Source organism: Ranitomeya variabilis, chromosome 1 (assembly GCF_051348905.1).
Source record: "Ranitomeya variabilis isolate aRanVar5 chromosome 1, aRanVar5.hap1, whole genome shotgun sequence".
Classification (NCBI taxonomy): domain Eukaryota; kingdom Metazoa; phylum Chordata; class Amphibia; order Anura; family Dendrobatidae; genus Ranitomeya; species Ranitomeya variabilis.
The window spans coordinates 646,760,435-647,048,792 of record NC_135232.1 but is presented as its reverse complement, the minus strand read 5'-3'; the positions used below and the strand labels follow the sequence as shown (position 1 = coordinate 647,048,792).

At 45.7% G+C, this 288,358-nt stretch overlaps 1 protein-coding gene across 8 annotated transcripts; it reads left to right on the top strand.

Annotated features, from left to right (window-relative positions):
* Positions 1-167,281: 167,281 nt before the first annotated feature.
* PCNX1 (pecanex 1) lies at positions 167,282-285,724 on the top strand. Of its 8 annotated transcripts, none has more exons than XM_077262170.1 (36): positions 167,282-167,649; positions 190,144-190,352; positions 190,919-191,024; positions 204,151-204,190; positions 208,154-208,240; positions 213,291-214,958; positions 221,932-222,061; positions 226,320-226,504; positions 230,882-230,975; positions 232,005-232,062; positions 232,638-232,855; positions 233,688-233,841; positions 234,939-234,971; positions 235,465-235,636; positions 235,857-235,967; positions 237,101-237,192; positions 242,447-242,556; positions 243,102-243,207; positions 243,939-244,031; positions 244,119-244,269; positions 244,351-244,492; positions 250,978-251,155; positions 252,295-252,403; positions 252,792-252,921; positions 253,247-253,305; positions 253,816-254,031; positions 255,357-255,610; positions 255,724-255,954; positions 260,334-260,434; positions 265,279-265,429; positions 266,337-266,567; positions 267,060-267,334; positions 268,707-268,915; positions 270,074-270,501; positions 271,838-271,978; positions 283,734-285,724. In XM_077262170.1, the coding sequence occupies exons 1-36, from the start codon at positions 167,497-167,499 to the stop codon at positions 283,872-283,874; spliced, it is 6,966 nt and encodes a 2,321-aa protein (XP_077118285.1). In that variant the 5' UTR covers positions 167,282-167,496; the 3' UTR covers positions 283,875-285,724. The 8 variants fall into 8 exon arrangements, with proteins under 8 accessions (XP_077118285.1, XP_077118275.1, XP_077118266.1 ...); XM_077262160.1 differs by having other exon boundaries at positions 226,320-226,561; positions 232,653-232,855; XM_077262151.1 differs by having other exon boundaries at positions 226,320-226,561.
* The last annotated feature ends 2,634 nt before the right edge of the window (positions 285,725-288,358 follow it).

Below are 288,358 nucleotides of genomic sequence, written 5' to 3'. Positions count from 1 at the left end.
ACATTTCTTATCACTAGTTTTCTAACTACATACTATTACTATGTATAAACATTATTACTATCTAACTTCTTAAGGCAACACTATCATGTTCTGACTAAATGCAACAAGTGAACATTCCCTTTAAGAGGGAATCCAAGTCCTTTCTGAGGTAAGGCAAATAATCACATCACTAATTTTCCAAGTTTTGTTTAAAGCGGTATGACGTGATCTGAGGGACCCGTTACGAACCCCCAAACGTTGGTCTTGGGTGGGCTACAAGACGTGTAATCCTGACCCGGAATTCTGCCGCACCAACGGGTTTTTCTTCAGGTCTGTGAAGCAAAGCAGTTATTTTTACAGCATAATTTAACAGCAGTTTCTGTTAAGAGGCAGTCTCTGTAACAGCCTCCTATGTAAAACCAGTAGAGAGCACCTTTAAGAAGGTGCAAACTATTTACAAGAGCAGTTTGTGAATCATTCACCGTCCATGATTCCAATGTTCTTTGGTAAAACAGTGATGAACTTTTGTGCAAAACTGGAACAATAGGGAACCCGGGTAAACAAAGGGATCCCTTTAAGAGTTAACCCTAGACGGGTTTTAAGCAGCAAAGAAGAAATGAACAGTTAACTATTTACAATTTCAGGTTTCCGAGGTTTATTCTGGCGGTCTCCACCAGGGCTTTACCTGACATGTAGCCCTCTGTGGCTTAGGATGGCTCGAATCCAGGTTCACTCCCAGCGCCAGGTACACTCCATTAGTTTGTTTTTCCTGCACGGTCAGGTCGTGCGCCGCAATAAAAGTCTGAGTGGTCCGATGGATGATGCAAGTGACAGAAGGGGCTGCTGCAGCCACGTCAGCGGTAAGTTCTTCCTCCAGGGTCCTGGATACCGCTAAGAGGGCTGTCCACCTCTGTAAGTCCCGGGCCCACCAGCCATTTCCTTTCCGGTGCCTGCGGTACGTCACAGCCTCCCCAGGATTCAAGGCCAGATCCGCGCTGTCTCCGCACAGGCAGGACTTCACCTCATCCCGGGGAACATGGACTTTAACTGGGGATCCGATTTCTTGGATGAAACCTTCCCCCTCTTGCGGTTGGTACCTCACCACAACACCCCACTTTGGTGGAGAGTCGTCCAGCATTTCGCCTCGGGCCTCCCGCTCCACTTCCCGCTGGTACTCTGCAATTAGATGCCTCCGGTATTCTCCCCAGGGAAAGGGCCCAAGGTCATGCCCTCTCGGTGGTCTGGGGTCTGGTGATGGGGACGCCGGGGCTCCAGCAGTCGCGGTGGTGCACAGATCAGGTGCGGAAGGAAGGCGGACTCCCGGAACGCCACGGCACCGAGTACCGGCACATGGGATGACTCTCTCAGCGCCACTCCACTCCTCCAGGGAAGGCACCAGGGCCGGTGACGGCGCAAGCAGCGGAGTCTCCATAGACAGCTCCCAGGAGTCCAGGCTCTCCAGCGGTGGCATATTGGAGTAGTCCTCCGGTGACGAGGGTCTGTGCGGGGCCATTCTTTTTCGAGGGTCCCCTCTGATCTCCAGCTCCATTCTTTCCCCTTCTGGAGAATGGTTTCGTTTTTTTGGTCTCCGCCCGCCATGAAGAATCAGGAGGTGGACCTCGGCTGCTGACAGACTCGTCCTCAAGATACAGAAATATATAGACTGGGCGGCCATTATTTTTCGCGCTTCTCAGTCCGTTCACGCCCACAATTCCACGCCCTTCTTCTCCTGCGCTCCTAGTGGCGTGGCAATGGCGGCGGTTTTGGCGGGAATTTTGGCGGCAAATGGCAATACACAGTCCTTGCAATAAATTACAGTTCCAATATAGTTCTGATACAGTTCTTAGGCCCACATGACCCAATTTTCAGGCTTAAGTAGATCCTGTTCGTGACGCCAAAGTTGAATCGCCCCCACATTAAGGGCAAAGGGGTACTCGGTACCGGGTCCTTCGGTTCGGGGGATGTCACGGTGGCCTGACCCAGTCCGTGGCCCTTTGAGGGGCGTCCAATTAAAGGAGAAGTTTGTATAGTGTTCGTGACGCCACCTGTGGTACTCGGTCAGGGTGACCGACGCTGCTTAGGGGTCCGCTGGGGTGATGGAATGGCAGCTAGATGGTATACCTTCCCACAGGTGAAGTATGTCCCCAGGGCTTCCCAGGCGTGTAGGTGGTGATGGTGGATGATGTTAGGCGCAGTGAATAATGAGGACGCAAAGGGTGCAGTCTCTTTACCTTTACTGAAGGCTTCAGCATCCACAGTCCAGAGCACTGATCACAGGGCAGGCAGAGTCTGGCCGGTCCGAAGGCACATCCAGAGTTCCCTTATCTAGGTGGAAATCAGTAGCCTTCCTACTAGAGCCTGTGTGTTGTAGTACCTCCCTGCTGAGAACCACGGGATAGTCCTCACAACTCTTGTAATTGTTCTTGATGTTATTTCTTCCTCTCTGTCCCCCAGATGGTGTGGATAGGACAACCCGTATGACTGGGATAGCCTGGGGCTTGTTTGTAGGGACCCTAGAGATGCCTCGACCCCCACAATTTGCCACCGTGTCTTCTTAGGCATTAAGGTCGGGCAGCCAACTTGGAATTGATGGTCCTGCCGGTCTCTGAAGTAATGCGTAGAGTCTATTACTCCCTCGGTGTTCCGGCCACCGGCTACAAGCCTTAGAAGGAGGCTGCCGATCTCGGGGCAGAACTCCTCCCAGTATTATCTCCTTGTGCTGTCACTTCATTTCTCACTCTCCACAATGCAATTCCTTTCTTGTCCTTTCTTAGGATGCTGCCGCTCGTGGGGCAGGCGCAGCTCCGTGTCTTTCTGTCTCGTGCTAGACCTCTGTCAGGATCCCACCCCTGACAGGGATCCTCTGTCTGCAGCTCAGATGTTCCTCCTTTTCCCCCTGTCTGCCTGACAGGAACTCTCTGGGTCAAATCCCAAGCAGCGTCTGACTAACTTTCTATCCATCCCACCAGTTTTACCCTAATGTGAGGAGTGCTCTAATAGATAGGAGCAAGGCTCCCCCTGGTGGACTGGAGTGTGAAGTGTAGTGTGTGAACTGTGATACCTGGCAAGGTGAACTCCTTTAGTACCATCAGACGTAATATCACTCCCCCTGGTGGAAGAGCGACATTACTGCAACGACCAGGACTCTGGGGCGCTGCAGTAACGGGTCCCTCACATCACGTCATACCGCTTTAAACAAACTTGGAAATTAATGATGTGATTATTTGCACTACCTCTGAAAAGACTTGGGTTTCCTCTTAAAGGAAATGTTTACTTATTGCACTTAGCTAATGTTGCTAAAAGAAGTTAGATAGCGATAATGTTTTACATAGTGACAGTATGTAGTTAGAAAACTAGTGGTAAGAAATGTTTGATAATGTTGAAAGTAAATGTTTAATGATGACTTTGAATAAAATTGAGGACAAAAGAAATTGGAAGAAGGATACAGTGAGCCCGTAGTGGGGGTGAAGCCTGTTCTGCATTTCAATAAAGTGAACCCGTAGGGGTTAGTGTTATGACCCCAATGGCGAGGGTCTCAGAGGAACGTGGAAGTCTGCAGAATACAAAAATCCAGCTCATAGGGCAGTGGTAACTGGGTTGACCATATATCTACTCCTAACGCCAACACTAGAAGTAGCCGGGGATCATTCCTACGTTGATTCTAGATGACACGCGCCAGCCGGAGAATCTAGCTACCCCTAGTAGAGGAAAACAAAGACCTTTCTTGCCTCCAGAGAAGGGGACCCCAAAGCTGGATAGAAGCCCCCCACAAATAATGACGGTGAGGTAAGAGGAAATGACAAACACAGAAATGAACCAGGTTTAGCACAGAGAGGCCCGCTTACTGATAGCAGAATAAAGAAAGGTAACTTATATGGTCAACAAAAACCCTATCAAAATCCACACTGGAAATTCAAGAACCCCCGAACCGTCTAACGGTCCGAGGGGAGAACACCAGCCCCCTAGAGCTTCCAGCAAAGGTCAGGATATAGATTTGGAACAAGCTGGACAAAAATACAAAACCAAAACAAATAGCAAAAAGCAAAAGGCAGACTTAGCTGATATAACTGGAACCAGGATCAGTAGACAAGAGCACAGCAGACTAGCTCTGATAACTACGTTGCCAGGCATTGAACTGAAGGTCCAGGGAGCTTATATAGCAACACCCCTAACTAACGACCCAGGTGCGGATAAAAGGAATGACAGAAAAACCAGAGTCAAAAAACTAGTAACCACTAGAGGGAGCAAAAAGCAAATTCACAACAGTACCCCCCCCTTAGTGAGGGGTCACCGAACCCTCACCACGACCACCAGGGCGATCAGGATGAGCGGCATGAAAGGCACGAACTAAATCGGCCGCATGAACATCAGAGGCGACCACCCAGGAATTATCCTCCTGACCATAGCCCTTCCACTTGACCAGGTACTGAAGCCTCCGCCTGGAGAGGCGAGAATCCAAGATCTTCTCCACCACGTACTCCAACTCGCCCTCAACCAACACCGGAGCAGGAGGCTCAGCAGAAGGAACTACAGGCACAATGTACCGCCGCAACAAGGACCTATGAAATACATTGTGAATAGCAAACGACACAGGAAGATCCAGACGAAAAGATACAGGATTAAGGATTTCCAATATCTTGTAAGGCCCAATAAAACGAGGTTTAAATTTGGGAGAGGAGACCTTCATAGGAACAAAGCGGGAAGAAAGCCACACCAAATCCCCAACGCGTAGTCGGGGACCCACACCGCGGCGGCGGTTGGCAAAGCGCTGAGCCTTCTCCTGTGACAACTTCAAGTTGTCCACCACATGATTCCAGATCTGCTGCAACCTATCCACCACAGAATCCACCCCAGGACAGTCAGAAGGCTCCACATGACCCGAAGAAAAGCGAGGATGGAAACCAGAGTTGCAGAAAAAAGGCGAAACCAAGGTGGCGGAACTAGCCCGATTATTAAGGGCAAACTCAGCCAACGGCAAGAATGTCACCCAATCGTCCTGATCAGCAGAGACAAAACACCTCAAATAAGCCTCCAAAGTCTGATTGGTTCGCTCCGTCTGTCCATTAGTCTGAGGATGGAAAGCAGACGAAAACGACAAATCAATGCCCATCCTACTACAAAAGGATCGCCAGAACCTGGAAACGAACTGGGATCCTCTGTCTGACACAATATTCTCAGGGATGCCGTGCAAACGAACCACGTTCTGGAAAAACACAGGAACCAGATCGGAAGAGGAAGGCAGCTTAGGCAAAGGAACCAAATGGACCATCTTGGAGAAGCGATCACATATCACCCAGATAACGGACATGCCCTGAGATAGCGGAAGATCAGAAATGAAATCCATGGAGATATGTGTCCAAGGTCTCTTCGGGACAGGCAAGGGCAAGAGCAAACCGCTGGCACGAGAACAGCAAGGCTTAGCTCGAGCACAAGTCCCACAGGACTGCACAAATGACCGCACATCCCTTGACAAGGAAGGCCACCAAAAGGACCTGGCCACCAGATCTCTGGTGCCAAAAATTCCCGGGTGACCTGCCAACACCGAGGAATGAACCTCGGAAATGACTCTGCTGGTCCACTTATCCGGGACAAACAGTCTGTCAGGTGGACAAGACTCAGGCCTATCAGCCTGAAATCTCTGCAACACACGTCGCAGATCCGGAGAAATAGCTGACAAGATAACTCCATCTTTAAGAATACCAACAGGATCAGCGACTCCAGGAGCATCAGGCACAAAGCTCCTAGAAAGAGCATCGGCCTTCACATTCTTTGAACCTGGTAAATACGAGACAACAAAATCAAAGCGGGAGAAAAACAATGACCAGCGGGCCTGTCTCGGATTAAGGCGTTTAGCAGACTCGAGATACATCAGATTTTTGTGATCAGTCAAGACCACCACACGATGCTTAGCACCCTCGAGCCAATGACGCCACTCCTCAAATGCCCATTTCATGGCCAACAACTCCCGATTGCCCACATCATAATTTCGCTCGGCAGGCGAAAATTTCCTAGAGAAAAAGGCACAAGGCTTCATAACAGAGCAACCAGGGCCTCTCTGCGACAAAACGGCCCCTGCCCCAATCTCCGAAGCATCCACCTCAACCTGAAAGGGAAGTGAGACGTCAGGCTGGCACAAAACAGGCGCCGAAGTAAACCGGCGTTTCAACTCCTGGAAAGCCTCCACGGCAGCAGGAGCCCAGTTAGCTACATCGGAGCCCTTCTTGGTCATATCCGTCAAAGGTTTCACAATGCTAGAAAAATTAGCGATAAAACGACGGTAGAAGTTAGCGAAGCCCAAGAACTTCTGAAGACTCTTAACTGACGAGGGCTGAGTCAAATCAAGAATAGCTCGGACCTTGACTGGGTCCATCTCCACAGCAGAAGGGGAAAAAATGAACCCCAAAAAGGGAACCTTCTGTACACCAAAGAGACACTTTGAGCCCTTGACAAACAAAGAATTTTCACGCAAAATTTTAAAGACCAACCTGACCTGCTCCACATGCGAATCCCAATTATCAGAAAAAACCAAAATATCATCCAGATAAACAATCAAAAATTTATCCAGATACTTCCGGAAAATGTCATGCATAAAGGACTGAAAAACTGAAGGCGCATTGGAGAGCCCAAAAGGCATCACCAAGTACTCAAAATGACCTTCGGGCGTATTGAATGCGGTTTTCCATTCATCACCTTGCTTAATGCGCACAAGGTTGTACGCACCACGAAGGTCTATCTTGGTGAACCACTTGGCACCCTTAATCCGGGCAAACAAGTCAGACAACAGCGGTAAAGGATACTGAAATTTGACAGTGATCTTATTTAAAAGCCGATAATCAATACAAGGTCTCAAAGATCCGTCCTTTTTTGCCACAAAAAAGAATCCCGCACCAAGAGGGGAAGAAGACGGACGAATATGTCCTTTTTCCAGAGACTCCTTGATATATGAACGCATAGCGGTATGTTCAGGTACCGACAGATTAAACAGTCTTCCCTTAGGAAATTTACTGCCTGGGATCAAATCTATAGCACAGTCACAGTCCCTATGAGGAGGCAGTGCACTGGACTCAGACTCACTGAAGACATCCTGATAATCAGACAAATACTCCGGAACTTCCGAAGGCGTAGAAGAAGCAATAGACACAGGCAGGGAATCCTCATGAATACCACGACAGCCCCAACTTGAGACTGACATAGCCTTCCAGTCCAGGACTGGATTATGGGTCTGTAACCATGGCAGCCCTAAAACGACCAAATCATGCATTTTATGTAAAACCAGGAAACGTATCACCTCGCGGTGTTCAGGAGTCATGCACATGGTAACCTGAGTCCAATACTGCGGTTTATTTGCTGCCAATGGTGTAGCATCAATACCCCTAAGAGGAATAGGATTTTCTAATGGTTCAAGAGTAAATCCACAGCGCTTAGCAAATGAGAGATCCATGAGACTCAGGGCAGCACCTGAATCTACAAACGCCATGACAGGATAAGATGACAGTGAGCAAATCAAAGTTACAGACAGAATAAATTTAGGTTGCAAATTACCAACGGTGACAGGACTAACAACCTTAGCTATACGTTTAGAGCATGCTGAGATAACATGTGTAGAATCACCACAGTAGTAGCACAAGCCATTCCGGCGTCTATGAATTTTCCGCTCATTTCTAGTCAGGATTCTATCACATTGCATTAAATCAGGTGTCTGTTCAGACAACACCATGAGGGAATTTGCGGTTTTTCTATCACATTGCACCGAATTAGGTGTCTGTTCAGACAACACCATGAGGGAATTTGCGGTTTTGCGCTCCCGCAACCGCCGGTCAATTTGAATAGCCAGTGCCATAGTATCATTCAGACCTGTGGGAATGGGAAAACCCACCATAACATTCTTAATGGCTTCAGAAAGGCCATTTCTAAAATTAGCGGCCAGTGCACACTCGTTCCAATGTGTCAGCACGGACCATTTCCGAAATTTTTGGCAATACACTTCAGCCTCGTCCTGCCCCTGAGACATAGACAGCAAGGCCTTTTCTGCCTGAATCTCAAGATTGGGTTCCTCATAAAGTAAACCGAGCGCCAGAAAAAACGCATCCAGATCAGCCAATGCCGGATCTCCTGGCGCCAGCGAAAAAGCCCAATCCTGAGGGTCGCCCCGTAAGAACGAAATAACAATTTTTACTTGCTGAGCAGAATCTCCTGATGAACAGGGTCTCAGGGACAAAAACAATTTACAATTATTCACGAAATTCCTAAACTTAAACCTGTCTCCGGAAAACAGTTCAGGAATCGGTATTTTAGGTTCTGACCTAGGATTTCTGATAACATAGTCTTGTATGCCCTGCACACGAGTAGCCAGCTGGTCCACACTTGTAATCAAGGTCTGGACATTCATGTCTGCAGCAAGCATAGCCACTCTGAGGTAAAGGGGAAGGAGAAAAAAAAAACTCAGAATCTTCTTTCTTATAATCCCTCTTCTGCAATGCATTAAACATTTAATACTGGCCTGGCAAACTGTTATGACCCCAATGGCGAGGGTCTCAGAGGAACGTGGAAGTCTGCAGAATACAAAAATCCAGCTCATAGGGCAGTGGTAACTGGGTTGACCATATATCTACTCCTAACGCCAACACTAGAAGTAGCCGGGGATCATTCCTACGTTGATTCTAGATGACACGCGCCAGCCGGAGAATCTAGCTACCCCTAGTAGAGGAAAACAAAGACCTTTCTTGCCTCCAGAGAAGGGGACCCCAAAGCTGGATAGAAGCCCCCCACAAATAATGACGGTGAGGTAAGAGGAAATGACAAACACAGAAATGAACCAGGTTTAGCACAGAGAGGCCCGCTTACTGATAGCAGAATAAAGAAAGGTAACTTATATGGTCAACAAAAACCCTATCAAAATCCACACTGGAAATTCAAGAACCCCCGAACCGTCTAACGGTCCGGGGGGAGAACACCAGCCCCCTAGAGCTTCCAGCAAAGGTCAGGATATAGATTTGGAACAAGCTGGACAAAAATACAAAACCAAAACAAATAGCAAAAAGCAAAAGGCAGACTTAGCTGATATAACTGGAACCAGGATCAGTAGACAAGAGCACAGCAGACTAGCTCTGATAACTACGTTGCCAGGCATTGAACTGAAGGTCCAGGGAGCTTATATAGCAACACCCCTAACTAACGACCCAGGTGCGGATAAAAGGAATGACAGAAAAACCAGAGTCAAAAAACTAGTAACCACTAGAGGGAGCAAAAAGCAAATTCACAACAGGTTAGTGAGTCCTCTAGAGAGCCTTCGGAAGTGAGTTAAAAGACTGCACTTAGAGAAGAACAAAAATGTTAATTTATTGTTGGGTAACTGCACTTAGTAGATAGAATACCTGTATGGGTAATTGTGTTTCATAGATAGATAGTAACTGTTTTCAACTTGCCTTAAAAAATTGCATGTACAATGTAAATATGTTCTTGTTTTGCAACGTTCAAGTGTCCTCACCTCCCATAAAGGGAAGCACTGTTAAATTAACTCGTTTTATAGCATTTCAACATTTTGCATGTCTTCCGATAACCTGTAATTGTTGTTTTCTTTTCCCAGCCCCGGAGTACTGGATTTAACGGGGGGGGAGTGCAGCGCCCCAGAGTCCTGGTCGTTGCAGTAATGTTGCTCTTCCACCAGGGGGAGTGATATTACATCTGATGGTACTAAAGGAGTTCATCTTTCCAGGTATCACAAAACAGACACCACACTTCACACTCCAGTCCACCAGGGGGAGCCTTGTTTCTATCTATTAGGACACTCCTCACACTAGGGTAAAACTGGTGGGCTGGATAGAAAGTTAGAGAGAAGCTGACTGGGCTCGGCCCAGGCAACACCTGTCAGGCAGACAGGGGGAAAGGAGGAACATCTGAGCTGCAGACAGAGGGCCCTTGTCAGGGGTGGGATCCTGACAGAGGCCTAGCACGAGACAGAAAGATACGGAGCTGCGCCTGCCCCACGTGCGGCAGCATCCTAAGGAAGGACAAGAAAGGAATTGTGTTGCAGGGAGTGAGAAACGAAGTCACAGCACAAGGAGACAACACCAGAAGGAGTTCTGTCCTGTAAGAGGCTGCCTCCTTCTGAGGCGCGTAGCCGGTGGCCGGAACACCGAGGGAGTAATTGACTCTACGCATTACTTCAAAGACCGGCAGGACAGTCAATTCCAAGTTGGCTGCCCGACCTTAAAACCTAAGAAGACACAGTGGCAAATTGTGGGGGTCGGGGCGTCTCTAGGGTCCCTATAAACAAGCCTCAGGCCATCAGTCATACGGGTATGTCCTATCCATACCATCTGGGGGACAGAGAGGAAGAAATAACATCTAGAACATCTACAAAGGTTGTGAGGACTATCCCGTGGTGCTCAGCTGGGAGGTACTACAACACACAGGCGCTAGTAGGAAGGCTACTGATTTCCACCAGGATAAGAGAACTCTGGATTTGCCTTCGGACTGGCTAGATTCTGCCTGCCCTGTGATCTGTACTCTGGACTGTGGACGCTGAAGTCTTCAGTAAAAGGTAAAGAGACTGCAACCTTGTGTACTCGTTATTCATTGCGCCTTACATCGTCCACCATCACCACCTACACATCTGGGAATCCCTGGGGACATACTTCACCTGTGGGAAGGTATACCATCTAGCTGCCACTCCATCACCCCAGCGGACCCCTAGCAGCGTTGGTCACCCTGACCGAATACCACAGGTGGCGTCACGAACACTTCCCCTTTTAACACGGACGTGCCTAGGGCCACGGACCGGGTCAGCCACCGTGACATCCCCATCGAGAACCGAAGGGCCCGATACTGAGTTCCCCTAGCCCTGGGGGGCGCTCCATAGACACCTACAGAAAAAACACATTGAAAAAATGCACTGTTGGATGTGGGAACGTGGCCTAATATATCTATGAAGTGCATCTATTTTTCTGCTCTGCAACTTGCATTCAACTCTTTTAAGTAGGTGATTCTTTTTCATTAGCATTCTGCCAGCACTATACCTGCTGGAACTTCATTTCTTCACTTGCTAGCATGCACCGGTCATATGGCTTGCCTGTCCTGAAATGAAAGCCCATCTTTTGCTATATCTGTATGCAGAGGCAAGGACCTTCTCTCACTTCTGTAATTCTTCTCAACCTCTCTTCTGCCATGCCACGGGATGACTAGCCAAGGAGGCCAGTCTAAAGAGGCTTATCTCTGTCCCTTGAGTGACAGGTCTCTCCTTATACACACATGTAGAGTGTAGGCGAGCAGAGTGGGGAAAACCGCTATGGAATAGTGTGACACCCCTGGAATCCGGTTGTCACAGTGGTATTGCCTGCCTCTCGGGGATGGTGATGCCATGCCTGGAAGCGAGAAGGAATTACCTTAGCAGGTAGCACTAGCATACAACACTTTCCTGACTCCAGGCCAGAAGGGGGAGCTTTAGACCCAGTTTCAGGGTAGCTTCCCTATAAGTTCTGGTCTGGAGGAGGAGTTACAGTCAGTCTGTGTGAGACAGTGAAGGGAGAGGAAGCAAAAGGAGAGAGAAACTGGGATTGGAGCTGCAATTGAGCTCACTCCCAGGATAGAGCGCAAGAAACTGGACGCCGGGGTCCGAGGTTGTGTGGGAACTGTATGCCCCACAGCAGAAACTGGAGGGCAGGAGATTGCAGGTCTTCAAGCTACAACAGACACCTGAAGGCACAGCAGCAGATCAGAGCCCGGAGTCATCACGAGAGAGGGACACCTGTAAAAAGGCTCGAGCTGCCAGCCATGCAGGTAGTGTTCCACCTGAGGGACAGATAGAGAGAGGGACTTGAATAGAGCATAAAGCATCAAGCTCCCAGAATTCAGCACAGAAAGGAAGGCTTCCAACCCCACCTGGGGATTCCAAACCGCTTCCAGGCGGTTGAGATGAAAGATGAGAAAAAGAGGTTAGATTATACTCACCCAGGGGCGTTCCGGTCTGATGGGCATTGCGGTCCGGCGCCTCCTATCTTCTTACGATGACATCCTCTTCTTGTCTTCACGCTGCGGCTCCGGCGCAGTCGTACTTTGTCTGCCCTGTTGAGGGCAGAGCAAAGTACCGCAGTGCGCAGGCGCTGGGCCTCTCTGACCTTTCCCGGCGCCTGCACACTGCAGTACTTTGCTCTGCCCTCAATAGGGCAGACAAAGTACACCTGCACCGGAGCCGCAGCGTGAATACAAGAAGAGGACGTCATCATAAGAGGATGGAAGGCCCTGGACCGGACCGCGATGCCCACCGCAGCGGGACCGCCACTGGGTGAGTATAGTCTAACCTCTTTTTCTCATCTTTCAGGATACATTTCAGAATGCTGTAGATAATCCCCGGATTCCAGGCGGGCTTAGCTCATCTTCGATTTTGGGGGTGACAGGTTCCCTTTAAGTTGTGGTTTGATAAGCGACTTTTTTGCTTTGCTGATATAGGTGATAGTCACTCTAGGTCCTTGTTATCTTTTGATAAGATACAATCGGGCTTCGATTTACCGTCAAACTCTTTCTATCAGTATTTACAAATTAGGCATTATATGCAGTCTCTTTACTCCTCCTTAACAGTTTCTATACCAACTCACTTTGAAAGACTCTGCATTAGACCCTAAATTCTACTTGCTCAATATCAACCCATTCCAGATTGGAAGTAGGACTCAGCGGATTCTTTTACATCTGACCACAGCTGAGAGATGTTTATTAGCAATGAATTGGAGGCTGGCTTATTCTCCGTCACGCAATGAGTTATATTTCCAGATACAGGACATGCAAAATATGGAGCACCTCACAGCTTTAATAAATAATACGTTTGAAAGTTTTGAAGCAACGTGGAATCTGTGGGATGTATACTGGGCTCAGAAGGCCTAGCAATGGTATTTACCCAGCAAAATGTACCATCTTTCTCAGGGACCTCATCTCCTTCCCTCCCTCATGTTTCACTGTCTTGTCAATCCTATTTGTTTCTGTTATATTTGTTAACCGATTTGCATGGAATGTTTACATGTATTATATCTTGGTGTGATTTCATTCTGTAAATTTCTATTGAAAAATCAATAAATATTCAGTTATAAAAAAAAAAAAAATGAATAACCACCATGCCACGTCAGGTATACTGATCATAAATTTTCTGTAACAACTACTCTTCATACATGAAAAAGGCTGAACATTTTCTGCTAGAAGCCCTTGCTAAGAGGCTGGGACATATATCACCAGTTCTATATAGGTGGAGACTGAGCCATAAATAAATAATTCAATAAATTATAGATTTTTCTGTCACCACTAGGGTGAGCTCTCTACATAAGGTCATATAGAGTTTAATCGGAACAATACAAATAATTTATACAGTGACTTTCTTGTACTAGATACTACATGTAGACAGAATTTGATGAAGTCCCTCCATAACTATGTTAAATAAGTTAAAATCCCCATTTCAAGTTAAAATTGTTTTTGATGCACTTAGTCTATTAGTACATTCATTTTGCTACTAGGATTGGATTACACTTGACATCATGCAGTGGACTGAAAGTTATATAGGGTGGACATGTAAGGGGGGCGACCAGACCGTGGGCACCTGTGTGCCGGGTCCAGAACTGAAAAGGCTGCATCCTCTGTTCCTGGGGAGAAACTTTAGTGAGGCGGACCTTTCCCAGTTGCCTGGGAGAAGCTGGAGTGAGGGAGGACTTCCTCCTGACCGATGGGGGCAGAGAGATAAAAGGGGAAAGCGTGCGCAGCAGAGGAGTTTGGTGCCAACCCAGAGGTGAGCGGCGTGCTCCACTTCCCCACCACAGAGTACCGGCGCTGCGGCAGGGCGCTACCATCTGAAGAGGAAAGAGGGACGCAGTGTGCCCATCAGCAATCTAGAGGGAGGGACCACTGCAGAGAGTGCAGAGCCAGGTGTGTTCAGCAGCAGCCAGGGAGAAAAGTGCTCCATCCTGGGAGCACCAGCCATGCACTGGTCAGCGTCCATTGTCTCCCGCCGCCAGCCGCAGGGACCAGTGAGTGTGGTGGTCCCAGAGCATCCGTATAGCGCAGCCCCGTGCTCAAGCACCCCCACCACCACTGCTGACAGAGACTGTGAGGAGAGACGTGCAAGGTGCCCATTGATCACCACGGAGCAAGGTGCTGAACGTTCCGGCCTAGTGAGTACTGTGTGCTTGCTGCCAGAGAAATCGGGTGCAGCACCCCGCCAGAGAAGCAACGCGCCAGTGGTTGTCGGTGCTTCAGTCTTGGCAGGAGCAGGCAGCGCTCAGCATAGTGAGAAGAGTGCAGCGTGCCCAGTAGCTGACAGAGATCGAGGTGCCGTGTGCTTCATGACCATGAGTACAGCTCACGTGCCGCAAAGAGAGAACTGAGTACTGGATAGACATGTGTAACCCACCTTACCAGCATATACTTTCCCGCTCATGGGAGACCCTGATTTTGCCAGTTTATATTTGCTGAGCCATGTTGGGCTTGTACAGTACTGTGGCCCGCACCAATATCAGCCACTGTAGCATATGGACTAGGCTCAGTGGAAGGTACCGGAGACTGACCGCTGTCGCCAGAAGACAGGGCATTGATGCCCACAGGACCTTCCTGGAAAAGATACCATGCCAGCCGTTGCCGGCGCTATTGAGTTCCCAGCAGGAGTTACAGTTTGAGGAACTTCTGACACAAGTGCTTCACAGGAACTGTCGTTACTAGAACCGTTATTCTTTACCTCCCAATATCTTTGCCATCTATTCTGTTTAATTCACTGTTTTAACCCTTTACCTCCCTGTGTGGAGTATTCCCCTGTTATTAAACCTGTTAACGCTTGCTCTGCCTCCTGTCCGTCACTGCATCCCGCAACCTGCTTTACAGACACGCCAAGTGTATTTAAGCGCCATTAAGTAAATTCAAAGGGTACTTCAAATAACTATTTGTTAAAAGGGGTTTTAAACTACTAATACAACCCTTTCTCAATCGGCATGTTTGCCACCACTAAAATAACAACACTTATACTCAAATCTGGTGTCAGCACAGGCTCTCCTGGGGCTCTCATGATACTGTTATGTCATGCAAGCCCTGCACCCAATGAGCACTGGTTTCACTAGAAGGTGCACTTGACTTTTGCTCTCTGCCCACCTCAAAAGTCTCTTGCACCCTTCTCACCTTCTTGAATTTGCACTTCTTAACTTCACTCTCCCGGCTGTTAGGTCTGGCGGAAAGCACAAAATAATATTAAAGAGGATATAAGGTGCGTTCGCAGCCCGGGGTCCACCGTGCAGAGATGACACCTTCTGCTCAGTAATGACGGACAGTATATGGTGGTATAACATAAACACACGCGGGTTAACTTCACCCGGTATGTAGGAGGTGAACCCTGTTGTGTCATATGGCCGCAATACCGCAGAGTGAACGCTAGTGTTTTGGTCACAGGACCCTGCCCCAAGGACACGGGGGTTGAGTTCCTCTAGATCCACTAGCGTTCAGCGCCGCAACTGCGGTGCCATGGAAAAACTAACAAAAGATTTACCGCATGTGTGTACAGAGCCGCTCAGGCGGACGCCACTAACCATGCTAAGCTTGGGACAGGAAAGTGCACTATTTGCGCACGGCGCCGCTCTGACAGACACTGCTGTAGATGCAGTACTGTCGTGCCTTGTGCTGGATGGCACAATCTGGCGCTAGTTAATTCCAGTCACCCACACTCAGTCAACAACGCTAGGGAAGGGGATCAATTAGGAGCTTTCATCAGATTACATACACGATTTTAGATTTATATTAGTGGAGCGCCCCCACACCGCCGCAGGGCCGAGGGGTACCCGGAGCCGGGCCTCTGGGTCTCAGTCTCGGGGTTGTCACGGTAGCTAGACCCGGTCCGTGGCCCTGTCTGTCAGTGGGGGACGTCCGGTGCAATAAGTGATGTTGTAGCGGTGCGGTTGTGGGGTGCAGGTCGCGGTAAATAACGAGGACACCAGGTTGCAGTCTCTTTACCTCTTTACTGAAGCTCTCTGGGTCCTCAGTCCGGAATACGGCTCACCAGGCTGCGCAAGTCCGGCCGGTCCAATGGCACTTCCAGAGCTCTCCTTGCAGGTGGAAATCGGTGCCTTCCTTCTAGCGCTATGTGTTGCAGTCCTTCCCTGCTGTGCTTACGGAAAGTACCCCACAACTGTTGTGTCTGTTTCTCGTGTTCCCTCACAACAACTTAATTCGCAATGATCTTCCTCGTCCCTCCAGATACTATGGTAGGAACGCACCCGTATGACGGGGAGGCTCGGAGATCTTCCGGGACTCTATCTGCGCCCCTCTCCTGTTGGTACCCCCCTTTGCCTTCCTGGGTGATGCGTGAGACAGTCCGCCTCAAGCTAACTGCCCTGCCGTAGGTCTGAGGTATGGCTTGAAACTCTTTACCTCCTCGGCGTTCCGGCCACCGGTAGTGCGCCTCAGTAAGGTGCTGCCTCTTTCAGCACAACCCTCACTGGTATCTCCTTTCGCTTGATTTCGTTTCTCACTCAGCACAATCTATCTCGCTTCTTAGTCCTTCCTTGGGCACCGCCGCTATGCTGAGCAGGCACGGTCCCTTTACGTTCTTTCCATGCCAAGCCTCTGCCAGGATCCCACCCCTGGCAGAGACCCTACAGTCTCTCCCTTCACAACACCCTCTGCCACCAGGTGTTGCTCCGTTCAATCCCGTCAGCGTTCTCACTAACTTCCTGCCTGACCCCCAGTTTACCCACTATGGTGGGGAGTGGCCTAATGAATAGCACCCTTAGCTCCCCCCGGAGGCCCAGCTGTGAAATGTATTGGTGACTGTGATACCTGCTCAGAGAACTCCTTCCGTGCCATCGAACGCAGCATGGCCCCCCTTAGTGGCTGAACCATGCTACTGCAACGACCAGGACTCTGGGGCGCTGCATTAGCGTATGGCTGAGCGGCCATGCGAACCTTTTATAGCTGCCTCCTTCCGGGACATTCCCTGTGGTTCAATCAGGACAGCTTCAGGACCTGAGCATGTGACATCCTCCTTCCCTGAGAGGTCGTCCCACGGGCATGCTCAGTTGACAAAAAGCAGGACTTAGTCCCTGGAGTGTCTTTTCGCCACTAATTAACGATGGTTATAATAGCTGAACCTGGGACAGCAGCAGTAACCAGGTGTTCAGCATCAGCTTGAGCAAGACGCTGAGACTGATGTCTTTGCCAAGCAGGCTCCTCTATGGCTGGGGAAGAATGGGAGACCACAGAGGACATGGTTCGAGATTCCCCCTGTGCAGCGGCGAGAACTCAATACCTAACATTACCCCCCTACTAAGCCGCCCTCCTTGGGCCTCGCTACGTTGAAAAGCTGTTGTTTGCTGAGGAGCCCAAATATGCTAAAAAGGTTCCCAGGTCTTGTCCTCTGGGCTGTGACCCTTCCAGTCCACCAGATAATATTTTTGCCACATACCACCTTGCACCCAACAATAGCGTTTGTAACACCCCAGGTAACCGGTTGTTACAGTGGCATTGCTTTCCTCACGGGGAGAGTGATGTCATGTTTGGAAGCAAGGAAGGATCCCTTTAACAGATATTCAGCACATACAACACCGTTCTGACTCCATGCCAAAAGGGGGAGCTCTACACCCGACTTCAGGGGAGCTGCTCTCTCTGGTCGGGAGGAGGAGTCAGTTGCTAGGCAGTTGCTAGGCAGTTGGGGAGAGTTAGACAGTTGGTGAGAGGAGTGAGGAAGAAAAGCTGGGGCCGTGCAGACGAGTGATTCTGCAGCTCCTGGGAAGGAAAAAGAGCAGAGCAACTTATAAAGAGACTGAAAGGAGAAAGGAGCAAAGGCGAAGTGAAGTACTGGAGAGAGAAGTTACAACTGAACTTCCTCTATGCTGAGCGTATATACGGGTAGCCGGAAGACCGAGGTTGTGGGGGTAACTCTATGCCCCACAGCAGAAACCGGCGGACAGCTAGATTTCAAGTTGCCTGTCCACCAATAACACCCGAGGACACAGTAACAGATAGAGCCCGGGTCGTGATAGAGATCCTGTAAAAAGACTCGTATTACCTGTCGTACAGGTTAGTGTCTTACCTAAAGGAGGACAGAGAGAACGTGAGGACCTTGTGTGAGGCCTAAGGCAGCAAGGGACTACAACACAGTGCTAGAAGGAAGGCTTCCAACTCCACCACCTGGTTAAGGGGATTCCTGAGACGCTTCCAAGCCGGCCAGACCACACCAGCACTTGTTATCCGGTACCCTGGACTGTGGCTGCCTGAATCATACAGTAAAGAGGTAAAGAGACTGCAACCCTGTGTCCTCCGTTTCTTTCCATACCACCTACCACCTGTCCCTACTACACCAGGAGCCTTGGGGACCCAGCTTCACCTGTGGGAAGCCATACCATCCCTGCTGCCATAACATCACCCCAGTGGACCCCTTTAAGCAGCGTCGGTCACTCCTGACCGAATACCACAGATGGCGTCAAGAACAAACTTTATTTCACAAACCCCTTTAAAGACTTTTCCCTTAATATGGGCGCCCAGGGCCATGGACCGGGTCACCGCCGCCTTGACACATTCCTTTAAGTACCTTTAAGCAGTGTCGGTCACTCCTGACCGAATACCACAGGTGGCGTCAAGAACAAACTTTATTTCACAAACCCCTTTAAAGACTTTTCCCTTAATATGGGCGCCCAGGGCCATGGACCGGGTCACCGCCGCCTTGACACATTCCTTTAAGTACCGGACCGTACCAAGTACCCCACGCCCTGGTGGGTGTTATATTTTGGCGTAGCGAACAGGATAGACCGACCCAGCAAACTGGGTCTTGTGCACCTAAGAGACTGTACTTAAAAGAGAGACTTTATTAAGTTGTGTGCCAGAGACGTTAATGAACTTTTAAAACCTCGCCATAACTGCATCACACGGTGCATTCGGTTTATTTTCAAAATAGCCACCAAAAGTGAGGAGCGCAAGAAAAGAGTGGTGTGCCATCATGGGTGGAGCCTGCAAAAGAGCGCGAAGAGGAAGCGGACGCCATGCAGGAGAGCCGCAAGTGAGGATGCCGGAAGCCCCGGGAGGAGGACCGGGAAGAGCACCGCACCGAGCGCAGGAGGTACCGCTGCAGACTCCTGGCGGGCGTTACATTTCACCTCATAATCGTCTGTAGATGAGCCCGATGTCCCGGTAGATGACCCAGAAAACCGGGACATGTGAACAGGTTTTAGGAGGGACACATGAAAGGTGTCGGTGATACCTAGGCGTGGAGGAAGGGCCAAATGCTAGAACACAGGGTTAACTTGTTCCAGGACCTTGAAGGGACCTATGTAGCTAGGCACAAACTTAGTGGACTCAACTCGCAGCCTGATATTACAGGTGGAGAGCCACACTAAGTCGCTAGGAGCAAAGGTTGGAGTGTGGCGCCGATGTACATCGGCGGAAACCCTCATTCTCTCCTTGGAGGCCCGGATGGCATCCTGTTTGTGGTCCCAAATGTCACATGTCTCCACCACCCAGTCTGCCACCCTAGAGTCGGTAAAAGACACGGGCATGGGCACAGGAACCTGCGGATGCTGGCCGTAGTTAAGGAGGAATGGGGTTTGCACAGTGGAACCGACTACGGCGTTGTTCAGCGCAAACTCCGCCCACGGAAGCAAGAATGTCCAGTCATCCTGCCTGGCTGAAACAAAATGTCGCAGATACGTGACCAGGGTCTGGTAGGCCCTCTCTACCAACCCATTCATCTCGGGATGGTAAGATTCAACTCAATGCTGAGTAGGCAACAAAGCTCTCTCCAGAACCGAGAAGCAAACTGGGGACCCCAGACACTGACAAATGTTACTATTTTACTGAGAGAAAACATGCTGATTGAGAAGAGGTTGTCCAAGTGAAGTGTCCGAGGGCAAGGCCGCCCATGCATATCCATGATCTGGCCCAGCAAAACCTCCACACCCAGATTCCATCTTAACAAACGTATCTTTACTGTTATACATTTTTCTTAACACAGCAGAACACAATAATAGACAGTACAAAGTATGCTTATTCACAGAAATAACGTGTAATAACAAACTATCCCTCACTGTCCCTATCCACACGTTACCAGTTCCTTTGCTCCAAGAGATTATCTTCCCACGTCGCAGGCCTGTCGGTCACAGCAGGGAGATGCTCCAGCCGAAGAGAAAAAGGAATTAAACAAAACTTGGTCTCTCAGGTCCAGACTGTAGACCATGGGGTTCAGCAGGTAGGGGTGGAATATTCGGCCTCTCAACAGAGGACCCGCTTACAGTTCATGGGCTCCAGGATCTGTGAAGATGTCACCGCTGAGTGCTCCGCAGTGTGGGAGCTGGGAACAATCTGGATGTCAGCTTCCAAGAGAGAGGGGTAATCCAGGCAATCTTCTATATCGCATCTACAGGAGGACGCCAGCACACACAGACCTCTCTCTGCACCGACTGTTTTCCCGGGTTCTTTTTCTTCTCCCTCCCCTTCCTGTTCACATGACATAACAGGGGGGAGTTTAGCCAATACAGTTTGTTTCTCTGTAATCACATTCGGCATAGGTATAACTTCTGGCCACACGGGGGCAGTGTCTGTCACAGATTCTATGTCAATGATAACAGAACAGTCACAGCCGGCCAGCTCACTACACGCCCCCCCGCTTAAAGGTTGGCAGTCTGTCATGTTCTCAATGGCAAGAGAACATAGCATCAGCATATATAGGAACTAGCTCTTGGAAGATGGGAACTGAGCTGACCATGAACTAAACCTAACACACAACTAGCAGTGGCCGGGTAGCATGCCTACGTTGATTCTAGATGCCCAGCACCAGCCGGAGGACTAAATAATGCTAGCAGAGGGAAATATTAGTCCTAGCTCACCTCTAGAGAAATACCCCGAAAGGAGACAGAGGCCCCCCACATGTATTGGCGGTGAATCAAGATGAAATAACAAACGTAGTATGAAAATAGGTTTAGCAAATTTGAGGTCCACTTACTACATAGCAGAAGACAGAAAGGGCACTTTCATGGTCAGCTGAAAACCCTATCAAAACACCATCCAGAAATTACTTTAAAACTCTGGCATTAACTCATAACACCAGAGTGGCAATTCCTGTTCACAAGAGCTTTCCAGACACAGTAACGAAACTACAGCTGTGAACTGGAACAAAAATGCAAAAACAAACATGGACGAGAGTCCAACTTATCTAGTAGTTGTCTAGGAGCAGGAACAAGCACAGAGAGGCTTCTGATAACATTGTTGACCGGCAAGCAACTAACAGAGCAGCAAGGTTATATAGCGACTCCCACATCTTGATGGGAACAGGTGAACAGAGAAGATGAAAACACCAGTTCAATTCCACCAGTAGCCACCGGGGGAGCCCAGAATCCAAATTCACAACAGTACCCCCCCCTCAAGGAGGGGGCACCGAACCCTCACCAGAACCACCAGGGCGATCAGGATGGGCCCTATGAAAGGCACGAACCAGATCAGAGGCATGAACATCAGATGCATTCACCCAAGAATTATCCTCCTGGCCGTATCCCTTCCACTTGACCAGATACTGGAGTCTCCGTCTGGAAACACGAGAGTCTAAGATTTTCTCCACAACGTACTCCAACTCACCCTCAACCAACACCGGAGCAGGAGGCTCAACGGAAGGCACAACCGGTACCTCATACCTGCGCAATAATGACCGATGAAAAACGTTATGAATAGAAAAGGATGCAGGGAGGTCCAAACGAAAGGAAACAGGGTTAAGAATCTCCAATATCTTATACGGGCCGATGAACCGAGGCTTAAACTTAGGAGAAGAGACCCTCATAGGGACAAAACGAGAAGACAACCACACCAAATCCCCAACACAAAGCCGAGGACCAACACGACGGTGGCGGTTGGCAAAAAGCTGAGTCTTCTCCTGGGACAACCTCAAATTGTCCACCACCGCATCCACTCCAGGACAATCCGAAGATTCCACCTGACCAGAGGAAAATCGAGGATGAAACCCCGAATTACAGAAAAACGGGGGCACCAAAGTGGCAGAGCTGGCCCGATTATTGAGAGCGAACTCTGCCAATGGCAAAAAAGCAACCCAATCATCCTGGTCAGCAGACACAAAACACCTCAGATATGTCTCCAGAGTCTGATTAGTCCGCTCGGTCTGGCCATTCGTCTGAGGATGGAAAGCGGACGAAAAAGACAAATCTATGCCCATCCTAGCACAGAATGCCCGCCAAAATCTAGACACGAATTGGGTCCCTCTGTCAGAAATTATATTCTCAGGAATACCATGCAAACGAACAACATTTTGAAAAAACAGAGGAACCAACTCGGAAGAAGAAGGCAACTTGGGCAGAGGAACCAAATGGACCATCTTAGAGAAACGGTCACACACCACCCAGATGACAGACATCTTCTGAGAAACAGGCAGATCTGAAATAAAATCCATCGAGATGTGCGTCCAAGGCCTCTTAGGAATAGGCAAGGGCAACAATAATCCACTAGCCCGAGAGCAACAAGGCTTGGCCCGAGCACAAACGTCACAAGACTGCACAAAGCCTCGCACATCTCGTGACAGGGAAGGCCACCAGAAGGACCTTGCCACCAAATCCCTGGTACCAAAAATGCCAGGATGACCTGCCAACGCAGAAGAATGAACCTCAGAGATGACTCTACTGGTCCAATCATCAGGAACAAACAGTTTATCAGGTGGGCAACGATCCGGTCTATCCGCCTGAAACTCCTGCAAGGCCCGCCGCAGGTCTGGAGAAACGGCTGACAATATCACTCCATCCTTAAGGATACCTGTGGGCTCAGAGTTACCAGGCGAGTCAGGCTCAAAACTCCTAGAAAGGGCATCCGCCTTAACATTCTTAGAACCCGGTAGGTATGACACCACAAAATTAAACCGAGAGAAAAATAATGACCAGCGCGCCTGTCTAGGATTCAGGCGCCTGGCGGTCTCAAGATAAATCAAGTTTTTGTGGTCAGTCAATACCACCACCTGATGTCTGGCCCCCTCAAGCCAATGGCGCCACTCCTCAAAAGCCCACTTCATGGCCAAAAGCTCCCGATTCCCAACATCATAATTCCGCTCAGCGGGCGAAAATTTACGGGAAAAGAAGGCACAAGGCCTCATCACGGAGCAGTCAGAACTTTTCTGCGACAACACTGCCCCAGCTCCGATCTCAGAAGCGTCGACCTCAACCTGAAAAGGTAGAGCAACATCAGGCTGACGCAACACAGGGGCAGAGGAAAAACGGCACTTAAGCTCCCGAAAGGCCTCCACAGCGTCAGGGGACCAATCAGCAACATCAGCACCCTTCTTAGTCAAATCGGTCAATGGTTTAGCAATATCCGAAAAACCAGCAATAAATCGACGATAAAAGTTAGCAAAGCCCAAAAATTTCTGAAGACTCTTAAGAGAAGAGGGCTGCGTCCAATCACAAATAGCTTGAACCTTGACAGGATCCATTTCAATGGAAGAGGGAGAAAAAATATATCCCAAAAAGGAAATCCTCTGTACCCCAAAAACACACTTAGAACCCTTCACACACAAAGAATTAGACCGCAAAACCTGGAAAACCCTCCTGACTTGCTGGACATGAGAGTCCCAGTCATCCGAAAAAATCAGAATATCATCCAGATACACAATCATAAATTTATCCAAATAATCGCGAAAAATATCATGCATAAAGGACTGGAAAACTGACGGAGCATTTGAAAGACCAAAAGGCATCACTAAATACTCAAAGTGGCCCTCGGGCGTATTAAATGCGGTTTTCCACTCATCCCCCTGCCTGATTCGCACCAAATTATACGCCCCACGAAGGTCAATCTTAGAGAACCACTTGGCCCCCTTTATGCGAGCAAACAAATCAGTCAGCAACGGCAATGGGTATTGATATTTTACAGTGATTTTATTCAAAAGCCGATAATCGATACATGGTCTCAAAGAGCCGTCTTTTTTTGACACAAAGAAAAAACCGGCTCCTAAGGGAGATGACGATGGACGAATATGTCCCTTTTCCAAGGACTCCTTTATATATTCTCGCATAGCAGCATGTTCAGGCACAGACAGATTAAATAAACGACCCTTTGGGTATTTACTACCCGGGATTAAATCTATGGCACAATCGCACTCTCGGTGCGGAGGTAATGAACCAAGCTTGGATTCTTCAAAGACGTCACGATAGTCAGACAGGAACTCAGGAATTTCAGAGGGAATAGATGATGAAATGGAAACCACAGGTACCTCCCCATGAGCCCCCTTACATCCCCAGCTCAACACAGACATAGCTCTCCAGTCAAGGACTGGAGTAGTAGAGCATTCATATAACTCATCAAACTCAATTTGACAGGTGGACACGCCCCCTATCAAGCTGTATCAAAGTGTGTAACCCCTCCCCCCTGACAGCTGTCCTCCTTGTCTTCTAACAGCAGCTGTGTGGCAGCTCCCCCTCCCTTTTTATATAATTTAATTTGTTAATAGAGTGAATATTATCTCCGTAATTGTTTTATATTAGAGTTTTATATTTATAGGGGTATTATATGTATGCGGGCATGTTACAACATGAATGTTATCCCCGGGGCATGTTACAACATGAATGTTACCCCCGTAATTGATTTATATTAGAGTTTATATTTATAGGTGATTTATAATGTAAGCACTACTATGTGTGCGACCATATTACAACAAGCGCAAGGTATGAATTGTGGTGTTTTATACGTTTATATAAAAAAGCAAAGACGGGGTATTGTAAAAAAGTAAAAGATATTTATTGTAAATAAACACAGCTCAAATACATTTCAACGATTCTTGCAGAGTATAAAAGCAATAGCATTAAATAGCCCGTTGATTAGATGTCTATGTAGCACACTATCATCACTTTCTGAACACTTTTTTTTTTATTTATTTTTTTTTTTTTTCTGACTGGAGCCCCTGCAGCCTGTACACAGTACACTTCTTTCAAAATAAATTTAATTACCCTAACAGCTGCGATCACGGGGCCTGGAAAATGACTGGATCACTCTGCTTGGAAAATGTTTGCATATGATTCAAGCCGTTGTTTGTGGGGCTCCCCGCAGCTGTTTCTCTGGTACCCCCAAATAACAGCGCAAGCAGAGGATGGCTAAAAATAGCTTACTGTGTAAAGTAAGGTGTGCTAGAATTCTCACTAGCCGAGAAAACACAGAATTTTGCTAGCAGCTGTCACCCAAAGCAACTCTGTCACCCAAAGCAACTGTCACCTTGAACGTCCTCTAAGAATTTAAACAAGTAGTTAGATCACCGAAGACAAGTGCAGTTTTGATTAAATTGATAATTGCAATTAGAACGCGGTAAATTTGAAAATGTTGACGAAATAATCGTGACTGAAGACAAGTGCAGTTGGCCACGGCACATTTAGAGTGAAACAGCATATTTTTCAGCTTATAACGCAGTTTCTCATTTTCATGAGTTTTAAGAGGTCGTGTTATGTGTGATACGGGGGCTACATGCTCGTGTGGTTAATAGATAAAATACAGATATGATATGCCAATTCACCAACAGTGACCGGCTTACACATAACTCGACAATAATCAAGGGTAGATATACAATACAAGGCAATAGACTTTATTAAGTATGTATCAGACAGGCGTGATATTTACTAAGGCAGCTGAAATGAATTTGCCTCTGTAATCAGAGCAGTGTATTTTATACACAGTGTTCACATATAGTGAATAGTGCTTCTATATGTATTTGTGCTGAGCGTGCATTCTGCAACCAGAGCAATACTGCTAGCTATCAGTGTGAAACTTTCAGACAAGTACAGTATATTCTGGACATATTATGTATAATTATTAGTTAATTGTTCGCTAAAACGATCATTTCTGACAGAACAATGTCAAATTTTGACAAAGACAATTCAATAATATAAAAATTCTTACAGAATATAAAAAGCAAAAACATTAAATATGTATGTACACATGCATGATTTAGCTTAAAAGACATATTATGTATAATTATTAGTTAATTTTTCACTAAAATGACACAAAATTGTGTTTTATAATACACCATGCTGTTTATTCATTATATGTTGTATTAAATAGAGTCTAACTATCACATTACATGTCTTGCTGTACCAGTATGCATCAGTTTTATTGACATTTTCATAAACCTATAGTGCCAATAATATTTATTTAACCACCAGATAATTAATTAAAATCGCATAAAGCGTGTTAAATAGACATAACACCAAAAGCATAGCGAATCAAAAGCATAGCGAATCAAATTGTATTAAATTGATTACTGGTACGCTTCCAACAAATTGATAATAATATCATACAATACAAGGCAATAGACTTTATTAAGTATGTATCAGACAGGCGTGATATTTACTAAGGCAGCTGAAATGAATTTGCCTCTGTAATCAGAGCAGTGTATTTTATACACAGTGTTCACATATAGTGAATAGTGCTTCTATATGTATTTGTGCTGAGCGTGCACTCTGCAACCAGAGCAATACTGCTAGCTATCAGTGTGAAACTTTCAGACAAGTACAGTATATTCTGGACATATTATGTATAATTATTAGTTAATTGTTCGCTAAAACGATCATTTCTGACAGAACAATGTCAAATTTTGACAAAGACAATTCAATAATATAAAAATTCTTACAGAATATAAAAAGCAAAAACATTAAATATGTATGTACACATGCATGATTTAGCTTAAAAGACATATTATGTATAATTATTAGTTAATTTTTCACTAAAATGACACAAAATTGTGTTTTATAATACACCATGCTGTTTATTCATTATATGTTGTATTAAATAGAGTCTAACTATCACATTACATGTCTTGCTGTACCAGTATGCATCAGTTTTATTGACATTTTCATAAACCTATAGTGCCAATAATATTTATTTAACCACCAGATAATTAATTAAAATCGCATAAAGCGTGTTAAATAGACATAACACCAAAAGCATAGCGAATCAAAAGCATAGCGAATCAAATTGTATTAAATTGATTACTGGTACGCTTCCAACAAATTGATAATAATATCAAAAGTGTACCAACAATATTTATTCTCTTTTATTGACATCGGATATCGTAGTGCCTGTGCCGTCTATTTGCACACAATCATTTTGAAACCTTGGTATTATTCTGTTGTGAGCTTGAAGTCTGGGTACTATAACTGCTAACAGCTGCTAAGATTTTCTGTGCTGCAGATACAAACACTCCGCTTGCTAGCAGCTGTTAAAATGTGTCTGTACTGACCACTAACTAGATGTCAGGTTGTGCGTGTTAAGAGGTGTTTACCAAATATGTGAAACTTCTTACAAAACAATATTTTGTTACAAGTCATTTAACCACTATAAGATGTGCTGCTGACATTTTCATAGGCAGGACCCTCTTTTATTGACAGTTTGATACTATAAACAGTACTGATCTTTGTAAAATAAAGAACGAGAGAACTTTTCAGATAAAAGTAATAACGTTTATTGAACAAAATCAATTACATTTCTAAAAAAGTAATGTGAATAAATTTCGCTGTTCAATTAGATCAAAAGCTACTTCTTGAAATCCGCAATACATCACAAATAAACAAATCAAATCAATTATCACTGAACACTCATTATTACATTCCGATCCAGCGCAGCTCGCTGAGCGTTACCACTGTACTCATAGGCCCAATAATATTTATTTGGACTGCAGATAATTAATTAAAAGCGCATAAAGCGTGTTAAATAGACAGTACACCAAAATCACAGCGAATCAAAATGTATTAAATTGATTACTGATACGCGTCCAACAAGTTGATAATATCAAAAGTGTACCAATAATATTTATTCTCTTTTATTGACATTTTCATAAACCTATAGTGCCAATAATATTTATTTGACCACCAGATAATTAATTAAAATCCCATAAAGCGTGTTAAATAGACAGTACACCAAAAGCACAGCGAATCAAAATGTATTAAATTGATTACTGATACGCTTCCAACAAATTGATAATAATATCAAAAGTGTTCCAACAATATTTATTCTCTTTTATTGACATCGGATATCGTAGTGCCTGTGCCGTCTATTTGCACACAACCATTTGAATCCATGTTTTGCGGACCTTAAACATTTTGTATAACAGATGTGTTTCTCCGGATTTTTCTAGCGCAGCTCGCTGAGCGTTACCACTGCACTCATTTCTCTTTGCTGTTTCTGAATGTACACTATTCTTACCCATAGACAGCTCTCCTTTAAAAAATACGAATATTATTGAATATAATGTTTTACATATGTCACACTATTTTATTTTCCGGGTGTTACTTTAATAATAATAATGATAATAATAATAATAACCATACAGCGCAAAATTGTGCCAATATTGGACTACTATGAAATTTTCCATAAAAATCTTCTTGGTTATCCCAAGACACGTAAGAAACAAATGCAGGACTTTTACAACCGCCACAGACACGTATATTATTCCATCATTCTTTAATTCAACATTATTTTATCACACATTAATTTCACAGATGGCTGTGCCATCTATTTGCACACAACCATTTTGAAACCGTGTTTTGCTGACCTTAAACATTTGTATAACAGCTGTGTTTCTCCTGATTTTTCTAGCGCAGCTCGCTGAGCGTTACCACTGCACTCATTTCTCTTTGCTGCTTCTGAATGTACACTATTCCCAACCATGGACAGTTTTCCTTAAAAAATATGCGTATTATTGAATATAATGTTTTACATATGTTACAGTATTTTATTTTATTAATAGTTACTTTTAACTATTCTTTTAGAGTGTCTAGTAGATTTATATTCTTTGCCTGATATATTTCTACACAAAGCTTCAAACTATTTTGTAATTTATAATGTATCACAGTAGTTTCATATGAAGTTACATCTTAGGCCCCATTCAGACTATTGTAATATCTGTAGCTTAAAATAGAGGCAAATAGCTACTTTCAAATCCGGACATACACCACTGATTTTAATGGGGTCTAAGGGGGTTCTATCAAGGTTTCCACATAATAGTTATGGAAAGAATAATGCTACAGAACTGGCCGCTCCAGTTATAAAACAAAAATGATGAAAATTATCCATGATGTTAATGTGAAAAAGGCTTATGCAGTGGGTTTATGGATCTCTACAATAAACAACATGTGTAGAAATTTGGTTCTAGAACTTGTTGGATTAGTGAATATAATAACGTTTGTCATATTTTATAACATGCAGCTAATGATTCTTGCTTTCAAATTGTATGTAACAAGATTAAAATAAAGAATAATGACCTAGCTGATTTGAGTGATATTGTAAAACCATTTATTGTTTCTACTACTTGGCAATTGTTACATTCAGTTATTTTTATTTATGTATTTATTTATTTTTATTTATTTATTTATTTATTTTTCCATGGAATTTGTTAGCCATTACAATTATTTTTACTCCCAAGATAGGCTATTAGAGCCACCAAGCTACATAAATGTGCAGGCTCCTGAATATTACAATTACAAAACATTCAAAGTTTGTTTCTCCACTTTTTGCAGATAATAAATCTTAATTTCTTTATAATCTGACTTTTAGTTATAGTTTGTCGCAGTTCTTTGGCGTTCTATGTATACCGTAAATTTTGCGTCCTTTGAGTGAATAATATAAGACAGATTATTTTTATTCAAAAAACATCTAACTTATGTATACTTTTAAAGCTTTGTTACATTTCTAGCCACTCTACAACATGCTGTGTAACACAAATACATGCGCCCTTGTAGTGATTTAATATAGTGCACCAAACATGATATGGTTTTTGGTTTCTCTGAACTGCCGCATACAAAACATATAAGGTAGTACGGCACAAGACGTGAGCGTGCCCGCAGCTCAATCTTTATAGAAATAATACTTCTGCACTCATGGCCACTTCTCCTCCACCTTTGCCTCCTGAACTCATCACTCACTGTGAAATAATGCAAAAATCCAGCTTTGTGGCACACACACACACAACAAACACACACACAACACATACAACACACACAACAAACATACACAACACATACAGCAAACACACACAACATACAGAACACACACAACACATACAACACAAACAACAAACATACACACACACACACACACAACACATGCAACACACACACACACACACACACACAACAAACACACACAACACATACAACACACACACAACAAACATACACACACACAACATACAGAACACACACAACACATGCAACACACACACACACACACACACATACACAACACATGCAACACACACACACACAACAAACACACACAACACATACAACACACACAACAAACATACACACAACATACAGAACACACACAACACATGCAACACACACACAACAAACACACACAACAAACACACACAACACATACAGCAAACACACACAACATACAGAACACACACAACACATACAACACACACACAACAAACATACACACACACAACATACAGAACAAACACAACACATGCAACACACACACATCAAACACACACAACAAACACACACACAACACATACAACACACACAACAAACATACACAACACATACAGCAAACACACACAACATACAGAACACACACAACACATACAACACAAACAACAAACATACACACACACACACACACAACACATGCAACACACACACACACACACACAACAAACACACACAACACATACAACACACACACAACATACAGAACACACACAACACATGCAACACACACACACACACACACACATCAAACACACACACAACACATACAACACACACAACAAACATACACAACACATACAGCAAACACACACAACATACAGAACACACACACAACACATACAACACAAACAACAAACATACACACACACACACACACAACACATGCAACACACACACACACACACACAACAAACACACACAACACATACAACACACACACAACAAACATACACACACACAACATACAGAACACACACAACACACGCAACACACACACACACACACACACAACACATGCAACACACACACACACAACAAACACACACAACACATACAACACACACAACAAACATACACACACACAGAACACACACAACACATGCAACACACAACAAACACACACAACAAACACACACAACACATACAGCAAACACACACAACATACAGAACACACACAACACATACAACACACACACACACAACAAACATACACACACACAACATACAGAACACACACAACACATGCAACACACACACATCAAACACACACAACAAACACACAAAGCTGGATTTTTGCATTATTTCACAGTGAGTGATGAGTTCAGGAGGCAAAGGTGGAGGAGAAGTGGCCATGAGTGCAGAAGTATTATTTCTATAAAGATTGAGCTGCGGGCACGCTCACGTCTTGTGCCGTACTACCTTATATGTTTTGTATGCGTCAGTTCAGAGAAACCAAAAACCATATCATGTTTGGTGCACTATATTAAATCACTACAAGGGCGCATGTATTTGTGTTACACAGCATGTTGTAGAGTGGCTAGAAATGTAACAAAGCTTTAAAAGTATACATAAGTTAGATGTTTTTTGAATAAAAATAATCTGTCTTATATTATTCACTCAAAGGACGCAAAATTTACGGTATACATAGAACGCCAAAGAACTGCGACAAACTATAACTAAAAGTCAGATTATAAAGAAATTAAGATTTATTATCTGCAAAAAGTGGAGAAACAAACTTTGAATGTTTTGTAATTGTAATATTCAGGAGCCTGCACATTTATGTAGCTTGGTGGCTCTAATAGCCTATCTTGGGAGTAAAAATAATTGTAATGGCTAACAAATTCCATGGAAAAATAAATAAATAAATAAATAAAAATAAATAAATACATAAATAAAAATAACTGAATGTAACAATTGCCAAGTAGTAGAAACAATAAATGGTTTTACAATATCACTCAAATCAGCTAGGTCATTATTCTTTATTTTAATCTTGTTACATACAATTTGAAAGCAAGAATCATTAGCTGCATGTTATAAAATATGACAAACGTTATTATATTCACTAATCCAACAAGTTCTAGAACCAAATTTCTACACATGTTGTTTATTGTAGAGATCCATAAACCCACTGCATAAGCCTTTTTCACATTAACATCATGGATAATTTTCATCATTTTTGTTTTATAACTGGAGCGGCCAGTTCTGTAGCATTATTCTTTCCATAACTATTATGTGGAAACCTTGATAGAACCCCCTTAGACCCCATTAAAATCAGTGGTGTATGTCCGGATTTGAAAGTAGCTATTTGCCTCTATTTTAAGCTACAGATATTACAATAGTCTGAATGGGGCCTAAGATGTAACTTCATATGAAACTACTGTGATACATTATAAATTACAAAATAGTTTGAAGCTTTGTGTAGAAATATATCAGGCAAAGAATATAAATCTACTAGACACTCTAAAAGAATAGTTAAAAGTAACTATTAATAAAATAAAATACTGTAACATATGTAAAACATTATATTCAATAATACGCATATTTTTTAAGGAAAACTGTCCATGGTTGGGAATAGTGTACATTCAGAAGCAGCAAAGAGAAATGAGTGCAGTGGTAACGCTCAGCGAGCTGCGCTAGAAAAATCAGGAGAAACACAGCTGTTATACAAATGTTTAAGGTCAGCAAAACACGGTTTCAAAATGGTTGTGTGCAAATAGATGGCACAGCCATCTGTGAAATTAATGTGTGATAAAATAATGTTGAATTAAAGAATGATGGAATAATATACGTGTCTGTGGCGGTTGTAAAAGTCCTGCATTTGTTTCTTACGTGTCTTGGGATAACCAAGAAGATTTTTATGGAAAATTTCATAGTAGTCCAATATTGGCACAATTTTGCGCTGTATGGTTATTATTATTATTATCATTATTATTATTAAAGTAACACCCGGAAAATAAAATAGTGTGACATATGTAAAACATTATATTCAATAATATTCGTATTTTTTAAAGGAGAGCTGTCTATGGGTAAGAATAGTGTACATTCAGAAACAGCAAAGAGAAATGAGTGCAGTGGTAACGCTCAGCGAGCTGCGCTAGAAAAATCCGGAGAAACACATCTGTTATACAAAATGTTTAAGGTCCGCAAAACATGGATTCAAATGGTTGTGTGCAAATAGACGGCACAGGCACTACGATATCCGATGTCAATAAAAGAGAATAAATATTGTTGGAACACTTTTGATATTATTATCAATTTGTTGGAAGCGTATCAGTAATCAATTTAATACATTTTGATTCGCTGTGCTTTTGGTGTACTGTCTATTTAACACGCTTTATGGGATTTTAATTAATTATCTGGTGGTCAAATAAATATTATTGGCACTATAGGTTTATGAAAATGTCAATAAAAGAGAATAAATATTATTGGTACACTTTTGATATTATCAACTTGTTGGACGCGTATCAGTAATCAATTTAATACATTTTGATTCGCTGTGATTTTGGTGTACTGTCTATTTAACACGCTTTATGCGCTTTTAATTAATTATCTGCAGTCCAAATAAATATTATTGGGCCTATGAGTACAGTGGTAACGCTCAGCGAGCTGCGCTGGATCGGAATGTAATAATGAGTGTTCAGTGATAATTGATTTGATTTGTTTATTTGTGATGTATTGCGGATTTCAAGAAGTAGCTTTTGATCTAATTGAACAGCGAAATTTATTCACATTACTTTTTTAGAAATGTAATTGATTTTGTTCAATAAACGTTATTACTTTTATCTGAAAAGTTCTCTCGTTCTTTATTTTACAAAGATCAGTACTGTTTATAGTATCAAACTGTCAATAAAAGAGGGTCCTGCCTATGAAAATGTCAGCAGCACATCTTATAGTGGTTAAATGACTTGTAACAAAATATTGTTTTGTAAGAAGTTTCACATATTTGGTAAACACCTCTTAACACGCACAACCTGACATCTAGTTAGTGGTCAGTACAGACACATTTTAACAGCTGCTAGCAAGCGGAGTGTTTGTATCTGCAGCACAGAAAATCTTAGCAGCTGTTAGCAGTTATAGTACCCAGACTTCAAGCTCACAACAGAATAATACCAAGGTTTCAAAATGATTGTGTGCAAATAGACGGCACAGGCACTACGATATCCGATGTCAATAAAAGAGAATAAATATTGTTGGTACACTTTTGATATTATTATCAATTTGTTGGAAGCGTACCAGTAATCAATTTAATACAATTTGATTCGCTATGCTTTTGATTCGCTATGCTTTTGGTGTTATGTCTATTTAACACGCTTTATGCGATTTTAATTAATTATCTGGTGGTTAAATAAATATTATTGGCACTATAGGTTTATGAAAATGTCAATAAAACTGATGCATACTGGTACAGCAAGACATGTAATGTGATAGTTAGACTCTATTTAATACAACATATAATGAATAAACAGCATGGTGTATTATAAAACACAATTTTGTGTCATTTTAGTGAAAAATTAACTAATAATTATACATAATATGTCTTTTAAGCTAAATCATGCATGTGTACATACATATTTAATGTTTTTGCTTTTTATATTCTGTAAGAATTTTTATATTATTGAATTGTCTTTGTCAAAATTTGACATTGTTCTGTCAGAAATGATCGTTTTAGCGAACAATTAACTAATAATTATACATAATATGTCCAGAATATACTGTACTTGTCTGAAAGTTTCACACTGATAGCTAGCAGTATTGCTCTGGTTGCAGAGTGCACGCTCAGCACAAATACATATAGAAGCACTATTCACTATATGTGAACACTGTGTATAAAATACACTGCTCTGATTACAGAGGCAAATTCATTTCAGCTGCCTTAGTAAATATCACGCCTGTCTGATACATACTTAATAAAGTCTATTGCCTTGTATTGTATGATATTATTATCAATTTGTTGGAAGCGTACCAGTAATCAATTTAATACAATTTGATTCGCTATGCTTTTGATTCGCTATGCTTTTGGTGTTATGTCTATTTAACACGCTTTATGCGATTTTAATTAATTATCTGGTGGTTAAATAAATATTATTGGCACTATAGGTTTATGAAAATGTCAATAAAACTGATGCATACTGGTACAGCAAGACATGTAATGTGATAGTTAGACTCTATTTAATACAACATATAATGAATAAACAGCATGGTGTATTATAAAACACAATTTTGTGTCATTTTAGTGAAAAATTAACTAATAATTATACATAATATGTCTTTTAAGCTAAATCATGCATGTGTACATACATATTTAATGTTTTTGCTTTTTATATTCTGTAAGAATTTTTATATTATTGAATTGTCTTTGTCAAAATTTGACATTGTTCTGTCAGAAATGATCGTTTTAGCGAACAATTAACTAATAATTATACATAATATGTCCAGAATATACTGTACTTGTCTGAAAGTTTCACACTGATAGCTAGCAGTATTGCTCTGGTTGCAGAATGCACGCTCAGCACAAATACATATAGAAGCACTATTCACTATATGTGAACACTGTGTATAAAATACACTGCTCTGATTACAGAGGCAAATTCATTTCAGCTGCCTTAGTAAATATCACGCCTGTCTGATACATACTTAATAAAGTCTATTGCCTTGTATTGTATATCTACCCTTGATTATTGTCGAGTTATGTGTAAGCCGGTCACTGTTGGTGAATTGGCATATCATATCTGTATTTTATCTATTAACCACACGAGCATGTAGCCCCCGTATCACACATAACACGACCTCTTAAAACTCATGAAAATGAGAAACTGCGTTATAAGCTGAAAAATATGCTGTTTCACTCTAAATGTGCCGTGGCCAACTGCACTTGTCTTCAGTCACGATTATTTCGTCAACATTTTCAAATTTACCGCGTTCTAATTGCAATTATCAATTTAATCAAAACTGCACTTGTCTTCGGTGATCTAACTACTTGTTTAAATTCTTAGAGGACGTTCAAGGTGACAGTTGCTTTGGGTGACAGAGTTGCTTTGGGTGACAGCTGCTAGCAAAATTCTGTGTTTTCTCGGCTAGTGAGAATTCTAGCACACCTTACTTTACACAGTAAGCTATTTTTAGCCATCCTCTGCTTGCGCTGTTATTTGGGGGTACCAGAGAAACAGCTGCGGGGAGCCCCACAAACAACGGCTTGAATCATATGCAAACATTTTCCAAGCAGAGTGATCCAGTCATTTTCCAGGCCCCGTGATCGCAGCTGTTAGGGTAATTAAATTTATTTTGAAAGAAGTGTACTGTGTACAGGCTGCAGGGGCTCCAGTCAGAAAAAAAAAAAAAATAAATAAAAAAAAAAGTGTTCAGAAAGTGATGATAGTGTGCTACATAGACATCTAATCAACGGGCTATTTAATGCTATTGCTTTTATACTCTGCAAGAATCGTTGAAATGTATTTGAGCTGTGTTTATTTACAATAAATATCTTTTACTTTTTTACAATACCCCGTCTTTGCTTTTTTATATAAACGTATAAAACACCACGATTCATACCTTGCGCTTGTTGTAATATGGTCGCACACATAGTAGTGCTTACATTATAAATCACCTATAAATATAAACTCTAATATAAATCAATTACGGGGGTAACATTCATGTTGTAACATGCCCCGGGGATAACATTCATGTTGTAACATGCCCGCATACATATAATACCCCTATAAATATAAAACTCTAATATAAAACAATTACGGAGATAATATTCACTCTATTAACAAATTAAATTATATAAAAAGGGAGGGGGAGCTGCCACACAGCTGCTGTTAGAAGACAAGGAGGACAGCTGTCAGGGGGGAGGGGTTACACACTTTGATACAGCTTGATAGGGGGCGTGTCCACCTGTCAAATTGAGTTTGATGAGTTATATGAATGCTCTACTACTGACTGGGTTGTGAGATTGCAGCCAAGGCAATCCTAGCACCAAATCATCATGTAGATTATACAGCACCAGAAAGCGAATAATCTCCTGGTGATCCGGATTAATACGCATAGTTACTTGTGTCCAGTATTGTGGTTTATTATTAGCCAATGGGGTGGAGTCAATCCCCTTCAGAGGAATAAGAGTCTCCAAAGGCTCTAAATCATACCCACAGCGTTTGGCAAAGGACCAATCCATAAGACTCAAAGCGGCGCCAGAGTCGACATAGGCGTCCGTGGTAATAGATGACAAAGAGCAAATCAGGGTCACAGATAGAATAAACTTAGACGGTAAGGTGCAAATGGAAACAGATTTATCAAGCTTTTTAGTGCGCTTAGAGCATGCTGATATAACATGAGTAGAATCACCACAATAGAAACACAACCCATTTTTCCGTCTAAAATTCTGCCGCTCGCTTCGGGACAGAATTCTATCACACTGCATACTCTCTGGCGACTTCTCAGTGGACACCGCCAGATGGTGCACTGGTTTGCGCTCCCGCAAACGCCTATCGATCTGAATAGCCATTGTCATGGACTCATTCAGACCCGCAGGCACAGGGAACCCCACCATAACATCCTTAATGGCATCAGAGAGACCCTCTCTGAAAGTCGCCGCCAGGGCGCACTCATTCCACTGAGTAAGCACAGACCATTTACGGAATCTTTGACAGTAAATTTCCGCTTCATCTTGCCCCTGAGATAGGGACATCAAAGTTTTTTCTGCCTGAAGCTCCAAATGAGGTTCGTCATAAAGCAACCCCAAGGCCAGAAAAAACACATCCACATTGAGCAACGCAGGATCCCCTGGTGTCAATGAAAAAGCCCAGTCTTGAGGGTCGCCCCGGAGCAAGGAAATCACAATCCTGACCTGCTGTGCAGGATCTCCGGCAGAGCGAAATTTCAGGGACAAAAATAATTTGCAATTATTTCGAAAATTCTGAAACCCAGATCTATTCCCCGAGAAAAATTCCGGCAAAGGAATTCTCGGCTCAGATATAGGTGCATGACAAACAAAGTCTTGCAAATTTTGTACCTTCGTGGCGAGATTATTCAAACCTGCAGTTACACTCTGAAGATCCATTACAAACAGGTGGACACAGAGCCATTCAAAGATTAGAAGGAGAAAAAAAAAAAAAAAAAAAAATTCTCAGCAGACTTCTTATTTCTCTCCTTTCTCAGCCAAGGATTTTAACCCTTTAGTGGGCCGGTCAAACTGTCATGTTCTCAATGGCAAGAGAACATAGCATCAGCATATATAGGAACTAGCTCTTGGAAGATGGGAACTGAGCTGACCATGAACTAAACCTAACACACAACTAGCAGTGGCCGGGTAGCATGCCTACGTTGATTCTAGATGCCCAGCACCAGCCGGAGGACTAAATAATGCTAGCAGAGGGAAATATTAGTCCTAGCTCACCTCTAGAGAAATACCCCGAAAGGAGACAGAGGCCCCCCACATGTATTGGCGGTGAATCAAGATGAAATAACAAACGTAGTATGAAAATAGGTTTAGCAAATTTGAGGTCCACTTACTACATAGCAGAAGACAGAAAGGGCACTTTCATGGTCAGCTGAAAACCCTATCAAAACACCATCCAGAAATTACTTTAAAACTCTGGCATTAACTCATAACACCAGAGTGGCAATTCCTGTTCACAAGAGCTTTCCAGACACAGTAACGAAACTACAGCTGTGAACTGGAACAAAAATGCAAAAACAAACATGGACGAGAGTCCAACTTATCTAGTAGTTGTCTAGGAGCAGGAACAAGCACAGAGAGGCTTCTGATAACATTGTTGACCGGCAAGCAACTAACAGAGCAGCAAGGTTATATAGCGACTCCCACATCTTGATGGGAACAGGTGAACAGAGAAGATGAAAACACCAGTTCAATTCCACCAGTAGCCACCGGGGGAGCCCAGAATCCAAATTCACAACAGCAGTCCCTGTCAACGACTGTCTCCAGGGCGGCGATGGCTGTGGAGGTTGTAGGACCCGGCTGTGAAAAGGGCCACACATATTGGTCTCTGTAGGACTGTCCCGGGGGCACTCCTGCGGTGGTCCTCGCTGTCCGCCTAACGGGTGCTAGTCTCTCCCCGATCAGTCACCCCACTCTCCACCCCAGTCGGTAAGTCAGTCGAGGAGGTAAGGGGTTCAGATGCGTCAGTCAGGCGAGCAGGGGTAGGGATGTCTTCCACCTCTACATCCCCGGTATCGGTGTCTCCCACAGTATTAGTGATATCCGTCTCTCTAGGCATTATAGGAGGGGAGTCAGGCTGAGAACGACAGGGGCGCAACATGTTACGGTGCAGGGTGCGGAGGCTGCCGCTGTCTTCGCCTTGTACTTGGTAGACGGGGCCACCAGGGTACGGGTGTCCAATTATTCGATAGACTTCGGTCTCCCACTTGGGCCGGAGTTTTCCTTGCGGTTTCTTTATACGAACTAGGACTAGTTGACCCACACTCAGTAGGTCTTCTTGTACTGGAAGTGGATCAGCGTGGACCTGGTCCTGGATCTGCTGTTCCACCAGCCGGTAGACAGTTTCCATCCTTTGACGGTGTGCTTGTAGCCAGGAAGGATAGGTACCACAGGTGTCTTCATCAGAGTTAGACAGGTGTAGCTCATGGATGCCTTTGCCTGGGCGGCCAAAAAGGAGGGTGTAAGGCGTGTATCCGGTGACAGAATGGACTTGATTGTTATAGGCCCACAGCAGTTCTGGGAGGAATCGAGGCCAGTCGGGCTTTTTGTCTTCTGCTAAGGTTTGGATCAGTTGTAAGAGGGTCTGGTTGAAACGTTCACACGCGCCATTCCCTTGTGGATGATACGGGGTGGTCCTGGACTTCTTGATTCCATACATCTGCTGAAGTTCTTCAATGACTCGCCCTTCGAAACACGCCCCCTGATCAGAGTGCAGCCGCTCCGGACACCCGTAGACCCGAAGGAGGTGTTGACAGATGGCCTGTGCAGCTGATTCGGCAGTCTGATCTTTGGTAGCAACAGCGACGGCGAATTTCGTGAAGTGGTCCACCAACCCCAGACAGTACTGGTAGCCACTATTCGCCGTTCCGATCAACAGATAGTCCACCATCAACAACTCGAGGGGCCTGGATGTGCTAATAGTCTGGACGGGTGCACGCTGCTCAGTAGACTTGTGGAGTTCACATGTACGACATCTTAGGCAGACGTTTTCAACCAGCTTACGGAGTCCTGGGCAAAAAATGAATTGCTGGGTCCACCGGAGGGTCTTGTCTATGCCGAAGTGGCCGTTCCTTCCGTGGGCTTCAGCCACCATCTCATGGGCTAGCTGCACCGGGACGACAATCTGCAAACATTCTTCCAGCATATGGGATAAAAGGGCCCTGCGATACAAGACTCCATCCTTCACGATCAGCCGATCCCATTGGGCAAGTAGGGCAGAGGCCCTGGTTGATAGTCGGGCTCTTACTTCGGAGGGTGGTTTCTCTTGTGTCTTCACGTACTGTTTCAGTAAGACGTGTTCAAGGTCTCGATCTTGAAGCTTGGCCCATTCTTGTTGGGACAGGGGGGACCCCACTACTGCTTCGATCCCACCTACAGCATACTGGCGGCTATCTTCTATTTGTTTAGCTAGCCGGGCAAAGTCGGGCAGTTCATCTTCCTCCAACTCTTCATCCCGGTCCCCTACCGGCGGGGATGATGTCACTCTGGAAAGGCTGTCAGCATTCTGATTCTCCGTCCCCGCTCTGTATTTAATTTTGTATTGGAATCTAGAGAGCCTTGCCATCCAGCGCTGTTCCATTGCCCCTAGTTTGGCATTTTCTAGGTGGGCAAGAGGATTGTTGTCTGTCACGACCAGCACCTCCGCCCCTGTCAGGTAGCCAGCAAATTTCTCTGTCATAGCCCAGGTCAGGGCCAGGAGTTCCAGGCGGAAAGAGCTGTAGTTGACGGGGTTCTTTTCGGTGTCACGGAGGGATCTACTGGCATAGGCTATTACGCGTTCCTTGTTATCTTGGACTTGGGAGAGGACCGCCCCGAGACCTTGAAGGCTGGCGTCGGTGTATAACTGGAACGGCAAGGTGTAGTCTGCATATGCCAGAATAGGGGGTGATGTCAGAGCAGCTTGAAGCGCCCGGAAGGATTTTTCTTGGTCGGGCCCCCAGCTGATGCGTCGTCCTCTGGGACTTTTCGCGGTCCCTCGGAGGGTCTCATGCAGTGGTTCCGCAAGCCGGGCAAAGTCCTTGACAAATCGGCGGTAATAGCCCGCTAGCCCCAGGAAAGCCTGGACTTCTTTGATGGTAGTTGGCTGTGGCCACTCTTGGACAGCTGCTATCTTCTCTGGAGAGGGTTGGATACCTTCGGCCGAGATCCGGTGTCCCAGGTAATCGATCTCCTGCTGGAATAGATGGCACTTGCTGGGCTTCAACTTCAAGCCGTGTTTCTTCAAGCGCTGGAACACTTTGCCAAGCTTGTGAAGATGATCCTCGAAGGTGGCGGAGTATACCACGATGTCATCAAGGTATATCAGCGTGAATTCGAAGTTGAAATCTCCCAGACAGCATTCCATCAGTCTCTGAAAGGTCCCTGGTGCGTTATTCAAGCCGAATGGCATCCGGTCAAACTCGTACAGGCCCATGGGAAGGATGAAGGCGGTCTTTTCTCTGTCCTTCTCACTCATGGGGACCTGCCAATATCCACTGGCCAAGTCTAGAGACGAAAAATATTTGGCCTTTTTCAGGGCGGTCAGTGACTCTTCGATCCGGGGGAGTGGATAGGAGTCCCGGATCGTGCAAGCGTTCAACCGACGGTAGTCTACGCAAAATCTCAGGGATCCATCTTTCTTTTTGACTATCACCACGGGTGCAGCCCATGGGCTCTGGCTTTGCCGCACCACTCCGGCGTGTAGCATAGATTCTAAGAGGCTTTTCACCTCCTGGTATTGTTGAGGTGGTATTTGTCGGTACCTCTCGCGAATAGGGGCAGCATCGCCCGTGGGAATCTCGTGTTGGATACTGGTGGTGTACCCGAAGTCGGTGTCATGCTTTGCAAAGGAGTCTTGGTGTTCTCGCAGTAGTTTCTCCATTTGAGACACTTCCTGTTTGGTGTACTGGGACGGGTCCAGTTGCACTTTTTCCAGTAGTTTTCGCCCAATGTCTTCATCATCTGCTTGAGCATTTATGGCTGAGACAGTTACCGTCCAGCCATCTTCAGTAGACGGGGTGAATTGTAAGGGTCCCATGGGGTTCACTTCTGTGGGTAGAGCATATACTCTGGCAAGTTGCATGCCAGCCTCAAGAGCTACACCTACGTCTGCGGTGTTGTTTAGCCTGACAGGGACTCTTCCGTTCCTCACGACGGCTAGGGTGTGGGCGACTAGTGGGTTTAGCTTACTCCCACTTGGAGCCCTCGGCTCGATTAACACTTCAACTCCTTCAAGTTGTCGGTTGGTGTTAAGAGGCAGGGAAATGACTGTCTCTTTTTCAGTGGGCAAAGTAATCCGGGTACAGAGGGGCACTTTAATGGCTGCTAGGGGTAGTTGTTCCTTTGCCATCTGTTGAAGTCCAACGGTCCGGATTACGCGTTGGAACGCCAGACGAGTCAGTTTATGTTTGGTAACTTTCTGCCAGTACTTGGGCCCTTTTCTTGTCGATAGCATAAGATCCAGGTCTTTCAAGATATTCATTCCGATTATTACTGGGGTCTCGGAGCCGAAGACTTCCTTGACAATGACGATTCCTCGTTTCCCTAGGTCTTGCCCGCAGGTCTTCGTATCCATCCAGGCGACTCCGGTTACTGGAATGGGTAGGTTATTAGCCGCAATTATCTTAATGGTGGTATCTGGATCACAAGCAGTTCTTGGTTTGAGGTACTTTTCATAAAACTGTTCAGAGATCGTGGTCACTTGCGACCCAGTGTCCATCAATCCTTGCACTGCAACTCCCTCCAGAATAACTTCAAGTGTAGGACTACTCGAGGCGAGAGTACTCCGTTGCTGGCTCTGTTTTTCTACACCCCATTCTCTGTCCCCCACTGGCGGCCATTGTGGTGAGACCTGGCGTGGCGGCTCTGCTCGTGGATGTAGCTGATATTCTGTTCGTCGTGGTAACTGATGGTTTGTTCGTTGAGGACAACGATTCGCCCTATGACGAGGGTCACCACATGACCAACACGGTCCCGCGGGACGGCTAGGTCGCATCCGCTGGTCTCTCTGTCGTTCTAGTGTTAACTGTGACACCTGTTGCTGTAAATCTGCTACCATCTTTTTCAGCTCCTCGGTGTCGCTGTTGGGCTGTTTAATGTCTAATATGGATCTGCACGCAGCGCTTTGAGTCCCCACATCCATGACAGGTCCCCTAGAACGTTCTATGGCTTCCTGCTTGACTTCAGCGAAGGTGAGAGTCGGCGTCATCCGAATCAAGTCCTGTAGCGTACGGTTAAGATACTGGTCTCTCAGCCCTATAACGAATTGGTCTCTCAGTACCAGGTCACGAGGAGCTATAGTAGCCAGTTGTTCCCCTTTTGCACAGACTTGTTCAAGGAGTACCTGAAGGGCATTTGCATATTGGGGAATGTCCTCCCATTCAAGCTGTGTCCGTCTGAAGAACAGGTATCGCAGTGTTCCCTGGTACGTAGTAGGTCCATAGGTCTTTTCCAGCACCTGCACCAAATCCTCCAACGCACGCTGCCCCCTGACCGTCTCCAGTCTGACTGTCGTCCATGCCTCCCCCTCTAGCGTCAGTACCGCCATTTCTGCCAAGGTCTTAGGGTCAATATTATACATTTCTCCCAGTATCCGTACTTGTTCCGCCCACTCTGGTACGGGGTAGTTTCGCCCGCCAAACTTCCTGACCTGGTTTACAATGGACACCGGCGGCAGTTTCTGACTGTACACTGGGCCTGGGTGGGAATCTTGCTGGGCACAGATCCTGCCGACTACGCCAGATGAAGTGTCCGAGGGCAAGGCCGCCCATGCATATCCATGATCTGGCCCAGCAAAACCTCCACACCCAGATTCCATCTTAACAAACGTATCTTTACTGTTATACATTTTTCTTAACACAGCAGAACACAATAATAGACAGTACAAAGTATGCTTATTCACAGAAATAACGTGTAATAACAAACTATCCCTCACTGTCCCTATCCACACGTTACCGGTTCCTTTGCTCCAAGAGGTTATCTTCCCACGTCGCAGGCCTGTCGGTCACAGCAGGGAGACGCTCCAGCCGAAGAGAAAAAGGAATTAAACAAAACTTGGTCTCTCAGGTCCAGACTGTAGACCATGGGGTTCAGCAGGTAGGGGTGGAATATTCGGCCTCTCAACAGAGGACCCGCTTACAGTTCATGGGCTCCAGGATCTGTGAAGATGTCACCGCTGAGTGCTCCGCAGTGTGGGAGCTGGGAACAATCTGGATGTCAGCTTCCAAGAGAGAGGGGTAATCCAGGCAATCTTCTAAATCGCATCTACAGGAGGACGCCAGCACACACAGACCTCTCTCTGCACTGACTGTTTTCCCGGGCTCTTTTTCTTCTCCCTCCCCTTCCTGTTCACATGACATAACAGGGGGGAGTTTAGCCAATACAGTTTGTTTCTCTGTAATCACATTCGGCATAGGTATAACTACTGGCCACACGGGGGCAGTGTCTGTCACAGATTCTATGTCAATGATAACAGAACAGTCACAGCCGGCCAGCTCACTACACAAGTAGTAGACAACCCTTTGAATGGTGTGCATCTGTATGCGACCACATTATTTCACTTCTTTATAATTTTTTCACCAGAAAAGATTCCAGCTTATTTTTTTGGAAATACAAAGTTAAGAACCAAGCATGGATCAGAAGAATCCATAGCATAAGTTCTGGACACTATTGGTGGAGGAAAGCACAGGAAGGAGCAGCCTCCGAAGGTAGAAAGAGCTTGACACAGGACCATGGATGGGTGAATTACAGTTTTTTTTCCCCCTTCTCCTGTGTCAAGATCTTTAGAAAAAAAAACAACAACACGACAAGCTACCCAATTATTACAAGTTGTTGCTGGAGATATAGAGCACTTGATGGCTCTTTGCCACGCTTGTTTTGGTCATATCCTCAGATTAGGGTCTTTTGGAAAAATAGCAATCTATTATTCTCCCCACATTAGATGGTAAAATGAATAATGTTCAAAAAGAAAACTCATCTTGGAAAAAAAACAAGCCCTCGTACGGCTATGTCGATGGAAAAATATAAAAGTTGTGACTCTTGGAAGAAGAGGAGGAAATAACGAAAGATCAAAATGCAAAATTCTTAATTGGATAAAGCAGAACTGTACCTCTTAAATAGTGCCACGATTGTTGGTTTCGTGATAAACAGGAATGTATAAGATAAGGAAATGACAATATTTATTCCTGATATTATCAGTATATAGAGGACGTGGGATTGCCCCATTAAGTGCACAAGGCTGTATAAAAAATTTTACTGACTTTTTAAAAAAAATGAACTAGTGTTATCACTGCGCATCCATTAAATCAGCTGTCCCCAACCTTTGTAAGTGCTTGTGCAGATGACATTTTTATTGGTCCTAGTGCGATCTGACAAAACATTGGTTCGCACTCTGACCAATGTTATTCTATAGGACCGTGCACATTTGCATGTGATATTCGGATCGCGGTCACACATGCAAGTCAATGAGAAAACATCGTCCTGCACTTAGATGACATCTGAGTGCATTCCAATTATTAAGGACTGACACAATGGAGAAGATGGAGAAAAATATTTTCTATCTTCTCCATACCCGAGAAAATCGGATCACACTCTGATTAAACTCTGATCAGAGTGTGATTAGCGTAATTGTCCCTATTCTCTCGGATGGGAGAAAATATGCTGGTGTAACCATGGCCTTACCGTGAGAGCCATATTCAGCGACCCTTCCCCTCACAGTAGTGACCCCAAGAACCTGGTATGAAGACAGCAAAAACTTCCCCACAAAAAGCATATCATGACCTTGTGCACCTTCCCTTATTGGCAGGATACTTACATCCAAGAGGCCCACTTTACCCACATTCAATATTTTCACATCAAGCCCACTCACCTTTCTAATTGCTAGTGTCATGCTATCTCAGCTTACCATCGTGGTCCCTCAAGCCACATGTGGTTCCCGACTCATAGGTTGGGCTGCATAAAATACTCATCGTGACCAATTAAGTAAAAGAAAACTTAGTATATTTCCAAAGGAATAGAAACGTATAATGAAGGACTTGTCTGTAATATCGGCATACCCCCATCAGCCGCTCTTGCTGCGACTGTTATTAGCAGCAGCAGGGGTAGGCTGATGGGAGTAATAGTCCTATCAGCTGCCGCCTGCTGTCTGTTTTATCACTTAAATGTGACTCTCACCATTCTCCCCTGTTTGCGCCGATCACCGGCAGAGCAGGGGAGAATGATGAGAGCCGTGTTCAGCACCCAGTGACGGGGAACAGTGCTTACTGTAACGCTTCTTCCCCGGTGCCGATGCATGTCACACAGATGACATCCATGTGTGTTATGCGTATGCACATATGCGGGATGTTTTGTGGCCCGTGCGGACATTAAAAATTGGACATGTCAGCGTGTTTTGCCTACGGACACGGGGCCCTTGGAAACACACTGACGTGCACAGACCCATTCTGTTGAATAGGCAAATAGCGCTCCGTTCCTCCTGAGTCTCTCCGTATGGCTAAGTAGTACTATACAGCCACATATGGGGTATTGCCACGTTCAGTAGAAATTGTGAGACAAAGTTTGGTGCAATTTTTACCCACTTGTGTGAAAATGTAAAATCTGGGGCTAAAACAAAATTTTGGTGGTAAAAATGTAGTTATTTTGTCTTCACTTCGCAATGGTATAAAATTCAGTGACACACCCATGGTGTCAATATGATCACTCCATCCCTAGATGAATTCATTGAGAGGTGTAATTTGTAAAATGGGGTCACTTATGGGGGGTTCTGGCACCTCATGGGCTCTCCCAGTGGGTTATGGCATCTGCAAACCATAACAGTAAAATCTGGAGCTCCTTGCCTTCTGAGCTTTGCACTGTGCCTGAAAAATATTTCCCGATTACATGTAGGGTATTGGCATACTCAGGAAAAAATGAACCTCAGTTTGTTGTAAAAAAAATTTCCTATTAGCCCTTAGAAAAATTAAAAACCTGGGGCTAAAACAACATTTTTGTGGTATGAATGTGGAGCGCCCCCACACCACCGCAGGGCCGAGGGGTACCCGGAGCCGGGCCTCTGGGTCTCAGTCCTGGGGTTGTCACGGTGGCTAGACCCGGTCCGTGGCCCTGTCTGTCAGTGGGGGACGTCCGGTGCAGTAAGTGATGTTGTAACAGTGCAGTTGTGGGGTGCAGGTCGCGGTAAATAACGAGGACACCAGGTTGCAGTCTCTTTACCTCTTTACTGGAGATCTCTGAGTCCTCAGTCCAGAATACGGTTCACCAAGCTGCGCAAGTCCGGCCGGTCCAATGGCACCTCCAGAGTTCTCTTCACAGGTGGAAATCGGTGCCTTCCTTCTTAGCGCTATGTGTTGTAGTCCTTCCCTGCTGTGCTTACGGAAAGTACCCCACAACTGTTGTGTCTGTTTCTTAAGTTCCCTCACAACTCGATTAAATGATGTTCTTCTAATCGTCCGTCCCTTCCTGATGTTACAGTTAGAACGGCACCCGTTTGTCGGGTAGGCCTGGAGTTCTTCCGGGACCCTAGAGACGCCCCTCTCCCGCAATTGCCTCCCAAGACTTCATAGGTGATATGTGTTAGACAGCCCGCCTTAAACTGACTGTCCTGCCGCTGTTTAGAGTATTGCTTGAAGCTGAATGTTATAATACTCCCTCGGCGTTCCGGCCACCGGTAGTGCGCCTCAGTAGGGTGTTGCTCCGGTCTTACAGCACGACCCCTACTGGAATTCTCCTATCGCTTGATCTCGTTTCTCACTCAGCACAATCTATCTCGCTTCTAGTCCTTTCTTGGGCCCCGCCGCTTCCCGGAGCTGGCGCGGACCCGTTACGTTCTTTCCAATGCCAAGCCTCTGTCAGGATCCCACCCCTGACAGAGACCCTACTGTCTCTTCCTCCACAACACCCTCTGCCACTAGGTGTTGCTTCGTCCAATCCAGTCAGCTTTTTTCATCTAACTTCCTGCCTGATCCCCAGTTTACCCACTATGGTGGGGAGTGGCCTAATGAATAGAACCCTTAGCTCCCCCGGAGGCCCGGCTGTGAAATGTATTGGTGTCTGTGATACCTGATCAGATGAACTCCTTCAGTGCCATCGGACGCACCATGGCTCCCCATAGTGGCGGAGCCACAGTACTGCAACGACCAGGACTCTGGGGCGCTGCACTCCCCCCTGGTTAAACACAGTACTCCGGGACTGGGAAGAAAACAACAATACAAGTTAGCAAAAAGACATACAATTTTGTTGAGTGCAATGACAATAAGTATACTTGAACAGGCTTCCCTTTATGGGAGGTAAGGACACTTGAACGTTACAAACATGGCAAAAAGATCATAGCAACATGCTATAATTAACTTTTCTTACCCAACCGGGTATTCTACTAAGTGCAAACATTATTAACCAATAATTTAACTTTGCCTTTAAGGATATACACTCTTAGTCCGCTAAAGACCTTCCTATAATCACATTACAAGGTATTTTTAACTTTTTCATTCTCCTACTTTGGATCTGCAGGACCGCCTGTCCTATCGGCACCAGACCTACTGCCTCTCCTTTCTGTTACAGGACCGCCCCGTTCAGCCAGGGCCTACTGCCTTTTCAACTACTATACACAGTATAGAACATAACTTTTCTTTCAGTTTGAGAACACCGAGCCGGCTCTACTTGGCTCCTATAAGGACTCACCCACTAACCCTTACGGGTTCACTTTCTGTCCTTAGTAACACATTACTAACTTTCGATGGGGAACGCAGGGTTTACCTTCTATCCCCCCCCCCTTTTCTTATCAACATTATCAACTATCTTCTTTTCACAACATTAAACTTTCTCATTACTTCCTCTTTTTTTTTTTTCAGAGAACATTATCAGCATTCCTTTACAATTAACTAATGGCATACATATAACTTTTACATGTAAATATTATCATCATTTTCTTCCATTGACATTATTGCTACCGATCTTAAAGCAATATCACCATTTACGTGCAACAAATGAACATCCCCTTTAAGAGGGGACCAAATCTCTGTGAGGTAGCACATCTTCTCAAGCTACCAGTCCATACTCATCAAAGGTTCCAGTGCGGTATCTTCGCAAAGAGTCCTTGTTTAAGTAAAACCAGTAGGGAGCGCCTTTAATAAGGTGCAAACTATTTACAAGCAGTTTGTATCATGCACTGTTCATGATTCCAGCAGTTCTTTGTAAACTTGGGTAAACAGGGAGCAAAAGGAAAATAAAAACAAAAATAAAAGCAATAGGGATCCCGGGTAAACGAAGGGATCCCTTTAAGAATAACCCAGGTCGGGTATTAGTAGCAAAAAGCAGGGAAACAAACAGTTAACTATGTACAGTTTCAGGTTTCCGAGGTTTAGTTGAACGGCTTCCAGGGCTGCACCTGGCACTTAACCCTTCCTGGCCTGGGAAAGGTGAGGTCCAGGGTTGCACCCAGTGCTGGACAAACGCCGTTAATCCGTCTTTCATGTACGGTTAGGTCATACACAGCGATGGAGGTCTGCGCAGCTTGAGTAGGGGCATTTGCTGCAGCAGAGGTAGCGGCTGCTGCAAGATCAGTCACTGGAACGGAGTCAGCAGCTGTGGCACTAGCAGTCGCGGGAGTGGTGTCAGTCATCAGGGCAGGGTCGTCCTTCATACCTGCTTCAGATGCGGTCCCTCCGGTGCCGGTCTGCTCTGCCTCCGCGGGGGCCTGGAATGCTGGCTGCAGGGCCTTGCGCTGCGGCGTTGTCATCTCCGTTTGCAGCATCTCGTTTTCCGGCAGGGCCTTGCCTTCTGACTTCGGAGCGCTGGAACTTCTTTCCTGCTCCGGACCAGATGAGGCTGCCGACAGATGTCTGGTGAGGCTCCTGATGATGGCCTTCTTCCACCCGGCCTCAGTGCTCAGCTGCGCCCGCCGGGGTCGGTCGCTGAGCTCGTCCACTCCGGCCTGCAGGAATTCAGCATCAGCGGTGGAGGCCTGGTTGCGGTGCCCCTCTGGGTGGCTGGGGGAGTCCTCTGCTCCGACCCCACGCTCCGGCTCCGGGCGGCTCGCCATGGCGTCCTCCATGTCGCTCACTCCTTTTTCCTGGTCCTTTTCCCGCTCTCTCCTTCGTGGGCGGTTTCGTTTTCTCTGTCTCTGCCCACCATTGAGGATCAGGAGGCGGATCTCGGCTGCTGACGGACACGTCCTCAAGGGGCCGAGATATTTAGACTGGGTGGCCATTGTCTTTCGCGCTCTTCAGCTTGTTCACGCCCACTTCCACGCCCTTCTTCTTCTCCTGCGCTCTCCTTAGCGCTGTAATGGCGGCGGTTTTGGCGGGAACTTCTGGCGGCAAGTGGCCATACACAGTCTTTGCAATAAGTCACAGTCCAAGCACAATAAATCACAGTTCCAAGGCACACATGACCTGATTCTTCAGGCTTAAGTAGATCCTGTTCGTGACGCCAAGTTGGAGCGCCCCCACACCACCGCAGGGCCGAGGGGTACCCGGAGCCGGGCCTCTGGGTCTCAGTCCTGGGGTTGTCACGGTGGCTAGACCCGGTCCGTGGCCCTGTCAGTGGGGGACATCCGGTGCAGTAAGTGATGTTGTAACAGTGCAGTTGTGGGGTGCAGGTCGCGGTAAATAACGAGGACACCAGGTTGCAGTCTCTTTACCTCTTTACTAGAGATCTCTGAGTCCTCAGTCCAGAATACGGTTCACCAAGCTGCGCAAGTCCGGCCGGTCCAATGGCACCTCCAGAGTTCTCTTCACAGGTGGAAATCGGTGCCTTCCTTCTTAGCGCTATGTGTTGTAGTCCTTCCCTGCTGTGCTTACGGAAAGTACCCCACAACTGTTGTGTCTGTTTCTTAAGTTCCCTCACAACTCGATTAAATGATGTTCTTCTAATCGTCCGTCCCTTCCTGATGTTACAGTTAGAACGGCACCCGTTTGTCGGGTAGGCCTGGAGTTCTTCCGGGACCCTAGAGACGCCCCTCTCCCGCAATTGCCTCCCAAGACTTCATAGGTGATATGTGTTAGACAGCCCGCCTTAAACTGACTGTCCTGCCGCTGTTTAGAGTATTGCTTGAAGCTGAATGTTATAATACTCCCTCGGCGTTCCGGCCACCGGTAGTGCGCCTCAGTAGGGTGTTGCTCCGGTCTTACAGCACGACCCCTACTGGAATTCTCCTATCGCTTGATCTCGTTTCTCACTCAGCACAATCTATCTCGCTTCTAGTCCTTTCTTGGGCCCCGCCGCTTCCCGGAGCTGGCGCGGACCCATTACGTTCTTTCCAATGCCAAGCCTCTGTCAGGATCCCACCCCTGACAGAGACCCTACTGTCTCTTCCTCCACAACACCCTCTGCCACTAGGTGTTGCTTCGTCCAATCCAGTCAGCTTTTTTCATCTAACTTCCTGCCTGATCCCCAGTTTACCCACTATGGTGGGGAGTGGCCTAATGAATAGAACCCTTAGCTCCCCCCGGAGGCCCGGCTGTGAAATGTATTGGTGTCTGTGATACCTGATCAGATGAACTCCTTCAGTGCCATCGGACGCACCATGGCTCCCCATAGTGGCGGAGCCACAGTACTGCAACGACCAGGACTCTGGGGTGCTGCACATGTACTGTAACTTATTCTTTCTTCACAGCCCAGTGGTATAAAATTCTATATGAATTCATTGGGGAGTGTAGTTTGTAAAATGAGTTCACATATTTGGGGTTTCTGTTGTTCTGGCACCTCAGGGGCTCTGCCAATGTGACATGGCACCCTGAAACCATTCCAGCAAAATCTGAGCTCCAATATGGCGCTTCTTCCCTTCTGAGCTTTGCACTGTGCCTCAAAAGTAGCATCCCCCTCCATATGGGGTATCGGCGTACTCAGGACAAATTGCACAACAACTTTTGTGGTCCAATTTCTCCTGTTACCCTTGGGAAAATGAAAAATTGGTGGTAAAAAGTTAATTTATGTGGAAAAAATATGATTTTTTTTATTTTTACGGCTCTACATTATAAACTTCTGGGATGCACATGTGGGTTCAAAGTGCTCACTACACATCTAGATAAGTTCCTTGGGGGGTCTAGTTTCCAAAATGGTGTCACTTGTGAGGGTTTCCACTGTTTAGGCACATCAGGGGCTCTCCAAACGCAACATGGCGTCCGATCTCAATTCCAGCCAATTTTGCATTGAAAAGTCAAACGGTGCTCTTTCCCTTCCGAGCTCTGCGGTGCGCCCAAACAGTGGTTTACCTGCACATATGGGGTATCAGCGTACTCAGGACAAATTGCACAACAACATTTGGGGTCCAATTTCTCCTGCTACCCTTGGGAAAATAAAGAAATTGGGATCTGAAGTAAATTGTTTGTGAAAAGAAGTTAAATGTTAATTTTTTTTATACATTCCAAAAATTCCTGTGAAGCACTTAAAGGGTTAATAAACATCTTGAATATGATTTTGAGCACCTTGAGGGGATCAGTTTTTAGAATGGGGTCACTTTTGGGTATTTTCTATCAGATAGACCCCTCAAAGTGACGTCAAATGTCATGTGGTCCCTAAAAAAAATGGTGTTGTAAAAATGAGAAATCGCTGTTTAACTTTTAACCCTTATAACTTCCTAACAAAAAGCATTTTGGTTCCAAAATTGTGCTGATGTAAAGTAGACATGTGGGAAATGTTACTTATTAAGTTTTTTTTGTGACATATCTCTGTGATTTAATGGCATGAAAATTCAAAGTTGGAAAATTGCAAAATGTTTAAAATTTTTCAAACGAAAAGTCACAGGAAGTGAAGCAAAAATAACACATTTAGGGATAAGCTGGATAGGGAGAAGTGTAGGGTATTATATAATAAAGCTAATTACAACAAACGGTGAGGGTGTAAAGATAGATATTTAGAAAGGACATTTTGGGGTCTGGATCACCCCTTTAAATATGCCATTGAGATTAGATTGTTCTTAATAGTTCTTGGTATTAGTTCACTCATAGTTTTTTCTATTGTTCATTCTTACACATCCTGAAAATAGGATCTAGGAGACTCTTCAACTACTAAAAATAATTGTAAGAGCAGGTGACTCGTCACTTTGCACTTTCCCACTGTTTCACATGATCAGTAATTGTCAGGGTGTAGTAAAACCTCTGTTATTGGTCGTCTAAGAAATACAGTCACTCCCCTGTTGTGCCGTAATGCTTTCCAGGCAAACCCAAATCTATATTTATATTTCCACTCAGCATTCATCTGATGGTTATGCTGCCATTCTGACAAGTCTACAATGCGGCTAAACAGGTTATAGTACTTCTGACTCTTTGAAAAAGTAACAATTAACACAAACTCTGGGTTTATCATGTCTTTTAGACCTGGATTACATAAGGTTATAGGTCTTCGCTTTGTATGTATGCTGGGAAACGCTCCCAGTGTACGAGAGCATATCCAAAGGGCTCATTAACCAGATGGAGGCAAAAATGGTGCATCTTCAGAGAGGAAGAGGACATGAACTCTAGTGTCACCTATTAAAAGTATCAATTCTACTGATGAAGAGCAAACACCGTGAAACACGTCTTCAAATTGAGCCTCTGGTTTGGCTTTGATCCTACGTCATGTGTCAAGGCTTGTTAAAGGGTTGATATTGACTTTTAGAATTGTTATTTCCAATATATGGAACGATAATTCAAGTCTTCTTCGTCTCTGAAGATGTAATTTTTATATTTACACACGTGGTCAAAATTGTTGGTACCTCTTGTTTAATGACAGAAAAACCCACAATGGTCACAGAAATAACTTGAATCTGACAAAAGTAATAATAAATAAAAAATCTATGAAAAAGAACAAATGAAAGTCAGACATTGCTTTTCAAGCATGTTTCCATAGAATAAAAAAAAAACAACAACTCATAAAATAGGCCTGGGCAGAAATGATGGTACCCTTAACTTAATATTATACCTTTTGAGGGAATCACTGCAATCAAACGATTCGTGTAACTTCTGCACCTCTCGACAGGTATTTTGGCCCACTTCTCAAGAGCAAACTGTTCCAGTTGTCTCGTGCTTGAAGGTTGCCTTTTCCAGATGGCATGTTTCAGCTCTTTCCAAAGATACTCAATAGGATTTAGGACAGGGCTCATAAAAGGCCGCTTCAGAATAGTCCAATATTTTCCTCTTAGCCATTCTTGGATGTTTTTAGCTGTGTGTTTTGGGTTATTATCCTGTTGCAAGACCCATGACCTGCGACTGAGACCAAGCTTTCTGACACTGGGTGTTACACCCGGTCCGGTCCCTGTTCCTCCGCAGGGTCCCCGTCGGGATTCCCGCTTTGTGCCGGCTCCACGCTGTCCTGGTGTGGTCTCTGCGTCCCCATCCTCCTCTGCTTCCTGGCGCGCGGCCAGCAGGTTCTCGGGCAGAGTGCTTAGGTCGCTCGCGCACTCGTTCCCGGTCTCTTAAAGAAAAGGTACTTTCTGACCAATGGAGTGTTTTGGATCTCTATTTCTAGCGCCTCCACCATAGGGAGGGTGCTGGAGCAACAAGTATCTATTGTTGCTCATTTCCGGTTCCTGCAAGCATGTGCTTCTATCTGTTAAGTTCTCTGCCAGTGCTCCGCTTACATTGTCTGTCTCCACAGATCATCACCTACCCGGCTATCCTGTACGACGTCCGTTCTGTCTACGCCAGTTCTGTCTCGTCCCACCAATCTGCCATCCTCTACTCCGGATGACGCCAGTACCGCCAGTACCTGCTTCTTCCCGAACACCCGGTACCATCTGGTTAGCTCTACGACACCTGTTAACCCGGCTAGTCCGCCTGTCCTGCTGGGGCTGCTGCCATGAGTTCGGGGTCTAACTGGAGGTAGCACCCGTGTCCCTCAGGCATTCCATTCCGACCCTGTTCGAGGCCTTTTACCACGGGTGTCTGGGGCTCTCATAGTCACACCCCCTTCGGAGCCCCCCGGATCATGGTCCAGAGGTTCCACGTTAAACTTTAATAAAAACGAATGTGAACTTCACCACCTGTGCCTCCATTTCCATTTGTTACACTGGGCAGCACATTTCTCTCTAGAATCCATTGATAGTTTTGAGATTTTATTGTACCCTGCACACATTCTAGACACCCTGTGCCAGATGCAGCAAAGCAGCCCCAGAACATAACAGAACCTCCTCCATGTTTCACAGTAGGGACAGTGTTCTTTTCTTGACATGCTTCATTTTTCCGTCTGTGAACATAGAGCTGATGTGCCTTGCCAAAAAGTTCAATTTTTGTCTCATCTGTCCATAGGACATTCTCCCAGAAGCTTTGTGGCTTGTCAACATGAACGCTCCCTGAGGAAGGACTGTACCGAAACGCGCGTCGGGGTGGGCAGGAGCTGGCGTGATCTCCCCTTCATTAGTGGTAGGTTCACATATCTATTCTTGTATTTATGAATGTCCGGGATTTCGTTATATGACATTGTTATACTATGTGAGTCTTAGAGTGATACTGTTGTTTTATGTATTTCTGACTCTGTACAGCATATTCCCGATGCTATTGTAGGACATTGTTATATGTTTATTAATGTGAACTTACTATGTATTTTATATCATGTGCCTTATGGCACTGTTTACTGGTTCCTATTTGGGGTTCATTGCCTCACTCCTAATTTCCATGTGTTTTGTTGTTCGCATTCCCCACTGTGCTGACCAAGTTCTTTGTCGTATATTTATTTAATAAACTTTTTTCTACGATTTCTTTATCATTGGACTATGGCACTACATTTTTTAGTGGTTTAGCTCATTAGCAATAGTGTGTCCCACACTTCTCCATGTATCGGATGATTATAGAACAGGATTGTATATGACATTATGACCATACAATCTCACAGCAGCCCACAGTGTTTGCCTTGTTTTCTAGGCTTGTCAACATGTAGTTTGGCAAATTCCAGTCTGGCTTTTTTATGATTTTTTTTCAACAATGGTGTCCTCCTTGGTCGTCTCCCATGAAGTCCACTTTGGCTCAAACAATGACAGATGGTGCGATCTGACACTGATGTTCCTTGAGCTTGAAGTTCACCTTTAATCTGTTTAGAACAGTAGTGAAGAATAAGCAATATGTAACGCTACGGCCAATAGAGGAAGGCACCTCACTCCCTAAATAAATCCACCATAGTCAGGGATAGTAAATCAGTGGACTACTCCAAGAAGTATAAACAAGAGAGAAAGCAGAGTATAAAACCACCAAAGAATAAAAAATAGAAAATTTTATTACCAATATTAACCCCTTCCCGACCCATGACGCCACGTAGGCGTCATGAAAACCCGTGCCAATCCGACCCATGACGCCTATGTGGCGTCATGGAATGATCGCGTCCCTGCAGATCGGGTGAAGGGGTTAACTCCTATTTTACCCGATCTGCAGGGAGAGGGGGAGTGGTACTTCAGCCCAGGGGGGGTGGCTTCACCCCCCCCGTGGCTACGATCGCTCTGATTGGCTGTTGAAAGTGAAACTGCCAATCAGAGCGATTTGTAATATTTCACCTAAAAAAATGGTGAAATATTACAATCCAGCCATGGCCGATGCTGCAATATCATCGGCCATGGCTGGAAATACTGAAGTACCCCCCCCCCACGCCCACCGATCGCCCCCCCCGTCCTCTGTTATGGGGTCCGGTCCCCTCCGTCCGCCTGCCGGCTCCCCCGTCCTCCTGTCCGCTCCCTCCTTGCCCAGACCCACCCCCCCTGTGCTCCGTTCCCCCCCCCCGTGCTCCGATCCACCCCCCCACCACCCCTTCATACTTACCGATCCTCCCGGTGTCCGTCCGTCTCCTCGCTGGGCGCCGCCATGTTGGAAAATGGCGGGCGCATGCTCAGTGCGCCCGCCGAATCTGCCAGTCGGCAGATTCCTTACAGGTACATTTTGATCGCTGTGGTAGGTTCTATCACAGCGATCAAAATAAAAAAATAATAAATAACCCCCCCCCCTTTATCACCCCCATAGGGACAATAATAAAATAAAGAATTTTTTTTTTTTTTTTTTTTTTCCTCTAGGGTTAGGATTAGAACTAGGGTTAGAACTAGGGGTAGGGTTAGGGGTAGGGTTAGGGTTACGGGTAGGGTAATTAGGGGTAGGGTTATGGCATGTGCACACAGAGCGGATCGGCCGTGGATCCGCAGCGGATCGGCCGCGGATCCGCAGCGGATCGGCAGCGGATCGGACGCGGATCCGCAGCGGATCGGCCGCGGATCCGCAGCGGATCGGCAGCGGATCCGCAGCGGATCGGCAGCGGATCCGCAGCGGATGGGCCGCGGATCGGCAGCGGATCCGCAGCGGATCCGCAGCGGATCGGCCGCGGATCCGCAGCGGATCGGCAGCGGATTGGCAGCGGATCGGCCGCGGATCCGCAGCGGATCGGCAGCGGATTGGCAGCGGATCCGCAGCGGATGGGCCGCGGATCGGCAGCGGATCCGCAGCGGATCCGCAGCGGATCGGCCGCGGATCCGCAGCGGATCGGCAGCGGATCGGCAGCGGATTGGCAGCGGATCGGCCGCGGATCCGCAGCGGATCGGCAGCGGATTGGCAGCGGATCCGCAGCGGATCGGCCGCGGATCCGCAGCGGATCGGCAGCGGATCGGCAGCGGATTGGCAGCGGATCCGCAGCGGATGGGCCGCGGATCGGCAGCGGATCCGCAGCAGATTGGCAGCGGATCCGCAGCAGATTGGCAGCGGATCCGCAGCGGATTGGCAGCGGATCCGCAGCGGATTGGCCGCTGCGAATTCGAAGCAGTTTTCCATCAGGTTTACAGTACCATGTACACCTAAGGAAAACCAAATCCGCTGTGCCCATGGTGCGGAAAATTCCGTGCAGAAACGCTGCGTTGTATTTTCCGCAGCATGTCAATTCTTTGTGCGGATTCCGCAACGTTTTACACCTGTTCCTCAATAGGAATCCGCAGGTGAAATCCGCACAAAAAAACACTGGAAATCTGCTGTAAATCCGCAGGTAAAACGCAGTGCCTTTTACCTGCAGATTTTTCAAAAATCGTGCGGAAAAATCTCACACGAATTCGCAACGTGGGCACATAGCCTTAGGGTTAGGGTTGGAATTAGAGTTAGGGTTGGAATTAGGGCTAGGGTTTGAAATAGGGTTAAGATTAGGCTTGTGGTTAGGGTTACGGATAGGGTTAGGGGTGTGTTGGGGTTACAGTTGTGGTTAGGGTTGGGATTAGGGCTACGGTTGGGATTAGGGTTAGGATTAGGGTTGGAATTAGGGTTACGGGTGTGTTGCGGTTAGGGTTGTGGTTAGGGGTGTGTTGGGGTTAGGTTTGTGATTAGGGTTATGGCTACAGTTGGGATTAGGATTAGGGGTGTGTTGGGGTTAGTGTTGAAGTTAGAATTGAGGGGTTTCCACTGTTTAGGCACATCAGGGGTCTCCAAACGCAACATGGCGCCACCATTGATTCCAGCCAATCTTGCATTCAAAAAGTCAAATGGTGCTCCCTCCCTTCCAAGCCCCGACGTGCGCCCAAACAGTGGTTTACCCCCACATTTGGGGTACCAGCGTACTCAGGACAAACTGGGCAACAACTGTTGGGGTCCAATTTCTCCTGTTACCCTTGCAAAAATAAAAAATTACTTGCTAAAACATAATTTTTGAGGAAAGAACAATTATTTTTTATTTTCACGGCTCTGCGTTATAAACTTCTGTGAAGCACTTGGGGGTTGAAAGTGCTCACCACACATCTAGATAAGTTCCTTCGGGGGTCTAGTTTCCAAAATGGGGTCACTTGTGGGGTGTTTCTACTGTTTAGGCACATCAGGGGCTCTGCAAATGCAATGTGACGCCCGCAGACCATTCCATCAAAGTCTGCATTTCAAATGTCACTACTTCCCTTCCGAGCCCTGACGTGCGCCCAAACAGTGGTTTACCCCCACATATGGGGTATCAGCATACTCACAACAAACTGGGCAACAAATATTGGGGTCCAAATTCTCCTGTTACCCTTGTGAAAATAAAAAATTGCTTGCTAAAACATCTTTTTTGAGGAAAGAAAAATGATTTTTTATTTTCACGGCTCTGCGTTGTAAACTTCTGTGAAGCACTTGGGGGTTGAACGTGCTCACCACACATCTAGATAAGTTCCTTCGGGGGTCTAGTTTCCAAAATGGGGTCACTTGTGGGGTGTTTCTACTGTTTAGGCACATCAGGGGCTCTGCAAATGCAATGTGACGCCCGCAGACCATTCCATCAAAGTCTGCATTTCAAATGTCACTACTTCCCTTCCGAGCCCTGACGTGCGCCCAAACAGTGGTTTACCCCCACATATGGGGTATCAGCATACTCACAACAAACTGGGCAACAAATATTGGGGTCCAAATTCTCCTGTTACCCTTGTGAAAATAAAAAATTGCTTGCTAAAACATCTTTTTTGAGGAAAGAAAAATGATTTTTTATTTTCACGGCTCTGCGTTGTAAACTTCTGTGAAGTACTTGGGGGTTGAACGTGCTCACCACACATCTAGATAAGTTCCTTGGGGCGTCTAGTTTCCAAAATGGGGTCACTTGTGGGGGGTTTCTACTGTTTAGGCATATCAGGGGCTCTGCAAACGTAACATGATGCCCGCAGACCATTCCATCAAAGTCTGCATTCCAAAACGTCACTACTTCCCTTCCGAGCCCCGGCATGTGCCCAAACAGTGGTTTACCCCCACATATGGGGTATCAGCGTACTCAGGAGAAACTGGTCAACAACTTTTGGGGTCCAATTTCTCCTGTTAGTCTTGCAAAAATAAAAAATTCTGGGCTAAAAAAATATTTTTGAGGAAAGGAAACACATTTATTATTTTCACGGCTCTGCGTTATAAACTTCTGTGAAGCATTTGGGGGTTCAAAGTGCTCACCACACATCTAGATAAGTTCCCTTGGGGGTCTAGTTTCCAAAATGGAGTCACTTGTGGGGAGTTCCTACTGTTTAGGCACATCAGGGGCTCTGCAAACGCAACCTGATGCCCGCAGAGCATTCCATCAAAGTCTGCATTTCAAAACGTCACTACTTCCCTTCCGAACCCCGACGTGTGCCAAAACAGTGGTTTACCCCCACATATGGGGTATCAGCGTACTCAGGAGAAACTGGTCAACAACTTTTGGGGTCCAATTTCTCCTGTTACTCTTGCAAAAATAAAAAAATTCTGGGCTAAAAAATATTTTTGAGGAAAGGAAACACATTTTTTATTTTCACGGCTCTGCGTTATAAACTTCTGTGAAGCACTTGGGGGTTCAAAGTGCTCACCACACATCTAGATTAGTTCCTTGGGAGGTCTAGTTTCCAAAATGGGGTCACTTGTGCGGGAGCTCCAATGTTTAGGCACACAGGGGCTCTCCAAACGCGACATGGTGTCCGCTAATGATTGGAGCTAATTTTCCATTCAAAAAGCCAAATGGCGTGCCTTCCCTTCCGAGCCCTGCCGTGCGCCCAAACAGTGGTTTACCCCCACATATGGGGTATCACCGTACTCAGGACAAACTGGACAACAAAATTTGGGGTCCAATTTCTCCTATTACCCTTGGGAAAATAAAAAATTCTGGGCTAAAAATCATTTTTGAGGAAAGAAAAATTATTTTTTTATTTTCACGGCTCTGCGTTATAAACTTCTGTGAAGCACCTGGGGGTTCTAAGTGCTCACTATGCATCTAGATAAGTTCCTTGGGGGGTCTAGTTTCCAAAATGGGGTCACTTGTAGGGGAGCTCCAATGTTTAGGCACACAGGGGCTCTCCAAACGCGACATGGTGTCCGCTAACGATTGGAGCTAATTTTCCATTCAAAAAGTCAAATGGCACGCCTCCCCTTCCGAGCCTTGCCATGCACCCAAACAGTGGTTTACCCCCACATATGAGGTATCGGCATACTCAGGAGAAATTGCCCAACAAATTTTAGGATCCATTTTATCCTGTTGCCCATGTGAAAATGAAAGAATTGAGGCTAAAAGAAATTTTGTGTGAAAAAAAAGTACTTTTTCATTTTTGCGGATCAATTTGTGAAGCACCTGGGGGTTTAAAGTGCTCACTATGCCTCTAGATGAGTTCCTTGGGGGGTCTAGTTTCCAAAATGGGGTCACTTGTGGAGGAGCTCCAATGTTTAGGCACACAGGGGCTTTCCAAACGCGACATGGTGTCCGCTAACGATGGAGATAATTTTTCATTCAAAAAGTCAAATGGCGCTCCTTCCCTTCCGAGCCTTACCATGTGCCCAAACAGTGGTTTACCCCCACATGTGAGGTATTTGTGTACTCAGGAGAAATTGCCCAACAAAATTTAGGATCCATTTTATCCTGTTGCCCATGTGAAAATGAAAAAATTGAGGCTAAAATAATTTTTTTGTGAAAAAAAAGTACTTTTTCATTTTTACGGATCAATTTGTGAAGCACCTGGGGGTTTAAAGTGCTCACTATGCTTCTAGATAAGTTCCTTGGGGGGTCTAGTTTCCAAAATGGGGTCACTTGTGGGGGAGCTCCAATGTTTAGGCACACGGGGGCTCTCCAAACATGACATGGTGTCCGCTAAAGATTGGAGCCAATTTTTCATTCAAAAAGTCAAATGGCGCTCCTTCCCTTCCAAGCCCTGCCGTGCGCCCAAACAGTGGTTTACCCCCACATATGAGGTATCAGCGTACTCAGGACAAATTGGACAACAACGTTCGTGGTCCAGTTTCTCCTTTTACCGCTGGGAAAATAAAAAAATTGTTGCTAAAAGATCATTTTTGTGACTAAAAAGTTAAATGTTCATTTTTTACTTCCATGTTGCTTCTGCTGCTGTGAAACACCTGAAGGGTTAATAAACTTCTTGAATGTGGTTTTGAGCACCTTGAGGGGTGCAGTTTTTAGAATGGTGTCACTTTTGGGTATTTTCAGCCATATAGAACCCTCAAAATGACTTCAAATGTGAGGTGGTCCCTAAAAAAAATGGTTTTGTAAATTTTGTTGTAAAAATGAGAAATCACTGGTCAAATTTTAACCCTTATAACTTCCTAGCAAAAAAAAAAATTGTTTCCAAAATTGTGCTGATGTAAAGTAGACATGTGGGAAACGTTATTTATTAACTATTTTGTGTCACATAACTCTCTGGTTTAACAGAATAAAAATTAAAAATGTGAAAATTGCGAAATTTTCAAATTTTTTGCCAAATTTCCGTTTTTTTCACAAATAAACTCAGAAATTATCGACCTAAATTTACCACTAACATGAAGCCCAATATGTCACGAAAAAACAATCTCAGAATCGCTAGGATCCGTTGAAGCGTTCCTGAGTTATTACCTCATAAAGGGACACTGGTCAGAATTTCAAAAAACGGCAAGGTCATTAAGGCCAAAATAGGCTGGGTCATGAAGGGGTTAATACAGATAAAACGACAATTAATATAATTTTACAGGAAAGAAGGTGATCAAGGAGACATGCTGATACAGCAAAAGAGACTGGGTCACATATTCCCAAGGGTGAGCAGGATCAGAAGTGTTGATCGGTAAAGATACTAATCATAGTATACGTAATGCATAGGGGCTAGTGAATACTCAAAAAAATATCAGTGCATAGTACACATCGAGTTCCCAAAAGATTAATCCTGCTTACCCATCATCAGAGGCAGTGACCATGCGTCTCCCTGCTGCCTCCCTCCCGCGCGTTTCGCGTAACAGCTTTGTTCCTGACATGGGTTTCAGGCCTGACAGGCTGACCACAATACAGGCCCTCGCTTGCATACACTGTATTCAGAATTTAATTCTAAGGGTATGTGCACACGTTGCGGATTCTCTGCGGATCCGCAGCGTTTTTTGAGGTGCAGAAACGCTGCAGATCCGCAATTGATTTACAGTACAATGTAAATCAATGAGAAAAAAAAAATGCCGTGCACACTTTGCGGAAAATCCGTTGCGGAAACGCTGCGGTTTTTAAGAAACAGCATGTCAATTCTTTTTTGTGAATCTGCAGCGTTTTTGTACCCACTCCATTATAGAAAACCGCAGGGGTAAAAAACGCAGCAAATCCGCAAGAAAACCGCAGCAAAAACGCACAAAAAAACGCTGCGGAACCGCACAAAAAACCGCAGGTGCGTTTTTTGCCAGGAGAGACAGAATCCGCACCAGAAGTTCCTAAGCCTAATCCGCAACGTGTGCACATAGCCTTATGCTTTTGGTGTCTGGTAGAATCCAATTTACTGATAATGATCATACAGTTCCCCCAACTCCTTTATTATATTCACCTTATAGCGGCTTCACCCGCTATGACAGTGGCTCCTTTGGGTTCCGGCAGTCAAAATGAACTTTGGACCTTACAAAATGCAGGTTTCACAGCACATGGTGGCATTCTGCCAATTGTCAGCGAGGGCGGCATAATGGTATGGCAGTGGACATGGTTATGGTGGCGGGCGATGCCCAAAATTCAAATTTGCAGGTTTGAAATGGCATTGTAAAGGGATGGGGAATATGTATTCCACTATCTTACTATTTGGCATGAGGGAGGGACCTCCCAAATGTAGGAGTGAGAGCCCTCACAGATGTTAAAAGAAAAGTTAAAGCAAAAACCCACCATGTGAACATATGCTAAAGGGTAGGTATATTTTTTTTTATTTTATTTTGCGTTCTATACAGTATATATAATTATGAAGGAAATAATGTTACTTAGCATTTTTCCCTGTAAAAAATTTTTTTTGTTTGGTTAGTCTTTTCAAAAAGCCGTAAAACCGGCGCAATAATCTGATAACATTGCCAGATACCATATGTGAGCCAGACAGTCATGCAGGCATCTTCTCCATGCTGTTCCCATTTAGTTTTAGCTCTTTCCCATGCATTTCAGCTTTTTTCCCATGCCCTCAGACCTGTTTGTTGGGTTCAGCAGAAAAATATTCGGATTTCCCAATGACTTGCATTGGATTTGTTATTCGGTATGAATGCACGGATATTAGAAATTATTCGTGATGATTTTCCCGAATCCGAATATTTCACTATTCGATTATCACTACAGATCATCAATGTAGTGGAAGTATGCAAGAGGTTTAACCCCGTAATAGTACGTCAGCTGGCAGAACCCCCGCTTTGAGGTGGGCTCCGACAGTGAGCCCACCTCAAAGCCGCGACATGTCAGCTGTTTTGTACAGCTGACATGTGCGCGCAATGAGCTCGAGCGGAATCGCGATCTGCCCGCGCCCATTAACTAGTTAAATGCCGCTGTCAAACGTTAACAGCGGCATTTAACTAGCGCTCCCGGCAGCGCGGCCGGAAGTGCTCACACCGCTGACCCCCGTCACATGATCGGGGGTCATCGGTGCATTGCCATAACAACCTGAGGTCTCCTTGAGACCTCTATGATTGTTGATGGCCGATTGCTTTGAGCGCCACCCTGTGGTCGGCGTTCAAAGCAACCCTGCATTTCTGCTACATAGAGGTGATCTGTGCTTCACCTCTATGTAGCAGAGGCGATCGAGTTGTGCATGCTTCTAGCCTCCTATGGAGGCTATTGAAGCATGCCAAAATTAAAAAAACAAAGTGTTTAAAAATATAAAAAAAAAATATATATATATAAAAGTTCAAATCACCCCCCTTTCGCCCCAATCAAAATAAAACAATAAAAAAAAAATCAAACCTACACATATTTAGTATCGCCGCATTCAGAATCGCCCGATCTATCAATAAAAACAAAGGATTAACCTGATCGCTAAATGATGTAGCGAGAAAAAAAATCAAAACGCCAAAATTACGTTATTCTGGTCGCCGCGACATTGCATTAAAATGCAATAACGGGCGATCAAAAGAACGTATCTGCACCAAAATGGTATCATTAAAAACGCCAGCTCGGCACGCAAAAAATAAGCCCTCACCCGACCCTAGATCACGAAAATTGGAGTTTTAGCGTTTGGTGAACCTAGTAAAAAAGCCAAAAAAAAACCAAGTGTGAGATTGCACTTTTTTTGCAATTTCATCGCAGTTGGAATTTTTTCCCGTTTTCTGTTACACGGCATGGTAAAACCAATGGTATCGTTCAAAAGTACATCTCGTCCCGCAAAAAATAAGCCCTCACATGGCCATATTGACGGAAAAATAAAAAAGTTATGACTCTGGGAAGGAGGGGAGCGAAAAACGAAAACGAAAAAAGCTCCGGGGGTGAAGGGGTTAACAGAGCAAGATGACAAAAACTCCTCCTCTAGTTTAGCCATAAATAGGTTAGCATATTGTGGGGACATTTTGCTTCCCATGGCGCTGCCCCATACACTGTTGATATAAATTGTTCTAATAGGAAAAATAGTTGTGATGGAGCACAAACCTGATAAAGTTCAGTGTAGGTTCTGTGGCTAGATTGTTTTTTTGAAGGAAATATTTCCATGCTGCAATCCCATCCTCATGAGGAATGTTGGAATACAGAGACTCTACATTCATCATGATGGCTAGTATTGTGTCCTCTGGTTGTGGGCTCAGGGCTGACAATTTGCAGAGAATATCCCTGGTGTCCTGGATAAAGCTGGATGTGAGCCTCACCAAGTGTTTCAGAATGTTCTCCACCCAGCCTGAGATATTCTCAGTTAATGTCCCAATACCAGAGATGATAAGCCTCTCATGATTACTGTACCACAATATAATTTATTATTGAACATCATTTTTACCACTGAAATGTTTTTTTTTAGCCCCAAGTTTTTAATTTGTTATTTATGATTACTGAACATTTTATTTTTCACTCTGCTTATGCATTATCCCTGACCTTCACAGCAGGGCCAGGGGCATTATTCTTGTATTGTCATAGCCATCCTCTATATCTTTACACCCTTTATCTTTTATGTACGAATCTGTTCAGTTAGGTCTGTGACCCCGGTTTCCCCGTTTTTTAATAATTGTTTGTGTGTTTGTCTAATTCAATGATAAAGATATATGTATATTATATATTTGTGTCTAGCATACTGTAGAGAATACGCAGCCGAGGGGGTCAGACAGATCCACCCGGTGTTACCTTTTTGTCAACTCTGCTTTTTCTTTTATTGTTACTCTATCTTCATCATGGATTGAGACATCACTTGGTTGCTTATTGCCTTTATTGTATCTGTTCATCAATGAGCTTAAAAGCAAGGTGCCGTGATTTTTATTTTTCTATAAATAATTATTGATTACATAATTAATTATTTTTCATACAAAATTAAATTCACTGTTCTAACAGTTTTTTTTAAAATTTTCTCTGCAGCCACTATTGGCTGCCATTTGCATTTGTTGGTGTGTAATGATACTTACACATCTCAAATATGGCAGCCTCTATACATCAGAGTCTGCAATCTGTGTCGAACCACAACTCCTAAACTGTCGCTGCCTCCTGCTGTGACCTTGTGCCATGTCCCCCTGGAAGACCTGGAGTTAGACGGTCACATTGGGTAATGAATCGCTGGTCTTCTTTAATGAATCGCTGGTGTGATTTGTATACCATATTAAATGGATTTAGTTTCCTCTGGTACTGAAGAGGTTAACGACCCTTTCTACGCTGGTCAGAAACCTGCAGCTCCACTTCACCTGCTTCTGATCTGGTCATTACCTATTCCTATAAAAACTAGTCAGATCTTATTCTTGCCGGTGAATGATTCTTCTTCCTGTGCTGTGTGCTAAAGCTAAGTGGTTGGTGTACAGTAGAGTTGTTGTAGTCGCGTTCTGTGGTTTGCTGTAGTATGTGTGTGTTTATCTCCTGGTCCCTGTTCCCTTTTAGTTTATTCATCCCTGTCCCTATCCTTCCTATTGTTGGTTAGTGCTTTTGTATGATAGAGGTTTTATGTTATCCCTATTTTGTCTTTGTGGCTTGTTTACCTTACATTTCTGTCTATGCCTCATGGGTGGGTGGAGGAGACAAATCAGGGTTAACAGAAGCATAGTAAGGTCAGAGACTTGGACCTCTCTACCTTCAAGGGATAGATAGGGTCCCAGTTCTAGGGACAGTTTGAGGCCCCTCTTCCTTACCGAAGACCGTCACAGCAATTTTCACCAGCCCCACATTTTGTATCTTGGTATGGAATTTGTTGCAGTCCTTGCCAAACAGTTGCAGGGTCTGTTACTTGAACTGTCAGATCTGCAATCCTGGATCTCACAGCAGCAATTGGTCTGGCGGGCAGTCAGGCTGAACAGGAACCTAAGGTCGCCCTCCTGGGTAGGCTTTTTTGGGGATGGAATGAATTTGTTGTGTTCAGTGAAGCCTGCAAGCTTTGTTTCAGGCTTCATCCTTATTCATCTGGGAGTAAGGAGCAACAGGTTGGGATTGTAATTTCTCTCGATCAAGGAGATCCTCAATCTGAGGCCTTTTCACTTTCGTCAGACTCATTGTTTCCCCGGTAGGTTGATGTGTAGTGTATGAGGATCCGGAGCATGTCTCCCTTGCTGAGTCTAAGCTACATAAGCTCAAGCAGGGAAACCACCCGGCAGAGGAATTCTGCTTAAAATCTGTAGATGGGCCTCCGACACTCGGTGGAACAATCTAGGTCTTAGGGGTCAGTTTTGTCAGGGCCTCTTTGAACGATTAAAAGAAGCACTAGCACTTTCGAAACTCCTGAGACATTGGAGGTCGCCATGGCTCTGGCCATATGCATAGATAGATGCCTTAAGAATAGACCTGTTGTGACTTCCCTCCCATGGCACTCCTTAAAACCAAGGTTCTCCCTGTGTGCTCTGAAGAACCGATGCAGTTAGAAGGGGCTTTTCCTTGGTATGAGTCTCTTGCGATTCACCGGAAAATGGTTGTTTTTTTCCTGTGGTCAAAAGAAGCATTTTATTGGGGTCTGACCTTCTTTACCAAAGCACAGAAAGCCCTAAGAAAACTTCTACAACAGGTTGTTTGGAGGATAACAACCTGGGTGTATACAGTATATCTCCTCTGCATGTGTATCTTAGTTTTTCTTCCCTGTGGAAGTGGTTATTGGTCTGAAAACTGAGAAAATCTCTATCCTCTTGGATAGTGGGGTGGTAGCCAATATGGTGGATGGTCGGTTCGCACGGCACCTTGGTCTTCCGGGTAGGACTCTGGTGAAGCTCATCCCCATAATTGCAATTGACTCTGCACCTCCCCATCAGGGAACTTTTATGTAAGTAGTGCATAATGTGAACCTCCATATACTGTAGGGGGTCTTCACAGGGAGCTGCTTTCTTGTTATATCTTGGAAGGTCTCCCTACTCCTATTGTGTTAGGCTTTCCCTCGCTAACTGTGCATAATCCGGTTATCGGCTGGCAGTCCAGATAAATAGTCAAATGGAATGATTTCTGCAAAAAGAATTGCCTAGGTACCATCATTTCTACTGTTTCCACTAAAACCATACCCTCTTTTCTGTTTTTTTTTTGTGGATGTGTTCTCAGAAAATAGGTGCCAGGAACTGCCCCCCCACCATGTGTATGATTACCTGAAAACTTGAGCCCTAAGGGAAAATTACCCAAAACCATATTATACAACCTGTCTGGCCCTGAAATGTAAGCCATGCAGGATTACATCTCTGACAGTCTTGATAAGGGACATATTAGACCCTCCTCTTTGCCCATAGTGGGTTCTTCTTTATTAAATAGAAAGATGGGAGTATTCCTCCCTGTTTAGATTTTTCAGCGTTAAATCAGATTACTATCCGGGACCCTTATCCCCTCCAACTCATTCCCGATTTATTTAGTCAGATTTTTGGGGCAAAATGGTTCTCTAAGCTGGACCTCAGGGGAACCTATAGTCTGATTAGGATCAAGGAGAGGAATGAGTGGAAGATGGCCTTTAACATTCCTGAAGGGCATTATGAAAACTTTGTCACATTGGGGGTAAATTTCTAGTGGTGTATCTTGCCGATATTTTAATATCTTCATCTGATTTCAAGTCACATCAGGTACACGTCAGGCAGGTGTTACAGGTTTTGCGAGATAATAACCTGCAGTATCTGCAGCAGGTTTCTGGATGGACCCCAATGAGGTTTGTTCAATTCTGGAATGGGATCTGCCAGAAAATCTGAAAGTGTTGCAATCGATTGTCAAACCCCTCACTGACATGACAAAGAAAGGTACGGACTTCTCAAGGTCATCTGACTGCGCTCTCCAGGCATTTTCTTCTTTGAAGAAATGCTTTTCCACTGCTCCTGAACTCCTTCAAGTCAATGTTTCCTAACCACCGATTGTTGAGGTTGATGCATCTGAGTCGGGGTCGGGGCTTTGTTGTCTCAAGGGTCCATCCCTTGGTAAGTGGCAACCGTGCGCCCTTTTTTCTAAAAAATAATAACCTTGGCAGTAAGGAACTATGATGCAGGCAATAGAGAACTTGTTACCATGTAGTTGTTTTTTGAGGAGTGGTGTCACTTTTTGAAGGGGGAAGTCCACCCTGTCACTGTCATTATTGATTATAAAAATCTGTGGTACCTTGAATCCGCTGAATGTCTTAATCCTAGACAAGCTAGATGGTTTTTGTTTTTTGCTAGGTTTATTTTATTGTCACTTACCATCCTGGGATTAAGAACATCAAAGGTGATGCGTTGTTTCGAAGTTTCCCTGGGGGTGTTGTTCGGATGACCCTGTCCCTATTTTAAAGGGAACCTGTCACCCCCAAAATCGAAGGTGAGCTAAGCCCACCAGCATCAGGGGCTTATCTACAGCATTCTTGAATGCTGTAGATAAGCCCCCGATGTATCCTAAAAGATGAGAAAAAGAGGTTAGATTATACTCACCCAGGGGCGGTCCCAGTACGATGGGCCATCGCGGTCCGGTCCGGGGCCTCCCATCTTCTTACGATGATGTCCTCTTCATGTCTTCACGCTGCAGCTTCGGCGCAGGCGTACTTTTGTCTGCCCTGTTGAGGGCAGAGCAAAGTACTGCAGTGCGCAGGTGCCGGGAAAGGTCAGAGAGGCACGGCGCCTGCGCACTGCAGTCTGGAGACATAGCTCAGGTGTTTTGTGTCAAATAACCAGGGAGATTGGTCAATTTTTCTACTATTAGCTGAATTTGCCTTAAATAATCGTCGCAGTGAGTCCACTGCTAAGTTAACATTTTTTGATGCATATGGCTTCCATTCTCAGCTCTGTACCTTCACTAAGGAGTAGTCTTCAGGGGTTCCTCTCATCTGTATGGCAATTGGTTCAGAACAACTTAAAGATCATGGGGGACATATACAAATGGTACTTACAACATGGTTGCCGTAATTAACCCTGTGGCCTTTCAACTTCAGTATTCCTCTAACTCTTAAAATCCACAACGTTTTCCACAGGTCATTGCTCAAAAAATATATAGCGCCTGTGGAACCCTCACCCTTTCTGCCGCCACCGATTGTAGTTGAAGGTAATTTGAACTTTCTGGTGGCAACAACTGTGGATTCTCGCATGGCTCACTGCTCTTTACAATACTTGGTGCACTCGAAGGGGTATGGTTGTGAGGAGAGGCTGTGGGTACCGGCGTCTGAGGTTAACACCAGTAAACTTATTCGGTCCTTCCATAGCTCTTATGAAAGATTGGTTTATATCCATAGGAAATGTCAACATGTATAGGGTCAGTGGTGTGGCTCTAATGGCTCTAATGTTACTATGCCATCATCTTGTGAATTGGTAGATTCCATTAACGAATTGATGGGATGATCACTTTCGCCTAACAACAAATGGTGTCTTTATTTAGTTTGAGCTGAACTGAATAAATATTGTATCTTACCTGTATTCTAAGTGATATAGATGTGGCATGTTGGATCCATCCCTATGTACATTGAGTCAAACTTTTATAATCTGATTCTTGCCTTGACCCATTTGTCACAGTATATAGTATGTTACTTTTATTTTTTGAATTCGCTGTCTGTTTCCATTCTAGATGGTTCATTGTTCTATTCAATATTTGTTTGATATGTATGATGTTTTGTTGTACTTTTCGCCTTCAATAAATTAAGTTATACGTATTTATTTAAAAGGAATTCCAAATGAATTCATTATGACGAGTTAACCTGTGCAGCCTTCCTTTGCACTCGGGCATTGGTAACATAAGCCACATTCGCAGCCATATAGATGACTTAGCACCATCTATAGAGCATGTTGATGTTGCATTGTGCAGGGGTATTGTGACATCAAGGCCATTTTTATTCTCCCTGTAGGATGGCTCCAGATATTCTAAATGTTCTTCAGTACAAAAGCAATTACAATGACTGATGCTCATTGAGCTGCTTTGTGTCCAGGAACATTGTTGTTATGATGTCCATCTCTTCCACGATGGATCATTCATTTCATTACTGTTCGGTGCCTGCTGTTCTCCTAACTTCTTCTCATTGGTAGTCATTTCTGGTTCTGTCCATTTTCCAGAAGTGCATCTGCAGGGCCATTTTGGTACCATGAGGGGTGATCAACAATTGAAATGACTTCGTCATTGCCCATCACATTACAGCAAAATTTATGGTAATTTTGATTCCTGTAGATAACCACAGATATCTACATGGAAATGGCTTCTGTGGGATCACCAGCTTCTTGTCCTGCTGTAGGTCTAGGAGTCAGGTCTTCATTTCCCTTTATCTGACTTGCAGGAAGATGATATGATGCAGCACATATGGTTTTAGTTGTCTTTGTGTCACTCTATTCCTAGTTCTTACCCTCTGGATTTTATATGGGCATTTTGAAGGCCTGGATCTTTTCCCTTAGACAGATGATGACACTTTCTCGGGAGATCTTTAACCCCTTTCTGACATTAGACGTACTATCCCGTCGAGGTGGGGTGGGCCTGTATGACGTGAGCGCGGCCGATCGAGGCCGGGTGTCAGCTCACTATCGCAGCTGACATCCGGCACTATGTGCCAGGAGCGGTCATGGACCGCCCCCGGCAATTAACCCCCGGCACACTGCGATCAAACATGATCGCAGTGTTCCGGCTGTATAGGGAAGCATCTGCGTGCCTCCCTGAGACCCCCGGAGCAACGCGATGTGATCGCGTTGCTCCGAGGGTCTCTTACCTCCTCCTCCCTGCAGCAGGCCCGGATCCAAGATGGCCGCGGCATCCGGGTCCTGCAGGGAGGTGGCTTCACAGCGCCTGCTCAGAGCAGGCGCTGGGAAGCCTCTAGGAGCTGTGCACGTCAGATCGCCGATCTGACACAGTGCACAGCAAAGTGTCAGATCGGCGATCTTACACTATAACATGATGCCCCCCCCCCCCCCCTGGGGCAATGTTATAGTGTAAAAAAATAATATTCACATGTGTAGAAAAAAAAAAAAAAAAATCCCCCCAAATTTTTTAAAAAAATATATATATTGTTCCTATAAATACATTTCTTTATCTAAATAATAAAAAAACAATAAAAGTACACATATTTAGCATCGCCGCGTCCGTAACGACCCGTCCTATAAAACTGTCCCACTAGTTAACCCCTTCAGTGAACACCGTAAAAAAAAAAAAAAAAAAACGAGGCAAAAAACAACGCTTTATTAGCATACCGCCAAACAAAAAGTGGAATAACACGCGATAAAAAAGACGGATATAAATAACCATGGTACCGCTGAAAACGTCATCTTGTCCCGCAAAAAACGAGCCACCACACAGCGTCATCAAAGAAAAAAGAAAAAAGTTATAGTCCTCAGAATAAAGCGATGCAAAAATAATTATTTTTTCTACAAAATAGTTTTTATCGTATAAAAGCGGCAAAACATAAAAAAATGATATAAATGAGGTATCGCTGTAATCGTACTGACCCTAAGAATAAAACTGCTTTATCCATTTTACCAAACACGGAACGGTATAAACGCCTCCCCCAAAAGAAATTCATGAATAGCTGGTTTTTGGTCATTCTGCCTCACAAAAATCAGAATAAAAAGCGATCAAAAAAGTCACGTGCCTGAAAATGTCACCAATAAAAACGTCAACTCGTCCTGCAAACAACAAGACCTCACATGACTCTGTGGACCAAAATATGGAAAAATTATAACTTTTAAAATGTGGTAACGCAAAAAAAAATTTTGCAATAAAAAGCGTCTTTCAGTGTGTGATGGCTGCCAATCATAAAAATCCGCTAAAAAAACGCGCTATAAATAGTAAATCAAACCCCCCTTCATCACTCCCTTAGTTAGCGAAAAATTAAAAAATTTAAAAAATGTATTTATTTCCATTTTCCTATTAGGGTTAGGGTTAGGGCTAGGGTTAGGGCAAGGGTTAGGGTTAGGGCTAGGATTAGGGCTAGGGTTAGGGCAAGGGTTAGGGCTAGGATTAGGGCAAGGGTTAGGGTTGGTGCTAGGGTTAAAGCTACAGTTAGGGTTGGGGCTAAAGTTAGGGTTAGGGTAGGGGCTAAAGTTAGGGTTAGGGTTTGGATTACATTTACGGTTGGGAATAGGGTTGGGATTAGGGTTAGGGGTGTGTCAGGGTTAGGGGTGTGGTTAGGGTTACCGTTGGGATTAGGGTTAGGGATGTGTTTGGATTAGGGTTTCAGTTATAATTGGGGGGTTTCCACTGTTTAGGCACATCACGGGCTCTCCAAAAGCGAAATGGTGTCCGATCTCAATTCCAGCCAATTCTGCGTTGAAAAAGTAAAACAGTGCTCCTTCCCTTCCGAGCTCTCCCGTGCGCCCAAATAGGGGTTTACCCCAACATATGGGGTATCAGCGTACTCAGGACACATTGGACAACAACTTTTGGGGTCCAATTTCTCCTTTTACCTATGGGAAAATACAAAACTGGGGGCTAAAAATAATTTTTGTGGAAAAAAAAGATTTTTTATTTTCACGGCTCTGCGTTATAAACTGTAGTGAAACACTTGGGGGTTCAAATTTCTCACAACACATCTAGATAAGTTCCTTGGGGGGTCTAGTTTCTAATATGGGGTCACTTGTGGGGGGTTTCTACTGTTTAGGTACATTAGGGGCTCTGCAAACGCAATGTGACGCCTGCAGATCAATCCATCTAAGCCTGCATTCCAAATGATGCTCCTTCCCTTCCGAGCTCTGCCATGCGCTCAAACGGTGGTTCCCCCCCACATATGGGGTATCAGCGTACTCAGGACAAATTGGACAACAACTTTTGGGGTCCAATTTCAACTGTTACCCTTGGAAAAATACAAAACTGGGGGCTAAAAAATAATTTTTGTGGAAATTGTTTTTTTTTAATTTTCACGGCTCTGCGTTATAAACTGTAGTGAAACACTTGGGGTTTCAAAGCTCTCACAACACATCTAGATGAGTTCCTTAGGGGGTCTACTTTCCAAAATGGTGTCACTTGTGGGGGGTTTCAATGTTTAGGCACATCAGGGGCTCTCCAAATGCAACATGACGTGACATCTCAATTCCTGTCAATTTTGCATTGAAAAGTCAAATGGCGCTCCATCGCTTCCGAGCTCTGCCATGCGCCAAAACAGTGGTTTACCCCCACATATGGGGTATTGGCATACTCAGGACAAATTGTACAACAACTTTTGGGGTCCATTTTACCCTGGGTAAAATAAAACAAATTGGAGCTGAAGTAAATATTGTGTGAAAAAAAGTTAAATGTTCATTTTTATTTAAACATTCCAAAAATTCCTGTGAAACACCTGAAGGGTTAATAAACTTCTTGAATGTGGTTTTGAGCTCCTTGAGGGGTGCAGTTTTTAGAATGGTGTCACACTTGGTTATTTTCTATCATATAGACCCCTCAAAATGACTTCAAATGAGATGTGGTCCCTAAAACAAATGGTGTTGTAAAAATGAGAAATTGCTGGTCAATTTTTAACCCTTATAACTCCCTAACAGAAAAAAATGTTGGTTCCAAAATTGTGCTGATGTAAAGTAGACATGTGGGAAATGTTACTTATTAAGTATTTTGTGTGACATATCTCTGTGATTTAATTGCATAAAAAATTCAAAGTTGGAAAATTGCGAAATTTTCAAAATTTTCGCCAAATATCCGTTTTTTTCACAAATAAACGCAGGTAATATCAAATTAATTTTACCACTATCAAGAAGTACAATATGTCACGAGAAAACAAGGCCGGAGTCACCGGGATCCGTTGAAGCGTTCCAGAGTTATAACCTCATAAAGGGACAGTGGTCAGAATTGTAAAAATTGGCCTGGTCATTAACGTGCAAACCACCCTTGGGGGTAAAGGGGTTAAAGACAAACTCTGAGGAAAAGGAGAAAAGACATTTATCATCAGACATCATTAACACGTGGCATCTCTGTCATCATCTATTTTATATAATAATTTGCATTTTTCAATGTAACAAATCTTTAACAGAAACATTTTTGTTGCTTATAAGACCCTCAGATCATTTACTCACCTGGAAATCAGTATAGTTAGTTAGTTGGTGCATTATGAGGCCGACGAATCCTATCCACTCGGCTATCATGCCGGTCCTAACCATGATCTGCAGAAGATAGAGGATAGAGGCAGTTATTTTCTGGCTGTACTCACCAATGCATCTGACACGGAATGAGATGGTAGGATGACTTGTACACTGAGAGTTTATGGTTTACCTTTACACCGGACACTAGTGAGTTGTGCAAGATGGTGAAACGTGAAATAAACTTACCGTCACACAGAGGCCACTACATCATTGGAAGAAACAACCAAAGGAAAAAGAAGCAGCATAAAGTCCAGATAAATATGTAAACAAGCTTTATTAACAATTTATTACAGGTTTAAAATGAGCAGAGGGAAGTGGTCCCCGTGCTGTACTCAGCACGCACCTACAGAAACAGGGGGTATGTGCCTGTAGTATATATATGCCCACATTATAGCCAAGGCTAGTATAGCAGAAAATTAAAATGACTGTGCATAGGATTCAAAGAAGCCTGCATTGGACACACAGGTCCATAAGATTAGCTGACAAGCATATTTCATATTAAGTATATAATACTATACATACCAGGTAATGTGGAAACAAGTCACGGCATGGATTGGCACTTCACCCCTGTATCCCCCGACGCACGTTTCGGCTATCGCCTTTCCCTTGAGAAAATACAGCATTAACTGTGTTCGAAATGCACACAATCCATCTAACGATGAGGAGGATTTTCTGGCAGATGATATACCGCTTCTCCGATGGCTCAGACTGAATGATCATGAACCTATACTGGATGTAAGCGATGCCAGCTCCTGAAGTAGACAAAGCAAGTTATCAGATATTTCCATGCCACTATGGTAGAAAACCTAATCTTAAGAATGCCCCAATGAGCTGAAGGGGTTTAGAGTTTTAAAGGGGTTATCTGGGGCTTTCATGGCCTATCCTTATATCAAATGGATGGATTATTGCAGGAGCCCCCACATATCTTTCGTTGCTTAGCAGGCACACATCCTTACTTTTGATGGGGGTTGTGTCTGCTATTACAGCCGTGTCTCATATATTTTGCTAGGACTGAGCTGGCGATAGCTGTAGTACCATCAATACCACTGGCAAATGTACAAAACAATGACAGGGCAGCATGGCCGCTTAAATCGGGTAAACAGCGGATTGTCGTAGTCAGAACCCACTGATTTGATATAATGGGTTTTTAATCTTCCAGTCCCAGAAAACCCTTTTACTGTAGGGTATGTGCACACGTTCAGGTTTTTTCGCTTTTTTTTTTCGCATTTTTTTGAGAAAAAAATGCTATAAAAACTCATTAAAACTGCATACATTATGCATCCTATCATTTAGAATGTATTATGCATGTTTTGTGCACATGGTGCATTTCTTTTCCGCAAAAAAAATGCATCGCGGTAAAAAAAAGCAGCATGTTCATTAATTTTGCGGATTTTCCGCGTTTTTCCCTCAATTCTATGCATTTGGAAAAAAAACGCACAAAAAACGCGTCAACAACGCACAAAAAACGCATGAAAAAAAACGCGAAAAAAAACGCATGCGGATTTCTGGCAGAAATGTCCGGTTTTTGTCAGGAAAATTTCTGCTAGAAATCCTGACGTGTGCACATAGCCTTAATGTCACCTCTGAGCAAAGAATTGTGATATCGTTCTATAAGAGGCAGCATGTACTTACCAAGATGGAATTAACCGTGAAAATCACCGTGTAGATCACAGATTCTGGGAATGTGACTCCCGTATCACTGTCAAAGATAAGGAAAATATTGGGAGCAATTAGGACATAAGAGGAAGAATTGTCATGTATAATCATCCTACATTACATATTCTGAACAGACACAAATTGAATGATGATGTATAAACAAAACACAAAAAACTACAAAAGCGCTTTTTTCTCAGTATCTGTGCACTTGTAGAAAATGTCTGTGTTCCTTTACATTATATAGAAAAGTTAATGGTGTCATTCAAAAAGAAGATTCATCTGGCAATAAACAATCCCTCATATGGCTGCAGCGGGAAGGGGTTAATAATGTACTAATTATAATGCAATAAGAACATTCCAGGACATATAATAATATAATTAGAACATTCCATTACTCTAAGACAAAAACAATATAAAACTGTACTACAGAATCAGGAATCTTTCCCAGGACCCTCTAAGGCTACGTTCACATTTGCGTTGTTGGGCGCAGCGTCGTCGAATCAACACACAACGCATGTCAAACGCATACACAACGCAGCATTTTTTGACGCATGCGTTGTCCTATACAATTTAAGATCCAAAACGCCCCCCCAAAAATAAATTTAGTCAAAAGGCGCATGCGTCAAAAAACGCGGCTCAACGCAGGCAACTGCGCCCTATGCGTTTTTCATAGACACTAATGTGTTTTTTTGGCGCATTTACGACGCAGATGCGTTGCATGTGTTTTTCTTCGGAAATGTGACGCATCAAAACTGCAACCTGTAGCGTCGTCCGCGCCCTGTCTGGTGCGCCAAAAGAACGCATGCGTCATACAACGCATGACAACGCACACCGGCGCATGTCCATGCGCCCCCCATGTTAAAGATAGGGGCGCATGACGCATGCGTCGGTAAGCGTCGACGACGCAGCGCCCAACAACGCAAATGTGAACGTAGCCTTACCTGATGTATGGATATTTTCTGTGCCCTGAGATGATAGTCAGGGCTAATAGGACACAGATGCCCAATAGCGTCCATGAGGTCAACAAGATAGGCAGAAATGCCAAACCTCGGATCTCCATGATGCAAAGAAGATTAAGTGGAAGCTTTTTCTTCTCTCTCTCTCTCTCTCACACACGCTCTGTCTCTCTCTCTTTCTCTGTAGACACAGATCAGAAGGCTGAGGTAGTATCAGGCAGAGGTTTCACCCCTTTCTGGCATTAGTCGTACTATTCCATCCATGTGACCTGGGACTCAATTCCCATGGACAAAATAGTATGTCATTACTGATCGGTCGCGCACATGGAGTGCCAACTAAATGGAGCGCACGCTAGGACCGTGGGGTACTCGGGCCAAGTCCGACGGTACTTAAAGGGGTGCTCACGGTAGCATTGACCCGGACCGTGGTCCTGGGCGTCCAACAAAAATGACAAAGGGAAGTGGAAAATTAAGTCTATGGGGGATAATTTGTGATGCCACCTGTGGTGTTCGGGCAGGATGGCCAACGCTGCTTAAAAGGACTGTTGGGGCTGATGGTAATGCAGCAGGGATGGTTCTGCTCCCCACAGGTGGAGCGCGGCCCCTGGGCTACCGGTACAGTTGGTAAGGGATGATAGACGGTGGGGTGCAGGACTGAGAGTGCAGGAAATGATTGGCAGACAAGTATTGCAGTTTCCTTTACCTTTTACTGTTGAATTGCCGGAACAGTCCTGGGCACAGGTAACTATTGTTGAAGGGGTCCGGGCAGCCTGAAAGTAACTTGGGATCCACCTAGCCAGGTGGGTTCGAAGGCCTCCCTTCTGCGCTGTATTTTCTGTCCCTTGCTGCCTGAAGCTCTGCACCAGTTCTTCTCAGTGTATGTTTCTCCTAACCCATATGGGTGACAGCATGAGCCTTTCATGGGCACAGTCTTCTCACTGGCAGCCCCAGGCTCCTAACCTGCTCTGGTGCCTCCGGGTGTTAGATGTTGCTAGAAGACCTGCAATCTCCTGCTCTCCAGCTTTAGTTGCTGGGCCTTTAGTACTGTTGCAACCACGGACTCCGGTGTCTGGTCTCTTTGGCGCTTAATCCTGGGGTGAGCTCCACACCCCAGGCTTTCCTCACTTGCCTCCTTGAGCCTCACTCACTGTCCCTTCACACCAACTGACTAAAGGTACCGTCACACTAAACGATATCGCTAGCGATCCGTGACGTTGCAGCGTCCTGGATAGCGATATCATTGTGTTTGACACGCAGCAGCGATCAGGATCCTGCTGTGATATCGCTGGTCGTTGATTAAAGTTCAGAACTTTATTTGGTCGGCAGATCGCCGTGTATCGTTGTGTTTGACAGCAAAAGCAACGATACCAGCGATGTTTTACAATGGTAACCAGGGTAAATATCGGGTTACTAAGCGCAGGGCCGCGCTTAGTAACCCGATGTTTACCCTGGTTACCAGTGTAAAATGTAAAAAAACAAACACTACATACTCACCTTCTGATGTCTGTCACACGTCCCCCGCCGTCCGCTTCCTGCACTGACTGAGCGCTGGCCGTAAGTGAAAGCACAGCGGTGACGTCACCGCTCTGCTGTTAGGGCCGGCACTCAGTCAGTGCAGGAAGCGGACGCCGGGGGACGCGAAGGTGAGTATGTACTGTTTGTTTTTTTACATTTTACACTGGTAACCAGGGTAAACATCGGGTTACTAAGCGCGGCCCTGCGCTTAGCAACCCGATGTTTACCCTGGTTACCCAGGGACCTCGGCATCGCTGGTCGCTGGAGAGCGGTCTGTGTGACAGCTCTCCAGCGACCAAACAGTGACGCTGCAGCGATCGGCATCGTTGTCTGTATCGCTGCAGCGTCGCTTAGTGTGACGGGGCCTTAACTCTGCCTCCAGACCAGAACTTATAGGAAAGTTCCTCTGAAACCGGGTTTAGAGCTCCCCCTTCTGGTCTGGAGTCAGGAAGGTGTTGCATGTTTGTGTTACCTGCCAAGGGAATCGCTCCTTAGTTCCAGGCATGACATCAACCCCTTTAGAGGAAGGCTATGCCATAGTGGCAACCGGACTCCTGGGTTGCCAAACACACGGGTGGTGTGCAGCCAATTGGGGCCAGGTATCAGCTGATTCTCACAGTTGACACTCGGCACTTTAACCCCCGAAACACTGCGATCAAACATGATTGCAGCGTTCCATAGCCGGCAGAGGGGCTGACAGCCCCTCTTCCTTTGGATCGGAGACCCCGCGTTATGACGCGAGATCCCGATCGCTACCATAGAGATCCGTTGACGTCATGATGATATCTGGGTCTCCAGAGCTGAGAAACTTCCTGTCATGTGTAGTGCATGTCAGGAAGTCTCTCAGTGTAATGATTATAAGGGATAACTCAGGAGACTCTTTGCATGGAGCAAGACAACTACAAGACACAGTTTTATAAGTGGCTATATTATCACACGGTGATTCAAACAGGTGCAGAGAGAAACTCAAGTCCACAACACTTGGTGTAAATATTAAACTCAGCTTAACAGTCTATAGGAAACTTCAGAGGAAAATGCAATCACGTAGAAAGTCTATGAAGCACAATTATTCTTGAGGATACTTGACATGAATAAGTCCTTGGTAGTCCAAACACATATAGATATGCTTATAAGGCAGTTCAAATAATATCTTAGCACAATCAGGGAGGCCTGGGTAAAAGTCTCAGGTTTAAGCAGAGCAGCAACAGCTTACATCTCCAGCAAATGCAGATGGAAACAAACACAAGCAGCCAGATGGAGGATTACTGGAAACCGATGTATGCAGCAGAAACTCAGAGCTGAGTAGCAGGATCTCCACACAGGTTCACAGGAGCAGGTGCAGTTGCAAAGCTAGGGAGTCATCAGGAGCTGGATGCAAGGCAGAATACTCTAGCACAGACTAAAGGCTGGGGTGGAGTTATACAGTGGGGCAAAAAAGTATTTAGTCAGTCAGCAATAGTGCAAGTTCTACCACTTAAAAAGATGAGAGGCGTCTGTAATTTACATCATAGGTAGACCTCAACTATGGGAGACAAACTGAGAAAAAAAAATCCAGAAAATCACATTGTCTGTTTTTTTATCATTTTATTTGCATTTTATGGTGGAAAATAAGTATTTGGTCAGAAACAAAATTTCATCTCAATACTTTGTAATATAGCCTTTGTTGGCAATGACAGAGGTCAAACGTTTTCTGTAAGTCTTCACAAGGTTGCCACACACTGTTGTTGGTATGTTGGCCCATTCCTCCATGCAGATCTCCTCTAGAGCAGTGATGTTTTTGGCTTTTCGCTTGGCAACACGGACTTTCAACTCCCTCCAAAGGTTTTCTATAGGGTTGAGATCTGGAGACTGGCTAGGCCACTCCAGGACCTTGAAATGCTTCTTACGAAGCAACTCCTTCGTTGCCCTGGTGGTGTGCTTTGGATCATTGTCATGTTGAAAGACCCAGCCACGTTTCAACTTCAATGCCCTTGCTGATGGAAGGAGGTTTGCACTCAAAATCTCATGATACAGGGCCCCATTCATTCTTTCATGTACCCGGATCAGTCGTCCTGGCCCCTTTGCAGAGAAACAGCCCCAAAGCATGATGTTTCCACCACCATGCTTTACAGTAGGTATGGTGTTTGATGGATGCAACTCAGTATTCTTTTTCCTCCAAACACGACAAGTTGTGTTTCTACCAAACAGTTCCAGTTTGGTTTCATCAGACCATAGGACATTCTCCCAAAACTCCTCTGGATCATCCAAATGCTCTCTAGCAAAACTTCAGACGGGCCCGGACATGTACTGGCTTAAGCAGTGGGACACGTCTGGCACTGCAGGATCTGAGTCCATGGTGGCGTAGTGTGTTACTTATGGTAGGCCTTGTTACATTGGTCCCAGCTCTCTGCAGTTCATTCACTAGGTCCCCCCGCGTGGTTCTGGGATTTTTGCTCACCGTTCTTGTGATCATTCTGACCCCACGGGGTGGGATTTTGCGTGGAGCCCCAGATCGAGGGAGATTATCAGTGGTCTTGTATGTCTTCCATTTTCTAATTATTGCTCCCACTGTTGATTTCTTCACTCCAAGCTGGTTGGCTATTGCAGATTCAGTCTTCCCAGCCTGGTGCAGGGCTACAATTTTGTTTCTGGTGTCCTTTGACAGCTCTTTGGTCTTCACCATAGTGGAGTTTGGAGTCAGACTGTTTGAGGGTGTGCACAGGTGTCTTTTTATACTGATAACAAGTTTAAACAGGTGCCATTACTACAGGTAATGAGTGGAGGAAAGAGGAGACTCTTAAAGAAGAAGTTACAGGTCTGTGAGAGCCAGAAACCTTGATTGTTTGTTTCTGACCAAATACTTATTTTCCACCATAAAATGCAAATAAAATGATAAAAAAAACAGACAATGTGATTTTCTGGATTTTTTTTTCTCAGTTTGTCTCCTATAGTTGAGGTCTACCTTTGATGTAAATTACAGACGCCTCTCATCTTTTTAAGTGGTGGAACTTGCACTATTGCTGACTGACTAAATACTTTTTTGCCCCACTGTATAGCAGGAAGACACAGTGCACATGAAACCAAAGACACCATCTTGGAAAAGGGCAGTAATGCACAAAAGGTAATCAAAATGTTCAGAGTCCTGACATTACTCCCTCCTTAGAAGCGGCCTCAGGACGATCCTGGACCTGGTTTCTCAAGGAATCTTTGATGAAAACGAGAGATCTTCTGTTGGGCATTGATGTTTTCCACAGGTTCCCAAGAGTCTTCCTCAGGGGGATATCTGTTGTGAACTATATTTCTTGGCTCCCTCTTGTGGTCACTAGCGGTATTACACTTGGATCATCTTTCTCCAGGTTGGTACCCACCTGGTTCGTTAGGCCTTGGGTGTTCCTATTTAGACTTCCTGGAAACTCAGTCTAGTGCCTGGAATCGATGTAGTCAGTCTATGTCTGTTTGCTCCTGACTCCTGGTCTCCTGTTCTTTGCAAGATAAGCTAAGTCCTGCCTTCTTATTTTTGTTTATTCGCTTTGCTTCTATTTTGTTCCAGCTTGTTCATGATGTGATTCCTGATTTTTGCTGGAAGCTCTAGGGGGCTGATATTCTCCCCCCACACCGTTAGTCGGTGCGGGGGTTCTTGGATTTCAGCGTGGATATTTTTGTAGGGTTTTTGCTGACCGTATAAGTCTCCTTCCTATTTTCTGCTATTAATTAGTGGGCCTCTCTTTGCTAAATCTAGTTCATTCTTACGTTTGTCTTTTCTTCTTACCTCACTGTTATTATTTGTTGGGGGCTTGTATTATAACTTTGGGGTCCTTTCTCTTGAGGCAAGTGAGGTCTTATTTTCTCTGAAAGGGTTAGTTCTCCGGCTGGTGCGAGACGTCTAGAATCAACGTAGGTACGTTCCCCGGCTACTTCTAGTTGTTGTGCTAGGATTAGATATACAGTCAGCCAAGTTACCACCTCCCTATGAGCTGGTTTTTGTGTTTGCGAACTTAGCTGGAACTTCTGAGATCCTCTACCACTAGGATCATAACAGTATTCCAGGCCGAAAGTGAATATTTATTGCATTGCAGAAGCGGGATTAAAAGAAAAGAAGTTCTGAGTTTTTTTGGGTTTTTTTCTTCTTCCCCTTTTTCCTCTGAGTGGCTTGAAGCTCTGCTGCAGACATGAATGTTCAGACTCTGATTACTAGTGTGGATCAGCTTGCTGCACGAGTGCAGGACATTCAGGATTTTGTTATTAGTAGTCCTATGTCAGAGCCTAAGATACCTATTCCTGAGCTTTTCTCTGGTGATCGATTTAAATTTGGGAATTTTAGGAATAATTGTAAATTGTTTCTATCTTTGAGACCACGTTCGTCTGGAGACTCAGCTCAGCAAGTTAAAATTGTTATCTCTTTCTTGCGTGGCGACCCTCAGGATTGGGCTTTTTCATTGGCGCCAGGAGATCCGGCATTGGCAAATATTGATGCGTTTTTTCTGGCGCTCGGATTGCTTTATGAGGAGCCCAATCTTGAAATTCAGGCAGAAAAAGCGTTGCTGGGTATCTCTCAGGGCCAAGATGAGGCTGAAGTGTATTGCCAAAAATTTCGGAAATGGTCCGTACTTACTCAATGGAATGAGTGTGCTCTGGCCGCAAATTTCAGAAATGGCCTTTCTGAAGCCATTAAGAATGTGATGGTGGGTTTTCCCATTCCTACAAATTCGAGTGATTCTATGGCTCTGGCCATTCAGATAGATCGGCGTTTGCGGGAGCGTAAATCTGCTAATCCTCTGGCAGTGTTGTCTGAACGGACACCTGACTCAATGCTATGTGATAGAATTCAGACTAGAACTGAACGACAAAATCATAGACGTCTGTTGTGAATTTGGATTCTGGGCTCCCCCGGTGGCTACTGGTGGAATTGAACTTGTGACATCATCTTCCCTGTTCACCTGTTCTGATTAGATCTGGGTGTCGCTATATAACCTGGCTTCTCTGTTAGATGCTTGCCGGTCAACAATGTTATCAGAAGCCTCTCTGTGCTTGTTCCTGCTCCCAGACATCTACTAGATAAGTTGGACATTCGTCCATGTTTTGTTTTTGTATTTTGGTTCCAGTTCACAGCTGCAGTTTCGTTACTGTGTCTGGAAAGCTCTTGTTGATCAGGAATTGCCACTCTGGTATTATGAGTTAATGCCAGAGTCCTAAAGTAATTTCTGGATGTGTTTTGTTAGGGTTTTCTACTGACCATGAAAGTATGCTTTCTGTCTTCTGCTATCTAGAAAGCGGACCTCAAATTTGCTAAAACTATTTTCCTGCTGCGTTTGTTGTTTCATCTCATATCACCGCCAATATATGTGGGGGGCTTCTGTCTCCTTTTTTTGGGCATTTCTCTAGAGGTGAGTCAGGTCTTATATTTCCCTCTGCTAGCATTATTTAGTTCTCCGGCCGGCGCTGGGCATATAGGGATAAAAAGTAGGACATGCTACCTGGCTACTTCTAGATGATGCGGTAGGTTTAGTTCATGGTCAGTATAGTTACATCTTCCAAGAGCTTGTTCCTATAGAGGCTTATGCTAGTTCTCTGGCCATGGAGATCATGACAGTTTGACCGGCCCACTAAAGGGTTAAAATCCTTGGCTGAGAAAGGAGAGAAATAAGAAGTCTGCTGAGAGTTTTTTTTTTTTTTTTTTTTTTTTTTTTTCTGTGCTCTTAATTGGATCACTTGCCAGTCTGTCTATGCTGCAGTCTTTCTTTTTTTTTCTCTCTCCTTATAATCTTTGAATGGCTTTGTGTTCACCTGTTAATAATGGATCTTCAGAGTGTAACTGCAGGTTTGAATAATCTCACCACGAAAGTACAAAATTTGCAAGATTTTATTATTCATGCTCCGGTATCTGAGCCGAGAATTCCTTTGCCGGAATTCTTCTCAGGGAATAGATCTAGCTTTCAGAATTTTAGAAATAATTGTAAGCTATTTTTGTCCCTGAAATCTCGTTCTGCTGGAGACCCTGCACAGCAGGTTGGGATTGTGATTTCCTTGCTCCGCGGCGACCCTCAAGACTGGGCTTTTGCATTGGCACCAGGGGATCCTGCGTTGCGCAATGTGGATGCGTTTTTTTTGGCCTTGGGCTTGCTGTATGAGGAACCTCATTTGGAACTTCAGGCAGAAAAAACTTTGATGTCCCTATCGCAGGGGCAAGATGAAGCTGAAATTTACTGCCAAAGATTCCGTAAATGGTCTGTGCTTACTCAGTGGAATGAGTGTGCCTTGGCGGCTACTTTCAGAGAGGGTCTCTCTGATGCCATTAAGGATGTTATGGTGGGGTTCCCTGTGCCTGCGGGTCTGAATGAGTCCATGACAATGGCCATTCAGATCGATAGGCGTCTGCGGGAGCGCAAACCAGTGCACCATCTGGCGGTGTCCACTGAGAAGACGCCAGAAAGCATGCAGTGTGATAGAATTCTGTCCAGAAGCGAGCGGCAGAATTTTAGACGGAAAAATGGGTTGTGTTTCTATTGTGGGGATTCTACTCATGTTATATCAGCATGCTCTAAACGTACTAAAAAGCTTGATAAATCTGTTTCCATTGGCACTTTACAGTCTAAATTTATTTTGTCTGTGACCCTGATTTGCTCTTTGTCATCTATTACTACTGACGCCTATATCGACTCTGGCGCCGCTTTGAGTCTTATGGATTGGTCCTTTGCCAATCGTTGTGGGTATGATTTAGAGCCTTTGGAAACTCTTATTCCTCTGAAGGGGATTGACTCCACCCCATTGGCTAATAATAAACCACAATACTGGACACAAGTGACTATGTGTATTAATCCGGATCACCAGGAGACTATTCGTTTTCTAGTGCTGTATAATCTACATGAGGATTTGGTGCTGGGATTGCCATGGCTGCAGTCTCACAACCCAGTCCTTGACTGGAGAGCTATGTCTGTGTTGAGCTGGGGATGTAAGGGGACTCATGGGGACGTACCTTTGGTGTCCATTTCATCATCTATCCCCTCTGAAATCCCTGAGTTCCTGTCTGACTATCGTGACGTCTTTGAAGAACCCAAGCTTGGTTCACTACCTCCGCACCGTGAGTGCGATTGTGCTATAGATTTAATTCCGGGTAGTAAATACCCAAAGGGTCGTTTATTTAATCTGTCTGTGCCTGAACATACTGCTATGCGAGAATATATAAAGGAGTCCTTGGAAAAGGGACATATTCGTCCATCGTCATCTCCCTTAGGAGCCGGTTTTTTCTTTGTGTCAAAAAAAGACGGCTCTTTGAGACCATGTATTGATTATCGGCTTTTGAATAAAATCACGGTTAAATATCAATACCCATTGCCGTTGCTGACTGATTTGTTTGCTCGCATAAAGGGGGCCAAGTGGTTCTCTAAGATTGATCTCCGTGGGGCGTATAATTTGGTGCGGATCAGGCAGGGGGATGAGTGGAAAACCGCATTTAATACGCCCGAGGGCCACTTTGAGTATTTGGTGATGCCTTTTGGTCTTTCTAATGCCCCTTCAGTCTTCCAGTCCTTTATGCATGATATTTTCCGCGATTTTTTGGATAAATTTATGATAGTGTATCTGGATGATATTCTGATTTTTTCGGATGACTGGGACTCTCATGTCCGGCAAGTTAAGAGGGTTTTTCAGGTTTTGCGGTCTAATTCTCTGTGTGTCAAGGGTTCTAAGTGCGTTTTTGGGGTTCAGAGAATTTCCTTTTTGGGATATATTTTTTCTCCCTCTTCCATTGAGATGGATCCTGTCAAGGTTCAAGCTATTTGTGATTGGACGCAGCCCTCTTCTCTTAAAAGTCTTCAGAAATTTTTGGGCTTTGCCAACTTTTATCGTCGATTTATTTCTGGTTTTTCGGATGTCGTTAAGCCATTGACCGATTTGACTAGACAGGGTGCTGATGTTGCTAATTGGTCCCCTGATGCTGTGGAGGCCTTTCAGGAGCTTAAGCGCTGTTTTTCTTCTGCCCCTGTGTTGCGTCAGCCTGATGTGACTCTTCCTTTTCAGGTTGAGGTCGACGCTTCTGAGATCGGAGCTGGGGCAGTGTTGTCGCAGAAAAGTTCTGACTGCGCCGTGATGAGGCCTTGTGCCTTCTTTTCCCGTAAATTTTCGCCCGCTGAGCGGAATTATGATGTTGGGAATCGGGAGCTTTTGGCCATGAAGTGGGCGTTTGAGGAGTGGCGCCATTGGCTCGAGGGGGCCAGACATCAGGTGGTGGTATTGACTGACCACAAAAATTTGATTTATCTTGAGACCGCCAGGCGCCTGAATCCTAGACAGGCGCGCTGGTCATTATTTTTTTCTCGGTTTAATTTTGTGGTATCGTACCTACCAGGTTCTAAGAATGTTAAGGCGGATGCCCTTTCTAGGAGTTTTGAGCCTGATTCACCTGGCAACTCTGACCCCACAGGTATTCTTAAGGAGGGAGTTATCTTGTCAGCCGTTTCTCCAGACCTGCGGCGGGCCTTGCAGGAGTTTCAGGCGGATAGACCGGATCGTTGTCCGCCTGATAGGCTGTTTGTTCCTGATGATTGGACCAGTAAAGTCATCTCTGAGGTGCATTCTTCTGCGTTGGCAGGTCATCCTGGAATTTTTGGTACCAGGGATTTGGTGGCAAGATCCTTCTGGTGGCCTTCCCTGTCACGAGATGTGCGAGGCTTTGTGCAGTCTTGTGACGTTTGTGCTCGGGCCAAGCCTTGTTGTTCTCGGGCTAGTGGATTATTGTTGCCCTTGCCTATTCCTAAGAGGCCTTGGACACACATCTCGATGGATTTTATTTCAGATCTGCCTGTTTCTCAGAAGATGTCTGTCATCTGGGTGGTGTGTGACCGTTTTTCTAAGATGGTTCATTTGGTTCCCCTGCCCAAATTGCCTTCTTCTTCCGAGTTGGTGCCCCTGTTTTTTCAAAATGTTGTTCGTTTGCATGGTATTCCTGAGAATATCGTTTCTGACAGAGGAACCCAATTTGTGTCTAGATTTTGGCGGGCATTTTGTGCTAGGATGGGCATAGATTTGTCTTTTTCGTCTGCTTTTCACCCTCAGACTAATGGCCAGACCGAGCGGACTAATCAGACCCTGGAGACATATCTGAGGTGTTTTGTGTCTGCTGACCAGGATGATTGGGTTGCTTTTTTGCCATTGGCGGAGTTCGCCCTCAATAATCGGGCCAGCTCTGCCACCTTGGTTTCCCCGTTTTTCTGTAATTCGGGGTTCCATCCTCGATTTTCCTCCGGTCAGATGGAATCCTCGGATTGTCCTGGAGTGGATGCGGTGGTGGAGAGATTGCATCATATCTGGGGGCAGGTGATGGACAATTTAAAGTTGTCCCAGGAGAAGACTCAGCTTTTTGCCAACCGTCACCGTCGTGTTGGTCCTCGGCTTTGTGTTGGAGATTTGGTGTGGTTGTCTTCTCGTTTTGTCCCTATGAGGGTCTCATCTCCTAAGTTTAAGCCTCGGTTCATCGGTCCGTATAAAATATTGGAGATTCTTAACCCTGTTTCCTTCCGTTTGGACCTCCCTGCATCCTTTTCTATTCATAACGTTTTTCATCGGTCGTTATTGCGCAGGTATGAGGCACCGGTTGTGCCTTCCGTTGAGCCTCCTGCTCCGGTGTTGGTTAAGGGTGAGTTGGAGTACGTTGTGGAGAAAATCCTAGACTCCCGTGTTTCCAGACGGAGACTCCAGTATCTGGTCAAGTGGAAGGGATATGGCCAGGAGGATAATTCTTGGGTCACTGCATCTGATGTTCATGCCTCTGATCTGGTTCGTGCCTTTCATAGGGCCCATCCTGATCGCCCTGGTGGTTCTGGTGAGGGTTCGGTGCCCCCTCCTTGAGGGGGGGGTACTGTTGTGAATTTGGATTCTGGGCTCCCCCGGTGGCTACTGGTGGAATTGAACTTGTGACATCATCTTCCCTGTTCACCTGTTCTGATTAGATCTGGGTGTCGCTATATAACCTGGCTTCTCTGTTAGATGCTTGCCGGTCAACAATGTTATCAGAAGCCTCTCTGTGCTTGTTCCTGCTCCCAGACATCTACTAGATAAGTTGGACATTCGTCCATGTTTTGTTTTTGTATTTTGGTTCCAGTTCACAGCTGCAGTTTCGTTACTGTGTCTGGAAAGCTCTTGTTGATCAGGAATTGCCACTCTGGTATTATGAGTTAATGCCAGAGTCCTAAAGTAATTTCTGGATGTGTTTTGTTAGGGTTTTCTACTGACCATGAAAGTATGCTTTCTGTCTTCTGCTATCTAGAAAGCGGACCTCAAATTTGCTAAAACTATTTTCCTGCTGCGTTTGTTGTTTCATCTCATATCACCGCCAATATATGTGGGGGGCTTCTGTCTCCTTTTTTTGGGCATTTCTCTAGAGGTGAGTCAGGTCTTATATTTCCCTCTGCTAGCATTATTTAGTTCTCCGGCCGGCGCTGGGCATATAGGGATAAAAAGTAGGACATGCTACCTGGCTACTTCTAGATGATGCGGTAGGTTTAGTTCATGGTCAGTATAGTTACATCTTCCAAGAGCTTGTTCCTATAGAGGCTTATGCTAGTTCTCTGGCCATGGAGATCATGACAGACGTCAGAATGGGTTGTGTTTTTACTGTGGTGATTCTACACATGTTATCTCAGCATGCTCTAAACGCCTAACAAAGATGGTTAGTCCTGTCGCCATTGGTAATTTGCATCCTAAGTTTATTTTGTCTGTAACTCTAATTTGCTCATTGTCTTCCTACCCTGCAATGGCATTTGTGGATTCAGGTGCTGCCCTGAGTCTTATGGACTTGTCGTTCGCCAAGCGCTGTGGTTTTGTCCTGGAGCCTTTGAAAAATCCTATTCCTCTAAGAGGAATTGATGCTACGCCATTGGCGGAGAATAAACCGCAGTATTGGACACAAGTGACCATGTGTATGACTCCTGAACATCGGGAGGTGATTCGTTTTCTTGTTCTGCATAAAATGCATGATTTGGTCGTTTTAGGTCTGCCATGGTTACAGACCCATAATCCAGTTTTGGATTAGAAGGCAATGTCTGTGTCAAGTTGGGGTTGTCAGGTGTCATGGATCCCAATGGCTGGGGATCGCACTGGACAAACAAAATAACATAAATAACGGACGAGCTCTAGGGTGATGGAACCTGGGCTGACCGCTGCCCTACTCCTGACAAACACAACTAGAAATAGCCAGGGAGCGTGCCTACGTTGATTCTAGACGCCACGCGCCAGCCTAAGAGCTAACTAGCACTGCAGAGGAAATAAAGACCTAGCTTGCCTCCAGAGGAATGAACCCCAAAAGGTATAGTTGCCCCCCACATGTATTGACGGTGAAATGAGAGGAAGGCACGCACATAGAGATGAAAATAGATTTTAGCAAAATGAGGCCCGCTATAACTAGAAAGCAGAATGATACAAAAGGGGTCTGAGCGGTCAGCAAAAAACCCTAATCAAAAACCATCCTGAGATTACAAGAACCCATGTGCCAACTCATGGCACATGGGGAGAACCTCAGCCCACTAGAGCTACCAGCTAGCATAGAGTCATAATTAGCAAGCTGGACAAAAAACCAAACAACTGAAAAACAAAACTTAGCTTATCCTGAGAGGATCTGGGAGCAGGTAGTCAGGAACCAAACTGAGCACATCTGAGTACATTGATAGCCGGCAAGGGAATGACAGGAAAGCCAGGTTAAATAGGAAACACCCAGCCTCTGATGGACAGGTGGAAACCAGAGACCGCAACTCACCAAAGTCACCCAGTACCAGCCGTAACCACCAGAGGGAGCCCAAAAACAGAATCCACAACAGTACCCCCCCCTTGAGGAGGGGTCACCGAACCCTCACGAGAACCCCCAGGGCGATCAGGATGAGCTCTATGGAAGGCGCGGACCAAATCAGTCGCATGAACATCAGAGGCGACCACCCAGGAATTATCCTCCTGACCATAACCCTTCCACTTAACCAAATACTGGAGTTTACGTCTGGAAACACGAGAATCCAAGATCTTCTCAACAACATACTCCAATTCTCCCTCCACCAGCACCGGAGCAGGAGGCTCAACCGAAGGAACAACGGGCACCTCATACCTCCGCAATAACGACCGATGGAACACATTATGAATAGCAAACGATGCTGGGAGATCCAAACGAAAAGACACAGGGTTAAGAATCTCCAAGATCTTATAAGGACCGATGAACCGAGGCTTGAACTTAGGAGAAGAGACCTTCATAGGGACAAAACGAGAAGACAACCACACCAAGTCCCCAACAAGAAGTCGGGGACCCACGCGGCGACGGCGATTAGCAAACTGCTGAGTCTTCTCCTGAGACAACTTCAAATTGTCCACCACCTGATTCCAAATCTGATGTAGCCTGTCCACCACCACGTCCACTCCAGGACAATCCGAAGGCTCCACCTGACCAGAGGAAAAACGAGGATGAAACCCCGAATTACAAAAGAAAGGAGAGACCAAAGTAGCAGAACTAGCCCGATTATTAAGGGCAAATTCGGCCAGTGGCAAAAAGGCAACCCAGTCATCTTGATCAGCAGAAACAAAACACCTTAAATAAGTTTCCAAGGTCTGATTAGTTCGCTCCGTCTGGCCATTCGTCTGAGGATGGAATGCAGACGAAAAAGACAAATCAATGCCCATCTTAGCACAAAACGTCCGCCAAAATCTAGACACAAACTGGGATCCCCTGTCAGAAACGATATTCTCCGGAATCCCATGCAAACGAACCACGTTCTGAAAAAACAAAGGGACCAACTCAGAGGAGGAAGGCAACTTAGGCAAGGGTACCAAATGAACCATCTTAGAAAAGCGGTCACACACAACCCAGATAAGGGACATTTTCTGTGAGACAGGGAGATCTGAAATAAAATCCATGGAAATGTGCGTCCAAGGCCTCTTCGGGATAGGCAAGGATAACAACAACCCACTGGCCCGAGAACAGCCAGGCTTAGCCCGAGCACACACTTTACAAGACTGCACAAAGGTGCGCACATCCCTTGACAAGGAAGGCCACCAAAAAGACCTGGCCACCAAGTCTCTAGTACCAAATATTCCAGGATGACCAGCCAACACAGAAGAATGGACCTCGGAGATGACTCTACTGGTCCAATCATCCGGAACAAACAGTCTTTCTGGTGGACAACGATCAGGTTTATCCGCCTGAAACTCCTGCAATGCACGTCGCAAGTCTGGGGAGACGGCGGACAATATTACCCCATCCCTAAGGATACCAGTAGGCCCAGAGTCTCCAGGAGAGTCAGGCACAAAACTCCTGGAAAGAGCATCTGCCTTCACATTCTTTGAACCTGGCAGGTATGAAACCACAAAATTGAAACGAGAAAAAAACAACGACCAACGAGCCTGTCTAGGATTCAGACACCTGGCAGACTCAAGGTAAATCAGATTTTTGTGATCAGTCAAGACCACCACACGATGTCTAGCACCCTCAAGCCAATGACGCCACTCCTCAAATGCCCACTTCATGGCCAAAAGCTCCCGATTACCCACATCATAATTGCGCTCGGCGGGCGAGAATTTTCTAGAAAAGAACGCACATGGCTTCATCACCGAGCCATCGGAACTTCTCTGTGACAAAACCGCCCCCGCTCCAATCTCGGAAGCATCAACCTCAACCTGAAAAGGAAGTGAAACATCTGGTTGACATAACACAGGAGCAGAAGAAAACCGGCGCTTAAGTTCCTGAAAGGCCTCCACAGCCGTAGGAGACCAATTAGCAACATCAGCACCCTTTTTAGTCAAATCAGTCAAAGGTTTAACAACACTGGAAAAATTAGTAATGAACCGACGATAAAAATTAGCAAAACCCAAGAACTTCTGAAGACTCTTAACAGATGTAGGTTGTGTCCAGTCACAAATCGCCTGAACCTTGACAGGATCCATCTCAATAGTAGAAGGAGAAAAAATGTACCTCAAAAAAGAAATTTTCTGGACTCCGAAGAGACATTTTGAGCCCTTCACAAACAGAGAATTGGCCCGCAGGACTTGAAACACCTTCCTGACCTGTAGAACATGAGACTCCCAGTCATCAGAAAACACCAAAATATCATCCAAATACACAATCATAAACTTATCCAGATATTCACGGAAAATATTGTGCATAAAGGACTGAAAGACTGAAGGAGCATTAGAAAGTCCAAAAGGCATTACCAAATACTCAAAATGGCCCTCAGGCGTATTAAATGCGGTTTTCCACTCATCACCCTGTTTTATCCGCACAAGATTATACGCACCGCGAAGATCTATCTTAGTGAACCACCTAGCCCCCTTAATGCGAGCAAACAAATCAGTCAATAATGGCAATGGATACTGATATTTGACTGTAATCTTATTCAGAAGGCGATAATCTATACAAGGCCTCAGGGAACCATCTTTTTTTGCCACAAAAAAAAACCTGCTCCCAGAGGGGACGAAGATGGACGAATATGTCCCTTTTCCAAGGACTCCTTAATATAATTCCGCATAGCAGTATGCTCTGGCACTGACAGATTAAATAAACGACCCTTAGGGAACTTACTGCCAGGAATTAATTCTATAGCACAGTCACAATCCCTATGAGGAGGGAGCGAATTGAGCTTAGGCTCCTCAAAAACATCCCGATAGTCAGACAAAAACGCAGGTACCTCAGAAGGAGTAGATGAAGCTATTGAAATCAGAGGTGCATCATCATGAACCCCCTGACATCCCCAGCTTAACACAGACATTGTTTTCCAATCCAGGACAGGATTATGAGTTTGTAACCATGGCAGACCAAGCACTAGTACATCATGTAAATTATACAGTACAAGGAAGCGAATCACCTCCTGATGAACAGGAGTCATGCGCATGGTCACTTGTGTCCAGTACTGCGGTTTATTCATAGCCAATGGTGTAGAGTCAATTCCCTTCAAAGGAATAGGAACTTCCAGAGGCTCCAGACTAAAACCGCAGCGTTTGGCAAATGACCAATCCATAAGACTCAGGGCAGCGCCCGAATCCACATAGGCATCGACGGAAATGGAAGACAGTGAACAAATCAGAGTTACAGACAAAATGAACTTAGACTGCAGAGTACTAATGGCAAAAGATTTATCAACCTTTTTTGTGCGTTTAGAGCATGCTGATATAACATGAGCTGAATCACCACAATAAAAACACAATCCATTTTTCCGCCTATAATTTTGCCGTTCACTTCTGGACTGAATTCTATCACATTGCATAGTCTCAGGTGCCTGTTCAGAAGACACCGCCAACTGGTGCACAGGTTTGCGCTCCCGTAAACGCCGATCAATCTGAATGGCCATAGCCATAGACTCATTCAGACCTGTAGGCGCAGGGAACCCCACCATAATATCCTTAATGGCCTCAGAAAGACCATCTCTGAAGTTTGCAGCCAGGGCGCACTCATTCCACTGAGTAAGCACCGACCATTTCCGAAATTTTTGACAATATACTTCCGCTTCATCATGCCCCTGAGAGAGGGCTAATAAAGCCTTTTCAGCCTGAATCTCCAGGTTAGGTTCCTCATAGAGCAATCCCAGTGCCAGAAAAAACGCATCCACACTGAGCAATGCAGGATCCCCTGGTGCCAATGCAAATGCCCAATTCTGTGGGTCGCCCCGCAGGAAAGATATTACAATCTTAACCTGCTGAGCAGGGTCTCCAGAGGAGCGAGATTTCAAAGAAAGAAACAATTTGCAATTGTTCCTGAAATTCAGGAAGGTAGATCTATCTCCAGAAAAAAACTCTGGAATAGGAATTCTAGGTTCAGACATGGGAGTGTGAACAACAAAATCCTGTATGTTTTGAACTTTTGCAGCAAGATTACTCAGGCTGGAAGCCAAACTCTGGACATCCATGTTAAACAGCTAAGGTCAGAGCCATTCAAGGGTTAAGAGGAGGTAAGAAGCAGCTAGACAGCAATTAAGGGCTAGGCAGCAAAACTCTGAGGGGAAAAAAAAAAAATTTCCCTTAAACACTTCTTTTTCTCCTGCTTCAGCCCAAACAATTAACACTTTGTGGGCCGGCTATACTGTCATGGATCCCAATGGCTGGGGATCGCACTGGACAAACAAAATAACATAAATAACGGACGAGCTCTAGGGTGATGGAACCTGGGCTGACCGCTGCCCTACTCCTGACAAACACAACTAGAAATAGCCAGGGAGCGTGCCTACGTTGATTCTAGACGCCACGCGCCAGCCTAAGAGCTAACTAGCACTGCAGAGGAAATAAATACCTAGCTTGCCTCCAGAGGAATGAACCCCAAAAGGTATAGTTGCCCCCCACATGTATTGACGGTGAAATGAGAGGAAGGCACGCACATAGAGATGAAAATAGATTTTAGCAAAATGAGGCCCGCTATAACTAGAAAGCAGAATGATACAAAAGGGGTCTGAGCGGTCAGCAAAAAACCCTAATCAAAAACCATCCTGAGATTACAAGAACCCATGTGCCAACTCATGGCACATGGGGAGAACCTCAGCCCACTAGAGCTACCAGCTAGCATAGAGTCATAATTAGCAAGCTGGACAAAAAACCAAACAACTGAAAAACAAAACTTAGCTTATCCTGAGAGATCTGGGAGCAGGTAGTCAGGAACCAAACTGAGCACATCTGAGTACATTGATAGCCGGCAAGGGAATGACAGGAAAGCCAGGTTAAATAGGAAACACCCAGCCTCTGATGGACAGGTGGAAACCAGAGACCGCAACCCACCAAAGTCACCCAGTACCAGCCGTAACCACCAGAGGGAGCCCAAAAACAGAATCCACAACAGTCAGGGAATTCATTGCGATTCCCCGTCGGTGTCTATTGCTTCTTCTACTCCTTCTGAAGTTCCGGAGTATTTGTTGGACTATCAGGATGTATTCAGTGAGTCCATGTCCAGTGCCCTTCCTCCTCATAGGGACTGTGACTGCGCTATAGATTTGATTCCTGGTAGTAAATTTCCTAAGGGACGATTATTTAATTTATCTGTACCTGAGCATGCCGCAATGCGTTCTTATATAAAGGAGTCTTTGGAGAAGGGACATATTCGTCCATCCTCTTCCCCTCTTGGTGCGGGATTCTTTTTTGTAGCCAAGAAAGACGGGTCTTTGAGACCTTGTATAGACTATCGGCTTCTGAATAAAATCACGGTCAAATTTCAGTATCCTTTGCCACTATTGTCGGACTTGTTTGCTCGGATTAAGGGTGCCAAGTGGTTCACCAAGATAGATCTTCGTGGTGCGTACAACCTTGTGCGCATTAAGCAGGGAGATGAATGGAAAACTGCGTTTAATACGCCCGAAGGTCATTTTGAGTACTTGGTGATGCCTTTTGGGCTTTCTAATGCTCCTTCAGTGTTTCAGTCTTTTATGCATGACATCTTCCGGAAGTATCTAGATAAATTTATGATTGTTTATCTGGATGATATTCTGTTTTTTTCTGATGATTGGGATTCTCATGTAAAGCAGGTCAGGATGGTGTTTCAGGTTTTGCGTGATAATGCTTTGTTTGTGAAGGGCTCAAAGTGTCTCTTTGGAGTGCAGAAGGTTTCCTTTCTGGGTTTCATTTTCTCCCCTTCTACAGTAGAGATGGACCCAGTCAAGGTCCGAGCTATTCATGATTGGACTCAACCCACGTCTGTTAAGTGTCTTCAGAAGTTCTTGGGTTTTGCTAATTTCTACCGTCGTTTTATTGCTAATTTCTCTAGCGTTGTTAAACCTTTGACGGATATGACCAAGAAAGGTTCTGATGTGGCTAATTGGGCTCCGGCAGCCGTGGAGGCTTTCCGGGAGCTGAAGCGCCGGTTTACTTCGGCGCCTGTTTTGTGCCAGCCTGATGTCTCACTTCCCTTTCAGGTTGAAGTGGACGCTTCTGAGATCGGTGCAGGGGCTGTTTTGTCGCAGAAAGGTTCTGGTTGCTCTGTGATGAGACCTTGTGGTTTTTTTTCTAGGAAATTTTCGCCTGCGGAGCGGAACTATGATGTTGGTAATCGGGAGTTGTTGGCCATGAAGTGGGCATTTGAGGAGTGGCGTCATTGGCTCGAGGGAGCTAAGCATCATGTGGTGGTCTTGACGGATCACAAAAATTTGATGTATCTCGAGTCTGCTAAGCGTCTGAATCCTAGACAGGCTCGTTGGTCGTTGTTTTTCTCCCGTTTTGACTTTGTGGTCTCGTACCTGCCTGGTTCGAAGAATGTGAAGGCCGATGCTCTTTCTAGGAGTTTTGTGCCTGACTCTCCGGGAGTCTCAGAGCCAGCTGGTATTCTTAAAGAGGGAGTAATCTTGTCGGCCATTTCTCCTGATTTGCGTCGTGTGTTGCAGAGATTTCAGGCTGGTAGACCTGACCCTTGCCCACCTGATAGACTGTTTGTTCCTGATAAATGGACCAGCAGAGTTATCTCCGAGGTTCATTCCTCAGTGTTGGCAGGGCATCCTGGGATTTTTGGTACCAGAGATTTGGTGGCTAGGTCCTTTTGGTGGCCTTCCTTGTCGCGGGATGTGCGTTCTTTTGTGCAGTCCTGTGGGATTTGTGCTTGGGCTAAGCCTTGCTGTTCTCGTGCCAGCGGGTTGCTTTTGCCCTTGCCCGTCCCGAAGAGGCCCTGGACACACATTTCCATGGATTTCATTTCAGATCTTCCAGTATCTCAGAAAATGTCTGTCATCTGGGTGGTGTGTGATCGCTTTTCCAAGATGGTCCATTTGGTGCCCTTGCCTAAGTTGCCTTCCTCTTCTGATCTGGTTCCTTTGTTCTTTCAGAATGTGGTTCGCTTGCATGGCATTCCTGAGAATATCGTGTCTGACAGAGGATCCCAGTTTGTGTCCAGATTCTGGCGATCTTTTTGTGCTAAGATGGGCATTGATTTGTCGTTTTCATCTGCCTTTCATCCTCAGACTAATGGCCAAACGGAGCGAACCAATCAGACACTGGAGGCTTATTTGAGATGTTTTGTTTCTGTGGATCAGGATGATTGGGTGACCTTCTTGCCATTGGCTGAGTTTGCCCTCAATAATCAGGCTAGTTCCGCTACTTTGGTTTCGCCATTTTTCTGCAACTCTGGTTTTCATCCTCGTTTTTCCTCGGGTCATGTTGAACCTTCTGACTGTCCTGGGGTGGATTCCGTGGTGGATAGGTTGCAGCGGATTTGGAATCATGTGGTGGACAACTTGAAGTTGTCACAGGAGAAGGCTCAGCGTTTTGCCAACCGCCGCCGCGGTGTGGGTCCCCGACTTCGTGTTGGGGATTTGGTTTGGTTGTCTTCTCGGTATGTCCCTCTGAAGGTTTCCTCTCCTAAGTTTAAGCATCGCTTTATTGGTCCTTATAAAATTTTGGAAGTCCTTAATCCGGTGTCTTTTCGTTTGGATCTTCCGGTGTCATTTGCCATTCACAATGTGTTCCATAGGTCTCTGTTACGGCGGTACGTTGTGCCTGTGGTTCCTGCTGTTGACCCTCCGGCTCCGGTCTTGGTTGAGGGCGAGTTGGAGTACGTGGTGGAGAAGATCTTGGATTCTCGTCTCTCTAGACGAAGGCTTCAGTATCTGGTCAAATGGAAGGGCTATGGTCAGGAGGATAATTCCTGGGTGGTCGCCTCTGATGTTCATGCGGCCGATTTGGTGCGTGCCTTTCACGCTGCTCATCCTGATTGCCCTGGTGGTCTTGGTGAGGGTTCGGTGACCCCTCCTTAAAGGGGGGGTACTGTTGTGAACTATATTTCTTGGCTCCCTCTTGTGGTCACTAGCGGTATTACACTTGGATCATCTTTCTCCAGGTTGGTACCCACCTGGTTCGTTAGGCCTTGGGTGTTCCTATTTAGACTTCCTGGAAACTCAGTCTAGTGCCTGGAATCGATGTAGTCAGTCTATGTCTGTTTGCTCCTGACTCCTGGTCTCCTGTTCTTTGCAAGATGAGCTAAGTCCTGCTTTATTATTTTTGTTTATTCGCTTTGCTTCTATTTTGTTCCAGCTTGTTCATGATGTGATTCCTGATTTTTGCTGGAAGCTCTAGGGGGCTGATATTCTCCCCCCACACCGTTAGTCGGTGCGGGGGTTCTTGGATTTCAGCGTGGATATTTTTGTAGGGTTTTTGCTGACCGTATAAGTCTCCTTCCTATTTTCTGCTATTAATTAGTGGGCCCCTCTTTGCTAAATCTAGTTCATTCTTACGTTTGTCTTTTCTTCTTACCTCACTGTTATTATTTGTTGGGGGATTGTATTATAACTTTGGGGTCCTTTCTCTTGAGGCAAGTGAGGTCTTATTTTCTCTGAAAGGGTTAGTTAGTTCTCCGGCTGGTGCGAGACGTCTAGAATCAATGTATGTACGTTCCCCGGCTACTTCTAGTTGTTGTGCTAGGATTAGATATACGGTCAGCCAAGTTACCACCTCCCTATGAGCTGGTTTTTGTGTTTGCGGACTTAGCTGGAACTTCTGAGATCCTCTACCACTAGGATCATAACAGATATCCCTGCCACCTTATAAGATATTGGAGCCGATTCCTGCGAATCCTGGAATCAATAATTTCCTCCACCACAAATTGTTCTTGCCCATCAATCACCACAGGCTGCAGAGGTGGCACAACACGTCCCTGGAAGGTATTAGGAGATACAGGCTTTAGTAAAGATACATGAAAAACTGGGTGTACCTTCACAGTCCTAGGCAGCTTCAGACGGCAGGCCACAGAGCTCACAATACCGTTGATCTTTAAAGGGCCAATGAATTTCTGTCCAAGTTTTTGTGAAGGAACGTTTAACTTCAGATTCCTAGTTGCTAACCACACGGAATCTCCTACCTTGAACATGGGTGCAGGTTTACGGAATCTATCAGCCGATCTCTTATAACGTTCTTGAGCCATGGTCAGGGATTCCTTCAGAACCTCCAGATTTTGCCTCATCTCAGTCAGCCTTTCCTCAACTGCTGGAACCGGAGAATTAATCGGAGACCTAGGTAAGATACATGGATTATAACCCAGATTGGCAAAGAAAGGAGTGAACTTCCCATGGCAGCCAATATGACTAGTGATAATAATTCCGAATTTAATGTTACCTGCTTAACCCAGCAGGAAGTACGGCGGCGTCTAAAAATCACAAAAATTGACAAATCTCCGGGCCCGGATGGGATACACCCCCGAGTACTGCAGGAATTAAGTACAGTCATTGATAGACCATTATTTTTAATCTTTAAAGAGTCCATAATAACAGGGTCTGTACCACAGGACTGGCGTATAGCAAATGTGGTGCCAATATTCAAAAAGGGGACAAAAACTGAACTCGGAAATTATAGGCCAGTAAGTTTAACCTCTACTGTGGGTAAAATCCTGGAGGGCATTCTAAGGGATGCTATACTGGAGTATCTGAAGAGGAATAACCTCATGACCCAGTATCAGCACGGGTTTACTAGGGACCGATCATGTCAGACTAATTTGATCAGCTTCTATGAAGAGGTAAGTTCTGGTCTGGACCAAGTGAACCCAGTGGATGTAGTGTATATGGACTTTTCAAAAGCTTTTGATACGGTGCCACACAAAAGGTTGATACATAAAATGAGAATAATGGGGATAGGGGAAAATATGTGCAAGTGGGTTGAGAGTTGGCTCAGGGATAGGAAACAAAGGGTGGTTATTAATGGAGCACACTCGGACTGGGTCACGGTTAGTAGTGGGGTACCACAGAGGTCAGTATTGGGCCCTCTTCTTTTTAACATATTTATTAATGACCTTGTAGGGGGCATTCAGAGTAGAATTTCAATATTAGCAGATGACACTAAACTCTGAAGGGTAATCAATACAGGGGAGGACAATTTTATATTACAGGCTGATTTATGTAAGCTAGAAGCTTGGGCTGATAAATGGCAAATGATCTTTAATGGGGATAAATGTAAGGTCATGCACTTGGGTAGAAGTAATAAGATGTATAACTATGTGCTTAATTCTAAAACTCTGGGCAAAACCGTCAATGAAAAAGACCTGGGTGTATGGGTGGATGACAAACTCATATTCAGTGGCCAGTGTCAGGCAGCTGCTACAAAGGCAAATAAAATAATGGGATGCATTAAAAGAGGCATAGATGCTCATGAGGAGAACATAATTTTACCTCTATACAAGTCACTAGTGCGACCACACTTAGAATACTGTGCACAGTTCTGGTCTCCGGTGTATAAGAAAGACATAGCTGAACTAGAGCGGGTGCAGAGAAGAGCAACCAAGGTTATTAAAGGACTGGGGGGTCTGCCATACCAAGATAGGTTATTACACTTGGGGCTATTTAGTTTGGAAAAACGAAGACTAAGGGGTGATCTTATGTTAATGTATAAATATATGAGGGGACAGTACAAAGACCTTTCTGCTGATCTTTTTAATCATAGACCGGTGACAGGGACAAGGGGGCACCCTCTACGTCTGGAGGAAAAAAGGTTTAAGCATAATAACAGACGCGGATTCTTTACTGTAAGAGCAGTAAGACTATGGAACTCTCTGCCGTATGATGTTGTAATGAGTGACTCATTGCTTCAATTTAAGAGGGGACTGGATACCTTTCTGGAAAAGTATAATATTACAGGGTATATATATTAGATTCCTTGATAGGGCGTTGATCCAGGGAACTAGTCTGATTGCCGTATGTGGGGTCGGGAAGGAATTTTTTTCCCCATGATGGAGCTTACTCTTACCACATGGGGTTTTTTTGCCTTCCCCTGGATCAACATGTTAGGGCATGTTAGGTTAGGCTATGGGTTGAACTAGATGGACTTAAAGTCTTCCTTCAACCTTAATAACTATGTAACTATGTAACTTAGTGGAGGCACTCTGAGAATTGTTGTATGAAAATTCGGCTAACGGCAGTAATTCCAACCAATCATCTTGGAGATGGCTAACATAGCATCTTATATATTGTTCCAACGTCTGGTTGGTACACTCAGTCTGACCATTTGTCTGGGGATGGTAAGCGGAAGAGAGACAGACATTAATATTGAGTGCAGAGCAAAACCCCTTCCAGAATCTTGAAGTGAACTGTACACCACGGTCAGAGATGATCTCATCCGGGACCCCATGCAGCCGGAAGACATTCTGAATAACCAAGTTTACTGTCATCAACTACTACCATGATCGTATTCATGCCCCCCAATGTAGGCAGCTCCACAATAAAGTCCATTGATATAGACCCCCAAGGTCGGGACGGAACAGGTAATGGTTGCAGGAGACCCATAGGTGCCACACGAGGAGTCTTGTAACGAGCACATACCTCGCAAGAGAGAACATAGTCCTTAGTATCCTTCAGGCAAGTTAGCCACCAGAAAAATCGGCTTAGGAACTCTTGTGTCTTCTGTACCCCCCTGTGACCAGCCAACTTGGAGTCATGTACCAACTTGAGGATCTGCAGACGGACGACGTCAGGGACGTAGATACGTCGATCTCTGAACCACATGCCACACTTAAAGACAAGATTAATATCAACAGGTGGGTTGGCCAGAAATACATCACCGTCATAAGCCTCCCTGCACTTCTTCCACAAGTCCTGATCGTGGATAACTTCGATGAAATTGGCATCAGATAGAATGGTCTTGGATGGGGCTCCAGGTACGGAATCCGCAGCATCGATTCAGGATAAAGCATCAGCCTTCCCATTACGAGAACCTGGACGGTACGAGATAACAAAGTTAAATTGATTTAAAAATAAATTCCAATGAGCCTGACAAGGAGAAAGACATCTAGCGGATCTGAGGAACTCTAAATTGCGATGGTCAGTAAGCACTACGATCTGTTGTGCAGCTCCTTGCAGATGATGCCTCCATTCCTTGAAAGCCGCAACAATAGCCAGCAATTCCTTGTCTCCCACATCGTAATTCTTCTCTGCTGAGGTTAGTCTACGGGAAAAGAAAGCACAAGGATGTAGCAGACCCTTCTCTCCAGTTCTTTGGGAGAGAATAGCCCCCAAGGCATTATCAGAAGCGTCCACCTCCACAATGAAAGAAAGTGTTGGATCTGTGTGTATCAACAGCGGTGCTGAGGTGAAACAGATCTTAAGCCGATCAAAAGTTTCTTGAGCTTGTGATAACCACTTAAAGGGGTTTTCCTTCTTTGTCAAGGGAGTAATGGGACGGACAATATCAGAAAAATTTCGAATGAAGCGTCTGTAGAAATTTGCAAAACCAATAAAACGTTGGACCTCCTTAACGTTCTTGGGTACCGGCCAGTCAAGGATAGCCTGAATCTTACCAGATTCCATGTTCAGCCCCTGGGGAGAGATGATATAACCTAGGAACTGTATCTCAGAACGATGGAACTCGCATTTCTCCGGCTTGATATACAGATGGTTCTCTTTCAGAAGTCTTAAAACAGCTTTGACATGTTCTTCATGTTCCTGTAGAGAGTCAGAAAAGATTAGAATATCGTCCAAATAGATCACCACAAACTGGTCCAACAAATCTCTGAAAATGTCATTAGCAAGGTGTTGAAACGTTGCAGGGGCATTACAAAGCCCGAAGGGCATCACGAGATATTCAAAGTGTCCATACCGGAATCGGAATGCTGTCTTCCACTCATCCCCTGGACGAATACGCACCAAATTATAAGCCCCATGAAGATCCAGTTTAGAAAACACCTTAGCATGGCGGACTCTTTCCAGTAATTCGGGAATCAGAGGCAAAGCGTAACGATTCCGTACGGTTACCTTATTGAGCTCTCGATAGTCCACACAGGGTCTCAGGGACCCATCCTTCTTCTTTACAAAAAATATAGGTGCCCCTGCTGGTGAAGAAGAAGGATGTATGAAGCCTTTGGCCAGATTTTCATCAATATACTCCTTTAAGGCTTGAAGCTCAGGTGCCGCCAAAGGATATACGTTACCAAAAGGAATAGCTGCCCCAGGAAGCAACTCAATGGGACAGTCATAATGCCTGTGTGGAGGAAGCTGATCTGCATTCTTCTTGTCACAGATGTCAGAGAACTCTTTATATGCTGAAGGTAAAGTAAATACCTGTACCGGTGGTTCCGTAGCTGTGGACTCGGGGACAGCTTCAGTTAATGCTGAGTTGCTCCTTGTTGGAAAGATAATCTCCTTGGTCTCCCATTTGATAGTTGGATTCTGAGAACGCAGCCAAGGGATGCCTAAAATCACAGGAAAATGAGGAGAAGAAATTAACAAGAAAGAGAGTTGCTCTTGATGATTAGTCTCCAACAAAATCTCAAGGGGTGCGGTCTCCTGATCCACAGTGTAACAACCCTGCCGGCATCACTGCATGGCCTTCCATTCCCCACCTGCCAGTGACATCAACTCACTCACCCAGTGCCATGCTGTGAGATCTGTCTGCTGCCGGCTCCATGCCATGTGCTTCATGGCCGCTTGCTCTGTGTACACTTCCTGGCTGTGTGCATAGGGGGGCGGCGCCAGCCACTCCGGATTCTTATTGAGACTGTGTGCACCTCCCTAAGGAGTCCCTGGCTAATGGCCTAGTGGCCTCTGATACTTAAGGCATCCTCACCCATTGGAGGATGCCTGAGCAAACTATTTCCCTCAGTTAGCACTTGCTACTGAGCTGCCAGGTCGTGTCTGTTTCCTGTCTCAGAGGGCTGCAATTTGCAGGCCTTCATCTGTTTTCTGTTTGTGTATCAATGTCCGTTCCTGTCTGTACTCTGTTCTATGTCTGTTCCTTCTTTGTCATTTGTCATTTCCCACTCTGCTGTGTGTACCTCCGCCTTCTGCTCTGCTTGCCACTATCAGTGGCTCTGCTTCTCTCTGCTCTGTTCGCCTCTACCCGTGGTTCTGTGCTACTCTGCTCAGATTTGCCACAACCTGTGGTTCTGTGCCTCTCAACTCTCCTCGCCACAACCTGTGGTTCTACACTCTCTGGCTCTTGGCGTTACCTCCTGCGGTTCTGGCTCTTGGCTCCACCTCCAGCGTCTCCACTCTTGGCTCTGCCTCCAGCGTCTCCGATCTTTGCTCCGCCCCCTGTGGCTCCGTTCTTGGCTCTGCCTTCTCCTTCTCTGCCCTTAGCTCCACCTCCTGCTCTTACTCCGCCTCCTGTGATTCTGCTTTGCATACACTCTTGCTCTACCTTTATTCAGCAACTTGCCATATGGGTCTCTACCTGTTTCTTTATGTTCACCAGTCTGAACAGGTTCTTACCTGTTTCCATACATCCGCCTGTAACACCAGTTCCTACCAGAGTATCAGCCCTGTCTGCCAGTGTCAGCCGTGTCCGCCTGTCTGCCTGAGTGCCAGCCGCACCCGTCTGCCTGCCTGTATCTCCGTCAAGCCAGTCTGCCCGTCAGGGTCTCTGCCATACCTGTCCGTCAGCCAGTGTCACAGCCGTGCCTGCCTGCCTGTGTCTTGTCCCCGGTGGGATCAGCATCCACAGTCCGACTCCACCGTGGAGTGGTACCTGGTAGCTTCCTATTGCACAAGTCTGACCTCACCATCAGAGGCTCCAGCGAACACCTAGGAAGCTACTTAGTTACGCCCCTTCCAGGGAAGTTTGGTCTGTGGTCTAGTGGGGCTCGAGTGTTACACACAGGCCCGGAGATTAAAGGTGACCCATCCACTGTTTCCATGGTAATTGGAGAGGCTCTTTGCTGAATTTCAATACAATGTTCCTTGGCAAATGCGATATCCATAAAATTGCCACCTGCACCAGAGTCAATCATAGCTGCACTGGAAATCCACTGTCCTGTACACTGGATCTTAATTGGGAGAGAACAGTGAGAGTTCTTTCCATTTAGCTCCTTGGCTGGTTAAGTCATAGAAAGTTAATGGAATACAGCGTTTAAAGGCAGGCTACATTCAGAGATGTCAGATTCATCATCATAGTTGTCATACTCCCCTACTGCTGCTAGCACCTTGTTAGGCCGCTTGGGACACTTGGGACAGTTGATTAGAAAGTGGTCAGAGTGGCCGCAGTAGAAACCTAGACTTTCTCGAAAGCGATGCTCCCGGCGCTCATTACTCTCGCGCCTCTGAACAGAATCAATTTGCATGGGCACCTCCTCTACCTCTCGAGATGTTTTACCTGCAGGCTCTTTGGAAGGAAGGGAAAAGTTAGAAATACGGTTTTATGCAGCAAACTTCTCCTGCCTACGCTCAGTAAGGCGAATGTCAATGCACACACAATGCTGTATAAATGTTTCTAGCTCTTGTGGTGACTCAGAGCGAGCTAATTCATCCTTTACAATGCTAGACAGACCCCTTTTAAAAACAGATAATTGTGCATAACTGTCCCAATTAGTATCTACTGCTAATCTCCTGAATTCAGTAGCATACTCAATAACAGAATGTTTAGCCTGGCGTAAAGACAATAAAGCAGATTCAGCGGTTGTACGGTGATTAGAGTCATCAAACAGTAATGCCATAGCAGCCAAAAAATCATCCAACTTAATTAACCGCGGGTCACGAGACTCAATCATCGGATTCGCCCAGGCGAGCGCTCGTGCGGTCAGCAGCATTATTACACACAATAGTTTGGATCTATCATTAGGAAAACAGTCAGCATGCACATCAAAATATAGCATACATTGATTCACAAAGCCACGAAATTTGTCGCGATCACCATTAAATCTGAATGGGGCAACTTAGGTGGGCTAGCTGGTGGCGGTTGCCCAGATGGAAAAGTCGCTTGTGCAGCCATTTATGTGCTTATGTCCTGAAAAGCCCATCCATACTGGGACTCTATGCCAGCAAGTTTGTTTTCCTGGGCTGCCATGCGGGTGCTTAAGTCCTGCAAAGTTTCTCCAAACACTTGTTGATTGTGTTCAAAGCTTCCAAACTTCTTTTGCAGACCTTCCACATCTTTTTTGCAGTGATCTAATTATGGAGAACACCTGCTCTAGTCTGCTTTCTGCAGTCATTGTTCCAGCAGTCTCCTTTTTTATGGCTAGAGTATCCTGTAATGATTATAAGGGATTACTCAGGAGACTCTTTGCATGGAACAAGACAACTACAGGACACAGTTTTATAAGTGGTAAAATCTATATTATCACACGGTGATTCAAACAGGTGCAGAGAGAAACTCAAGTCCACAACACTTGGTGTAAATATTAAACGCAGCTTAACAGTCTATAGGAAACTTCAGAGGAAAATGCAATCACGCAGAAAGTCTATGAAGCACAATTATTCTTGAGGATACTTGACACGAATAAGTCCTTGGTAGTCCAAATACAGATAGATATGCTTATAAGGCAGTTCAAATAATATCTTAGCACAACCAGGGAGGCCTGGGTAAAAGTCTCAGGTTTAAGCAGAGCAGCAACAGCTTACATCTCCAGCAAATGCAGATGGAAACAAACACAAGCAGCCAGATGGAGGATTACTGGAAACCGATGTATGCAGCAGAAACTCAGAGCTGAGTAGCAGGATCTCCACACAGGTTCACAGGAGCAGGTGCAGGTGCAAAGCCAGGGAGTCATCAGGAGCTGGATGCAAGGCAGAATACTCTAGCACAGACTAAAGGCTGGGGTGGAGTTTAATAGCAGGAAGACACAGTGCACATGAGACCAAAGACGCCATCTTGGAAAAGGGCAGTAATGCACAAAAGGTAATCAAAATGTTCAGAGTCCTGACACCCAGGTTAGTGTAAATTACATGCAGCGCTGAGAGCTTCTATAGCATGCAAATCTGTATGCTATAGAAGCGATCAGCCTGCACATAATGATTGTCCCATAGTGGGACACAGTGTAAAAGAATTAATTTAATTGTTTTTTATTAATAATAATTGTAAAAATATATAAAAAAAATTAAAATAATAAAAAAATCAATATTTATTCCATCAATAAATAAATATTTGAATTTTAAAAAAATCTAAACAATAAAAGCATACATATTTAGTATCACCGCGTCCGTAATGACCCAACCTATAAAACTGTGCCACTAGTTAACCCCTTTAGTGAACATTATACTGCCGAACAAAAAGTTGAATAACACGTGATCAAAAAGACAGCTATAAATAAGCATGGTACCGCTGAAAACTTCATCTTGTCCCACAAAAAACAAGCCATCAAATAGCTCCATCACCAGAAAAATAAAAAAGTTATAGCTCTCAGAATAAAGCGATGCAAAAATAATTATTTTTTATATAAAATAGTTTTAGGTGTATAGAATAAAACTGCTTTATTAATTTTACCACAAGCGGAAGAGTATAAACGCCCCCCAAAAGAAATTCATGAATTGCTGGTTTTTGTTCATTCAGCCTCACAAAAATCATAATAAAAAGCGATCAAAAAATGTCATGTGTCCGAAAATGGTACCAATAAAAATGTCAACTCGTCGCGCAAAAAAACAAGACCTCACATGACTCTGTGGACCAAAATATGGAAAAATTATAGTTCTCAAAATGTCAAAATGTGGTGATGCAAAAACTATTTTTTCCAATAAAAAGCGTCTTTTAGTGTGTTACAGCTGCCAAACATAAAACCTGCTATAAAAACCCGCTATAAATAGTACATCAAACCCCCCTTCATCACCCCCATAGTTAGGGGAAAATAATGAAATAAAAAACATTTATTTATTTCCATTTTCCCATTAGGGTTAGGGTTAGTGTTGGGGCTAAAGTTAGGATTAGGGTTAGGGTTGGGATTAGGGTTAGGGTGTGTTAGGGTTAGGTTTGTGGTTAGGGTTATGGTTAGGGTTGGGATTAGGGTTAGGGGTGTGCTGGGGTTAGGGATGGAGTTAGAATTGGGGCGTTTCCACTGCTGAGGCACATCAGGGGCTCTCCAAACGTGACATGGCGTCTGATCTCAATTCCAGCCAATTCTGTGTTGAAAAAGTCAAACGGTGCTCCTTCCCTTCCGACCTGTGCCATGTGCCCAATTAAAAAAAAAGACAAAAGGCAAAAGAACAATGCGTTATCATTATACTGCCGAACAAAAATTTGAATAACACGTGATCAAAAAGACAGCTATAAATAAACGTGGTACCGCTGAAAACGTCATCTTGTCCCACAAGAAACAAGCCATCAAATAGCTCCATCACCAGAAAAATAAAAAAGTTATAGCTCTTTTTTTATTTTCTTGCCCGGTCGCTATAAACTTTAGTGAAAAATCTGGGAGTTCAAAGTTCTCACCACACATCTAGATAAGTTACTTGTGGGGTCTAGTTTCCAAAATGGGGTCACTTCCGAGCTCTGCCATGCGCCCAAACAGTGGTTTACCCCCACATATGGGGTATCAGCGTACTCAGGACAAATTGCACAACAACTTTTGGGGTCCTGTTAACCTTGGGAAAATTAAAATTGGGAGTGAAAAGATCATTTTTGTGGAAAAAATATGATTTTTTAATATTACATTAATTTCCAAAATGGGGTCACTTGTGGGAGGTTTCCACTGTTTAGGCACATCATGAGTTTCACTTTTTGTATTGAAGAACTGAAATAAATTAACTTTTGATGATATTCTAATTTTGTGAGAAGCACCTGTACTAACGGCAGATATTTATTAAGAGGATTTTACAAGATTTTCCAACAACAAATTCAACACAATGGCACACACGATTCATGAATTTGGCGTAAAGTCAAAAATTTAAGTCATTTAATTGGATATTGCACATTTAGTATAACCATCGTTAAAGGGATAGCACACATTTACTATAGCCATAATTTAAGTGAATAGCACTCACTATAACCCTCATTTAAAGGGATAATGCCCACTTTATAATCATTTAAAGGGATGGCGCCTACCTAGTATAACATTAACATCAGTTAAAGAGATAATGTCCACCTAGTATAGCCATCATTTCAAGTGAAAGCAACTGCTTAGTAAGTATTTGAAGAAATACTGCTTACTTAAAGGGAAACTAACATATATCACAGAAATCATAGAAATCACAACAGTCCCTCACTGTCTCTGCAGAACAACATGTGACTTGGACCGAGGCCTGACATCTCTCTTGTTGGAGTGCTCTGACTTGCTTGTTCCAGCAATCAAGAATATACACTCACCGGCCACTTTATTAGGTACACCATGCTAGTAACGGGTTGGACCCCCTTTTGCCTTCAGAACTGCCTCAATTCTTCGTGGCATACATTCAACAAGGTGCTGGAAGCATTCCTCAGAGATTTTGGTCCATATTGACATGATGGCATCACACAGTTGCCGCAGATTTGTCGGCTGCACATCCCAAAGATGCTCCATACAAGGCAGGATGGATCCATGCTTTCATGTTGTTTACGCCAAATTCTGACCCTACCATCCGAATGTCGCAGCAGAAATCGAGACTCATCAGACCAAGCAACGTTTTTCCAATCTTCTACTGTCCAATTTCGATGAGCTTGTACAAATTGTAGCCTCAGTTTCCTGTTCTTAGCTGAAAGGAGTGGTACCCGGTGTGGTCTTCTGCTGCTGTAGCCCATCTGCCTCAAAGTTCGATGCACTGTGCGTTCAGAGATGCTCTTAGGCCTACCTTGGTTGTAACGGGTGGCGATTTGAGTCACTGTTGCCTTTCTATCAGCTCGAACCAGTCTGCCCCTTCTCCTCTGACCTCTGGCATCAACAAGGCATTTCCGCCCACAGAACTGCCGCTCACTGGATTTTTTTTCTTTTTCGGACCATTCTCTGTAAACCCTAGAGATGGTTGTGCGTGAAAATCCCAGTAGATCAGCAGTTTCTGAAATACTCAGACCAGCCCTTCTGGCACCAACAACCATGCCACGTTCAAAGGCACTCAAATCACCTTTCTTCCCCATACTGATGCTCGGTTTGAACTGCAGGAGATTGTCTTGACCATGTCTACATGCCTAAATGCACTGAGTTGCCGCCATGTGATTGGCTGATTAGAAATTAAGTGTTAACAAGAAGTTGGACAGGTGTACCTAATAAAGTGGCCGGTGAGTGTATATTTAACTGTTCTTTGCTTTGTTATGAGAGTATACAGTTGACCAGTGCTCCCTAAGTAAAAAAAATTTACCACTCACTGAAATAAATACAAATTTATTAAAATGTGGGATAAGGAAGTGCTTTTACCAAAATTGTATTGATCCTACTTATACTGCTAAAATAGCTCTGACATCAGTTGCGGGACTGGCATTGGTCTCTGCATGACAGTTATTCTTTTTACATTTCACTCTGACAGTGCGCTCTGTTGTCGGCTCGTTAGTACTGGTCTGAGCCTGCAAGAGAGCGCACTGTCATTTTATAAATCACACAGTGACCGAGCAGGGACTAGCACAGCCCCTGAAACAGAGGTCACTGATGACGCTTCATTTCAGGGAGGGGGCAGATGCTTCATTTCAATATCCCAACATACACTGGGGATTCTCAAACAAAGCATCATCAAAAAGGATGCTGTAGGAAAACTCAAGTATCACGTTTCTTATCTAAATTTTCCAAAGGGCCAGCTCTAATAATCTTTTTTGTGATCAAACACAGATTCTAGTTGCTGTAAACATAAGTGCATTAAAATGTATCCTCCACACAGTATCTATTGGAACCTGTACAAGGGTAAGCTTTTGAAAAAGGGTTTAACAGAGTTAAAGGGAATTTGTCACCTTTTAAAATGCTGCAGATATGCTGTTAGTCTGCAGGTAAACAATGTTTTAATGCTTCCTGACTTCTTTACTGAAAGCTTTCAGTCATGGAGGTGTGCCCAGAGAAGCTACAGTCATCACTCATAGTACTACTCATCAATGATCATACTGTCAGCTGCTGCTATAAGCACTCTTCGGCACTTTGATTGCACCATGTACTGTATATGTAGAGTGAACTGTCAGTGTTGGGCGTGTTTACAGCAGTGCTCTGAGCAATGGCTGTAGCTGCGCCGTGCAAGTCTCTATGATTGAAAGCCGGCAGCTCCCGGGTGGAATAAAGTTCATTTTCACATGTTAGCCACACTTTCATTAAGTTGGGGAGGCAACATTGTACCTCTACTTACTAGAGATGAGCGGATCATTTGAAATACAAATTCATCCACTTTGACATATTTTAAACCAAAATTTAATTTGCGATGAATTAATTCACATGAATATCAATACTGGATACTTTGTAATTGCTGATAAAATAGATGTGCTGATCATAAGTTTACATTATACAGAAGAGAGAGAAGACCCTGTTGACCAAAAGAGCTTACACACTACAGAAGAGAAGACCCCACCGACTGTAAGAGCTTACACTCTACAGGAGAGAGAGGAATTCGCTGACAATATGAGCTTACACTCTGCTGGTGAGAGACAGCTAGAATGCCGCTGACCATACGAGCTTACACTGTAAAGGAGAGAGAGAACCCCTATGACTATAAGAGCTTACACTCTACAGGATAGAGAGGACCCCGCTGACCATAAGAGCTTACACTCTACAGGAGAGAGAGGACCCCGCTGACGGTAAGAGCTTACACTCTACAGGAGAGAGAGGACCCCACTTATCATAAGAGCTTACACTCTACAGGAAAGAGAGGACCCCGCTGACCATAAGAGCTTACACTCTACAGGAGAGAGAGGACCCCGCTGACCATAAGAGCTTACACTCTACAGGATAGAGAGGATACATATCCAATGTCCAAAAATAGTGAGAACACTCTCCAAACTAATATAGCTAATCAAAATCCCCCAAATACATGATAAAGAGGAAAATGAGAGAAACAAAAAATAACGTGATAAAATGATGTATTTATTATATAAATATTTAAAATTTACATACAAGGGACAATCATCAGTAAATGAGGGTAACACAACCACCCGGAACAACCAAATAAATAAATACTTAGGACAATTATAGATAAAAATATAAATGGCACACTAAATCCATTAAACGCATCTCTCTTGCAAATAACCAACAGTGAAGCAGGCTTATAAATAAAAACCTTTATTCCTCACTGCACGCAATGAGACTCCAGTGAAAAAGTGCATAGTGCCAAAAGGTGCCTTAATATAATTTCAAAGTCCGGATGTAAACAAGTACAAATACTTACAGAATTAGTGTCACGGTGGCGGTACCCTCAAAAACCCCGACAGCGCCGTTTCGCCGTTGTGGCTTCCTCGATAGGGGGCATATCATATCATATGCCCCCTATCGAGGAAGCCACAACGGCGAAACGGCGCTGTCGGGGTTTTTGAGGGTACCGCCACCGTGACACTAATTCTGTAAGTATTTGTACTTGTTTACATCCGGACTTTGAAATTATATTAAGGCACCTTTTGGCACTATGCACTTTTTCACTGGAGTCTCATTGCGTGCAGTGAGGAATAAAGGTTTTTATTTATAAGCCTGCTTCACTGTTGGTTATTTGCAAGAGAGATGCGTTTAATGGATTTAGTGTGCCATTTATATTTTTATCTATAATTGTCCTAAGTATTTATTTATTTGGTTGTTCCGGGTGGTTGTGTTACCCTCATTTACTGATGATTGTCCCTTGTATGTAAATTTTTAATATTTATATAATAAATACATCATTTTATCACGTTATTTTTTGTTTCTCTCATTTTCCTCTTTATCATGTATTTGGGGGATTTTGATTAGCTAGGATAGAGAGGACCCCGCTGACCATAAAAGCTTACACTTTACAGGAGAGAGAGGGCCCCACTGACCATAAGAGCTTACACTCTACAGGAGAGAGAGGACCCCGCTGACCATAAGAGCTTACACTCTACAGGATAGAGAGGACCCCGCTTACCATAAAAGCTTACACTTTACAGGAGAGAGAGGGCCCCGCTGACCATAAGAGCTTACACTCTACAGGAGAGAGAGGGGACACCGCTGACCATAAGAGCTTACACTCTACAGGAGAGAGAGGACCCCGCTGACCATAAGAGCTTACACTCTACAGGATAGAGAGGACCCCGCTGACCATAAGAGCTTACACTCTACAGGAGAGAGAGGGATCCGCTGACCATAAGAGCTTACACTCTACGAGAGAGAGGACCCCGCTTACCATAAGAGCTTACACTTTACAGGAGAGAGACGACCCCGCTTACCATAAGAGCTTACAATCTACAGTAAAGAGAGGACCCTGCTGATCATAAGAGCTTACACTCTACAGGAGAGAGAGGGGACACCGCTAACCATAAGAGCTTACACTCTACAGGAGAGAGAGGGCCCCGCTGACCATAAGAGCTTACGCTCTACAGGAGAGAGAGGGGACACCACTGACCATAAGAGCTTACACTCTAGGAGAGAGAGGACCCCACTGACCATAAGAGATTACACTCTACAGGAGAGAGAGGACCCCACTGACCATAAGAGCTTACACTTTACAGGAGAGAGACGACCCCGCTTACCATAAGAGCTTACACTCTACAGGAAAGAGAGGACCCCGCTGATCATAAGAGCTTACACTCTACAGGAGAGAGAGGGGACACCGCTAACCATAAGAGCTTACACTCTACAGGAGAGAGAGGGGACACCACTGACCATAAGAGCTTACACTCTAGGAGAGAGAGGACCCCACTGACCATAAGAGCTTACACTCTACAGAAGAGAGAGGACCCCACTGACCATAAGAGCTTACACTTTACAGGAGAGAGACGACCCCGCTTACCATAAGAGCTTACACTCTACAGGAAAGAGAGGACCCCGCTGATCATAAGAGCTTACACTCTACAGGAGAGAGAGGGGACACCGCTAACCATAAGAGCTTACACTCTACAGGAGAGAGAGGGGACACCGCTAACCATAAGAGCTTACACTCTACAGGAGAAAGAGAGGACCCCGCTGACCATAAGAGCTTACACTCTACAGGAGAGGGCCCTGCTGACCATAAGAGCTTACACTCTACAGGAGAGAGAGGGCTCCGCTGACCATAAGAGCTTACACTCTACAGGAGAGAGAGGACCCCGCTTACCATAAGAGCTTACACTCTACAGGAAAGAGAGGACCCCGCTGATCATAAGAGCTTACACTCTACAGGAGAGAGAGGGGACACCGCTAACCATAAGAGCTTACACTCTACAGGAGAGAGGGCTCCGCTGACCATAAGAGCTTACACTCTACAGGAGAGAGAGGACCTCACTGACCATAAGAGCTTACACTCTACAGGAGAGAGAGGGGACACCGCTAACCATAAGAGCTTACACTCTACAGGTGAGAGAGGGCCCCGCTAACCATAAGAGCTTACACTCTACAGGAGAGAGAGGGGACACCACTGACCATAAGAGCTTACACTCTACAGGAGAGAGAGGACCCCGCTGACCATAAGAGCTTACACTCTACAGGATAGAGAGGACCCTGCTGACCATAAGAGCTTACACTCTACAGGATAGAGAGGACCCCGCTGACCATAAGAGCTTACACTCTACAGGAGAGAGAGGGCTCCGCTGACCATAAGAGCTTACACTCTACGAGAGAGAGGACCCCGCTTACCATAAGAGCTTACACTTTACAGGAGAGAGACGACCCCGCTTACCATAAGAGCTTACACTCTACAGTAAAGAGAGGACCCTGCTGATCATAAGAGCTTACACTCTACAGGAGAGAGAGGGGACACCGCTAACCATAAGAGCTTACACTCTACAGGAGAGAGAGGGCCCCGCTGACCATAAGAGCTTACGCTCTACAGGAGAGAGAGGGGACACCACTGACCATAAGAGCTTACACTCTAGGAGAGAGAGGACCCCACTGACCATAAGAGCTTACACTCTACAGGAGAGAGAGGACCCCACTGACCATAAGAGCTTACACTTTACAGGAGAGAGACGACCCCGCTTACCATAAGAGCTTACACTCTACAGGAAAGAGAGGACCCCGCTGATCATAAGAGCTTACACTCTACAGGAGAGAGAGGGGACACCGCTAACCATAAGAGCTTACACTCTACAGGAGAGAGAGGGGACACCACTGACCATAAGAGCTTACACTCTAGGAGAGAGAGGACCCCACTGACCATAAGAGCTTACACTCTACAGAAGAGAGAGGACCCCACTGACCATAAGAGCTTACACTTTACAGGAGAGAGACGACCCCGCTTACCATAAGAGCTTACACTCTACAGGAAAGAGAGGACCCCGCTGATCATAAGAGCTTACACTCTACAGGAGAGAGAGGGGACACCGCTAACCATAAGAGCTTACACTCTACAGGAGAGAGAGGGGACACCGCTAACCATAAGAGCTTACACTCTACAGGAGAAAGAGAGGACCCCGCTGACCATAAGAGCTTACACTCTACAGGAGAGGGCCCTGCTGACCATAAGAGCTTACACTCTACAGGAGATAGAGGGCTCCGCTGACCTTAAGAGCTTACACTCTAAAGGAGAGAGAGGACCCCGCTTACCATAAGAGCTTACACTCTACAGGAAAGAGAGGACCCCGCTGATCATAAGAGCTTACACTCTACAGGAGAGAGAGGGGACACCGCTAACCATAAGAGCTTACACTCTACAGGAGAGAGGGCTCCGCTGACCATAAGAGCTTACACTCTACAGGAGAGAGAGGACCTCACTGACCATAAGAGCTTACACTCTACAGGAGAGAGAGGGGACACCGCTAACCATAAGAGCTTACACTCTACAGGTGAGAGAGGGCCCCACTAACCATAAGAGCTTACACTCTACAGGAGAGAGAGGGGACACCACTGACCATAAGACCTTACACACTACAGGAGAGAGAGGACCCCGATTACCATAAAAGCTTACACTTTACAGGAAAGAGAGGACCCCTCTGATCATAAGAGCTTACACTCTACAGGAGAGAGAGGGGACACCGCTAACCATAAGAGCTTACACTCTACAGGAGAGAGAGGGCCGCGCTGACCATAAGAGCTTACACTCTACAGGAGAGAGAGGGGACTCCACTGACCATAAGAGCTTACACTCTACAGGAGAGAGAGGACCCCGCTGACCATAAGAGCTTACACTCTACAGGATAGAGAGGACCCTGCTGACCATAAGAGCTTACACTCTACAGGAGAGAGAGGGCTCCGCTGACCATAAGAGCTTACACTCTAGGAGAGAGAGGACCCTGCTTACCATAAGAGCTTATACTCTACAGGAGAGAGACGACCCCGCTTACCATAAGAGCTTACACTCTACAGGAAAGAGAGGACCCTGCTGATCATAAGAGCTTACACTCTATAGGAGAGAGAGGGGACACCGCTAACCATAAGAGCTTACACTCTACAGGAGAGAGAGGGCCCCGCTGACCATAATAGCTTACGCTCTACAGGAGAGAGAGGGGACACCACTGACCATAAAAGCTTACACTCTAGGAGAGAGAGGACCCCACTGACCATAAGAGCTTACACTCTACAGGAGAGAAAGGACCCCACTGACCATAAGAGCTTACACTTTACAGGAGAGAGATGACCCCGCTTACCATAAGAGCTTACACTCTACAGGAAAGAGAGGACCCCGCTGATCATAAGAGCTTACACTCTACAGGAGAGAGGGGACACCGCTAACATAAGAGCTTACACTCTACAGGAGATAGAGGGCCCCGCTGACCATAAGAACTTACGCTCTACAGGAGAGAATGGGGACACCACTGACCATAAGAGCTTACACTCTAGGAGAGAGAGGACCCCACTGACCATGAGAGCTTACACTCTACAGGAGAGCGAGGACCCCGCTGACCATAAGAGCTTACACTCTACAGGAAAGAGAGGACCCCGCTGATCATAAGAGCTTACACTCTACAGGAGAGAGAGGGGACACCGCTAACCATAAGAGCTTACACTCTACAGGAGAAAGAGAGGACCCCGCTGACCATAAGAGCTTACACTCTACAGGAAAGAGAGGACCCCGCTGATCATAAGAGCTTACACTCTACAGGAGAGAGAGGATACACCGCTAACTATAAGCTTACACTCTACAGGAGAAAGAGAGGACCCCGTTGACCATAAGAGCTTACACTCTACAGGAGAGAGAGGACCCCACTGACCATAAGAGCTTACACTTTACAGGAGAGAGACGACCCCGCTTACCATAAGAGCTTACTGTCACGACTCAAGAAGTGGACCCTCTGGGTCACGGCTACAGAGCCCCCGAGGGCAAGCGGACCAGATGGAACCACCCCCTATACAGGGAGTGTTTGGGACAAGCCCAGGGGGGGTGAGGCCGCGACTGCCGGAACCAAAGGGGCGACTAGTATGGGAGCCAGAGGTGGGACAGAGAACACAGGAGAAGTGGTGCCACCCAGGCGCATAGATAAGAGACTAGCCTAGGACGTTAGGTACTAACCAGTATGAAGAGGATTCACGGAAGATTGGGAGCGATGGAAACACAGGACCGGCTAGGAAGGCAGGAACACTAGGCTGGGAAGATGACTGGAGCACCGGGCAGGTACGGAGGCTGGAACACTGGACTGGTACGGAGACTGGAACACTGGACTGGTACGGAGACTGGAACACAGGACTGGTACGGAGACTGGAACACAGGACTGGTACGGAGACTGGAACACAGGACAGGTACGGAGGCTGGAACACAGGACTGGTACGGAGGCTGGAACACGGGACTGGTACGGAGGCTGGAACACAGGACTGGTACGGAGACTGGAACACAGGACTGGTACGGAGACTGGAACACAGGACTGGTACGGAGACTGGAACACAGGACAGGTACGGAGGCTGGAACACAGGACTGGTACGGAGGCTGGAACACAGGACTGGTACGGAGGCTGGAACACAGGACTGGTACGGAGACTGGAACACAGGACTGGTACGGAGACTGGAACACAGGACTGGTACGGAGACTGGAACACAGGACAGGTACGGAGGCTGGAACACAGGACTGATACGGAGGCTGGAACACAGGACTGGTACGGAGACTGGAACACAGGACTGATACGGAGACTGGAACACAGGACTGGAACGGAGGCTGGAACACAGGACTGGTACGGAGGCTGGAACACGGGACAGGTACGGAGGAAGGAGACAATGAGGCAGAGCAGGGCACAGAATAAACGCAGGGAGCCTAAGAGACCAAGGGGGTACCGGCAAGGAACCGGCAAACACGATAGACGCAAAGGCGTCTAACCCGGGCAGGTGCTGGAGTGAAATACCCGATGGGCGCCGCCATATTGGGGGCGGAGCCATTGGGTCACGAACTCCCAGAGACCCGTGCGGTGCGAGGAGCCTGTCTGCGCATGCGCGGACCGGCAAAGGGACGAGCACCGAGGAAAGCAGGAGCGGAGGAGCGAGGAGGAGCGTCGGGAGCGCGCCGGCCGGATCGGTAAGTATGGCAGGGTGTAACAGTATCCCCTCTCTTACCCCCCCTCTCTTTAGGGCTGGAAAGGAATTTTTTCAAAATTAAAGGAGCATTGATATTCTCAAGAGGCTCCCAAGACCTTTCCTCGGGTCCGAACCCTTTCCAATCAATTAGAAAAAATGTTTTGCCCTTGACAGTCTTTTTGGCGAGAATATTCTTAACCTCAAAAAACGCATCAGAGGAGACTGGTTGAAGAGAACGAGATGGGACAGAATGGAAATGGTTGAAAATTGCGGGTTTGAGGAGGGATACATGAAAGACATTAGGAATGCGTAAGGAGGTGGGTAATTTCAATTTGTATGCTACATCATTAACTCGGCTAGGAATCTCAAAGGGACCGATGTATCGTGGACCCAGCTTCTGAGAAGGAATTTTAAGTCTGATATAGCGAGAGGAAAGCCACACCTTATCGCCAGGTCGATAAGGAGGAGCATCCAAACGCCTTTTGTCGGCAAACCTCTTCATTTTGCTACTGGCTTTTACTAGCGCCTCCTTAGTCTCCAGCCGAATTTGGGAAAACTCCTGGGACAAGGAATCCGCTGCCGGTACGCCTGAGGTGGGGAGAACAGGGAGGGGAATGCCGGGATGTTGCCCAAAAACAACAAAAAAAGGTGACTTAGATGAAGATTCGTTAGTATGGTTGTTGTAGGCGAATTCTGCCCAAGGAAGAAGAGATACCCAGTCATCATGGTGAGCATTAGTAAAATGCCGAAGATAAGAGATGAGGATTTGATTAACACGTTCCACTTGACCGTTGGACTGGGGATGATAAGCAGAAGAAAAATCTAGCGATACCTTCATAAGACCACAGAGCGCTCTCCAAAAACGGGAGGTAAACTGGACTCCTCGGTCAGAGACGATGTGCTGAGGGAATCCGTGAAGCCGAAAAACTTGAAGTAAAAAAATCTTCGCAAGGTCAGGAGCAGATGGGAGTCCAGGTAGAGAGATGAAGTGGGCCATCTTGGAAAATCTGTCTACTACCACTAGAATTGCCGTGCAATTAGAGGATCTCAGTAAATCGGTGACAAAGTCCATAGCGATATGAGTCCATGGAACCGATGGCACAGGAAGTGGAAGTAGAGGTCCAGAAGGCAGCTGTCGAGGAACCTTATTCCGAGCACACGTGGAGCAAGAAGCAACAAAATCTAATACATCCTGGCGAAGAGAAGGCCACCAATAATGGCGAGAAATCAGGAAGAGGGTCTTCTTAGCTCCGACATGTCCGGCGAACTGGGAGGAGTGTCCCCAGCGTAAGACCTTCAACTTGTCACAATTAGAAACGAGGGTCTTTCCTGGAGGCGGTGAGATTACATCGAGGGGAGCCAAAGAGACAATCTTAGTTGGATCAAGAATGTGTGCGGGTCTCTCCTCTACATCCGAAGGTAGAAAAGACCGAGACAGAGCGTCAGCCCTGATGTTCTTGTCTCCAGGCCGGAAGTGTAGCTCGAAATTGAAGCGTCCAAAGAACAAGGACCATCTAGCTTGTCGAGGATTTAGTTTTTGGGCTGACTGAACATAGGCTAGATTCTTGTGGTCAGTGAAAATAACAAAAGGATGAACAGCCCCTTCAAGAAGATACCGCCACTCCTCCAGGGCCAACTTGATGGCTAACAATTCCTTGTCACCGATGGAATAATTGCGTTCCGGGGGAGAAAAAGCTTTGGAGAAAAAGCCACAGGAAACCAACCGTCCAGAATTGGATCTCTGTAAAAGCACAGCTCCGGCTCCAAAAGATGATGCGTCCACTTCAAGGATAAAAGGCCTGTTGGAATCGGGACGATGAAGCACCGAGGCAGAAGCAAATTCTTGTTTCAGAGTTTGGAAAGCTGTCTCTGCCTCCGGAGGCCAGAGATTAGGATCAACCCCTTTACGGACCAGAGCAGAGATTGGCTTAGACAATGAGGAGAATTGAGGGATAAATTGTCTGTAGTAATTGGCAAAGCCAAGGAACCGCTGGATAGCTTTTGTTCCCGAAGGACGGGGCCAATTCAAAACGGCAGACACCTTTTCAGGATCCATTCTTAGACCCTCCTCAGAAACAATATATCCCAGGAAAGGCACAGAAGACTGCTCAAAAACACATTTTTCGAACTTTGCAAAGAGATGATTCTCCCTTAGGCGAAGTAAGACTCGGCGAACGTCTCGGCGATGAGTGGAAAGATCAGGAGAGAAGACGAGGATGTCATCCAAGTAGACAACTACACTGGTGTAGAGGCAGTCACGAAAGATGTCATTGACGAACTCCTGGAACACCGCTGGAGCATTACAAAGCCCAAACGGCATTACCAGATACTCATAGTGACCGTCCCGAGTATTGAATGCGGTCTTCCACTCGTCTCCCGCACGGATACGAACCAAGTTATAAGCTCCTCGAAGATCAAGCTTAGTAAAAATCCGTGCACCTCTCAGTCGGTCGAAGAGTTCAGAGATAAGCGGTAAAGGGTATTTGTTCTTCACAGTGATGTTGTTTAACCCTCTGTAATCTATACACGGACGAAGGGAACCATCCTTCTTCTTCACAAAAAAGAATCCCGAACCTGCTGGAGAGGACGATTTCCGAATAAAGCCTCTGGCAAGATTTTCTTGAACATAGTCCGACATAGCTTGAGTTTCTGCAGGCGAGAGCGGATAGATTCTTCCCCTAGGAGGCAGGGCACCAGGAACAAGGTCAATGGGACAGTCGTAAGGTCGGTGCGGCGGAAGAGACTCCGCCTCCTTTTTGTCAAAAACATCAGAAAAAGAAGAATAGGCAGAGGGCAGCCCGGAGAGGACGGGAGAGGAACAAGGGACACCAACAGGGCGCACCGGCAGCAGACAACGAGACCGACAGGAATCTCCCCAACGAAGAATATTGCCCCTACGCCAATCCAGGAAAGGTTCGTGGAGACGCAACCACGGGAGACCGAGAAGAACAGGGTGAGAGATGTTGGCCAAAACTAAAAACGAAATTTTCTCTCTATGAAGAGCCCCAACCTGAAGTTCCACAAAATGCGTGACTTGAGTAATAGTCTCCTGCAGAGGTCTCCCGTCTACAGAAGCAAGAAGAAGAGGGTTCTCTAACGGTCTAACGGGAACTGAGAATTTAGTTACCTCCTCTAGCCTAATAAAATTTCCCGCAGCCCCAGAGTCTAAATAAGCCTCAAGAGAGAAACGTTTGTCATGTACGTGCAATAAAACAGGCAAAGTGAGGGGTTGAGAGGTTTCATTTGTACCTAGGGAGACCTCTCTTACCTGACCTAGGCGGAGGAGTTTTCCGGACGGTCAGGACAGACACGAAGGAGATGTGAGGAACTGCCACAGTAAAAACAGAGACCCTGGGCTCGCCTCTCCTTGCGACGTTGTTCTGACAGTTTGACACGATCCACCTGCATCGGTTCAGGGGCAGAAACTGAAGCGGTGACCCTAGGACGAGGGCTGAGAGGCCTGCGAGAGGTCATAGAAGAACGCGGAAATTTTTTCTCCCGGGCTCTCTCCTGAAAGCGAAGATCAATTCGCGTAGCTAAAGAAATTAAATCCTCCAAAATTGTAGGAGTATCTCGGCCAGCTAATTCATCTTTAATACGACTGGAAAGCCCCCGCCAGAAAGCCCCGACTAACACCTCATTATTCCAACCCAAATCGGTAGCTAAAGTTCGGAACTGAATTGCATATTGCCCAACGGTTAGGGACCCCTGCTGTAGATTGAACAAGGCTTCGGTGGTGGAAGCCAAACGACCTGGCTCATCGAACACTCGACGAAAGGTCTCTAAGAATGGTGTAAGCTGGAGGACCACAGGGTCATCCCGCTCCCAAAGTGGATTAACCCATGCTAAGGCTTCCCCCTCCAAATGCGAAACAATAAACGCCACCTTGGCCCGATCCGTGGGATACTGCAAGGGAAGGAGCTCAAAGTGAAGACGGCACTGATTGAGAAATCCCATACATTGTTTGGGATCACCATTAAAACGAGGGGGCTTAGCCAAATGAGGAGTGGGATGAGGTGCAAGAGCTGGTGCGGGAACAGACGCGGCAGCCTGGAGAGAAAGTAGACGACTATCTACAGAAGCCATATACCCCAAAATATGGGACTGAGCGTCGCGCTGCTGCGCCAGTTCTTGTTGCAAGCTGGCCAGCTGAGAGGCATTTCCCGGATCGGAGGACTGGAGGGCCGAGAGACGGGAGTCCATAGACTTCATGAAGGACATCATACGAGACTGGTTTTCCTGCAAGAAAACTGACTCCTTCTGAGCGGCTGCGGCTCCGGCGGGATCCATGGCCTTTGCGTACTGTCACGACTCAAGAAGTGGACCCTCTGGGTCACGGCTACAGAGCCCCCGAGGGCGAGCGGACCAGATGGAACCACCCCCTATACAGGGAGTGTTTGGGACAAGCCCAAGGGGGGTGAAGCCGCGACTGCCGGAACCAAAGGGGCGACTAGTATGGGAGCCAGAGGTGGGACAGAGAACACAGGAGAAGTGGTGCCACCCAGGCGCATAGATAAGAGACTAGCCTAGGACGTTAGGTACTAACCAGTATGAAGAGGATTCACGGAAGATTGGGAGCGATGGAAACACAGGACCGGCTAGGAAGGCAGGAACACTAGGCTGGGAAGATGACTGGAGCACCGGGCAGGTACGGAGGCTGGAACACTGGACTGGTACGGAGACTGGAACACTGGACTGGTACGGAGACTGGAACACAGGACTGGTACGGAGACTGGAACACAGGACTGGTACGGAGACTGGAACACAGGACTGGTACGGAGACTGGAACACAGGACAGGTACGGAGCCTGGAACACGGGACTGGTACGGAGGGTGGAACACGGGACTTGTACGGAGGCTGGAACACAGGACTGGTACGGAGACTGGAACACAGGACTGGTACGGAGACTGGAACACAGGACTGGTACGGAGACTGGAACACAGGACAGGTACGGAGGCTGGAACACAGGACTGGTACGGAGGCTGGAACACAGGACTGGTACAGAGACTGGAACACAGGACTGGTACGGAGACTGGAACACAGGACTGGTACGGAGACTGGAACACAGGACTGGTACGGAGACTGGAACACAGGACAGGTACGGTGTTGTGGATTCTGTTTGTGGGCTCCCTCTGGTGGTTACTGCTGGTACTGGGTGACTTTGGTGGGTTGCGGCCTTTGGTTTCCACCTGTCCATCAGAGGCTGGGTGTTTCCTATTTTACCTGGCCTTTCTGTCATTCCCTTGCCGGCTATCAATGTATTCAGATGTGCTCTGTTTGGTTCCTGCCTACCTGCTCCCAGATCTTTCAGGATAAGCTAAGTGCTGATTTTCAGTTGTTGGTTTTTTTGTCCAGCTTGCTTATTATGTCTCTATGCTAGCTGGTAGCTCTAGTGGACTGAGGTTCTCCCCATGTGCCATGAGTTGGCACATGGGTTCTTGTAATCTCAGGATGGTTTTTTGATTAGGGTTTTTTGCTGACCGCTCAGACCCCTTTTGTATCGTTCTGCTTTCTAGTTTACAGCGGGCCTCAATTTGCTGAACCTATATATATCATCTCTATATGTGTGCCTTCCTCTCATTTCACCGTCAATACATGTGGGGGGCAACTATACCTTTTGGGGTTCATTCCTCTGGAGGCAAGTGAGGTCTTTATTTTCTCTGCAGTACTAGTTAGCTCTTAGGCTGGTGCGTGGCGTCTAGAACCAACGTAGGCACGCTCCCTGGCTATCTCTAGTTGCGTTTGTCAGGCGTAGGGCAGCGGTCAGCCCAGGTTCCATCTCCCTAGAGCTCGTCCGATATTTTGTATTTCTTTGCTTGTCCCTTACTATCCCTAGCCATTGGGATTCATGACAGTATAGCCGGCCCACAAAGTGTTAATTGTTTGGGCTGAAGCAGGAGAAAAAGAAGTGTTTAAGGGAAATTTATTTATTTTTATTTTTTTTTCCTTCAGAGTTTTGCTGCCTAGCCCTTAATTGCTGTCTAGCTGCTTCTTACCTCCTCTTAACCCTTGAATGGCTCTGATATTAGCTGTTTAACATGGATGTCCAGAGTTTGGCTTCCAGCCTGAGTAATCTCGCGGCAAAAGTTCAAAACATACAGGATTTTGTTGTTCACACTCCCATGTCTGAACCTAGAATTCCTATTCCAGAGTTCTTTTCTGGAGATAGATCTACCTTCCTGAATTTCAGGAACAATTGTAAATTGTTTCTTTCTTTAAAATCTCGCTCCTCTGGAGACCCTGCTCAACAGGTCAAGATTGTAATATCTTTCCTGCGAGGCGACCCTCAGAATTGGGCATTTGCATTGGCACCAGGGGATCCTGCATTGCTCAATGTGGATGCGTTTTTTCTGGCATTGGGATTGCTCTATGAGGAACCCAACCTGGAGATTCAGGCTGAAAAGGCTTTATTAGCCCTCTCTCAGGGGTATGATGAAGCGGAAATATATTGTCAAAAATTTCGGAAATGGTCGGTGCTTACTCAGTGGAATGAGTGCGCCCTGGCTGCAAACTTCAGAAATGGTCTTTCCGAGGCCATTAAGGATATTATGGTGGGGTTCCCTACGCCTACAGGTCTGAATGAGTCGATGGCTATGGCCATTCAGATTGATCGGCGTTTACGGGAGCGCAAACCCGTGCATCAGTTGGCGGTGTCTTTTGAACAGGCACCTGAGACTATGCAATGTGATAGAATTCAGTCCAGAAGTGAACGGCAAGATTATAGGCGGAAAAATGGATTGTGTTTTTATTGTGGTGATTCAGCTCATGTTATATCAGCATGCTCTAAACGCACAAAAAGGGTTGATAAATCTTTTGCCATTGGTACTCTGCAGCCTAAGTTCATTTTGTCTGTGACTCTGATTTTTTCACTGTCTTCCATTTCCGTCGATGCCTATGTGGATTCGGGCGCTGCCCTGAGTCTTATGGATTGGTCATTTGCTAAACGCTGCGGTTTTAGTCTGGAACCTCTGGAAGTTCCTATTCCTTTGAAGGGAATTGACTCTACACCATTGGCTATGAATAAACCGCAGTATTGGACACAAGTGACCATGCGCATGACTCCCGTTCATCAGGAGGTGATTCGCTTCCTTGTACTGTATAATTTACATGATGTACTAGTGCTTGGTCTGCCATGGTTACAAACTCATAATCCTGTCCTGGACTGGAAAACAATGTCTGTGTTAAGCTGGGGATGTCAGGGGGTTCATGATTATGCACCTCCGATTTCAATCGCTTCATCTACTCCTTCTGAGATCCCTGCGTTTTTGTCTGACTATAGGGTTGTTTTTGAGGAGCCTAAGCTCAATTCGCTCCCTCCGCATAGAGATTGTGACTGTGCTATAGAATTGATTCCTGGCAGTAAGTTCCCTAAGGGTCGTTTATTTAATCTGTCAGTGCCAGAGCATACTGCTATGCGGAATTATATTAAGGAGTCCTTGGAAAAGGGACATATTCGTCCATCTTCGTCCCCTCTGGGAGCAGGTTTTTTTTTCGTGGCAAAAAAAGATGGTTCCCTGAGGCCTTGTATAGATTATCGCCTTCTGAATAAGATTACAGTCAAGTATCAGTATCCATTGCCATTATTGACTGATTTGTTTGCTCGCATTAAAGGGGCTAGGTGGTTCACTAAGATAGATCTTCGCGGTGCGTATAATCTGGTGCGGATAAAACAGGGTGATGAGTGGAAAACCGCATTTAATATGCCTGAGGGCCATTTTGAGTATTTGGTAATGCCTTTTGGACTCTCCAATGCTCCGTCAGTCTTTCAGTCCTTTATGCACAATATTTTCCGTGAATATCTGGATAAGTTTATGATTGTGTATTTGGATGATATTTTGGTGTTTTCTGATGACTGGGAGTCTCATGTTCTACAGGTCAGGAAGGTGTTTCAGGTTCTGCGGGCCAATTCTCTGTTTGTGAAGGGCTCAAAGTGTCTCTTCGGAGTCCAGAAGATTTCTTTTTTGGGGTACATTTTTTCTCCTTCTACTATTGAGATGGATCCCGTCAAGGTTCAGGCGATTTATGACTGGACACAACCTACATCTGTTAAGAGCCTTCAGAAGTTCTTGGGGTTTGCTAATTTTTATCGTCGGTTCATTGCTAATTTTTCCAGTATTGTTAAACCTTTGACTGATTTGACTAAAAAGGGTGCTGATGTTGCTGATTGGTCTCCTGCGGCCGTGGAGGCCTTTCAGGAACTTAAGCGCCGGTTTTCTTCTGCTCCTGTGTTGTGTCAACCAGATGTTTCACTTCCTTTTCAGGTTGAGGTTGATGCTTCCGAGATTGGAGCGGGGGCGGTTTTGTCACAGAGAAGTTCTAATGGCTCGGTGATGAAGCCATGTGCATTCTTCTCTAGAAAATTCTCGCCCGCCGAGCGCAATTATGATGTGGGTAATCGGGAGCTTTTGGCCATGAAGTGGGCATTTGAGGAGTGGCGTCATTGGCTTGAGGGTGCTAAACATCGTGTGGTGGTCTTGACTGATCACAAGAATCTAATTTACCTTGAGTCTGCCAGGCGTTTGAATCCTAGACAGGCTCGTTGGTCGTTGTTTTTTTCTCGTTTCAATTTCGTGGTTTCATACCTGCCAGGTTCAAAGAATGTGAAGGCAGATGCTCTTTCCAGGAGTTTTGTGCCTGACTCTCCTGGAGACTCTGGGCCTACTGGTATCCTTAGGGATGGGGTAATATTGTCCGCCGTATCCCCAGACTTGCGACGTGCATTGCAGGAGTTTCAGGTGGATAAACCGGATCGTTGTCCACCAGAAAGACTGTTTGTTCCAGATGATTGGACCAGTAGAGTCATCTCCGAGGTCCATTCTTCTGTGTTGGCTGGTCATCCTGGAATATTTGGTACTAGAGACTTGGTGGCCAGGTCTTTTTGGTGGCCTTCCTTGTCTAGGGATGTGCGTACCTTTGTGCAGTCTTGTGAAGTGTGTGCTCGAGCTAAGCCTTGCTGTTCTCGGGCCAGTGGGTTGTTGTTATCCTTGCCCATCCCGAAGAGGCCTTGGACGCACATTTCCATGGATTTTATTTCTGATCTCCCGGTTTCACAGAAAATGTCCGTTATCTGGGTTGTGTGTGACCGCTTTTCTAAGATGGTTCATTTGGTGCCCTTGCCTAAGTTGCCTTCCTCCTCTGAGTTGGTCCCTTTATTTTTTCAGAACGTGGTTCGTTTGCATGGGATTCCGGAGAATATCGTTTCTGACAGGGGATCCCAGTTTGTGTCTAGATTTTGGCGGACGTTTTGTGCCAAGATGGGCATTGATTTGTCTTTCTCGTCTGCATTCCATCCTCAGACGAATGGCCAGACGGAGCGAACTAATCAGACCTTGGAAACTTATTTGAGGTGTTTTGTTTCTGCTGATCAAGATGACTGGGTTGCTTTTTTGCCACTGGCCGAATTTGCTCTTAATAATCGGGCTAGTTCTGCCACGTTGGTCTCTCCTTTTTTTTGTAATTCGGGGTTTCATCCTCGTTTTTCCTCTGGTCAGGTGGAGTCTTCGGATTGTCCTGGAGTGGACGTGGTGGTGGACAGGCTGCATCAGATTTGGAACCAGGTGGTGGACAATTTGAAGTTATCTCAGGAGAAGACTCAGCAGTTTGCTAATCGCCGTCGCCGCATGGGTCACCGACTTCTTGTTGGGGATTTGGTGTGGTTGTCTTCTCGTTTTGTCCCTATGAAGGTCTCTTCTCCTAAGTTCAAGCCTCGGTTCATCGGTCCTTATAGGATCTCGGAGATTCTTAATCCTGTATCTTTTCGTTTGGATCTCCCAGCATCGTTTGCTATTCATAATGTGTTCCATCGGTCGTTGTTGCGGAGGTATGAGGTGCCCGTTGTTCCTTCGGTTGAGCCTCCTGCTCCGGTGCTGGTGGAGGGAGAATTGGAGTATGTTGTTGAGAAGATCTTGGATTCTTGTGTTTCCAGATGCAAACTCCAGTATTTGGTTAAGTGGAAGGGTTATGGTCAGGAGGATAATTCCTGGGTGGTCGCCTCCGATGTTCATGCGACTGATTTGGTCCGCTCCTTCCATAGAGCTCACCCTGATCGCCCTGGGGGTTCTCGTGAGGGTTCGGTGACCCCTCCTCAAGGGGGGGGTACTGTTGTGGATTCTGTTTGTGGGCTCCCTCTGGTGGTTACTGCTGGTACTGGGTGACTTTGGTGGGTTGCGGCCTTTGGTTTCCACCTGTCCATCATAGGCTGGGTGTTTCCTATTTTACCTGGCCTTTCTGTCATTCCCTTGCCGGCTATCAATGTATTCAGATGTGCTCTGTTTGGTTCCTGCCTACCTGCTCCCAGATCTTTCAGGATAAGCTAAGTGCTGATTTTCAGTTGTTGGTTTTTTTGTCCAGCTTGCTTATTATGTCTCTATGCTAGCTGGTAGCTCTAGTGGACTGAGGTTCTCCCCATGTGCCATGAGTTGGCACATGGGTTCTTGTAATCTCAGGATGTTTTTTTGATTAGGGTTTTTTGCTGACCGCTCAGACCCCTTTTGTATCGTTCTGCTTTCTAGTTTACAGCGGGCCTCAATTTGCTGAACCTATATATATCATCTCTATGTGTGTGCCTTCCTCTCATTTCACCGTCAATACATGTGGGGGGCAACTATACCTTTTGGGGTTCATTCCTCTGGAGGCAAGTGAGGTCTTTATTTTCTCTGCAGTACTAGTTAGCTCTTAGGCTGGTGCGTGGCGTCTAGAACCAACGTAGGCACGCTCCCTGGCTATCTCTAGTTGCGTTTGTCAGGCGTAGGGCAGCGGTCAGCCCAGGTTCCATCTCCCTAGAGCTCGTCCGATATTTTGTATTTCTTTGCTTGTCCCTTACTATCCCTAGCCATTGGGATTCATGACAGTACGGAGGCTGGAACACAGGACTGATACGGAGGCTGGAACACAGGACTGGTACGGAGACTGGAACACAGGACTGGTACGGAGACTGGAACACAGGACTGGTACGGAGGCTGGAACACAGGACTGGTACGGAGGCTGGAACACGGGACAGGTACGGAGGAAGGAGACAATGAGGCAGAGCAGGGCACAGAATAAACGCAGGGAGCCTAAGAGACCAAGGGGGTACCGGCAAGGAACCGGCAAACACGATAGACGCAAAGGCGTCTAACCCGGGCAGGTGCTGGAGTGAAATACCCGATGGGCGCCGCCATATTGGGGGCGGAGCCATCGGGTCACAAACTCCCAGAGACCCGTGCGGTGCGAGGAGCCTGTCTGCGCATGCGCGGACCGACAAAGGGACGAGCACCGAGGAAAGCAGGAGCGGAGGAGCGAGGAGGAGCGTCGGGAGCGCGCCGGCCGGATCGGTAAGTATGGCAGGGTGTAACACTTACACTCTACAGGAGAGGACCCCACTGACCATAAGAGCTTACACTCTACAGGAGAGAGAGGACCCCACTGACCATAAGAGCTTACACTTTACAGGAGAGAGACGACCCCGCTTACCATAAGAGCTTACACTCTACAGGAAAGAGAGGACCCCGCTGATCATAAGAGCTTACACTCTACAGGAGAGAGAGGGGACACCGCTAACCATAAGAGCTTACACTCTACAGGAGAGAGAGGGCCCCGCTGACCATAAGAGCTTACGCTCTACAGGAGAGAGAGGGGACACCACTGACCATAAGAGCTTACACTCTAGGAGAGAGAGGACCCCACTGACCATAAGAGCTTACACTCTACAGGAGAGAGAGGGGACACCGCTAACCATAAGAGCTTACACTCTACAGAAGAGAGAGGACCCCGCTGACCATAAGAGCTTACACTCTACAGGAGAGAGAGGGCTCCGCTGACCATAAGAGCTTACATTCTACAGGAGAGAGAGGACCCCGCTTACCATAAGAGCTTACACTCTACAGGAAACAGAGGACCCCGCTGACCATAAGAGCTTACACTCTACAGGAGAGAGAGGGGACACCGCTAACCATAAGAGCTTACACTCTACAGGAGAGAGAGGGCCCCGCTAACCATAAGAGCTTACACTCTACAGGAGAGAGAGGGGACACCACTGACTATAAGAGCTTACACTCTACAGGAGAGAGAGGACCTCACTGACCATAAGAGCTTACACTCTACAGGAGAGAGAGGACCCCGCTGACCATAAGAGCTTACACTCTACAGGATAGAGAGGACCCTGCTGACCATAAGAGCTTATACTCTACAGGAGAGAGAGGGCTCCGCTGACCATAAGAGCTTACACTCTAGGAGAGAGAGGACCCTGCTTACCATAAGAGCTTATACTCTACAGGAGAGAGAGGACCCCACTGACCATAAGAGCTTACACTTTACAGGAGAGAGACGACCCCGCTTACCATAAGAGCTTACACTCTACAGGAAAGAGAGGACCCTGCTGATCATAAGAGCTTACACTCTACAGGAGAGATAGGGGACACCGCTAACCATAAGAGCTTACACTCTACAGGAGAGAGAGGGCCCCGCTGACCATAAGAGCTTACGCTCTACAGGAGAGAGAGGGGACACCACTGACCATAAGAGCTTACACTCTAGGAGAGAGAGGACCCCACTGACCATAAGAGCTTACACTCTACAGGAGAGAGAGGGCTCCGCTGACCATAAGAGCTTACACTCTAGGAGAGAGAGGACCCCACTGACCATAAGAGCTTACACTCTACAGAAGAGAGAGGACCCCGCTGACCATAAGAGCTTACACTCTACAGGAAAGAGAGGACCCCGCTGATCATAAGAGCTTACACTCTACAGGAGAGAGAGGGGACACCGCTAACCATAAGAGCTTACACTCTACAGAAGAGAGAGGACCCCGCTGACCATAAGAGCTTACACTCTACAGGAGAGAGAGGGCTCCGCTGACCATAAGAGCTTACATTCTACAGGAGAGAGAGGACCCCGCTTACCATAAGAGCTTACACTCTACAGGAAACAGAGGACCCCGCTGACCATAAGAGCTTACACTCTACAGGAGAGAGAGGGGACACCGCTAACCATAAGAGCTTACACTCTACAGGAGAGAGAGGGCCCCGCTAACCATAAGAGCTTACACTCTACAGGAGAGAGAGGGGACACCACTGACTATAAGAGCTTACACTCTACAGGAGAGAGAGGACCTCACTGACCATAAGAGCTTACACTCTACAGGAGAGAGAGGACCCCGCTGACCATAAGAGCTTACACTCTACAGGATAGAGAGGACCCTGCTGACCATAAGAGCTTATACTCTACAGGAGAGAGAGGGCTCCGCTGACCATAAGAGCTTACACTCTAGGAGAGAGAGGACCCTGCTTACCATAAGAGCTTATACTCTACAGGAGAGAGAGGACCCCACTGACCATAAGAGCTTACACTTTACAGGAGAGAGACGACCCCGCTTACCATAAGAGCTTACACTCTACAGGAAAGAGAGGACCCTGCTGATCATAAGAGCTTACACTCTACAGGAGAGATAGGGGACACCGCTAACCATAAGAGCTTACACTCTACAGGAGAGAGAGGGCCCCGCTGACCATAAGAGCTTACGCTCTACAGGAGAGAGTGGGGACACCACTGACCATAAGAGCTTACACTCTAGGAGAGAGAGGACCCCACTGACCATAAGAGCTTACACTCTACAGGAGAGAGTGGACCCCACTGACCATAAGAGCTTACACTTTACAGGAGAGAGATGACCCAGCTTACCATAAGAGCTTACACTCTACAGGAAAGAGAGGACCCCGCTGATCATAAGAGCTTACACTCTACAGGAGAGAGGGGACACCGCTAACCATAAGAGCTTACACTCTACAGGAGAGAGAGGGCCCCGCTGACCATAAGAACTTACGCTCTACAGGAGAGAATGGGGACACCACTGACCATAAGAGCTTACACTCTAGGAGAGAGAGGACCCCACTGACCATAAGAGCTTACACTCTACAGGAGAGAGAGGGCTCCGCTGACCATAAGAGCTTACATTCTAGGAGAGAGAGGACCCCACTGACCATAAGAGCTTACACTCTACAGGAGAGCGAGGACCCCGCTGACCATAAGAGCTTACACTCTACATGAAAGAGAGGACCCCGCTGATCATAAGAGCTTACACTCTACAGGAGAGAGAGGGGACACCGCTAACCATAAGAGCTTACACTCTACAGGAGAAAGAGAGGACCCCGCTGACCATAAGAGCTTACACTCTACAGGAAAGAGAGGACCCCGCTGACCATAAGAGCTTACACTCTACAGGAGAGAGAGGACCCCACTGACCATAAGAGCTTACACTTTACAGGAGAGAGACGACCCCGCTTACCATAAGAGCTTACACTCTACAGGAGAGGACCCCACTGACCATAAGAGCTTACACTCTACAGGAGAGAGAGGACCCCACTGACCATAAGAGCTTACACTTTACAGGAGAGAGACGACCCCGCTTACCATAAGAGCTTACACTCTACAGGAAAGAGAGGACCCCGCTGATCATAAGAGCTTACACTCTACAGGAGAGAGAGGGGACACCGCTAACCATAAGAGCTTACATTCTACAGGAGAGAGATAGGACCCCACTGACCATAAGGGCTTACACTCTACAGGAGAGAGAGGGGACACCACTGACCATAAGAGCTTACACTCTAGGAGAGAGAGGACCCCACTGACCATAAGAGCTTACACTCTACAGGAGAGAGAGGGCTCCGCTGACCATAAGAGCTTACACTCTAGGAGAGACAGGACCCCACTGACCATAAGAGCTTACACTCTACAGGAGAGCGAGGACCCCGCGGACCATAAGAGCTTACACTCTACAGGAAAGAGAGGACCCCGCTGATCATAAGAGCTTACACTCTACAGGAGAGAGAGGGGACACCGCTAACCATAAGAGCTTACACTCTACAGGAGAGGGCCCTGCTGACCATAAGAGCTTACACTCTACAGGAGAGAGAGGGCTCCGCTGACCATAAGAGCTTACATTCTACAGGAGAGAGAGGACCCCGCTTACCATAAGAGCTTACACTCTACAGGAAAGAGAGGACCCCGCTGACCATAAGAGCTTACACTCTACAGGAGAGAGAGGGGACACCGCTATCCATAAGAGCTTACACTCTACAGGAGAGAGAGGGCCCCGCTAACCATAAGAGCTTACACTCTACAGGAGAGAGAGGGGACACCACTGACTATAAGAGCTTACACTCTACAGGAGAGAGAGGACCTCACTGACCATAAGAGCTTACACTCTACAGGAGAGAGAGGGCCCCGCTAACCATAAAAGCTTACACTCTACAGGAGAGAGAGGACCCCACTGACCATAAGAGCTTACACTCTACAGGAGAGAGAAAGGACCCCGCTAACCATAAGAGCTTACACTCTACAGGAGAGAGAGGGCCCCGCTAACCATAAAAGCTTACACTCTACAGGAGAGAGAGGACCTCACTGACCATAAGAGCTTACACTCTACAGGAGAGAGGGGTCACCACTGACCATAAGAGCTTACATTCTACAGGAGAGAGATAGGACCCCACTGACCATAAGGGCTTACACTCTACAGGAGAGAGAGGGGACACCACTGACCATAAGAGCTTACACTCTAGGAGAGAGAGGACCCCACTGACCATAAGAGCTTACACTCTACAGGAGAGAGAGGGCTCCGCTGACCATAAGAGCTTACACTCTAGGAGAGACGGGACCCCACTGACCATAAGAGCTTACACTCTACAGGAGAGCGAGGACCCCGCTGACCATAAGAGCTTACACTCTACAGGAAAGAGAGGACCCCGCTGATCATAAGAGCTTACACTCTACAGGAGAGAGAGGGGACACCGCTAACCATAAGAGCTTACACTCTACAGGAGAAAGAGAGGACCCCGCTGACCATAAGAGCTTACACTCTACAGGAGAGGGCCCTGCTGACCATAAGAGCTTACACTCTACAGGAGAGAGAGGGCTCCGCTGACCATAAGAGCTTACACTCTACAGGAGAGAGAGGACCCCGCTTACCATAAGAGCTTACACTCTACAGGAAAGAGAGGACCCCGCTGATCATAAGAGCTTACACTCTACAGGAGAGAGAGGGGACACCGCTAACCATAAGAGCTTACACTCTACAGGAGAGAGAGGGCGCCGCTGACCATAAGAGCTTACACTCTACAGGAGAGAGAGGACCTCACTGACCATAAGAGCTTACACTCTACAGGAGAGAGAGGACCCACTGACCATGAGAGCTTACACTCAACAGGAGAGAGAGGGGACACCACTGACCATAAGAGCTTACACTCTACAGGAGAGAGAGAGGACCCCGCTGACCATAAGAGCTTACACTCTACAGGAGAGAGAAAGGACCCCGCTAACCATAAGAGCTTACACTCTACAGGAGAGAGAGGGCCCCGCTAACCATAAAAGCTTACACTCTACAGGAGAGAGAGGACCCCACTGACCATAAGAGCTTACACTTTACAGGAGAGAGACGACCCCGCTTACCATAAGAGCTTACACTCTACAGGAAAGAGAGGACCCTGCTGATCATAAGAGCTTACACTCTACAGGAGAGAGAGGGGACACCGCTAACCATAAGAGCTTACACTCCACAGGAGAGAGAGGGCCCCGCTGACCATAAGAGCTTACGCTCTACAGGAGAGAGATGACCCCGCTTACCATAAGAGCTTACACTCTACAGGAAAGAGAGGACCCCGCTGATCATAAGAGCTTACACTCTACAGGAGAGAGGGGACACCGCTAACCATAAGAGCTTACACTCTACAGGAGAGAGAGGGCCCCGCTGACCATAAGAACTTACGCTCTACAGGAGAGAATGGGGACACCACTGACCATAAGAGCTTACACTCTAGGAGAGAGAGGACCCCACTGACCATAAGAGCTTACACTCTACAGGAGAGAGAGGGCTCCGCTGACCATAAGAGCTTACACTCTAGGAGAGAGAGGACCCCACTGACCATAAGAGCTTACACTCTACAGGAGAGCGAGGACCCCGCTGACCATAAGAGCTTACACTCTACATGAAAGAGAGGACCCCGCTGACCATAAGAGCTTACACTCTACAGGAGAGGACCCCACTGACCATAAGAGCTTACACTCTACAGGAGAGAGAGGACCCCACTGACCATAAGAGCTTACACTTTACAGGAGAGAGACGACCCCGCTTACCATAAGAGCTTACACTCTACAGGAAAGAGAGGACCCCGCTGATCATAAGAGCTTACACTCTACAGGAGAGAGAGGGGACACCGCTAACCATAAGAGCTTACACTCTACAGGAGAAAGAGAGGACCCCGCTGACCATAAGAGCTTACACTCTACAGGAAAGAGAGGACCCCGCTGACCATAAGAGCTTACACTCTACAGGAGAGAGAGGACCCCACTGACCATAAGAGCTTACACTTTACAGGAGAGAGACGACCCCGCTTACCATAAAAGCTTACACTCTACAGGAGAGGACCCCACTGACCATAAGAGCTTACACTCTACAGGAGAGAGAGGACCCCACTGACCATAAGAGCTTACACTTTACAGGAGAGAGACGACCCCGCTTACCATAAGAGCTTACACTCTACAGGAAAGAGAGGACCCCGCTGATCATAAGAGCTTACACTCTACAGGAGAGAGAGGGGACACCGCTAACCATAAGAGCTTACATTCTACAGGAGAGAGATAGGACCCCACTGACCATAAGGGCTTACACTCTACAGGAGAGAGAGGGGACACCACTGACCATAAGAGCTTACACTCTAGGAGAGAGAGGACCCCACTGACCATAAGAGCTTACACTCTACAGGAGAGAGAGGGCTCCGCTGACCATAAGAGCTTACACTCTAGGAGAGACAGGACCCCACTGACCATAAGAGCTTACACTCTACAGGAGAGCGAGGACCCCGTGGACCATAAGAGCTTACACTCTACAGGAAAGAGAGGACCCCGCTGATCATAAGAGCTTACACTCTACAGGAGAGAGAGGGGACACCGCTAACCATAAGAGCTTACACTCTACAGGAGAGGGCCCTGCTGACCATAAGAGCTTACACTCTACAGGAGAGAGAGGGCTCCGCTGACCATAAGAGCTTACATTCTACAGGAGAGAGAGGACCCCACTGACCATAAGAGCTTACACTCTACAGGAAAGAGAGGACCCCGCTGACCATAAGAGCTTACACTCTACAGGAGAGAGAGGGGACATTGCTATCCATAAGAGCTTACACTCTACAGGAGAGAGAGGGCCCCGCTAACCATAAGAGCTTACACTCTACAGGAGAGAGAGGGGACACCACTGACTATAAGAGCTTACACTCTACAGGAGAGAGAGGACCTCACTGACCATAAGAGCTTACACTCTACAGGAGAGAGAGGGCCCCGCTAACCATAAAAGCTTACACTCTACAGGAGAGAGAGGACCCCACTGACCATAAGAGCTTACACTCTACAGGAGAGAGAAAGGACCCCGCTAACCATAAGAGCTTACACTCTACAGGAGAGAGAGGGCCCCGCTAACCATAAAAGCTTACACTCTACAGGAGAGAGAGGACCTCACTGACCATAAGAGCTTACACTCTACAGGAGAGAGGGGTCACCACTGACCATAAGAGCTTACATTCTACAGGAGAGAGATAGGACCCCACTGACCATAAGGGCTTACACTCTACAGGAGAGAGAGGGGACACCACTGACCATAAGAGCTTACACTCTAGGAGAGAGAGGACCCCACTGACCATAAGAGCTTACACTCTACAGGAGAGAGAGGGCTCCGCTGACCATAAGAGCTTACACTCTAGGAGAGACAGGACCCCACTGACCATAAGAGCTTACACTCTACAGGAGAGCGAGGACCCCGCTGACCATAAGAGCTTACACTCTACAGGAAAGAGAGGACCCCGCTGATCATAAGAGCTTACACTCTACAGGAGAGGGCCCTGCTGACCATAAGAGCTTACACTCTACAGGAGAGAGAGGGGACACCGCTAACCATAAGAGCTTACACTCTACAGGAGAAAGAGAGGACCCCGCTGACCATAAGAGCTTACACTCTACAGGAGAGGGCCCTGCTGACCATAAGAGCTTACACTCTACAGGAGAGAGAGGGGACACCGCTAACTATAAGAGCTTACACTCTACAGGAGAAAGAGAGGACCCCGTTGACCATAAGAGCTTACACTCTACAGGAGAGGGCCCTGCTGACCATAAGAGCTTACACTCTACAGGAGAGAGAGGGCTCCGCTGACCGTAAGAGCTTACACTCTACAGGAGAGAGAGGGGACACCGCTAACCATAAGAGCTTACACTCTAGGAGAGAGAGGACCCCACTGACCATAAGAGCTTACACTTTACAGGAGAGAGACTACCCCGCTTACCATAAGAGCTTACACTCTACAGGAAAGAGAGGACCCCGCTGATCATAAGAGCTTACACTCTACAGGAGAGAGAGGGGACACCGCTAACCATAAGAGCTTACACTCTACAGGAGAGAGAGGGCCCCGCTGACCATAAGAGCTTACGCTCTACAGGAGAGAGAGGGCTCCGCTGACCATAAGAGCTTACACTCTAGGAGAGAGAGGACCCCACTGACCATAAGAGCTTACACTCTACAGAAGAGAGAGGACCCCGCTGACCATAAGAGCTTACACTCTACAGGAAAGAGAGGACCCCGCTGATCATAAGAGCTTACACTTTACAGGAGAGAGAGAGGACACCGCTAACCATAAGAGCTTACACTCTACAGGAGAGGGCCCTGCTGACCATAAGAGCTTACACTCTACAGGAGAGAGAGGGCTCTGCTGACCATAAGAGCTTACACTCTACAGAAGAGAGAGGACCCCGCTTACCATAAGAGCTTACACTCCACAGGAAAGAGAGGACCCCGCTGATCATAACAGCTTACACTCTACAGGAGAGAGAGGGGACACTGCTAACCATAAGAGCTTACACTCTACAGGAGAGAGAGGGCCCCGCTAACCATAAGAGCTTACACTCTACAGGAGAGAGAGAGGACCCCACTGACCATAAGAGCTTACACTCTACAGGAAAGAGAGGGGACACCACTGACTATAAGAGCTTACACTCTACAGGAGAGAGAGTACCTCACTGACCATAAGAGCTTACACTCTACAGGAGAGAGAGGACCCCACTGACCATAAGAGCTTACACTCTACAGGAGAGAGAGGGGACCCCGCTAACCATAAGAGCTTACACTCTACAGGAGAGAGAGGGCCCCGCTAACCATAAGAGCTTACACTCTACAGGAGAGAGAGGAGACCCCGCTGACCATAAGAGCTTACACTCTACAGGAGAGAGAGGACCTCACTGACCATAAGAGCTTACACTCTACAGGAGAGAGAGGACCCCACTGACCATAAGAGCTTACACTCTACAGGAGAGAGAGGGGACACCACTGACCATAAGAGCTTACATTCTACAGGAGAGAGATAGGACCCCACTGACCATAAGAGCTTACACTCTACAGGAGAGAGAGGGGACACCACTGACCATAAGAGCTTACACTCTACAGGAGAGAGAGAGGACCCCTTTGACAATTAGAGCTTACAATCTACAGGATAGAGAGGACCTCGCTGACCATAAGAGCTTACACTCTACAGGAGAGAGAGGGCTCCGCTGACCTCAAGAGCTTACACTCTACAGGAGAGAGAGGACCCCACTGACCATAAGAGCTTACACTCTACAGGAGAGAGAGGACCCCACTGACCATAAGAGCTTACACTTTACAGGAGAGAGAGGAGACCCCGCTGACCATAAGAGCTTACACTCTACAGGAGAGAGAGGACCTCACTGACCATAAGAGCTTACACTCTACAGGAGAGAGAGGACCCCACTGACCATAAGAGCTTACACTCTACAGGAGAGAGAGGGGACACCACTGACCATAAGAGCTTACATTCTACAGGAGAGAGAGGACCCCACTGACCATAAGAGCTTACACTCTACAGGAGAGAGAGGGGACACCACTGACCATAAGAGCTTACATTCTACAGGAGAGAGATAGGACCCCACTGACCATAAGAGCTTACACTCTACAGGAGAGAGAGGGGACACCACTGACCATAAGAGCTTACACTCTACAGGAGAGAGAGAGGACCCCGCTGACAATAAGAGCTTACAATCTACAGGAGAGAGAGGGGACACCACTGACCATAAGAGCTTACACTCTACAGGAGAGAGAGAGGACCCCTTTGACAATTAGAGCTTACAATCTACAGGATAGAGAGGACCTCGCTGACCATAAGAGCTTACACTCTACAGGAGAGAGAGGGCTCCGCTGACCTCAAGAGCTTACACTCTACAGGAGAGAGAGGACCCCACTGACCATAAGAGCTTACACTCTACAGGAGAGAGAGGACCCCACTGACCATAAGAGCTTACACTTTACAGGAGAGAGAGGAGACCCCGCTGACCATAAGAGCTTACACTCTACAGGAGAGAGAGGACCTCACTGACCATAAGAGCTTACACTCTACAGGAGAGAGAGGACCCCACTGACCATAAGAGCTTACACTCTACAGGAGAGAGAGGGGACACCACTGACCATAAGAGCTTACATTCTACAGGAGAGAGAGGACCCCACTGACCATAAGAGCTTACACTCTACAGGAGAGAGAGGGGACACCACTGACCATAAGAGCTTACATTCTACAGGAGAGAGATAGGACCCCACTGACCATAAGAGCTTACACTCTACAGGAGAGAGAGGGGACACCACTGACCATAAGAGCTTACACTCTACAGGAGAGAGAGAGGACCCCGCTGACAATAAGAGCTTACAATCTACAGGATAGAGAGGACCCCGCTGACCATAAGAGCTTACACTCTACAGGAGAGAGAGGGCTCCGCTGACCATAAGAGATTACACTCTACAGGAGAGAGAGGACCCCACTGACCATAAGAGCTTACACTCTACAGGAGAGAGAGGACCCCACTGACCATAAGAGCTTACACTTTACAGGAGAGAGACGACCCCGCTTACCATAAGAGCTTACACTCTACAGGAAAGAGAGGACCCCGCTGATCATAAGAGCTTACACTCTACAGGAGAGAGAGGGGACACCGCTAACCATAAGAGCTTACACTCTACAGGAGAGAGAGGGCCCCGCTGACCATAAGAGCTTACGCTCTAGGAGAGAGAGGACCCCACTGACCACAAGAGCTTACACTCTACAGGAGAGAGAGGACCCCACTGACCATAAGAGCTTACACTTTACAGGAGAGAGACGACCCCGCTTACCATAAGAGCTTATACTCTACAGGAAAGAGAGGACCCCGCTGATCATAAGAGCTTACACTCTACAGGAGAGAGAGGGGACACCGCTAACCATAAGAGCTTACACTCTACAGGAGAGAGAGGGCCCCGCTGACCATAAGAGCTTACGCTCTACAGGAGAGAGAGAGGACACCGCTGACCATAAGAGCTTACACTCTAGGAGAGAGAGGACCCCACTGACCATAAGAGCTTACACTCTACAGGAGAGAGAGGGCTCCGCTGACCATAAGAGCTTTCACTCTAGGAGAGAGAGGACCCCACTGACCATAAGAGCTTACACTCTACAGAAGAGAGAGGACCCCGCTGACCATAAGAGCTTACACTCTACAGGAAAGAGAGGACCCCACTGATCATAAGAGCTTACACTCTACAGGAGAGAGAGGGGACACCGCTAACCATAAGAGCTTACACTCTACAGGAGAGGGCCCTGCTGACCATAAGAGCTTACACTCTACAGGAGAGAGAGGGCTCCGCTTACCATAAGAGCTTACACTCTACAGGAGAGAGAGGGGACCCCGCTAACCATAAGAGCTTACACTCTACAGGAGAGAGAGGGCCCCGCTAACCATAAGAGCTTACACTCTACAGGAGAGAGAGGGGACACCACTGACTATAAGAGCTTACACTCTACAGGAGAGAGAGGACCTCACTGACCATAAGAGCTTACACTCTACAGGAGAGAGAGGGGACCGCACGGACCATAAGAGCTTACATTCTACAGGAGAGAGAGGGGACCCCGCTGACCATAAGAGCTTACACTCTACAGGAAAGAGAGGACCCCGCTGACCATAAGAGCTTACACTTTACAGGAGAGAGAGGGGACACCACTGACCATAAGAGCTTACACTCTACAGGAGAGGACCCCACTGACCATAAGAGCTTACACTCTACAGGAGAGAGAGGACCCCACTGACCATAAGAGCTTACACTTTACAGGAGAGAGACGACCCCGCTTACCATAAGAGCTTACACTCTACAGGAAAGAGAGGACCCCGCTGATCATAAGAGCTTACACTCTACAGGAGAGAGAGGGGACACCGCTAACCATAAGAGCTTACATTCTACAGGAGAGAGATAGGACCCCGCTAACCATAAGGGCTTACACTCTACAGGAGAGAGAGGGGACACCACTGACCATAAGAGCTTACACTCTAGGAGAGAGAGGACCCCACTGACCATAAGAGCTTACACTTTACAGGAGAGAGACGACCCCGCTTACCATAAGAGCTTACACTCTACAGGAGAGGACCCCACTGACCATAAGAGCTTACACTCTACAGGAGAGAGAGGACCCCACTGACCATAAGAGCTTACACTTTACAGGAGAGAGACGACCCCGCTTACCATAAGAGCTTACACTCTACAGGAAAGAGAGGAGCCCGCTGATCATAAGAGCTTACACTCTACAGGAAAGAGAGGACCCCGCTGATCATAAGAGCTTACACTCTACAGGAGAGAGAGGGGACCCCGCTAACCATAAGGGCTTACACTCTACAGGAGAGAGAGGGGACACCACTGACCATAAGAGCTTACACTCTAGGAGAGAGAGGACCCCACTGACCATAAGAGCTTACACTCTACAGGAGAGAGAGGGCTCCGCTGACCATAAGAGCTTACACTCTAGGAGAGACAGGACCCCACTGACCATAAGAGCTTACACTCTACAGGAGAGCGAGGACCCCGCGGACCATAAGAGCTTACACTCTACAGGAGAGAGAGGGCTCCGCTGACCATAAGAGCTTTCACTCTAGGAGAGAGAGGACCCCACTGACCATAAGAGCTTACACTCTACAGAAGAGAGAGGACCCCGCTGACCATAAGAGCTTACACTCTACAGGAAAGAGAGGACCCCACTGATCATAAGAGCTTACACTCTACAGGAGAGAGAGGGGACACCGCTAACCATAAGAGCTTACACTCTACAGGAGAGGGCCCTGCTGACCATAAGAGCTTACACTCTACAGGAGAGAGAGGGCTCCGCTGACCATAAGAGCTTACATTCTACAGGAGAGAGAGGACCCCACTGACCATAAGAGCTTACACTCTACAGGAAAGAGAGGACCCCGCTGACCATAAGAGCTTACACTCTACAGGAGAGAGAGGGGACATTGCTATCCATAAGAGCTTACACTCTACAGGAGAGAGAGGGGACACCACTGACTATAAGAGCTTACACTCTACAGGAGAGAGAGGACCTCACTGACCATAAGAGCTTACACTCTACAGGAGAGAGAGGGCCCCGCTAACCATAAAAGCTTACACTCTACAGGAGAGAGAGGACCCCACTGACCATAAGAGCTTACACTCTACAGGAGAGAGAAAGGACCCCGCTAACCATAAGAGCTTACACTCTACAGGAGAGAGAGGGCCCCGCTAACCATAAAAGCTTACACTCTACAGGAGAGAGAGGACCTCACTGACCATAAGAGCTTACACTCTACAGGAGAGAGGGGTCACCACTGACCATAAGAGCTTACATTCTACAGGAGAGAGATAGGACCCCACTGACCATAAGGGCTTACACTCTACAGGAGAGAGAGGGGACACCACTGACCATAAGAGCTTACACTCTAGGAGAGAGAGGACCCCACTGACCATAAGAGCTTACACTCTACAGGAGAGAGAGGGCTCCGCTGACCATAAGAGCTTACACTCTAGGAGAGACAGGACCCCACTGACCATAAGAGCTTACACTCTACAGGAGAGGGCCCTGCTGACCATAAGAGCTTACACTCTACAGGAGAGAGAGGGCTCCGCTGACCATAAGAGCTTACACTCTACAGGAGAGAGAGGACCCCGCTTACCATAAGAGCTTACACTCTACAGGAAAGAGAGGACCCCGCTGATCATAAGAGCTTACACTCTACAGGAGAGAGAGGGGACACCGCTAACCATAAGAGCTTACACTCTACAGGAGAGAGAGGGCGCCGTTGACCATAAGAGCTTACACTCTACAGGAGAGAGAGGGGACACCACTGACCATAAGAGCTTACACTCTACAGGAGAGAGAGGACCTCACTGACCATAAGAGCTTACACTCTACAGGAGAGAGAGGGGACACCACTGACCATAAGAGCTTACACTCTACAGGAGAGAGAGAGGACCCCGCTGACCATAAGAGCTTACACTGTACAGGATAGAGAGGACCCCGCTGACCATAAGAGCTTACACTCTACAGGAGAGAGAGGGCTCCGCTGACCATAAGAGCTTACACTCTAGGAGAGAGAGGACCCCGCTTACCATAAGAGCTTACACTCTACAGGAGAGAGAGGACCCAATGGCCATAAGAGCTTACACTCTACAGGAGAAAGAGGACCCCACTGACCATAAGAGCTTACACTTTACAGGAGAGAGACGACCCCGCTTACCATAAGAGTTTACACTCTACAGGAAAGAGAGGACCCCGCTGATCATAAGAGCTTACACTCTACAGGAGAGAGAGGGGACACTGCTAACTATAAGAGCTTACACTCAACAGGAGAGAGAGGGCCCCGCTGACCATAAGAGCTTACGCTCTACAGGAGAGAGAGGGGACACCACTGACCATAAGAGCTTACACTCTAGGAGAGAGAGGACCCCACTGACCATAAGAGCTTACACTCTACAGGAGAGAGAGGACCCCACTGACCATAAGAGCTTACACTTTACAGGAGAGAGACGACCCCGCTTACCATAAGAGCTTACACTCTACAGGAAAGAGAGGACCCCGCTGATCATAAGAGCTTACACTCTACAGGAGAGAGAAGGGACACCGCTAACCATAAGAGCTTACACTCTACAGGAGAGAGAGGGCCCCGCTGACCATAAGAGCTTACGCTCTACAGGAGAGAGAGGGGACACCACTGACCATAAGAGCTTACACTCTACAGGAGGGAGAGGGCTCCGCTGACCATAAGAGCTTTCACCCTAGGAGAGAGAGAGGACCCCACTGACCATAAGATCTTACACTCTACAGGAGAGAGAGGACCCCGCTGACCATAAGAGCTTACACTCTACAGGAAAGAGAGGACCCCGCTGATCATAAGAGCTTACACTCTACAGGAGATAGAGGGGACACCGCTAACTATAAGAGCTTACACTCTACAGGAGAAAGAGAGGACCCCGTTGACCATAAGAGCTTACACTCTACAGGAGAGGGCCCTGCTGACCATAAGAGCTTACACTCTACAGGAGAGAGAGGGCTCCGCTGACCGTAAGAGCTTACACTCTACAGGAGAGAGAGGGGACACCGCTAACCATAAGAGCTTACACTCTAGGAGAGAGAGGACCCCACTGACCATAAGAGCTTACACTTTACAGGAGAGAGACGACCCCGCTTACCATAAGAGCTTACACTCTACAGGAAAGAGAGGACCCCGCTGATCATAAGAGCTTACACTCTACAGGAGAGAGAGGGGACACCGCTAACCATAAGAGCTTACACTCTACAGGAGAGAGAGGGCCCCGCTGACCATAAGAGCTTACGCTCTAGGAGAGAGAGGACCCCACTGACCACAAGAGCTTACACTCTACAGGAGAGAGAGGACCCCACTGACCATAAGAGCTTACACTTTACAGGAGAGAGACGACCCCGCTTACCATAAGAGCTTATACTCTACAGGAAAGAGAGGACCCCGCTGATCATAAGAGCTTACACTCTACAGGAGAGAGAGGGGACACCGCTAACCATAAGAGCTTACACTCTACAGGAGAGAGAGGGCCCCGCTGACCATAAGAGCTTACGCTCTACAGGAGAGAGAGAGGACACCGCTGACCATAAGAGCTTACACTCTAGGAGAGAGAGGACCCCACTGACCATAAGAGCTTACACTCTACAGGAGAGAGAGGGCTCCGCTGACCATAAGAGCTTTCACTCTAGGAGAGAGAGGACCCCACTGACCATAAGAGCTTACACTCTACAGAAGAGAGAGGACCCCGCTGACCATAAGAGCTTACACTCTACAGGAAAGAGAGGACCCCGCTGATCATAAGAGCTTACACTTTACAGGAGAGAGAGAGGACACCGCTAACCATAAGAGCTTACACTCTACAGGAGAGGGCCCTGCTGACCATAAGAGCTTACACTCTACAGGAGAGAGAGGGCTCCGCTGACCATAAGAGCTTACACTCTACAGAAGAGAGAGGACCCCGCTTACCATAAGAGCTTACACTCCACAGGAAAGAGAGGACCCCGCTGATCATAACAGCTTACACTCTACAGGAGAGAGAGGGGACACTGCTAACCATAAGAGCTTACACTCTACAGGAGAGAGAGGGCCCCGCTAACCATAAGAGCTTACACTCTACAGGAGAGAGAGAGGACCCCACTGACCATAAGAGCTTACACTCTACAGGAAAGAGAGGGGACACCACTGACCATAAGAGCTTACACTCTACAGGAGAGAGAGTACCTCACTGACCATAAGAGCTTACACTCTACAGGAGAGAGAGGACCCCACTGACCATAAGAGCTTACACTCTACAGGAGAGAAAGGGGACCCCGCTAACCATAAGAGCTTACACTCTACAGGAGAGAGAGGGCCCCGCTAACCATAAGAGCTTACACTCTACAGGAGAGAGAGGAGACCCCGCTGACCATAAGAGCTTACACTCTACAGGAGAGAGAGGACCTCACTGACCATAAGAGCTTACACTCTACAGGAGAGAGAGGACCCCACTGACCATAAGAGCTTACACTCTACAGGAGAGAGAGGGGACACCACTGACCATAAGAGCTTACATTCTACAGGAGAGAGATAGGACCCCACTGACCATAAGAGCTTACACTCTACAGGAGAGAGAGGGGACACCACTGACCATAAGAGCTTACACTCTACAGGAGAGAGAGAGGACCCCTTTGACAATTAGAGCTTACAATCTACAGGATAGAGAGGACCCCGCTGACCATAAGAGCTTACACTCTACAGGAGAGAGAGGGCTCCGCTGACCTCAAGAGCTTACACTCTACAGGAGAGAGAGGACCCCACTGACCATAAGAGCTTACACTCTACAGGAGAGAGAGGACCCCACTGACCATAAGAGCTTACACTTTACAGGAGAGAGAGGAGACCCCGCTGACCATAAGAGCTTACACTCTACAGGAGAGAGAGGACCTCACTGACCATAAGAGCTTACACTCTACAGGAGAGAGAGGACCCCACTGACCATAAGAGCTTACACTCTACAGGAGAGAGAGGGGACACCACTGACCATAAGAGCTTACATTCTACAGGAGAGAGAGGACCCCACTGACCATAAGAGCTTACACTCTACAGGAGAGAGAGGGGACACCACTGACCATAAGAGCTTACATTCTACAGGAGAGAGATAGGACCCCACTGACCATAAGAGCTTACACTCTACAGGAGAGAGAGGGGACACCACTGACCATAAGAGCTTACACTCTACAGGAGAGAGAGAGGACCCCGCTGACAATAAGAGCTTACAATCTACAGGATAGAGAGGACCCCGCTGACCATAAGAGCTTACACTCTACAGGAGAGAGAGGACCCCACTGACCATAAGAGCTTACACTCTACAGGAGAGAGAGGACCCCACTGACCATAAGAGCTTACACTTTACAGGAGAGAGACGACCCCGCTTACCATAAGAGCTTACACTCTACAGGAAAGAGAGGACCCCGCTGATCATAAGAGCTTACACTCTACAGGAGAGAGAGGGGACACCGCTAACCATAAGAGCTTACACTCTACAGGAGAGAGAGGGCCCCGCTGACCATAAGAGCTTACGCTCTAGGAGAGAGAGGACCCCACTGACCACAAGAGCTTACACTCTACAGGAGAGAGAGGACCCCACTGACCATAAGAGCTTACACTTTACAGGAGAGAGACGACCCCGCTTACCATAAGAGCTTATACTCTACAGGAAAGAGAGGACCCCGCTGATCATAAGAGCTTACACTCTACAGGAGAGAGAGGGGACACCGCTAACCATAAGAGCTTACACTCTACAGGAGAGAGAGGGCCCCGCTGACCATAAGAGCTTACGCTCTACAGGAGAGAGAGAGGACACCGCTGACCATAAGAGCTTACACTCTAGGAGAGAGAGGACCCCACTGACCATAAGAGCTTACACTCTACAGGAGAGAGAGGGCTCCGCTGACCATAAGAGCTTTCACTCTAGGAGAGAGAGGACCCCACTGACCATAAGAGCTTACACTCTACAGAAGAGAGAGGACCCCGCTGACCATAAGAGCTTACACTCTACAGGAAAGAGAGGACCCCACTGATCATAAGAGCTTACACTCTACAGGAGAGAGAGGGGACACCGCTAACCATAAGAGCTTACACTCTACAGGAGAGGGCCCTGCTGACCATAAGAGCTTACACTCTACAGGAGAGAGAGGGCTCCGCTTACCATAAGAGCTTACACTCTACAGGAGAGAGAGGGGACCCCGCTAACCATAAGAGCTTACACTCTACAGGAGAGGGAGGGCCCCGCTAACCATAAGAGCTTACACTCTACAGGAGAGAGAGGGGACACCACTGACTATAAGAGCTTACACTCTACAGGAGAGAGAGGACCTCACTGACCATAAGAGCTTACACTCTACAGGAGAGAGAGGGGACCGCACGGACCATAAGAGCTTACATTCTACAGGAGAGAGATAGGACCCCACTGACCATAAGAGCTTACACTCTACAGGAGAGAGAGGGGACCCCGCTGACCATAAGAGCTTACACTCTACAGGAGAGAGAGGACCTCACTGACCATAAGAGCTTACACTCTACAGGAGAGAGAGGACCCCACTGACCATAAGAGCTTACACTCTACAGGAGAGAGAGGGGACACCACTGACCATAAGAGCTTACATTCTACAGGAGAGAGATAGGACCCCACTGACCATAAGAGCTTACACTCTACAGGAGAGAGAGGGGACACCACTGACCATAAGAGCTTACACTCTACAGGAGAGAGAGAGGACCCCGCTGACCATAAGAGCTTACACTCTAGGAGAGAGAGGACCCCGCTTACCATAAGAGCTTACACTCTACAGGAGAGAGAGGACCCCACTGACCATAAGAGCTTACACTCTACAGGAGAGAGAGGACCCCACTGACCATAAGAGCTTACACTTTACAGGAGAGAGACGACTCCGCTGATCATAAGAGCTTACACTCTACAGGAGAGAGAGGGGACACCGCTAACCATAAGAGCTTACACTCTACAGGAGAGAGAGGGCCCCGCTGACCATAAGAGCTTACGCTCTACAGGAGAGAGAGGGGACACCACTGACCATAAGAGCTTACACTCTAGGAGAGAGAGGACCCCACTGACCATAAGAGCTTACACTCTACAGGAGAGAGAGGACCCCACTGACCATAAGAGCTTACACTCTACAGGAGAGAGAGGGCTCTGCTGACCATAAGAGCTTACACTCTAGGAGAGAGAGGACCCTGCTTACCATAAGAGCTTACACTCTACAGGAAAGAGATGACCCCGCTGATCATAACAGCTTACACTTTACAGGAGAGAGACGACCCCGCTTACCATAAGAGCTTACACTCTACAGGAAAGAGAGGACCCCGCTGATCATAAGAGCTTACACTCTACAGGAGAGAGAGGGGACACCGCTAACCATAAGAGCTTACACTCTACAGGAGACAGAGGGCCCCGCTGACCATAAGAGCTTACGCTCTACAGGAGAGAGAGGGGACACCACTGACCATAAGAGCTTACACTGTAGGAGAGAGAGGACCCCACTGACCATAAGAGCTTACACTCTACAGGAGAGAGAGGGCTCTGCTGACCATAAGAGCTTACACTCTACAGGAGAGAGAGGGGACACCACTGACCATAAGAGCTTACACTCTACAGGAGAGAGAGGACCCCACTGACCATAAGAGCTTACACTCTACAGGAGACAGAGGGCCCCGCTGACCATAAGAGCTTACACTCTACAGGAGAAAGAGGGGACACCACTGACCATAAGAGCTTACACTGTAGGAGAGAGAGGACACCACTGACCATAAGAGCTTACACTCTACAGGAGAGAGAGGGCTCTGCTGACCATAAGAGCTTACACTCTACAGGAGAGAGAGAGGACACCACTGACCATAAGTGCTTACACTCTACAGGAGAGAGAGGACCTCACTGACCATAAGAGCTTACACGCTACAGGAGAGAGAGGACCCCGCTGAACATAAGAGCAAATGATATTGCGAGAATGATGTTAGCCAGCTCTGTGGTGCTTTAGCAATGTGCCGATGCATTTTTTTTGTTTACAGTTGCAAATCAAATCTCAAAATGTTTGAATTCATGTGGAATGGTTAATTTCATAAATTTCAACTTTCACTTGATGCTCTGACGATTGATTCACTCATTTCTATTTACCGTACTTGAAGTTTAAGCACATATCTGTAGGTAAATAACGTTTTCCAAGATGACAGGTTCCCTTTAAAGGGACTCTGTCACCTGAATTTGGAGGGAACAATTTTCAGTCATATGGGCGGGGTTTTCTAGTGTTTGATTCACCCTTTCCTTACCCGCTGGCTGCATGCTGGCTGCAATATTGGATTGAAGTTCATTCTCTGTCCTCCATAGTACACGCCTGCGTAAGGCAAGATTGCCTTGTGCAGGCATGTACTACGGAGGACAGAGAATGAACTTCAATCCAATATTAAAGCCAGCATGCAGCCAGTGGGAAAGGAAAGGGTGAATCAAACACCCGAAAACCCTACCCATATGACTGAAAATTATTCCCTCCAAATTCAGGTGACAGAGTCCCTTTAAATTCCTGGCTATGCATTTAGGCCACTAGAGGACAGACTAATTGCAAGAGATGGATTAGCAGAAAACATTTCAAATTCTCAGAAATATTAATATGCAAATTGCCTCTTCAGAGAAAAAGAGGACTTAAACTCTATAGCGCCACCTGTTGGAAGTAGCGATCCTACAAGTCACAATCAATTCAGGTGGTGCTAAAGAGTTGAAGTCCTCTTTTTCTCTTAAGAGGCAATTTGCATATTAAATTTCCCAAAGGAGCATTGCACAGTGAATAAGCCTCCTTACCTTGACAAGCCACAGCTGGTATGTCACTCTCCATAAGGAGAAACGTTACCCCTTAGACCCCAGAAATATTAAACAATTATCATCAGTGTTGAATGCTCATCTGTTAATATATTAAAATATAAAATTATTTAAACCATACAGTAGGAGTCATAAGCTAAAAATAAGTAGAAATGCCAGAATTTATGTTTTTATTTCCTTGCGCTCTCCCTTAAAAAAAAAATGCAATGAAATGTGATCAAATTTACCCCAATTGTTTTTCAATGAAAATTTCAGCTCGACGTGAAGAAGTAATCACACGGCTCAGTCAATGAAAACATAGAACAAATCTTTTTTCATGACTAAATAAAAAAATAAATGTTTCCTATCTCTATAATTGTACTGACTTGACAATGAACACAGTAAAAAAAGCAAACCAAAAATATAATGGCGGAATTGAGGGTATTTTTGGCAATTTCACTGTAGTTTGATTTTTTACCCCATTTGCCAGTACTTTGAATGGTATATTGAATGAGAATAAAAGCAAAAGTGGGGAAAAAATAGCTGTGGTGGAAAGAGGTTAATTGGAGGCAGAAAACAGGATTGCTACTTCCAATAGGTGTGACTAGAGTTCAATTGCTTGTTTTCTCTGAAGAGGCAATTTGCATATTTAATTTCCAAAAGGAGCATTTTATGGCTTATGAGTCTTCTTACGCCAGCTTGTTAAAGCATATTTTTATTAATGAGCAAAATACAAAATAAATGAACAAGGGAGAAAACTAAATCAAATCAATATTTGGTGTGATCGCCCTTCGCCTTCACAACAGTATCACTTCTCCTGGCAGGGAAGTTGTTCCATACATCTTGGAGAACTAATGTCAGATCTTCTGTGGATGTAGATCCTTCTGTGTCTTCATGTAATCTCAGTCAGACTCTGTGATGAGATCAGGGCTCTGTGGGGCCAGATCATCACTTCCAGGACTCCATGTTCTTCTTTACACCGCAGATATTCTTATTGATATTGGCTGTAGTTTCGGGGTCATTGTCCTGCTGCAGAATAAATTTGGAGCCAATCAGAAGATACCTTCTGATGGTATTACATGATGGATAAGTATCTGCCTTTACTTTTCAGCAATGAGGACACCACAGAAAAGACTATGTTAAGAAAGGTTGACTCAGTGATCGGCCAAGAAAACATCACGTCATGCTTACTACTTGTCAAAAACGGAAGGTGTCCAGCAGTGACATTAGCTCAGAACTGGCATGGCAGCAACTAGTGGGACCCAGCTACACCCATCTACTGTTCTCTACCATCTACTGAGAAGACAAGGCAGAAGGGGTCTTCACAGAAGAATTGCACCAAGAGCCATACTTTCGACATGGAAACAAAGCAAAGGGACTCAACTCTTACTATTATACTAGTAATTTGGTATCCAAGATGGGACAAGTAGGAGGCAGAGTAGGCAGCCGCTTATAAGTGTAGGGGAATATATCTTCAAACCTACTTACTAGCTGCCTCCCGAATCTTTGTCTGCCTTAGGACCAAAGTTTGGGAATGTCTGTGGCACCAGAAGAGCTTGTCCCTGTCCTGTCTAATACTCGCAGAATTAATATAGCAGAGAACCAAACTCATCATTGCCCTGAAGTCTTCCACTTGTCATTTCCAATATGCCATAATTGCTGTTAAATGTGTATTTGACCCTATTTTGTGCCTGTATCAAAGTATTGCCTCACCTGATACAGACTAAACTCAATCCATGGAAAAAGTACATATTTGTCCTTTATGCTTCTATTCAAACTGCGTATTCTTTGGGTGAGGTTTTCCTTTTGGTTTAATACTATAGGTCTTAGTTCTTCACTTTTTTAATGGATATAATAAACAAACTCTGTGTTATTTTGTAATGGTGTCACTCTCTGACGGTCTTCAAGAAGGGGGACCTCAAACTGTCCCTGGAACTGAGACTCTAGCTATCCCTGTCCCGGAGGTTTTCTTGAAGGTAGAGAGGCCCAAGTCTCTGACCTTACTATGCTCCTGCTAAACCCTGATTGGTCCTCTCCCCCACCTTATGAGGCCTGGGACAGAAATGTAAGGTAAACAAGACACACACACAAAACAGGGATAACAGAAAGCAATAAACATACAAACACTCACCAAAGGTAGAGTGGTATATAGGGAAGGATAGGAATGTACCAACCAAATGGGAATAGGACAATAAGGAAAGCATACACCCAAAAACAGCATTCAACAATTTCCAGTAGTAACAATAATCTCAAATTTAGCATGTCTCCAAAGAGCAAGGAAGCAAAGCTTTCACTAGCAAGACACAGAAGGTCTGGCCAGGTTTTATAGGAAGAGGTAATAACCGGATCAGAAGCAGCTGAAAATGTAGCTGCAAGTTTCTAACCAGCATAGAAAGGGTCATTAACTTCTTCAGCACCAAAGGAAACCAAATCCATTTGATATGAGATGCAAACACACAGGCTAAATGGAAGATCTGTGATTCCCAATACGTAGCGATCTTCTAACTCCAGATCTCCCAGGAGGACGTGACACACTCATGACAGATGGGATTGTAACCTGCCTGATTTAGACAGTAAAAAATTACTGTAATGCTCCATTTTTGATAAATTTTCACTATAATTATCAGCAGATCTACCACCTGTATGACATATCTTCATTTCTTTTTACCTGTTTTTGTTATTTAACATATTTTTCCAATTTGTTTTTTCAGTATGTCGCGTCTGTAATATGTTGCAACATGGAAAAAGTGTTAACAAATGTGTTTTTCTTCTTGTCAGTCTGTATATTTAGCACTTTTAATGCATGATCATGTGCTGCTGTAAATGGTATATGGGTTTGATTGGGACAGTAACACCTGGGATTTACTACCACAGACATTTGTGAAATATAAAATTTGTCACGCCATAAATTAAGAGAGCCACCGAGCCAAAGTATAGTTACAGTAAATGCTGGATTTACACTGCACGATTATCCTGAGCTTTCGGTTGTTTCCCAATTATCATGAAGTCTAAACAGGTTGCCAATCACCTCACAAATGAGCAAAATGCTTGTTTGTCAAGCTTAAAAATCAACGTTCTCGGCAGCACATTGTCCTGTGTAAGAAAGTGTAAGAAAACGTTACAGTCTGGATCATTAACGATAACCTGTCAGGTCGGAAAACATTATTTACCTGCAGATATGGATTAAAGGGGGTGTCCATGTTTGGGGCTCAGGTCTGCAGACGTATGAATCCTCAGAGTGCATGCTGTCATGATTTTCCAGTGACATGAGCATGGTTATGTGACTTGAAGTATGCAATTTGCATAATCCTGGTCACATTCCGACTAGACGTGTCTAGCTTCGCTCAATTCACGCACATCTATTAGACACGTGACTGCATGTATGCAAATTTAAAAAAAAAAACATATCTGATATTGATATGTTCTTAAAGTCTGGTCTACCAAAATCTACCATAAGTTTTTTTGCAGTTGCAACACCTTCCTAAAAATTAGAAAAAAAGCAATAACAACATCATACAGACGACAAAATGGTATCAATGAAAATTTCAGCTTCACATGCAAAAAAAACGAGCCTTCATATAGCTCCAGAAAAATAAAAATGTAAAGTCTAGGAAAATAGCGACACAATCCAAATTTTTTTTTTTTACAAACCTCTGAATTTTTTTTTCATCAGTTTACATAAAAAACACTAAGCAAGTTTTGTATCGTTATAATTTTACTGACCTGGAATATCAGGATGACAGCTCATTTTTACCAAACTATGAACGCTATAAAAACAAAACAAAAAAAAAACAATAATAGCGGAATTCTATTTTTTTTTAACCATTCCATTCCACTTTTTTTTCTCGTCTGACCGTACATTTTATGGTAAAAAGAATGGTGCCATTAAAAGTGAAAAACTGGCCAGCAAAAAAGCGAGTCCTCATGCGGCTGTGTCGCTGGAAAAAAAAAAGGCATAAACAGGAAAAAAAAGAAATATGAAAAATTGCTGTGTTCTGAAGGGGTTAAGTCTATATTAACATTTTATTCAATTCATGGTCTTGGTATTTTATATCCCGAAACAAGTTTTCATGTGCCGTGTACATTGCAGTTCTTGTTCTTTAATGTTCCTGGTGAAGCACAAATCACTGGGTTTATTATCTTTCTGTGTCTGGGAGAATTATAGCTGCACATAACTGTACATAACACACAAAATGAACGTCATAAATCACTGACCGCTGTAACCTCTGCTTCTAAGGAAGAAAAGCTGCGGAAACTGCTCTGTGTCATTTACAAGTATTGGAAAATGTTTCTCTCTCTGACAATCAGTAGAGATCACCATGGTATGAAATCAGATTTACCTTCTCTTTCTGGATCAGTGAACCTTACTCAGGGTCACTGATACATATGCGTTCCACATCAAGGGCCATACAACCATATGTATTAGGGAATTGCAATATGTCCACTTCCCAGGTAGAGCGAGGAACTCAAGTCCTCTGTGGCAATATGTACCCTGTGATTGCAGCTCAAAGGGGATCTGCCACCAGATCATTGCCATCTTATCTGAGATGCCCCAGATGAAGCCTTAGCGAAACACACATATTTATCGTTGAATGGCTGGTTTTTTATACTGTCTGTGTACTCTTACCTTTATCTACTTAGCTATTTATATTTCAGCATATTTATGGTTTGATTGTGACTACACAGTCAAGGCATCACCCTTGTAATGTAATGGCCACTCTCCATGCAAACATAAAGTTTGTGTATTTTCCTATGTCAGTTATGTCTGTATTTCTTCCCCCACTGGTTTTAACTATTTTGATTTCTATTACTACCACTAATAAAGTATAAACTTCTATTCATATCTGTTTCTGGCATGGGTTTCTCTGTGTTTTTTTAATCTGAGAGCAGCATGATGTAGAGATAAAGACCTTGATTCCAGCGATGTGTCACTTACTGGGCTGTTTGCTGTAGATTTGATAAAATCACAGTTTTATTAGCAGTAGATTACCACTAGAGGACTATATTTATGAGCTTTATATAACCCCGCCCCCACCACTGATTGGCTGCTTTCTGTCTATGCACAGTGTACACAGAAAGCTGCCAATCAGTGGTGTGGGCGGGGTTATACACAGCTCAGCAGAGAACTGGTAGATCTGCATCAGAGAAACTGTGATGTTACCAAACTGCTCTAAGTAGCCCAGTAAGTGATACACCGCTAGAATCAGGGTCTATGCCCCTACACCATGCTGCTCTTAGATGGAGCACCAAAAAAAGTCCTTAAAAGGGGTTGTGATAATATGTTATATAGAGTATTGCAATAGACCCTTTACTATACAGTCTCATGCAGAAAGATAATGTTGTAAAGCATCCATGCAAATGAGCCCAAAAGAGCGCCCACCATTACCTGATAGAATTATAATTAAGTTGCAAGCAAGAGATATCTCATCTGTTCAATCTATTTGCAAAAATGGAGCCAATTTATTTAATGTACATAAATTTGCACAGCCCCAATTATTTTTCTATGTCTCCATCTAGCAAACACACAGTATGCACCTAAAGTAAACCCAGATGGGGTTAAGAAGTCCAGGGTGCTTTGACCATTTGCCTTTTTGGAGTCCAGAGATACTACTGATGCCAGTGCCAGTCCCATGACAATAGTCTGTAGCCTTGCCATGTGAAAGCTTTACCTGAGGCTCAGAGGAAGTCTTCCTGTAACCGAGGCAGTGGCCAGGCCATTAACCGTTTGGATGTGTAGAACTCTCGGAAAAGCTGAATTTTAACTTTTTGCCTGGTTGCACCTTAAATCAAAGGGCAACCAAATTTTTGGTCCACGTATTGTCCGTATCTAAAATGGATCACACGCGGACCAATATCAATCAATGTGTTAGAACACATGAAAAATCGCAGTGAGCTAGTCTCATGCATATATTGGATGAAACTTACTGATATATTTCAATGGGTGAGCTAAAAAAAATTTTAAAAAATGAATGCAATACATATACCATGCACATGGCATCCATTTTTAATGGATCCATTACAATTATTAACATAGGAATATGGATTGCTCATAAGTGATGATCTGGAAAAAACATCATCCAAATGTTTTTCTGGATGAAAAATGGATGGTTTTTTTTCATGTGCTTATGTGAACTTAGGAAAATATGTAATACATCCATAGGGAGTGGGAAGAAATACATTATTTTGTCTTTTTTACAATTAGTATAAGGCTGCCGTCACACTATCAGTATTTGGTCAGTATTTTACATCAGTATTTGTAAGCCAAAACCAGGAGTGGGTGATAAATACAGAAGTGGTGCATATGTTTCTATTATACTGTTCCTCTAATTGTTCCACTCCTGGTTTTGGCTTACAGATACTGATGTAAAATATTGACCGAATACTGCTAGTGTGACCGCAGCCTTAGACCTTCGTTATTCTCGTGCGAGCACCATAGATAGAATTTACACTCATTAGTATATATAGATTTTCACGTCTTTGTGGTCCACACACAAAAAAAAATCAGGACTTGTCCATTTTTTACTTTAATCATATGAACATATATTTTAACATCATATAACAAACAATAAACAGTGATTGAAAATAACAAAGGAACAGAAATCAGAGTCGGATATGGAGGTTTTCTATGTATGCAATAACATTGTAATTTCCAGTGTAGAAATCATTCTTGTCACCAGTATAAGATCTGAGGGGACATTCCTCAACAATGCTGAATTATTTGGCCATTTTTGCTCCTAGTGAAAATTCAGGCAGCACTGTAGCCATCATGTCGACTTCAATGCAAAAAAAAACCAAAACTGATGAAACTCTGATGGTAAAAACGGACACGTGGGCCTAACACTGCTAAACATCTCATCCACCACACGAATGAAAATCGGTTCATTTTTGGAGTAAGGCTGGAGTCACACTAGAGAGGAATGCGGACGAGTGCTATGCGACAAAACATCGCACAGCACTCGGACTAATGTAAATCTATGGGGCAGCTCCCATCATCCGCAGATAGGGAGAGACAGAGGATGGGTCAAGGGTGGGCTTTTTGAGGATAGGTATGATCGAGGTACCAGTTGTTAGTGACAGGTTGAAGAGGAGGGTTATGCTTGTGATGAAGACTGTGGTAAAGTCTGGAATGAGGTGGGACGTTATTGTGTCACATTCACAAGTGGTGAGGCAAAGTATTCAGATGAGAGGAGATGGAGGGGGAACTGGTGGAGGCAGGAAATAATAGAAAGTACTGAATAGCTGTTTAGAGTAGTGAGGCAGGTATGATATGAGGGATGACGGTTTGTTTTGCTTCAGTCAGAATTTGTGCAGCATTTTAACAACTTCTGTTACTGGATGGGCAACTCCGCTCCCTTTCTTTAGCAGCCGTACAACGGTATACTTTGTAGATGATGGTCAGAAAGAACATGTGCTTCAGTAGATGGCAAGTGCAGCACCAAGTGGCCTCTGCTCTTCTTCCTCCACCTTAACATCACACCCAGTACAGTCCTCAGTGGTGGCACCCCAATTAACCTCCCCCCCACATCACAACTCTCCGAGCGCCCAACTGATTGTGCGGAACCACAGGTGGGCCATTCTGCAGAGCTGTTCACACATTCTATTCCATGGGTATCAGAGGTCTGCTCTAAACATTCACAGAGTCAAGTTTAGGAAATCATCTGCACCGATGGCCAAATTGATGCAAACAGTGGCAGCATCAGGAGCTGCCTCTCTGTGCCGTTACAGTGTCAAAATGGTGCTGGAACAAAATGTCGGCCATTTATATGGAGAGGGACATGTGATTTCAGCAGCCAATGACACAAGCTGTTGTGTCAGGACATTGTGGGTGTTTCCTGCGCCCTGATTGGCTAGCCGCAATGTGCACACATAAAGTTAGAAAAAAAAATGACTGCTGTGCTGTGCTTACAAGAACACGGAGCCTCTGAGCTCTACAAACCTCCTCCCATCATCAAACACGTGCTAAACGCTAAAGATACACCACCATTATCGTTGCTAAAGTGCGGAAAATATTTTTGTCGCAACGCAACTGTTTTCCCGCACTTTACCGAATGTTATTGATTTTTTACTGATTTTATGGAATTTTGCTTGGATTTACGGTCACAAATCCGAATGTGCCATATTCGTGCAGAATTTATGATTGGCGATCATTTTCCTAACAAATTCAATCATCTCTGGTTGTTATTACTTATGACTAGTGATGAGCGAGTGTACTTGCAGCGCCCCAGGGTCCTGGTCGTTTCAGTAATATCATTTTCCTCTAGGGGGGAGTGATGTTACGTTTGGAGGCAATGAAGGAGATCTCTTTACCAGGTATCACAAACATACAACACATTTCACACTCCAGGCCACCAAGGGGAGCTATGCTCCTATTTATTAGGGCACTCTTCACACTTAGGTAAAACTGGTGGCCTGGAGAGGAAGTGAGGCAGATGCTGTCTGAGCTTTGCTCAGGTAGTTGGTCCCTGACAGCAGGTGGGATCCTGTCAGAGGCCTAGACAGAAGGTCACGGAGCTGCGCCTGCCCCACGTGCAGCAGTTCCTAAGAAAGGACACGAACAGAGAACTGTATTGTAGAGAGGGTGAGAAAGAGTTCATAGCAAAGGAGTGGATACCAGAAGGAGTTCTGCCCTGCACAGGCTGTCTCCTTCTGAGGCACAGGATCCCGGTAGCCGGAACACCGAGGGAGCAACAGTCCTTTATGCCTTGCTCCAGAGACCGGCAGGACAGCTAATTTCATGTTACTGATCTGCTCCATACCCAGGAGGCAAGGTGGCACCCACAAGAGGCCGGGGCATGATAGAGTCCCTGTAAAAAGCCTTAAGCCACTGGTCATACGGGTTGTCCTATCCATCTGGAGGACAGAGAGAGAGAGAGAGACATAACATCTACAACATCTGTGAGGACCTAATGAGAGGCTCAGCAATAAGGTACTACAACACCCTAGGCGCTAGAGGAAGGCTACTGATTTCCACCTGGATAAGGGGACTTATTTGATTTGCCTCCAAACCAGCCGGACTCTACCTGCCCTGTGATCTGGTGCTCTGGACTGTGGATGCTGAAGCCTTCAGTAAAGGTAAAGAGACTGCAACCTTGTGTCCTCGTTTTTCACTGCGCCTCTCATCATCCACCATCTAAACACTGGGAAGCCCTGGGGATACACTTCACCTGTGGGAAGGTATACCATCTAGCTGCCATAACATCACCCCAGCGGACCCCCCTCAAAGCAGCGTCGGTCACCCTGACCGAATACCACAGGTGGCGTCATGAACATTTCCCCTTTAAAGACCTTTCCCCTTTTACAACGGACGTCCCGAGGGCCACGGACCGGGTCAGCCACCGTGACATGCCCCTGAGAACCGAAGAACCCGTTACCGAGTACCCCTCGCCTTGGGGGCGTTCCATACTCGTTCCTCGGGTTTTCCACGCTCGGGTGGTCTCTGAGTATTTGTTAGTGTTCAGAGATTAAGTTTTCATCGCTGCATCTGAATGATTTACATCTGTTAGCCAGCATAAGTACATGTGGGGGTTGCCTGGTTGCTAGGGAATCCCCACATGAAATCAAGCAGGCTAGTAGCTGTAAATCATTCAGATGCGGCGATGAAAACTTAATCTCCGAACACTAACAAATACTCGTAGGTCACCCGAGCGTGCTGGGCAAAACCCGAGCAACGAGTACACTCGCTCATCACTACTTATGACACCTTTCATGCAGGCTTTTAGAAAAATTGCATCTTTATTATTTTATCATCATTACTGCATTGTTGGTAGCTAGTCTATTACATCATCTATTTAGACTATTGAACCTTCGATATTCTATCATCTTAGGGTGACCAATCAAAAATCGCCAACTCAACTCCCATGACGTAATTCTAATTACAGTTCCATCACTTACTTTCATAAATGCTCTCTGTGTAAGGTATACAGTTTTAGAATTTCTTAGCTTAGTCTCTTTGCATATTGACATATTTCTATATGTTTTTTCAGATATACATTATATATTAAAAAAGAAGATAGTTTTTGCTACATACAGTTGTGCTCAAAAGTTTACATACCCCAGCAGAATTTTTGCTTTCTTGGCTTTTTTTCTCCATTCATAGTTAGTGGTTGGGTGAAGCTATTTATTGTCAAACTATTGTCTTTTCTCTTTTTAAATCATAACGACAGCCCAAAAAATACAAATAACCCTGATCGAAAGTTCACATATCCCGGTGATTTTGGCCTGATAACATGCACATCAGTTCACACAAAGGGGTTTGAATGGCTACTAAAGGTAACCTCCTCACCTGTGACCTGTGACAAATGCCAGGAAAATTGTTCGGGGTGCAAAGAAAAACCCACAAATGACATCAGCTGAAATACAGGACTCTCTGAAAACTAGCGGTGTGGCTGTCTCAGGATGCACAATAAGGAGGCACTTGAAGAAAAATGGGCTGCATGGTCGAGTTGCTGGTATGAGCCTCTACTGGAGGATCGGGGCACCTCGGATAATAAATTAAATCAATACGTTATAGAACTTACCAGTGTCGGACTGGGGTGCTAAGGGCCCACCAGAAACATTGACTTTGGGGGCCCACTATTCACCTGCACACAAATATAACATTACCCTGATTCACAAATGTACCTGTATCTCTATATAATAATACACTGGGCAGTTTGGTTAATGAATGATGAGATGCTGCTTTTTTTCTGTACAGAGTGAATCAAGTGAGTTATGACAAGTATTGCCCATACAGAAAGGTTGGGGGCCTAGATCTGCACAGGGGCCCACCGGGGGTTCCCCTGTGGGCCAGTCCGAGCCTGGAACTTACTATTTACAGCTGATTTGGGTACATTTTCTCCTGGAACACTCCTTTAAAGAATGTTTTCAGAAGGGGAACCCGTAGACCCTGGCTGGCTTCACTTGGCCTGCTCCAACAAAGCAGGTGTAAAAAAATAAACACAAACATTTTCTTTCCAATTCAGGCTTTGGCCCAAACTCCTTTTTAAGGAGCGGCAATGTAATCAGGGAATAGAAGCCCTAGAATTTTTTTCTATGAGCTTTTCTCAGACTTATGAGAAAATGAACTGCCCCCTCCTGCTACTTCCTATGCTCTCTTACCTTTACAGCAGACCTTTTCAGCAGTTTCTGCTTCTGCTCCAACCTGGAAAGCTGATGTGGTAACAGCAATCAGAGAAAGTTGGAGCCAGATTGATGAAGAGTACTGTTTGACACTCAATAAGTCCATGCCTCAGAGACTGCAAGCTGTTATAAAAGCCAGAGGTGGTGCAACAAAATACTAGTGATGTTTTGGAGTGTTTTTTTGTTTTTCATTATTCCATATTTTTTTTCCTCAGAATTGAGTGATCCCATAATTTTTCCCCTATGCTTGGTTAAAAAAAAGTAACCATTACTGACTACCACGTTTTTTGTTCTCGATTTCTTTTAGTGTTTCTTAAAGCCAGAAAGTTGCCATTTTAAATGACTTTAGTTTTGTGCCATGTCTGTGATCTGCTTTTTTTCTACAAAATTAAACAACTGAATGAACATCCTCCAAGGCCAGTGATTACATAACTCAACCCCTGGCAAAAATTATGGAATCACTGGCCTTGGAGGATGTTCATTCAGTTGTTTAATTTTGCAGAAAAAAAGCAGATCACAGACCTGGCACAACACTATAGTCATTTCAAATGGCAACTTTGTGGCTTTAAGAAACACTAAAAGAAATCAAGAGCAAAAATATGGTAGTCAGTAATGGTTACATTTTTTTAACCAGGAATAGTGGAAAAATTATGGAATCATGAAAAACACACAAACAAACAAACAAAAAAACAACCCAAAACCTCACTAGTATTTTGTTGCACCACCTCTGGCTTTTATAACAGCTTGCAGTCTCTGAGGCATGGACTTAATGAGTGTCAAACAGTACTCTTCATCAATCTGGCTCCAACTTTCTCTGATTGCTGTTGCCAGATCAGCTTTGCAGGTTGGAGCCTTGTCATGGACCATTTTCTTCAACTTCCACCAAAGATTTTCAATTGGATTGAGATCCGGACTATTTCCAGGTCATTATGTGTCTTTTTTCAAGAAATGTTTTCACAGTTTTTGCTCAATGGCAGGATGCATTATCATCTTGAAAAATGATTTCATCATCCCCAAACATCCTTTCAATTGATGGGATAAGAAAAGTGAACAAAATATCAACATAAACTTGTGCATTTATTGAAGATGTAATGACAGCCATCTCCCCAGTGCCTTTACCTGACATGCAGCCCCATATCATCAATGACTGTGGAAATTTGCATGTTCTCTTCAGGCAGTCATCTTTATAAATCTCATTGGAACGGCACCAAACAAAAGTTCCAGCATCATCACCTTGTCCAATGCAGATACGTGATTCATCAATGAATATGACTTTCATCCAGTCATCCACAGTCCACGATTGCTTTTCCTTAGCCCATTGTAACCTTGTTTTTTTTCTGTTTAGGTGTTAATGACGGCTTTTGTTTAGCTTTTCTGAATATAAGTAACATTTCCTTTAGGTGGTTTCTTACAGTTCGGTCACAGACGTTGACTCCAGTTTCCACCCATTCGTTCATTTGTTTTGCTGTACATTTCCTGTTTTGGAGATATATTGCTTGAAGTTTCTGGTCTTGATGATTTAATGTCTTCCTTGGTCTACCAGTATGTTTGCCTTTAACAACCTTCCCATGTTGTTTGTATTTGGTCTAGATTTTAGACACAGCTGACTGTGAACAACCAACATCATTTGCAACATTGCGTGATTTACCCTCTTTTAAGAGTTTGATAATCCTCTCCTTTGTTTCAATTGACATCTCTCGTGTTGGAGCCATGATTCATGTCAGTCCACTTGGTGTAACAGCTCTCCAAGATGTGATCACTCCTTTTTAGATGCAGACTAACGAGCAGATCTAATTTGATGCAGGCGTTATTTTTGGGTATGAAAATTTACAGGGTGATTCCATAATTTTTTCCTCAGAATTGAGTGATTCCATAATTTTTCCCCTATGCTTGGTTAAAAAGTAACCATTACTGACTATCACATTTTTTGTTCTTGATTTCTTTTAGTGTTTCTTAAAGCCAGAAAGTTGCTATTTGAAATGACTTTAGTTTTGTGCCATGTCTGTGATCTGCTTTTTTTCTGCAAAATTAAACAACTGAATGAACATCCTCCATGGCCGGTGATTCCATAATTTTTGCCAGGGGTTGTATTTGTAAACCAAACTACGAGTGGGTGATATATCCAGAAGAAGGCTATGATGATAACATTATAAAATACGTGTTGCATAAAACTGATCATGTCCCCAGAAGAAGCCTGAGGAAGAGGTGAAACCCAAGGTCGGGCTTGTCGATCATCGTGGTATGTGATGGCTTTTGTTTGCACTGGATTTTTATGGGACAAGTGCTTTGAATTCATGTCTAAGAGTATTCTTAAAGGGAACCTGTCACCCCCAAAATCAAAGATGAGCTAAGCCCACCGGCATCAGGGGCTTATCTACAGCATTCTGTAATGCTGTAGATAAGCCGAAAAACTAGGAAAGAGGGCACCATCAAACATAGTCAATTATGTGTCCAACCTGCCGCATGTCAAAAATATAGACCATACAAAAACCAAGAAAAGAGACATGCACATACGCAGGGATCACCATATAAAGTTACAAAATTTTATTAATGTCAGTTGACCAAGCACTACACATATTTAAAAACATTTAAAATTACAAAAACTGTATACAAAATGCACCCAGATAGAAAGGGGGAGAACACAAGCAGGGGTCCACTTGATTGCCTGAAATCCCTAAGTCACATATCCCAAATCATGTATCAATGATAATAAACATTGTTAAATGCAGTCCATTTTTTACTGAGTCTAGTATACCTGATGATTGGTACCCAATACAACTATTAGTACATGTAAAAAAAGACCCCTCAAAGGACAGGTCAAAAACAGGGTGGGCTGCATGGGTGCCGGCTCATGATCCTGATCCCTCTGAACCAGCACTTACGAGTGTGTGAGCATGTCCATTAGGTATTGTTGGTGATTGTTTGAAAAATATTAAATCTGTCTGCTGGCCTATTTTTTAGTCTGGTAGTTATACATGTAGGGCTGTTTTTGACCTGTCCTTTGAGGGTTTTTTTTGACATGTACTAATAGTTGTATTGGGTACCAATCATCAGGTATACTAGACTCAGTAAAAAATGGACTGCATTTAACAATGTTTATTATCATTAATACATGATTTGGGATATGTGACTTAGGGATTTCAGGCAATCAAGTGGACCCCTGCTTGTGTTCTCCCCCTTTCTATCTGGGTGCATTTTGTATACAGTTTTTGTAATTTTAAATGTTTTTAAATATGTGTAGTGTTTGGTCAACTGACATTAATAAAATTTTTTAATTTTATATGGTGATCCCTGCGTATGTGCATCTCTCTTTTCTTGGTTTTTGTATGCGCTGTAGATAAGCCCCCGATGTATCCTGAAAGATGAGAAAAAGAGGTTATATTATACTCACCCAGGGGCGGTCCCGCTGCTGTCCGGTCCGATGGGTGTCGCGGTCTGGGGCCTCCCATCTTCTTACGATGACGTCCTCTTCTTGTCTTAACGCCGCAGCTCCGGTGCAGGCGTACTTTGTCTGCCCTGGTGAGGGCAGAGCAAAGTACTGCAGTGCGCAGACACCGTGCCTCTCTGACCTTTCCCGGCACCTGCGCACTGCAGTACTTTGCTTTGCCCTCAACAGAGCAGACAAAGTACAACTGCGCCGGAGCCGCAGCGTGAAGACAAGAAGAGGACGTCATCATAAGAAGATGGGAGGCACCAGACCGCGACGCCCATCGGACCGGACCGGGACCGCCCCTGGGTGAGTATAATCTAACCTCTTTTTCTCATCTTTCAGGATACATCGGGGGCTTATCTACAGCATTCCAGAATGCTGTAGATAAGCCCCTGATGCCGGTGGCCTTACCTCACCTTCCATTTTGGGGGTGACGGGTTCCCTTTAATTCCCTAAAGTCTGGCCGACCGGAGCTATTTTCTTATTTTGCAGGTGTTCAACATCGGACTGGGGGATGAAACTGAGAACCAGCCCCCATTACTGATGATAACAGGAGGATCTTTTGCACTTGATTTTCCGCTGTTGAAAAAAGGGTGGAAACAGTATTTTGGGGGGAATTATTGCACTTTGTTGAGGGTTTTGAGGACTGACCCATCGGGCTACCATAGCTCCTTTGTTGGCATTGTCCGGATGGCAGCTGTAGTTCGGTGTTATCTGTATCACATGAATCGCACTGAGCTGGAGAATCGCGTTTCCAGGTGATTTTAATCCTGGAAAAACTACGACAGAATTGCATTTTTTCACAATTTCACTGCAGTTGGATTTTTTTCAGAGAATTATATGGTAGAGTAAATGGTCCACGTTCCCACCATGCGTGTTTGGTGCGTTTGTGATGCTGCAGACTGTGAGGTGTGGGGACAGCAGAGACGCAGAACGGGAGCTCAGGTGAACACTGCAGTGAGCGGATGATCCAGATGTGCCGTGCGCACTGTTAGGAGCAGACGCTAGGTGGCGAGCTCAGATTCGCCGCTGGCCGTAGGAGACGTTCTACACCCCACTCTATGGTTGTTCAGAAGGGAGAACGAGCGCTGAAGGCTAAGGCCGCTCGTCGCTGGAGGACCCGAGCTTCCTCCGGGGGTGAGAGGAGATAAAATGGCCGCCGTGAGGCCACCCGGGCCCGTCTCCCATCGTTGTGTCCCTCTCCTTTTACGGACGGGAAGGTGAAGGCGGCGGCCCTGAGGACGGGGTGACGGAGGAACATGGGGTCTCAGACGCTGCAAATCCTCCGGCAGGGAGTGTGGGCTTCCATCACCGGGGGCTGGTACTACGACCCTCACCAGAGCACCTTTGTCAACACCCTGCACCTCTACATATGGCTCTTCCTGCTCTGCTTCCCCTTCACCCTGTACATGGTGAGTGTGTCCTGCCCCCTCCATCTTGTGTGTACAGGCCTCATACCGGAGCTGTCAGCCCTGATCCGGGCACTGGGGGGTGATGGTGGAGGGCACTGCTGGGAAGGGGGGTGGTGGACACTGCTGGGGGTGGGCACTGCTAGGGAGTAGTGGTGGCGGTGAGAACTGCTGAGTTGTGGCGGTGGAGGGCGCTGCTGGTGGGTTATGGAGGGCACAGGTGAGGGAGTGGGCACTGGGTGGTGGTGGGGGGCATCGCTGGGAAGGGGGGGGTGGACACTGCTGGGGGTGGGCACTGCTAGGGAGTGGTGGTGGCGGTGAGAACTGCTGAGTTGTGGCGGTGGAGGGCGCTGCTGGTGAGTTATGAAGGGCGCAGGTGAGGGAGTGGGCACTGGGTGGTGGTGGGGGGCATCGCTGGGAAGGAGGGTGGTGGACACTGCTGGGGGTGGGCACTGCTAGGGAGTAGTGGTGGCGGTGAGAACTGCTGAGTTGTGGCGGTGGAGGGCGCTGCTGGTGGGTTATGGAGGGCACAGGTGAGGGAGTGGGCACTGGGTGGTGGTGGGGGGCATCGCTGGGAAGGGGGGGGTGGACACTGCTGGGGGTGGGCACTGCTAGGGAGTGGTGGTGGCGGTGAGAACTGCTGAGTTGTGGCGGTGGAGGGCGCTGCTGGTGAGTTATGAAGGGCGCAGGTGAGGGAGTGGGCACTGGGTGGTGGTGGGGGGCATCGCTGGGAAGGAGGGTGGTGGACACTGCTGGGGGTGGGCACTGCTAGGGAGTAGTGGTGGCGGTGAGAACTGCTGAGTTGTGGCGGTGGAGGGCGCTGCTGGTGGGTTATGGAGTACACAGGTGTGGGAGTGGGCACTGTTGGGTGATGGTGGAGGGCATCGCTGGGAGGGGGGGTGGTGGACACTGCTGGGGCTGGTCACTGCTATGGAGTGGTGGTGGCGACGAGAACTGCTGAGTTGTGGCGGTGGAGGACGCTGCTGGGGGGTTATGGAGGGCACAGGTGGAGGAGTGGGCACTGTTGGGTGGTGGTGGGGGGCACTGGGGGACAGGCACTGCTAGGAACTGGTGGCGGCGGTGAGCACTGCTAAGTTGTGGTGGAGGACACTGATGGGGGGGTGGGGTGGAGGTCACTGCTGGGATGGGCACTGTTTGTTGGTGTGGGTGGTGGTGGACACTGCTATCATCCTGTGCTGCCAAGTGAGCAGTGTGATATATATAATTCAGAAGGACAAGATGTATAACATAGGAGTATAGCCAGGACTGTGGAGTTGATATAAAATGCACCGACTCCTAAAATATATAATACATTGGGTACAGTAGTAGAATGCAGGATGTGCTGTAAATGTTTTCATAAGAATTTGGGAAAGTTACGAAATGTCCTTTAAATGTCTGATCTGTTCATGATCTAAGGATCTCAGCTTTTAGATAAAATGAATCTGTGCTGCACTTTATATACATGCTCAGCAGTGAGGCAGTGATGTGGGATCAGAGTCGGAAATTGAGGATTTGGAGGTTTGGCTTACCGACTTCCCACTCCTCCGTATAATACAGGAGGGTGAGCTGTATAACACCGTAATGTACTGTATACTACAGGACTGTAAATATGAATATATTACATGAGGGCAAGATGTACAACACTAATGTTTAACATAAGGGTATAATACAGAGGGCAATATACATATTACAGGAAGACTAGATTTGTAAGATAAAGCATGGTTATAACAGATATAACTGGTATACAGGATTTCAAGATGTGCAACACTAATGTATAGCATAGGGATATAATACAGGAGTTCAGTATATACACTGCCCCAAAAAATAAAGGGAACACTTAAACAACAGAATATAACTCCAAGTAATCAACCTTCTGTGAAATCAAACTGTCCACTTAGGAAGCAACACTGTTTTGACAATCAATTTCACATGCTGTTGTGCAAATGGAATAGACAACAAATGGAAATTATTGGCAATTATCAAGACACACTCAATAAAGGAGTGGTTCTCCAGGTGAGGACCACAGACCAGATCTCAGTACCAATGCTTTCTGGCTGATGTTTTGGTCACTTTTGAATGTTGGTTGTGCTTTCACACTCGTGGTAGCATGAGACGGACTGTACAACCCACACAAGTGGCTCAGGTAGTGCAGCTCATCCAGGATGGCACATCAATGCGAGTTGTGGCAAGAAGGTTTGCTGTGTCTGGAGGCGCTATCAGGAGACAGGCCACTACACCAGGAGACGTGGAGGGGGCCGTAGAAGGGCAACAACCCAGCAGTAGGACCGCTATCTCAGCCTTTGTGCAAGGAGGAACAGGAGGAGCACCGCCACAGCCCTGCAAAATGACCTCCACCAGGCCACAACTGTGCATGTGTCTGCACAAATGGTTAGAAACCGACTCCACGAGAATGGTCTGAGTGTCCGACGTCCACAGATGGGCGTGTGCTCGCAGCCCAACACCGTGCAGGATGCTTGGCATTTGCCACAGAACACCAGGATTGGCAAATTCGCCACTGGCGCCCTGTGCTCTTCACAGATGAAAGCAGGTTCACACTGAGCACTTGTGACAGATGTGACAGATGTGACAGAGTCTGGAAACTCTGTGAAGAGCGAACTGCTGCCTGCAACATCCTTCAGCATGACCGGTTTGGCAGTGGGTCAGTAATGGTGTGGGGTGGCATTACTTTGCAGGGCCGCACAGCCCTCCATGTGGTCGACAGAGGTAGCCTGACTTCCATTAGGTACCGAGATGAGATCCTCAGACCCCTTGTGAGACTATATGCTGGTGCGGTTGGCCCTGGGTTCCTCCTAATGCAGGACAATGCCAGACTTCATGTGGCTGGAGTGTGTCAGCAGTTCCTGCAAGATGAAGGCATTGAAGCTATGGACTGGCCTGCCCGTTACCCAGACCTGAATCCGATTGAACACGTCTGGGACACCATGTCTCACACCATCCACCAATGTCACATTGCACCACAGACTGTCCAGGAGTTGGCGGATGCTTTAGTCCAGGTCTGGGAGGAGATTCCTCAGGAGACCATCCGCCGCCTCATCAGGAGCATGCCCAGGTGTTGTAGGGAGGTCATACAGGCACTTGGAGGCCACACACAATACTGAGCATCATTTCCTTGTCTTGAGGCATTTCCACTGAAGTTGGATCAGCCTGTAACTTCATTTTCCACTTTGATTTTGAGCATCATTCCAACTCCAGACCTCTGTGGGATATTAGTTGTAATTTACGTTGATAATTTTTAGGTTTTTGTTGTTCTCAAGACATTCCACTATGTAATGAATAAAGATTCAAAACTGGAATATTTCATTCAGTGATATCTAGGATGTGGGATTTTAGTGTTCCCTTTATTTTTTTGAGCAGTGTATAAGGAACGGGAGATGTGTAAGATACAACATGGGTATAACAGGAGGGTACGATGTTCTACCCCTATATGGGTATAATGCATGAGGGCACAATGTATAACTGTATGGTACAACATGGGTATGACATAGAAATATACAGGAGAGTAATATGTATACCACTGTAATATATGAGACAAAGTCTGCTCACCTCGATCGACGTAATGAGTGTTTTAGGCTTCTTTAACACTTCCGTCGGGCCGACGTACCGGCGGACGCTGTGAAATAACTGCAAGACGTAGGCAGCGGATGCAGTTTTACAACGCATCCGCTGCCCATTATGCAGTCTGGGGAGGAGGGGGAGGAGTTTCGGCTGCGCATGCGTGGTCGAAAATGGCGGACGCAACGCACAAAAAAAAGTTACATGGAACTTTTTTTGTGCCGACGGTCCTCCAAAACACGACTCATCCGTCGCACGACGGATGCGACGTGTGGCAGTCTGTCGCTAATGTAAGTCTATGGAGGAAAAACGCATCCTGCGGGCAACTTTGCAGGATGCGTTTTTTTCTCCAAAACGGCGCATTGCGACGTATGCCATAAGACGCAAGTGTGAAAGTAGCCTTAGGCTTCCACCACCCCGCTCGGATCTAAGCCAGAGCAGCTGCAGCATGAACACTTGAAGAGGAAAGTGATCCAGCGAGGGATGAGGCTTCTAGTCTTGAAGGTAAAACTTAAGTTATTCAGCATTTTTTTTTAATATAAACTTAATCCATAGACCTTGACAATGAGTGCATCTTAGGGTTAATAAGACCTACACATTTTGACTCCACGTCTTACTCATGGTCACCATGTCTATGGATTAAGTTTATATTAAAAAATACTGATTTAAACGTTAAGTTTTACCTTCCAGACTACAAGCTTCTTCCCTTACTGGATCACTTTTCGTGTCTGTGTAATATACATATATATACAATATATATTATAGTACAAGAGGGCAATATAGTATATGTAATGCACAAGTGTAAATATAGAACATTATGTAATATATGAATAGCCCAGGCATATTATGATGCCAGAAGGTAAATGACAATGATACTGTATCTGAATAGGAGGGATAAAATACAGGGGAGTAAATAGGACATTCTGTAACATACTGTATAGCTATAACAAGGGCATGTAGTGTAATATGGGAGAAGAGATATATATGACTGTAACCCAGGAAGGGAAATCTAGACCTTATGTAATGTGCACAGTTGGTGTAACAGGCATGGAATACAACACTTGGTGGTAAATGTAGGACTGTGACATACAGTGTGGGGATGGGATACAGGAGGGTAAATATATACCATGTTATTTACAGGGAAAAAAAATATTTCTATCCTATTAGACAGCAAATAGGAATGATAAATTCTTAATCCTCGGTCCTGTGATTTTTGATACCATAGATATGATACGGGAAGGTGAATTTTTAACACTGTGGTACACAGCAAAGGCATAAAGTAAATGTAGAACACGAACAATACAGCATAGTCCTATAATGCATGACGGGATGTATGGAACACTAATATATAAATAAATCTGTGGTAACATCTACAGCAGCAAAGAAATATGATACTGCAGGCAGCCACAGATGAAATGGTTTCTCTGGTGTTGTAAGCCGTTCTGCCCTTCAGCCTGGAGCAGCCCCATTCACTCTATATGGGGCCGTGCTCAGCTTTTTCTGGCAGCCACATAGAGGATGAATGGAGCAGTGGTCAGGCGTCCAACTTGCTGCTCCATTTTGTAAATGAGATAAAAAAGAAAATCCCCATTCTGCTGATCTTTGGGTCCCATCGATCGGACCCCCAACAATCGGCAGATTTTCATCTTTTTCACAGGATGACCCCTTTGAAGACTAGCCTGTTCAAGCTAGGTCTAATGCAGGGTGTTAACATCTACAAGAAGATGAAGTTATACTACTTTGTTCTTTATCCAGTAAATGAACAAGCGGGAAGCTTATTACCGTAGTTTGTGCTACATGCAGAGCTGGTGTAATGTCCGTTCTGCACTCTTGTGTAGTGTTGTACTAGTCACCTCTTACTAGATGTTGGATCATGGCTGTGAGGATCTATCCAGCCAGGATAATTTGTCAGGTCAGCACACCTGGTTAGTGGTCCGGTCTGAGCAGCAGTTTTCCTCCTAACTCATCACATAGTGACGTGTGCTACCTGTTAGTGTGAATATGGCTGTGAGCTGCAGGGCAGTGACTTCAGCCTCAGCTCTCCACATCATTGATCTTCTCTCCAGGTGTTGTGCAACTGCAACTCTCAGCATGCCCACACAGCCTGCATCTGCTTGGTTGCACAAGCAAAATTATTAAGTACATGGTCATTCTGCTGTGCCCATCTACATCTAGGATGTGCTGTCAGTATGGCCACTGAGACGACGTGAGCAGGTAGCTCTAAGCTAATGCGAAGTCATGACATTTATAAGATCAGGAAGACGCCGTACTGGAGGAGTTATGTTACATACTGGTTTGCTTGTAGCAGGTCATTAAGATGCCATTGTGTGTGTGTGTTTAAAAAAAAAAAAAAAAAAAAAAAGACTTGAGAATTGAGTATAGGCTGTCTGTACACCTAAGATGGCAGTCTGCCAAACAGCAGCAGTTAGAAGTGAGCAAAAAGATCTGCAACACCCTGGTCCAGCGGCCATGTTAGTAGTCTGTGGCGGCCATACCAGCGCCCTGGAAACTTCTCGTACCTGTTAGCCTCTTTTTGCTGTACCTTAACAGACCGTTCCTCCACAATGATGTCACGTGATTGGCCATCATTACGTATGTGTGGTAAAGGACAAGAAGCGGAGCGGATCTGTTCATTTTGGTTTGCAGTGTTCTAGAATGAAGAAATCCGGTTACTGGAAAAGGGGCAACTGGAATCTGATTGGCTTAGAGCGTGTGCTATTAATTGCATTTGACATGTTTTAGGCTCGTTTTCTCTTTCTAACCCCCAACACTTCATGGTCCCCTATGTTCACAGTCGTACAGTACTGACTACAGCGGTGTAAGTAGGCACATGATTGCCGCAGCCAGTACAAATGAAGGCGAGCAAGTGATCATGGACTGATGGTTCTAGAGTGGTTAGAATTAAAGGAGAATGTGGACTTTTTCACTTGGGGCTACTTAGAAACTTTTTGTAGGGCCGAACTCCAGTTGTAAGGGGTTGTTCTCATCTTAGCAGATGATGTCGTATGGCACTAGGCTATGCCATCTCTAAATGGTCATTGGTGTTCTTGCTTCTAGAACACCCACTGATCCTGAAATTGACAGGGTGCAGCACTTTGTTCCAGTCGGTGTCTCCCTGGCCACCTGACTAGGTTACAGCTGGCCCTTGTCGCTTGAATGGAGGAGCAATGCAGCTGAGGGCTGGCAATCACGCTGTAGGACGGACTGCCGAGGGTATGCATTGCTGAAGTAGCACTTGTGGCCCCTTTATTCTTAGGATTAGAGATTGTAACCCTAGCAAAGGCATATCCTAGCGATTTTCTATTACTTGCCTAGAAGCGAATATCCTTTTTAACTGTCCGAAGAATTTTTTTGAGTTGTTTGAGGCGGTTTGCTGGTTGTCGTGTAGCAAGACCGTGATGGCGACTGTTTAGTTTTTTTCCCCAGCAGTCATCTGTGTTTTGCTGCCTCGCAATTCCAATGGGTTGAAGTGTAATATAGTAACTAAAAGCGGGGCTCTCCCATAAACATCCAGAGAGAATGGTTATAAATATTCGACCAGCGCTCCGATTGACAGCTAATGTTGTGATGCATGTTACCACTGAGGGGTCATCGTTCTTGTCATAACCAGTGGTCAGAACCGATTTATCTGTCCTGAGGATGGGTAATACACAGCTCATCATTCAGAGCTCTGCTAGATCTGCAGCAGTGAAAACGGGTTCTATCACAACTACAGCACCCAGTAAGTGACACATCGCTATAATCGGGGTCTCTGCCTCTTCATCATGCTTCTGATGGATTAGTTGGCAAATAACCTGCTAAACTCCCATACATTAGGTAGGTTCACAGATTTGGGGCTTTTACCGTGGTAGATGTTTGGGTAGGCGGATGAGATTGCGGTATGTTGAATTTTAACATGCCTGTCTTATCTGTGGGGAGATATGATTAGCTGCTGCCAAAATGGTCTTGCAGTGATGTGTGCATGTTTATCTGGAGGTTAGGGGAGAAGACAGCTATAGTAAGGCAGCACCATACACATTGGCCAGCCATGTCCCATAACTTGCTCATGTTCCTGAGAACAATCTCACCTCTGCTTGACCTATGTGCTATCGCTGTCACATACAGTTATTGTTTGCGAACATTGCCTGCAGCATACTGCTAATTGGAGAGCCAAGCCAAAGAGCAAATTGCAAAGATCATCATGGGATAGTTCAGGACACGGGTGATAAAGGAATGTTTTCTGGCTTTGTCCTGAACCCATCAGATGGCAACATAGGCCTGTAATTTATATTGCACCTTTTGAGATATGTTATGACCCTATTAGAAGCCATTGTGAATATTGGAAGAAAAGGTCATTCATTTGTGTGAGAAAGCTGGATCCAAATCTGGGTATTTATACAAAAGGAGCATATGTCAGCTTGTAAGTGTTGTAACCGTGTGCAGTAGGTTGTGTTCTTCTCAACGTTATGTTGAGGCTCCTAACCTTTTGTCAGCTTAATAAATAAATCTAGCTATTTTTCTAATCTGATTGTTAGAGCTTACTATTCTTTCAAGTATCACCGATTCATAAGTTTTCGGCGGCAGTCTTAGTTTGGCTGCTCCACTTCTATCTTGGGCTTGAAGCAAGAGTGCTTTTTGGTGCAAGTCTGTATGGGCTACCTGTTGACAGATCATTTGTGACTCAACCAGCCCCTTTCTGTCTGTCCATCTGCTATGAGATGAGGGGGCTGGCTTAGATATTGAAACGAGCCATCTTGCAAGTCTCTTCCACTCAAAGCACTGATAATGTAAAGTCCCCATTGTTGAGCACAGGACCAGAAGGGGATCTTCTGAACCCTGGACTGCTGCGGAGATCGTTGGACCGAGGCCCCTTTACAAATAAAAGTAGATAAGCTCTATATAATCATACTGACTAGATATCTGAAGGCCGGATAACTCCAGGAATGCTCTTTCTTGAGCATGTCGCCTCTCTGGTATGTTTAGTAACATAACCCAGATTTTGTGAGTTGGTGTGATGTGCCTCATGATCTGTACTTATTACTTGCTATAAATATATTCTGTATACATTTCCAGCTATAGTTACAATATAGATTCTGCTGCTAGGGCTTTTATTTCTTTATACACTGCTAGTCCTCTCTGATGGTAATGAATTCCATCTTTAGAGGATCTGACCTAATTGAGCCACTAATCAATGGGCTGGGCTCCTTAGATATTGAAAATTCCATCTAGTTCAGTATTCCTGCACCCTCTGTCAATAAAATATCACGTTCTCTATGGTGTAACAAGTAAGTGAACGAGGCCAACTAAAGTTCCCTGCACAGCCCAGTGATCCTGCAAAGCTGGTGCTGTCAGGATCAGTGGGTGCTCAGGATGTGAATCATGAAGTGATGAGATACCCTAGTGATACTCATTCACTCTGAGATCTGCACATGTGCCAGATGTCGCTGTAGGCAACTTGTGATGAGGCACCCGGCCATTGGACACCAATCAATCCAGGAGGGACTAGTTGAGGCTCTTATTCATTTTCCTTATTACCTATCATGTGTTTAGCTGAACATTGTCCATTATGATAAAACCCCTTGAAGCACCAATCAATGTTGGATAGTTACCATCAAAGTGGAGAAATGATACCGCGGTGCAGTTAGGCGCACAGATCAGGTTGTCAATTCTGAAGGAACCACTAGGGTATAGTGGAGAAAGAGGGAGGATAACAAAAATATATTCTCTGTGGATCCATCATGATCTTTTTGGCCAGTGTAAATGTGGCCATTGCTCCTGTGTAAGCAGTGCCTTGCTTAGCTGCCTTTTTTGCGTGCTTTTGCATTGCATACATTTTTTTTTTTGCGTGTGTAAAGACATAAAGGTGAGAATTACAAGCTGGGGTCATTCATGACCAGAGGAATTTTAAGCTGTTTAAATGCTTTAATCTGTAAAAGAGTTGGCAATTGTGTGGTGTGTTGTGTTCGGGTATAGTGTACCCGTCACCTGCTTGTGCCAGACATATATTTTTTTTTTTTTAAAGAAAATAGGCAGTCACATACTAAATCTTTGATGGAATATGATTGATTAAAAAAAAAAGCAAACTTTTCCTAAGCAGCATCTAAAAGAGTCTAGTCCAAACTTGCAGTTTGAAGGCTCTCCGCATACACAGGTAACCGACTTTTCAGAATGCAATCTTTTCCGTCTAGAAATCATCGTTTGCATTGAACGGTACAGCAGATATGAGAAGCTTTCCATTTTGCAAAAAAAGCTGTGGAGGGAAATGGTGCACAAAATAGGGTAACCCATGAAAGAGGAGGATAAGAAAAATAAGATGGTATCACTCACCTAAGGGATTTCATGGAAGCTCCTGGTCCTAAACTCCAACTACTGTTTGCCTTGGAGGTAATAATAACAATAATAATAATCTTTATTTATATAGCGTCAACATATTCCGCAGCGCTTTACAGTTTAACAGTTTCAAACACAACAGTCATAAGTAACAACGTTAACAATACAATAATTAAAGCGAAATAAGACGACCCTGCTCGTGAGAGCTTACAATCTACAATGAGGTGGGGGAGATACAAAGTACAGGTGTGTATTTACAATGATGTATTTACAATGATGGTCCAGCCATCTTCAGGGGTGGGGGATAGATGGAGATAGTGAATGGGACACACACACACACACACACACACACACACACACACACACACACACACACACACACACACACACACACATTAAATGAGTTTGATTAGTGAACGTGGTAGGCCGCTCTGAACAAATGTGTTTTGAGGGAGTGCCTAAAACTATGCAAGTTGTGGATGGTCCTAATATCTTGGGGTAGAGGATTCCAGAGGATTGGCGCAGCACGGGAGAAGTCTTGGAGTCGGGGGTGGGAGGTACGGATTAGTGCAGAGGTTAGTCGGAAGTCATTTGCAGAGCGCAGAGGTTGGTTAGGCCGATAGACAGAAATGAGGGAGGAGATGTAAGGGGGTGCCGCACTGTGGAGAGCTTTGTGGGTGAGAACAAGTACTTTGAATTGTATCCTGTAATGAATGGGCAGCCAGTGTAACGACTGGCGAAGAGCGGACGCGTCTGAGTAACAATTAGCCAGATGGACGACCCTGGCTGCTGCATTAAGGATGGACTGGAGAGGGGAAAGTCGCGTGAGGGGGAGGCCAATTAATAGAGCGTTACAGTAGTCCAGGCGGGAGTGGATCAGGGCGAGTTTTTTTGTTGTTTCCATGGTGAGAAAAGGGCATATTCTAGAGATGTTCTTTAGGTGTAAGCGGCACAAGCGGGCAAGAGATTGTATATGGGAGGTGAAGGAGAGATCGGAGTCAAACATAACACCCAGACAGCGCACCTGCTGCCGGGGTGGTGGTATGGTGCCACCCACGGAGAGGGAAATGTTAGTTTTAGAGAGGTTATTAGATGGCGGGAGCAGAAGAAGTTCAGTTTTGGAGAGGTTGAGTTTCAGATAGAGAGCGGACATGATGTTGGAGACTGCAGACAGTCACTGGCGTTCTGTAGTACAGCGGGGGTATGGTCAGGGGATGACGTGTATAGCTGTGTGTCATCAGCATAAAGATGATACTGAAAGCCAAATCTGCTGCTGATCTGTCTAATTGGGGCTGTGCAGAGGGAGAAGAGAAGGGGGCCAAGGACTGAGTCCTGAGGTACCCCGACAGTGAGAGGAAGAGGAGAGGAAGTGGAGCCAGAGAACAGAACACTGCAGGAGCGGTCAGAAAGGTAGGAAGAGAACCAGGAGAGAGCAGTGTCCTTAATGCCTAGTGTCTGGAGCCTAGAGAGTAGGAGAGGGTGGTCAACAGTGTCGAAAGCTGCAGAAAGGTCGAGAAGAATGAGCAGAGAGTGGTCACCGTTACGTTTTGCTGTCAGAAGGTCATTGGTCACTTTGATGAGTGCAGTTTCAGTTGAATGTAGGGGGCGGAAACCAGCCTGTGAAGGGTCTAGGAGGGAGTGAGTGGAGAGGTAACGGGTAAGGCTACTTTAACACTGGCGTCGGCACGGGGCCGTCGCCATGCGTCGGCCCGACGTGCCGACACAGTATGATTATTTTGCACAACGGGGGCAGCGGATGCATTATTACAACGCATCCGCTGCCCCATTGTGAGGTGCGGGGGGGCGGAGTTCCGGCCGCGCATGTGCGGTCGGAAAAGACGGTATCGACGCAGCAAAAAACGTTACAAGCAACGTTTTTTGCTGGCGATGGACCGACGTGACACGACGCAACCGTAGCACGATGGTTGCGACGTGTGGCACTGCGTCGCTAATGTAAGTCTATGGCGAAAAAACGCATCCTGCAAGCACTTTTGCAGGATGCGTTTTTTTTCTCCAAAACGACGCGTTGCGACGGAGGACAAAAAATGCTAGTGTGAAAGTACCCTAAGGCGGGAGTAGACCAGGTGCTCCAAGAGTTTAGAGATGAAGGGGAGACTGGAGACTGGTCTGTAGTTATTTGGGCAGGATGGGTCGAGAGCGGGTTTCTTTAGTGATGGCGTAATGATAGTGTTTGAAGGAGGAGGGGAAAATGCCAGAGGAGAGGGAGAGATTAAAGATTGTAGTTAGGTGAGTTGTGACGACTGGAGAGAGAGACTGGAGGAGATGTGAAGGAATGGGGTCGGTAGTGCATGTAGTCGGACGAGGATAGGAGAGGAGCCTGGAGACTTCTTCTGTGATGGGATCGAATGTGGAGAGTGAGCCAGGGGAAATGCAGGGAGGGATGGGAGTCACTGAACTTTGTGATTGGGAGCGGATTTCCTGACGGATATTGTCTATTTTCTCTATAAAGTGGGAGGCCAGGTCATCAGCACAAATGTCTGTGATAGGGGCTTGTGCTTTTGGCCTGAGGAGGGAGTGAAAGGTGTCAAAAAGTTTCTTGGGGTTGTTGGCTAGTGAGATCAGGGTGGTGAAGTAGGTCTGTTTGGCGACGTGAAGGGCAGAGTTATAGGTCCTTAACATAAATTTGAAGTGTATGAAGTCTTCTGGTGTGCGTGTTTTCCTCCATAAGCGTTCAGTACACCTAGAGCATCGCTGGAGAAATCTTGTTTGCGATGTGAGCCAGGGCTGATTAACTCTGTGCTTGGAGGTTCTGAGGGTGAGGGGCGCTACTTGGTCAAGGGTGCTTCTAAAGGTACCTTCACACTAAGCGACTTTACAACGATATCGCTAGCGATCCGTGACGTTGCAGCGTCCTGGATAGCGATATCGTTGTGTTTGACACGCAGCAGCGATCTCTATCCTGCTGTGATATCGCTGGTCGTTGCTGAAAGTTCAGAACTTTATTTGGTCGTCAGATCGCCGTGTATCGTCGTGTTTGACAGCAAAAGCAACGATGCCAGCGATGTTTTACAATGGTAACCAGGGTAAATATCGGGTTACTAAGCGCAGGGCCGCGTTTAGTAACCCGATATTTACCCTGGTTACCATTGTAAAAGTTAAAAAAACCCACTGCATACTCACCCTCTGATGTCTGTCACGTCCCCCGGCGTCCGCGCTGCTGCTCAGCTTCCTGCACTGAATGTGTCAGTGCCGGCCGGAAAGCAAAGCACAGCGGTGACGTCACCGCTCTGCTGTTAGGGCCGGCGCTCACACAGTGCAGGGAAGCGGACGCCGGGGGACGCGAATGTAAGTATGTAGTGTTTTTTTTTTTTTTACATTTAACACTGGTAACCGGGGTAAACATCGGGTTACTAAGCGCGGCCCTGCGCTTAGCAACCCGATGTTTACCCTGGTTACCTGGGGACTTCGGCATCGTTGACCGCTGGAGAGCTGTCTGTATGACAGCTCTCCAGCGACCAAACAGCGACGCTGCAGCGTCGCTTAGTGTGAAGGTACCTTAAGAGTGTCGTTGAAGTGATGAATGGAGTTTAAAAAAAAAAAAAAAAAAAAAGTACAAGATACCAAAAAAATGCTGAAAAATCTGGGGAAAACCTGTGAGCTCAGGAAACAAAAAAAGTTTTCTTAATTGTCTGCTTGAAAAACCAGACATTTTGCCCCCCTGAAAAAAACGCATTGTGTGAACATGCATAGGAAGTCTTTCCCATAGGGTGCTGTATGGTGGCATATACAATCTGGTCTGCCAACCACCTCTGTCTTCACCCTTGAGGCCTCTGTAGGAAACTGCCAGCATCATCCCTTAAGGGGTGTGTGGAAATAGAACCCACCCTCCTGCGTCTGGATCTGCCCCACCAAGCGAATATTCCTTCACACTGTGTCCTATGTAGGGAAGTGGTGAAGAATGTGAAAAAATGTAACTTATTCAGTTCTGGGCTTTTTAGTTTTCTCATTTGTATCTGGAAGGCAAGTTTGCAGCCTATTTGTGTAACACATACAAGTATATATGATTCACTGCCACCTTCTGTGACATAGCATGGAATGATGGGGGTTGTGTTGTCTGGTATTTGTGGTCTTGCAGCTTCCTTAGGGCATCTATGAAACAAGCCAAGTGGCATGTTTTTCCTCCTTTTCTTTTCTGGAACACAACTCAGGTGATAATAGTGGTAGATTTCCTTGCAGTCTGAACAGCTGCAGCCATTGTGTCTGGGCTCCATTCATAACAAGCCATTGTTACATGTAGTCGCCAGGAAGCCTTTCAGAAACCAGTCTCTGCTTGTGAGCTGCGTCTTGTTTCTTGGAAGGAATAGATTATTCTCGAAGTTCCATGCAGTAGAAAAATTCTATTCTATCATGCTTCCCTGTGATGCAAATTTGGATACTGTATTACTTTGATTTTCTGAAAAAAAGGGGAAATCTGATCTAAAGAAAGATGCACATCTTGTATAACAGAGACAGACCTCTGCAAGGAGTTTGTTCTCCTTTTTTTCGTGTGGGTTTCCTGCCATACTCCCAAGGCACAATGACTAGGAATAATGATGAACGTGCTCGGATAAGGTGTTATCTGTGTCTTCAGCATGCTCGAAAAGTATGTTTGAGTCCCCGTGGCTGCATGACTCGCAGCTATCTCGATAGCCACAACAATGCAGGGATTGCCTAATAAACAGGCAATCCCTCCACAACAAACCTGCCAAGAGAGGGCTGCCCACCAAAGCTGTCAGCTCCGCCAAGGATGACATTAATCAGAGAGGAAGCACAGAGACCAAAGGTAACCCTGAAGGAGCTACAGAGTTCCCAAGCAGAGACTGGAGTATCTGTCCATATGACCATAGAAAGCCATACATTCCATAGAGGTGGCCTTTATGGAAGAATGAGAAGAAAATAGCCTTCACTTGCACACAAAAAGTGTAAGGCTTATTTTGAGTTTGCCAAAACATGTGGGATACTCCCCAAATGTATGGAGGAAAGGTACTGTGGTCAGGCGAGACCAAATATAAACTTTTTGGCCACCAAGGTAAACGCGGTCATCTGGCGCCAAACCAATACAGCTCATCACCTCAAGAACACCATACTCGCAGTGAAACGTGGTGTCAGCATCATGCTGTGTTGGTTTTTTCTAGTACAGCAAAAATTGTCCCGAGGGGATGACTGATGGTGCTACATACAGGGATATTCTAGAGCAAAACCTGCTTCCGTCTGTCAGTGATTTGAGACTGGGACAGAAGTTCACCTTCGAACAAAAGAACCCAAAGCATACTGCTGAAGCAACACTCAAGTGGTCTAAGGTGAAACGTGTAAACGTTTTGGAGTGGCCTAGTCACAGCCCAGACCTCAATCCAATTGAGAATCTGGGGTCAGACTTGAAGATTGCTCTTTACCGGAGGAAACCATCTAACTTGAGGGAGCTGGAGCATTTTTTCCTTGATAAGTGGGCAAAAATCCCAGCGGCAAGATGTGGAAAGCTCATGGGGACTTATCCAAAGCGGCTTGCAGCTGTAATTGCTGCTAAAGGAGGCTTTAAAAAGTCCTGACTTTACGGGGGGTGAATAGTTATGCACTGAAGTTATCAGTCATTTTGTCCTATTTGTTTGCTTCACAATAAAAAGAATACCAAATGTTCACAGTTTTACAGGAACTGATGCAAACGCTAAAAAAATGACATTCCAGGTTGTGAATTGGCAATTGCCAAAGAGGTGAATACTTTTGCAAGCCACTGTATTTCCTTGCCTTAAATGGGGTTATCCAAGTAGTTCTCAGTTCCATCGCCTCTCCAGCACTGTCTGCACTCTCTCCTTGAGCTAGCATCACATGAGCCCTGCAGCCAGTTACTCCCACACTCGCCACCTTCAGACACATAAAAAATCAACAGGAAGTCAGAGCAGTGGCTAGCCGCTCACTACTTAACGCTTGATTAGTTTGAAAGCAAGACTAGTGATTGGCTGCAGGGCTTGCGTGACCTAGCAATTTGACATGAGTGCCGACACCGCTGCAACTGCGCCACCAGCGCGAGAGGGTAGTCTGTGTTACTTGCTGATTGGGCCGTGGTGGCGGGTGGAGTTTCTGGCCCTACACTTACTAGTGGCCTAAAGCCGTCATTTCTATGCCTCTCCTCCTTGCAGTGTGTTTTTGCAGGCTACATTGTGATAATCATGTGATTCAAATGGTGAAATCAGAGTTTTTTTAGGTGGGGAGTTATGATTTACTCCTGGAGTATGTGACACACTGTTCTTCTTTGCCTGGGAAGGAAATGAGTCAGTCATAACAGAACGATGTAGTTAGCAGCGGTCATTCTTAGAAATGAATGTGTGGTTTTGCACAACTTTTGTCTTGTGAAAGCATAAGAGTAATTTTCAGTCTCTTTCTTACTTGTACTGGAGGCAGTGACGTGCAGTACACACGCGCCCGGCCGTTCTCGCTGCTTGGCCTGCATTACATTCCGCACACACAACGAGTTGGCAAACTTCCCATAACACCTATACTTCTCAGATTGCAGTGGGGAGTTCCCAGAGAAAGGAACAAATAGAAGTATAGAAAATCTTCATCTGTCCACATGTCCCATAATGTCGAGAGACGGTCGGTCTGTGACAGTGAACAATTAATGGATAAGTGTCTGCAGTCCAGGGGATGGGTTAAAATTCCTTTTTGTGGTTTTCAGTGCATCATACTTTTTGCAGACATGCAGACGCGTATCGACTAGATAGGCATAACCACGCTCAATTCAAGTGTATTAAGCGAGGACAGACACGTCTAGTCAGAATGTGGCCGGAAGTATGCAAATTACTTACTTGTAGTCACATGACCACCTGCTCCCAGCATCGGATAATCCTCACATTGTGCATTGTTCACATTATGTTAATATTCACTAGTCTGCAGTCACATAGAGTAACTGCAGACTTGTAGCTTAAAGGGAAGGTGCCACCAAAAAATTTTTTTTACAGCAATTGTAAAAATGTAAAGAATTAATGTTTAAATTTTCTTAAAAAATATTATCATTTGTTTATAATTTAGTAAAATATGAAAAATAATTTGAAAAGTTTTGGAATTTCCACTTTTAAACACTAGGGGGAGCAGCTGCTGAAAATTCAGAAAAACCTAGTGTACAACTAGCTCACATTACTGCACTGCAGTAATTATGGGCGGAGTCTGCTGACGTGTGTGATGTCACTCCTCTCCTTCCATGTGTTTGCTAAGGGATGAGAGGATTCAGGAACACAGTGAGCAGCCATTTTGTCAGTGACTGCAGAGTAAGGCTGCCGTCACACTATCAGTATTTGGTCAGTATTTTACATCAGTATTTGTAAGCCAAAACCAGGAGTGGAACAATTAGAGGAACAGTATAATAGAAACATAAGCACCACTTCTGCATTCATCACCCACTCCTGGTTTTGGCTTACAAATACTGAGGTAAAATACTGACCAAATACTGCTAGTGTGACAGCAGCCTTATACTGACAAGTAGACAGTCACCGAGGATGGCAGGCAGCAAGGATTCTGGGAGATATGTGGTGGAGGGAGCAGGGTGACAGCAGCACAGAGTATTTCAGGAGAGCAGTGTGTTGGTCTATGGGGGGCACCATGTTCAGTGCGCGGAGCAGCCAGGGATTGTACATTGAGCGCTGTCTTTTATACACATGGATGGACCGTCTGCTCCACAGAAATCCAGGAAACATTTCTGCGGATTGATGGCCTGTTCTGATCCAGACATTGCATGCAAAGACCCCATTCCCCTCCTCAGATCCTGTCTTCTCCATCCTGTCCTGGCGATGTGTGAAAGTGAGACGACAGGTGCAGTCTGGGGTGACGCTGGGAAGGAAATGTAGCCATATAGTAACGATAAAAATGAGACCCCTCTCTTCAGCTGCCTCACCAGCCCTGACTGCACCTAACTGGAGGTCATGCTGCCCCCTCTATTACCCCAGACCCGCGTGCAGGTGCTCAGCCAGAACCACCATAGAATGGGTCCGCTTTCTGAAGATAATACCGCCATATAGATCACACACAATACTATCAAATAGATCACACAATACTGTCATACAGTTCTCACACAATACCGCCATATAAGTCTCACCTAGTACTGCCACATAGATCACACATAATACCACAATATAGTTCTCACATACCACCGTCATATAGTTTTTACATCATTCCACAACACTGATCAAACATAATACCGTCACATAGATCACACAATACTTGGCGGCATAATGTGTGATATTATATATATATATATTTATATTTATTATAACATCTCGGCATAATGTGTGGTCTTTATGGAGTACTATGTGATAAATATATATAGCGGCATTATACGTGATCCCTATGGTATTGTGCTGCTCTAGGGAGGTCACAGAGACGTATGGTGGAAGGAGCAGGGTGACAGGAGCACAGAGTATTTCAGGAGAGCAGTGTACTGATCTATGGGGGGGGAGGGTGTGCTCACACGCTCCCAACTGTATACTTAGCCTTTACTGGCTATTAAAATGGGGGACACCCCCCAAAAAAAAAAAGATGTGGGGCCCCCTATAATTAATAACCATCAAATACTATGCAGACAGCTGCGGGCTGACATTAATAGCCTAGGAAGGGGCCATGGATATTGTCCCCCCAGGCTAAAAACATCAGCTCTCAGCCACCTTTTACATGCACCTTTTCTGGCGCTTTGCCTGGCAATTTCCACTTGCCCTGTAGCGGTAGCAAGTGGGGTTCATATTTGTGGGGTTAATGTCACCTTCATATTGTCCGGTGACATCAAGCCCACAGCTTAGTAATGGAGAGGCGTCTATAAGGCACCCATCCATTACTAATCCTATAGTTGTATTGTAAATAAAGACTCGGCCAGAATAAAGTCCTTTATTAATCTTTTTTAAACCATACCGAATGCATAATCCTCGACTCCCTCATCTCCCACAACAAAAATAATAAACCACAATGGGGAAAGACACGCAGGGGGGAGAGGAGTGCATAGGAGAGGATTAGATACTGACTGCTGAGCCGTGTATCTAATCCTGTCCTGTGTGATACTGACTGCTGAGGACACAGTACACAGGACAGGATTAGCTACACAGGACTAGATTAGCTACACAGGACAGAGGTAGCAGTGGTAGGTGGTATATAGAGGCAGGTAGCAGTAGTATATAGAGGCAGGCAGCAGGGGTATACAGAGGCAGGCAGCAGTGGTATACAGAGGCAGGCAGCAGTGGTATACAGAGGCAGGCAGCAGTGGTATACAGAGGCAGGCAGCAGTGGTATACAGAGGCAGGCAGCAGTGGTATACAGAGGCAGGCAGCAGTGGTATACAGAGGCAGGCAGCAGTGGTATACAGAGGCAGGCAGCAGTGGTATACAGAGGCAGCCAGCAGTGGTATACAGAGGCAGCCAGCAGTGGTATACAGAGGCAGCCAGCAGTGGTAGGTGGTATATAGAGGCAGGCAGCAGTGGTATATAGAGGCAGGTAGCAGTGGTAGGTGGTATATAGGGGCAGGCAGCAGTGGTATATAGAGGCAGGTAGCAGTGGTAGGTGGTATGTAGGGGCAGGCAGCGATGGTATATAGGGGCAGGCAGCGATGGTATATAGGGGCAGGCAGCAGTGGTATATAGGTGCAGGCAGCAGTGGTAAATAGGGGCAGGCAGCAGTGGTAAATAGGGTAGGTGGTATATAGGGGCAGGTAGCAGTGGTAGGTGGTATATAGGGGCACGTAGCAGTGGTAGGTGGTATATAGGGGCAGGTAGCAGTGGTAGGTGGTATATAGGGGCAGGCAGCAGTGGTATATAGGGTAGGTGGTATATAGGGGCAGGCAGCAGTGGTAGGTGGTATATAGGGGCACGTAGCAGTGGTAGGTGGTATATAGGGGCAGGTAGCAGTGGTAGGTGGTATATAGGGGCAGGCAGCAGTGGTATATAGGGGCAGGCAGCAGTGGTATATAGGGTAGGTGGGTATATAGGGGCAGGCAGCAGTGGTAGGTGGTATATAGGGCACGTAGCAGTGGTAGGTGGTATATAGGGGCAGGCAGCAGTGGTAGGTGGTATATAGGGGCAGGCAGCAGTGGTATATAGGGGCAGGCAGCAGTGGTATATAGGGTAGGTGGTATATAGGGGCAGGCAGCAGTGGTAGGTGGTATATAGGGCACGTAGCAGTGGTAGGTGGTATATAGGGGCAGGCAGCAGTGGTAGGTGGTATATAGGGGCTGGTAGCAGTGGTAGGTGGTATATAAGGGCTGGTAGCAGTGGTAGGTGGTATATAGAGGCAGGTAGCAGTGGTATATAGGGGCTGGTAGAAGTGGTAGGTGGTATATAGGGGCAGGCAGCAGTGGTAGATGCATAAGAAAATAAAAACTCTGTACTTACCTCCCGTCCTCTCCCAGGAAGTGCTGAGTCATGTTCAGGGCAGAGCAGTGTGACGATCTCCCTGCTGTGCTCTGAACAGGTCGGCAGTGATTGCAGCCTGTAATGTAATACTAAGCACAGGCTGCAATCACAGCTCCTCGCTGCAGATACTTACCTCGGCAGCAGCTTCTCCCTGGCAGCTTCTGCCATCTCATGCACTGAGCTGTGTGTGCGATGACAGAGGAAAATAAACAAAATGGCCGCGATCTCCTCTCACAGCTGTGATGTAGCAGCTCAGTGGGCATGGCCAAGTCACAGCTGAGAGGCAGGAGGAGATGGGGTCGGAGCCCGACCGTTGGCTCCTATGTACATGGCTGCCGTAAGTCAGGTGTGCAAGTGTCGTGCCCAGACACTTACACCCACGCTAATGAAAATGGCGGCCTCCAGTGGTGAATGTAAAAGTGAATAAATAAAAAAGTATGAAAGTAGTACATTTACTTTTGTATTAAAAATAATTGATTATATAATCAATAATTAATACAAAAACTAAAATCACGGCACCCTCCCTTTAAGACCGGACAACCACTTCAAGAACTGAGTCGTTTTTAATTTTCAGATTTACTTCTCGTTGCCTAGGTTACATACCACTCCCGCGATCTAGCTGCCGAACATGAGAAGTGTTTACAAGCTTTTTCCAAATGAAGTGGCTCGGGCGCAATGCTTACTCCCAATCCCAGCCTGCTTCAGTGCTCTTCTGACGCTGCAGAGGCAAAGCTCCCACATATATAGCAATGATAAATTACAGATGTGGTTGCTCCTGCTTCAGAAGATGGGACAATTCCTTTTAAGGGATAGAATAAGATTTCCTGAGTGTATTTGCTCATGGGGTTGGGGGGCATCCAGAATTTGGCCACTTTTTCTGTAGCTTTAAATATGGTTTCACAGAACATGTTATGGTCATCCGAAAGACCACCAAATATCGCCCTCCCCCAATAAATAACTGGGAGATGACCTTGGCTTATGTGATTCCATGACTTCCATCTAATATCCTTTGAAGCAAGGGTGGGGAATCTATCTTTTTTTTTTTTTTCCTCCTTTCCTTCTGCCAAGGGCCAGTTGGTTATTTATACTATCCTTCGTGGGCCATAAAAACTCTGCCCACAAAGTACACCCTGACTCTGGCACTGGTGTTAGGATGTAATCTTTCATTGCATGCCCTTCAATGTTCAGTAGTGAACACTGCACGTGTGTGCTAACAGAGCAAGAAGAAATTAAAGGGAATCTGTCACCCCCAAAATCGAAGGTGAGCTAAGCCCACCAGCATCAGGGGCTTATCTACAGCATTCTGGAATGCTGTAGATAAGCCCCCGATGTAACCTTAAAGATGAGAAAAAGAGGTTAGATTATACTCACCTGGGGGGGCGGTCCGGTCCGGGGCCTCCCATCTTCTTACGATGACGTCCTCTTCTTGTCTTCACGCTGCGGCGCAGGCGTACTTTGCCCTGTTGAGAGCAGAGCAAAGTACTGCAGTGTGCAGGTGCCAGGAAAGGTCAGAGAGGCCCAGCACCTGCGCACTGCAGTACTTTGCTCTGCCCTGAACAGGGCAGACAAAGTATGCCTGCGCCGGGTGCCGCGTCCTCTTCCTTCATTAGTGGTCCCAGCGCCTGCGCTGTTATGTTTTTGGGGGCATGCGCAGTTGCCCTGCCCTTCGATCTTACAGCACAGGCGCCGGGGACGCTAATGAAGGAAGAGGAGGCGGCGCGCAGAGGCCCTGGTGACGGCTGTGGTGTGTCTGTGTTAGGGGGGAAAGTCCTGCCCAGGTCTAATTCGAGGTATGAGGGGGTACATTATAAAATCGATTATTGCAGCGTTGGCAGGGACCAGAACTAAAAGAGCCACCTTGACAGAATGCAGCATTAGTGCTTCACAAGGTGGCTCTTTTAGTTAAAACCGCCTGGGGGGGTGACAGGTTCCCTTTAAAGGGAGTCCGTCACCCCTCATATGCAGTGGCATAGAAGACTTAGCCTGGCCTGGATCAGACTGTGAAGAGAAAAAAAAAGAAAATTTTACCTTTTGACGTTTAGGATTTAGTTTCCAGTGGAAATTAAATTGATAGATATTCTCTTTTTGGGTGTGCACCAAAGCCTAAAATAATACTTCTATGGGTCCTTTTAAAGTCTACAGATTTCCAACTACTTTCTACAAATTTGATTTGTAGCTTGTTTTTCTTTTTGCAATTGTTATTTTATATCTTACACTTTTTTTTGTTCCCCTACAGGCACTTACCTCTTCTCTGGTGATTGTAGCTGTGTACTGCCCCGTGGTTGCAGCTGTTTTCATAGTGTTAAAGCTTGTGAACTACCGACTACACAGGGCCCTGGATGAAGGAGAAATTGTGGAGAGGAGCGCCAGCGAGTTGACGGAGAGGGTCGCAAAGGCAGAACGTAGTGACAGCTCGGCCAGAAGAGAAGACAGCAATGGACCTGGGTAAAAGGGCATCTGTTCTGATGCTGCATGCTTTGTACATTGCAAAGGCGCATTTAAATAAGTTTTCTGGTCATATCGTTAGGATATGTGAACATTATAAGATTATTGGGGGGGAGGGGTCTGACACACAGCACCTCTATTAATCAGGTGTTTTCTTACACTAATATGTACTGCAAAAGTGGTGCTGAAATGCTGGGTTTCAGATCATACTGAAATTTACAGAACTGCTGAAAAGCAAGAAGTCAATCTTAGTGGGAACTTGGGGTACACCAGTGCGCCGTTGGTTGATATGAGTGGATATTTTGTGTTGTAATGTGATTTTTTTTTTTTTTTTTTTTGCAACTAGGAAAAAATGAGACGAGTGCACAGGCAAGAAGTGTTATTATAGGGGCCCATGGGTAACTTTTGAACGCCACTTAATGACAAGGGTTTAGATATTTAGCGGTGTTTTACTTTTTATTTAGCATTTATGCTAGCTCTCCTTTAATATCTTTTTACCTTGTAAATCAATTTTCATCACTGTTCACAACATTCTTATAATAAACCTCTTTTGTTTCCTCTGTCAGCGACCCCGGTGGAGGGATTGAGATGTCAGAGTTTGTAAGAGAAGCCACCCCTCCTGTTGGATGCAGCTCACGTAATTCCTATTCCGGGTTGGACCCAAGTAACCAGGTATAAACCACACTCGCCAAAAAACTTAGTACCTATAAATTTAAGGTTCGGTTCCCACTAAGGATTTTTGGTGAGTATTTTACACTGCGTATTTTAGAAAAAATGCAAGTAATCAATTTTACTTAATCGGTGCAGAAAATCTGCAACATAAAAGCTCATTGTGTGAATGTAGCCTAAAGTGGATATCAAATAAAGTTTTGATATGCAAGCTTAAAAACCCAAACATTTGCTGTGCAAATAAACGATAAAGCTTTATAAATGCAATTATACACTAATTTTATTATGTTATTTAATGTCATGCTAAAATAAGGTGTGCATTGCCATTAGCACAGCAGCTGATGTGGCATGCCCCAGTAAGGGCTCTGCTGATGGACTTCTCCTGAGTAAACAGGACACTTTTTGCACTTTTGACGTGTACAAATAAAACTCAAATTACTAAACGATAAATCTACACTAATACCTAGATACTTTCTTAAAGTAGATACTTGCCCCGTGGTCAAAATGCTATACCGCACTTAATAAACGCAGGCACCTTCATACCATTTTGCTTCAGAATGATTCTCCGGTGCCGGTAGCGGGCGGTCGTGTGACTTCAAGTTTGCGATTTGAACACTTCCGGCCACATTCCGACTAGACTTGGTCTCAATATGCTCGCATTGCGCCAAGCAAGGCATGACTAGCCATCATGTGACCTCGTGAATGCAAATCAAAAACATACTTAGGTTCACGAGCCCGACACCAGAGCATCCTTCCAGCGCACAGTTTGAGGGGCCTATAGATGAATCTCTCAACCACCCTCTACAAATTTGGCCATTAAAAAAAAAAAAAAAAAAAAACTTGAACACTTTTATTATATTTAATATGGTGTTCAGTAAGTTTTAACCCTACAGGTGCTAAACATAATCAATTGGAAAGTGGAATGAATAAATTCCTTTACTCTGTCGCCTCATTGGGGGACACAGGACCATGGGTGTTATGCTGCTGTCCACTAGGAGGCGACACTATGCATAATCTGAAAAAGATTAACTGTGGCTCCTCCTGTGCAGTAAACACCCCTGGACGGTATCAGCCTTCTCCAGTTTTTGCTTAGTGTCGCATAGGAGGCACACCTAAAAGATTTTTACTCTGTTTTTTCCGACGGGATTACAGATGAAGAAAAGAGGGTCTCCTGTGAGACTCCCGGCATGGCTCCTTCCTCGGCCCCCTATTATTGGGTGCCCAGTTGAAGTAGAGATGGCTATTCCCCATGTTGCTCCTTCCCCAGTCCCTCGGGTGCTGGTTCGAAGTCGAGACCCCCCTCCTTCCCCAATTCCTTTTGGTTTCTGGGTTGAGGTCGAGGCGAGGATAAAGGCCCCTGAAGGTGACAACAGCACCCTCCCTATCCCCCTCTGGGGGTATTAGGTTGAGACACCTCAGGTAGGGCCTGTACAGGCAGCATTCTACAGCTCCCAGCAATGGGCCAGCACACTGCGCCTGCATCCAGGGACCCCAGCCCAGCTGCGGGCTCCTGTTGGGGCTGGGGGGAGTGCAGGCAGGCATGGCACATACAGACACAGGGCTCCCTGCGCCCCTGTCTCTGCGGCAGCACCAGCTCTATACTGCCTCAGGGAGACCCCTACCGGGCTCCCCCTTCCGCTTATAGCCCCACCGCCATCCTGCCTTTAAATCCGGAGGGGACCGGTTCAGATCCGACCCCCTCCCGGACTTTTGCGCCGGCCTGGAGCCCTTCTGGGCCTCAGGCATCTAATTTAGGCCCCGGCTTCGGCCTAGCTGAAGCTGCCGCCTCCTCTCCGCCCCCCGGATGACAAATATGACACTCTACAGTGTCATAAAGGGGGTGGATCGAGACAGAAAGGGCGCGTTTTTACACAGCCTTACTGCCTTTTTCCAGCTCTTCGCCCCCTTCTCCTTTCCTCCCTGTCTCAGCAGCCATTTTCGGCTGCAGATTAACCCTGCATCTCCCGGTCTGCAGGACCAGGCAGCCAGTCTCCGGGGGGCACAGGACTGTGGATCTTTGGCGCTGGACCTAGGGGCACACTGGTGGGGTAAGATCACAGCTGGGTTTTTTACTCAGCTGTGAATCCATATTACCTATAAGGCTCCCCTATAGGTTTCTCTACCCCTGTAAGGTCCTCTGCTGGCAGCACTTCTGCACTCTGTGCACTATGCGGGGCTCAAGGTCCAAGAGAACCAGGCAGAACTGGTATTATGCATTCTGCACAGCCTGCGGGACCGCTCTCCCCAGTAGTAGCACGTACCCGCATTGTCAGAACTATATACAAACTAATGTGTCGGAGCCCCAAGAAGCCCCTGCCACCAATGCCTCGGTGTCTAATGCCACGCAGGAATGGGCTACTCAGATATCGCAATCTATGACGCAGTCTATAGATAACCTAACCTCCACATTGCTTCAGGCTCTGCAGGGTCTTGCCCCGGCTATGACCGTTACCCAGCAAAGGGAGAGCTTGACTCAGGAACAAGATGACCCTGGCACATCCACGTCTAGGTCAGGACGCAAGCGGACCCATAGATCAAGTTCATCTGCGTCATCCCATAGCACACGGTCATCCCCCTCTAGGGAGAGACACCGTAGCTCCAGGTAATCTACACCGTCCCATTCCAGGTACAGACAATGCAGATCTCCGCAATCCCCGACCAGAGAAGGCCTCCTCCCCAGCCCACTCAGCAGGGGACGCCTCAGTGATACACAGGATTCTGAAGGCATCTGCGACTCTGACTCAGACAGAGAACACGGAGGGGTCCCTGATCCCAGTCCCTCCTAGCAATACAGCGCTAGTTGAGGACATAATTTCATCCATCCATCGGGTGCTGGACACCTCTGAAGCCGCCTAAGGTTTTCTCTAACCACCCAGAGTTTAAGGCGATCCTTAAAAAGCAGCTCACAGCCTGAGAAAAAATTAGCTAATCGCAAATATCTGGAGGCGAGGTACCCCTTCCCACAGAAGGACACCAAGGAATGGACAGATCCACCTGAAGTGGACCCCCCAGTCTCTAGGCTAGCAGCACAGACTCTCCTTTCACTGCCAGATAGCTCAACCCTCAGGGACGCAGCAGACCGGCAGGTAGAACGCATGGCTCGTTCAATTTTTCGAGGCAGCAGGGGCATCCCTGGCTCCCGCGTTCGCCTCCGTTTGGGCTGCCAAGGCCATTCTGGCCTGGGCAAAGAATTTACAAGCTCTCCAAGCATCTGCTCCTGAGCTGTCGGGCCAAGCGGTTCAAATAGCAGTTGTAGCAGACTACATGCTCCATGCAGCTCTGGATTCAGCAAGGGGAGTAGCGGGGATAGCATCAAACGCCATCACGATTCGGCGTATCCTCTGGCTGCGGGAATGGAAAGCGGACGCAGCCTCGAAGTCCCTCACGCACCTCCCCTACCTCAGTGGGAGACTTTTCGGTGAACAGTTGGACACTATGATATCCAACGCCACCGGGGGTAAGAGTACTTCTCTTCCCCAACTGAAACCTAAACGCACTTACAAGAAGCGTAACCAAACTCTATTCCGATCATTTCGGAATTCCTCCGGCTGGTCCGTCTCGCGTCCAGCACAAAATCGTAACCGTTCCCCACGCAGGGACAACTCGCGTTCGACGCAAAGGTCGGACAAGACCTGGCAGTCAAAAGCAGGCCAGCCTAAGCCCAGAGGAGGAAAATCTCAGACTTTCTCCTCATCATGACTCACGGACTCCGAAAGACACCACACCAGTAGGCGGACGACTTTTGCTCTTTCATCAAGTCTGGCTGCCTATTACAGAAGACATGGGTCATGGAACTAGTGTCTTCCGGATACAAAATAGACTTCACCTCCAACCCACCGGACCGATTCTTCCTCTCTGTCCCCCCAAAACCGCCAGCCAAGGCTCGTGCCTACCACCAAGCGGTCTCCTCGCTTTTTCAAGCAGGAGTCATAGTACCGGTACCCACGATCTACCGCTTCCGAGGGTTCTACTCCAATCTGTTCGTAGTTCCCAAGAAAGGAGGCAGCGTACGGCCCATACTAGACCTAAAACAGCTCAACAAATATGTACGGGTCCGTCATTTCCGCATGGAGTCCCTTCGGTCCATCATTGCGTCCATGGAGAAGGGAGAATATCTCGCCTCCATAGACATACAAGACGCATACCTGCATATACCCATTGCACCTGCCCATCAGAGGTTTCTCAGGTTCGCAATAGGCCAGGACCACTACCAATTTGTGGCTCTCCCTTTCGGACTCGCCACGGCTCCCAGAGTGTTCACCAAGGTCATGGCAGCCACCATGGACGTCCTGCACTCCAGAGGCATAGTAGTCGTTCCATACCTGGACGATCTACTCATCAAGGCTCCCACCTTCAAGGACTGCGAGCTTAGCGTCTCAATCACAACCGATACTCAGTCGCATGGGCTGGTTAATCAACCTACAAAAGTCATCACCAACCCTGAGTCAGTCCCTGACCTTACTGGGAATGTTATTCAACACCTCCAGGGGTCTAGTGCTCCTTCCCAAGGACAAGGCACTGGCTCTCCGACTAGCAGTTCGCACCCTCCTCCGCAAACCCCCTCGATCTCTCCGGTTTGCCATGAGAGTCCTCGGCAAGATGGCAGCAGCAATAGAAGCTGTCCCATTTGCCCAGTTTCACCTCAGACCTCTCCAACTAGCCATTCTCAAGTCCTGGGACAGGAATCCCTTTTCTCTCGACAGGGAGTTCCATCTAACGTCGTCAACCAGGAGGTCCCTGCACTGGTGGCTCAAGCCAACCTCGCTAGCAAAGGGGAAATCCTTTCTCACAGGTCAATGGAAGGTTCTGACCACCGACGCGAGCCTGACTGGTTGGGGTGCAGTGCACCTACACCACAGGGCACAGGGCAAGTGGTCCCCAGTGGAAGCGACCATGCCCATCAACATCCTGGAAATTCGTGCCATCCTTCTGGCATTGAGGGCCTTCCATCACTTACTGGCAGCCTCTCACATCAGAATACAGTTGGACAATGCCACGGCTGTGGCATATGTGAATCACCAAGGGGGGACCCGCAGTACCCAGGCGATGCGAGAAGTGTCACACATCCTCCGCTGGGCGGAGGACACAAGGTCGGTTCTTTCGGCGGTCCACATTCCGGGTGTGGACAACTGGGAAGCAGACTTCCTCAGCCGACAAGGAATAGACTCGGGAGAGTGGTCTCCATCCCGAAATTTTTCAACAGATCTGTTTCCGCTGGGGGACCCCGGATGTGGACCTAATGGCATCCCACTTCAATGCCAAGGTCTCCAACTTCATGGCCAGAACACACGATCCGCGGTCGCTCGGAGCAGACGCTCTGGTTCAGGACTGGACCCAGTTCCAGCTTCTGTATATTTTTCCTCCTCTCCCCCTGATATCCAGAGTGGTGAGGAAGATCAAACAAGAGGGAGTTCCAACCATCTTAATTGCACCGGACTGGCCCAGACGCACATGGTACGCCGACATCGTACAACTCACAGCAGACGCCCCCTGGCGTCTCCCCGACCGCCACGATCTTCTATCACAAGGCCTGTTCTACCACCAGAACTCAGGGGCTCTCAATTTGACGACATGGCCCTTGAGACCTGGGTTCTAACCCAGGCAGGGCTCTCGACGGATGTCATTGGAACCATGATCAGAGCACGGAAACCAGCCTCTGCCAAGATTTATTACTGTACCTGGAAAGCTTTCTTTACCTGGTGCGAATCTCGTGGCCAGATCCCACTCCCTTATTCCCTACCCAAAGTACTTGGTTTTCTCCAATCGGGTCTGGAGGCCAGGCTGTCATTGGGCTCGCGTAAGAGCCAGGTGTCAGCCCTCTCAGTGCTTTTTCAAAGACGCATTGCTACCAAGCCGCAAGTAAGGACTTTCCTTCAGGGGGTTTCCCGATTTGGTTCCCCCTTACAGACGACCACTAGAAACGTGGGTCCTTAACCTGGTCCTGACAGCATTGTAGGAACCACCCTTCGAACCTCTTAAGGAGGTCCCGCTCCGCCTTCTTTCCCAGAAGGTGGTTTTCCTGGTGGCAATCACCTCGCTACGCAGGGTGTCTGAACTTTTCAGACAGCACTCTCCTGCAGATGGCCCTTCCTGGCTTTTCACCAGGACAAGGTAGTTCTTCGTACGGTCCCATCCTTCCTTCCGAAGGTTGCGTCCGACTTCCACCTCAATGAGGAAATTTCACTACCATCCCTTTGTCCGGTTCCGGTTCATAGAGTGGAGAAGGCTCTGCATACGCTTGACCTTGTCAGGGCATTGCGTATATACGTGTCTAGGACTGCGTCCTTCTGGAGGTCTGATTCTCTTTTCCTCCTTCCGGAAGGCGGCTACAAGGGTCTGCCAGCTTCCAAAGCTACCCTTGCCAGGTGGATCAAATCCTCCATACAAGAGGCCTACCGCCTTAAGAATTCTCATCTTCCAGCCGGTATTACGGCACACTACACGGGCGGTAGGGGCCTCCTGGGCCATTCGGCACCAGGCTTCGGCACAACAAGTGTGTAAGGCGGCCACTTGGACTAGCTTACACACGTTTACTAAACACTACAGGGTTCATACCCAGTCCTCAGCGGACGCGAGCCTGGGTAGATGTGTCCTGCAGGCGGCGGTGCCCTAAGTATAGGGGCCTGTCTGCACAATATTCGTCCATTGCTTCCCACCCAGGGACTGCTTTAGGACGTCCCATGGTCCTGTGTCCCCCAATGAGGCGACATAGTAAAGGAGATTTTTGTGTACTCACCGTAAAATCTCTTTCTCTTAGCCTCTAATTGGGGGACACAGCTCCCACCCTGTTGCCCTTTCCTGGCCGTTGTAACTGTTGAGTTCTCATATTGTTTTCTTGAGCTCGTACATAGTTGCCTTCTTACAGGCATAATTATGTTATTCATGTTGCGTTCCTCCTACTGCTTTTGCACAAAACTGGAGAAGGCTGATGCCGTCCAGGGGTGTATACTGCACAGGAGGAGCCACAGTTAATCTTTTTCAGATTATGCGTAGTGTCGCCTCCTAGTGGACAGCAGCATAACACCCATGGTCCTGTGTCCCCCAATTAGAGGCTAAGAGAAAGAGATTTTACGGTGAGTACACAAAAATCTCCTTTTTTTTTTTTCTCTTTAAAATATATAATTTTAGCTCCCAAGTTCATTATCAAAAGGAGAAATAGAAGAAAAAAAAACACCCCACAAGTCTCTGCATTTTTTTTTACCCTATATATGGACCAGGGGTATTTCCGTTTTTGCGTTTTTATTTTTTGCTCTCCTTCTTCCCATGGCCATATCTTTTTTTTTTTTTTTTTCCGTCAATATGGCCATGTGAGGGCTTGTTTTTTGCGGGACGAGTTGTAATTTTGAATGGCACCATTGATTTTACAGTTGCAGTTGTCTGATTGCTTGTGCTACATAGAGCAGGGCTACAGCCCTGCTCTATGTAGCAGATATGCTCACTTGCTATGAGCGCTGACCGCTACAATGACGACCATAGGGGTCTCATGACCCTGGGTTGTCATGCCAACCAATCGGCGACCTGCGGTCATGTGACATGGGCGCCAATGGGAGGAGGTAATGACGTGCTTCCTGCTCATGCATGTGAAATGCCACTGTCAGTTTGACAGTGGCATTTAACATGTTAACAGCTGCAGGTAGATCGCGTTTCCACCTGTGGCTGTTAGGGGCACGTGTCAGCTGATCAGATCAGCTGTCATGTGCTGGAAAAGGTGCGGGCTCCAGCAAGGAGCCCGCACCAGACAGGTGGAGGTGTCTAATGACGGACTCTGTTAGTCATTGGATGTTAAAGGGAACCTGTCACCTCCAAAATGTAAGTTGAGCTAAGCCCACCGCCATCAGGGGCTTATCTACAGCATTCTGGAATGCTGTTCCGAGGCCTCCTATCTTCTTACGATGACATCCTCTTGTCTTCACGCTCCGGCGTAATTTGTCTGCCCTGTTGAGGGCAGAGCAAAGTACTGCAGTGCGTAGGCGCCGGGAAAGGTCAGAGAGGCCCAGCGCCTACGCACTGCAGTACTTTACGCTGCCCTCAACAGGGCAGACAAAGTATGCCTGCGCCGGAGCCGCAGCGTGAAGACAAGAGGAGGACATAATCGTAAGAAGATGGGAGGCCCCGGACCGCGACGCCCATCGGACCGGACCGCAGCGGGACCGCCCCTGGGTGAGTATAATCTAACATCTTTTTCTCATCTTTCAGGATACATCGGGGGCTTATCTACAGCATTCCAGAATACTGTAGATAAGCCCCTGATGCCAGTTAGCTCAACTTCCATTTGGGGGGTGACAGGTTCCCTTTAAGGGGTTAAAAGGAATGTGTGTGTGTGTGTGCGCTGGCACTATATCCCAGCACCTTACCTCACTTGCAGAGCCCCTGAGGTAATGGCATGGAGGAAACAACCTTTCTCCCCAAAAGTGACCTCCGTTTTGGGAAAAAATACCCCTCAATGCATTTATCAAGCAGTGTAGTAACTATTTGGAATGTCATCTATATTATATCTCTATCAAAATTAGCAATTTTTTTTAAATCTTCCCCTTGATGTTGACAGTATGACAACAAAATTGTATATATCTATTTTTTTTTTTTGTGTTGATATATTCTCAAACCAGAACTATTAACTTTTTTACATATTTTTTTTCAGTGACCAAGTGCATCAGAGCTTGCTGTTTTCCAGGACCTACTAATTTTAGTTTAATTTTGGGGCTCATAACTTTTTGACTTGTTTCTTATTCTATGTTTTTAGGCAAAGTGACCAAAAATGAGCAATTCTGGCTTTTTTTTCCTTTTTTATGGCATTCACCTGATTTAGTAATCAGACCGCGATTCATCAGTTTTTTAGCAGTACCATCAGAGATTGGTCCGTGCATCAGTTTTTACTATGTTTGGTCATTTTCATCCATATTTTTTCTTGGTTGAAAAAAAATAAATTGATGGAGGTTTCTCACTCTGCCTATCAAACAGTCCGTGAAAACTGGATAACTCACGGATGGCATCGTACTGCTGACCAATTTTTATTTTTTTTGTATATAATATTTCCCTAGGATGCATAGAATTGCATTGTCAATGTCTGACAACTCTCTGTGCTTTTGTACACACCACTTGGTCTAAGGAAAAAATCTGACACATTAAATACCCTGTAGACTTATCATATGTACAACTGCCATCTAGGAAAATGCGGATAGTATTCGTACAAGAAAAACTGACGTGCGAAAGAATACTAAGTGACAGGCTAGTTTTATTGTCTCGGCCATAACAAACGTGCAGGGTTTTTGTTTTATTTTTCTAAACTTTTTTTTTTTGTTTGGTAGTGTGATTAAGGGTACCGTCTCACTATACGATTTACCAACGATCACGACCTGCGATACGACCTGGCCGTGATCGTTGGTAAGTCGTTGTGTGGTCGCTGGAGAGCTGTCACACAGACAGCTCTCCAGCGACCAACGATGCCGAGGTTCGCTGGTAACCAGGGTAAACATCGGGTTACTAAGCGCAGGGCCGCGCTTAGTAACCCGATGTTTACCGTGGTTACCAGCGTAAAAGTAAAAAAAACCAAACCGTACATACTCACCATCTGATGTCCGTCAGGTCGCTTGCCGTCTGCTTCCCGCTCTGACTGAGATCCGGCCGTACAGTGAGAGCAGAGCACAGCGGTGACGTCACCGCTGTGATCTGCTCTCACTTTCCGGCCGGCAGACAGTCAGAGCGGGAAGCAGACGGCAAGGGACCTGACGGACATCAGATGGTGAGTATGTACGGTTTTTTTTTTTTTACTTTTACGCTGGTAACCACGGTAAACATCGGGTTACTAAGCGCGGCCCTGCGCTTAGTAACCCGATGTTTACCCTGGTTACAAGCGAACGCATCGCTGGATCGCTGTCACACACAACGATCCAGCGATGACAGCGGGAGATCCAGCGACGAAAGAAAGTTTCAAACGATCTGCTACGACGTACGATTCTCAGCAGGGTCCCTGATCGCTGCTGCGTGTCAGACACTGCGAGATCGTAACGATATCGCTAGAACGTCACGAATCGTGCCGTCGTAGCGATGAAAATGCCACTGTGTGATGGTACCCTTACTTTGACTCTTTTAACAAGGACAGCAGGAGATCACACATCCTCTCTCTCCTGTCCCTGCAGCCGGGTCGGCTCTCCCACACCTTTTACTTCAGTGAGGGTCATTTAATCAACCTGTATCTCAACATGGATTGTGGCTACAAGAGTCAGTCATCCAGCCATGATGCTAAGGCCGGAGTGACACTAGAGAGGAATACGGACTAGTGCAATGCGAGAAAACATCGCAGCACTCGGACCACTGTTAATCTATGGGGCAGCTCCCATCACCGTTTTTTGTTTCTCGGCTGTATTGGCGAGACTCTGCCGATATACACTTGCTGCGATTTGCAGCGTATATAGGCCGAGTCTCGCCAATAGAAGTCTATGGGTGCGAGTAAAAACAAACACAACACGGACCATCCGTGTGACTTGTGAGAAATAGCACACATTTTCCTCATTTCAGCCCATTAAGCCATTAAATTCAATGCGGAAAAGCAGTGATAAATGTAAAGCCATACGGATGTCATACGGTTACATAGGTGTGAGGAAATTGCATCATCGCATTGCCAACAGATTACATACGGATCTCCATACTGAGGACATTGGTGCGATTCTCGGCTGATGGAATCGGACCGATTTTTCATCCAGCAAGTGTGACTCCAGCCTCAGCTCGAAAATGGGACCAGAACTGTCGCTGTAGTCACCACAGATTCCTAAATATCACAGGTTACTGTGAGACACATACAGTGCCTACAAGTAGTATTCAACCCCCTGCAGATTTAGCAGGTTTACACATTTGGAATTAACTTGGCATTGTGACATTTGGACTGTAGATCAGCCTGGAAGTGTGAAATGCACTGCAGCAAAAATGAATGTTATTTCTTTGTTTATTTTTTTTTTTAAATTGTGAAAAGTCTTTTCAGAGGGTCATTTATTATTCAACCCCTCAACCCACCAGAATTCTGTTTGGTTCCCCTAAAGTATTAAGAAGTAGTTCAGGCACAAAGAACAATGAGCTTCACATGTTTGGATTAATTATCTCTTTTTCCAGCCTTTTCTGACTATTTAAGACCCTCCCCAAACTTGTGAACAGCACTCATACATGGGAAAGACAAAGGAGCATTCCAAGGCCATCAGAGACAAGATCGTGGAGGGTCACAAGGCTGGCAAGGGGTACAAAACCCTTTCCAAGGAGTTGGGCCTACCTGTCTCCACTGTTGGGAGCATCATCCGGAAGTGGAAGGCTTATGGAACTACTGTTAGCCTTCCACGGCCTGGACAGCCTTTGAAAGTTTCCTCCCGTGCCGAGGCCAGGCTTGTCCGAAGAGTCAAGGCTAACCCAAGGACAACAGGGAAGGAGCTCCGGGAAGATCTCATGGCAGTGGGGACATTGGTTTCAGTCAATACCATAAGTAACGTACTCCACCGCAATGGTCTCCGTTCCAGACGAGCCCGTAAGGTACCTTTACTTTCAAAGCGTCATGTCAAGGCTCGTCTACAGTTTGCTCATGATCACTTGGAGGACTCTGAGACTGACTGGTTCAAGGTTCTCTGGTCTGATGAGACCAAGATCGAGATCTTTGGTGCCAACCACACACGTGACGTTTGGAGACTGGATGGCACTGCATACGACCCCAAGAATACCATCCCTACAGTCAAGCATGGTGGTGGCAGCATCATGCTGTGGGGCTGTTTCTCAGCCAAGGGGCCTGGCCATCTGGTCCGCATCCATGAAAAGATGGATAGCACGGCCTACCTGGAGATTTTGGCCAAGAACCTCCGCTCCTCCATCAAGGATCTTAAGATGGGTCGTCATTTCATCTTCCAACAAGACAACGACCCAAAGCACACAGCCAAGAAAACCAAGGCCTGGTTCAAGAGGCAAAAAATCAAGGTGTTGCAGTGGCTTAGTCAGTCTCCTGACCTTAACCCAATTGAAAACTTGTAGAAGGAGCTCAAGATTAAAGTCCACATGAGACACCCAAAGAACCTAGATAACTTGGAGAAGATCTGCATGGAGGAGTGGGCCAAGATAACTCCAGAGACCTGTGCCGGCCTGATCAGGTCTTATAAAAGACGATTATTAGCTGTAATTGCAAACAAAGGTTATTCCACAAAATATTAAACCTAGGGGTTGAATAATAATTGACCCACACTTTTATGTTTAAAATTTATAAAAATTTAACTGAGCAACAAAACTTTTTGGTTTGTAAGATTTATGCATCTGTTAATAAATCCTGCTCTTGTTTGAAGTTTGAAAGCTCTAACTTATTTGCATCTTATTAAACCTGCTAAATCTGCAGGGGGTTGAATACTACTTGTAGGCACTGTATGCAGCCCTCACTATAACCTCTGTTCTATTGGGCTAGGTCGTGACTAGAACGGCTACTTTGACCTTACTTTGAAGCTGAGAATCTCTGTAGCAGGAATCCAGGCTGAGCCATGGCTATTAGCTGCCAGGTGTAACTCGTACATCGTTAGCTAATGAATTGCCTTCCTGCAAGGACATAAAATATATGAAAAAGCACAACAAGGCCCAGAGATCTTTGCAATTACTGTCTGCTATAAAGACCATAAAGGCCAAACCCCTTTACCCAAGTCCCAGCCATAAATGTAATAACTGCTGATTGCTGTGAGTGACAAAGGGGTTGTCAAATACTTTAATATGTTGATGACCTGTCCTTAGGATAGGTTATCAATACCAGATTGGTGGGGGTGTAGTTCCCGATAACAGCCAGATGTTGAGATCCCTTGTGGAGCTGCATAGTTCCCATCAGCTGTCGAGTGGCTGCAGCAGGCTACCGCAGACTCATCTCTATTCGAATGAATGAGTCTGGTCTGCAGTACCCCGCTGTGGCCACTATATAGTTGGCGGAGCTTTTCTGTGCTGCAGCTAATCACAATGGGCTGCCATCGGCACTGGAAACTGCTGATCGGTGCTTATTCCACCCCATTAATAAGGATAGGTCATCAATATAAAAGTTGTGGGCAACTCCGTTAATAAATGTAGGTTTTTACAACCAACCTTTACCATATACCTTTTGATTACATTATTTCTTTGTTTCCCCACTCCACAGGTTGGGATGTCTAGATATGGAGCTGCGTCTACAAGTAAAGGTAAGAGTTATTAACTTTAGTTTGGATTGGCTCATAATATTTTCCAGTTTGATTAATAACTTGTTTAACTCCCTGCGTTTGAGGAAAAACATTCCAGTTTTGAACATGACATTCAGTGACTACATCAGAAGACCACAAATAAGTAGTGTTAAGGTACCTTCACACTGAACAACTTAACAACGATAACGATAGCGATCCGTGACGTTGCAGCGTCTTGGATAGCGATATCGTTGTGTGACACGCAGCAGCCATCAGGATCCTGCTGTGACATCGTTGGTCGGAGCTAGAAGGCCAGCACCTTATTTTGTCGCTGGATCACCCGCTGACATCGCTGAGTCGGCGTGTGTGATGCCGATTCAGCGATGTCTTCACTGGTAACCAGGGTAAACATCGGGTTACTAAGCGCAGGGCCACGCTTAGTAACCCGATATTTACCCTGGTTACCATTGTAAATGTAAAAAAAAACAAACACTACATACTTACATTCCGGTGTCTGTCGCGTTCCCCGTTCTGCTTCCCTGCACTGTGTCAGCGCCGGCCGGCCGTAAAGCAGAGCACAGCGGTGACGTCACCGCTCTGCTTTACGGCCGGCGCTTACACAGTGCAGGGAGCGGACGCCGGGGAACGCGAAAGACACCGGAATGTAAGTATGTAGTGTTTGGTTTTTTTACATTCACACTGGTAACCAGGGTAAACATCGGGTTACTAAGCGCGGCCCTGCGCTTAGTAACCCGATTTTTACCCTGGTTACCCGGGGACTTCGGCATCGTTGGTCGCTGGAGAGACGTCTGTGTGACAGCTCCAGCGACCACACAACGACGAAACAGCGACGCTGCAGCGATCGGCATCGTTGTCTATATCGCTGCAGCGTCGCTTAATGTGACGGTACCTTTAGGGTAAGTTCACACTAGGCATTTTTTGAGTTTTTTTTTTTTTTTTTTTCTGCAGCAAAGAAGCTGTAGAAAAAAAACATGCTTTTCTTGCATTTTTGGCATGCTTAGATCTCTGTTGTGCCTGCTGATAACGTTTAGTGCAAAAAAAAAAAAGAAAAACAAGTTCTATTCTACAGAATCAGTTTTTGGCACAAAACGCTGCAATACCGGATGCTTGCATTTTTGCTGCGGATGTTCAGTGTCTTTTTCACCACCCATTCGTGTGAATGGGTGAAAAACTCTGAAAAAAACATGAGCGATATGCTCTATTGTGCAAAAAAACATGCTGAGCACAAAATCTTGGTGACAAAAACCAATGTGTGTGCATGAGATTTCTGAAATCTTAGATATAGCTGGTACTGTAAAACGCAGCTGAAAATTTGCATTAAAAAACGCCAAGTGTGAACAACTTACCCTTAGTGCAACCAAGGACTTGCTGGAATACTCTCCTCTGAAGCACCTGGGTCAAGCAAGTTAGGAAGAGAGAGATCTTGACAAATACTCAGCAAAAATTGAAATCTTCATGATAGACTTAAGAAAGTGTTGCTAGAACAGTAGCGGAAATTAAGTTATTAAAGACCCTAGGAAGGAGGAAACTCCAGACCATATGGTCCACCTAATGAAGTTTATAAGAGAACATCTTGAGGAAGTGTGCTTAATATGATCTATTAAAGAGGAACTCCTCCGGTGCCCGTCTTGGAGCTCTAAAATGTTTTCACAAGTCGACAGATGCCCCAATATCTTGGGGATCTATTCAGTAAAGTGGGGTGATCCCCCGCTTAGTCACTGATGGAGATCAATGTGGATTTGTTACAAAGGAAATATACAGCAAATGCAGCCTGCATGTTGGTTAATATGTCTGTTGGTACATGTGTAAGTTTACAGTGTATAGATGCAGTCACAATATTCTGTATTGTGGATTGGAGAGTACAAAAATGGCCCTAATATGTGTCCGTCAGGGAGGGTTGCTTTTATTTTACCTAGAGTGTGTGGGAGTAGACAAAGATTGTCCTTTTCCCCTTGCTCCTGGGCAATAGCTCACTTAGTAATTAAGGTTAGGGACAGTGAGAAGATAGGTGGGTTCCGGGTAAGGTGTAAAATAGGCAAAAATCGCCGTATGGGGAAATAAAGGGGTCAATTCAGACAGTGAAAGATGGTGATTGCCATCAACTAGAAGCAATCAATTGTTACCTCTTCATAGAGAGAGAAATGTTTAACCCCTTCACGACATGCGCCGTACTAGTACTGTACATGTCGTATTCCCCCCTTTGATGTGGGCTCCGGCGGTGAGCCCACATCAAAGTCGCGACATGTCAGCTGTTTTGAACAGCTGACATGTGTGCGCAATAGCGGCGAGTGGAATCGCGATCCACTCGCCGCTATTAACTAGTTAAATACCTCTGTCAAACTCTGACAGCGGCATTTAACTACCGTTTTCGACCATCGGGCCGGAAATGCGCGCATTGCCGGCCCCGTTCCCATGATCAGCGGTCAGCGATGCGTCGCCATAACAACCAGAGGTCTCCTTGAGATCTCTATGGTTGTTGATGCCGAATTGCTATGAGCGCCACCCTGTGGTCGGCGCTCATAGCAGTGCAGTATATTCTGCTACATAGAGGCGATCTGAGCTTCGCCTCTATGTAGCAGTGCCGATCAGGCTATGCCAGGCTATTGAAGCATGGCAAAAGTAAAAAAAAAAAAAAGTTTTAAAAATATGAAAAAATAAATAAATAAATATATATATATATATATATATATATATATATATATATATATATATATATATATATATATATAAATATATATATATATATAAATATATATAATCACCCCCCTTTCGCCCCATTCAAAATAAAACAATGAAAAAAAAATCAAACATACGCGTATGTGGTATCGCTGCGTTCAGAATGGCCCGATCTATCAATAAAAAAAAAGATTAACCTTATGGCAAAACGGTGTAGCGAGAAAAAAATTCAAAATGCCAGACTTACGTTTTTTTTTGGTCGCAGCGACATTGCATTAAGATGCAATAACGGGCGATCAAAAGAACGTATCTGCACACAAGTGGTATCATTACAGACGCCAGCTTGGCACACAAAAAATAAGCCCTCACCCGACCCCAGATCACGAAAAATGGAGACTCTCTGGGTATCGGAATATTGCGCAATTTTTTATTTATTTTTTTAAAGCAAAGTTAGGAATTTTTTTTTCACTACTTAGATAAAAAATAACCTAGACATGTTTGGTGTCTATGAACTCGTAATGACCTGGAGAAACATAATGGCAGGTCAGTTTTAGCATTTAGTGAACCTAGCAAAAAGCCAAACAAAAAACAAGTGTGGGATTGCACTTTTTATGCAATTTCACCGCACTTGGAACTTTTTTCCCATTTTCTTTTACAAGACATGGTAAAACCAATGGTGACGTTAAAAGGTACAACTTGTCCTGCAAAAAACAAGCCCTCATATGGCCATATTGATGGAAAAATAAAAAAGTTATAGTTCTGGGAAGGAGGGGAGCGAAAAATGAAAAAGGGCTGCGTCTTGAAGGGGTTAAAGAGGTTTTCCAGGGCTTGGATATTGATGGTGTAACCATTGGATAAGGTCATCAGTACCCCATCTGATGAAGTTCGATAGCCCGCACCACCTCCCCCCACCATGGTCAGCGCCTACCTGCTCAGGCCATTGCTGGTTATAAGCAATGGACGGAGTGGAGCACAGTGGCCCTACACAGCCGGGTGTCGGGTACTGCACCTTCTTTTATTCATTTGCTAACCATTTATTTGTGTATTCTGTTCATAGAAATTAGTTTTCTATTATGATTTCTTCACACATGCAAATTTTTTTGGTAGAAATGCTTAGACCTGAATAATCCCATTGCTTTGAACTTGTGAACATTGTTTTTCAAAGCCCATTCAGGTGACTAGGCTAGATCTGCGCAGCAACCGCAGAGCATAACCTTCATTGATGTGTAGTGTATCTGGTGAGCACTCACTCCAGATACATCAGTAAGACACTTCTTGCCTCTGCAGGGGATACAGATGCAAAGACTTCAGATGACATCAGTCTGAGCCTCGGACAGAGCTATAGTTTGTGCAAAGAAGGAAGTGAAGACCAAGGTAAATTCAGATCCGTGGATGCGAGATGCTCCGGTTTCTTCCTCCACCAGTTGTCTGTAGCATGCATCCTCGTACTTAATACACTTGTGGCAATCTGGATGTGTCATGGCTAGACAAATGCCACTGTTTGGGTTTTCTGTAGGGGTTTGTGTGTTTTTGTCACCAGGCTTGCGCAATAATCACGGCTTAGGGTACCGTCACACATTGAAATTTCCATCGCTACGACGTTACGATTCGTGACGTTCTAGCGATATCGTTACGATATCGCTGTGTCTGACACGCTACTGCGATCACACACCCTGCTGAGAATCGTACGTCGTAGCAGATCGTTTGGAACTTTCTTTCGTCGCTTGATCACCCGCTGACATCGCTGGATCGTTGTGTGTGACAGCGATCCAGCGATGTCTTTGCTTGTAACCAGGGTAAACATCGGGTAACTAAGCGCAGGGCCGCGCTTAGTAACCCGATGTTTACCCTGGTTACCAGCGTAAACGTAAAAAAACAAACCGTACATACTCACCCGTCGGTGTCCTTCAGGTCCCTTGCCGTCTGCTTCCTGCTCTGAGTGCCGGCCGGAAAGTGAGAGCAGATCACAGCGGTGCTGCGCTCTGCTCTCACTGTACGGCTGCACTCAGAGCAGGAAGCAGACGGCAAGGGACCTGAAGGACACCGACGGGTGAGTATGTACTGTTTGTTTTTTTACGTTTACGCTGGTAACCAGGGTAAACATCGGGTTACTAAGCGCGGCCCTGCGCTTAGTTACCCGATGTTTACCCTGGTTACCGGGGACTTCGGCATCGCTCCAGCGCCGTGATTGCAACGTGTGACCGCAGTCTACGACGCTGGAGCGATATTCATACGATCGCTGCGACGTCACGGATCGTGCCGTCGTAGCGATCAAAATGGTACTGTGTGACGGTACCCTTACTTGCAGTAGTTATCAAGCCTTTGTAGAGCAGAATGAAATGCTCTTTACCTGGCCATGCTTGCTTATTGCATAAAAAACCCGGTCACGGAATAAATATATATATATATATATATATATATATATATATATATATATATATATATATATATATATATATATATATATACACATATAAATAATAATAATAATTATAATTGTATATATATATGTGTAGCTGTGTATATCAAGCCACGCCTAGCCAATCCTTTCATTAACACTTCCAGCCCCCAGGCGCACATACTTGCCTCACATTACCTGCGCCTCTAGCACGATACAAAGACATTCTCTCCGATATCACAGCTCGCATCCTTATCGTGACACAGACCGACCTTGGATCCTTACCCTAACACTCGTCTGGCACTCCCCACCCTGTATCGCAATATGGCGCTTGGTGATCTCAGCCCACGCTGCCGCATGGAGGCTGCCAGAGCCGTCCTGTCCCGCCGGTGTCCCCTTCCTCTCCTCCACACACAGGCTGAACCGTTACTATGAGCTGAGTCCCCAGGAGCAGAGCACCGGGCCCAGCCTGACTCACCACGACACAGGGACTCTCCATGTCTGCTTTGGACCGCATCAGGGAGACGACAGGCCCGCGGGTGGAGAGCTGGGCTGCTGAGGGAGAGAGCTGGAAGGCCAGTGGAGATGGGCTACTGAGGGAGAGAGCGAGGCTGTAGAGGGAGAATGTGGGACAGCGCTTGGAGAGTGGGACTGCGGAAGGAGAGAGTGTGATTGGATGGAGAGCTGGGCTGCGGAGGTAGACAGCCGGGATGTTGAGTGAGAGAGCGGGACGGCCAGTGGAGACGGGGCTGCAGAGGGAGACAGCGGGAAGGTGGATGGAGAGCGGGGCTGCTGGGGGAGAATGCTGGACGGCCAGTGGAGACTGGGGGGCTGTGGAGGGAGACAGCGGGACGGTGGATGGAGAATGGGGCTGCTGGGGGAGAATGCGGGACGGACGGCGAGCTGGGATTCGGAGGGAGAGAGTGGGATGGCCAGTGGAGACAGGGGGCTGAGGAGGGAGACAGCGGGACGGTGGATGGAGAGTGGGGCTGCTGGGGGAGAATGCGGGACGGACGGCGAGCTGGGATTCGGAGGGAGAGAGTGGGACGGCCAGTGGAGACAGGGGGCTGAGGGGGGAGACAGCGGGACGGTGGATGGAGAGTGGGGCTGCTGGGGGAGAGTACGGGACGGACGGCGAGCTGGGCTTCGGAGGGAGAGAGCGGGGCTGTGAAGGGAGAATGCGGTACGGCGATTGGGGAGTGGGACAGCGGAAGGAGAGAGTGTGACTGGATGGAGAGCTGGGCTGCGGAGGGAGACGGCGGGAATGTTGAGGGAGAGAGCGGGACGGCCAGTGGAGACGGGGCTGCGGAGGGAGAATGTGGTAGTGAAGGACAAGACGTGCACTCTCGCTAGTGCTGGTGCAGACTGAACATGGAGGGATACTCCAGACTATAGTCCTGTACAACAACAGTCGCACTCAATAAAGGAGTTGAGGGAGAATGTGGGACGGACAGCGAACTGGGCTTTAGAGGGAGAGAGTGGGACATCAAGAGGAGAGCAGGGCTGCAGAGGGAGAGCGGGACAACAGTTAGTTACTATGCCCAGGCAAAGCCAGGCTCTTCAGCTAGTTCTTCATAAAGCTGTAAATATCACACTGCATTTTCCCACTGAGTTTCTCCAATCTGCTTTTCACAGAAAGCAGAACAGCACAGGCACACCATGCTTTATCACACAGAAGCACAGTAACTGGTATCCAGGAGCAGAAAGTATCTTTTGCCAGTTTACAGATATAATTGAATATAAATCTTACTAATATAATAATAGTGAAAACTGCAACATTGTACTTATTTCAGTACAGAAGTGAGGAAGCTTTACTTCTGTATTAGGTCCCACACAGCAAAGGGAGACCCTCTCTTTGCCAGCGACCTGCTCAAAGTGGGCTGGATGTCTGGCTTAGTTTATTTACTAGTCCTGTGTATTGACTGTGACGGAGAAGGGGGCTGTCTGGCAATTTTCTAGGTCAGCCTCCTGTGTATTAGCGGTGATGGAGAAGGGGCTGGCTGTCTGGCTCAGGTTATTTACTAGGCCAGCCTCCTGTGTATTAGTTGTGATGGAGATGGGGGCTGGCTCAGGTTGTTTACTAGGCCAGCCTCCTTTGTATTAGCTGTGATTAGTGATGAGCGAGTGTACTTGTTGCTTGGGTTTTCCTGAGCACGCTCGGGTGACCTTCGAGTATTTATGACTGCTCGGAGATTCAGTTTTCATCACGGCAGCTGAATGATTTACAGCTACTAGCCAGGCTGAGTACATGTGGGGGTTGCCTGGTTGCTAGGGAATCCTTATATGTATTCAAGCTGTCTAGCAGCTATAAATCATGCAGCTGAGGCAAGGAAAACTAAATCTCCGAGCACTTACAAATACTCGGAGACCACCCGAGCGTGCTCGGGAAAACCCGAGCAACGAGTACACTCGCTCATCACTAGCTGTGATGAAGGAGCTGGCTGTCTGACTCAGGTTACTGGGCCAGCCTCCTGTGTATTAGCTGTGATGGAAAAAGGGGGCTGCCTCCCTGGCTCGGGTTATTTACTAGGCCAGCCTCCTGTGTATTAGATGTGATGGAGAAGGGCTCGTTCAGTTAAGGTACCGTCACACTAAGCAACGTCGCCAGCGATCTGTGACGTTGCAGCGTCCTAGGGAGCGATATCGCTGTATTTGACACGCAGCAGCGATCAGAATCCCGCTGTGAAATTGCTGGTCGCTGCTAGAAGGTCTGCACATTATTTGGTCGCTAGGTCGCCGTGTATCGCCGTGTTTGACAGCAAAAGCAACCATACCAGCGATATTTTACACTGGTAACCAGGGTAAACATCGGGTTACTAAGCGCAGGGCCGCGCTTAGTAACCCGATGTTTACCCTGGTTACCAGCGTAAAAGTTAAAAAACAAACAGCACATACTCACCAGCGCGTCCCCCAGCGTCTGCTTCCTGACACTGACTGAGCGCCGGCCCTAAACTGAAAGTGAAAGCACAGCGGTGACGTCACCGCTGTGCTGTTAGGGCCGGAGCTCAGTCAGTGTCAGGAAGCAGAGGCTGGGGGACGCGCTGGTGAGTATGTGCTGTTTGTTTTTTTAACTTTTACGCTGGTAACCAGGGTAAACATCGGGTTACTAAGCGCGGCCCTGCGCTTAGCAACCCGATGCTTACCCTGGTTACCCGGGGACCTCGGCATCGTTGGTCGCTGGAGAGCGGTCTGTGTGACAGCTCTCCAGCGACCAAACAGCGACGCTGCAGCGATCGGCATCGCTGTCGCTATCGCTGCATCGTCGCTTAATGTGACGGTACCTTTAATTTACTAGGCAATCATCCTGTGTATTAGCTGTGATGGAGAAGGGAGCTGGCTTCTTGGCTGTTTATTTACTAGGCCAGCCTCCTGTGTATTAGTTGAGATATAGAAGGGGGCTGGCTCAGTTTATTTGCTAGGCCAGCCTCTTGTCTGTTAGCTGTGATGGAGAAGGGGCTGTCTGTCTGGATATTTACTAGGCCCGCCTCCTGTGTATTAGCTGTGATGGAGAAAAGAGCTGTCTGGCTCAGTTTATTTAGTAGGCCAGCCTCTTGTCTATTAGGTGTGATGGAGAAAGGGGTTTGGCTTAGTTTATTTGCTAGGCCAGCCTCTTGTATGTTAGCTGTGTTGAAGAGGGCTGGTTTAGCTAATGAGTTTGGCCACACAGCCAGCACCCTGCTTGTGTAAGAAATACAGAAATTAATGAATTATTTGGGAAGGACGTGGTTCACATATAACAGAGAGACTTCTACCCACAATCGTAACCCCACACACCACTGTCCCCATAAGATTTTGTGGTATCTGCTTAGCCATTAAAGCAGCATAATAACCCGAGAGGAAATAAAAGACTTGCATGTTTCCTATGGGAACGCATGATTGAGCCTGTTGTCTGTAACCTAAAGGGCCTGATTCCTATCCCATTTATCTGCCATTGGAGGATATGATTTATACCACAACAGTGTCTTATACAGACAGATATATAAAAGTCTCGTAGGTTTTGCTAAATCTTCCTCTGTTCTCTTGCAGATTTAACTGTGGATCAGAAACTTTTTCGTCTGGTCTCCAATGACTCCTTTGTCTCCATCCAACCTTCAATATCATCGGGAGGCAAAGACCTAACTAGGGAGTTCAGCGACAAAGGGTCAATCGCAGCACACAGTCACCATCACCACGTGGATCTGTCCTTGTCGAACGCGTGTGACACAGAGATGGCTTCACTTGTTCCATTGCATTCACATTCATACAGAAAAGAACACAGACCAAGAGGCGTCCCGAGGACTTCGAGCTCTGCCGTTGCTTTTCCAGACACTTCCCTCACAGACTTTCCTCTCTACCAACAAAGGCGCGGGCTGGATCCTGTTAGTGAACTTGAAGCTTCGAAACCACATTCTGGGTCCAAAGATTCTCTCGTAGAAAATGCTTGTGCTTCAGGGATTTTTCAATTAGACTGTCTCAAAAGCAAAGGAGCCCAACAGCTTTCCAGGAACGGTAGCGTGAAACACTTGAAGTCTGACAAAAGCATGGATAGTTTAAGGAGTCTTAGCACCAGGAGTAGTGGATCTACGGAAAGTTACTGTAGCGGGACAGACAGGGACACGAATAGCACCATTAGCAGCTATAAAAGTGAACAGACGAGCTCCACTCATGTCGAGAGCATTTTATCCGAACATGAGGAGGCAAGTGCTGTAAAGAGAGGCCTTTGTAGTGACCCCGAGGAGGAGCATAGCTCAGCTACCGATAGAAGGACTAGTAGCGTAAGGACTGCTGTAGAAAGAAACTCCGCTCAGGAAGCCAAGGATGCCAACACGTCTGACGATGTGCAAAGTCCAAGGGGTCTCAGCTCGTCAGCATCTGAAGAAGCAAACAAGAACCCCCATGCAAATGAACTGACGGCGCAAGTTGACTGGCTCCCTGGGAAGCTTTCTGGTAATCACGATGACCTGGGCGAGAAACCAGTCATTTTAGTAGACTTAAGATCCTTTAAGGAAACTGGTATTAAACATCGGGATAGCGATGTGCGACCCAAATCATCCAGCTTAATTCACAGGACGTCCTCCTCTCATAAATCGTGCAGGAGGCGGACAGGGAAAAAAAGAGCCAGCAGTTTTGATGCCAGTAGACACAAAGAATACGTCTCATTTCAAGGCATAGCAGATACCAAACCTCACAGCACCGGTTTTTGTCACGACGAGGACTCTAGCGACCAAAGCGACTTGAGCAGGACCTCAAGCGTGCAGTCGGCCCACCGTTTTAGCAGCGATAGCTCTTCCAGCACCACTTCGCACTCATGCCAGTCTCCTGAGGCCAGATACACTGCTCTAAGGACAAAGTATCACATCAAAGAGAAAGGCGTAGACTCCCATCGAACTCACTTAAGTTGCGAAGGAAGCGGCAAAAAGCGCTCCAACCGCAGGACTTCAAGCGCAAGTGGTACAAAAAGTCGTGCCAGGGTATTGAGCCTGGACAGTGGCACTGTAGTTAGCTTGGGTGACCCAAACAGACTGGCAGCCCCTGAAAGCATCAAACCATTAACCACTTCAAAATCCGATCTAGAGGCCAAAGAGGGGGAAGTTCTAGATCAGCTGTCGTTACTAGGTCGTGCGTCACAGTTAGAGTCTGTAACTCGGTCAAGAAATAGTTTGCCCAGTCAGGTTACGTTTCAGGACGTGGAAGAGCGAGAATCCGCAGTTGCAGGTATGTGTTACTGAATGTAGAGTGGATTCATATTCTAGGCCCGGAATCTATGAATTGCATGTGGAAATGGAATAACAAATAGAAATTGTATAAATTGGGCATGTGGATGAATGCAAAGCTGATTATATTTAATAGTTTATGCATTGTCAGAGCTCCAACTGTGGAGAGAGTGAGGTCCTCAGAACATGATCAGCAAACTAGACTGCTAGTTATAGATGTTGGTCATGTATCTTCGGAGCTGCAGACTGACGGGGAACAGTCCAGTGTAGTCCATAATATTATATGATCGGCATCAACCCAACACATTACATTATTACAGACATGTATGTTTTACGCTGAAGCACTTTGGCATTTAATAGAAAACCTATTTTAAAATGGTAATGGGAACGAGGTTAGTAAGATAGCTGATGAGGTGTCCATGCAGACTTCTCCCTGCCCCACTCAGCTAGATTCACCCTGTGTGTGTGGTAAGAGACAATCGGTCCAGAATGCAGGAAGCAATAGTCAGGGATATGGCTAGTGGTTCCCGAACGCCGTTTTAAATTATGATGATTATTTTTTTTTTTTTAAAACATTGCAGCGTTTCAGAGTAAATGTACATGTTTGCAAGAACAGCCAGGGTCTTAATGCAGGCAGTATAACAGTGAACAGGCTCCCTTTCAGGACTGACCTAATCTATGGCCTGGTGTAATAACAAAGTACAAGGTGCACTTCACTGTTCTTTTGTCGTTGTGAAACAAAAAGCAAAGTTGCTAATGGATTGTCACACATTGGGCATGTATCATCCATCCATAAGACATGGCATAAATCTGTGATCGCCAGGACTCCCACAGTTACTAGGGTCCCAAGCCCCCCAGCCCTCCTCACCTTGGCCCTTCCCCAGCACAGAGAGCAGAAGCTTGTATGGAGCAGTGGTCATTCCAGTGTCTGAGGTGGATGGAAAGAGTCCAGCGCAGTTTCTGTCAGTCCCGTAGAATAAGTGGAATGGTACTGTGCTCGATTGACCATTATGCAGTTCAACACGCAGTAAAATGGGGTGCTGGAGACCCCCGTTCTAGTGATTGGTGGGGGCCCCAGTGGACAGTTATCGCCACCACTTTGGATAGGTAATAAATGTCCGTTGTACAACAATCCCTTTAAGGTTTAAGTGTGGTTCACCTGATGTGATGAGTTAACTTGCTATGGGCTGGTATCTGCCTAGTTCTGGTCTGTACCTTTAATTGTAATGCAATGATGTGCTGCAGGTTTGTCCTTACTAAAATTCTGAAAATCTTTTCATTCCTCTGCACTAGTCCTGTGTAAGTGAGCAAGTGTGAACTTAGTCTGTCCCGTACAATGTGTTAACCACACCGTGTGCTCTTCTGACAAACCTGCATCACATTGGGGCGGGGAAGTGACACATTATGTCTGAGGTTAATCATATGTTCTATTTGTGTAATCTGTTTATATGGCACCAGCATAGACTCATTACATGTGACTTTTCTTTCCCTGTGTCGCTGATGGTCGCATGCTTGGCCTACGTGGATGGGTGTCCCTCCTCAGTCCTCTTTTAACCTTCATATGCTTTCTATGTGGTTTGCCAATTGATTCTATAAATCAGCGGTTTTCTGTCAGTTTGTTAGAATTGTCGGGATTTTATATGTATTTTTGCACATTTTTTTTATACATTATTTAGGCAGCTTTCTGACAATCTTGATAAAAGTTAATTTTAACGTTCATATTTTTTTTTTTTAGCTTTTTACCAGGATTGCCTTAGATTTTGCTTGCAGAGCTTGTCCCTGCCCTTTTTAAAGGGACTCTGTCACCTGAATTTGGCGGGCCCTCTGTCCGGTCCGATGGGTGGTGTTTCCTCAGCTTTTATTCACCCCTTCCTTTCCCGCTGGTCGCAATATTTTCTAGAATTTCCGACGGTTTCCTCCGTAGTTCACGCGTGCGCAAAGCAATCTTGCCTTGCGCACGCGCAGTATGCTTTGCCCAACTGCTGGCAAAGCCGAAAAGCATTAGTGCGCATGCCTCGGCGCACTATGTCCCGGAACACAACAAAATACTTCCGGGACATAGCGCGCCGGCGCATGCACACTAATGCTTTTTGGCTTTGCCCGCAGTTATGCAAAGCATGCTGCGCGTGCGCAAGGCAAGATGGCTTTGCGCACCCGTGAACTACGGAGGAAACTGACGGAAATTCCAGAAAATATTGCGCCCATCGGGAAAGGAAGGGGTGAATAAAAGCTGAGGAAACACCACCCATCGGACTGGACAGAGGGCCCGCCAAATTCAGCGGACAGTCCCTTTAAAATGGTATAAAATAGCAAAATGGGTAATATTCACCTTACTGATACCCCGTCGTTCTCTGTATCCCAACCTCTGGCGATGACCCATTTTATCCCTGGAATGTGACCACTGCAGCCGGTGATTAGCTGCAGCTACCACCTGTCCCTGTTTGTATCCTGGCATTTGGTGTTCAAATTTCAAAGACCACCCAGGGACATGAGTTTGTCAAGATGAGAATTGCTCCTTTTGGTATTTTATACCCTGCTAAGCTTTTTTTGTGAAGTATCTTAAGGGGATGGACAACCTCTTAATCAAAAATTGGATCTCCTTTTGGTTCTACTGCTGAGCTGAGGGTGTTTTACCGCCATGTTGGATGTTTGTATTTGGTGCATTCTCCGAAAACATTCCCTGATGTGTGCACCGAGTGTAAACTTATAGCCTGCACGGTGTATAGACATGCATGCACACCTGTCTGGTGTGAATAGATCCGTAGTCCTGTCCTTTATCACTGTGTTAGGTCAGGGCGATGAGCCATTATTTGGACAATTAAAAAAGCACTCCCCGCAAAATTTGTATCCCATTAATCCCTTCTAAATCTGTCTATAGTGTAGGTGCATGGAGATACTCACAGATCGCTGGATTCCAGTGCAGCTCTGGTCCTCTACTGGATCATGTGAGTGCTCCTCATCTTTGCCATCCCCACACACAGACTGTGGCGTGGGGCGACGCTACTTCCATATAATCTTGTGTGTCCTCAGAACAAGAGTCCATAGACTAAGATTGGGACAACGACCTCCCCTCTGGTCCATGTATACTGTAAACTACTGTCTGACCTGGCTACTCTGAGGTCAAGTGACCGGAGGGGCGTTGGAAATGAGGAAGACTTTGGTTGCAAAGTGATTTAACCCACCTGCTGTGCATTGCAGGCATATTTAGAAGCCATAAGGGGATAACGTTTTTTGCGGGGAGTGTTCTTCTAAATACTCTTATGTTATGGCTGCCAGAAAACTTGGAACATCTGCAGAAATGTCAGTTTAGATTCTGGTGTGCTGCAGATTCTCCACTTAGATTTCATTCTGTAAGTAAAAATTAGCAATAAATCTTCACTGATATGTAGTGTTGTGGATTGCAGTATTCTGACTTTTTCTTCTTCATCAATTTATCAGAATCTGCATCTACACTAAAATCTGCAACATTTGGTACAGAATTTCTGCTACTGATTTCCCTGCTGATCTTTGCCATTTTTCAGCTGAAATTTCCTGCTGCAAATCTGTACATTGTGTGCTTTCCTTAGCTGTTAGACCACTCCAGGAACATGTAAGGTTTTGCCTTTTTTTTTTAAATTACCGTATATACTCGAGTATAAGCCGACCCGAGTATAAGCCGACCCCCCTAATTTTGCCACAAAAAACTGGGAAAACTTATTGACTCGAGTATAAGCCTAGGGTGGAAAATGCAGCAGCTACCGGTGAATTTCAAAAATAAAAATAGATGCTCCATACCGTTCATTATGGCCCCATAGCTGTGCCATATAGTGCTCTGCACCGTTCATAATTGCCCCATAGCTGTGCCATATAGTGCTCTGCACCATTATTGCCCCATAGCTGTGCCATACAGTGCTCTGCACCGTTATTGCCCCATAGCTGTGCCATATAGTGCTCTGCACCATTATTGCCCCATAGCTGTGCCATATAGTGCTCTGCACCGTTATTGCCCCATAGCTGTGCCATACAGTGCTCCGCACCATTATTGCCCCATAGCTGTGCCATACAGTGCTCTGCACCATTATTGCCCCATAGCTGTGCCATACAGTGCTCTGCACCATTGCCCCATAGCTGTGCCATATAGTGCTCTGCACCATTATTGCCCCATAGCTGTGCCATATAGTGCTCTGCACCGTCCATTATTGCCCCATAGCTGTGCTGCTGCAATAAAAATAATAAAACACATACTCACCTCTCTTGCAGCTCCTCGGCGCCATCTTCCCGGCGTCTCCCTGCACTGACTGATCAGGCAGAGGGCGGCGCGCACACTATATGCGTCATCGCACCCTCTGCCTGCAGTCAGTGTGGAGAGAGACGCCGGGAAGATGGAGACAGCGCCCGGCGTGTGGAACGAGGACCGGTGAATATGCGATACTTACCTGCTCCCGGCGTCCCTGGCTCCTTCCCCCGGACAGCTGGTCTTCGGTGCCGCAGCCTCTTCCTCTGTCAGCGGTCACCGGCACCGATGATTAGAGAAATGAATAGGCGGCTCCGCCCCTATGGGAGGTGGAGCCGCCTATTCATTTCTCTAATGAGCCGCTCAGGGGAAGAGGCTGCTGCACCCGGAGACAGTGGGACGGGCAGGGGGAGCGTCAGGATCGCCGGGACTAGGTAAGTATGCCTCAGCGCCCTCTCCCCCTCACCCGCCGACCCCACCGCCGACCGTGACTCGAGTATAAGCCGAGGGGGCACTTTCAGCCCAAAAATTTGGGCTGAAAATCTCGGCTTATACTCGAGTATATACGGTAGGTATTAAGTAGTTGTACAGACCTCAATCTCCATTAGGAATCCTAAGTCTGACAATGTAGCACATGTAAGTGCATATCTGTACAGCTTTGTCCAGTCCTCGATCGGACTTCTCAGAAATTCTGCCCGCTTTAGTCTCTTGTTGTCTCGCTTTAGTCTCTTTAGTCTTTAGACTTTATCTTTAGATAGAGATATATATATATATTTTTGATTTTATCAATCGGCACAGTTTCAACATCCCAAACTTTAAAAAAAGAGTTGTTTTTTTTTAAGTTTGGGCTGTTGAAACTGCTGATTCTGTATGTGTATGTATGTGTGTGTGTGTGTGTGTGTGTATATATATATATATATGTGTATATGTGTGTGTATGTATGTATGTATGTATGTATGTGTGTATATATATATATATGTGTGTGTGTGTGTATGTATATATATATATATATGTATATGTGTGTGTATATATATATATATATTTTATTATTTATTAGTCCTACTTCCGCAATAATAGGGTGATGCAGTCCTATCCTGATCCACTACATACTGTATGTTACTTCACTTTTTGAGCCAACGTGACTAGTGTTGGGGACTGAGGGTAACACTTAGTCACCATTGAAAAATGAGCCACAAGCATCGATCACTATTTATTTTTTTACGCAGACTTGCTAGCAGAATCTGTGCGGGTCCCAGCATTTACACTTTTAATCTGTCTCCTGTAATAGATTATAAATGTGTTTAGCGGGAACATCCCATTAATATCCAAAACATTTTCCCTTTTGATTTTACTCTTTCTTTGATTTGACGTAGAGTGACTTGTGCCACAAAATAACATTACGTTGTGACCCTGTTCATAATAATCAAGGAAAACATTGTCACTTTTCAGGTAATATACGGTTTATATTTTCCTTCTTTACTCCGGTTTCAGAAAATCGTTTTTTTTTTTTCCAAGTCTCAATTTTCATTTTCTTTCTGTTGGTGAATGAAGTGCAAGCCACTAACAGCTGCGCCATTGTCATTTATTTAAGTCCCCGTGTGATGAATTTGCTGCTTTCTTGTTAATTAGCCCTTGTTTTGTGGAATTTGCGTCATCAGAGCAGATACTGAAGTGCTTGCAGTCAGTGCCGGCTTTGTCACGGGCCCCAGGCACTGACAGTAAATGGACTAGGCAAGTTCTCCTGCAGAGTAGTATATTCATTGTAGGGAGATGTAATGCGACCCATAACGGTGTTCTCTATTTATTGTCTCCTCGTTTTGTGTCTGTACTTTTATTTTGACTCCCATGTTAGAGTTGTATATGCTTTGTGCCATTGTCACAATTGGATCCTACCATCAGAAAGCAGGGATCAAAACTTCCTTGTACCTTCAGCCACCACTAGAGGGAGCTCTGAGGACTGCACTTATCTCCCAAGCTCCCTCTAGTGGGAGCTGAAGGTGTTGGCACAGAAATTTGAAGCAGGGTGTTAAAAGGTTCTTTCATCCAAGAGTGGGGCGAGCGAGAGGAGCCAATGCCAGCATGCGTGATCTTTCCCATTGGCTGATTTACCCAGCATTAAAGGGATTGTCCAAAATAATTTAAATCAGGCTGGTGCATCTGAACACCATCTGAAATAAATGTATACTTTCCCATTTATTCCTGGGCTTATTCAGCACTATATCCCATTTCCGGTGGGTCTATATAGGTTTGATCTGCAGCTGGTGTTGGTGGGCGTCCGGTAATGTTTTGAGCTTGCCTCCCTACATCTCCACTTGCACAACTATGGGGTTTTGATCTGCTGTGCCTTCCCTAATCCCAGCATTAGGCATTTTTGTGGCATTAATTTGCAGAACAAACTATGTATTTGCCATACATTTGCCGATCATGAGCGAGCCTTACAATGAGTCACTCCATTTCCACCTCCTGCTCGCTCAGCGCATACCAGTGCCAATGGTAACGTGTCTTACTATATCGCTGCATGTCTGACCACAGATGATGTCCGGGGGTTTGGCGACATTCATGTTTTGTTAGCTTTTTTTTGCCTCATGTTCATTTTTATTTCTTGTGTATTATGTTTATGTAACATCTGAAAACAAGGGGGATAGACACACAAAAGGGGGGCTGTATGGTCTCCGGTATCGGCAAATTATAATGGATAGTTTTTAATATCCGAGTTAGTTGTTTTTGTTTTTCACCTGAAGTCTCTGTCTTGCTGCTGCAGCACACACCAGTGAGGAGACAGTAACATTTCGCCGTGAACGCAGCACATTTAGACGCCAGGCCGTACGGCGCAGGCACAATGCAGGGAGTAATCCCACTCCTCCCGCATCGCTCATTGGATCACCCCTCAGGTATGGTATTTCCACCTTCCATGATACGGCATGCTACAGGCTTCTTGCCATGACTCTGAGCTTGCTCCACTCCCCCACCCCCTGCACCTGTCACGCCGATACCCTAAAATACATACTTCTTGCTTTGATCCTTTTCCCCTTTTATCTATCGGCTTTCTCTGCATGATACAATTAGCATGTGATCTGCATGCCTTTGTTGCAATGCTGTCATTGACTACCAGTAACTAACCTGTATAGTACACTATTAAGGCAGCCTTCCGAAAATGTCAGAATTAAACCGCCAATCACTGTAAATCTTTCCGCTATCCTCTGTCAAGCTGATCCTGTTCAGCACTTTCCTAATTCCAGTTATGGCGGCTTTACTAGTAGATCAAACCTCTCGGCCCAGTCGTGGAGCAAGTTAAGAGTGGATGGTACAGGGATTACCGATATTATTTTTCATGGGATCAGCTTAATTTGAGTAGAATTTTGTAAGAATTGGTCAAATATAAGATTTATTTTTTTGCTTGTCATATAAGTTTTATTTTTTCATTATTGTGTTTTTTTGTTTGTTTTTTTTTTTTGCTAAAGCGAATCAATCCCTAGATTTTAAGTACGGTAGATCCTAGACCTGATGAGGCTCGTATGCTTACTTTAAAAGAAAAAAACAAACCCTGTCAGAATGGCTGCAGAATCCTTTTTGAAACTTTACACTGAATCCTGGCCCTCTGCTGCTGCAGAGATCTCATGCTGGTCACGTCAGGCTGGATGAGTGGAAACTGAATAGATTTGGCTCTCCCCCTATCCAGACTTCTAAAATGCCCGTCTTAAATATCAGGATCCATACAGGCTTTCTGAGTTGTGATATCAAAGTAAATGCATCAGACTCATCAGGTCTAAGAGGGCTATTTAACAATGTATGCAGTTTGTATTGTGTAACCTGGTGACAGATCTACTTTAAATTGCTATCTTACTACAGACGTTGAGATGTATTTCTAGGATATGCCATTAAAGGGATTTTCTGGGCTTTCGCTACATTATTGTACTCCCTATGTAAATGCGTATTAGTGAATCTTGACTGTGTATTATGTACACTGTCAGGAGTCGAGATTCCCCTCTATCAAGGTGGTCACATACTAACTATATCTCATCCGCTTTTCTCTTCTATTGAGAGAAACAGATGAGAATCTAGTTGGCACATGCTGATGGTCACATGACGACCTCTTCATATTGCAATAGAGTGGAATCCTGACAGTGTACATAATGCACACATGATTCGCCAATCTGGATGACTGAGGAGGTTTAGCTGAAGCCCGAAAAACCCCAGTAACTTGTCTGACTGCTGAGACCCCCGCCAATAACTAGAACCCATTTTAACTATGCTAACAGGGGTAGTGTCACAACACTGTGTCTGCTCTACTCACATGGATTTTTCCAGAGGCCCATTCTAGTCAATGGCCGGCCTCTCCAGCAGGTACCCGTCCTTCCTTTCCATAGGTGGCGGACACAGTAGATGGGTCTCCTACCAGTTACATGTGCTAACATCTTGCATTTAGAAATAACGTTTAGCCCTAGATTTTACACCGTATTAAACAACAACAAACTGCAGTGAGCTCTCAGAACACGAAATTAATTGCAGCCCGTTTCACCTACTGTCTCATATTACATGAAACGCTGGCCTTGCCATTTTTGCCATTTCTAAATTATTCATGTGAGTCTACATTATATAAACCACATGCATGACATTTCTGAGAATGTGAGCAGCTCATGTATCTAGACATAGACTTTACTTGCAGCATCCGCTTCTGGCAGATTTATATCGATTGCTACTACTAAAACCAATACATTGTTAAAATGAATCTGTCAGCAGATTTTTGCTATGGAAATTTTAGAGCAGCATGATATAGAGGCATAGACACTGATTCCAGCAATGTGTCACTTGCTGGGCTGCTTGGTGCAGTTTTGATAGAATCCCAGTTTTCCCTGCTTTAGATGTAGCAGTGCTCAGAATGAAGAGCTGTGTATAACCCCGCCTACACCACTGATTGGCACCTTCCTGTGTACACTGTCAGAATACTGCCAATCATAGGTGGAGGCGGGGTTACTCAGAGTAGCTGGACTGCATGACACAAGACACGTAGTCCTGCCGTGATAATCCCCAGCTGATAAAACACTGATTGTATATTCACTGGTACATTGTAGCAAAGCCACTAGATTAAGTGGGTACCGTTATATACAGTAACAGGGTTTTCACATCTAGATGTAACCAGAGATTCCATCCACTAACACCAAGCGGGGATTTTGAAAATGGTGAGCCATTGGGTCAGTCAGGTAACGTGCTTTTATTTTCTAATAAGTAAGCGGATGTGATAAAATCCAAGAAACCTTTCCTATACCTGAACACTACACCTTGACAGCCCCTAGTGTCTTATAAGTATTACATTTTCAACATCTGTTAAAAGGAATGTCATGAGAAAATAACTTATTGGTTCAATCAGCTTTTAGTTACATGTATTTACTAGTGATAAGCGAATATACTCGTTGCTCAGGTTTTCCCCAGCACGCTCAAGTGGTCTCCAATAGGGTTGAGCGACCTTAGCTTTTTTAGGATCGAGGTGGGTTTTGTGAAACCCGACCTTCTCGGATGTCGGATCGTATGGAATCGGCCGATTCTACTGTAAAGTCGGGTTCCGGACCCGGAACACGAAACCCAATGTATGTCAATGAAATTATATTTTTTTTATTCTCTCTCTCTCTCTCTCTCCCTCTCCCTCTCCCTCTCCCTCTCCCTCTCCCTCTCCCTCTCCCTCTCCCTCTCCCTCTCCCTCTCCCTCTCCCTCTCCCTCTCCCTCTCCCTCTCCCTCTCCCTCTCCCTCTCCCTCTCCCTCTCCCTCTCCCTCTCCCTCTCCCTCTCCCTCTCCCTCTCCCTCTCCCTCTCCCTCTCCCTCTCCCTCTCCCTCTCCCTCTCCCTCTCCCTCTCCCTCTCCCTCTCCCTCTCCCTCTCCCTCTCCCTCTCCCTCTCTCTCTCTCTCTCTCTCTCTCTCTCTCTCTCTCTCTCTCTCTCTCTCTCTCTCTCTCTCTCTCTCCCTCTCCCTCTCCCTCTCCCTCTCCCTCCTCCGTGCAAGGCATATGTTATTTTTTGACTCCGGAAATTACTACGTCCGAAAACGTAACATAGCACTATGATGCCGCAGGAGCCGGAACCTATGTCATCACGCTGCCCACAATTAATTGGCTCAAAAAAATGGCGGGGAAGGCGTCATTCGAAACGCGACTTTGGCGCCAAGTTCGCGTTCCACGTGGCCGACCCACACTGGGATCGGATCGGGTTTCATGAGACGCCGACTTTGCCAAAAGTCGGCGACTTATGAAAATGAACGACCCGTTTCGCTCAACCCTAGTCTCCAAGTATTTTTTAGTGCTCGGAGGTTTAGTTTTCCTCACCACAGCTGAATGATTTACATCTGTTAGACATCTTGATTACATGTGGGGATTCCCTAGCAACCAGGCAACCCCCACATGTACTCAGCCTGGCTAATGGCTGTAAATCATTCAGCTGCTGCGCTGAAAACTTAATCTCCGAACACTAACAAATACTCGGACACCACCCAAGCGTGCTCAGGAAAACTCGAGCAAGAAGTATATTTGCTCATCACTAGTGTTTAACAAAAAATTGAGTTGTTTTTTTTAATCACTATTTTAAACAAAATTAATAATTCTACAATTTTCACACTAGCCACTGGGTCTTTTTAGTTTGACTCCAACCCCTGTCATTTCAGGAAGCGTTTACATCCTTTTTATCACAGACGGGATTACAGTGACAGGTAACACCTCTATACACATTAAACAGGATCCACCAATCACAATAAACAATATCACAGCTACCCTGCTCCCTTTCCTTTCACAACGACCTTTGCACATGCTCATTAGATGCTTTAGTTCAAATATGGCTTCAAGATCCTGTTATTTGTAGCTATGTACATGTGTTGTTTCCTGAAACAGGAAGTTAGAATCTCAAAAAGCCCCAGTGGCCAATGTGAAAATTGCACTTTTTTCTTTCTTTTTTTCCTTAATACGGCTTGTAATAACAAAAAATGACAAGAAATAATCACAAAAACCTGATTTAAACAATTTTATCTTTTAGTACCCAAATCCATTCTGATATGACATAGTACATATGTTTTCTTGAAATTGTTAGGATCTACTTAAGTAACTGTTCACATAGGTTTTTGTTTCACTACCCCCCGTTAACATCTACCCAATAACTGTTTTCTTGTAGCCTTCAAGATGGTCATCAAGGCCAGCAGCCATCAACCCAGGTCAAAATCCAGTCCCGCCCCCCTTCCCAGGCTGCAGTGCTCAGCGCTAGCGCCTCCTTGCTGGTGAGAAATGGGAGTGTCCACTTAGAGGCATCACATGACAATGCATCTGCCGTAGGCAATAGCAGTTTGCACGATGAACTTGGTATGCAGGCCTTATGTAACCTTGGGGACATGGAAGTTTTAATGCAGCACATTTTGGGTAATGATGCCGTTCACTTCTACTTTTTCCATTCCAGAACCCTGTGTGAATGTGGAGATTTTCTGGCTGATGACATTTTTATTTTATTTTTACGTGTACCGATGATCTCTCTTCTGACAGCGCAGTGAACATAAGTACCTATAAAAACACACATCATGGGGCTCGTGTATCAAGAGTAATATGATACTTGCGTGCCATATATATATATATATATATGTGAAAAGGGGTTCCTTCATCATTAACAGCCCCTGTAATCTGAGAATCGTGATTGCCTTGAAGACCCCCAGCTAAAAAATGCGTTTCTGGGAATGTAGTATTTCATGTGAACTTTCAATTTCAAAGGTTGTCCATGACTTTGATATAGATGGTCTAGGATAAGTCATTAGTATATGGACACTCAACCTTGAGATGTAGACTGGAAGTAAACCATGTATGGAGCTGGAACAGCACAGCTCCGCACATTGTGTAGTGGCCATTCTCTGGTGGTGTACAATGTCATGGCCATTCTCTGGTACTCAAGCTCATCTCCCATTCATTTAAAAACAAACTGCGCTACAATACCCAAAAATGGCCCTCTGCTGTTCCAGCTCTGTACACTGATTTATTCCAGCCACCGCTGGAACTGCCTAGAGCATAATTTATGTTGCAAACAAGAGAAATAGGAGTCATAGGTGTTTTATCAAATTGTATTTAAATTGATTAGAAACCATGATCGGCATGATATGTTTATGGTTTAAGGATTGACGCCCCCTGAGGAAGCGAGAGACGCGAAACGCGCCTCATTTTAAGTGAAGTTGCCATGCAATTATATGCATGTCCTGGACATGCCATTAACGGTCATTTCTGCAAGGACTGGGTGGACCAGGTCCAACACAGTAACGGCTGCTTCTGCTCTCTGCGCTGGGTCATATATATGTGTCCTTGACCCCTGTTTTGGTTTCACACTTTAACTTGATATACAAATAGTCTTTTCCAGTCTTTATTGCTGTGCCATGCTGTAAACTTAGTCCTTAAATCTGAGTTATTAAATCAATTGCTGACTTATATTTCTCTCCTTACAGCGTTTAGTTTGCGGACTGGTTTGCCTCTCCTGCGTGCTTTAATAGAATTATAATTGATGGTTTGTTGTTGTTGTTGTTTTGCTAACAGCTCTATATTACAAACCTTATTCTTAGACTTTTTTTTCAGGTTCGTCTCACCGTGTTACATCTTCTAACCATTTTTAGTACTTATGTTTTCTGTTGTTTGTCATTTGTTGGTTCTCCTAATCTCTAATGTTAATGCCATCGTTTCTCCTAAAGTGTATGATAATCTAATGAATGTACATGTGAACAATACACGACTGTCTCTTTTTGGCTCATTTCATGTCTTCCTAACTATGTTGGTGCCATATAAACATGTTTGCTGAATGTGTGTACTATAATCTGTGTCACTTTCATGAATGGACAAATCTCCTTGGTGGGGGAAATTAATGCAAATGGCTTGTAATCTGATAATTCCTCTAATCCTATATTTCTATAATCCAAGCTCTTTCTGCTGCACTTTTTTTTATTTTAATCACTTCTACTAACTCTGTATGCCTTTCACATAAACCTTTCATTGCAAGCACAGAACATTATAGCAGTTAGGAAAGATGAGGTTACGACTAGGGAGGTAACGCATATGTCCACAGGGTAGATGATAACTGGCGGGATTCCCACTGGTCCTGAGAACGGTGCGCTAAAATGCCCCATTGGGTAATGAGCAGTGGCCACCGCTCCATTCATTCTCTATTGGACGGCCGATGAAGATGGTAGCTGCTGTGAATAACCTTCTGTAGGTTTATTCCCTCCTTTATAGATCGATATTTTTGGTACTTGTAAAAACAAGCACTTTTGCCATTTTTACTGCTTTATTAAAATTTGCCTCCGTTTTTGAAATATTGGCACTTTTCTTTTGTGGGCACTTCGTTGCCTGGGAGAGCGACCACCACCGCTATCTAGCTTGTAAGTGCTGCACCTGGCCATGATTAAGAGGTAACAGAGATCCTGAGCAGCTTCAAAACAATGCTTACAAGAAAAGGTTTGTAACCCCTGCGCATGTTTTGCTGTCTATCAGCGGTGGTCAGTCTCCAAGGCAATGCGCTGTAAACAAATAAAAAGACAATCGTTTATATATCTCAATAACAGCTGAAAATGTGAATGAGCCGTAAATTGCAAAACACAATAACTGTCCAATAATACCCATTTATGAAGGTGGGCAATGCAAGTATCACACAGGACTTTGTGCAGATCATGGCACTATGTAGCCTGAGCGAAAATGGCAATTTCTTGTCGAGTTAAAGAAAGATGTGACTCAAGCCAAAGATTTCATTGAGGTAAATGAAGCAAACTACCCAATTAAAACCGCCATCGATACCACCCAATTCTTACTGCTGGGCTCTGCTCTTAAATTGTCTGTGGGAGTGATATGCCATATGCCACATGTTACAGTCAGTGGTCCGAGAAGAACATGGCACAAGACTGCTGCAGCGGGGACGTGTCACGCTGTGGCCCAGTGCTGCTGTGGGCCGTTCTAGCAGCACTTTTTATTAGCTTCCAACATTTCCTGTCTTTGTTCACATTTTGACATTGACAAGACCTTAAATTCCTCGAGGGTTTTAGGCCAAGGTTCCGGGTTGAGTAATTGTTGAGTTTTTGATGTTGTAGGTTTTCTACAGCATTTTGGCATCGACTGGCTAAATTCGGTTACTTGTGGTTTTTAATTTCGTATTTTTTATTTTAACAAGTGTTTTCATCTGCAAGGAAAAAATAAGCAGCGTATGCATGAGAATTTTTTTAATTGGCAAATATGCAATGTGTGAACAAACCCTTACTTTCCTTTAAGACTATCCTGTTTGGATTACTTGCGTTTTTACAAATTTCCTGCTGCGGAAACGCACTAAAAACATGTTTTACCGGCGGATTTTCTTCATCATGTTAGTTAGTAGAGAAAATCAACAAATAAAATGCATTTTTACTGGAAGATCAAATTGACATTATGCAGATTTAAAAAAAATGCACCGCAGGTCTGTTTGCCCTGCATTGAAAAAAACCATAGCATTGCTACTAGTTTGTGGCAATTTCCTAGTGATCTGAACTGTCCTCAGAATGATCCCCTTCTTTAGGCCGGGGTCACACTTTCGAGAGTGATGTGAGAAATACATGCAGCTGAACGCTCCGGTCCGAGTGCCGGCGGCAGTTCCGGGTATTGATGCGAGAGACTCTCGCGAGTGTGACCCCGGCCTTACCGTGTGATCCAGACCAGTCTACAGGGTGTTGTCATGTTCCTAGCAGCTTTTCTGTTTCCTCCTGTATCTTGTGCGTTGTTGCGTTGTGTGTGACGTTTGCTGTGTTTTTGATGTATGCCCTGGAAAGCTTAAGAATGACTCTGTTCCTTTCCTCACTTTGGTGTTCATTGCTTAGTATTGCTAGTATTCCTTATTGATGTAATATATGTAAAGGTGCCCACACTCCCAGTAGAAGTTACAAACTCTTAAGTATTTTCTATCGAATAATTAATAATGGCGCTATGTCTCCACAGCTTGTCCTACATAGGACTAATCCAAGCAGTGACTGACGCCTTCAAAGGTCTACCTTGATTTAATTAAAGGGATCCTGTCGCTGGGTTTTTGCTACCCCATCTGATGTAGGGATAAAGACCCTAATTCAAGCAATGTGTTGCTTGCTGCAATTTTTATAAAATCCCTGTTTTATCTGCTGGAGATTATTCAGCTCTCTGACTGCTGAGCTCTGTATAAACCCGCCCACATCACTGATTGGCAGCTTTCTGTGTGAACTGTTAGAAAACGTCCAATCGGTGGTGGAGGGCGGGGTCATACTACATGGCAGCGCGTTTACTAATTCTCCTGCGGATAAAACAGTGATTTTAGCAAAGCTACAGCAAGCAGCACAGTAAGTGACACATCGCTGGAATCTGAGTCTGTCTCGCCATTATGCTGCTGTCAGATTAGGTGGCAATTTGTCTTTTTGACATCAACATAAGAATTACATGGCATGTAAAATCTATCAAAAGTGGCCGGAACAGACCTCATTATCAGTCACTGATTGCATCCTTCGTAGGACAATCGGCCACATATGTCTTTGTGACTGAGCCTAAATGAGCAGATTTAAGAAGCCTGTGGGATTTAAGCTTCTGGACGTCTGTGCACCTTTCTCTGTTCATATATGGTGGGAAAAGCATGTGAATAGTGGTCATCATTGGCATCATAAATCCACGGATTACTTGTGTGACGTTATTTAACCAGTTCTGTGCACTCTCGTTTTCTCCCATTACTTCCAGGTAAATTCACCCCATCCCTCTATGAAACTGGTGGCTGTGACATGTCATTGGTGAACTTTGAGCCAGCTGCACGAAGAACGTCCAATAACCTATGGTGGGTATTATCATTACTGGATAGATTGTTTCCTGGGTGGAATGCAATTTGTAAAATGTTTTATCATACATTTGTCAGGTTTATGTCAGATATTGGTGACATATCACCAGGTTTATCCCCCTACCTAGTCGCCATTAACTATAATAACCACAGTCTGCCACCTGTAGAAACAGCAGACAAAGCATTTTTTTTTTTTGCTCTAGAGATCAGTGTGGGTCATGTTATTTGGACCCCTATCGATGATGTGTTGGTGGCTAAAAATGTCAACAAAACAACCACTTAAAGAAACGAGAAAAAATACTATACGGCATATGGTGTAAAGGCGACAGATCAAGCCTTACTGACTGTACGGCCGTTGGAAATGTTGCGAGAATGCCCACACTTGTCAGTAACCAGATCGGTCGTTCCTCGCAGTTTATTGGCTTTATCGCAGTATGGTTGATTGCAGGAGGGCAAAGTTCTCCATGTCCCCATTAATGTGTAATGCACCTGCAGATATTTTAAAGGGATATTCCTATTTTATAAACTAATGGCATATCACTAAGAGGTTGGAACCCACCATGACAGATGGGGATCGCTAAGGGTTCCCAATGCTTTTCACAGAATTGTTTGTTTCAGAAAACAGGAGCTTTGACCACTATAGAGTTCCCAAACTGATACATAAGAAGCATAGTAAAAATCAGCTCCTGAGGAAGCGTTAGCAGTGGCGTGAAATCGCTCGTAGGCCAGAAACTGACTAAATTTCCCCCCTGTCCCTTCCTGTGCACTGGAAGAAATAGAAGCTGTTTTGGACCCAATTAGTGCCGTGGCTTTCTTCCTGCACATGAGGCTAAATAATGCAACAACTATATTATAATTATGATTTTATGCACATGATAGGCTGCAGCCGACAGTTATTTGCCATGTCCCCAATGACCGATACTTTATGTAGCATTTGGTTTATTTTGGTGCACTTAATTAGGACGATTTGTCCTTACTTGCAATAAAATGTGTAAATTAACGGCATTTTTTTATTTAATTTTCTTACAGCGACACAGATTCCCATGTATCAAGTTCTACCTCAGTTCGATTCTACCCACATGATCTAGTAAGATTATTCTCAGTTTGTTTGTTTGTTTTTTTTTAATATTACTCCCCTTCCTTTTTTATATTATTATACCGGCTGTAAAAGTGTTCCCAGTGTGTACCAGTTGTGGTGCAGTATGTTGTCACCTGTGTTGTGTTGTCCGGCGGCCGTGCACGGTACAAATCAGCAGTGACCTTGTTCTCCGACCCTCTATGTTTATAACGTCTGCTTGGGTGAGATTGACCCTTTCTGTAGCCAAAAACGGGATTTATGATTGCAAACATGGTTTGATCTGAGCGTAAACTGGAGCAAACAAGAAGTGCATGAATTATTTATATGTGATTGTTTTAGTACTAGTTGGTAACATGCACTTTCCTGACTAAGCAAAAGATTATAAACTCAAAAGGAATTTCTTCTGGCCTCTCTAGCTACTTGGTCACAAAACTATATTTTGCCTTTCTGTCTAGATATGTGTTGAAACTTAAAGGGGTTGTCCTGACTTGGGCTACAAGTCTGCAATCACTCTGTGACTGCAAACTTGTGAATCCTCAGGCCGGACAACCCCTTTAAGGTGTCTCCCTCTAACGCTCCGGTAGCTCTCTCTCCCTCAGATTCGATTAAATCGGCTGCTGACCATAGACACAGACCTGCTGGAGCAGCCAGATATTGACCTAAGCCCTGACCTTCAGGACCAGATGCAGCCACAAGAGCAGGCATCCCACAAAGTGAAACACTACTACCGCTTCTGGATTCTACCCAAACTCTGGGTTGGCATCAACTTTGACAGGTTGACACTCTTGGCCTTGTTTGACAGGTGAGTGAGGCAAGTGGTGCTTGTGGACGTGTCTGTAGCTTTCCTTTTATAAGACGATAACTCGGAAATGAGCAGTACTTCTATAATATTTCTATAGCTATAACCAATGTTTATATCAAACAACAAAAAGGTTTGACCTGTGATATGCCCTCCGATCCTGAGAATGAAAGCTCCATAGGTCACTCGTAGAGCTACATCCCTTTTTCTAAGTTTTCCCTTTGTGCTCGTACTCATGTGAATGGGACTGCACAGTAGAGGACCCGGAGAAAAACAGACGTGCTGCATTTATCCCTGCCTACTTGCAGGGGTATAGCACTATCGGTGCTGTGGTCCCTTCATTCTCGCAGTCAGACCTCATCAAAGTACTACAACTCTCTGACTTATCCTAAAGAATTGCCAACATTGACTAAGATTGGACAGGGTGCATTGATGGATTTGCTTTAGCGCTAAAATATTTACACATTTTGTCCTGTTTGCCCCAAAAGTCTATAAGTTACAAGAATAACCCGTTTCGCTTAAAATGCTTTTCCAATGGAAAGCTACTGCCACCCTTTTTATAGTAAACGTTATCTGGCCCTTATTGAAGTGGACATATGGCTGTGAAATACTTTGTGATCCCTATTTCTCCAGAGCTTGAGGCGCTCTTCACACCTCATACTAACAGCGTGCACACCTAACCAATATCTACAAGGTTGTCCTGCTCAGGGACTGCTCTCGTAAATCTCTGTCCAGGTCATCTTTTCTTCCTGCTGATGACCGCTTACAGCTCGCTATCGAATACTTCTGTTCAGGTATTTCTGCAGTCATTTATGCTCCACAATTTTTCTTTCAGGAATCGAGAGATCCTAGAAAACGTCTTGTCTATCATCCTTGCCATTCTAGTTGCCTTTTTGGGCTCCATTCTTCTAACGGGAGGCTTCTTCAAAGATATCTGGGTCTTCCAGTTTTGTCTTGTTATTGCCAGCTGTCAGTACTCTCTCCTTAAGGTGAGCCGCATTCCTACATTTTGGTGTTTTCTATATCATTGAAGGATGAATGTAATATTTTAGGTACCTATGACTAAGGACATAGATGTCTGAAATGCGTAAGGTTTTGATTTTTATTCCCCTCTATCTTTACTTTTTCTATTTTAATTTTTTTTTAATGCTGTTTTTATTTTAATGGATTTAAATAAATTGATTTTTTTTTCTTTTTTGATGCCAGACATTCTAATTTTTTTAATTTATTTTTTCATGCACCTAGTTGCTAACTACTTGCATTTTCTACCCAGATCCAGCACAGAGCGGTCATTGACTGCTCCTGCCAGTGATTCAGCTGCTCAACATTGCAGCGCTTCCTCTTCTGGGCTGCTCTATCAACGGGTCGTGACTGCAAGTGTCATGCTGATTAGCAGTGGGGGGGCTGGTTGTCAATGAGCATAATCTCAGCAGTCACACCCCACAGAGTGTAAGAGCAGCAGCTACTGTGTGGATATGACTTCAGTGGAAATTGCTGGATCGCCAGCACGAGCGATCTGTGAACGCTCTCTGCCAGCAAAAATTGGTGCCGGGAACAACAGGCAAGTAGGTATCAACTACCTAACTGTTCTTAGGCCTGTATTAAAAAAAAATATATATATATATATATCTCTAGTCCCATATAAGCCCTTTAAGGACCACTTCGTTTGCACAGTGGTATGCCTCCCTCTTGGATTGAGAGGATCTTGACGCATTTTAAACCTCCAAAAAAACACAAACTGTCGATTTATTGCCTTTCAGGCTTTGCTCCAGACATAACGTACTTTCCCCCAAAGTGCTCATTCTAATCAAAGGACACACAATCCTTTTGTAGGATGCCAGCCACTTTCCAACTTTGCCAGCTATATTGAGCTACACTGAATATTTAAATAAAAAAATCCTTTAAGATATGATTTAGTGATTGCTCTTACTACAGTATAGTCTGCAAATATTATGCTACGACCTTGGAGCCGGAAGTGATACTTTGTCTTCTGGTCTACAATTAGTACACAAAACCGTGAAATCTGTATCGGGCAATAGTTATTACTCTGTTTGGTAAAAATCTTGATTTTTTTTTTCTATTTCAGAGTGTTCAACCTGATTCTTCTTCCCCTAGACATGTAAGTGTTCAGTTGTCAAAACATCATAAAAATAAAAAATATAAAAATCTAAATCTGAAAATTGACACGTGCATTTCTATTCAGCCCCCTGTAGTCTCATAACCCTAAGTAAAATCCAGAGTGACCAATAACCTCCACAAGTCATATTAGTAAATTGAGTCCACCTATGTGTAATTTAGTCTCTATCACTACAACTGTTCTGTGAAGGCCTCAGAGGTTTGTTTGAGAACAGTAGGGATCAAACAGCATCAGGAAAACCAAGGAACACACCAGACAGGTCAGAGATAAAGTTTTGGAGAAGAGTAAAGCCGGGTTAGATTATAAAGAATAGCCCAAGCTCTCTGAACATCTCACAGAGCACTGTTCAATCCATCTTCCAAACCTAATTGTAAACCTACACATCACTGTTTCAGGCCAATATGGATCTAATTCTCATAGAATAATGGAAATAAAAGCATTTTGTGCTCACTCAGTGTCTAATCTTTCATTCCAGGGCCATAACCGTATCATAGCCTATAGTAGGCCTGTTTACTTCTGTGCCTGTTGTGGCCTTATTTGGTTACTGGATTATGGAAGCAAAAACCTGTCTACCACCAAATACAAATTGTATGGAATGGCCTTCACCAATCCTGTGCTCCTCATCTCAGCAAGGGACTTAGTCATTGGTAAGTGTGTCTTCTGCTCTACTCCGGTCAGCGGATGATCAGAGCTTTAACACTGTTCACATATTGCGGGTATGGTTCCGGTTTTGCATGCATTATTTATCACCCACGTGCAGCCTCCCAATATAGGTTTCCTTTCATATTATATTCTCTCCCTCATTACAAGCATACATATTTGATTTTACTTATGTTTTTTTTTTTTTTTTTTTTTCCCTATCTCCAGTGTTCACTCTCTGTTTCCCAGTTGTGTTTTTTATTGGTCTTCTGCCTCAGGTGAACACATTCGTTATGTACCTATGTGAACAAGTGGATATACATGTATTTGGTGGAAATGGTAAGTATTTCTTCTTGTGAAAATTACCATCCTGTGTTCTTTATAGTATTGAAAACTACACAGACAGCGGTGCGATGTATGTTAGTAATTCCTGTAACCCGCCTTTTAAATTGGGATGCGAGTTTTGAAGTCACCTAAGTGTATGCATGTGTGGGTATGTCAAGGTTAGTATTAAATTATACTTCATCATAAACATGGTTTATGTACTTAATTGTGTCTGAATGTGATATACTAACACAAAGTAGCAAGTATTTGTAAAGTATCAGAAAATTGTGACTTGCATTTGTATTCTGCCATCTTTAAATAAAGTCCAGAGTCACAAATTACCTCCACAAGTAAGATTAGTAAATTGAGTCCACCTATGAGTAATTTATTCTCAGTATAACTACAGCTGTTCTGTGAAGGCCTTGGAGGTTTGTTTGAGAACATTAGGGATCAAACGGCATCAGGAAAACCAAGGAACACACCAGACAGGTCAGGGATAAAGTTGTGGAGAAGAGTAAAGTGGGGTTAGATTATAAAAAAAATAAATTAATTTAAAAAAAATAGCCCAATCTATGGTCGCTCTTAAGGAGCTGCAGAGATCCACAGCTCAGTTGGGAGAATCAGTCATTAGGACAAGTATGAGTCCTCACCCTGAAAAACCATCCCCACTGTCACACCTGGTGGTGGAAGCTTCATGCTGTGGGGAGGCTTTTCTTGAGCAGGGACAGGGACGCTGGTCAGAGTTGATGGGTAGATGGAGCTAAATACAGGACAAGACTTGAGACTGGGGCGCAAATTCATCTTCCAGCAGGACAACGGCCCTAAACATCCTGCCATAGCTGCAATGTAATGGTTTAGATCAAAACATGTTCATGTGTTTGACTGGCCCAGTCACAGTCCAGACCTAAATCTCATTGAGAATCTGGCAATGAAAATCTGTCCTGTCTAGGACACATGTACACAGGTCATCATAAGCCAAAGGACAGGTTTATATCCACTGGACCTGAATCTTAATAGTTCCTACTGAATAACTGCAGAGATCTTGAACGCTATGATAAAATAATGCAGAAAAGGTTTATTACTTTCCATATACAGACAATTTTTTGTTTTTGTTTTTCTCATTAGTTTTTTTGCTTTGTATTCCTCAGCTACCACCAGCCTGCTTGCAGCACTTTACAGCTTTATTCGTAGCATTGTGGCAGTAGCTTTACTTTATGGACTGTGTTATGGTGCTCTTAAGGTAAGTCAATATAAAGCGGATTTATATTGATGCATCTCCCAGACAGAGTGCTCATATTGTCTTCTCACATGCAGTGGGATATGGGGCTCCTGTGATCACACACATCTGATAAAAGAAAGTGAAGAAATATTTGTGTTTTTCTTTTTTTTTATCAGAGAAAAATCTGCTGAGACCCAAACCATTCTCTGGTGACGCTGTGATCAAAATAAGTGACGAAACTCAGAACGATTTCCTTGTACGAGAAAATGAATGACTTGTGCATGAGCCCTAATACACATAAAGGGCAAACTTCCTTGGACATGAGTGTGCCTGTGTATAATGGCCCATTCTCATTCTCCTACCAGAGGGGAGTCAGCAAAAGAATAGAAACTTACATGCGCATGGCCTGTATATAACTAGGAGAGGCACTGTAGCTGACTGTAGGAGGTGTTATCAGTGCCACGCTTACAGGCTGTAGTGCATCCAGCTGGTGAAGGCCACCGTTATGATGAAGATGGTATTCAGTGAGTGACAGAGGAAGTTCAGCACCTGCTGAAGTATGTAGTAATATACACACTGCGGATTGGTGAAAATTGCTTATATATTTAGATTTATAGATGTTATATTCTGTGGGAGGCACACACTTAAAATTAAATCAGGTTTAACCCATGCTGCCTTTTAGTGTATCAGTGCAAAATGGTTTCTGGATTAATGATAGTCACAGATTTGCCATCAGTTCACATATTGATAATTTCAAGAAATAAAGCCAGTGCGAAGAAAAAATCCAAGAAGGATTACACTGTTGGGCAAGAAATATCAGTTAATGAATTAATCTAGATATGGAGTCCACTTTGCTTCTGGTATAGTGTTAGAAGTGATTGTCTGCCTTCTTTTAACCCTTCTGTTGGCCTCCATTTTTATGTGATCCTTAATGGGGTTTTACACTACTCAGACAACAACTTCTGAATCCCCGTGTTTTCTCCAATTAACCCCTTTCTGCCATTGGACGTACTATTCCGTCCATGTGGGGTGGGCCCTAATTCCCAAGGACGGAATAGTACGTCCAGCACGATCGGCCGCGCTCACGGGGGGAGCGCGGCCGGGTGTCAGCTGCCTATCGCAGCTGACATCTGGCACTATGTGCCAGGAGCGGTCACGGACCGCCCCCGGCACATTAACCCCCGGCACACCGCGATCAAACATGATCGCGGTGTGCCGGCGGTACAGGGAAGCATCAGGCTTCCCTGAGACCCCCGGAGCAACGCGATGTGATCGCGTTGCTGCGAGGGTCTCCTACCTCCTATCCCTGCAGGCCCCGGATCCAAAATGGCCGCGGGGCTGCATCCGGGTCCTGCAGGGATTACTTCAGGGTGCCGTGCAGGCTGCAGATGAAAGCTGCAGCCTGCACGGCTGTAAGTGAGATCGGTGATCTGACAGAGTGCTGTGCACACTGTCAGATCACCGATCTGTAATGTCCCCCCCTGGGACAAAGTAAAAAAGTAAAAAAAAAAAAAATTCCCACATGTGTAAAAAAAAAAAAAAAAAAAAAAAAACCTAAATAAAGAAAAAAAATATATATATTATTCCCATAAATACATTCCTTTATCTAAATAAAAAAAATCAAACAATAAAAGTACACATATTTAGTATCGCCGCATCCGTAACGACCCCACCTATAAAACTATATCACTAGTTAACCCCTTCTGTGAACACGTTAAAAAAAAAAAAAGAGGCTAAAAACAACGCTTTATTCTCATATCGCCAAACAAAAAGTAGAATAACACGCGATCAAAAAGACAGATATAAATAACCATGGTACCGCTGCAAACGTCATCTTGTCCCGCAAAAAACGAGCCGCCATACAGCATCATCAGCGAAAAAATAAAAAAGTTATAGTCCTCAGAATAAAGCGATGCCAAAACAATTATTTTTTCTATAAAATAGTTTTTATCGTATAAAAGCGCCAAAACATAAAAAAAATGATAGAAATGAGGTATCGCTGTAATCGTACTGACCCGAAGAATAAAACTGCTTTATCAATTTTACCAAACGCGGAACGGTATAAACGCCTCCCCCAAAAGAAATTCATGAATAGCTGGTTTTTGGTAATTCTGCCTCACAAAAATCGGAATAAAAAGCGATCAAAAAATCTCCCGTGCCCTAGCATGTCACCAATAAAAATGTCAACTCGTTCCGCAAAAAACAAGACCTCACATGACTCTGTGGACTCAAATATGGAAAAATTATAGCTCTCAAAATGTGGTAACGCAAAAAATATTTTTTGCAATAAAAAGCTTCTTTCAGTGTGTGACAGCTGCCAATCATAAAAATCCGCTAAAAAACCCGCTATAAAAGTAAATCAAACCCCCTTCATCACCCCCTTAGTTGGGGAAAAATAAAAAAATTTAAAAAATGTATTTATTTCCATTTTACCGTTAGGGTTAGGGTTGGGGCTAGGGCTAGGGTTAGGCTTAGGGTTGGGGCTAGGGTTGGGGCTAGGGTTAGGTTGGGGCTAGGGTTAGGGTTGGGGCTAGGGTTAGGGCTAGGGTTAGGGTTAAGGCTACAGTTAGGGTTGGGGCTAAAGTTAGGGTTGGGGCTAAAGTTAGGGTTAGGGTTTGGATTACATCTACGGTTGGGAATAGGGTTGGGATTAGGGTTAGGGGTGTGTCTGGGTTAGAGGTGTGGTTAGGGTTACCGTTGGGATTAGGGTTAGGGGTGTGTTTGGATTAGGGTTTCAGTTATAATTGGGGGGTTTCCACTGTTTAGGCACATCAGGGGCTCTCCAAACGCGACATGGCGTCCGATCTCAATTTCAGCCAATTCTGCGTTGAAAAAGTAAAACAGTGCTCCTTCCCTTCCGAGCTCTCCCGTGCACCCAAACAGGGGTTTACCCCAACATATGGGGTATCAGCTTACTCGGAACACATTGGAGAACAACTTTTGGGGTCCAATTTCTCCTGTTACCCTTGGGAAAATACAAAACTGGGGGCTAAAAAATAATTTTTTTTTTTATTTGCATGGCTCTGCGTTATAAACTGTAGTGAAACACTTGAGGGTTCAAAACTCTCACAACACATCTAGATGAGTTGCTTAGGGGGTCTACTTTCCAAAATGGTGTCACTTGTGTTTTTTTTTTTTACTGTTTAGGTACATTAGGGCTCTGCAAACGCAATGTGACGCCTGCAGACCATTAAATCTAAGTCTGCATTCAAAATGGCGCTCCTTCCCTTCCGAGCCCTCCCATGCGCCCAAACGGTGGTTCCCCTCCACATGTGGGGTATCAGCGTACTCAAGACAAATTGGACAACAATTTTTGCGGTCCAATTTCTCCTGTTACCCTTGGGAAAATACAAAACTGGGGGCTAAAAAATAATTTTTGTGAGAAAAAAGTTTGTTTTATTTTTACGGCTCTGCATTATAAACTTCTGTGAAGCAGTTGGTGGGTCAAAGTGCTCACTACACCTCTAGATAAGTTCCTTAGGGGGTCTACTTTCCAAAATGGTGTCACTTGTGGGGGGGTTTCAATGTTTAGGCACATTAGTGGCTCTCCAAACGCAACATGGCGTCCCACCTCAATTCCTGTCAATTTTGCATTGAAAAGTCAAACGGCGCTCCTTCCCTTCCGAGCTCTCCCATGCGCCCAAACAGTGGTTTACCCCCACATATGGGGTATCAGCGTACTCAGGACAAATTGTACAACAACTTTTGGGGTCCAATTTCTTCTCTTACCCTTGGGAAAATAAAAAATTGGGGGCGAAAAGCTCATTTTTGTGAAATATGATTTTTTATTTTTACGGTTCTGCATTATAAACTTCTGTGAAGCACTTGGTGGGTCAAAGTGCTCACTACACCTCTAGATAAGTTCCTTAGGGGGTCTACTTTCCAAAATGGTGTCACTTGTTGGGGGTTTCAATGTTTAGGCATATCAGGGGCTCTCCAAACGCAACATGGCGTCCCATCTCAATTCCAGTCAATTTTGCATTGAAAAGTCAAATGGCGCTCCTTCGCTTTCGAGCTCTGCCATGCGCCCAAACAGTGGTTTACCCCCACATATGGGGTATCGGCGTACTCAGGACAAATTGTACAACATCTTTTGGGGTCCATTTTCTCCTGTTACCCTTGGTAAAATAAAACAAATTGGAGCTGAAGTAAATTTTGTGTGAAAAAAAAGTTAAATGCTCATTTTTATTTAAACATTCCAAAAATTCCTGTGAAACACCTTAAGGGTTAATAAACTTCTTGAATGTGGTTTTGAGCACCTTGAGGGGTGCAGTTTTTAGAATGGTGTCACACTTGGGTATTTTCTATCATATAGACCCCTCAAAATGACTTCAAATGAGATGTGGTCCCTAAAAAAAAATGGTGTTGTGAAAATGAGAAATTTCTGGTCAACTTTTAACCCTTATAACTCCCTAACAAAAAAAAATTTTGGTTCCAAAATTGTGCTGATGTAAAGTAGACATGTGGGAAATGTTACTTATTATGTATTTTGTGTGACATATCACTGTGATTTAATTGCATAAAAATTCAAAGTTGGAAAATTGCAAAATTTTTAAAATTTTCGCCAAATTTCCATTTTTTTCACAAATAAACGCATGTAATATCAAAGAAATTTTACCACTATCATGAAGTACAATATGTCACGAGAAAACAGTGTCAGAATCACCAGGATCCGTTGAAGCGTTCCAGAGTTATAACCTCAAAGGGACAGTGGTCAGAATTGTAAAAATTGGTCCGGTCCATAACGTGCAAACCACCCTTGGGGGTGAAGGGGTTAAAATACCTATACTCGTCCACAGTACCGTTCCAGCACTGGCTGTCATGCGATTACTGCAGCCTATCAGCGCTGGCTTAATTCTATAAATTCTCCCCTGTGCCCTTCTCCCCATCAAAACATCCGGAGATGGTGAGAGAGCAGCCGCGGCTTTCACTTCTGTCACTTTACTGGGGGTAAGACAGGGATTCGGATTGGTTTGTTGTAGCGGTGGACTACCCCTTTATTAAATATAATGCAGCTGTCGTGCTTCAGATTTCTGTGCCTTGCCTGTTATTGTAACATTTTACTTATGGTAACTTTTGCTTTTTTGCCTTAATTTATCACTTCATATTGGGTATCTTTTTACTCTGCCTCTAAAACATGCTGGTACTTGCACATATTTTTCTGGTTACCTGTGTGGGTCTTAAGTGTCTAGTACAGGCAGCCACATTACACATATTTAGGCTGTGACATCACTAGCACAGAGAGGACTGTGACTACTGTTTTCTTCCTCTTCAGGATCCCTGGGACGCCCCGCATGTTCCTGTGTTGTTCTCCATCTTCTGTGGAGTGCTAGTGGCAGTTTCCTACCATCTCAGCAGACAGAGCAGCGATCCTTCTGTCCTCATGTAAGTTAATTAACATGACATTTGCAAAGGTTACGTGATCTTTCCCACTCTATGCGTGTACTCAGAAAACTATACCATACTATTAATATGAAATGCAAGAGAACAAGTATCTGGGGTAGTGTTGAAAATGATAAAAAGCTATATGGAAAGCAAAGTAAACCCAAAGATGACTTATGTGGGGGGAATGATGTATAGATATAGTGCTCACAGGTAAACGAGTAGCTAATTATTCTTCTACCAGTGGCAGCTGCTGATCATATGCAGTTGTCGCATGACGACTCCCTGCAGGCAATGCCAGCAATGGAACAGAGTTGCGCCACCAGTCAAGTAGCAGTTGTGTTTAATATATGCTATATAATTTTTTTTTTATATATTCTTTTTTTTTTTGTTTGTTTTTTTAAAGCACCCCAAGTTCATTGAGTAATCTTTAAAAAAATAAAAATAAATAATAAAATCGTCTACATGATTATTTGCTACGTTTGTTAGTTTCTACTTAGCATTCTTTCTTATTTCAATGTTGTATTCCTCTTGTTTTTGCTTTTTAGCTCTTTGGTGCAATCAAAACTCTTTCCAAACAATGAGGATAAAAATCCAGAGGACCCTCTGTCTGAGGTGAAAGACCCTCTTCCCGAGAAGCTTAGAAATTCTGTTGTAAGTAGATTTTATGTTTGACAAAGTTTTGCACTTCATGGTATAAATAAAAAGGGAACTAGTAACTGCTTATCGAAAAGGGAATCAACTCGGATGGACCTTTTTGGCTCCATCGTCCTCCACGCAGTTCTGTGATGTGTGGTAATCTGACAGCTGTAATTGCGTCTGCACTGGGCTGTCATTATATTTTAAAGCAATCCTGCACGCGATGTCAGCAGATTTTGCTATGTAATCTGAGAGCAGCATTATGTAGGCTCAGAGAGCCTGATTCCAGGTTGGGCTGTGTATTGCTGTTTCAATAAAATCAGTGTCTTATGAGCAGAAGATTATCACTACAGGACTAGGCGTCTCATGCCTTCTGCTCTATGTAACCCTGCCCACCACTGATTGGTAGCACAGTGTACAATGAAAGTAACCAATCAGTGCTTTGGGTGGAGTTATACACAGCTTAGCATTCTGAGCTCTGCTAGATCTACAGAAGAGAAAATTGTGTGATTGTATCAAAATAACAACAAACAGCCCAATAAGTGACACATCACTGAAATCAGTTTCAATCCATACGTCAAGCTGCTGTCTGATTACAAAACAAAAATCTGCTGACGGATTCCCTTTAATCACACACCTGTGGCTATGATTGACATATACTCTCCCCTTTACTTTTTTTATGTGCTTGCTAATTCTAAAGGTTTGCATTTTTTTATACTACTGTCTTTTGTCTTAATATTTCATAGAATGAACGTCTTCAGTCTGACTTGGTCGTCTGTGTGGTCATCGCGGTTCTCTATTTTGCCATTCACGTCAGCACTGTGTTTACAGCATTACAGGTACTTGTGTTTTGCCGCTTTTTGTGTAAATGTGATAAGCTCTATAGCTTGGGTCTCTGCTGACGCCTTTGTCTCGCTGTTTTGCAGCCCGTTCTGAGTTACGTTCTCTATGCAGTAGTCGGTTCAGTCGGTTTCCTCACTCACTACGTTTTACCACAAGTCCGCAAACAGCTCCCCTGGCACTGCTTCTCACACCCGCTGCTAAAAACAAAGGAATATTATCAGTTTGAAGTTCGAAGTAAGTGATTCAGGGGTTATAACATAGCCTACCGTCGCCGTGAAGGTTTCTGTGACATTTATCTTCCTTTTTTTTCCCAAGATGCTGCTCACATGATGTGGTTTGAAAAGGCTCACGTCTGGCTGCTCTTTGTGGAAAAGAATGTTATTTACCCACTTATAGTTCTCAATGAACTCAGCAATGGTGCCAAGGAGATCGGTAGCCCTAAGAAACTCGGTGCAGAGTGAGTATCTCTCATCATTTAAGGCGTATTCCCATCTCCAAGATCCTATCCCAATGTGTAGTAGGTGTAATAATAATAATAATATTAGCAAATACTTCCAATTATGTAGTATAGTTCTTCTGTTTAGATATGTCGCTTACTCCATGTGCAGGGCATTGCAGTAGCTTAGGTATCCATGGTTATGACCAGTCATTTTGTGACCGTTATTAGTGGTCATCACCATGAAGCTGCTACAATGCTTTGCACATGAAGTAAGTAACATAGCAAATCAGAGGAACTATACTACATTTCTAATTGGAGGTATCTACTAATATTATTACACCTACTACATATTGGGATAGGGTCTTGCAGATGGGAAGTTTTATGGCTTCAACCATAGTATCAAAAGTTTTCATATAAACCTGAAAAATGAGACCGTAACAAGAAGGTCAAAGTATTAACTAAGCTGCCCCTATAAAGCCTCTAACCCTCATGGGCCACGCACTTTTACCTGCTAAATTTTCTCTTTCTTTTAGGCTAGATTTGACTGGCAGTGAATCTGTATTATTTTACCTCTTCTATTACTTCCTGTACTTTATTATTATTTTCTCCTACGCCTCATTGGGGGACACAGGACCATGGGTGTTATGCTGCTGCCACTAGGAGGACACTAAGCAAACAGAAAAATTAACTCCTCCTCTGCAGTATACACCCCTTCACTGGCTACAATTTCCCAGTTCTTGCTTAGTGTCTGTAGGAGGCACTTGGGTCCATTTCTAGACCCCAATATTTTTATTTTAATTTTTATTTTAATTTTAATTTTCTGTAAATTTTTATTTTTTATTTAACGGAGTGAAGGGGGCGACGGATCCCTTTTTTATAGGGCCCGCTCTCCCCCGAACCAGCAACAGGCGAGCACGGCGAGTATACCTCCCCGTCCCTCTCCTGCGACGCTGGAGCACACCAATTTTACGGGGCGACGGTTCCCACTTGGTCCCGATCTCCCTTCCCCCCTGCTGCGGCGAGCACACAGAGTCCGCTCTGATGTACCTCTCCGGGGGCCCCACAGAAAAGGCCCACTATGGCGTTGCACAGGGATATTCCAAGGCCCTGCAACATCTTCAGAAGGCGAGCTGAAGAGGATCTGAATGTGAGGAAGTGCAGCGCTCAGCTGACAGGGGGACCGGCTACCGGAGGGCACTGTAAGTACACATCCCTCCTGCCCCCCGAAGCTCAGGGGGGCGCCGGCGTTACCTGCGGGAGTCCCTGGGGAGAGGCGCCGGCGGTCGGGGACCTGCGCTATCAGCGACGCTCGTTGCGGCCTCACCGCCGCACATCGCCGGGCAGGCCGAAAATTTAGTCCCCGGCTTTTCGGCCCGAGTAGGCCTCAGTGGGCAGGTACCTCCCACGGCCGCAAAACCCCGCCCCCCTTTTCGGCGCTTCTCGTCTGGGACGAGAGGCGCCCTGCTGTTCTCGGGGGCCATATTTCTTCCTCTCTGCAAGGTGGCACACGCTTCCACCTGCAGCCCAAGAACCGCCACGGCTCATTCCTTCCCGGGGACACAGACACAGGATCGTGGGTAAGCTGCTTCAAGAAAGCTTAACCCTTTCCCTGCACACTACCCCGCTCTGTCTCAAAAAGACACTATGTCTCAATCCAAGGAGACCAAAAAGGGTAACAAGAAGCACACAGTGTTTTTCACTGTTTGTGCCACTTGCAATACGGCGCTGCCCCGAGCTTACAGTAGCCCGCTGTGTGCGGATTGTGTCACAGCCTCTGTGCAGCCACCTCCCGCCGCCGCCGATATCACCGCCGAGGCCGCAGCCGTCGATCCTGTAGAGCCTAGTCCCCCGGAGTGGGCAGCTATTCTGTCGCGGTCCGTGGCTTCCCTGGTCAGGGCAATTGATTCCCTCCGGGGCCCCCCTCCAAGTCAGACCGCGGAAGATTCAGACGACGGTACGGATCCATCCTCCAGCAGGGGGCGTACCCTGTCACTTTCTACCCGGGGTTCTAGAAAACGGGTTCACGCTTCGTCCCCTGACCATAGGCCAGCGGGTCCTTCAGCGCCTGCAAGCTCTGTTTCCCGGTCCCCTTCCCCAAACCCAAACGACTCTGAATATGAGTCCGACAATTCCTACTTTCAGGAATCCTCTCCCTCCCAAGAGTCTCTCGACTCTCTCATCAAGGCAGTCAACCAGACTTTGAAGGTGACTGAGGACTCCGTATCCGCACCCGAACACGCGGTGTCATTCAAAAAGACTAAACGTGTTCAAAAGGTTTTTGTCACTCACCCTGAGTTTAAGGAGATTGTACAAAAACATAGAGACCGTCCAGATAAACGCTTCATAGGGCAAAAGTCCATCGAGGCCAAATATCCTTTTTCTCGGGAACTGATCAAGGACTGGCTGCAGTCCCCTTCAGTGGACCCGGCTGTGTCACATCTCGCGTCAAAAACCATCCTGTCTCTCTCGGACGGTTCCTCCGTTAAGAACCCCTCTGACCGCCAGATTGACTATCTGGCTCGCTCCGTCTTTGAGGCCACAGGAGCCTCTCTCTTCCCTTCCTTCGCTGCCTCTTGGGTGGCTAAGGCTATGGTCTCTTGGACCGAGACACTTTCCTCGACCATCCAAGTTAGTGACTTATCTCCAGAAGCCATCAATCTGGCTAACCAGATAGCCCAGGCCGGGGACTTCATGGTCAGCGCCTCAATAGACGCAGCTAATTGCGCCGCACAGGCAGCCGCCAATGCAATCTCCATCAGGAGAGCCCTGTGGCTCAGGGATTGGAGAGCAGATTCGGCTTCCAAGCGTTCTTTGACAGCCCTGCCTTACCAGGCTGGTCGGTTATTTGGAGAAAAACTAGACCAGATGATCTCGGATGCCACCGGAGGGAAAAGTAAATTTCTCCCCCAGCAAAAGCCTACCCGGCCTTTTCGGTACCAACAGCAACCTCCATTTCGGCCTTTTCGTCACAATGCCAACTGGTCTTCTACATCCTCTGCCTCCGCATCAGGACGCGGTTCGTGCGGTGGCCGAGGCGCCCAGGTCTCTTACAGACCAAACCGTAACTGGAAACCCAGACCGAGACCACACGGGTCTAAGGGATCCACATCCCATAGATCCTCTCAATGACTCCTTGCATCATCCGGAGGGCACCAACAAAGTAGGCGGACGCCTGCTCTTGTTCCGTCAAGCCTGGCTCTCAGTCGTTTCCGACGGATGGGTCAGGGAACTGGTGTCCACCGGATACAAAATAGAATTTTCCTCCCCTCCACCCATGCGTTTCTTCCAGTCTTGCCCTCAAAGGTCAAAGGCCACAGCGTTCCTCCAGGCAATACGGGCTCTACAAAAGGACGGGGTCATCATTCCGGTCCCCCTAGAACAAAGATTCAAGGGTTTCTATTCGAATCTATTCGTGGTCCCTAAAAAGGACGGATCGCTACGCCCGATCCTAGACCTCAAACTCCTAAACAAATTCGTCAAAATCCGACACTTCAGAATGGAATCCCTCCGTTCTGTGGTCGCGTCTATGGAAAAAGGAGAATTCCTGGCATCCATAGACATCAAGGATGCTTACCTGCACATACCAATCTTTCCTCCGCACCAACAGTTCCTCCGCTTCGCATTTCGCGAAGAACATTTCCAATTCATGGCCTTGCCCTTCGGTCTCGCCACCGCGCCCAGAGTCTTTACAAAGGTCATGGCGGCTGCCATGGCCATTCTTCATTCCAGGGGAGTTGTCGTACTGCCGTACCTGGACGACCTGCTGATAAAGGGTTCTTCTTACCTAGCCTGCGAGGAGTCCGTCGTTCTCACGGTGGATACTCTATCTCGCCTGGGTTGGAAGATAAACTTCCAAAAATCCTCTCTAGTTCCGGCACAACGGATCTCTTTTCTTGGGATGACACTGGACACTTCTCGCGGTCTGGTCATCCTCCCTCTAGACAAGGTCTTGGCCTTGCAGCGGGGAGCTCAGGGCCTTTCCCGCCCAGTCTCCCACTCCATTCGATTCAGCATGCGCGTTCTCGGGCAGATGGTAGCTGCCATGGAAGCGGTTCCATTCGCGCAATTTCATCTCCGTCCCCTACAACATGCGCTGCTCTCGGCATGGGACGGCAATCCGTTCTCCCTCGACCGCCGATTCCTCCTGTCCCCACGGGCCAGGAAGACCTTCAGGTGGTGGACGCTGAAGTCCTCTCTAGCCCAAGGAAGGTCTTTTCTCCCGGTGCAGTGGCTGGTGGTGACCACCGATGCCAGCCTCATAGGCTGGGGGGCGGTTTTCAACCATCACACAGCTCAGGGACGGTGGTCCACTCGAGAGTCCCGTCTTCCCATCAATCTCCTGGAAATACGAGCTATCAGACTAGCATTGTTCCAGTTTCACCACCTTCTGGCTGGTCACCCAGTCAGAATCCAGTCCGACAACGCCACGGCCGTGGCGTACATCAACCGCCAAGGGGGAACCCGCAGCAAGGCGGCTATGCTCGAGGTGTCCCACATTCTTCGTTGGGCCGAGTCCAACCATTCGCCCATCTCAGCGATCCACATTCCAGGTGTGGAGAATTGGGCGGCGGACTTCCTCAGCCGCCAGGGTCTCGCTTCCGGCGAGTGGTCCCTTCACCCGGAGGTTTTCCAGCAGATTTGTCATCGCTGGGGGACCCCGGATGTGGATCTCATGGCATCCAGAATGAACAACAAGGTTCCACAATTCTTTGCGCGGTCCCTCGACCCACGGGCCCTCGGAGTGGACGCCCTGGTCTTGCCTTGGCGCCAATTCCGCCTCCCGTACATTTTTCCCCCTCTTCCCCTGCTGCCGAGAGTCATCAGGAAGATCAGAGCAGAGGGGGTACCAGTGATCCTCGTCGCGCCGGATTGGCCGCGTCGGGCATGGTATGCGGAACTGGTTCAGCTGGTCGCCGACGCCCCCTGGCGTCTTCCAGATCGCGTGGATCTCCTTTCACAGGGCCCAATTTACCACCAGAACTCAGGGGCCCTGTCTTTGACGGCCTGGCCGTTGAATCCTGGATTCTAGGCCAAGCGGGTTTCTCCCCCAAGGTGTCTTCCACCATGATCAGGGCTCGGAAGTCCGTATCCATGCGCAGTTATCACCGTACCTGGCGAATTTTCTCCTCATGGTGCGACACACAGGGGCGATCTCCCCTTGTATTTTCTGTCCCTGCCATATTGGAGTTTCTCCAATCTGGCCTGGACTCGGGACTTGCTCTCAGTTCCCTCAAAGGTCAGGTTTCGGCATTGTCAGTGCTCTTCCAGCGAAAAATCGCCAATAGATTGCCGGTCAGGACTTTTTTCCAGGGAGTTTCCCGTGTAGCGCCTCCCTACAAAATGCCTTTGGATCCGTGGGATCTTAATTTGGTTCTCGGAGCTCTTCAAGAGTCTCCCTTTGAACCGCTATCTGACGTTTCCATGACCTTTCTTTCTTGGAAGGTAGTTTTCCTAGTGGCTATTACGTCCATCAGACGGGTCTCGGAGCTAGCGGCACTTTCCTGCCGCCCTCCGTTTCTAATTTTTCAGCCGGACAACGCAGTATTGAGAACCTCTCCCGCTTTTCTTCCCAAGGTCGTTTCTCCTTTCCACCTCAATGAGGAGATTGTTTTGCCTTCGTTCTGTCCGGCTCCAGTCCATCGCATTGAAAAGGCTCTGCACACTCTTGATGTGGTGAGGGCTCTTCGTCGGTACGTCTCGAGGACGGCTCCCTTCCGCACGTCGGATGTCCTGTTTGTACTTCCAGAAGGGTCCAGGAAGGGTTCTCCCGCTTCCAAAGCTACGCTAGCTAAGTGGATTCGATCAGCCATTCTAGAATCCTATCGTGTTCGGGGTGTGCCTATCCCGGCTGGGATCAAGGCCCATTCTACTCGGTCGGTGGGCGCCTCGTGGGCCATTCGGCACCAGGCGTCAGCACAGCAGGTCTGCAAGGCTGCGACATGGTCCAGTTTGCACACTTTCACCAAACATTACCACATTCATTCTCTCTCTTCTGCAGACGCCGCCCTTGGCAGGCGCATTCTGCAAGCGGCAGTTCCGTAGCCGTAAGTCAGTGGTACATGGGGTATTAGCATATTGCTCCCCACCCAGGGACTGCTTTGGTACATCCCATGGTCCTGTGTCCCCCAATGAGGCGTAGAAGAAAAGGAGATTTTTGTGTACTCACCGTAAAATCTTTTTCTCCGAGCCACTCATTGGGGGACACAGCACCCACCCTGTTAGCCTGTTTGGCTTGTTGTTACTTCTTTGGTTTTGACATAGGTTGTCATTGTTCATGCTCCTACTGCTTTACTACCGAACTGGGAAATTGTAGCCAGTGAAGGGGTGTATACTGCAGAGGAGGAGTTAATTTTTCTGTTTGCTTAGTGTCCTCCTAGTGGAAGCAGCATAACACCCATGGTCCTGTGTCCCCCAATGAGTGGCTCGGAGAAAAAGATTTTACGGTGAGTACACAAAAATCTCCTTTTCTGTAGCATTTGTCATGTCGGCGTTTCTTCCCGCAGGGTTGGTGCATTGTTGATCACCATTGCTGGAATGAAGCTGCTAAGGTCGTCTTACAGTAGCCCTACCTGTCAGTACGCCACATTCATCTTCACTGTACTCTTCTTCACATTCGATTATAAGGATTGCTCAGAGAAGCTCCTACTAGACTTGTTCTTCATGTCCATCCTCTTCAGCAAGGTACGTACGCCACCTTTACAATATCTGATCTCTTAGTCACTCCACCAAGCCATAGTTACATTAGCGGAGGATGATCATACCATTTTAAGAGCTATCCCCATCTTAGGAGTTGATAACTATGGGAAGGTGATAACTTGCTGACTTTTGTCCTAGCTTTTGGAACCCACCCAGATTTTGAGAACTTGTGTGTGCAAACCTCTGCTTCATGGCTGCCTCATAGACAATGAATAAAGTGGTGGTGCTCGTGCTTTATACCAAAGAGGCAATGTAGGCAATCCCTATTCTCGGATTGGTGGTGGTCCTAACATTCCCAATGCTAAGACCCCTTCAAGTGACAACTTGCTAAGATTAGAATAACCCTTTAATATTTTACTGGATTATTCTGTAAAATATGTTGTACCAAATTATAAATTCTCCCCATATAATTACACATTATTAATTAATACAATTACCACCTTACCTGATGGTGCTGATGATGTGCATCTCGGCTACATTTATTGAACAAGTAACTGAGATACCCAAGTAAAGCACATGGTCGTTTCCAGCAGTCTCATGGGAGCGAGTCCTCAAGTGTTTTTGACAAAAACTAACTTAAACTCTTTCAAAGTCAAGTGCGCAATTGGGAGTAGCACCAAAATGTTGTGACTCTTGGCATTTTTGCACCGGTTTCGAGCAGCCTCTGCTAAATGGGCAGGGCTGGGGAAGGGTGTAGGTTGCAGCCTCACTTGCCCGTCAAATTCATGGAAAGGGGTGGAATACATTACTCCATAATTGTTACTCTAGTCCCTGATTGGTGTAATATTTTTGGGAGCACAACACTGATGACCTGTACCGAATTCATTAACTGGCATGTGCCGGTTAATGAATTTAGAGCGTTATATTTTTGCATGCTGCACATTAATGCTGGCAAACAAAATGCTGGTCTGTAATGTAATGAATGACCAGAGATGAGGTGCACATGCCCTACATCTACTTTGTTCACTCTGTGCTTTGCAGTTCCCCGTTCTTGAGATTATTTGGTGGGGCCCCAAATGATCAGTAAGCTATCAATGGTTAGGGAGGGGTAGCTTACAATTTGGTACAAAAGCAGCATAGATGGTAATGATGAAGGAATATAATGGCTCTTCCTTGTGTTTCAGCTTTGGGAGCTGTTTTACAAGTTGCGCTTTGTCTACACATACATCGCTCCGTGGCAGATTACGTGGGGATCAGCTTTCCATGCCTTCGCCCAACCGTTTGCCGTACCTCGTATCCTTTATGAATTTAACAGTTCTTAAAACATTCCTTTTTCTCCATCGGCACATTGGGGGACACAGACCGTGGGTGTATGCTACTGCCACTAGGAGGCTGACACTATGCACAAAAAAAGGCAGCTCCTCCCCTGCAGTGTACACCCCACCGACTGGCACTAGGTTAATCAGTTTAGCTTAGTGTCAGTAGGAGGTGGACGCGGGTCTTTCACTAGACCCATATCTTCCTCAGTGTGCAGAACGGCAATCTTGGAGGCTTACTGGGTCAAGAACAGAGTGCCTCCTCCTGGGCTCACTCTACCCGGGCGGTGGGCGCCTCCACACGTCTGTGTCTTCTATGGGGCTCCATATCGATTTAAGGTTGATTCCTTAGCTCACTTTTTCAGATTCTGCCATGCTCTTTGTCCAGGCACTTGTGTCTGCTTTATTCTCTACCCCTTTGAACCCTTTCCTTGGGAGTGCAATATTTATCACTTCATATGTGCGGCCCGTAAAGTTCTGGGAAAGAGACTACAAGTGAGTGGAAAACAACGTATTTTGCTCCATTACATATTTGTGCCATTATTTCACTTTATGTCCGTCCAGTGTTAGTTACATTTCCGACTGTGATGACAACTTACCGGCGCAAAACTATTGCGTTGCTGGGCCATTGATGGGCTTTGACCCCGGGGCCGCACTCTGTAAATGCTGATTCAAACAGATAGACAACGGCATTTAATAGGATAACCGCCGCGGGCATCAGTACAACACGTGTCGGTAAAAGGTTAAGAGAACCATAATCCATTGTTCTTCAGAGATTGTTAAATGTTTTATGGCTTGAAAATGGTGTATTGTTTTGCAGCACAAAACGCGTCGATCACTCGAATACAAGGCTGGCCTCACAACTCGACCGTAATCCAGGTGAGCAGAGACTTCTTGACTGTGTACCAAACAAGCGAATATAATCCAGAAAAGCAAAGTTCCCACCGTGCAATAATTTGGTGTGGATTTTTCATGTAGAAAATGTGCAGTGTAAAATGTTACCAGCTAAGTAGATAAGATGTCAGCAAGTCTTCTCTACTCATTGTGTGCGTTTTCAGTATGGAAATTAAGCTGTTCTGCTAGTGTTTGCATCTGTAGTACGTCAGTTCTTTGTGCGGGTTTCACTTCTTTTGCAGTAGAAATGCTGAAAATATCTTTTTTCGCTGTAGATACAGTGTGGAGATATCCACACAAAATATGCAATCTGTAAAGAAAAGTTTAGAAGGAGGCAGAATAAAGTCCTGTAATGCCACGTGGCAGATGTAGCGCGGATTTCCTTTGTTTCTGCCTTGAAAGGAAATTTTTGGGGGATTGATCAAATAACTTGGAACGCCCTACATCTTCTGTTGAAAGTATATGTAAATGTCATTTTCTCTCGCCCTTTTATAGGGTCAGATGACAACAATCTGAATTCCATATTTTACGAGCACCTGACCCGCTCCTTGCAGCACAGCCTCTGCGGGGACCTTCTGCTCGGCCGCTGGGGCAATTACAACACCGGAGACTGTTTCATCCTCGCCTCTGATTATCTCAATGCTCTTGTTCACCTCATAGAGATTGGTAATGGACTTGTCACCTTTCAGCTTCGAGGTTTAGAGTTCAGAGGTGCGTAGATTTATTTTTTTAACCCTCTTTTCAACTAGATCACATATCATACCATAATAAAAACTGGGCAGTATTCTTTTCCTCCATTGTCAGTACTTATTCTTGCCTGCTTACGATGGCACACACTTTTCGCCAGTTGTACTAGCTGATTGCAACCTCCAAAACAGCTAGTAGATGAGTTATTGTGAACTCTGTTATACAGATCAATTGTGATAAAGGGGTATTTTTTAATATAACATTGTTGGCATAGCCTTAAAGGGGTTATCCAGTGAAGAGAAGTTATCCCATCTCCTCACCTATCCTAAGATGACGTAAAAATATGGGGTGTACATCAAAGGAAATGACTGCAGCACTCACTGTTAAGGGCGCTCGTTCAAAGTCCAGGGAACCCTCCTGGGTGGTACATGTGAGAGAATAGTAGGAACAGCGCTCCAGCCGGGTGTTAGAATCCAAAATAAATCTTTATTTCAGCCATGTAACAGCAACGTTTCGACCTTATATCGGTCTTTTTCAAGCATCAGCTTGAAAAAGACCGATATACGGTCGAAACGTTGCTGTTACATGGCTGAAATAAAGATTTATTTTGGATTCTAACACCCGGCTGGAGCGCTGTAAAAATATGCGGGTCCTATTGCTTGGACCTGTGGCGATCAGACTTTTTAATCCCCATTTAGGTTGGAGCGGATGTGCGCATGCCCCTCCCTCCATTCATTCTCTGGGGGGCTTCTGGAAAACGCAGTGGATCGACAGCCCCATAGCTAGTGAATGGAGCTGTGGTCAGGCCTGCGCTTTACCACTTTATTTTATTCACCTAGGTGATGACCATATTCACTGGACAGCCCCTTTTTAAAGGGTTTTTTCTTAAGACTTTTTAAGAGGGTTAAATGTGTGAAATAAGCCTTTAAAAAGTGTACAGATGTGTGATTGGGGGGATTAATGGACTACCACTATTTAGCATAAAGAAGGGACTGTGCCTGATATAGCACCTCTTTCATCAGTGTGGCTAACTGTGGTACTGCAACTTACACCAAATTCACTTGAATGGATTTCCGTTCCAGTAATAAATTTGGACGGCGCTGTGTCTAAAGGGATGAAGAGATTTCAGAGCTCTAGTACTGTCTTCTTCATTTTGGTAATGGGTGGATGTCTTGGAATTGAACCCATAGACATCACATTTAACAGAAGACCAAGTCATCATTGTAATGTCTTTGATGTTTTCTGAGCTTTGCATTATGGTGGCACATCAGGGTTGACATTGATCAGTGGGGCTGTTCTACATCTTGTGCAAACATTTACATTTTTTCCTTACTTTACAATATTTTTAGGGACATATTGCCAGCAACGTGAGGTGGAGGCCATCACAGAAGGGGTAGAAGAAGATGAGGGATTTTGCTGTTGCGAGCCTGGACATGTTCCCCACATGCTCTCTTTCAATGCGGCCTTTGGACAGCGGTGGCTTGCATGGGAAGTCTTGGTGACAAAATATGTTTTAGAGGGTTACAGCATTACAGATAACAGCGCGGCCTCCATGCTTCAGGTTTTTGACCTTCGTCGGATTCTGACTACCTACTATGTTAAGGTACGAAAAGAGAACAGTAGAAATTACATATATGGGTTTACTGCTCGAAAGTGGATATTGGCTTTACTAATGCCCACAGTGACACCCTAACGGCTGTCTGTATATTCTTCAAGGGCATTATCTACTATGTGACTGCTTCTGCAAAACTGGAGGAGTGGTTGGCCAATGAAACTATGCAGGAAGGACTCCGACCATGTGCTGATCACTGCTACGTGGACGTGGACCCGACATTTAACCCAAACATTGATGAAGACTATGACCTTCGCTTGGCCGGCATTTCAAGAGAGAGCTTCTGTGCCAGCTATCTGAACTGGATAAAGTACTGTTCCTCTCGGAGAGAGAAGGTGAATGTGGGGAAAAATCTCTATCTGTGTTGTTATGATCAGCTTGGATATCACTTGTTGTTTTAATATTCTTTTTGCCTTTGAAGCCTTTTTACCATAATTGCAAATCTTTGGGGGATAGCACAAGCCTATATTTCTAATGCTGAATGATCCTCTTGTGTATTTCTATTTCTGATCCACTATTATGAGCAACTGCATTTCTTTATCGCTTCATTGGAGGACACAGGTAACCATAGGGGTGTATGCTGCTGTCGCTAGAAGGCTGACACTAGGCAAAAAAGGAAAATAGCTCCTCCTCAGCAGTATGCACCCACCTACAGGCACAAACTACCTCAGCTTAAGCTTAGTGTCTGTAGGAGGTGGACCTGGATCTGCTATCAGATCCACATTTTCCTTTACCGGTTCCCTTCTTGTGTTAACTTTTTTCCCTTTGTCTTTCAGGTTCCTTTTTCTTAGGGTAACGGGGTGTAATTTATCACCCTGTTTTCCCATACTTATGCGACCGAGAGAGCAGTGTGGTGTCACCCACATCGCCCACTCTCTGGCCCGCAAGGCAGGACCTAATCCCCTGTCACCTTTACTGGTGTTTCCCAGTGACAGGTCCTTTGCCTTTTCCCCACCCCACCCCTCTCCTCTGAGAGGTGTGGTAGGAAGACAGTGGTCACCAGCGGTGTCCTTTCCCTTTCTTGTAAGGGGTTGATGCCGGCTTCTGCACCGTCTGGAGACTGTTCGGGAAGGAGGATTCCAGTGACCCTCATCCACCCGAGGGCTTCTGATGCTATCCTCATCGCTGAAGAGGGAACAGGACTCACCGCAGGTATATCTCCCTCCTTTCCCTCCACAGCCGCAGGCGTCATCCCTGGGAACACTGTCCCTACATCGCAACTGGACAGGACGGCATTAGTGGAAGGGAACAGTCGACACAGCCATTTGTCCCATGGCTGGGCTCGGTGCTTACGAACACTCCCCCTCTCTTTGCTGGCCGCATCCTTACCCAGTACTCTTTAGCCACTCACCAAATTGCGCGCTCTTTTTATCCAATAGGAGGCTTCTTCCTCCTCTTCTGTCTGGCCTCGCCCCCCGCAGCGCGCACCTTTTCAGCTAGTTTTTCTGCTCCTATCATGGAGCTTCACCTTCTTGGCTGTTCACGTCCCCGGCGTGTCAGCCAATCTGAGGGGGACTTCGGTTTTCGCTGGCCGTCAGATCTTCCTGGCTGTTCACACCCCTGGCGTGCCAGCCAATAGGATGCTAGCTTTCTCTCTCACAGGCCGGCAGACTTCAGGGTGAGGTGACCTAGCCGAGACTGCATGAGCTTGCAGACCTGTGGACACTCTGCACACGGAGAAGACAGCTATATCCTGCGCTCTCTGCAGATCTGCAGATGCTCTGCACACAGGGGGATACAGCTTCCACAGTTCTTCCTGCTGGTTGTCGCTGGCATCAGGTAGGCTCTATTCTTTTTGTTTTGGCTCCTCTACAGCAGTATCCCCAAGGCTTAACTTACGCCCAACCCTAGAGGACAGGCTTCTTCTTGCCCCTCTAAGCCCACTGTAATTTACTACGCCTGTGCCCTCTGCAAAATGAAGTGGTCTTCAGGCCAGCCCTCCCCTTTCTGCCTGTCCTGCAGCCCCTCCACCTTGTCAGCCCCACAGAAGCCCTCAAACGCCCAGGATGAGAGAACTCCCCTCCCTCTGGAGTGGGCTGTTGTCATGTCAGTCGGTCGCCGACCTGACAAAAGTATCACAATCCCTGGTCCAGGTCCTGGAGTGACTTCCACGTATGTCTACTGCCACCAGTGCTCCGACCGCCTCTCTTGGTGATTCGCACGCACCTGACCGCGACCTTCACAGGGACAAATCTTGTACAAAGCAAAGGAAGCAGGCTCTTTCTAGTTCTTCCTCTAGTTCTCCGGGTCCCTCTGCATCCTCCTGGATGCATTCCTCACCCCATGCCCCCTCCTCGGAGGCAGCTTTTGGGTCAGATGTGGATTCCCAGTCTGAGTCCAATACGGACCAGACCTCAAAGATGCAGGATATGGTTAATAGCCTTTTCTTCTCAATTACCCAAACAACCTAAAGGAGGATGAGGCACCTGCTCAGGAGCACTGCGTTTCCTTCAAATGGGTAAAACGTCTTTCCCGGAATTTCCCTAGTCACAGGGAATTTAAAGCGATTTATGTCTAAACACTTGGGAACACCCTAAAAAAAGCACTTCCAAGGAAGGAAGCAGCTAGATATTCTCTATCCCTGTAGCCCAGACCTCGTTGGTAAATGTGCAGAAACCCTTAATGTGGATCTGCCGGTTTCTCGCACGTCTTCCAAGACAGTCTTGTCTCTACCAGACGGTGCAACTCTTAAGGATTCTTCGGATAGACAGATTGAATCCTTGGATAAGTCAGCCTTTGAAGCAGCTGGCGCCTCCCTCTGTCCCATTTTTGCCTCCACCTGGGTGGCAAAGTCCATGTCTGCCTGGACAAGAATTGCTTTGTCAGGGTGTTCTAGCGGCAGCTCCTCCAGATGAGATGGCATATTTGGCAGATCAGATTGCCCATGCCGGCAAATATCTTTTGACCGCGTCCTTAGATACGTCCGGTTGTTCCACCAGGGCTACCAGCAACATTGTTGCTATAGGCTTCATTCTTTGGTTGACAGCGTTAAATGCAGATCCACCGTCAAAAAAGTCCCTCACTGGCCTTGCCTTCCAAGGCTCTAGACCTTTTGGGTCCAAACTGGATCAAGTAACTTCTGATGTTACTGGCGGAAAAAGCACCTCGCTTCCCAAGTCAAAGTCTAAACGTTTAAGAAGGGGTCACTTCAATTTCGTTCCTTTCGGCCCTTCTTTGCTTTAGGGACTTCCGACCAGCAGGACCGCTCTTCCGCCCAAGGGGAAAGGGAGAAGCTATCTTTCAAACCGACCCCTCACTGGCAATCCAAGGGTCGCTCTTCCAAGTCTTCAGGGTTCCGCGCCAACAGGTTCTCCTTGGCATGACGTGTCACCCCGACCCGGGAATCGCTCCAGGGTGGGAGGCCGGCTTCTCTTACGGGGAAGTATGGTTGTCGGTTGTCGACGATGCCTGGGCCAGTGAGATAGTCACATTCCTGTTTGTGTTTAGCATCAGAGATTCCTATGGTTTGCGATCCAGAAGGATCATTATCCGTTCATGGACCTTCATTCGGCCTGGCTTCTGCCTCCAGAATATTCACAAAGGTCATGGGAGCGGTCATGGCCATTCTTCGCTCCAAGGGGATTCTCATAATTCCTTACTTGGACTATCTTCTTATCAAGGGGCCGTCCCACCGATACTGCGACCAGAGTCTTCAGATCACTCTGGTCTGTCTCGGCAGGATTGTCAACAGAAAAAAGTCCTCCCTGACCCCAGCTCAGCACCTGGTGTTTCTGGGTATGAGGTTCGACATGGCCCAAACCCGTGTCTTCCTTCCAAATTAGACGTTTTCATCCCTCTGCCAGGGGATCCGTACTCTCAAGCGACCAGCCCCTCTCTCCCTGCAGTATTACTTGAGAGTTCTGGGGAAGATGATTGCCGCCATGGAAGCCGTGCCTTTTGCCCAGTTCCGTACCCGTCCTCTTCAGCTGGCTCTCTTGTTGGCTTCGGACAAGAGTACCGTCTCCCTAGACCGGCCCAAGCTTCTGCATCTCAAGGTGAGGCAGTCCCTGACCTGATGGACGCTATCAACATCAGTCCTACAAGGGAAGTCCTTCCTCTCCGGTGGCAGGTCATTACCACCGCCAGTTCTTCAGTTGGGGAGCTGTCTTTCTTCGTTACACAGCGCAGGGTCGCTGGAACACCCAAGAAGCCGCTCTTGCCATCAGTTTGCGAGGTTTTACAGGGTTCATACCCATGCCTCGTCTGATGCAGGCCTGGGAATGAAGGTGCTGCAGGCAGCGGCTACACACTGGCAAACTTAAGTCCGTTTTCTTTGCTTTTTTGTGGTTCTCACCTTAGTGACTGCTTTGCGACATCCCATGGTTACCTGTGTCCCCCAATGAAGCGATAAAGAAAGTGGGGTTTTTGGTACTCACCATAAAATCTTTCTTGGAGCCTTCATTGGGGGACACAGCACCCTCCCTAACTGTTGGCTCTATTGGGCCTACGTGCGTTTGTTGTTGGGTTGGTGCGTATGTTGAGTTTTGGTTGCTTCTCCTACTGCTGTAACACTAACTGAAGTACTTTGTGTGGGTGTATACTGCTAAGGAGGAACTATTTTCCTTTTTTGGCTAGTGTCAGCCTCCTACCGACGGCAGCATACACCCATGGTTACTTGTGTCCCTCAATGAAGACTTCAAGAAAGAGATTTTACGATGAGTATCCAAAATGCCTCTTTTATTTATTTTTTTGCATTCTTTTTTTTTTATTTCAGCCTATTGAAGCCGAAAAAGATTCCTCTCTGGTTACCCTTTGTTATGGGCTTTGTATTTTGGGGAGAAGAGCACTTGGAACAGCTTCTCATCATATGTCCAGGTAGACCTTCTTTTTCCTGAATCATATTTTGACATTTTTTTTACCAAGCTGCAGTTAACCCCTTAATCCCATATGACGTACTATCCCGTCGAGGTGGGGTGGGCCTTAATTCCCACCGACGTGATAGTACATCATATGCGATCGGCCGCGCTCACGGGGGGGATCGCGGCCGGGTGTCAGCTGACTATCGCAGCTGACATCCGACACTATGTGCCAGGAGCGGTCATGGACCGCCCCCGGCACATTAACCCCCAGCACACTGCGATCAAACATGATCGCAGTGTTCCGGCGGTATAGGGAAGCATCGCGCAGGGAGGGGGCTCCCTGCGTGCTTCCCTGAGACCCCCGGAGCAACGCGATGTGATCGCATTGCTCCAAGCATCTCTTACCTCCTATCCCTGCAGGCCCCGGATCCAAAATGGCCGCGGGGCTGCATTCGGGTCCTGCAGGGATTACTTCCGGGTCCAGTGCAGGCGCTGGTAAGCCTGCAGGTCTGTCAGTCAGATCGCTGATCTGACAGAGTGCTGTGCAAACTGTCAGATCAGCGATCTGTGATGTCCCCCCTGGGACAAAGTAAAAAAGTAAAACAAATAAATTCCACATGTGTAAAAAAAAAATAAAAAAAAAATAAATAAATTCCTAAATAAAGAATAAAAAAATATTATTCCCATAAATACATTTCTTTATCTAAATAAAAAAAAAAACAATAAAAGTACACATTTACTATCGCCGCATCCGTAACGACCCAACCTATAAAACTGTCCCACTAGTTAACCCCTTCAGTGAACACTGTAAGGAAAAAAAAGAGCCAAAAAACAACGCTTTATTATCATACCGCTCGACAAAAAGTGGAATAACACGCGATCAAAAAGATGGATATAAATAACCATGGTACCGCTGAAAACGTCATCTTGTCCCGCAAAAAACAAGCCGCCATACAGCATCATAAGCAAAAAATAAAAAAGTTATAGTCCCCAGAATAAAGCGATGCCAAAATAATAATTTTTTCTATAAAATAGCTTTTATCGTATAAAAGCGCCAAAACATAAAAAAATGATATAAATGAGATATCGCTGTTATCGTACTGACCCGACGAATAAAACTGCTTTATCAATTTTACCAAACGTGGAACGGTATAAACACCTCCCCCAAAAGAAATTCATGAATAGCTGTTTTTTGGTCATTCTGCCTCACAAAAATCGGAATAAAAAGCGATCAAAAAATGTAACGTGCCCGAAAATGTTACCAATAAAAACGTCAACTCGTCCCGCAAAAAACAAGACCTCACATGACTCTGTGGACCAAAATATGGAAAAATTATAGGTCTCAAAATGTGGAGACGCAAAAACTTTTTTGCTATATAAAGCGTCTTTTAGTGTGTGACCGCTGCCAATCATAAAAATCCGATTTAAAAAAACGCTATAAAAGTAAATCATCACCCCCTTAGTTAGGGAAAAATAATAAAAAAAAAAAAAAATGTATTTATTTCCATTTTCCCGTTAGGGTTAGGGCTAGGGTTAGGGTTAGGGCTAGGGTTAGGGTTACAGCTAGGGTTGGAGCTAAAGTTAGGGTTAGGGTTGGGGCTAAAGTTAGGGTTAGGGTTTGGATTACATTTACGGTTGGGATTAGAGTTAGGGGTGTGTCAGGGTTAGGGGTGTGGTTAGGGGTACGTCAGGGTTAGGGGTGTGGTTAGGGGTACCGTTGGGATTAGGGTTAGGGGTGTGTTTGGATTAGGGTTTCAGGTAGAATTGGGGAGTTTCCATTGTTCAGGCACATCAGGGGCTCTCCAAACGCGACATGGCGTCCGATCTCAATTCCAGCCAATTCTGCGTTGAAAAAGTAAAACAGTGCTCCTTCCCTTCCGAGCTCTCCCGTGCGCCCAAACAGGGGTTTACCCCAAAATATGGGGTATCGGCGTACTCGGGACAAATTGGCAACAACTTTTGGGGTCCAAGTTCTCTTCTTACCCTTGGGAAAAAAAAAATTTGGGGGGCTAAAAATCATGTTTGTGGGGAAAAAAAAGGATTTTTTATTTTCACGGCTCTGCGTTGTAAACTGTAGTGAAACACTTGGGGGTTCAAAGTTGTCACAACATATCTGGATAAGTTCCTTGGGAGGTCTAGTTTCCAATATGGGGTCACTTGTGGGGGGTTTGTACTGTTTGGGTACATCAGGGTCTCTGCAAATGCAACGTGACGCCTGCAGACCAATCCATCTAAGTCTGCATTCCAAATGGCGCTCCTTCCCTTCCGAGCTCTGCCATGCGCCCAAACAGTGGTTCCCCCCACATACGGGGTATTAGCGTACTCAGGACAAATTGGACAACAACTTTTGGGGTCCAATTTCTCCTGTTACCCTTGGGAAAATACAAAACTGGGGGCTAATAAATCATTTTTGTGAAAAAAAAAAAAGAGTTTTTATTTTCACAGCTCTGCATTATAAACTGTAGTGAAACACTTGGGGGTTCAAAGCTCTCAAAACACATCTAGATAAGTTCCTTAAGGGGTCTACTTTCCAAAATGGTGTCACTTGTGGGGGGTTTCAATGTTTACGCACATCAGGGGCTCTCCAAACGCAACATGGCATCCCATCTCAATTCCAGTCAATTTTGCATTTGAAAAGTAAAATGGTGCTCCTTTCCTTCCGAGCTCTGCCATGCGCCCAATCAGTGGTTTACCCCCACATAAGGGGTATCAGCGTACTCAGGACAAATTGTACAACAACTTTTGGGGTCCATTTTCTCCTGTTACCCTTGGTAAAAAAAAACAAATTGGAGCTGAAATAAATTTTGTGTGAAAAAAAGTTAAATGTTCATTTTTATTTAAACATTCCTAAAATTCCTGTGAAACACCTGAAGGGTTAATAAACTTCTTGAATGTGGTTTTGAGCACCTTGAGGGGTGCAGTTTTTAGAATGGTGTCTCACTTGGGTATTTTCTATCATATAGACCCCTCAAAATGACTTCAAATGTGATGTGGTCCCTAAAAAAAAAAATGGTGCTGTAAAAATGAGAAATTTCTGGTCAACTTTTAACCCTTATAGCTCCCTAACAAAAAAAAATTTTGGCTCCAAAATTGTGCTGATGTAAAGTAGACATGTGGGAAATGTTACTTATTAAGTATTTTGCGTGATATATCTCTGTGATTTAAAGGGCCACTGTCACCCCCTCCAGCCGTTATAAACTAAGAGCCACCTTGTGCAGCAGTAATGCTGCAGTCTAACAAGGTGGCTCTTTTAGTTTTTGCTTCAGCTATTCCCTCAATAAAGCGTTTTAAAATTTGCCCTAAATACCTGTCTTTGTACCTGGAGGCGGTCCGAAGCCTCCTCTGTGAAGCTCCCAACTGCCGTCACTCTTCTCTTCTGGGGATGTGGTCGCCGCCCCCTTCGCGCTGTTTTTCTTAAATCCGGCGCCTGCGCTGTGCGTGCCTGCCTGCCTGGGACAGGCGCAGTCTTCATTGTCCGTCATAGGTCAGATGCAGGGTGCCTGACTGCGCCTGTGCGGGCAGTGTGGCCACCCTGTTGCTGAATCCCCGCCCCGTACTGTGTTATTCATTATGCACAGTGCGGGGCTGGGGTTCCTGGGCATGCGCACTGCGCTGTTCAGACGCTCCCCCAGCTCCCCCGCCTTCCAGCGTTGCCGTAATATACAGGTTTCCTTGCCAGCGTTTGGAATGAAGCAGCCGCAAATAACAACGCTGGAAGGCGGGGGAGCGTCTGAGCTGGGGGAGCGTCTGAACAGCGCAGTGCGCATGCCCAGGAACCCCAGCCCCGCACTGTGCATAATGAATAACACAGGGCGGGGATTCAGCAACAGGGTGGCCACACTGCCCGCACAGGCGCAGTCAGGCACCCTGCATCTGACCTATGACGGACAATGAAGACTGCGCCTGTCCCAGGCAGGCACGCACAGCGCAGGCGCCGGATTTAAGAAAACGGCGCAAAGGGGGCGGCGACCACATCCCCAGAAGAGAAGAGTGACGGCCGTTGGGAGATTCACAGAGGAGGCTTCGGACCGCCTCCAGGTCTGCAGACAGGTAGTTAGGGCAAATTTTAAAACGCTTTATTGAGTGAATAACGGAATCAAAAACTAAAAGAGCCACCTTGTTAAGACTGCGACATTACTGCTGCACAAGGTGGCTCTTTTAGTTTATAACGGCTGGAGGGGGTGACAGTGGCCCTTTAAGGGCATAAAAATTCAAAGTTGGAAAATTGCGATATTTTCAAAATTTTCGCCAAATTTCCATTTCCATTCCGCAAGTAATATCGAATAAATTTTACCACTATCATGAAGTACAATATGTCACGAGAAAACAGTCTCAGAATCGCCAAGATCTGTTGAAGCGTTCCAGAGTTATAACCTCATAAAGAGACAGTGGTCAGAATTGTAAAAATTGGCCCGGTCATTAACGTGCAAACCACTCTCGGGGCTTAAGGGGTTAAATTTTTAATAAAAAAATGTTTGTGTTGTTACTGTTAGAAATTAGTGTATAATCCATACCTCCATGGTGCTACATAAAAATGCTAATACTGAAGCACACTGTAAAATTAAATTTATTTATTTTTTCATTTTATAAAAGTACACCCCAAATGGTTTCTTTTATTGTAAAATGCCAAAATCAGATAGTACTGGCACTCCCTGACTCTCTGCCAGCACTCCGGTCTGTGTTTTAGCTGCAATGGTGATGTCATGACAACCGTTTACATCACCACTGTAGACTGTCACTGAGCGCTCGGAAAACATGAGTGGAAAGGACGAGGTGCTGTATGTCTACAGAGGTGGTATGTGTTTTGCTGCAAATGCGCTAGATGAGTTTGATATATATATTTATTTTTTTTCATTTTAGTAACCTGGAGTCTTTTCTCTATGGTCTACATGCCTTGTTCAAGGGAGATTTTCGCATCTCCTCTATTCGTGATGAGTGGATTTTTGCAGATATGGAATTACTCAGAAAAGTAGTAGTTCCTGGAATCCGCATGTCACTAAAACTTCACCAGGTTTGTGTAGATTTTTTTTTTTTTTTGCCTGTACTCGTTAGCTCACCAAAATCCACCAAACATCTAATATAATGTATAGGACTATGCCGATTTTATCATAGGCCATGCTCAGACTAGAGAAGGAAAAATCATCCATTTTTCCTGAAGTAAAAAAAGTCTTCTGTTTTGTTACATCTATCTGACATTCTTTTGGCTTCTGGTTTTTAATAATTGCAGTGTATCAGTAAAAAACAAAGGTATCCCCTGACCTGTCGCTTGGGGACTTGCTGCAAATGGTATTTACAATATACACCATAAGATTTGTTGTGGTGGGTGACTGCTGTGAGTGGGGTACTTACTGGTAATAACCATGCTTCTCCCATCTTAGCACTGTGCTGGCGGGAAGGTCCTGTTTGAGCAAAAGGTCTGTTGTGGGTATGTCCTCCCGTAGATTCCCATCCCTTGCTGTCAGAGATGTTTAAATGGAGACGTGCTCCTGCCAGAAGCTCTGCTGCTAGATTGCAGCCCAAGCAGAGGGCTTGTCTGATGTGACCTCATGGTCAGTAAGCAACGGGACCTCGGTGTGGCCACAAAACCGATGCGTTTCGAAGGAGATTCTGTCCGTCCTCAGGGTGTGGCCCAGACAGGTAGATTTCTGGCAGCGGCTTTCTATCCCCGCTTTATTTCACATGCATGGTCAACGGAGCTTGCATGTTATGGTGGAGAGCTCATGAGGGTTAGCTGTGTGAAGATCACATTTTTGGGCAACATCAGGTCATTCCTTTTGGATAGTTAAAAGGGCGACCCTCTACTTGTATGTCTACGATTAGTAATGATGGTGTGCAGATATAAGGTAGAGACGCATCTTGCTTTTCTCAAGCTGACAATCAGTGATACACATTACCTGCTTTGTAATTCTCCACTTTAGGATCACTTTACCTCTCCAGACGAGTACGATGACCCTGCAGTGTTGTATGAAGCCATCATGTCTCATGAGCAAAATTTAGTAATTGCCCATGAGGGAGATCCAGCATGGAGAAGCGCTGTTCTCTCCAACTCTCCTTCACTACTAGCCCTGCGCCATGTCATGGACGACGGAACCAACGAGTACAAGATTATCATGTTAAATAAACGCTATCTCAGCTTCCGAGTTATCAAGGTGACTCATATTTTTTTTTTTATTTAACTCGTTTGACGTTCTGCTGTCAGAGAGGATATGTTATGAATAACTTGGATATAAGTTGCAGTTGTTTTTCCGACTAACGTGCATAGCAGACTGTGTGTCTTAACAGCTGTGCAAGGCTATTGTGTTCCTGCTGTGGGATCTACATATCTATGCACGAGAAGACCGAGCATCCTCGGTCCAGTACGAGCCACGAAATCGTAGGATGTAATGTAATCCTATAGCACTGGGTGCCTACTGAATGCTGGAGTATATAAGACCGAGCAGGACGTCTACAAGCCGCGCTCTGCTGTTCTTTAATTGCAGAATCCGCTATGCAATAAGAAAATTATTTATTTACTTATTTTATTAACTTGCATGCTTCTCCTATGTAAGAAACTTTTTTTTTAATCATATATTTTTTGCTTTTATTAGTCTCGCACACCTTTACTATGTCCTTAACAAAATCCAATTTTCCCATTCTACCAGGTAAACAAGGAATGCGTTCGCGGACTATGGGCCGGCCAACAGCAGGAGCTAGTTTTTCTCCGGAATCGCAACCCAGAGAGAGGAAGCATCCAAAATGCTAAACAGGCTCTCAGGAACATGATCAACTCTTCATGCGACCAGCCTATTGGATATCCCATCTACGTGTCCCCACTAACAACTTCCTACTCTGACAGCCACGATCAGCTCAAGGAAATTGTCGGAGGACCTATAAGTGTGGCAAATATCAGGAATTTTATTGTGTCTACCTGGCACAGGTAAAGGGGAACGCGTCTGTGGCGTCGATTATTCTAGAGACCCTATCCGCTCTCCCGACATGTCTGTAAATACTTAACATTCCTCAGAACATAACAGTGCTCCAGCTTAGGACTATTCATTGCACTGTTCCTCTATTATTCCTCCTTGGAAATTATGAAGAAAGTGAAATCTTACCATTTTCCTTCACACTGATGCGGTCTAATCAGTGCTGACCGTGTTGGCATGGATGATAAATCTATTGTCTAATTATACATTTCCTGGAGGAATAACAGAAAAACTGCAGTTCTAAAACACTGCCCTGAAGCTCATTAAATAGGGAATACAAATATTGGGTAGCACAAACCTGTCAGAAAAGATAATCATTTTGTAATGCAGTTTTTCCAATCTAGTTCATGGCGGCGGAGAAAAAATAAACCCCGATTTATCAAAGCGTTTATGCCAGAAAACTGGATTAAAACACTTTGAAAAGTCAGACAAACTTCTGCTCAACATGAAGTTGCTCAAAAATCTTGCAACTTTTGACATTTTCACAACGGTTTTGAGCAGCTTTAGCCAAAACGGGAGTAGGTGGGGCATCGTACGGCTATACCCACCCTTCATAAGGATTGGCCTTTCTAACTCCAGAAATGTTACTCCAGTCCATGGAGGCACGCGCCACTGAGAAGATGCACTGATTTCATTACAGGGGTCTTCCAGGCTTGGGGTTCAGTTCTGCTGTCACTCTATAACTGCAGGCTTGTGAATCCTTACGGTGCGCAGTGTGAATGCTGTCAGGATTCTCCGGTGACCACAAGTATACAATTTGCATACCTATCACATTCTAACTAGACATGCGCAGCCTTGTTCAATACAAGTGAATTGAGCAAGGCCAAACACATCTAGTCGGAATGTGGCTGGAAGTATGCAAATCACATATTTTCAGTCACATGACCACCTGCTCCCAATATCTGAAAGTCCTGGTTCACTGAGGATTCGCATGTCTGCAGTCACATAGAGCGACTGCAGACTTGAGCTCCAAGCCTGGACAACCCCTCTTAATGAATTTGATGCACCTTATTCCTGCATGCCCCTCAAGACTGGTATATGAACTACAGTAAGTGGCAGCAAGATGATTGAGATTTGTCAATTCTTATTCGCACAATGCGATTTGTCATGTGATGAAGGGATTTTTTTTCAAGGTTTTCAGTTTAATTCAATTTTCTCAATTTACATACAAGTCTCATTACCAAGGAAAAAACCACAGAATTTTCACTGTAGTTTTCCAGCCTCTATATTCCTGCAGAAAAAAACACATCAAAACCACTGCATGTGAACCTATCCTGAGTATATGATCTACAGTAAATCTACTCTTATATTTTTCTTGCCTCCTAGATTAAGGAAGGGCTGCGGAGCAGGATGTAATAGTGGTGGAAACATAGAGGACTCTGACGCTGGAGGCGGGACCTCCATAAACAGTAACAACCCTTCTAATGCAAATGATGCTCAAATAAGTGTATCACAAGGGGGCGTTCCTGGGGGTACAGGACATGTACAGACTTCACGCCTCCAACCTCCAGGAGTCCCTCATCTATCAACACTAGGTAAGGAGGGACAGAAATTCAGGTTGTTACACTCTAGATATATTCATGCATTCGGGAAAGAGGCAGCGAGAGTTTCTTGATATATTCATTTTTGTATTTTCTTAAGGGGCGTTATCAAATTAACAATATCTGACATTTAAATGCCGTTAAAGGGGTTGTTCAGGTTTGGGGCTTAAGTCTACAGTCTCTAAGTGCACATTGTCAGGATTCTTCGGTGTCGGCTACGAGACTGAGCGGTCAGGTGACCGTAAGTATGCAATTTGCATATTTCCGGCCACATTCCGACTAGACTTGTACAGCCATGCTCAATATGCTTGTGTTGATCGTGGCTATGCATGTCTAGTCTGCACGTGGTCGTATATTTGGGGTCACGTGCTCGCCTATTGCTGATACTACGTGAAGTCTACAGTCACATAGGCAGAGAGAGAGAGAGAGAGATTTTCAAGACTCAAAAGTTTTGCTCATTATCTGTGACGCGAGTCACGCTAGTAAATATAAATACCCTTTACTGTAAGTAAAGGGAGGTCAAACAATCCGAGGTCAGGTTCAGGAAATGGCGCGGTACGACAAAGGGAAGTCAGAGACTATGTCCAATTCATGAGCCGAGGTCAGGAAAGCCAGAGAGACAGAACAGTACAGGAGCAGGCACAAGCAAAGTCAGGTCACAAGCAAAGGGTCAGTGTCCGGGAAGAGAATCAAGTCAAGCTGGGTCAGGCACAGAGGGATCAATGTTACACAGACAACAGCAAGTGTATGATTGACACTGGGGGGAGGAACTAGCATGCTTAATTAGAAGCCTGATTAAGGAAAATGAACACAGGTGATTTCAGCACAGACTGACAGCCCCGACACAAAGTAACAAAAAGACAGATACTTAGTGGAAATCGTGACATTACTGTTTTTAATGGGGTTCGGGTTCTAGTTTAAGTTTGGGTTAAGTTCTGGCACGTGAATCGAACTTTGTAATAAAGTTTGGTTAGGGTACCAGAACCCAAACTTCCACCATTCTGCTTATCCCTAGTTACAAGCCTATTCCTAGCGGTATTTATTAGCAGCACTGAGGGGAATAGAAGAAATAAGAGTATGTTTTATATGTTAGAAATACTGAAAATAACTGCAAATGAGCTGTTGACGGCCTTCTTGTTGTCTTGTTTGTAGGAACCAGCCACAGTTCTCACTCCATGCAATCAAGCCTTGTCCGACATTCCCCTGCTCGTGGCTCCGTAGCCAGTCAATCATCCTACTGCTACAATAGCCGTCACTCATCCCTCCGGACGTCCAACACAGGATTTGTGCCTTGCAGGCGATCCTCTACCAGCCAGATCTCTCTCCGTAACCTCCCGACATCCATCCAGTCACGTTTGTCTATGGCAAACCAAGCAGACCCCACAAGCCAGTCAGTTGTGATCGGCCTTCCTTCCTCTAGCAGCTCCAGCCAGAGTATACCTGCATGCAAGCGGCACACTTTAGTGGGGTTTTTGGGAACTGAAGGGGGAAATAATCTTATTGAAACACAGTCATGTGGCAATTCAAGTCCAGCAACACATTCAAGAGCCAAAAAGGAAGACGTCATGTACAGAGTGCAGGTTAGGACGCATCTTGTGTAGTACTGTCCTGTCTTGTACGGCACATGCCTGGGTATAGAATGTATGTCTCTTATGTTGGTTAAGTACTGTAATGTACCTCTGCTTAATGAGAAACACTAGTATGGTGCAGGCAATGTAAAATAATGAGCAGCACTGGCAGTGATCTGTGCTCATGAATTGTGGCCTTACTGGCAGAGGAAGGATAAAGCTTCTGTGCTTTTTTTTTTGTTGTTGTTGTTTTTACTCCCAGAAATGATAGCAAAAGCATTCTTACTAGGCAGACAAAGTACTGTATCAATAAGGACAGCCAGTAGCACAGACCATAGCTGATAAATTGGAACAATCCTTTATAGCATGGTTTTCTTTATACAAATAATATATGTTTCCATATGCCATAAATGCTGCCGGTTTTCCGCTGCTGACTTGTTTGTTGCTGCCTATTAAATTATCAGCTTTGTGAACGAGCGTTAGCGAAATCTTGTTACCACTTGGCATTAAAAAAAACTCCATCCACAGTACAGATTTTAAATCTACAGCAAATCCATTTATTCTGCTGATGTAATTGCTTATTGCAATGTAAAGGGTGAAATGTGCAGAAAGCCTGCAGTCTTTCCACAGGAAAATCTGCAGCAGTGTTAAACTTACCCTTAAACCTTCCTGTTGTATAATAGAGTGGTCACTTTAAGGTGTACTCTCATAATATTTTATTGCTTTAGTTAGACAGCATGAAATTAAGAGCGTTTACAATTGACTTGCTTTTTCTATCTGTTGTCATTCTCCTGCTGGAACAGGTTTTATCTTACATGGTGTACAGCTTGTTTCCATAGAGCTAGTATGCACAGTAGCTACATTCCAGGAGTGGAGTGATATCCCAGTCAGTTCTCTTTAGCCCATTGATTTCTATGCTGTAGTTAACATCTGAGGAGTTGACTGGGAGGGAGGCAAGCAACTACCAGTCTTGTAAAATCACCAGCCTCCTGATCCCTACCATTGGCAGCTTCCAGAGCAGTTCTAATCACAGCTCTAACTTTCTTGAGCGGTGTGCTTGTGGAAATGCTATTTTTTAATCACTTTATGTAAATATAGTGACAAATGTACTCTCAGACCAGCTCTGACAGACCATTAATGTGTAGGAGCAGAACTGTCACTCAAGCAGGGGCACCTGACAAAGGAGACTGCAGAGCTCTCAGCGGAAACCACTTGAAACCCCCCCCCTTGCCTTGCAGTCAGACATATCACCTATTGTGGCAAACTCTATTAACCCTTCTTGCTCCATATCTGTAAATGTGAATTAATTAAGCTTAATCTTTATATATTTTTTTGTTATTTGTTTTAGATTGTGGATCCAAGCCAGGTGCTTGAAGGAGTTAATATATCCAAAAGAAAAGAGCTGCAATGGCCAGATGAGCTAGTGCGGCTAAAAGCTGGGAAAAATAGCTGGAAAGACTGGATCCCTCAGGAAGGCATGGAAGGCCATGTAGGTTGCTACAGTTATGATGATTACTATTAATATCTCCAAGGGAGAAACTTTTTTTTTTTTTTTTTTTATCCTTGATGACAAATTGATATTGTTCCATCTGTCAGGATACCTTAAATTAATAAAGTATGTTTATTTTGTTTGATAATGGTAATTGCAAAGGACCCAAGTGTCTTTTTGTTTTTAATCAGAATCTAATTCCTGTTGCACATACCTTGGATATCGCTCAGCTTTGTCTCGGGTGGGACAGATTGTTGCACTGATGCTTTTTAATAAACCGGGCTTTCTGGTAAATCTAGGTTTTCAGTCCTTCGTTATTTTGCCAGATGATGTGGTCTGGATTCACAATTGAAGAAAAATCCCCTTTTAGGGTTTGTAAATTATTCATATTTACAGGCTACCTCGCATCTTACATACACCTACGTTTAGGTATTAGTACATAGAATAAACATGTCTGAAAAAGTCATACACCTATGCTACTTTTAGGCAATGAGCAGTGTCTTTTTTTTTTTTTCTTTTTTTTTTTTTTTTAAATAGAAACTGAGCAGAAATTAAAAGGTTTTGAGATTTGTAGAGTTTGCTCCCATTTCTGCACCAAAAACGGTGCAAAACCTCCTTGGTCACATATCTTTAGGTGCATTTTCTCTGAGAAGCTACATTAATGCCAACATTTCTATTGCCGCCATCTTAAAATGACCATACACATTAGATAGCTGTTGGTCAAACAATGATTCGGCAGTCTATCTCACCGGACTCCGTCATACACAGGAATGTTCTGTTCTGCCAGTTTCTTCTGTGCCCGCTACGAGAAAGCCACTGCACTAACCATTTTACAACAGCTTATCTCCCTGCCTGACCTAAAAGAGCAATTGAAATTCAAATGTCCAATCATTCTGTTCCCGAATATAATCTGTCAGGAAACCCCACATACGTAACAGATGATCATCTGAAATTGGCGGGTTTGGCCAACTTGTATCTAATGTGAATGGGGACTGTTATCGCTATTGCAGTTTACTAAAAGCATTACCATGGTAAATTGTTTTGCTTTAATGTGACATTCTACCTCTCAATCCTACCCTGTGTAAATACATCCTGAAGATGTCACATACCCTAAAAAAATGAAGCAACTTAGACAAACTTTTGGTAGTCTTATCCTGCAGTTGCCTCCTTCCATTTGTCTCCTCCATCCTACTAAATAAATATATAGCTGGATGCGTGTGTATTTATATGTACATGGGTGAAATAAATTATGAACACGTCATCATTTTTCTAAGTAAATGTGTTTCCAAAGGTGCGATTGACATGAAATTCTCACCAGATGTCAGTAACAACCTATCCAAACCACACAAGTAGAGAAGTTAAACCCCTGATGTCTGTAAATTAAGATATGTGTAATAATGAAAAATGACAGAGAAAAAGTATTGAACACATGAAGAGAGATGCAAAAAGCTGTGGAAAGTCATGATTCCCACTGAAATATATTGTTAATTAGACAGCAAACCTGCCACTTAGTGAATAATATCAGCTGGTTCAACTGATGCTCTATAAAAAGGTGTCTCATTACCAAGGTGTCACACAAAAAATAGCTCATGATGGATAAAACCAGTGAGCTGTCTAAGGACCTTCACAACCTTATTGTTGCAAAACATGCTGATGGCATTGGTTACAAAAAAATTCTAAACTACTGACCGTTCCAGTGAGCATTGTTAGGGCCATAATATGGAAAGTCGAAAGAACATTATTTCACCATAAACCAGCCAGAACTGGGTGCAACCCCGCAAAATTTCAGATGGCGGAGTGAAAAGAATTATTAGAGGAGTTGTCCAGGAGCCAAGGACCACCTGTGGAGAGCTACAGAAAGACATGGAATCAACAGGTACAATTTAAAAAAAAAAAAAAAAAACAAACAAACTAAGTAATGCATTAAACCTCTATGGCCTGTATGCATGCTCACCACACAACTTCCACTGCATGTATGCATGCTCACCATTCCATGCTGAACATGGACTCCATTCCTGAACAAAAAGCATGTTCAAGCATGTTTCAAGTTTGCTAAGCAACATTTATACAAGCCTGTGAAATACTGGGAGAATATAGTCTGGATCAGATGAGACCAAAATTGAACTCTTTAGATCCCATAATATACACCATATTTGGATGCCAAAAGGCACTGTATATCACCCCCCAAAAACACCAACAATGAAGTTTGGAGGTTGGAACATCATTGTGTGGGGCATACTTCATTGTGTGGGGCATACTGCATTGGGAAAATTCATGTAATTGAAGGGGGAATGAATGGACAAACGTACCAAAACATTCTTGATAAAAAATCGGCTGCCATCTACTAGAAGGATGAAGATGAAACGATGCTGGACATTTAAGCAAAACAATGATCCCAAGCACACAGCCTAACTCTCAACTGGTTTCCGAGACAGAAAATAAAGCTAATAGAATGGCCAGGCCAAACTCCAGACCTAAATCCAATAGAAAATTTATGGATGGAACTAAAGCTCAGAGTTCATAGGAGCCCATGGGACCTTCAGGATGTGAAAAGTGTTTGTATCGAAGAAAGAGCCAAAATCACACCTGAGCAATGTCTGCGACTAAAGTGGTCGTCGCCAACAAAGGCTTTTCTAGGAAGTATTAACTACATTTCAGTAAGCGTGTTCAGTACTTTCTGCCTGTATTTTCAATTACTACACATAATTTATGGACATCTATGGTTTGATTTCTTTGCCTGTGACATGTTCAATACTTATTTCAACCTCTGTAGGTACACACATGGTCAAAATTGTTGGTACCCCTCGTTTAACGAACTTGAATCTGACAAAAGTAATAATAAATAAAAGATCTATGAAACTGAACAAATGATAGTCAGACATTGCTTTTCAACCATGGTTCCACAGAATTTTTTCTCATTACATAGGTCTGGGCAGAAAATAATGGTACCCTTAACTTAATATTTTGTTGCACAACCTTTTGAGGCAATCACTGCAATCAAACGATTCCTGTAACTGTCAATGAGAATTCTGCACCTCTCGACTGGTATTACTCTGTCGCCTCATTGGGGGACACAGGACCCATGGGTGTTATGCTGCTGTCCACTAGGAGGCGACACTATGCATAATCTGAAAAAGATTAACTGTGGCTCCTCCTGTGCAGTATACACCCCTGGACGACATCAGCCTTCTCCAGTTTTTGCTTAGTGTCGCATAGGAGGCAAGAAAGGGCGCGTTTTTACACAGCCTTGCCGCCTTTTTCCAGCTCTCCGCCCCCTTCTCCTGTCTCAGCAGCCATTTTCGGCTGCAGATTAACCTTGCATCTCCCGGTCTGCAGGACCAGGACCAGGCAGCCAGTCTCCGGGGGGCACAGGACTGTGGATCTTCGGCGCTGGACCTAGGGGCACACTGGTGGGGTAAGATCACAGCTGGGTTTTTTTACTCAGCTGTGAATCCATATTACCTATAAGGCTCCCCTATAGGTTTCTCTACCCCTGTAAGGTCCTCTGCTGGCAGCACTTCTGCACTCTGTGCACTATGCCGGGCTCAAGGTCCAAGAGAACCAGGCAGAACTGCTATTATGCATTCTGCACAGCCTGCGGGACCGCTCTCCCCAGTAGTAGCACGTACCCGCATTGTCAGAACTGTATACAAACTAATGTGTCAGAACCCCAAGAAGCCCCTGCCAATGCCTCGGTGTCTAATGCCACGCCGGAATGGGCTACTCAGATATCGCAATCTATGACGCAGTCTATAGATAACCTAACCTCCACATTGCTTCAGGCTCTGCAGGGTCATGCCTCGGCTATGACCGTTACCCAGCAAAGGGAGAGCTTGACTCAGGAACAAGATGACCCTGGCACATCCACGTCTAGGTCAGGACGCAAGCGGACCCATAGATCAAGTCCATCTGCGTTATCCCATAGCATACGGTCATCCCCCTCTAGGGAGAGACACCGTAGCTCCAGGTCATCTACACCGTCCCATTCCAGGGACAGACAATGCAGATCTCCGCAATCCCCGACCTGAGAAGGCCTCCTCCCAGGCTCACTCAGCAGGGGACGCCTCAGTGATACACAGGATTCGGAAGGCATCTGCGACTCTGACTCAGACAGAGACACGGAGGGGTCCCTGATCCCAATCCCTCCTAGCAATACAGCGCTAGTTGAGGACATAATTTCATCCATCCATCGGGTGCTGGACATTTCTGATCCGCCACCAGAGGCCCCAGAACATAAGATTTCCTTTGAAGGACCTCTGAAGCCGCCTAAGGTTTTCTCTAACCACCTAGAGTTTAAGGCGATCCTTAAAAAGCAGCTCTCACAGCCTGAGAAAAAATTAGCTAATCGCAAATATCTGGAGGCGAGGTACCCCTTCCCACAGGACACCAAGGAATGGACAGATCCACCTGAAGTGGACCCCCCAGTCTCTAGGCTAGCAGCACAGACCCTCCTTTCACTGCCAGATAGCTCAACCCTCAGGGACGCAGCAGACCGGCAGGTAGAACGCATGGCTCGTTCAATTTTCGAGGCAGCAGGGGCATCCCTGGCTCCCGGGTTCGCCTCAGTTTGGGCTGCCAAGGCCATTCTGGCCTGGGCAAAGAATTTACAAGCTCTCCAAACATCCGCTCCTGAGCTGTCGGACCAAGCGGATCAAATAGCAGTTGTAGCAGACTACATGCTCCATGCAGCTCTGGATTCAGCAAGGGGAGTAGCGGGGATAGCATCAAACGCCATCACGATTCGGCGTATCCTCTGGCTGCGGGAATGGAAAGCGGACGCAGCCTCAAAGTCCCTCACGCACCTCCCCTACCTCAGTGGGAGACTTTTCGGTGAAGAGTTGGACACTGATATCCAACGCCACCAGGGGTAAGAGTACTTCTCTTTCCCAACTGAAACCTAAACGCACTTACAAGAAGCGTAACCAAACTCTATTCCGATCCTTTCGGAATTCCTCCGGCTGGTTTGTCTCGCGTCCAGCACAAAATCGTAACCGTTCCCCACGCAGGGACAACTCGCGATCGACGCAAAGGTCGGACAAGACCTGGCAGTCCAAAGCAGGCCAGCCTAAGCACAGAGGAGGAAAATCTCAGACTTTCTCCTCATCATGACTCACGGACTCCGGAAGACGCCACACCAGTAGGCGGCCGACTTTTGCTCTTTCATCAAGTCTGACTGCCTATTACAGAAGACAGGTGGGTCATGGAACTAGTGTCTTCCGGATACAAAATAGACTTCACCTCCAACCCACCGGACCGATTCTTCCTCTCTGTCCCCCCAAAACTGCCAGCCAAGGCTCGTGCCTACCACCAAGCGGTCTCCTTGCTTTTTCAAACAGGAGTCATAGTACCGGTGCCCACGACCGACTGCTTCCGAGGGTTCTACTCCAATCTGTTCGTAGTTCCCAAGAAAGGAGGCAGTGTACGGCCCATACTAGACCTAAAACAGCTCAACAAATATGTACGGGTCCGTCATTTCCTCATGGAGTCCCTTCGGTCCATCATTGCGTCCATGGAGAAGGGAGAATATCTCGCCTCCATAGACATACAAGACGCAGGTTTCTCAGGTTCGCAATAGGCCAGGACCACTACCAATTCGTGGCTCTCCCTTTTGGACTCGCCACGGCTCCCAGAGTGTTCACCAAGGTCGTGGTAGCCACCATGGAAGTCCTGCACTCCAGAGGCATAGTAGTCGTTCCATACCTGGACAATCTACTCATCAAGGCTATCACATTCAAGGGTTGCGAGCTCAGCGTCTCAATCACAACCGATACTCAGTCACATGGGCTGGTTAATCAACCTACAAAAGTCATCACCAACCCCGAGTCAGTCCCTGACCTTCCTGGGAATGTTATTCAACACCTCCAGGGGTCTAGTGGTCCTTCCCAAGGACAAGGCACTGGCTCTCCAACTAGCAGTTCGCACCCTCCTCCGCAAACCCCCTCGATCTCTCCGGTTTACCATGAGAGTCCTCGGCAAGATGGCAGCAGCAATAGAAGCTGTCCCATTAGCCCAGTTTCACCTCAGACCTCTCCAACTAGCCATTCTCAAGTCCTGGGACAGGAATCCCTTTTCTCTCGACAGGGAGTTCCAGCTAACGTCGTCAACCAGGAAGTCCCTGCACTGGTGGCTCAAGCCAACCTCGCTAGCAAAGGGGAAATCCTTTCTCACAGGTCAATGGAAAGTTCTGACCACCGACGCGAGCCTGACTGGTTGGGGTGCGGTGCACCTACACCACAGAGCAAGTGGTCCCCAGTGGAAGCGACCATGCCCATCAACATCCTGGAAATTCGTGCCATCCTTCTGGCATTGAAGGCCTTCCATCACTTACTGGCAGCCTCTCACATCAGAATACAGTCGGACAATGCCACGGCTGTGGCATATGTAAATCACCAAGGGGGGACCCGCAGTACCCAGGCAATGCGAGAAGTGCCACACATCCTCCGCTGGGCGGAGGACACAGGGTCGGTTCTTTAGGCGGTCCACATTCCGGGTGTGGACAACTGGGAAGCAGACTTCCTCAGCCGACAAGGAATAGACTCGGGAGAGTGGTCTCTCCATCCCGAAATTTTTCAACAGATCTGTCCGCTGGGGGACCCCGGATGTGGGCCTAATCGCATCCCACTTCAATGCCAAGGTCTCCAACTTCATGGCCAGAACACACGATCCGCGGTCGCTCGGAGCAGACGCTCTGGTTCAGGACTGGACCAAGTTCCAGCTTCTGTATATTTTTTTCCACCTCTCCCCCTGATATCCAGAGTGGTGAGGAAGATCAAACAAGAGGGAGTTCCAACCATCTTAATTGCACCGGACTGGCCCAGACGCACATGGTACGCCGACATCGTACAACTCACAGCAGATGCCCCCTGGCATTTCCCCGACCGCCACGATCTTTTATCACAAGGCCCGTTCTACCACTAGAACTCAGGGGCTCCCAATTTGAAGGCGTGGCCCTTGAGACCTGGGTTCTAACCCAGGCAGGGCTCTTGGCGGACGTCATTGGAACCATGATCAGAGCACGGAAACCAGCGTCTGCCAAGATTTATTACCGTACCTGGAAAGCTTTCTTTACCTGGTGCGAATCTCGTGGCCAGATCCCACTCCCTTATTCCCTACCCAAAGTACTTGGTTTTCTCCAATCGGGTCTGGAGGCCAGGCTGTCATTGGGCTCGCTTAAGAGCCCGGTGTCGGCCCTCTCAGTGCTTTTTCAAAGGCGCATTGCTACCAAGCTGCAAGTAAGGACTTTCCTTCAGGGGGTTTCCCCGATTGGTTCCCCCCTACAGACGACCACTAGAAACGTGGGACCTCAACCTGGTCCTGACAGCATTGCAGGAACCACCCTTCGAACCCCTTAAGGAGGTCCCGCTCCGCCTTCTTTTCCAGAAGGTGGTTTTCCTGGTGTCAATCACCTCGCTACGCAGGGTGTCTGAACTGACAGCACTCTCCTGCAGACGGCCCTTCCTGGCTTTTCACCAGGACAAGGTAGTTCTTCGTACGGTCCCATCCTTCCTTCAGAAGGTTGTGTCCGACTTCCACCTCAATGAGGAAATTTCACTACCATCCCTTTGTCCGGTTCCGGTTCATAGAGTGGAGAAGGCTCTGCATACGCTTGACCTTGTCAGGGCATTGCGTATATACGTGTCTAGGACTGCGTCCTTCCGGAGGTCTGATTCTCTTTTCCTCCTTCCGGAAGGCGGCCACAAGGGTCTGCCAGCTTCCAAAGCTACCCTTGCCAGGTGGATCAAATCCACCATACAAGAGGCCTACCGCCTTAAGAATTCTCCTCTTCCAGCCGGTATTACGGCACACTCTACACGGGCGGTAGGGGCCTCCTGGGGCATTCGGCACCAGGCTTCGGCACAACAAGTGTGTAAGGCGGCCACATGGACTAGCTTACACGGGTTTACTAAACACTACAGGGTTCATACCCAGTCCTCAGCAGACGCGAGCCTGGGTAGATGTGTCCTGCAGGCGGCGGTGCCCTAAGTATAGGGGCCTGTCTGCACAATATTCGTCCATTGCTTCCCACCCAGGGACTGCTTTAGGACGTCCCATGGTCCTGTGTCCCCCAATGAGGCGATATAGTAAAGGAGATTTTTGTGTACTCACCGTAAAATCTTTCTCTTAGCCTCTAATTGGGGGACACAGCTCCCACCCTGTTGCCCTTTCCGGGCCGTTGTAACTGTTGAGTTCTCATATTGTTTTCTTGAGCTCGTACATAGTTGCCTTCTTACAGGCATAATTATGTTATTCATGTTACATAGTTGCCTTCTTACAGGCATAATTATGTTATTCATGTTACATAGTTGCCTTCTTACAGGCATAATAATGTTATTCATGTTACATAGTTGCCTTCTTACAGGCATAATTATGTTATTCATGTTACATAGTTGCCTTCTTACAGGCATAATTATGTTATTCATGTTACATAGTTGCCTTCTTACAGGCATACTTATGTTATTCATGTTACATAGTTGCCTTCTTACAGGCATAATTATGTTATTCATGTTACATAGTTGCCTTCTTACAGGCATAATTATGTTATTCATGTTACATAGTTGCCTTCTTACAGGCATAATTATGTTATTCATGTTACATAGTTGCCTTCTTACAGGCATAATTATGTTATTCATGTTAAGTTCCTACTACTGCTTTTGCACAAAACTGGAGAAGGCTGATGCCGTCCAGGGGTGTATACTGCACAGGAGGAGCCACAGTTAATCTTTTTCAGATTATGCATAGTGTCGCCTCCTAGTGGACAGCAGCATAACACCCATGGTCCTGTGTCCCCCAATTAGAGGCTAAGAGAAAGAGATTTTACGGTGAGTACAGACAAATCTCCTTTTTGGCCCACTCCTCAAGAGCAAACTGCTCCAGTTATCTCGTGTTTGAAGGTTGCCTTTTCCAGACGGCATGTTTCAGAGAATAGTCCAATGTTTTCCTCTTAGCCATTCTTGGGTGTTTTTAGCTGTGAGTTTTGGGTCATTATCCTGTTGCAAGACCCATGACCTGCGAATGAGACCAAGCTTTCTGACACTGGGCAGCACATTTCTCTCTAGAATCCCTTGATTGTCTTGAGATTTCATTGTACCCTGCCCAGATTCTAGACACCCTGTGCCAGATGCAGCAAAGAAACCCCAGAACATAAGTCTCCTCCATGTTTCACAGTAGGGACAGTGTTCTCTTGATATGCTTCATTTTTCTGTCTGTGAACATAAAGCTGATGTGCCTTGCCAAAAAGTTCCATTTTGTCTCATCTGTCAAAAAGACATTCTCCCAAAAGCTTTGTGGCTTGTCAACGTGTAGTTTGGCAAATTGCAGTCTGGATTTTTAATGATTTTTTTTTCAACAATGGTGCCCTCCTTGGTCGTCTCCCATGAAGTCCACTTTGGCTCATACAACAACGGATGGTGCGATCTGACACTTGATGTTCCTTGAGCTTGAAGTTCACCTTTAATCTGTTTAGAAGTTTTTTTGGACTTTATTGTTACCATTCGTATTATCCGTCTCTTTGATTTGTCAGCAATTTCCCTCCTGCGGCTACGTCCAGGGAGGTTGGCTACAGTCCCGTGGATCTTACATTTCTGAATAATATGTGCAATTGCCATAAATAGTACAAAAATATATATCAAAACATTACATTATTTAATGACTAGAGCACAGGATGAATGTCCCAGGAATGCTGGAAAAGCGCCCATCCCCCCACTCCCCCAGATGTAAATACCCTTGTAATGGTATGCATAAGGAAAAGCACCTACACTATCCAACCAAGGTCACCCCAAAACAGTGGGATTCTATAGTAATGCCATTAAGTATGGTGGTGGAAGAAAGGATGCTAGCACTTATCACTACACAGAGGTGGGAGGGGGCGGTCGGGCGATGGTCCCCAACGCACGTTTCGTGGCCACCAGTGCCACTTCCTCAGGGGGATAACCATATACTGCCTAACAGGACCTTAAAATAGCCCTTGGCCCCGGTCACATGGTACACAGCAGCCAATCACAGTGGCGCCATCGGCACATATGCACTGTGTCCGGCAGGTCCCGGCAGTGAAACTCAGCGTCAGACCAGGTGCGCACGCCGGGACCTGCCGGACACAGTGCGTATGTGCCGATGGCGCCACTGTGATTGGCTGCTGTGTACCATGTGACCGGGGCCAAGGGCTATTTTAAGGTCCTGTTAGGCAGTATATGGTTATCCCCCTGAGGAAGTGGCACTGGTCGCCACGAAACGTGCGTTGGGGACCATCGCCCGACCGCCCCCTCCCACCTCTGTGTAGTGGTAAGTGCTATCATCCTTTCTTCCACCACCATACTTAATGGCATTACTATAGAATCCCACTGTTTTGGGGTGACCTTGGTTGGATAGTGTAGGTGCTTTTCCTTATGCATACCATTACAAGGGTATTTACATCTGGGGGAGTGGGGGGATGGGCGCTTTTCCAGCATTCCTGGGACATTCATCCTGTGCTCTAGTCATTAAATAATGTAATGTTTTGATATATATTTTTGTACTATTTATGGCAATTAAAGTTTGTTTTATAAATCATTGCTCTGAATTTTTCTCCTTTTGGCATGGTTTGTTTTGAGCTGATTTGGTGAGGTCGGGGTCTTTTGGCGTATCTACTGCCAGACCTCGTGCGCTCACAAAATGTATTTGGGAGTTTTGTATTTAATATGTCAATTGTAGTCACAGGAACATCAAGCTGCTTGGAGATGGTCTTATAACTTTTACCTTTAATGTGTTTGTCTATAAATTTTCTTTCTAATCTCCTGAGACAACTCTTTCCTTCGTTTCCTCTGGTCCATGTTGAGTGTGATACACACCATGTCATCAAACAGCACAGTGAGTATTTGTAGCCTGATATACAGGTCACTCACTGATTCCAAGATTGTAGACACCTGTGATGTCTGTAATTAGTGGACACACCGTGATTTAACATGTCCCTTTTGTCACATTATGTTCAGGGGTACCATCATTTCTCTCCAGGCCTACTTCATGAGTTTTATTTTAAAAAAAATTCTGTGGAAGCATGGTGGAAAAGCAATATCTGACTTTCATTTGTTCATTTTCATAGACTTTGTATTTATTATTACATTTGTCAGATTCAAGTTAGTTATGTGACCATTATGGGATTTTCTGTCATTTAAACAAGTGGTACCAACAAATTTGACCACGTGTGCATATTTGCGTGTGTATGTGTGTGTGTGTGTGTATGTATATATATATATATATATATATATATATATATATATAATGTTTCACTACAGAACTAGCTGCATAATGGAAAGGAATACAACTGCAGGATCAGACTACTTAGACCATTATCTTGGTGATGTGTAGGAATGGGACAAACCCTTTGAACTTTGATTTTTCTTCAAATCTGAAACATCAGTTTTAAATTGAAGCTCAGGAAAGGGAAAGTAAAGGCAATGTAAACTCTGTGGATCAGGCATTGTGACTCTGGCTCTCATGAAGGCAGATTTTTAACGCTTATTTTCGGTTTGCATTGTCAAAAAAATAAGAAAATGACTGCCCATGTGCTTGAAAAAATTACAATTATTCTTGTTTTCAATGCATTAACGGCTGGGAATAACAAACAGTGTATAGAAAAACAAAATGTATTTTGATTTTATTCTTTTTGGCCAAATGAAATGCAAGTGACTTGACCAGACAGACCTCTAACGCTCGTCTCTCTTTTGATCTCTTCCCTTCCCTCTTTCTGTCTCGCTCTGTTCTTTTGTGTCGCTTTCCACAGGTAATTCACCGCTGGGTGCCTTGCAGCAGAGACCCTTGTAATAGGTCCCACATTGACAAAACTATCCTGCTGATTAAGATTGAGGACAAATATGTTGCTGTGATTGAGACTGGGGTGCTTGAGCTTGGGGCCGAAGTGTGACTCTGCGGGTTCAGTCATCTTTTCAAGCTTTCAGACAGGAATGAACTTTTAAACTGTTTGGGGACAGAACAGAGTTCAAGATGGCGAAGAGCTCTGCCATAGCCCAAAACCTGTAAAATTATTTTTTTTTCTGCATTTGTTTTAATTATCTGCAGATGTTCACCTGCATAAAGAGTATAAACAGAGAAAAAAACTATAAGACCGTTATCTTATATGTACAATGGAATAATGCTATGCATTTCATATGCTTTAAGTCAGAAACCTATTGAATTTCTCCATGCAGAATATGATCTTCATATTTTTCTAATTTATTTGCCAAAAACGATTGCCTCTCATACTGTAGCATGTTGTGTTTTTTTTTCTTATTACATTTCTTTAAAATGTGCAGAATTTTTTTTGTCCACTTATTTTGTAAACTGCAAAACACTGCATAGTTCTTCTTTTTTTCTTCTCAAATTATTATTTTTTTAATTTTACCGAAACTGCACTAAACCATTTTCCTACGACAGTGCACTAAGAGAATAAATCTGCTATTGGTCAGAGTGTTTATTTATAAATATAGAAATATACAGAAATTACATAATTTAAAATTTTAATTGAAATTGATTTTTATTGAATCTAAGCCCCTGCTGACTCGCCCCACCACACCCCTCTTCCTTGCTCCAAGTATCCATCCTAAACATGGCTTTTGCCATTGGTCTATACAGCAGTGGCTTATCGTAGCCATTCATTCAGTTTTCCTAAAAATAATAAAATGCAGTATTCCCAGAAAGTTTAATACCTGCTTGCAATGGGCTGCATCACATTTGTATGTGTATATCTTACTTTCATGAAAGTGGGCAAACGTTGGACTTCTTCAGCACTAGACATGTATCTCATGTATAAATTTATATTCACTGAAATCCAGGGTAAAAAAAAGAAAATCTACCAAAAAGCCTAACAGTATTAGTTACGGTAACTAAGCTGCCTGTTATGCCAGTCACTTCCGGCACAGAGCGTTCACAGACCACTCCTGCTAGCGATCAACGGCTCCTGCTGACTTCACGAGCGGCTTCTCTACTGCTCTGTTTATGGTTTATGGGGCATGACTGGCGCCCTTTTGCTGATTTGCAGCCAGCTCTCCACTACCTTAATGCGAGGAGCTGGTTGTCAATCAGAATGACCTCAGCAGTCATGCCCTATCTACAGACCAGTCCTGAAAGAGGAAGATCTGTTCGGTCACCCCCTGCCGACAGCAGCCTCGAAGAAGAGCTGCTCTATTTAGCTGCTTGAACCACTGGTATCAGCAGTCGGTGATCCATCGCTGAGTTTTTAGGCCCCTAGCAGCTTCGCTCTGTGATCACAGCTGGGGATTTATACATCCAGCTTCCCCATCTACCCATTTAGACAAGGTGGTGTTCAAAGAGGATAACCCTTTCCAGGAATGTTTACATAGGACTTTTCAGCAGTGGGAAAAGAAATGCACCAGGTCGTGCAGATTATGCTGCTTTTAAACAACTAAGATTCAGTTTTCTGAAAATCTGTGGCGTAAATCCGCAGCACAAATTGGCATGCAGTGCTTATCAACTTGCGCTATTAATCTTTTTTCCATATAACGGTGTAGATGGAAGTTCCTGCTTTGTTTCCGCTTTGTAGATTTTTTTTTTTGCTGCATTGTAAAAATTTATTATGACACTTATGCTTTTTTTATATATATTTTGTGGTTTTTCTTTCTATGGAGAAGACTATATAAAAAACACTCCAGTAGCATACTGTATTTCTGAAAAAAAAAAAAAATGCCTGGAAGACGCAAGGTTCGTTGTGCGTTTCAGATTTTTCCATTAACTCACAGCTTAGGTCTGGCTACATTGTTTTGCTGCAAGAAAAAAAAAACTCTTAAATTGCCCTTAATAGAGTAAATTAACTTTCATGTAAAAAAAAAAAAAAATTCTGACCCGTAAAGTTATGAAAGTTTGCAAATCAATTTATTAGAAGATTTGTTGTCTTTTCTGTAAAATAAAAAAAAATAAAAATGCCATGTAAGTGGCTTCCTGCTTTTCTCTGCAGTCCATTTACCTGGCTTTCTCTGCATTGATATCTGAATGTATTCCTCTGGAGTACAGATGCTGGCATTCGGACAGTCAGCACTGGAGATGGAAGAATCTATTTGCCAGACGCAATCGCCCAGGTCCATAATCTGTGACTGCTGGACGGGAAGTCTGCAAATCTCCTCTTACCTCCTGGCATTCCTAGCTTTTTTTTTTAATATTAGTTCTAGCACAACTAGTCAAGAGGAGCCGAGGATGTGGGCGTAAGGGCTCATTTCCACTTGCGAGAGAAAAAACAGTCTGTAATCTGGACCGAAAAAAAGGATGTAACGTATGCGATTGTCATGCGGGTGTTATGCGGTTTTTTTTTTTAATTATTTTTTTAATCGCACCATCCATTTTACATTCGTATGACATTCGTATGCAATCCGTTTTTTTTCTCTGAAACGATTTTTATACAGTCATTTACAGGACCATTTACAGTGTTCTATGCCACAGAATGGTAAGGTATCCGTAAAAAACGGACGGAATACTGATGGTCCGTATTCCATGCGGTTTTTTCCGCACCCATTGACTTGCCTTGGCGAGTGTCGTCCGAGACTCGCAGCAATACGCAGCATGCTGCGATTTTTTTCTCAGTCCGATTTCGGCTGAGAAAAAAATTGCAAATGAAGACACCTATTGAATAACATTGGTCCGAGTGCAATCCGATTTTTTTTTTTTTTTTTTTTTTATCGGATTGCACTCGTCCGTTTTCCTCGCAAGTGGAAATGAGCCCTTAAGGAGATAATCAGGCCTCCTGTCCAGCGGTCACAGATTACTGACCTAGCCAATGCATCGGAGTCCTGCGAGTCGATTCTCCCATCTCTAGGCAGCATCTATGTCCTCCTCTGAATGTTGTACTTATCATAAGAATGTCCTGCAGCAGCCTATCCCCATAAATAGTGAGATGCCAGTGCTGACTCTTTCACTGCCATCATCTGTACTCCACATGAGAATGTTCTGATATCAATGCAGCTGAAGACCAGCCAAATAAACTGGAGAAAAGCAAGAGTTTGCAAGCCACTTACCATATATGCAATTTTTTAGTTTTTTTACAGGAATGAAGACAAATCCCCTAATAGTCATTTGCAAAGTTTGATAACATTCCATGCTGGATAAAATTATGAAACAAAAATTATATCATTGCTCCTCATGGATTTAAAGAAAAAAAACAAACAAAAAACCCAACCCAGCAGGACCCTGCATATATGCCGCCATGGAGATGGCCGTCTGCCAAACAATGCTTCAGCCAATCGTTCATCTCCCATTTGCAGGTGCACTTGTTTGGCTGAACGCTTATGTGTTCTTTAAGGCTACGTTCACATTTGCGTTGGGCAGAGCTGTGGAGGGCTGCCTACTTCCTCCGTTAAGCCCCGCCCACTGCCTCACCTCTTCCATTCAGCTCCGCCTACATCTGCATGCATCCTGCATACCCCATCTTTAACATTGGGTACGCAGGCTTTGCGGATGCCTCCGCATGCGTTGTTTTGATGCTGCGCCGACCGCAACAAAATGCAACATGTTGCGTTCGGCGCAGCACCAAAACAACGCATGCGGAGGCATCCGCAAAGCCTGCGTACCCAATGTTAAAGATGGGGTATGCAGGATGCATGCAGATGTAGGCGGAGCTGAATGGAAGAGGTGCGGCAGTGGGCGGGGCTTAGTGGAGGAAGTAGGCAGCCCTCCACAGCTCTGCCCAACGCAAATGTGAACGTAGCGTTAGAGAGTTGCTGTCAGACATGTCTGAAGGCGACATCCCAGGGAGAACAAATGGATCGATATTTTCTCTCGACAAATATCGACAGATTCAGCTAGCATTAGTGTAATGTGTATGGGGACTTACCAGGTACATAGCTCCCCTTCCTATGTGAGAAAAATGGTAATCTAAGATTTACTGCAGTCACACCTGAGTATTGAAGTCATGTTTCTGATTGGATTTGGATTTTAGGCCAAATTATTGGGTATCTTTTTTAATAAGACCAGCTTACTTCTCATTGAGTTTGAGAAATGAATGTCTTTAATCTGATGGAAGCTTCTGCCACTGTGTAATCATATCCAGACTATTTTTCCTTTCCTCGTTTCATCCTCCTTGTAACTCCCCTTCAATATACAATGGACGTTTTGAGTATTTATAACTGTGGCAATGAAATATACATACGTGTTGTCAAATTTGTTGGTTTATTAGATTGATATCCATGCATTTTCACAGTGTAAGAATACCTTGTAGCTGTTATTTTTTTCTTTTTGTTGTTGTTTTTTTTTTTTTTTTATAATGCGTTTCTAATACCCCCTTGCCTCAATCTTTCTATAGAAATGATGGTTTTGAATTTATCGGCCTCCAGAAAATGTGTTCAACACGTGCAAGAAAATCCCCTTTTTAATATGAATGTTCTGGCTTTTTTTTTTTGTTTTGTT

What these genes read in the sequence shown, in the direction of transcription:
- PCNX1 (XM_077262151.1), top strand. Translation starts at nt 167,497, where the DNA reads ATGGGGTCTCAGACGCTGCAAATCCTCCGGCAGGGAGTGTGGGCTTCC. An exon ending in CCTAAGAAACTCGGTGCAGA is followed by an intron (nt 244,493 to 250,977) that starts GTGAGTATCTCT and finishes TTCTTCCCGCAG; the next exon opens with GGTTGGTGCATTGTTGATCA. An exon ending in ACAACTCGACCGTAATCCAG is followed by an intron (nt 253,306 to 253,815) that starts GTGAGCAGAGAC and finishes GCCCTTTTATAG; the next exon opens with GGTCAGATGACAACAATCTG.